Raw genomic sequence first — 260552 nt, forward strand, 5'->3', positions numbered from 1 at the left:
GCACAGCACAGCAACAAAAGCCCAGCCCAATAAAAAAAAGCTAGTGCAGACCTACATGATGGCAAGCTGCTGACACAAGTGATGGTGTTTCAAAGGGTCACTGAGACCCCGTCTGGGCTTCGTCACTGACGAGGGTCCTCAGCATAGGCTGCTCCCCTCCTCTTTATCATCAGCATGACATTATTTCAAGAGCCTTCATTCTGGGCTCCTATGGCTTTGTCGGGGGATTCTTTCATTATGGACAAGAGAAACCACTTCCCAGGGCTTCCTCGGCACTGCCAGCAAGTTCAGAGTTACCATTATTTTGGGCCCCAAAAAGATGAAAATGAATTGACTTACATGACTATTTTGATGTGAAAAACACTTCGTCGTTTTCAAAGTATTTTAAATCTAAAAGTTTTTAACCAACCTAGAACTTAATGAGATCTTTCTCCTGCAATATGTTACTATTTGATGGTGGATACTGAGGTGGGGGCATGGGAGGGGGTTGGATGCATACGCACAACAGCCTTCTAGAAAACTTCCAAATGCAATTAATACAAGAAAATATGCAGATTTTGAAAACTGATAGAAGCAGATGGATTACTGCCTCAAGATGAAGGATGGTGGGATGGAGAAGAGAGGGATTAGTAAGAGGCAAAGAAAATGATTAGTGATGACGGATATGTCCATTCTTGTAACTGTGGTGCTGGTGTCAAGAGCATATGCATATGTCAAAATGTATCACATTGTACAGTTCAGATATGTAAAGTTTACTGTATGTCAGTTAAAATAAAATAAAGTCAATAAAACTTTTAAAGTAAGCTTGATATGACTGGAAGAAAAGTTTCTATTAACTATATTATTTCCTAAAGAAATAACTTAATGAAGATAATTAAAGGGGCAGGGATTAGCAATTAATACCTAAAATAAAAGAAGTAATCAATTTAGCATTATTTTAACAGTATTAAGTTGTGCTTACCCTATTAACTCAAGGCTTCCTACATGATGCTAGAGGTAAAGAACCTGCCTGCCAATGCAGGTGACATAAGAGATGCAGGTTTGATCCCTGGGTCATCAGGATACCCTGGAAGAGGTCATGGCAGCTCACTCCAGTATTCTTGCCTGGAGAATCCCACAGACAGGAGCCTGGGGGGCTGCAAGTCCACGGGGTCACAAAAAGTTGGATACAACTGAAGTGACTTAACATGCACGCATGTACCTTGTTAACTAAGAGTAAGAAGAAACAGAACTCAAATAGGATTATACTTTGCTTTCTGAAAGCTCGATATTCCTCTCTCCAAAACTGCCCTAATTTATATTTAGAAGGAAGAACTGAGAGAAAAATTTTTTTGCAGAAAATTAAAGTGTTCCTTTTTAAATATTTTTTTCTTACCAGTCTGGAGATACTGAGAAAACTAATAATATGTAATAATGGGGTAATTTTTAATCCAGAAACATTTAAAAGTAGTGTTCCACAGGAGCTAAATGCAATGGTTGTAATACTGATACACTAGCCTGCAACTGTGCATAAATGCTGTATATTTTGCAAACACTCAATGGCATAGTGCAAAAGAACAGGCATGTGTATTCCTGCCCCTCATTATTTCAGGACCAGAGGAAAAGAGAAAATGAATCAAGTAAGATAGTTATTTTGGAAAACAAAAGGATGCATATGACTAACAGGACTGTAAGCTGGAAATTATGGGATAAAGTAACCCATGAAAAATAATGACTTAGTTTTTTAAAAAGCCAATTAAAGACCAGCAAAATCTGAGAGTAAATTCACAAAAATTTGAGAGTAAATGGGTAGCAGCATAGTGGCACCTGTAAGCTGCCTTAATCATGAGGCTTCCATTTGCTTAAGATATTGGGAATGCTGACTCATCACAGTTATTTTTAAAGAATTTATTCTTTCAATCTCACTTTGGAAGGGTTAAAACTAGTCCCCTCTTGAACAATTTGCCACTTTCTCTAATAGTGAAGACTACAACAAAGGTTTTACAATTCAGTCACAAGTGTGTTCATATAATTATGTATTAAAGTAAGGTTTAGCAGAATGATTCATGCAATGTATAGTTAAAAAGGATCAATCTTACAAAAGAAATTCAATTAAAACTTAGATAATCTAATCCTAGTTTGATAAGCACTATTTCTAAATCACTGGGAAGCTTTTTGGGAAAAAAAAAAAAAAAAAAGAAACCCAAATAGTTTAATCTTGGCTCCCATGACATTTTTTCCATCTTTCCCCCAAAAGAATATTTCTAGAGCACAAAACAGATTCATAATTGTTTAATTAGATACAGTTTATATATCCTGAACATAATGGCTGCCACAGAAATAAATATTTTGTACACAAGCTTTATTTACTGTGCCACAGTCATAATATATCAACTTGAGTCAAGTGCAAACATTTATTACACCCCCTGGTGCGTGAGGAGCTCTGCTCCCACAAATACTTCATTATCTGGATGACAGAGTACAAGATGAGACAAGATGGATAATTAAAACCCAAGGTACTAACAAAATGTACATTCGATTATGATTATAAACTCTTCTCCAGCCAGAGCCATAATCAGAACTAAGCAAAACAGTTGGATCAGTTTCCTCTTTAACTCTGTACACCCTAGTGCTCCTTGGGGCAGGACCTAAGGTAATGCTTAATTAGTGGAATCACTGCAAGTCCTAGGGGCCAGATTAATGAAGAGGAGCACAAGGTTTAGAGAGAAAATCAACAACCTGGCATCCTTTGTATGAGAAATTCCTTGATTTCTCTTACCAAAATACATCTGGTAGTTTTCATGTCACATATAATTGATATGTAATATTAAAATATCTCAAATGATGTTTGTTTTTACAACTGTCTGGAATTTAAAGTGACCCATGAAAAGTAATAACTTAATTAAAAAACCCAATAAATAACAGCAAAATCTGAAAGTAAATTTGTACCCTTGGTAGCAGCATATGGAAGCAAAATAATTGGTTTCTGGTTGGCCTCTGCACGTGCTGGTGTGTGCCATCACTCTTTTCTGTCTAGCCTCATCCACAGGACCATCATCAGTTATTACTGCTTTCCTTAATGACCTGCTCAAAAACATGAAGGAGCTTAGAATAAATCACAGGGGAGGTATAAAGATATATTAAGTCCTCCTCTATCCTAGGCTGCTTTGGGGGGGGGGTGGGGAAGTGCCCCTGAAATGAAAAGGTTTATATCAAATTCTAAGAAATAAGTCAAGTTTTATCAGGAAGGATCTAATATCTAGTCTATCCTTTTGTTGTTGAAACTAGTCTCAAAAGCCCCCAAATTATGCAGATGAATACAGAGTCTTACAATTCTGCAATTATCAAATAAAAAGTGAGAACAAAACGAGGGATGGGGCCATTACACTGGTATGAATGTCTGAAGGGAGTATTTGTGAATCAGGTACTACAGAAGCATTATCTAAAACTTGATCACTTGAACTGGAATCCTAATCAGTATATCTGAATCTCAAAAGAGTTACAAAGAATGTGATGATTTTAACTAATTTGACACTCTTCTCACTCTCATCCTGAAATCCTAGTCAGAGTTTCCGGTTAGCTCTGACCAACATTCACCTACCTGATTTGTACCTTTAACTTATTAGGTAGTAAAGGTCCACCCTACTAGTTGGTCTCTTTCTCAAAGCCCACTGCGCAGTATAGCAGTTGCCTCCCTCTTGGGCCATGGGTCCCCATCCAGCCGCCTGATTGATATCGTTGGTTACCTGGTGTCTTACCTTCCTACTTGTAGTATCTTCTTATTTGCAGTACCTTTATTTTGCAGAGTTCATTCCTTATCTTTAGGCTAAAATTCGGAGACTCTTCAGGGACATGCTAGTAAATACAGACAAGAACCACTGTAAATAGTATCTAAAATTTTACCAATTAAGGGAGAACAGGCTTCCTTGAGGAAGCCAACGAAATTCTAATTAAAATTTAACCGAAATTAAAGGCATGTATCTCAGGATGCATATAAAAGGACGTCAAAATGAATAAGCATAAAAAGAATCAATAATAAGGAACATATTACTGCCACCGGGGAAGCCAACAAAGACTTAAAATAGGAATTAAAGGCATTGAGAAACTGAGGGAGGGTTCTGCTTACATGCTCAGAGCCGGGAGTTTGCTTGATAATGAGACTGCATTCTGAACCACTGCATGCTGTACATATAAGGTATAGACTCAGATGAGGAATGAGTTTCAGATAATTAAAACCTGCTCCACCTAGTGGAGGCTTCGGAGTTTTTCCTTAAGCTCTCAGCAGTCTTGGTTTGATAGTGAAATAGCCATAATTAGGAATTCTTTGAGGAAAAGAAACAAAACTAAAATCAACACTTCATAATAAAAAAATCAGTAATTTTGTCATCAGAGCTTAAAATGACACATAAAATCTGATGATGAGTCTAAGAATAAAAATTCAACAGAATAAAATACATGTGATTTTATAATTCTCTAGGAAAATCTCTAAAGAGATTTTTTAAAAAAATATATAAGCATTTACATAAATATCTATGTGCAGGAACTCAGAAATACCGATGCAAGTTCCTACAAAACTTCTTTGTTTTTTTCAAACAAATTCTGAAATATGCAAAACACATTTCTGCCCCTCATCTCCTTTTCTGTTGGGATGGATAAATTCCTTAGCTTAAATTTTATATTTCTGCCAATAGCAAGGTAAATGTTTAATCTGTGGCTATGTATCATACAGAAACACTTGATGAAAATATGATATGTGGTTTTGCATAGAACTCATTTAAACAATGCAAATAAGCTACTAGTGTTCTCGCTTCCTTTCCCAGTGGAATTCCAACAGTGTCAATGGGTCAGACACAGGATAGATGTGGGCTGCACTGTGCTTCACTCAAAAATAGTTAGACTTACAGTACTCCGAAGCCCACAGAGAAATTCTATACACTTTCTGCTTTTTCCTTCTGAAGTTTTAACACCGATGCCAAGTGTTCAAATCAAATATGGATGTTGCCAAATAATAGGGCACACTGGGAGCTTAGATGGAAGAGGGATGGTTTATTAACTGTACGCAGGACAGGAAACTGACGAGCAACGTGAATACAGAGATCTACTTAGCACACCTTTTCCTTCTTGCCCTACAGACATACGATATAGTAACCAATATATCAAAGTAAAGCACGTGTTGTTTACTTTTTTCAAGCTATGTGAGTTAGTCTCATAATTCTTCTGATCCCATAAAGTGAATCATGCCATGATTCAAAAGATCTGTCCTTCACATAAACCTAGGAGTGCACATTTAAAAAAATGATTTATTGTACATCTTTGCATTTCTTAAGGCATGAACAATGGCGTACAGATGGAACAGGTTCTGAGAAGCATCACATCTCTTTTGAAAAGGCCAGCACAGGTACACCACATCAAACAGACAAGCTCCAAGTCTGAGCTGACCAACTGCCATGGCCCTGGAGCTCCTGCAAGGAGGAGGAAAAGGACCAGATGCATGGTTCATGTGTCATGTTGCTTTAAACTCTCTGGATCAGCTTTTTAAGCACCAGTTACGGTTTGTTTCTCTTTACAGACTCTTCAGACTTTGGATTTTATATTCTGCTCCTTTTATTCTGCTTTTTGAGGAGGGTGTGGATGTTTTTTAAGGAATATGGTTGCAGCAAAACAGAAAGGATCCGAAAGTGGTTAGAGGCCTTGTCTAATGCACTTCTGAAAGTTCATTATAAAGATGAATAGAAAAGCAAATGGTCGGTTTTCAGTAGACCCAGAAACCACGCGGAGCTCTAAGAAACATAATTGTGCATAGTTATTTATTCATTCAGAGCGTGATATGTCGGCTAGCTCTACGTTTCCAGTTTACCAGAGAACAGGGCTATCTACTTTGCTAAACCCAGGGTCCTTTCGCAGCTCCCAGTAGGTGTCGTTAGAAACCCAGGCTTCTCTTTGATTGGCATCAATCACTTTTCTGTGAAAATACACAAATCAACATTAGACGTAAGTCTCATTCAGGTGACCTGATAATTGGACCCCCTTCTGTAGATAAGGTGTGTATTAGAATCAGTACTTTGTAAGCCAGTGAACATTCTATCTGCTGGCTGATGATTTGACTATTTTTGACCAGAAATAAACTCATTTTTGTTGTGAAATGGAAGTGGGCAGGGTCCTAGGGAGAGGGGCTAAGGGCAGGGATAAGTTACCTCAAGGCAGGACTAGAAATTGAAGTGGCCCAAACAAAGCATGCACAAACACTGTAACCAGACCCCAGACCCACAGGGATTTTCTCTGCTTCACTGACGGGGAAGGGATCAGCCTCAGCAGCTGGAGGAGCCTCCGCAGGGTCCAGGCCCAGGGAAGGCACCTTCAACATCTAAACAGCAGGACTGCAGTTCCGCTCCAGGACAGCCAGGACAGGGCAGCTAAAAGGGGTATGAGGTTACTCTGAGCTGATGTGTCCTGATTCTAAAGGGCGGCAGATGGGTCTGGAAACCACAGCTTCGTCTGTGTGATGTGTATATAATCCCTCAAATAATCCTGTAAATCACCATGATCAGACCACAGAAGGGTCAAATCTGAATGGGCACAAAGTTCTATATGATAGAGGGTGTTAGTGTTAGTCACTCAGCCATGTCCGACTCTTCGTGACCCCATGGACTGTAGCCTGCCAGGCTCCTCTGTCCATGGGATTTCTCCAGGCAAGAGTACTGGAGTGGGTTGCCATTTCCTTCTCCAGGGGATCTTCCCAAGCCAGGGATCGAACCGGGTCTCTGACATTGCAGGCAGATTGTTTACTGTCTGAGCCAACCAGGGAAGCCCCTCCATATGAAAGAAGTAAAATAAAATACTAATGAAGCCAGAATGACCCTGTGGGCAATAAGGTCCCAGCTTATCTCTGGGTGAGGGAGTGGGAACAAGTTTCTACCATTCAAAAGGATGTAGCTGGAGGATAAGGAGCCTTTTGGGCAGGACCCTCACTCTTTATTGTTGCCCATGAAAAGAAAAGAGCTGTCAAGCAGAATTTATTTCTATGGTTACAAACTTCCTGAGACCAAAAAATCTGATTTAGTATTTTCACTGCCAAATACCAGTGACCAAAATCAGTTTAATGTTCTACCTCAAAGTGCCCTGGACATGAAACTATCCCTCATTTTCTTTTTACCCTAAGTTTTTCACTGCTTGTGGCAACCATTTGCAAAACATGAACTTGTTGCGGGAATAAACTGACTTACTTAAAAAATTTTGGTATATGTTCAAGGTTGTTTTCTTCCATGTATCGTCTTCGAGATCTCTGGAGTTCCTCTACTCTTTGCTTCTCTGCTGCTGCAGCTTCTAAATTTCCTTCTTCCAAAAATCTAAGCAGAAAGCAGTTTATCTTTTAATATATTATCTTCTTTTCTGAGAAAAAAATCATGCCGTTTGCATAAACTTAAACTCTGGTTGCTATGAACATAACACAATGAAGAGTAACACTCTGATAACGTCCCCTGGCCCCTGCCACAGTCTCTGTCTGCCATCAGCTAATGTATTTTCTGTGTGTGTGAAAGTGTGAAAGTCACTCAGTTGTGTCAGACTCTTTGTGACCCCATGGACTGAAGTCCACCAGGCTCCTCTGTCCATGGAATTCTCCAGGCAAGAATACTGGAGTGGGCTGCCATTCCCTTCTCCCGGGGATCTTCCCAACCCAGGTATATTGAACCTGGGTCTTCTGCATTGCAGGCAGAAGTGAAAGGAAAGTGGTCAGCTTCTCTGTGCCGTCTAGGGTTCCAAAACTTGAGATTTTTCAGGACGACTGGAGAGTCTGAGGTTAGAACATCATGAAGTCCCTGGCTCTGCCCCTTTTCTATGTTATAATGAAGCACTTGTGAAGGGCTACTGCATGGAGGATGTGACCTGGCTGTTCTCTAGCTACGTTTGGAACAGATTGAGAGGGAGGAGCTCTCATCTTTTATTGGAAAGAGTAAAACTGATGAAAAAAGAAAAGGTAACAGTTGGGGGAAATTGCAAAAGGCCACAGAAAGGAAGTAAGCAGTAAATGAAATTCAGAAAGGGAATATTGAAATAGAATTGAGAAAGCAGACCCAATGGTGATTTGCAAATATTTAAATTTCAAAATGAGAGCAAAGAACAGGGATACAATATGATACACACTGTACAGGAAGCTTATGGATAAGTTTGAATGTCAAACAGTGATACTGCATGTTCTAGAGAAAGAGGGGGGAACATAAGAAAACTGAATACGAGAACATCCAATACCGGGGACATTTTGGCAGAAGACAGACAAAGCCACAAAGACACTGGAAACAGAAAATCTTGGATGGAATCTGTATGACATAGAATTTCTGTAAAGAGTAAAATTAATTCTGTAGGAATAGACAACATGAGTATAGCAATATGTAAGAATAATTTTTTAAAAATCAGAAGGTATTACAGATACTGTATATTGAGTATATCTCACACCCTAGGGGATCGAAAACATGCTGGGAAAACTCCAATTCTTGACTCAAAGTATTTCTACGTATGGGCTTCCCTGGTGGCTCAGTGATAAAGAATCTACCTGCCAATGCGAGAGACGTGGGTTTGATCCCCGGGTCAGGAAGATCCCCTGGAGAAGGAAATGGCAACACACTCCAGTATTCTTGCCTAGGAAATCCCATGGACAGAGAAGCCTGGAAGGCTACAGTTCCTGGGGTTGCAAAAGAGTCAGATACAACTTAGCTACTAAACGACGACAATAATGATTTCTAGGTATCCCTGTATCTTCTCCTCTTATTCTTCACTGAAATGGATAAAGGAGATCAACTGTATGATGATGGACAGAAACTAAATTTTTGGTATACATAAGTATACAGATGTATAAATATAATTTGTACACATGAAAATTACATAATATTACTATATATGCATGCATGCTAAGCCGCTTCAGTCATGTCCAACTCTTACAGACACTATGGCTCGTAGCCCACCAGGCTCCTCTGTCCATGGGATTCTCCAGGCAAGAATGCTGGAGAGGGTTGCTATGCCCTCGTCCAGGGGATCTTCCCAACCCAGAGACTGAGCCCACATCTCTTACGACCCCTACACTGGCAGGCAGGTTCCTTACCACTAGCGCCATCTGGGAAGCCCATTAGTACATACATAATGTTATAATTATATAATGTAACACTAATGTTACTTGAATAAAAAAAGATGCTCCGTGTTAAAAAGTAATAGAAGTATAGAAGTACAAACACTGAGGTGAGGAGTGACTGTGTATTTAGTGAAGAGTTCAACAATTTGCAGACTTTTGGTAAATTGGGGGGCTGCACTTTTTGTTAAAAAACATCTGTGTTATCTTCTGTGGGGCACTTTTGTTGAGTTAATCTTCTATTATGATCATACTCTGAATACTCGTTATCTAGGGTTAGAAGGCTCAACTATTGCTGAGTGAATAAGGGAATGAATTCACTTACTCAGTGAATAAGTAAAGGATGGTGATGAAAGTATTGATGACTTCTGCAAGCACCATGTCATGACCTACTGTTCATTTTAAACACTACCGCTCTGCTCACCTCTGATCTGGCCGGAATCGGGCATCTGTTGGAGGAAGGAGGTCTTTTAGTACAGGATCTAACTCGTTGAGCTCAATAGCAAATCTTGTGAAGCCATAGTAGAGCTCATAGTTGGTGGGCATGGAACCTGGAATGAAGCCAAGAAACCACCGTGAGAGGTAAAGAGGCGTACAGAGCATGCAGAGGCTGACTTAACCCGGATGTTTAACTAACACTCACATTAACATTAAATCTGTAGTCACATTAGATTACAAAGTTTAAGCTATTTTATTTATTTATTTGGCTGTGCTGGGTCTTAGTTGCAGCATGTGACATCTTCAGTCTTCACTGTGGCATTAGAACACTTAGTTGCAGCACGTGGGATTGAGTTTCCTGACTAGGGATTGAACCCGGGCCCCTCTATATTGGAAGCACACAGTCTTAGCCACTGGATCACAGGGAAGTCCCTAGATTACAAATTTAAAAAAAAATTAAATCGGTTTTATTTTGTAAGATGAAAAACTTTCATGTTGACTATTAGAATTGATAGATTCATATATTTACTAAAATCTAGCCTTTAAAATACAACTTTGCACATATAGTAGTCTTCACTGGCTAAACTACACCATAATTTTTCTCTCAAATATCCAACTGGGTAACTAAATGTTTAAGTGATTAACTATGAGCAGCATTAAGATATCACCAGAAACACTTACAATTTATTTCCATTTAGAAAAGAAAAAGATTCAGATCTAATGTTTACTGGCACTTTTAAACTAAATTAGAAGGTAGAACCATTGCAGGTCTGCACAGTAATGTACTTCCAAGCCTCCAGAACAGAGCCTGAAGCTTATTCACTACTCAGTACATAACTGACAAATAAATGAACTAACCACTCTGCTAGCAGGGAATTTACATACTCCGTTGAGGTCTCTAAGGAAACTAACAACTAATTTTAAAGTTAGGAATTAACTGACAAAATTCCAATAAAAATAAATATCATGTGGATACTTGTTCCATTTGTACTTGATAGTCAATTCTGTGCTAGTGTGTTACCAGAGCTCTCTTGATGTCTTTTATTAAATGTCAACATGTTGTAGCTCTTTGCTGCTCAAGTAAAAAGGTCACTTATTCTGGTTAAATAATTGAATTTCTGGATTATGGATGTTTGCAGGCTTTCTTTTGTTTTACTAAAACAGAGAATAAATAAACAACATAAGTATTTAAATTTGCATATTTCAATTACTTCAATGCTTTAATAAGTAAACCTAGCTTTGGAAATGTGGGCATTACATTTAGAGAGATTTTACATGAAGCCCAATCTCTAATCACACATCATATTTGGTCTCAATTCAACAACTCCTTATTATCAAATATGGGACTTATTAAACTTATAGATTAAGTATAAATGTAACTGTAATTGCCTTAAGAATTTATGTTTATAATCTCACTGTTAAAGAAAACGTAAGGTGTACCTCATGAGACAGTGGGACCCTCCCCACTTTCTGCCACTCATGGCGCCCCCTAGAGGCGGGACCCTCAAGCCAGTCTCACCTGGTCTCCAGATGCACTTCGCAGAAGGGGCCACACCACAGTACAGCCCTTCGTGCCATTTCCCAAACAGCCGGTGCACCACCTTCCCCTCCTGATCCATCACAACCCCCTGGACTTCATTCACGTTAGAATTCCAGTAATTCACCTGGAAAAAGCAAACCCCTGTTAAAACACCTGATCTGTTTAATAACACCAATCCCTATGATTTTCATACGGAAAATTTCCTTAACCTTGATGTTGCTCAGGCAAGCCATTTCCAGACACCTATCTCAAAATGTTTTGCAAGGAAGGGTGGCTTTCTAAAGCATTAGTTGGCTTAACTTTTAAGAAAGGGATGCCCCTACTCCATGCTAGAGTATGACAGCACATCCAGAGAAGGCTGAGTTTCTATCTTAACCGAGTATTAATCTATAGATGAGTAATTCTTCCCATCCTCCTGTCTTGCATTTTCCTTGGCTCCTGGATTTTAATGATGTTCAATTGGCAACGCTGGAGAAAACTGTAAAATAATTTTCATAGTAGCTGTAAATGGCTAAATTTAACCAGAAAGACCTTGTTCTAGCTCTCTTCCAGTCATATTCCTTCTCAAGGGGTCAGAAGCCTGTGAGCACTGACCCATTTGGATCCCATGGCCTCTTTCTAGATGCGGTCCCCAATTCCTATCCAAGCTTATTCCTGTCCAATTCCTGTCTAAGCTGATTCCACAGCCTGCACAGGCCTTTCGTTGGTTCAACTACTCACAGGCAGATGACAGTGTGAATCATTAGGCCTGAGGGCTGGCCAAGGGTGGTGGTGTGAAGGGGTGTGGACAGAGTCTGGAAGTGTGGGCTGGACTGTCTGCATATACGTGCGGCTTCTTGCAGTGCGGGGCAGAGATGGGGTGGGGAGTGAGTGATGAAGGCCGTGGGCCAGACTGGCTCTCCTGAGCTATGGGGTTTCCAGCTCGGCGTTCCCAAGTGTCCAACCTAGACTTGCAGATTTTATTTTTACAAAAGTACTTTTGTCAGTATAAACATATTTTATTTGACAGCTTGTGGGCTTGGTTTACATATTTTAAATATTTACACATACAGAATGGGGATGTCCATTTGTACTCTCACCCTGAGCTCTGCAAATATTAGAAGCAGGCCTAAGCTGAAGTTTCTCCTAGACTAGAAAACTAAATACACACAGTTACTGTCATGACCCAGTCAGAGCAAATACTGATTCAGGCTCTTCAGTTCTGAGCCACATAATCAATCTATAAGAAAATAAGGAAAAAAGAAAAATATCTGACATCTTCTCTTGTTAGGAAAGATACTGCTTTTTGTTGAACTTATATAAGATTATATATAATAGTGGCAGAGTTAGATAAGTTTATAGGGACTAGAAGCTGTCATCTCTATGTATCCTCAGAAAACACAACTGTGATATATTTAGTTCCCTAAAATAAGATCACTTGAATATGTTGTAATCAAGCAGGAATATAAATAGAATATAAACCAGAAGACTTGTTACAGGCAAGAAGTACTCTCTGGAATTTTACTTAATAAACTGACTGACTGCTTAAAAAGAACATTCTTTAAAAAGAATTCTTTTTTCTGTTTCAAGATGGTGCCCTTTCTGACTTCTACATGGTCAGACGTCTGCACCCCTGGGGCAACTCCACCATTTTGTTCGGCCTTCTTAACTAAATGTCCATAAGGATTAATGCTACAGGACTGATTCACTTGCTGCCCTTTAAGGTAATTGCTTTATTTCTTTCCTAGGAAGCATTTTATGTATCTATCCTTTGCTATTGTATGAAATTATTTACCTTGACAAATGTGAGTTTGCAAATGCAAACACTGCTTTTGGTATTTCTAACAGTTACTTCTCCATAATGCTCTATCCATCTCCTCCCACTCAGGATGTTGTGTATGCACGTGGTGACCTTATTCCACACATAGCAATCTCCATACCTAGGGAAGAATACAACACTGATTAAAAACAATGAAGGTCACGAATATATATTACTGTTTCTAGCAATGAGAATACTTTTCACCAAAGCCTCCTTTTCAAACTTTATCTTCCTCTCATTTCTTTGTTGGAAGTTTCTGTGTGGTCAAGGACATTTACCACATGATTCATTCATTTAAGGAATATGTCAGTGCTTTCTATGGGCCAGGTGCTAAAGCTACCAAGTTGAGTAGAGCCTGTCTCCTGCTCTCCTGGGTCCAACAGTAAGGTAGGGGTAGATGGATGCTATGAGAGCACAGAAGAAGGGTCCTTAGATCTGCCTGACATGTGGGGTGAGTGTCAAGGAAGATTTTCTAGAGGAGGTTGGTTTGGTCTAAGCTAGGAGCAAGGACAGGAAGGTACTACAGGTTGGGAAAAGCAGAGACAAAGCCACAGAGGCCAAAAGAGCACACTGCATCTGGGAACCTGTGTGTAGCATGCTATAGGTGAGTGGGTGTGGCAGGGTAAGGCTGGGAGGTGGAGGCGGCAGAGCATGGAAGGCCCTAAAAGACACACCAATGAGTCTGGATTTACCCTGCAGGCAATGTGCCATCAAGGGAAGGGTTTGGGGTGGGGAGGGTGAGAGGCACAGCAGGGCATGCATTTAAGAAAGGCTACTCTGAGGATAGGGCTTCATGCTCTGAGTTAAGGTAAAATATGTGAATAATTCCTTGGGAAAAGACAGATGGGCATAGATAACAAAAATCTCATGCAATTTCTGGGGAGTAAGGTTATAGAAAGAGTGAAGAAGATGAGTCAAAGCAGAAACGATGCCCAATTGTGGTTGTATTTGGTGGTGAAGGTAAAGTCCAATGTTGTAAAGAACAATATTGCATAGGAACATGGAATGCTAGGTCCATGAATCAAGGTAAATCGGATGTGCTCAAACAGGAGACGGCAAGAGTGAACAATGATATTTTAGGAATCAGTGAACTAAAATGGATGGGAATGGGTGAGTTTAACTCAGTTCAGTTCAGCTCAGTCACTCAGTCGTGTCTGACTCTTTGTGACCCCATGGACTGCAGCACGCCAGGCCTCCCTGTCCATCACCAGCTCCCGGAGTTTACTCAAACTCATGTCCATTGAGTTGGTGATCCCATCCAGCCATCTCATCCTCTGTTGTCCTCTTCTCCTCCTGCCTTCAATCTTTCCCACCATCAGGGTCTTTTCCAATGAGTCAGTTTCTCGCATCAGGTGGCCAAAGTATTGGAACTTCAGCTTCAGCATCAGTTCTTCCAATGAATATTCAAGACTGATTTCCTTTAGGATGGACTGGTTGGATCTCCTTGCTATTTAAGGGACTCTCAAGAGTCTTCTCCAACACCACAGTTCAAAAGCATTAATTCTTTGGTGCTCATCTTTCTTTGTAGTCCAACTCTCATATCCATCCATCAGATGACCATTATATCTACTACTGTGGGTAAGAATCTCTTAGAAGGAATGAAGTAGCCCTCAGTGTCAACAAAAGAGTCCAAAATGCAGTACTTGATTGCAATCTCAAAAATGACAGAATGATCTCAGTTCTTTTCCAAGGCAAACCATTCAACATCACAGTAATCTAAGTCTATGCCCCAAATGCTAATGTCAAAGGTGAAGTTGAACAAATGATTCTGTGAAGATCTACAAGACCTTCTAGAACTAACACCAAAAAAAGATGTCCTTTTCATCACAGGGGACTGGAATGCAAAAGTAGGAAATCAAGAGATACTTGCAGTAACACGCAAGTTTGGTCTTGGAATTCAACATGAAGCAGGGCAAAGGCTAAAAGAGTTTTGCCAAGAGAATGCACTGGTCATAGCAAACACCCTCTTCCAACAACATAAGAGATGACTTTACACATGGACATCACCAGATGGTCAATACTGAAATCAAATTGATTCTATTCTTTGCCACCAAAGATGGAGAAGCTCTGTGCAGTCAGAAAAAACAAAACCTGGAGCTGACTGTGGCTCAGATCATCAGCTCTTTATTGCAAAATTCAGGCTGAAATTGAAGAAAGTATGGAAAACAACTAGGCCATCCAGGTATGACCTAAATCAAATCCCTTGTGATTATACAGTGGAGGTGATGAATAGATTCAAGGTACTAGATCCTGTAGACAGAATATCTAATGAACTATGGATGGGGGTTCATAATACTAAACAGGAGGTGGTGACCAAAACCATCTCCAAGTAAAAGAAATGCAAGAAGGCAAAATGGTTGCTTGAAGAGGCCTTACAAAGAGCTGAGAAAAGAGAAGAAGTGAAAGGCAAAGGAGAAAGGGAAAGATATACCCAAATGAATGCAGAGTTCCAGAGAATAGCAAGGAAAGCTTTCTTAACTGAACAATGAAAAGAAATAGAGGAAAACAATAGAATTGGAAAGACTAGAAATCTCTTTAAGAAAACTGAAGATACCAAGGGAACATTTCATGCAAAGACAGACACAATAAAGGATAAAAATGGCAAGGACCTAACAGAAGCAGAAGAACTTATATGCACAGTACGTCATACAAAATGCTGGGCTGGATGACTCACAAGCTGGAATCAAGATGGCCAGGAGAAACATCAACAACTTCAGATATGCAGATGATATCACCTTAATGACAGAAAGTGAAGAGGAACTAAAGAATCTCTTGATAAAAGTCAAAGAAGAGAGTGAAAATGCTGGCTTAAAACTCAACATTCAAAAAACAAAGATCATGGCATCTGGTTCTATCACTTCATGGAAAAAGGATGGGGAAAAAGTGAAAACAGTGTCAGATTTCATATTCTTGGGCTCCAAAATCAATGCAGACTGTGACTACAGTCATGAAATTAAAAGATGCTTGCTCCTTAGATGGAAAGCTATGACAAACCTAGACAGCATATTAAAAAGCAAAGATATCACTTGGCTGACAAAGGTCCATATAGTCAAAGGTGTGGTTTTTCCAGCAGTCATATATGGATGTGAAAGTTGGACCATAAAGAAGGCTGAGAGCCGAAGAATTGATACTTTTGAACTGTGGTCCTGTCAAAGACCCTTGTGAGTCCCTTAGACAGCAAGATCAAACTAGTCAATCCTAAAGGAAATCAGTCCTGAATATTCATTGGAAGGACTGATGCTGAAGCTGAAGTTCCGATACTTTGGCCACCTGATGTGAAGAACTGACTCATTGGAAAAGACCCTGATGGTGGGAAAGATTGAAGGCAGGAGGAGAAGGAGGTGACAGAGGATAAGAAGGTTGGATTGCATCACCGACTCGATGGACATGAGTTTGAGTGAGCTCCGGGAGTTGGTGATGGACAGGGAAGCCTGGTGTGCTACAGTCCATGGGGTCACAAAGAGTCAGACATGACTGAGCAACTGAACTGAACTTGAAACTGCACATTGTTATATATTCAAATAAAATGCTATTCTAAAATGCTTCTGGGTTTCTAGAAAATTTATGAATTGGCATGATGTAGGCACTATATGTATCTGGGAAAACTCTTTTCCTCATGAGTTTGTAAATACTGAAAATTGATTTTGTGGTCCTGAGAATTGCTCCCTTTCCCAACCATCATCCATATTCAATATACCAGAAAACTCTGTCATTCAAATAGAAAAAAAACAAAACAAAAACAAAATAAGCTGAATGAGGAAAGAAAGAAAAACAATCAAACCTTTGGCCTCAATGAAAACTTCAATTAAACTTTAAGATGCATAGGCTATATTCCAGGGTTCCCTGGTGGTTCAATGATAAAGAATTCACCTGCCAATGCAGGAGATGCAGGTTTGATTCCTGGGGAAGGAAATGGCAACTCACTCCAGTAGTTCTGCCTAGGAAATCCCTAAAGGGCTACAGTCCATGGGGTCACAAAAGAGTCAGACTTAGTCACTAAACAACAATTAACAACAACAAGGCTATATTCTCCAGAAAACAACTGTATAAGGATTCCATCACTTCCTTAATGAAACAATTTAAACATTAAAAATAGTGCCTGGGGCTAAGATGAACTCAGAAGTGAAAGTATAAATTATATAGAAAACAAATGGCTAAAAAGAGAAACTTTCATATATAATGCCAACAGAGACACAGAGAATAGACTGGTGGTTGCCAAGGGGAGGGAGGTGGAAAAGGATATGAATAGGAGTTTGGGATTGTCAGATGCAAACTAGTATATATAGACTAAATAAACAACAAGGTCATACTGTATAGCATGGGGAACTATATTCAATATCGTGTGATAAGTCAAAATGGAAAAGAAAATGAAGAAGAATGTATATATATATATATATATTTATATATATATATAAAACAAAGTTACTTTGCTGTATAGTAGTAATTAAGAAAATATTGTAATTCAACTATATGTCAATACAAATAAAATTTTAAAAAATGCAAGCTAACATGGTGATTGGGACAGGCAGGTGCTGACTGTTGAATGGAGGATATGTAGAGATAAAAAAGAAGCTTTGACACATATGTTAAAATTCTCATTTGCTTTTGAGGGGGTCCAGTCTCAAAACTTTGATGAAAACCAATGCAACATTGTAAAGCAATTACACTCCAATTTAAAAAAAAAAAAAACAGTTGAAGTTGACAGAAGCCTTGGCCATAAAGGGCAACAGCTCCTTGGCACAGTCTAGAGTTTCAAAGAGCTAACTCATTCTAAAAGACCCTGATGCTGGGAAAGATTGAAGGCAGGAGGAGAAGGGGGCGACAGAGGGTGAGATGGTTGGATGGCATCACTAACTCAATGGACATGAGTTTGAGCGAGCTGTGGGAGATGGTGAAAGAACAGGGAAGCCTGGAGTGCTGCAGTCCAGGGGGTTGCAAAGAGTTAGGCACGACTGAGCGGCTGAACAATAATATAAACAAGAGTTTCAAATGCCCATTCATTTATGATTTAGAAATGCAGATAAGAGACCAAAGGGAAGATGAGAGCAACCTACTTTGGAAGCATGACATTCAGGGTTCCCACAGGCAAGATTTCCATTGACTTGCCCCAGAACTTGTTTTTCCATCTGATATCTAAATGACATAAGGCAGAGGACAAAAAGAATTACACTCTGTATCTAATCATTTACTCTAGAAAAGTGAACTTTTATAATATACTTTATATTTTACAAAGAACTTTTGTAATCACAATCAATTCTATACTGTTGTTCTAACACAAGTGCCTGAGGATGGTTGAAGGTGAGAAGATTAACTGGGAACCCCCCAAAATATCTCTGTTTTTCCATAATATATTCTCTATGTTTTCAACAAATAAAACTGGGAAAGACTTGGAATAATCTGTGTGTGCATGTGTGCATATTCATTTACACATACACATAGACTCTACTCTGCTTTAATGTCTCCACAAATGCTGTTAGAGGATTTAGCTAAATGGTGAAAATATTTTATACATGTGTATGTATATATATGGTATATGGTAAAAGTAATTGTAGATTGTAGTATGGCAGTAACACTGATTTATATACACATTTATTTGAAAAGTTATATAACTTGGGAAAACCAGTATAAAAAAAAAATAAAGCCTCTAACTATAGATGGGTAAGATTTATGAGAAAGTGAGATTAACTTAATAAACATGTTCCTATGCTGACTGTTAAGATACTACTCAGGGCCCAGAATTTTATCTCACATGATGGATTTTTGTTTTACTTGTGGACACTCAGGTATATCTTTGCTTGTGTATTATTGCCTGGTCTCGTTTTTAATGAGATAAGGAAGCTTAGTGCTCTCGCCACAAAATTTCTGACTCTTTGTTATGAACAAGAAATGACTTACTTTCTTAATCTGCACTAAAGTACAGTCATGGTGCTGCTCTATCATTTCATATCATTTTTAGGTTGAGGAAGTGCATGTGAGAAGAGTCATACTGTGATCAGTGAAGTGCCCTTTCAAATGTGAGGGAATTATTCACATTTAATGGTAAATGTACACATATATGATGGCTCAGATGGTAAAGAACTCGCCTCCAACGCAGGAGACCTTGGTTCCATCCTGGGTCGGGAAGATCGCCTGGAGAAGGGAATGGCTACCCACTCCAGTATTTCTGCCTGGGAAATCCCATGGACACAGAAGTCTGGCAGGCTACAATCCATGGGGTCACGAAGAGTCAGACACAACTGAATGACTAACACTTTCACTTACATATATATATACTTTTCTTTCTAGAAGGGTTTTGAAGCTTTTTATCCTAGGTGAGTCTGCAACATTCTAACTTAACAATGGATATTAATTTAATAGAGACTTCAATTCAAACCCCCAAGCCTCAATGAGTTAAAAAACAGAAATTACTGCTACGCATGTGTCTCTCAATAGACTGTGAGCACAGATGATGTACAGCAGAGCTTTCTTTCAGGATTAAGATCTATTTGTACACCTTTAAGAAAAGCAAGAAGACAGCGGATACAGACTTCATGCTACTGATGCAGACAATGAGGCACAATAAGGTAAAGAGATTGCCCTGAGCTGGCAATGTCAGCATACAGCTCTGCTGTCTCATAGGGCTTTGCTTCCTAAATAAATAATCCCATCTCCCAGGTGACATGGTTTCATATTTAAATCAAGAAACCTAACCTCTTAAACTGAACTCCATGCAAATTACAAACATTTTCTGAGTTCTAAAAGAAGAAATCTAAACTGAGCACTTTGGAAACTAGAAACTTTCTTATAGGCTTATCAATTGGATTTTGAAGTTATAATTCAAATACAAACCTTGCCAAAACACAAAATTCTTGGATTCACAGTGACAGGCAGAAATGGGTGGATGATGGCTAACCTGAAAGTTAAAAACAAACAAAAAAAAGGCAATGACATCAGTGTTAAAACTTCCACAAATGACCATTTTTCCCAACATGTATTTGGCTACCCCCAAACAAAAGCTGGGCTTCCCTGGTGGCTCAGAGGATTAAGTGTCTGCCCGCAATGCGGGAGACCTGGGTTCGATCCCTAGGTTGGGAAGATCCCCTGGAGAAGGAAATGGCAACCCACTCCAGTATTCCTGCCTGGAGAATCCCATGGACAGGGGAACCTGGCAGTCTACAGTCGACGGGGTTGCAAAGAGCTGGACACGACTGAGCAACTTCACTTTCTTTTCTTTCTTTAAATAAAAGCTACTCAACTCATCCATCTCTGTTACTGCATTATTCTCAAAATGTGTAAGTAAATTGCCAAATCTTACAACTTCATGCTTAAAAACATTTAGAGGATGTAATTATATAGATAAGCTAAGTGAATTTTCTGTTAACTAGTAATATAACCCATCTCAACCAGATGTTTACAAAAAAAAGCTATTTTCATCGTCAAACAGCCCTCCTACAGTTTCTACACAGAAACCTGAGTCCAGTGGCACTTACTTGTTCTGAGAAAAATCGGAATCCTTTGTCCTCTCTAATGCATTCATAAGTCTCCCCAAGGACAGGGTTGAATGGCTTACTTCCTGCTCTGAAATAGGTGGAGCAATATCCTGAAACTGCAAATGCAGCAATAAGAACCTGTTAAAACATTTAAGAAAGGAAAATAATATAGGAGAGACTACTTCCAGGTCTGTTTGTCCCTTATTCCTCTAGATTTTATATAACCACATCAGTGGGTGCTGATTTGATGACATCTGCATTTTCTATTACTTGCACAGACTCTTCATATACTCATGGGGAAAAAAAAATAAATGAAAATGCAGTTAAACTCTGCATGGGAACCAGCAGGTAATTGAGGCCAAATAGTCTTCATTCATCTGTCCATCCAATTTCTTGAGTATCACAGAATTCAAAGATTCTGAAAGCCAGGTTATGCCATTTACACAATCTTAGCAGGAAAGTTTGTGGCTGTTAGTGCTTTTCAGAGGGCAGGTCAAGTTTTCCAGAGTCACGTGGAGTAAAGGCCAGGGCAAAGAACAAACAGTTCTTTTTGTTCCTAAACAAATAGGCTTCCCTGGCATTCAGAAAAAGCTGATAAAGCAAGGCCAGGCACCTATAAGAAGTGTGATGCCTTTACATTCTAACTTCAGAACCACTCAGACCCAAGAGTAAGTCACAAAGAGTGTATCTTTCAATAGAGGTATCTAGAGCTTTTCTGGCTCTGCCTGGTTTATGCAAACGGATTTCTCTTACCTATACAGTTAGAGTATTAGGCAACAAGCAGATACACTATCCTAATGAATCTTCCCTAGCCCAGGCCTAGGGTTGGCAACTCCAAAGGGCGCTGCTCTGCTATTTATTACCATGCGCTCGTAGGGACTGTCAGTTTCCGAAGCCTTGTCCAGGAGTTCACTGTATTCCATTTCCTCGCAGAGATGCTGCAGAGTATTAAGTGGCTCATTTAGCTCCACAGGCATGGAGACTTTAGACAGGTCTTTACCAATGTTGTTCCTCAATATATTCCACAGGTTAATGTTACTGGTGTCGGGACAGGGAGCTGGCAGGCATGTTCGACGTCCGTTTCGGAAGGCTCCTCCCGTAAGCTCCCCGTTCAAGACTAGAGGGAGAAAGAGGAGAATCACAGTGAAAGATATTTTGCTTTCCTGATTTCCCAAAATCTGGGAGGGAAAGAACACTTTCAAATAATTCTGACTGTGATACATTTCTTAAGCCTCCCTTACACTCTCCCAAGAGTGAACAGAATTATGTCAATACAAGGTTGCTGATAAATGCACAAAACATCAATGTATAGTTCTTTCTGGTGTTGCTTCACGACTCGTGGGACCTTAGTTCCCCAGCCAGGGATTGAACCCATGCCCCTTGCCTTGGGAGCTCAAAGTCTTAACCACTGGACTGCCAAGGAAGTCCTAAACAAGTCAAAATTTAAAAAACTAAATATAAATATATTTAATTACAAAGGACTCAAAATTTTGGTTTGGGCAAGAACTAAACTTTTTATCTTAATCCTCTCCCTAACAAAATTTTCAACCATTTACCTCACCAGATTACACAAATATAAAATTTGTTGAACAATAAGCTGCAAAAGGAACAATTAGCAAGGGGGCCAAAATGATTGTTCATTGAATCATCAGCGTTTTATTTGGCATGTAGACAGGACAACCTCAAAACTCAAAGGATGCATACTTTGCCGAGAGATGTTGTCTGCAACACTGGTATTGTCTTCAGATATATTATCGCTCACGTCACTGATGTAAGACTCATCATCTGAAGCCTAAGGAAGAGAAGAACACAGAAAGGATCAGAAGTTTCATTCAGTCTTGACATTTCAGAAAAATTAAACAATTAAAAACAACAGGATATTGCTCATGGAAAGCAGAGGTCATAGTGGGAAATATATGTGGCACATGGGCAATGAACCCCTTAGGGTGTCCCATGAGCCAGGATATAGGACTGCCAGGAAGCAGCCCTTATCTTTAAGTAGCTTTCTATCTTAAGTTGGGCTGAGAAGTTGGGAGAGGCCAGTACATAACGAGAAATGTTTCAATCCAACACAGTAAGAATGTGCAAAAAAGGAGACTCTACAAATCCCCATAGAAGAGTCAGGAAAGGTTGCTGGAAGAAATAATATTTTAACTGGGTGTTGGAGAATGCAGAGTTGCCTGGTGGTTAGAAGTGGGGGAGAAGTACAAGAAGAAGGGATGGTGTACAAAAGCAAGGACCACGAGAAAAACATTCCTTCTCGGAATGTTAAGAAGTCAAGTGGCTGTAACAGAAGATGGGGCAAAGATGAAGAGGTCTGACTGTGATGGGCTTTGCATGTCAAAATAAGGTCTCTCATATAATTGTGCATGTGTGCAAGCTAAGTCACTTCAGTTGTGTCTGACTCTATGCGACCCAAAGACTGCAGCCCACCAGGCTCCTCTGTCCATGCGATTTCTCCAGGCAAGAATACTGGAGTGGGTTACCATTTCCTTCTCCAGGGGATCTCCCCAACCAAGGGACTGAACCAGTGTCTCTTATGTCTCCTGCATTGGCAGACAGGTTCTTTACCACTAGCGCCATCTGGGAAGCCCTCACATATAATCGTATGAATTATTAAATGCAAGGAAATGATAGAGTCATATTTGGTTCTCAGGAAGACACTCTGCAACTTGTCCTAGGAAGCGCAGATAATAGGATCCTATGTAGATCTGGATAAGAAACACTGACTGATTTCACTAAGATGCCCACAGTAAGGTTCATTTCAGGCAGTACAGCTGCATTTGGGAACCACATTTAAAGTGTAACAGACAAAATCTGGCAGATAATTTGGGGGCATGGAAGAAAGATTTAGGGAAACAGAGAAATCAAGAATTAAGCCATCCTCTCCATGAGAAAAATATGGAACTAAAATGAAACCAAGATTCACATAAGAATAAAATTAAGGGCAACATATGTACTAAGGGGATTTAGAGAAAGAGCAGATAAGAAAACAGAGAATTACTGTAGAGCCATTCAGAGGAATGGGAAAACCGATGTTTTTACTATAGGCAAGAAAGCTGTTGACACCTACTCACTGTCTTCAAAATGGAAATATGTTATATCTTTTCTGAACACAAAAACAGAACACTCTTATTGTAAAAAATCAGAAATTACATGAAGGTAAACAGATGATATGGAAATCACCCATACTGTGACCTAAAAGAAATCACTTTCAACATTTCGTAGGTTTTACCCCCAATTTCAAAATGCCTATATAAACACACAGATACATCTATCTTTAGATACTGAAAAAGCAGATGGGTTTACATGCTATTTTATAGTATTCTGAATATACTCCCAGTCTCATGAAAACAGCTCTCCATCTTTACTTAATGGCAGATAGGTACATAACACAAAGAATTTAACCAACATTCACGTGGCATCCAATTTTTTATTATTTATAGATAATACTTGGATGAACAACCTTGGAAACATTTCTGTGAATCTGCCTGGCAATTTCATTAAGATTTATTCCCAGAAGTGAAATTGCTGGGGCAAATGAGTCACTCTTAGGCTTCAGCCCTATGTCACCAAATTGCTCTCCTGGAAGACTGTACTATATTAGTTTATTCTTACCATCAGCATACGAGGGCACCCATCTCTCACCCACTTAAACACTACACATTATCAATCTACACTGGTATCTATCTACCTAACACACATAAAAGATCTCTTTTTACAGTCTGAACTTCATCTTTAGTGAAACTCTCTTTCACATATTTTTCAGCTCTTCATATAAACTGCATTTTTTTTCTAGTTTGCAATTTCTTTTTAAATGTTGCTTATGCCATTTTATGGTCAGGTTAAGGTTCTAAAATTTGTATATAATAAAAACAATCAGCCTTTGCCTTTACAGTTTCTGAATTTACTGCTGATATTTTTAATAGAGTTGGGAAGAGTTGATACACTTAAGGAGATAGAATTATAGGCAGAATGATTTTATTCATAAATTAATAACTGTAGTTTTGCTTTTGCACTCTGAGAAAGGCTATAAAGATGGCAAATTGAGAATAAAGTCTTTTTCTAACTTGAATTTTCCCACTGCAGCAGGCTTCCACTTTCCCATGACTGCAACGAAATGGAAGGTTAAACCTTCAGGCCCATGAAAGCCACACTCTGAACCTTGATAGAAATAAAAAGTAAATCAAACTCTTCCATGTGATTACTCTGAAAAAAGCTAATCACATCCAGTAATGTTAGAGGAAATAAATGCCTGCCCCAACCTAATTCATACTGCATGCATGTTTACTAGATGAACATTTAGAAGCTATAAACAGTCTATCCTCTTCAATTTCTAATTTCACTCAAACTAACACATGATAGAAATGGCCCAATATCCATGTCCACATAGAAAGATCTGTGTAGAATATAAAATAATTCTACAATTACAGTGGGTCTTGAATAAGATCTATATTATCGCATGTGTGAGCAGTAGCTAAGGCTGGGCAGGCTGGCTGTGGTCCACTCATGTTACACCGTATATAAGGATATAGTACTCTGCAGTATTATAATAAAATGATTAATATATATTTACTTTCTCTCCCATGGTCAAGAAGTCTTGGAGCCAAATATTTCTCTTAAAGGGGTTTGGGATTCAAAAGAATTTAGGAACTTTTTTTTCTGAATGTGACCATTTAGAAAAATGCAACCATTCAGCATTGCAGAAACACATTTAACAGTAGAGACAAAGAAGGAGATCACTCTGAAAATAAGGAAGAGCATTTTTTTAAAAAAGAGGTTGTACATTCATTAAATGAAACACATAAAGAATTTTCTCTCAGTCCCAGAAAATGTTAATATAAGACAGCTAAGGCCCAGGTTTCTCAGATTAATCATGTGTAAGGTGCTAAGCATTCCTTCCTTCATTCAGTTAGCAAATACTTTCTGAGTTCTGGGCTCACGAGAATGTTCTAGTGCTGCAGACAGAGTGCTGAAATCTCTTCCCTCACTCCAGTGGGAGAGACACACAATAAACATGAAATATATATTCTGTTGCTGCTAAGTCACTTCAGTCATGTCCGACTCTGTGTGACCCCATAGACGGCAGCCCACCAGGCTCCTCTGTCGCTGGGATTCTCCAGGCAAGAACACTGGAGTGGGTTGCCATTTCCCTCTCCAATGCATGAAAGTGAAAAGTGAAAGTGAAGTCGCTCAGTCGTGTCCGACTCTTAGCAACCCCATGGACTGCAGCCCACCAGGCTCCTCCATCCATGGGATTTTCCAGGCAAGAGTGCTGGAGTGGGGTGCCGTTGCCTGCTCCAATATATTCTGTTAGTGATAAACACTATGGAAAAAAATCAGAAGGGACCAGGCAAGTGAAAGGTCAGGGGCAAGGAGGAAATGGTAGCTCTACAGTGTGGCCAGGGCATCCAGGGCAGGCTTGAAGGTGACTTCTGAGTGGACTGAAGCGAGTGAGCAATCTGACTGCGTGGCCCTGGAAGTGTTCCAACCAGGGCGGGTGGCAACACAGAGGCCCAACAGCCTTTGTCAGCTGTCATGGAGAAGGTGCAGTTGAGCCCACCCTGCAGCTGCTACTAGATTCTCACACATACAGTGAACCAACCAGGTGGGCTGGCCAAGTCTGTGGTATGGAGACTCGAGGAGCCTTCCGGGGGCATCTCATCACAAGGGAACTCAGAAACCTGGACAGATGGAGTTGTCTCAGGAACAAGTCTCAGCCAAAGGGGAAGAGCAACCTTGAGAACACTGAGGTGCCTGTCACTTGGGCTTATCTCCTGGTCCAGCCTCTTCAAATACTTAAGACTGAGTGCTGTGATAAACGGAAGAGATTTGAGTAAAAAACAGTCATTTATGAAAACCTGTAAGATACAGTTGCAAGGAACAAACACATAGTTCAGTTCTTTCCCACGTGGGTTGTAGCAGAGATTTACTCTTCTTGTATCAGCAAGGGACATGGGGTGTCTGCAGTGAACTGACAACTCCAGGAAGCACTCCATTGGCCTCTGGATGGCTCCAAAAGAACAGAGGTTCCAAGAGGCTGCAGCTGAGAACAGAGACCAGATGATGAGTCTCTGTATGGTAGCTAAGGAGTTTAGTGTCATCCTAGGAACACCGGGGAATAGAGATACCATCAGATTTGCATTTTGGAAAGGTTAACCAGGCTGCCCAGTGGAAACGGATTCAAGGCAGAAAGAAAGCGGGCAGGAAAACTAGTTATGGACATTGACAGGGTAATATAGGTGGGAGCTGATGGAGGATTGAATGGGAGGAGAGGCAGTGAAGCTTTTCTTAGGAAAATATATGTATCTGAGATAATTTAGGTGACAGAATACAGAACAGGGTGCAATACAATGTAGGTGGTGGGTGGTAGGAAGGCAGAGGAGTGAAAGAAAATACTGAAGAAATTCGGGTATTTGATGTGAACACTTGAGTAGGAAAGTACTTAGACAATATGAGAAGTAGAGGTAGGCTTTTGTTTTTTCCCTTGGTGTGTGTGTGTGTGTGTGTGTGTGTGTGTGTGTGTGTGTGTGTGTGCATGCATGCACGTGTTAGGGGGTTATTAATTACTTCATTTGGACACACTGAAATAGAGATTCTGTGGAGCACCCAGATGGCAGCATCTCACAGGTCGGTGGTTAGGTGGATCCCAAGCCAAAGCCTGCTTTCTCTTCAGACCTGCTTTCTTCCTGAGCTGTAGACTTGAATATCCAAAAGGCTGCCAGATACCTCTGCTGAGAGGTCTGGTAAGTTCACAGTGCCTTAACATGAATGGATCATCTCCATGCGCCTCTGTCCTCTGTTGGCCACTCTTTCCCTGTGGTGGCACCACCACCTAGCTTGGACCCATGCAATAACCCCCCTCACATCTTCATTTCTGTCTTGCCAGTGGCTGGTGCAAGTGACAAGTGGGCACCCAGGCAGATGTGCCCCCAAGAACTTAGACATAGGGCAATTAGGTTGCTCTCAGGAAGGTATGAGGTCATCAGATGGTGGGTCAAAGCCTAGATAATGTACAGTCAAGTTTGCTTGAATAAGGACAAAGAACTGGTCAGCAACAGGATCGCAAAAAAGGGAGAATCAGAGAAGAAATAAATACTGGGAGCACATCTCCAGCACTGTGGTCCCTAGGGTAGAGACTGACTCACAGACACTAATTCCCCACCACATGGGAGAGCATCCCTGTAATGGAGATAAAAGTCTGGAGCAATTACATCCTGGCCCTCACAGCCTTCAGCTCACTTCTCCTGCTCCCATTCCTTCCTTGCTCACCAACCTCCTAACCATAATTAGGCTTCCTGGGCAGATTTGCCTACAGGGAAAGAGACATGATCAGCAAACAGGATTATTTTGTCTATTTGATAACATCAATTGTCTATTTATAATTAAACTAGTTTCTGCCTTGTGAATGGGAATACCTGTGAATCTGTTAATCTATGACTTGGAATCTGAGAGGCAGGTGCTTAGTTTGATGAGGTAACAAATTCAGTACCTGATATAACAATTCTGTTTTAATTTTTCTCCATTATCAAAGTGATATGTGTTCATTATTTCTATTTTCTAAAATCACTCGTAATTCCAAATGTCCAAAAGGAACTACTACTAATTTTCAGGATGTTTCCTTCCAATCTATTTTCTATGCATATGGAAATAACATCTATCAATGATTTCATCTCCTTTTGGACTTCCTTAGTGGCTCGGATTCAGTAAAGAATCTACCTGCAATGCAGGGGACCCAGGTTCTATTCCTGGGTTGGGAAGACCCCTTGGAGAAAGGAACAGCTACTCACTCCAGTATTCTTGCCTGCAGAATTCCATGAACAGAGGAGCCTGGTGGGCTACGATCCATGAGGTCACAAAGAGTCAGACATGACTGAGCAACTAACACTTACTTAATTACTTCATTCCCTTTTTGTAAAAATGCATTACAGATCTGCAGTCTCAAATGACAAAATTAAACAACTGTGTAGGAAAGAGCTTTGGCTGCTTCTCTCACACCAAAAAAGAAAAAATTCAAAGTGTACTTGACTAAATTTCAGTAAAAGAGTTTCTGCAACCTGACCAAGACCTTGCCAAGATTCACGAGCATGACAAGGAATCCAATAAATCTTTACTGGTAGCCAGTGGTGGTGGTGGTTTAGTCGCTCAGTCGTGTCTGATTCTGGTGACCCCATGGACTGGAAACCCACCAGGCTCCTCTATCCATGGGATTTCCCAGGCAACAATACTGGAGTGAGTTGCCATTTCTTTCTCCAGGGGATCTTTCCAACCCAGGGATTGAACCCAGGTCTCCTGCATTGCAGGCAGATTCTTTACCAACTAAGTCACCAGGGAAGCCTCATGGTAGCCAGTGGTAACCTCCAAAAGCCATAATTATCCAACTAGATATATGCTAGACATTATGCTTCTAAATTCAAATTCAGTCTCTGGCAAAGATGTGTGTTTGTATGTACAAATAAGAATGGTATTTTTCTTATGCTCTCATTCTTTTTATATTTATTAGCCAGTCTCCTTCTATAAAGAACTGTTATCACCTATCTGTTTATCCTGAAATATGAACTATACAGGTAAATCAGAAAAAATCTTGATTCTTTCTTTTTATTCATGAAGTTTAAGAGTATTGAGTTGGTGCCCAGAAGGCTAAGGGCTCAGTAATTGGAATCCATATAGTTTGCATGCTTTTGGCTTTGCTACTATTTGGACATCTTATTATGATGTTAAAACCAAGTTCCAAAGTCTTACTTTCTTTTACCCAAACTCATGGTCAGAAGCAGTTGGGGTTGACACATCCAGGAACCTTACCTCATTCTCTGATGAGCTTGCAGAGAGGAGCACTTCTTGGGCATCGAAGAACTCAGAGACAGATTCTGACATGGAGAGGCGGCTCTCATTGGCTACTTGCTGTGACAGGGGTAGACTGACATGGATTTGCTCACCAGCCTAAAGGAGAGAAAAGTAGATGGTGTGATCGCTTTCTTCCCTCGTATGAATGGCTATTTGTTCAAATTGGACAGTGAAGTACTAGCCAGATCTCTAGAAAAATTCGCAGCATATGTTAAAGGACTGGTGAGCACAAGCAATTTTCACTCGAAACTGAGTAATGACCACTGCATAAGTTTCCTTCCAATATGCCTGAAGAATCCAAAAGTGCAGACAAAAGGTGAGTAGATTTTCAATCTATGCTCAATTGACGTTTAGTGGATTGAATAACAGATTGAGGCCCCAAAACACCCTGAATTGACTGTGGAGACAAGTTCCTTGCCATATGCTTTGGCCTGTCATTACTAGCCATATTCTAACCAGTATACTACAACTCAAAAAGTATTTGTAGTAACCACTAGCAATATGCTAAGGAAACATTCTATGATACTAATTTTTGAGACCGAATATATTGATATAAAAAGTCACTTTCCAATTTGATCATGACTTTTAGCCAATGAAACATATGATTAGAGTACTGAACCTTATTTCAAACTGTATTTTTATTCATACAATGATAGCAAATGATATTGCTTTCAAGAAAGCAATTTAAGTTGCAACAAGAAAAACAGGCAAGAGAATTATGCATTTTAAACATCTAGTACATCTAGTACATATTTTAAATTGAAAAGAAGATTCACACTGAGACTGTTGACTAATTTTTAAATGATAAAATTTTAGAAATATTCTAGATTCTGGGCAGTTGAGGGGGCATAAGTGTCATCAGAGATCACAGGACCCATGGAGGTGAATGGACACAAGGTCGGTAACTTACATCCAAGAGAAGCTGTCTGGGGATGGTATTTCTTAAGCAGTTAGATAGCAGAACCCTTACACTTACAGATTTCTAGAAAAATGTATGTTTGGTGCAAATATGGCCTTAGCATTAGTTAAAACTCTCACCTTAAAAAAAAAAAACAAAAAAAACCTCTCACCTTGTTACATGTATTACTGTTCAAAAATATAAATTCTCCTGGCTAAAAATAATAATTTTATGAAAGTGTTAGTTGCTCAGTCGTGTCTGACTCTTTGAGACTCTCGGACTCTAGCCCACCAGGTTCCTCTGTCCCTGGAATTCTCCAAGCAAGAATATGAGTGGATTGCCATTCCCTTCCCAGGGGATCTTCCTGATTCAGGTATTAAACCTGGGTCTCCTGCATTGCAGATGGATTCTTTACCATCTGGGCCACTAGAACTATACACTCATGTTAAGTCCAAATACTGAATATTCTCCTATCCTCTTACTGTTTTTTTCAAAAATTCTTCTGAAAAATGGAATAATAATAGCACCCCCATCAGAGAGTTGTTGGGGGTATCAAATGAGATAACACAAGTAAAGTGGGTTAGCAATACCAAGCACATAGTAAGCATTTGCTTGACACGTGTTAACCATTAATTATTAGCATCATCACCAGGAGCTGTAGCAGCACTAATAATATTTTCTTAGCAAGGTCAGGTGACATCTCTTCTTAGATAGAACTTTTAAAACAAACCTTAAGAAAACTTTTATTTAGCACCTTCTCTGCTAAAAGTGCTTGTTTCAACATTTCATGGGCCATTAATGATAATGAATATTTCAAATGAGGAGTGACAGAAAAGTCACAAGCTGGAGTACATATAAATTAAATAATCAGTAGCGTGAGATGAACACAGGAATAAATAAAAATAGACAACCGATCACCAACAATAAATGATGTTAAGCTCATGTATATCCTTCACTCCAAAGAACATTGAACTGTCAGCAACACAAGATTTATGCTGGGAATTGCATTAGTAGTGAAAGAACTTTATAAAAATAAATAAAAATATGCAGTAGGTATAGATGCTACAAAATAAGTATTCTATATCTATTAAAAATGAATCTTACCTCATCAGGGCTAGGAATAATATTTACACTAACAACCTGATCACAAATAATAGATTCTGAATGTATTCTGTTCAACCGGCTCCTTAGTTCAGCATTCTGGTTGAGTGCCTTAAAATAACAAAAACCACACATGTAATTTCAAGTTATTGAGCAAACATAAGGCAGAACCAGCACACAGGTACACTTTAGACAACAAAGTCTATGATGCTTTTAGCTGTAACTTTTGGAGCCACCATAGGCCAGATCCCACTAGTAAGAAGGAAAGAAATGGCTCAGAATTAAGGCATTCATTTTTTGCAATATAAGACTACTGCTTAGTAGATGAGTGGGTTGAAAAGAGTTCAAGGATTTCACAAAATTGATTCATGGAATTTTCTCTCCTTTAGTCAGGCCCACTATATCCAAGCCCAGTCTACCACCACATACATATAACATTTTATACCCTAGGATAAAAACTATTGATTCTTTAATTTTTTTTTCTTTTTTGGTTCCAGTTCCTAAAGTTTGGGAGTTGTTTCAAAGCCAGATGTCTTATAAATAATTTGTAAATGGAATAAGCAATGAACTGGCTTTATATTTCATAGAGCTATATTTTGACCTGGTGAAAGAAAACAGTTGCTGTGTTTCCATTTTCTAGGAGCACATAATTAGTACCTATGACAGTGCAGCAGAACTGATTCAAGTGTAGACCAAAGCTGCCTTCCCTGAACAGTGCAGACATCGACAAGCATAATAGAGACCATATCACAGACAGGAAACTAAGCTCTCTGCATCTCATGATTCTTAACACACCCTAAGTCAGCATCAGTAAAACACCATCTGCTCTACCCCAGTTTAGTGTGTGTGGTGGAAAGGGAACATATTTACATAAACATGGGCTCCCTACAGGGACCCTGGGGACAGAGGTTCGTGGATCACATCAGTGCATGGAAATCTGTTCCACATACAGAAGACACACGTAGCTGAATAGATTACACCAAGTCTCAAGTAAGAGACCTTTGTGAGGACAAAGCCCAGTGAAAAGCTGGACTGCTCCTTTCCTTCCCATTAAAACCAGAAATGAGAAGATGGAAGTGGATATTTCAGAATGGAAAATAAATGTCAGGACTTACTGAAGAGTGAAGCTGCCCCAGGGAGTAAGGATTCTGCTTTTCTTCACAAGGAGTCAATGAATACACTAAACTGATACACACACAGATACAACAGCCTAACTCTAGATTTGTACCTATTCCATCACCCAGGATAAATGATAAAGTGGCTAAACTTCACACTTGCATTGAGTGGTGCAGAGTTCTTGAGCATGAAGCATAGAACAGTCTCCCCTCTTTCCTTTCTGCTCAGTTTTTTTTTTTTTTTTTTTGGCTACCCTGTCCAGCTTATGGGATTTTAGTTCCCTGACTAAGGATCAAACCCAGGGCCTTGGGAGTCAGAGTGCTGAGTCCTAACCACTAGACCATGAGGGAATTCCCTCAGTTTTCTCCTTTCAAGGAGAAAATTCTTCACTCACAGCTTTCGGCTTTCATTTAAAGTCTTTAGAACCAGTCTGTAAAATACGTGTAAAACAGAATACATTTGGTCTTGTGGGCTGTCAGGTATTGATGGATTAAAGGTGCACACAGATCCTACAGTCATTACATTGCAGACAGGCGAAAATATGTGTCCAGTTCGTTGAGCAAACAGGGATGTGTTAGTGAGAAAAAAGGTGATTACATTTTTAGTAAATAAATCATGTGCTTCCCAGTACCTTTACATTTTGCAAAAGTGTTCAGGATCTTTTTCTTGGAGTAAAATCTCAAACAGTTGAAATTTGAAAAAAAAAAAATACTGCATCACTCCTATGCTTTGCTACTATATATGCTCATTTGCTCTTTCATTGTTTTTCTGTCCACAAGGGTACTGAAAGGCATCTTAGTTACTGATATAATTGGACCCAGATATATTTTGCTGTCTTGGAAGTAGGAGGCCTTGTTGTATGTTGTTTGATGGCTTTAATGGCAGAATCACATTCACGACTTCAGGGTTTCACAGAAACCTCACCTAAGAGTTTCTTCAAAGTGACAACACCTTCTGTTGCCCCGGAAAAAAGTTAACAAAACAGCCCCACAAAAACTCACGGGCAAGGACAAGTAATTCCTGCCCCCCTCCCCCACCCGCTCCAGCAGGTGGGAGTTAAAAACACAAGTTTTCCATTCATAAGGAAACTTGTAGAATTGCTTGCTCTGAATATTTAAGAAAGTTAAACTCCCATGTAATCTCTCATCTCATCCAATATTCATTAAATGTGATCCTGCCTACAGGTGTGTGTGAAGGCACAGGAGGTAGCCTCTAGCTGCTAATATCAATAGGACATGAGCTGAAAATTAAAGAAATACTGTGTTAATCATATATATGCAGTGGTAGAAAAATGTTGTTACACAGCACACAAAAAAGCCTGGAAATAAGTACTATTCCAACTGCGCCGACCCCGAGGGTGGGAAGGGTAAGCAGACGCAGAGCATGCAGCAGCCCACTTGGGCGCGCCTGGCCAGGGCAGTGCCTCCTTTTGCCTCGGGACACAGACCGCCGTGGGAGGTGGCTGCAACCGGGCCGTGAGTCAGGACCACATTTGTGACTTCCCTCTCTGAAGCTCACGACTGGTGATCCTTAACACAGAAGAGTCCAGGTGACGGCAGGAACAATACATAGAAAGCAGCCGAGGAGCCTGGGCAGCGGTGAGGCGAGGGAAAAGGGGGCGAGCCGCCAGCCACTGGCGCCAGCCCGTGAGCAAGAAAAGCCATGGAAACCTGCGAGGGGTAACACTGCTCTAGGAGCGGCAGATGGGGTGAAGGCCCAACGGCAGGAAGCAGCCTCGGCTCGGGAAGCACGCCTGGCTTCTTTAGCAAGTCTCACACTTGCTCTCATGAGCGAGCTCAGGCCGCAGTGCAAACTCTCCACCAGGTATGCTCACTTTCCCACACCTCATACACACTCAAGTGCCATATGTCCACGAAACACGGCATTCCTGACCAAGCTATGAAGGAAGTTACCATCTTGAAGCTCTGAGTCAGAATGAATTGCCCAAATCCTCACTTCCTCGGCTATTAACTACCATTTTCCCACCCAGGCAGACAATGGGTGAGAACTACCTTAGAGTAGGGGAGAGTCTGGCATAGCAAATGCATTCTACTGAATGGAGCTGAGGGTTATGGGAAGATTTAAACTCTTCAGATAAAAGCAAAACTGGTTCAAAAGGAGTGAGAATGTAAGTATGCCAACTGTCAAAGCTAGAGCTATCAAGAATCAAATCATGGCTGGCTCTTAAAAATCACCTTGTTTTCTATTTTAAAATAAACTAACACTAAGATAGTGTATTTGGAAAATGCTAAAAAGTATAAAAATATTTCTAAAAATTCATATCTTACTACTCAATCAACCAACTTTTGCTAGCGTGGTATATTTCTTTCTAGCTTTTTTCTTATGCACTTTTCACATTAAAAAATGGGAACCAAAAAAAAAAATGGGAACATACTCTACATCCTTCAATATTTATTCTTGGTACACAAGATATTTATTTAATGTTGCAAACTCTTCACAAATGTGATTTTAGTAACTGTGGAATCAGTGGTTATTTTTCTACTATTGGGCACGTATGATGTTGTTAACTGATTTTTATTAGAACAAATACTGCTGCCATGAATGTTTATGTGCATACGTTTTCTACATTCAGCATTACTCCCTTAGATTATGCATATCAGCCATGAACCAAAGGACCAAAGCATAAAATACTTCAAAGGTTTTAAATAAACATCACCAAATTATGCCCAAAATGACAATGATTTAAAGTTACTGGATAGCTAAAAAAAAAAAGGTAAAGGATTCTATGAAGAACATCTTCATAAACAAAAAATCTGGCCAAGGCTCAGGGAACTGTGAAATTCAGGAACAAATATATTTAAAATATTTACTCCAACACAGAATATTTATTTTGGATGTATAATATGTTGTAGACAGGAAGGATGGTAAATACTATGACTGGGATTTTAATCATGCTACCATGTGCCTTAAGCCAATTTTTTGCTTACATTCCCATACATACCACATTTCATTGACTCTAAGATGCACAGTTCTCAAAACTAACACTTCTGAAGCACTGGCCAGTTTAACTGAAAGTAGTGTTTTCTTTCTTAGTAGTGCATAGAATGATGGCATATTGAACAATGAATGCCATACTGATTTAATGAAATATAATAATTGTAGATGGAGTACAAGAATCATTGTACTGTTCACACTTGTATGAACGCAACACCCAAAGCATTTAGCACAAGTTGTGCATAAACTCTGGGGTCAGAAACCAAACTAGTAACAGTGACAAAGTGTAATGCATTGAAGACAGACTCAGTCATGCTGAATCTTTTACTATAGTAATCTAGGGTGCTGAGTTTACCATAGTCTTATTATATATTATTTGATTTTGGTGTTTAGTACATAAAATTATAGCTGATGTGAAATAAAGTCATTTATAAAAGGAGAGATGCCAGATAAAATACCTTGCCCTACAGATGTAAATCCAACATCTATGCTGCCTTTCAGGTGTAAAAGTTTGCTTTTAAAGCTTCATGGGAGTAAAATATCAGAATTATGCATGTCTCTGGATACATATAGATCAGGGATGAAATATTACTATAGAAGAGAAATTCATTACACTGTTCAGCCTTGCAAATCATTACACACTCAAGGCAGGTAACAATTTATGCTGAGCATGTAGTGAAAAATGCTAATTTTATATATTTTATTATGCTATGTGCCTTCTAAAAGGATGATGGAATTTGCCAAGTTGTTATATTTAAAAGCTTTATTGAAAAGCAGCATTTTAACCATTAGACATATATCAAATAGAACTTACATCAAATAAAAAATAAGTTTCAAAATGTTAGACTAATCTAATAAGTTATTTAAATAGTCTCTCTCCTTCCCTTTCTAGGGGGAGATTTGGCTTGGAAATCATTCATTTAAAAAAACCTGGGTTCTAACTGATGACATCTGAAAAAGGATCAATGATGTCTTTAGACTACCTGCAATCACACTGTAATGTGAAATTATATTAATATAAAAACATACTCAGAACAGCTGTCTCAATATACTCAAGCTGTTTCATATCTTGTTCAATCCTAAATTCTATATTTGAAGAGGCACAATGAGGATAATAGAGCTAGCCAACCAGGATGGCTACATCAGTTAACTGTTCCCTATCTTCAATGTCTCCTTATCTGTTAGTTCTTTCTCTTTATGATACAAACAAACTGAGGTGACTGAAATTTCAAGGCTGACTTTCAGTCCATATATCATTTACTGCTAAATCAGATCCTATTAACCTTTTTGTTCTCGAAATTATCAAAACTCTTTCTTCTTGATCTCAGTGGTCATTGCTATCTAAATTCGTCAGTGGTTACCCCTGGGTTTCCATTGAAGGATTCTCTCTTCTTTTTTTCAGCTTGTCCTTTAAATACTAATGTTCACTACAGCAGCACCCCTGACCTCTTTTATTCTGACTGAAAACACAATTTATCAACAGCTGTAAGTTCACCAAGATACTGGGATATCCACATCTTTCTCTCCAGCTTGGGCTTCTCTCCTGAGCCCTAGAGATCAGGAGAAAATGACCCCACCCAATGGGAAGGTACGTACAGACACAGGATGTAAACACAGCCAAAATGCTGAGATAACACAGAACTGGAAACATGGGATTCTCTAGTGGATAGGGTATAACTCTCTTTATGCTGCTGCTGCTGCTGCTAAGTCACTTCAGTCATGTCCGACTCTTTGTGACTCCATGGACCGTAGCCCACCAGGCTCCTCTGTCCATGGGATTCTCCAGGCCAGAACACTGGAGTGGGTAGCCATTCCTTTCTCCAGGGGATCTTCCCAACCAAGGGATAGACCCCAGGTCTCCCGCATTGCAGGCAGATTCTTAACCAGCTGAGCCACCAGGGAAGCCCATTCTCTGCCTTACCAAGAAGCGAATAAAAAGCAAGCAAGCAATAAACAAGCACATTTTCTCATTTTTCTTAGTACGAGCTTATTTCATACCACTAAGCCTTTAATCATTAGTACATCTGAATAAAACACTGCAGCATGTAGGGGAACAAAAGTGTATTTGACACATTTGCAAGATGACATACAAGATGCTTACTAGCCATTATTTTGATCTTTCTGATTTATGATCCTTTTTAGAATCATGATTCAGTAGATCCATTAAGATGGACAAGGTGTTCAACAGATATATGACAGGAGATCAGGCCAGGGCAAACCATTAAAGTGTGCTTGTGAAGGAAGCCCTCTGCAAACTGGCACCTAGTTACTGCTTTGAATGCACAGGCTCTTGAGTTTCCAAGCAGCATATGTGCCTCAACTGACAGTGTTTAACGGCAAACAGCAGAAAGTGTGGCCCAGACAACAGCATTCAATAACATGAAACTTAACACTGAAAAGCAGCTGACAGTTCAGGTACATAAAACATGGTGAGACGGTTTAAGTCTAATTTGCAGGAACTGAGGGAAACTGTTCAAGCAGGAGCTGATCCACATGGAAAACCACTTACCCAGGATTTGCTTGCTCCTTCGCTCTGATCCAAGGCACCAGGAAGTGAACAATATTTTATGTAATCACTGAGTTCTCACACAAAAATCAATAACAACATTGAAGTCTTAAAAGGAAATTTTAAAGGTGCATTTATAGACTAAGTGAAGAAAAGCACTTTCAGAAGAAGTGCTCAGTTTTAAGAAAGCAGAAGTGTAGTTTTAAAGGATTTTTAACAGAAATTACAACCTTGAAATATATAGGGATTTGATTAGTATTAATAAGATCAATATAATATATATTAAGTAATACATATTATAGTGTAAAATATATCCTGAAATGTTAGAGTCGAGATTCAGGGAACACAGACAGGAAGAAAATCCTAAGAGTGCAGATCAAAAGAGTAAAAAAATAAGTAATAGTAATCAGTAGCTTTCAACAGACTAAAATGCATCATAAGTAGGAAAAACACTAAGTGTGGAAGATCTGGTAGATTTTGTCTGACGCGGGATTGGACATAGTCTGGACAGTTTAGATGTGTAGGTAAATCATTAGTTTTTTAAACCAGGGATGGCCTTATAAGACCACAGAGGGGCATTATAATCAGCCAAAATATAAATTATGTTTGCAAGCAAGTTCGGTTGATTGTCACTGTTACCTTGATATCTTTTGGAAGAAAAGTAATACAATTTAATACTGACACTGTGATGGCTTGGGGGAATTTTAGACAGATGTGTCATTCCCATGATGGACTGTCTCCACCCCCGTAGCTGGCTTGGAGGGTTAGGAACGTGTCCTGAGAATGATACAAACACTCATTTACCTGAGACAGGGACTGTCGGAGTCGTGCCATCTGTGTGCTGTGGCCTTTATTGTGATCCTGCTCAGAAACCATCTGCTTAAGCTTCTCCTTCTCTATAGCTATGCTGTTAAACGCAGACTTCAAAAGAGAATGCACTGGGTGGGGAGAAAAGTAAGAGACAAGGATCAAATGGATCCAGAAAAATAAACAGAATTATAAACTTCTCAGCACTTGTAACTCATTCATGAATATTTTCTGGAAAGGTTATGTTACAGTCTAATTGAAAGTCAGCCTTAAAATGGAATCTACCAGAATATCTAAATACAAAACAAATATGGGAATGGTAATTAATCCGGATGAAAGTTTTAGCATTTCATAACAGATAAGTCAATGAAGACCTGGAAGCAGCATATTAAATACCAATTTTTAAATTTCAATACTTAGAAACTAACCTATACTTCCTAGAAGGAAAAGGGAACAAGTTTTACTCTGCCACAGTCAATGATAATACTTGAGCAGTTATGTGTACAATGAAGTCTCATGCAAATAATTTAGAACTATCAAATTATCACCGCAAAGTATGCATCCAAAAAAGGGCATTTTATGAGTCTTGCAAATATAAAACAAACAGCTGTTTTAGAAGTTGGAGCTAGTTCTCTTTGTGGTAGGAAATGATTTGGTCTTTTTTTTTTTTAAGTATTTATCAGACTATCATTGATTTAAAATGTGTTAGTTTCTGCTGTATAGCAAAGTAAATCAGTTATATAAATATACATATATCCACTATTTTTTAGATTCTTTTCCCACATAGGTCAATACCGAGTACTGAGTGGCATCCCTTGCATTATACAGTATGTCCTTCCTAGTTACCTATTTTATATATAATAACGTGGATATGTCCATTTCAGTCTCCCAGTTTATCCTTTCCCTCTTCCCCCACTGGTAACCATAACTTTGTTTTCTACATCTGTGACTCTGTTTCCATTTTGTTGAAATGGTTTGGTTTTAAGGACAACACTTGCATTACTTTCTCAGCCCAAAACATCATGATATCAAAAGTGCTTTCAAAGAATACAAACGACCAGTTATAACATGAATACGTTCTGGGAATCTAATCTGCAGGATGGTTATGTTAACAGTACCGTATTATTTACCTGAATTTGTTAAGAGAGTAGATCTTGAATGTTCTTACCACAAAAAAGAAATGGTAATTATGCGACGTGTTGGAGATATTAGCTATCCTATGGTAGTAATTATTTTGCAATATATAAGTATGTCAAATCAACATATATACCTTGAACTTATACAATGTTACATGTTCATTTTATCTCAATAAAGCTGGAAATAAAGTAAAACAAAATAAAGGCAACTAAAAACAACCTCCACCCTCATTTCTGCATACCTAACAACAGACATTTGTAAAAATCCAGGGCAGTCTTTAATTTTGAAACATAAAAATGTTGAATTTCCAACTCTTATCTTTATAGTAACAGTTTCTGCAAAATGTAAAGTCTTCTAAAATAGGGATTTCCTTGTAAGAGAAAGGTTATTTTTAAAAGAAGTGGAAAAATTTAGCAGAAAATAGTGACCTGAATTAAATGGGAAAAATAAGGGGATGATAAAGATCATTTATTTATGTGCTACGTTCCAGTTGTCATCAATTTTAAGGTAATAACTTGATAGCTGAAATACATTAACCCAACTAGCAGCTCTAAAAGTGGATTCTCATTCATTTCAAAATCCATAATTTCTCCTAAAGAGTTCACTCAATAGTCATATAAAAGCCACCTTTTTCCCCAAGCACGGCTGAAAAGAAAATATGCTGTTTCAACAAAGGCTTTACAAGTCTGTTGAAACTTGGATTACCTGAAAGCCTCAGGAGTGCAACCAAATACATAAAGCTTTCCTGGGGCTACCTTCAAATTTATCCATCTTCCCTTAGAAGCTGTGCTATATTTAATTCACACATTTGTTGCCTCATTTTACCTGTTCCTACAATCTTGCATTAAAAGTCAAAGTCACTGGCTTCCTGATCATAAATCTATGCTGTTACATAAATAATTTAGCATTGCTCTAGTTTAATGACATGATTAGCATCTGGCTAAGACGTAATAAAAATGTACAAGGAGCAAAACAGTTGAAGGAGAGTTGGCCTTACAGAATCTCAATTGAAAAATCTGTAGAAAAAAAGGTGGGTGGGGGGAGAAGATTTACTTTCGTTGCTTCAGGATGGTGGAATTAAAGAAACCTCTGGTAGCACATCTTTGCTGATGGTTTAAGAGTATGCATTTTTGTTGACTTCAGCTTTCTCAGAAATACCCTCAGGGTGCACCCCTTCTTTTCCTGAGTCACTAGGCTTTTGAATATTATGGGGGGAGGTACTTGAGATGTTCCATCTGACACACGTTTTCAAGAATATTTTATAACCTATTGCCAGCAGCCCCAGAGGAAATACATGCAAAAAATTCATAATAAGGTGTTAGTGACTGAAAACAACATAATGTCTTTCTCCTAAAGATTACAATTTCAAAAAACAATGACTGGGAAGGCACTATTATGAGGTAAAAAGGAATTTCAGTGGCTGAAATTTAGATACTTTAGCATTAAGGGGAGGGAATTAATTTAGGAGCTGTGGCTCTTCCTGGTGAACAGTCAAGACTGTCCAATCCACCTGCTCTCCACTCTCCTGCTTCTCATTTATTATACTGCTCTCTCTGCCTGATGACAGCAGTTGAGCTTCCGTAACATGACTTCCTGAACATTTAACATCAAAAAAGACTCCAAGGTGGGCTGGATGTCCACTCCCCTCTAATCTGGACTAGCAATGAAGGGACAACGCTCCAGACCCAGAGTTGGCCACTTCCATTGCAATCCACTCCACTCGGAGCCCTGAGCTGCCGTGGAAGGGGAGGGAGAGGGACAGAGTTGTGTGCGGCCTCCCAGCTGTCCAACGAAAGTGCCAGTGAAGGCCCCTTGAACCATTCAGCCAGGCTTCCAGCTGAATACCATGGAGGGAGTCCAGCTGATGCCACGGAGGACAGGGGAACTGCTTAGCTGAGCCCTCCTGATTCCTTACCCACAAACTGTAAAGTAAAATCAGTGAATGCCATTTAATAAAAATTTTAAAAAAAAAGGTTTCAAACAGAATCTTCTAACTCACAAGTATGTATGACATGATAAAAAAAAAAAAGATGCTGTATAGTATTGTGGGCTCGTCTGCCTAACATAATATCTTATTTTTCTCCCTAAGTGTTTGACTCTGCAAATTCAGAGAATAAACAGATAATCCCATTACCCTAATATTCTCTGAGTGAAGAAAAAGCAAATTTTAATTTATGATGACCTAAAATTCTAGTGCCAGGCCTAAAGGCAATAGGAGGGACATCATTAAAGACATAAAAAACTTCACCCTTTTAGTCTTTCTGCCTTTTCTCACCCTCAATAATATTTTCTTTCCTCAGTCAAAACTGAAAACCTACGATGTGTGTTTTCCCAGGAGGCAGTCATGATATCCCACTGTGTTTTATCTATAGAACTGCAATAAGTATATAAACCATTTGACCTTGCCACCATGACCACCTAGACAAGGGTAAGAGAACGAATGGCAACTTCCCATCAAGGCAGAGAGCCACGATAAAGGCCACATTACATTTATTGTTACCTTTCTGTGCAATTAGACAAAATTCTTCTTGAAGCTTTGTATAATCCGTTGAACTTTCCAGAGGGTCTGTGAGGTGGCTAGGGGGAGTCTGAAATTCAATATCTGCACAAAGGTTGGGGTTGGAGGAATGCAAGCGAACGGGGGACATGGTGGCACTGAAAGGAACCTGAAAGGGAGGACACAAATGATTAAAGAGCAGCAGCACATTGTCCTACAGTCTCTTAACAGAAATCTATTCTGTTCTCCAAAATAACAGATTCCTCCCTGACGACACACTTGGGAGACAGTACTCATCTATTTTGCAGGTGGTTCGGGCAGGAAGGAATCTCAGTTTCCCGGAGTTGATTTAGTACTGCTACTGACTCACGGGCTGTTCGCTGTCACGGGGAGAGATGATGGCAAAATGACAGTAAGAAAAGGCATAATCCCAGACAGGCTTCAGCTCTGAACCCACCGAAACAATGCTGGCAGAAAGCAATCTGAACTGTGATGTAGCGGACCTTCTCTCACAAGGCCTGGGTATTCAAGTCAGACGGCTTTTTATGCCGCCTTCTTTCTCAGCCTGGAGCGAGAATTCACTGAACAGGTCAAAATTCAAGAGGTGCATATACAGAAAGATTCACTTGCTCCATCGTCATTAGATAAAACATAAGTAAGTTAAATACTACCTATAACAATGACTTAAAGAGACCTGCAATTAAATTTGAAATTGATTTATCAAAAAACATCTGTAAATGAAATATTATATAAATTACTATTGTTACTTTTGTATATGACACACAACTCTGTCACATACATGAAAGTGGCTTATGAACTGGCCAAAAAGCATTAAGTAAAATAAAGTCATACTACTATAGATTTTCCCAAATGGCTAGAGGCACTTCCTTGCCCTTGGATTTGGGCTAGGCTTCTGATGGGTGGAGGCGAAATACTCCTTCTCCCTCCTTCTAGAAGGTTCTACCTGACCATTATAAATGCTGTCAGCCAACCGTTCTTGAAGAATGAGAATGCCAATTCCTTTTATAAATCAGATCACCAGTAACCTCCCCTAATTTTTACTACACAGATATGCATTCAATTACCTTCAAGAACCAGACTTAGACACCTCCACAAGCTGAATTTTGTATAAATTAAAAGCTAATTCACCTCCTCTATCTAACAGAAAATATGCTGTAGGAGGAAGGAACCAGTATTTTGTCTGATGTGTAGGTTATGCTAGACCCTCTTCCTTTCTACATTTTTTGACTTAGCTTTAAATCTCATGATAGAAAAAGGGAGGCAAAGGGGCAAGAGGGAGCAAGCAAGCATGTGTCTGTGCACAGAGGACATAGAGGATGGAGGGGGAAGGAGAGACCCCCCCAAAATCTAGCCTGAGCTGCAGTTTGTGGGTCTGGGTGATGGAAGTTGAGACTTAAGAGGGTCCTCAGGATGCAGCTTGGTCCTGGCAAGGAGTTATTTATCTCAAAAGATATTCAGGCTTCCCAGGAAAGAAAGAGGGAATGAAGCTTTTCCCCAGATTCAGCTAAGCTAAGCATGGTAATATAGGATGTCTGAAGCATTTGTTATCTGGAGACATCAGAGTAACTCTTCCTCATCCTCCATGGGGCTCTTGGCTACACTGGGCTGGGAGATGTCAACAACTTGTTTATCTCATTAGCAACTGAATTTATGACTCTTCCAGAGAACAGATACTAAAGTGCAGACAACCCATGTGAGAAAATGGAGTCCTCAGGTTCAATAATTTGCTGGAATCCTATCCCGGCAACTCTGTGACAATAATGATTGAGGTTTTCTAGAACATCTATAAAGGAATGGGATTTATGTAGAGGAATGTCTGAAGACAGATAAAGAAAATTGCTGATCATGACTGTGGTGATGTTAAATCTATTAATAGAAAGAGCAGACAGCCCAAGGCCCTCTAGGAGGGACAGAGAGAGTCCATGGAAATGTTGGTGATGAGGAGGTCATGGGCAGAGACTGTGACTTGCAGAAATAGACAGACCACGGAGTTTGCAGATTTAAGGATGTGGTTTCAGGATACAAGGAACTAGGAGAGCATTTGAGAAAAAGGAATGTAGGTGTTTGATGGTGGAACATGAAATGTGTTGAGGATCATGTAAAAGGGTTTTGCCTGCACTCAGGTACCCTAACACTCCAGGGGCTAACACTGTGTAAGACAGTGGTCTCCTCCCTTGGGTGGGTAGGGAGCCTGAGGGAGAGGGGGTGAGGGGAGGCCCGGGTGCAGTGGGGGCCTAGAGAGTCCAGACTTGTTCCTAAGATAAAGGCCTCTCTGTTAAAAGTTCAATCAGATGCTGAGAAGAAAAACATGGCAAACAAGGACGAGAAAGAGAACATACAACAGCAGGTATAAGGAAGACACAGCATACACAACTCACAGAGCCAAAGTGAAGTCTTCTGCTGCTGTTACTCTGCATCACATGTACAGGGGTGCCTGTGGGGAGTACCAGGGACTCTCAGGACTCCCCCACGGGGAGAAGCTAGTGTTTCTCTTTTCCATCCCCCTATTCTGATGGGTCTGGCTGATGGCCTAAGTGGACCATCATGGATGTGAGTGCTAAGAATCAACAAGAACAAATCTCAGAAACATTTTGGGTGTACTTATCTCTGGGAGCAATCTCAGCTGCCCTAACACATCTGCCTTGGGCAAGGAGAACAAGTGACTGGAACCTCCTGGAAAAATTCCAGATAAAAAGCACCGAGCAGGATAGGATAGACTCAAAACACATGGGCTAATTTTCATTTTGGGAGGAGGAATGACAGGGAGTTAAGGGGAACCACTGCAGTCAAAGAAAGAGGAGGGCTGAGTCGCCAGTGACAGGTCACTGAGATGTGGGTGAGGAGGCCGAGGGAGGCAGAAATGATTCTGTTAGATCCTGCCAGATGTTGTTCTGCTCCGGTATGCAATTAAAAGTATAGGTCCTAGAGTGTTTAGAATACCCATTCCCTCTAGTTATTCCGGAATATATGACTAAATGTGCCAGCATTGCTCATTAGTTGCTTTAAGTTATTCTTAACCTCTGTGGTCACAGTTACCCTGTGGGGAAGGTGAGCATTAATTCTTCCATCTTTCAAAACCTTTTTCTCTTGCACTTCCAAATAAAAAAAATATAAACCTATTCTATTCAAATAGGCTCTAATTTCAGTTTATTATATTCATTAAATTATTTATCTGCAATTAAAAATCAACACAGTAGACATACAATCACTTCCGCATGCCATCTTAGAAGTATATTATTTAAGGAAACATTTGTATTTTCATAAAATGACTGACCTTTCCATTCCATACTGAGATACTGTTCTCTAATAGTCATTTGGATTTCTGAATTTTGTAAATGAAAGGTTACATTTAAGAATTTTAAAATTGATTTTACATGTATTTATTGTCAGAATCTGCTACCATGTCAATATTAGATACTTTATTCATCTTATTTGAATACATGTGTAAGATAACCACTAACTATGAAATCAATTTAAAATATTTCTTTGTTCAAATGTTCACAGAACTGTGAGTTTCAGTCACTTCTCTAATAAATTCCAAGTCACTAGTTCATTTCATAATCAAAATCATTTCTGTCTCTCAAACAATCCAGTTAAGTACCCAGATATAAATCAAGAGTCAGTCACTAATTATGAAGCATAAAACCAACAGTCCATACACCAATATCCATTCTCTTAGAATGCAACCAAAATCTTTTCATATTTTTCAGCAATTTTCATCTTAAAATACACCAGCAGCAAGAGCAAGACTATAATTCAGGAAATATTATATAACAGCCAAAAAACTAATGTTTGCTATGAACTCAGAACTCTGTATTTATAAAGTTGATAGGATATTATGATTAAGCAAATATTTAGATGTATTTTTATCCAGCATAAAGTTCTTGTGTTTACATATTCTATTTCATATTCCATGTGGATAGTTGACTGTTCTAAGCAAGTTTTGGTTATCTGCCTTATCTATCTCAATACTTGCTCTATCCACCTAAAATCCATACTATTTTCTCTTAAAAAAAAAACCCCAATCAACATCTAGATGTGAATTAAACACCATTTAACTTTGTGGTTTTCTCCTTTCCACACTATATTTTCTGATTTTCAGCTCAATATTCTTTCCAGAAAACAATTTTCCTTTGCTAAGTGTAAGTTTGCATAGCCATTGAGAAACAGCAACAAAATTCACCATTTTGTACCCTCTCATTTCTTTATCCTCACATCCTTTTCAAACAGTCACATTGCGACCAAAAAAGCACAACTTATGTCAGTAGTAACTGACTTTGCTTAGAAAAACCGAAATCAGTTAGCAAAGGTTCTAAGATCAGTATGGCAAAAAGCCAAACCAAACAAAAACCAACCCCACCCCCCACTAGCCCACACCATTTAAGGAAATCCCACACACATCCTTGAATTTAAACTGTCTCTAACCCTGAGAGTGGGAGTAGAGATCTGGATTACAGGGTCGTTTTCCGCTGCAAACCCAAACACCCGTGTGCATGAGACGCCTGCCACGCAGACGGTCAGAGAACACGTGAGAGCTCCGCCAACCCAGGGGGCTGTGCTTGCTGCCATCCCCGCGATGGCACCCTTCGAGCAGGGGCATGACACCAGCGCACAGCTCCTCATTCTCTTTAAACATCCACTGGAGATTGAGATCCACTCACTGTTGTAGCCACTGCTGCTGCTAGCCTCTGCCGGCGGCGAGTTGTGCTGAACTGGCCCTTCGCAGATGGCCCTTCCTGACAGTGAATGAGAAGAGAAGGGGGCAGAAAACACGGGGTGGGGACGGGGAGGATACGGGAGGATGAAAGACAGTCAGACAGGGGAGAGGGAGAATTCTTAACTGAAGTTGACTTTTGCTAAATCTTAGCATTGAAAAGAGCCTGAAAGAGCATTCACGCCCTGAGAGAAGTTTATCATGGCAGACCACCCAAACACTTAAATCTATTTGCCGAATATAACCCCTACCCCAAAAGGAGATGGAAAGTTATGAAGCGATGAAGTGCTTACGGTTTCAAGGTAAAATCAATGTACCTTTTGTTTTATTCATGCAATGCCATGTTATATGAAGCCAAAAGGCCATTCAGTGGAATGGAAGCAAAGGAAAAGTAAGTTCAGGGGAAAGTGACTAAATAAATAAAATGCAAAGGCTAAAACAAACAGGTTGTAATGAGAGCCTCCTGTTAGCCAGGAAGAATTTTTTTGTTTCTTGCTGGGAGGAAAAGTAAGGGGAAGGATACCAGGAATATTCAACTCCCCACTTTCTCTCCTCCTATAAAGGTCTCTGGGATTCAGTATTAAGAATGGTGTTGGGATTTTCAGATTGAAGAATTTTCCAAGGAGGAAGCCAGTCCCCATAGGATAGGAAGGTAAATCTCAATGTCCTCACTGTGTTGGGACAACACCTATAAAAATCAATTATGAAAACCTGAAGGTCTATGTTTCATTTAGTGATGTGCACCTATGCCAGTAGAAGACTCTCAGAGCTTTTCTTTCTTTCTTCTCTTTTTGGTGGACAGGATTAAGGGATAATAATATTTCTTCTAATCAACTCAACTGTGCCTGCATTTGACAGACCCTGACTCTTCAAGGTTGTGAGAATTAATTTCAGTTCCAATTAACTGAAATGTTCTCAGAGTCACATAACCGTCAAACTGAGAAAAAAAAATACAGACAAACAGCATGGCTATGTTAGTCTTCTTGGACAACAGAAAAATATTTTAAATTCTTATAGCTCCAATTCTCTTTAAATTTTCCAAATTACATTCACATTTCTCTTCCATCTTCACAAATCCTTTGTGTACATACATGTATATGATTATTAAACACAAACACACATATATAATCAGTTTCAGAAAAAACATTTTCTATACAAAATCTCTCTATGCCTACTGTAGTTAAAAAAAAAATGAGAAAGAATGTAGTTTTACTCTTCAGTGTAATGTGAGCACCTGTGAGATCCACGATGAATGAATGACAACAGATCATTTACCTTCTACCCCATACCTCCAACTATTCCTCATTCTCTCCAATATCTAGGGACCTAGTATTTAATTCATGCTATTACCAACACAGGAAATCTAGTAGTAATCTCTTCTCCAGCAACCCTTATGAAATCATTCTCTTTTTGCCATCCTCCACTCATTTAAAACACAACCACACTGTTTTATTGCATAATGATGATATGGAGATTTTTATTAGAACCAGAAATTTGAACTTTGGGACACAGGGAATATTTCTCCTAACAGGTAATTCCACAGAGACTTCTAGGACACCTATTGCCTCCAATGAATTACTCAAGGGATTCTTGAGCTAACTTCCCAGTAGCTTCATGTAGAAATGTGGTCCAAATTTTAACATTCACATTCGAATCAATAGTGTACTTACGTAAGAATAAGCAATCAAACATCTAGTTTAACATGTTCTTCATTTTTTACTTTTCTGAGGTCAATTTTTAAAATGATCTATTTTATAATTATTTCAAAAATTACAACTACAGAATGCTAAAGACCAAGTTCCATAAAACAAGATCCATAACAACAACAGAAATAATAGTAACCACCACACCACCACCACAAGACAGTTTAGATTTCCTCCATAAATGGCTGGTGGACTAAACATTCCAAATGACAGAGAGGATGAAAAATGAGCCATTTACTGCAAAAAGCCTCTCATTCAGAGAAAGTGATTCAAGTAGTGAGACCATTATGAGCTCAAAACAAATACTTGGAACCATAAGATGCAGTTCTAATGGTCAAGAAACATTTAAAACGGGAGGAGGAAATCTGCAATATTAGGGTGGGAGAAAGTGGTGGGTATGTTTAATCCATCACAGTGAAAATAAATGCTATGCCTTTCTGTAGGTAAAAAACTGATGAGTAATGACATTCATATTAGTCATAGTCATCGCTGGCTAATTTTTATGGTTCCCCAGTAAGGTATGATGGCGAAGAAACTTCTGGTAACTTCGCAGTCATAGAGAATGAGCATTCTAAGGGGTCTTGGAAGGTCACTGGTTTGAGTGAGCAGAAAAAGTCTAGGAGTTGTACTAAATTCTGTAGCATTCACCCCTATGATCCTTTGTTTTACCATTTCAAGTGGAAGTGAGGTTTTTCTGGGAACGACTAACAGCTTACCACCACCCCATGTCTATTTATTTCCACTGGAGTTGGAACTAAATTTCCTACTTTTGAAAGTTTAACATTTTCTTTGACTATGGGGATGAAATGATTTCAATTCTCCCCCAAACAATTAAACTAGAATCACAAGGGGCATTTTGCCACTCTTTGGCAAAACAGAAACAAGGCAATAGAGCATAAATGAAACTTTAAGAACAATCAACCCCAAAAAGTCATATAAATATGAAAGAAGAGCATTTTCCTGCTTTTTGAACAACTTCTTTGGATGATTAAAAAAAAGAAAAACCTTCATCAAAGTCTCCACACATTGAAAAACACAACCCGTGAATGGGAGGGTTATTCAGAGTGGCATTCTGTTTGTTTCAGAAAAAAAACCTGAGTGACTGTGGTGATCCTCGAAACTGTAACAAGACAGCCAGTGATACTGTGCTCAGTCACTGAGACCCAACCTACTCCAGTCCACAGTTGTGAATGGCAATATGCTCAATGGGATATCTTATAAAAACCAAGATTGAAATGGTATCTACCCACATCTGTGCATATTCCTATGATGCTGGCCTTCTTCAGTTATTCTATTTACAGTTAAGGTGCTCTTTTCCTGCCTATGATAACCATAGATACTATGTTTTAAAAATACACACACAAAACTAGACAATCACTTGCTCAAAAATATGTTACTCCCGAAAGCAATTTTAGGCAATTTCCTTGTGAAGTCATTTGGCACATTTGTCTCTACAGTATTAATTTTCTGAGTAGAAGGGAAAAAACAGAAAAACATACTGAACAAAAGACCACAAAAAATTGTGTTCACACAATGTGGACATTCTAACTAAAAAAAAAAAAAAAAAAAAGATCTTTATTGCTTGCAAAAATCTATTTTCAAATAAATCAGATTAGTAAGCAAAGTAACAAAGAATTGGTTATTTACACATTTAGAATTAAAACACAAAGAATGTTATCGATAAAATCAGAATTAAGGAACAATTATTGTTTTTATTTATAAGACACTGAAATATTCTAAAAAGCAGTCCTTCCTTGTGTTACAGATTGATTTATAGCATAACAAAAAGAAAAGCAAAATAAGAAGTCTACTTCTGATTGTGCAGGGCAAGAGTCCTTTATAATATTAATATACAGTTAGGACTGGAGTGGTAAAATTTCAAGCTTAAAGATCTGAAAGTAACATGAATTTTAACATGAGAGGTTGTAGGCATTTACCATATTTTGTATCATTGCAATGCAATGACATAAGAGGATCTTACTTTAAAAATTTTCAACTATTCATATAACTTATTTTAAATGAATTTTAAGTAAATTTATTATGAACCATGAAGACATTAGTTCAAATTTTAAAAGTGACTGTTGATGGCCAATAATATCTATTTTTGTAGAATCACAGAATTTTAGAGTTGAAAGGTAATTCAGAGATCACTAATGCAACTCTATCACTTTACCCAGAAGTTAATGGAAGCCTAGACAATTTAATAGAAATAAATGAGATTATACTGCCAGGAAATCACAGTGATTAGACTAGAACCCAAGTTTGTTCATTTCTAACCTATTGCAGTCTTCATCTCATGTACTGATAGATATAAGATTGGACAACACTAACACAGAAAAGGCTCTTTTAAGATTTAGTATATATAAATGTTCATTACAACCCACTTGATTTTTAGTCTAGATTTTTAAGGTGACTTTTTGTTAAAATAAGGTTCAATGGCCATAACTGAGAATGAAAATGCCACTAGACAGCTGTATTACATAATTTTAAGCTTTCTTTTAAATTCTTTTTACTTATGCCAAAATAAGAATAGATTTCTCACTATTTTAGATAATGTAACTCAGTCTGAAAAGCACTAGCTTTAAAGTAGTTAACAGCTGCTTTAAACTTTTAAACTTCTAAGAAGTGATATATAAATACTAACATTTAAAAAAATATCTATAAATATGAATGAAGGAAAAGTAAGGTCTGTACCTGCAGTTGTATTTTTGTATCTTTGCTGACACTTTTTGTTCTCCATCGTCTTGTGACCCGCTTGTCTTTCTTTGAAATATCTACACAGTTAGCCTACATTGCATAAATAGTTAAAAGCAACAAAGCATTATTAAGTTAACACAGATAATACAGGCATAGACAAAGAGAGCACAGCAAGTTAGTAGAGAATCATTGTTAGATACCTAAAGCAAACCAGCCAGGAGATAAAGGTGCATCTGATGCATAAAGGGTATTAAAAGCAGAGACAAAAACAAAATACATTTTTCTGCTATACAAAATGAAAATAGGATTAGAGATCTTTGGTGTTTTTTTGCTACTTGAAAAGATAGCACAGATTCTTACAGGACCCAAATTATACCTTCATAATTATCATTTCTAATGCAACATAAATGTAGAAGAATGACTCAGATATTCACTTCTAGTTAGTCTGTATTTAAATGTACAACATTTTAAAAAAGACATCTTAACACAATGACACCAAGATTCAAAAATATTAAGAATAACTCCAGAATATAAACTAATCTATATTATAGTTATATCCCTTTAAATATTACCTTATATATTCATATAACAATCCAGTAAAAATTCTGAGTGAATATTTTAAGTTCCTTTGACAAGCAGCTGTAATATCTTTACCTGCATGTCAGTAAAGTTAGGTGCTGACTGAGTTCTCTGAAGTATTTCCAAATTTTGCAGGAGTTTGCTAAGTTCCACAAGGTTTGACTGGCAGTGTGCAAGGTCTAAAACAGATCAGAAATAAAAATATGTTACAACTGGGCAGGAAGTGGTGGTGATGATAAAAAAAGGCAGTCTATCCAAATTATGGCAAATATGATCAGGTAGATCTATGCTTACAGGACGATGATACTGGCAAATGAAAGAAAACAGACCTTTCTCTGGTTTAGAACCATAAAGCCACTGATTATTTACTGCATGAGTTCAAAACCCACTCTTACAGATGAACAATTAGTGTAGAAAGCTACTGAAATCTCAGTGAAATTGGAAGATTCTGCTGAGACGGCCTTTGTCACATCAGAAGCACACTCCAGGGAACTTCAGTGGCCGTCCAGTTTTGCTGTCAGGAACGTGTCTACCTGCTGTGAAGGTCTTCGTGTGTAGGACTCGGAACGCCTGCACAGCCTACAGAGAGCAGGGCAGCTGAAACACTAGGGGCCAGGCCCACCCAGGCGCCATCTCTCAGCAGCATCTGCCCCAGGATGGGGTCTGGGTGAGCTATTCAAGCGCTGCTGTGGCTGTTCCGGGGAACTCTTGGCCATCAGGGACCTTTACATTCCTCAAGAGAGGAAATGACCAACGGAGGTGGCAGAAGACAATACCGAGGAGGCCAGGACCCTTCCATCACACCCTCCTCATTTCAGGGGAGGCAGCACCATTGTACTCCTCCCATTTCCCCCACGAAGAAAATACAAGTGGCTCGGATGGGTAGGAAATACAAAAGATAAAAGGGAAGGGTTGAGAGAGAAAAGCAATACAAAGAAAGAAGGAAGGGGTTGGAGGGAAGAGGAGAAAGATGGTGAAGAGAGACCTCATTTTAACTTGCCTTAAAACTGCATCATAAGCGCCATGCTGACAGGGACATAACCTAACACTACCTATCCATTAAACATTCTATTTGCTAAATATTACATTCATTCTTCTTAATAACTGTGATTATTCTATACAAATGGTATATGTAGGTAGTATAGAGATCTAAAAATGGGGCTTAAAACCCTTTCTAACAGAAGGGAAATAGAACTTGATGAATGGATTTGATTGAAGGCAAAAGGATTCAAAACTAAGGGTTGGGAAACATTGATTTATTTTATTTTTCTCAGCTGTAGTTTTCTTACCTGTTGAGTGGTAACAGTTAATACTTACTCTCTTGCCTTCTTAATGAAAGTTGCAACTGAGACTATAGATGAGAAAATTTTCTGAAAACTAGAAACTGTCTTTATGGAATATTAATTGCATTATGTTTAATCACTCTTCTAGAGCCTTAATTTGGAACGAGCCTCACCATTTCTTGACACTCTATCATTTAAAATATGGGAGAAATGAAATCCTTGGCAGAATTTTACTCCTTGCCTAGGTGTCTGGCTGTACATAAGGATTATAAAAATATACCCAAGACAATAAAAATACCTTTAAAAAAAAAATCTCTAGAATTTCATTAAATCAAGATTAAATCTACTTTTAGAATCTGGGAAAAAGGAAAAATTATTCCAAGAAAGGACTGTTGAGATAGTTTATAATAGTAAAAAATTGAAAACTTAAGTATATAGCAGTTTACTTATTTTCTCATCATCCCTACTCTGTCCTAAAAAGAACTCTATCCAATATTCTGTAATAACCTATATGGGAAAAGAATCTGGAAGAGTGAATATATGTATATGTATAACTGAATTGCCTTGCTGAAATGAACATAACATTGTAAGTCAACTATATTCCAACATAAAATAAAAAGTTAAATTAAAAAATAAAAAGAAACATGTTATCCAATTGTGCAATGATTAAATAAATTAAGGTTCCCCAATGGCTCAGTGGGTAAAGAATCTGCCTGCAATACAGGAGACACAGGAGACACAGGTTTGATTCCTGGGTCAGGGAGATCCCTTAAGAAGGAAATGGCAACCTGTTCCAGTATTCTTGCTGGAAAATCCCACACAAAGAGGAGCCTTGTGGACCACAATCCAAAGGGTTGCAAACTTTCGGACACAACTGATGACTACGTACTCAGAGCGCATCCAAAGTTATCCATTTACTATTTCATTTCAGTACCACTGGTTAGGAAGATACTATGCCAACCAGCACAGTTCTAAGCATAGGGAATATAGCAATAAAGTAAGATTTATGGAATTTACATTCTTGTTTAAAGAAAATAAACACAATAAATAATCTGTACCTTAAACTATTATATACCTATTTTAGTGATGGCATATACTGGTACACAAGGAAGGCACATAAAATACTAATTTAACATTTTGCGTCTGTGAGAAAAAGTGCTCTCCAAGAGCTAAGAAACTCCCTTATATACTTAATCTCTGGACTGACAGACATCCAGACCTATGAATAGCTAACCTCTTTAAGTACTGGAACTATAAATGTACTATGTTATGGGTTCAAGAAGATGTTACATGATGAACTTTTGAACTGCAACCAACCTCAATAATGGGACCCTATAAAATGATCAGAAAAGACAAAAAAAAAATGCTGTGGTAGTTCAAGAAAGGGATAGTTACTGTGGTTTGAGGTCATCAGAGTAGATAAGACAGGAGAAACTTTTGTGGGTCTGGAGGATTGATAGAGGATTCAGAAAACCAGGAAGATGGAGAAGGGCAGAGCGGTCACAGCAGGTTGAGAAGAACAACCTGTGCAAAGGCGTGGAGGCAGGAACGTGCAAGGACACTCTGGAGATAGCACATAAGTTTAATTTGGCCTATGGAAGGCAAGGTTGAAAGGGTAGGCAGGGCTAGAAAGCTGAAAGTTGGATGTTAAATGCTAGGCTAAGTAGTTTGGACTACAGCCCAAGAGTCCACAGAAAACCACTCAAAGAGATGTTTGCAAAAAGTTATTTTAAGAAATAGTGGTCTTAAGGGACTACATATTTTATGTAGTGAACAAAGAATTGGCTTTGGGATTACTAAATGTGGGTTGGCTGGAGTCTGTGGGTTGGCTGGAGCCCCAGCCTCTCCATCAGGGCAGTGCGTAACTGCGAAGATTCCTTAACCTCTGCGCATTTCACTTTCCTCATCGGCAAAGTGGGGGCAGCAGTAACACATATATCTCAAAGCCAAGGGCAATGGGATGATGCCTGCTAAGTGCTGGCGCCATCCGTGAACACATCCAAGAAGAGGGGTTCCCCAGGAGCCTCTGAGAGCCATGGAGTCACAGAGCAAGAGACTGAGGGTGCGGGCACCAGTCAGAGGCTGGTGAGCAAAGAGGGAGCATGAGTTAGGCTGGCAGAAATGGAATTCCAGACGAAGGCATATGAGGGGGAGTGGTTCCAAAGAAACAACGACCTCAGCCTCAGCGGGATGAACAGGTTGGGTGGGGCAGAGAGGACAGAGGTTTTTTTTTTTTTTTTTAATTTTTATTATTATTTTTTTTTTTTTTCCAGTGGGTTTTGTCATACATTGATATGAATCAGCCATGGATTTACATGTATTCCCAATCCCGATCCCCCCTCCCACCTCCCTCTCCACCCGATTCCTCTGGGTCTTCCCAGTGCACCAGGCCGGAGCACTTGTCTCGTGCATCCCACCTGGGCTGGTGATCTGTTTCACCATAGATAGTATACATGCTGTTCTTTTGAAATATCCCACGCTCACATTCTCCCACAAAGTTCAAAAGTCTGTTCTGTATTTCTGTGTCTCTTTTTCTGTTCTGCATATAGGGTTATCGTTATCACCTTTCTAAATTCCATATACATGTGTCAGTATGCTGTAATGTTCTTTATCTTTCTGGCTTACTTCACTCTGTATAAGGGGCTCCAGCTTCATCCATCTCATTAGGACTGGTTCAAATGAATTCTTTTTAATGGCTGAGTAATATTCCATGGTGTATATGTACCACAGCTTCCTTATCCATTCATCTGCTGATGGGCATCTAGGTTGCTTCCATGTCCTGGCTATTATAAACAGTGCTGCGATGAACATTGGGGTGCACGTGTCTCTTTCAGATCTGGTTTCCTCAGTGTGTATGCCCAGAAGTGGGATTGCTGGGTCTTTAGGAGTGGTTATGACGGCAGCACCGACAAACACAGGGGAATCCAGGAACTGCGGCCGTTTTCACAGAGGAGACAGAATTGGGTTTTGACAGGCTCAGAAGACAGCGTGACAGAGTGCATCAACAGAAAGGGTCAACAGTAAGGGGAGCGGTGGGAATGCAGCATGGGCTGGGTACAGAGGTCTGAGACACAAAGAGTGTTCCGCCTTTCTGAGGGAAATACGGTACAGTGATTAAGAGCACACGCTCTGGAGTCAGACCATGAGTCTGAATGCCAGCTCCACCGTCACTAACCGTGTCAACTTGGTTAAAGTGGCCTGACTTCTCTGAACCTATGTTTTCTCACCCGTAAAGCGGCATTGAGAGGATTAAATGAGTCAAAGCATATAAAACACCTAGAACAGCGCCTGTTGCACAAGACATGACCCATCCTATCAACTGCCACCAGGACCACTACCATCTTATCATCACTATCATCGTCATAATAGACTGTGGTTAGAGCATGCCTATTGTTTCCAAAGCACTGAGCATGGTCATTAGGATCAAGCTGATCAGGGTTAGCCCTGCAGCTCTGCCAAGTACTTGCTGCGTAACATGGACAAGTTACTCGACCTCTCTGAGCTGTGGTTTTCCTATTTATAAAAATATGGCTCATAATTCCTGCTTGGTACTATTGTGAAAATGTATAAAAGACCACATATGTAAAGCACTTAACTCCGTGCCTGACCCACATGAGCACTCAATAAACTAAGCTTATTATTATTGAAGCTAAAAGCAGAATACTCAATCTTGATCATCCCTACAACCAAGGCTGACCAGAGTAGAATCCCAGTGAAATAAAGAAGGAACAACTGGAAAAAAAGGGAAAACTTCACAGGACCTAAAAGCGGAGGCTCATTAGACAAGGTCTTGCAAGGCGGGTCAGAGGATGAGGCTTGAGAACACAGCAGAAATCAGATGGCCTCTTGTTGCCAAGAAGGCTTTGGCCATAGAGTCATAAGGGCCAAGTCAACTTAGGGGAGAGAAGCTGGTGTCTACAGGAAGCAACAAGGAAAGTGGGAGAGACTTAGGTTGTTCCCAAGAGAAGAGATCATTCCTCTGCTAAATCCTGAAGGAGAAGAGAACGGCAGGACGAGGACACAGGTGGAGACGTCAGGATGGGGAGAAAGGAGGGTCACCCCCGAGACTGGCCAAAGGGCACAGGGACGGGCCACAGAGTATTCAGGAGCACACAGGGACACGGAGACATCCCCCACCAGTCAGGGGTTTCTTGGCATCACGGCCAATGTCTGTCTATCTTGGTCACATGAATGCACTTCTGTCCCGGTAGACAGTCGCCATCTTTTCAACAGCGTTAGTGGCCAGGTTGAATGCCACAAGCATGTACAAAGAGGCAGAAAGGAGAGGAGACTGGCAGAGCCGCAGAGGTGAGCAAGTCTTCCGTATGTAGGACAGTGAGCTCAGCCTCTTCCCCAACCTGAAGTTCACAAAGGCAAAGTAACATCTGTGTTTTGTGTATACACTCAAGTAAAACCCTTTCAGTGGAATGTTAGCTTCGCACACTTCATGAATATAACATCCCCCTTAAAGTCATATTTATCACATAAATACTGAGCTTGGGATGTGGAGAGAACTAATAAAAATGCCACAGACTTTGAGTTCACACATGGGTAGAGCAAAAAAAAATTTGCTTTGGTCAGGGCATGAACACAGATCACCAAATTTCAATTTTTCTAACTGAGGTCATACAATAATGTAACATTTCCTTTCGCCATAACTTTATAAAGGAAAAAATTTAATATTAAAAAAAGAGGCCCAATATCACCTAAAAACAATTTAAAAATTAAATCAATTTAGATTTATTAAATACCTGTTACTATTATTATTTTTTTCTTTTCATTTTTGAATGTCAAATGAAAGCCATCTCACAGACTGGAAATGGTCTGTGAATCCAGTTTGAACCAACATGCTCAGGTTCATGACATGGAAGGAAAAAGCTTCTCAGGTCAAGAGGCTGAGAGACGGTATAATGAAGGAATTGTGTACTAGTTCAGAGTCTTCAATGACTGATCCAGAGTGGGACACCACACCAGGCAACTGTGGCTATAAGATGCAGTATAACATGGCTGTTTATTGCCGGTAGTTGGGGAACATACACTGTTCTGTGGGCCAGACAGAGCAGCAGAGAAGGCGGCCATGTAAGTGACCTAGTGGACTGTCAGGAGAGAGGGTGGAGGCTGCTCCCGAGGCAGCACGCAGCTGGGAGATCGCCCCCAGGGTCCAGGGTGTGGGAGGCTAAGGAAGCCAGAGGAAACTGCTGAGGAAATGAGGTGAGAGGGTTGAAGTGGGTGGGAGTCAGCTTAGGGGCGAAACCAGATTCAGTAGTTCTGAGGGTGCAGGGGAATGGACAGGTAAGAAACCTGAAAGGTGCAGGACCCACAGAATTTGCCCCTCTCGTGTCTGTCTTGTTGGCTCACCCTGAGAGCCCACGCTGGGCATGAACTGACCTTCCGCACACCTGTCCATTTCTTCCGAGTCCTGTAGCCAGGCTGCCACCTTGCTCTGGCCGGTCGTGCAGGTTGCAGGGAGGCTGCTGCTACAGGGCAGAGGGGACTGCCATGGAAAGCTATTTGGCTGCACCTACAGTGAACAGAAAAATGTGTAGGGTTAGGCAGGAATAGTACATGTAAATGACTAAAAAGAACACTAGCCTCCTCAAAGCGACATTAAAAAAAGGGGGGAAAAGGGCAAGCTCAAAATATGGAAGAAGCCTCTTGGCAAAATGTGGTGCAAGCTCAGGGGAATCAAATTTCATAGGTGATCACAACACTCGTTAAGCTGCCATCTCCACCGTATAATGAAGCGGACAATGCTTATGAATGCTATACTTGCAAGGACCTGCCAACTCAAATTTTCAATGGTTTCTGATTACTCACTAAGTTATGGTTGATAGTGTCCTTCTTGCAGTCCTCAACTCATGACTGAAGGCCTTTACTTTTTGAAAGCTCTCTGTACCCTTATGACTAACTCATGGTGTTATCAGCCACTTGTGATTCTTAAATACATTATGCACCAGCAAGCATCCTTTCCATCAAAATATTGAAAACCGCATATTCAATATGGCATTGCATATTGACAACTGTAACATATAAAATGGCAGTCTTGGGAATTCCCTGGCACTCCAGTGGTGAGGACTCAGCACTTTTACTGATGGGGGCCTGGGTTCAATCCCTGGTCAGCAAAGTCAGATTCCACAAGCCACACAGCATGGCAAAAAAAAAAAAAAAAAAAAAAGCCAGCCTTGGCAAGTTATTATCATCTATAGCTGACAGACTTTCTGTTAAAGAGACTTTATGTGAAATAAAGTTGTATGAAGTATGTAGATACTAAAGTGAGTGTAAGAAACCCTCCAAGAAAAAAGCAGAAACGTATTCCCCTAAACCTGAAACAACTTTAAAACTCCATATTTGATTTTAATATTCAATTACAACTGATTGTGTCTCTTGTAAATCATTATGAAGTGAAGGATGCGCATGCTTAGCAAACCCAGACTTATTTATTACCCGCACAGGGCCACAAAGCAATTAACATCCTGGAACCTCATCATTTGATGCCTAGAATGCAAGCAAAGTGATAAAAAGCTCTTTTCACTCTTTATTGCATTTTGATAAATGTAATGGAAATCTTTCACCAAGTTAGATCTTAGAGGTATGTCGTTTGTAATGAGAGCAATACATCTATGAAAACCAGAGCTGAAGCCCTTTTTTATTCCAAGGCAAACAATGGGGAGGATTTGGTTTCAGTTCTCCATTCTCAGATGTCACCCAAGTGATTTAATACATAACACAAGAGATGAAAATAATACATCTTTTATCAACACTGTGCCAAAGACACAGGCAGAAGCTGGAAGAACCAAATGATTAAATATGTATATATTTTTAATATCCATCTAGAATACATTTCTTGTTTAATTTGGACTAACTCTGGGATTCATTCCATTTTGTGATGAGAACACAGGGGGCCCAGAGAATCTTGGGGACTATCTTGAACATCTTGTGTGTGTTACTCAGTAAGTGACCTGTTCCCTAATAACTGATTCATTAGTCCCCTAGAGGTGGAAAAGGCAATCTACTCCAGTATTCTTGCCTGAAAAATCCCACAGACAGAAGAGCCTGGCAGAGTCCATGGGGTCACAAAAGAGTTGGACATGACTTAGTGACTAAACAACAATTGATTCATTTCCTTATATTTCAGAAGCAGTTAGTATTAGGGTTAATCCAACACCCTGTTTCTAGGAGAGAGATATTCCAGAATGAAATATGTTTGAGAGCCTTGTGAAATACTGGGTTAGCCAAAAAGTTCTTTTGGGTGTTTCTGTAGGATGTTATGGAAAAACCTGGATGAACTTTTGGGTCAACTGAATATAATTAACAGGATTTAACAAAAATTACTTAAGTAATTTCCATCAAAACAGCAATAGCTAAATACAGCTGTATTTAATTTAATCTGATTTGATGAGTCTTTCAGTTACCCCAGGAGGTTTTTCAATGCTTTGTAAGGAAACTTGGATATATGTTAGTCCATATATCCCTATGTAGGAAAACAGAGAGAGGCAGAACCTTCACTGAAACACATTTGAACTCAGTTCCCTGTGGCAGCCAGTTGTTCACAGATGTCTCTATTCTCAATATCAGGTGCCAAGTAAGAAACTGGAAGACTCCTGGATAGTGCAATGTGGCTATGGTTCAGAAAACCTAATTATTGCAGCAAAGGCAAAAACAGCTCTCTCCCTGTTCCACTGACTTAGCCTTGGTTTTTAACAGGCAACACCTCTAGTTTTTCAACAACACAGAAAAAAACAGCCCAAAGAATAGTTTCAGTTTCCCTTAATCTGGTACAATGGAAAAGACACCGATTTTGGAAACAAAGATGAAGATTCAGATGAAGCTGAGATGAAGACTTAGCTGATAATGTCCTCTGGAAAAATGCATAACTGTCTCTGAGCTTTGGCTATATTAAAGACTAGCGATGAATGAATGTCCAATGCTTAACACAGTGCCTAGTCTCAAATAGGCCACTACTTATGTTACTGTCGCAATCTCTAGCCCACTTGCCTTATCATGGGGAAATTCATTGATCTCTTTCATGGTCATGTATATATTACAGCTCAAGGCAAAAAAGCAAGTTTCATTCTGAAAACACTGTGGTCTTCTTATTACCACCCAGGAAGACATTGATTAGGTGTTGATTAACCAAATGTTCACTCTACACTCTAATATGCTTATAAAGCCATGTAAAATTAAGATATAGTCCATTCATAGGAAAAGTAACTGTTAATTCTCTTGGTGATCCACATTTCCATCTGATCTATTCTATACTTGTAATTAACTTTGATGCTAAATGTCATTATTGTTTTCTGAGTGTTAGTTTACAAAGCCAACCTTCTCTTCCTGGTTTGTCAAATGAGACTCAGTAAATATGTCTGCATAATCTTCCAAGCAATTTCTGGGCTGACTTTTATATAATGAAGTCATACCTTTCCATCCACAACTGAAACATTAGCAGCTGGTGAGGATTCAGCTGTGGAGGTTGAAGGAAATATGTGAAAACTAGCATCTCGTGGTGATCTCACAATTTCATTCTGCCGATACAACCGATGATGGCGCAGCTTGGAGACCCATGCATCAAACCAGTCCTGGGATTTCACCTACAACAATTAAAAGAGAGGAATAGGTAATTGTGAAGCCAATATCCTGTCTAACCATTAGTCTATGCAAATGATTTCCCAGATATTGGCAGAGAAACCATTTTAAGGCATCTTTACCTTCAAATGATAGATGTGTTCTTCGGTATCAAGGTCTATTCTCCGAGCTTTCTTTTTAATTGACATGACAGAGAGTCCCACATCGATGCTTCCATGGACCTTCCCTTTCTGGATCTGAAATCAAAAGATTGGTTAAAAGGCTGAAAGGATATGTGATCTGATGTGTTTTTGTACTGAAGTGAGCTTAATGTAAACTTTCATTTATCTACAGGAGATGGAAGATCACACCTCCTGAACAGAGAGGAAATGGCTAAGGTTCTGAAGTTAAGGTCCTTAATCTGAGGACAGCTGAAGTTGCAGTGACTTCATGCCAATTTCAATAAGTAAGGCTATTCATCTCACTCTTGTTTTGGCATAACTATAATGTTAATTCTTTGTAACTCTAGATTACACAGTTTACATCCTAAGAGAGACTTTTTCTGGTTCCTAAAATAACTATGGTCCATCTTTGACCTACAACCCCAAACATACCCAAGTAATCAGCTAGCAGACAGCTGCAGGGTAGAAATGGGCAGTCGGGACTGAGTGCACAGAGCCGGCAGCTCATCTTCTGGCTGCCCTCATCTGATCAAGGACACACAGCTGACTCATGAAGGAGCCAGGGATGGAACTGAAATCTGAGTCCTCTGCTATTTCTCCCACACACAATGACAAGAAGGAGAGTGCTTTCCAGTTTTGCATGCAAGCAATAACTTTTGATATTAAAGAAAGGTAATTTGGAATAATTTTAGAGCTGGGATGCTCAAGATAAAGGAATATATGAAACAGAAATGAAGTCCATAGATAAGTCTTAAAAAAACATCAGTAAGAACACAGGCTGAATTTCAGAAAAAGCACGTAAAGCATAGTTTAATGAGAAATGCAGGGAAAAAAGTCTACTTGAGTTTTCTAAGACAGAAAGGGTGATTTTTGTTAGTTGGTGACTTTTAGGTTTAAGCTTCTGTTTTTAACAGCTTACATTACAATAGTTAAATTTTCATGCAGCAGTTTGAGATTTTATGCTAGCTTGAGCATAAGCATAAAACACACCTTCCATGCAACATGGAAGTCTGGTAGGTTGTTAAGTCTTACAGGCACAGAAACACACAGAACTGGTAACTACGGCACAACACTTGGACACTGCGGTGTTGACTCACTTCAAGCAGAATTCGAAACCAATCCTTTTGTCTACTTACATCAAGTGGTGCCTTTGAATACTTTAACATTCCATTATCCAGGACAAAAAAACGCTGCAAGAACCAAACAGTCCCCAGTTACTATCAGTATTTTGAATTACATAAAACATTCACAAGTGTGGGTCTAATATTTTTTGGTACTTAGTAATCAACATGTTTGACCATTTCCATGTATTTGAATTTAGTGCACCTGGCCACAGCCAGTCACATGAAATGGTAAGGAAATCTGAGCTCTCATTCCATACCATTTACCTAGTAGGGTTCTTTTACACATAATCCAATGGGGATGAAATCTTTCACCACAGTTTTCTTTTCTGTTCTTTTTGGCTGTACCGCACAGCTTCTGGGATCTCAGTTCCCTGACCAGGGATTAAACCTGGGCCAAATTCTAACCAGTAGACCACATGGATGTCCCCCATCACCAGTTTTTCTTAATGGGGGAGTGGGGTAGCAGCCTTATCAATATGCTTGCATCTCCACTTAGAAAAATACTTCCATTTCACTATTAGTAAAACAGATTAAAAATTATTTCTGAACTCTATTAAGGGGGAATAAATAGATATATTTGGAGTGGTTTTTGTCTCTTCCAAGATACTCCTGGTCCAGTCCAAATAAATCTAGCTATTTTTGATCCACAAACCTCAGGAGCTCTTTTGGTTGATTTCCTTTCCATGGACAATTGACAGGAGAACAAACAGCTCCCGTGACCCAGTCAAACAATGGGTCCAGGGTCCTCTAGTCTCCACAGATGCAGGTAAATTACTGTGGCTGGTAAATTACTCGGCTGGGAAGTTTTTATGTGACTTAGGAACTCTAGGCTGCTGAGGTGACAGGCAGTCGGGCCTGGGGACACCCTGTACAGAACTCACAGAAGGTCACTGTAACCCTTTCTTACAGTTCTGGGGGGCAGCAAGTAAGCACTGGAGGAAAGAACCTTTACAGCTGAAAAATACTTGAGTTTTTGATTGCCTATGACTTGGGCAATCAAATGGACTGACGCTTGAATAAATACAGTATCACAGACCAGGAGCAAAGGCGATGAAGGGAGGACCTACTAATGCTCATGTAGCAAAATGTTCTAAGGGACGATCTAGAAAGAGCTGCAGCTGAACCACAGCCAATTTTGCTGAAACATGGATTGAGAGTGCTAAATTAAAGTCAGCAATTCAGATAAATGTGTTTTTTTGACCCCTTTCTTCTATTTTTCCATTTCTATCTATCAAAGAATTCTAGCAGAGATAACCTATAGGATGGTCATGGGGAGGAGATAAGCAAGGCCATTGATTTGAGGAATTGAAAAGTGGGAAGGTCAGAATGAAAGGCAAAGGTGCTTCCAGGAAGGCGTAAGGCCAGTTGACCAAAATCCAAGAGAGATCAAGGGTGAAGAGAGATTCCTGGTACTGGTATAATATTATGGGTTCGAGGAGACTGTCAAGGTTTCTGACAAGTGAGAGAGAAGAAGACTCTTTGACTGGCTTTTATTCCATCCTCAGAGATAGGGAGTTGAGGCAACATTTCCCATCTGTTAATTTTTAAGTCCTTCCCTTAATTTGCAAAAAATACATTTCCTTAAGGATGTTATAATCCATAACCTCCATTTTTGAGCCAATGGGCAGCAACCACCACTCCATTTGCACCCCCAAATCCATCTGCCTTGAGATGAAATCTATCAGCAGATGTGGCAAGTAATGAACCTGTTCTTCCAGTGATTCTAGATAGATACTGGTGGTCTATCCAAAGGCTTGTATTGAAAACTGAGGACAGCTTGCTTCTCCTAAGTGTCCAGAACTCTTGCTACTCAGGTCATTGCAACAATGCAATGCAAAATATTTTCTTCATAATTAAAACTGGAAGATGGAAAAATTATGTGGAGTTGGGGAGAGAGAAATACACCATATATATTAAAGGGCAGTAGACAAACTTCCAAAACAAGTGATTTTCCATCTTTAGTTTGCACTGGCAAACAATAATTCTAGGAATTTACTCCAAGAACTTAAATGGAAATTCATGTATAAGAATCTTCATCACAACATCATACAGTAAAAAATCAGACACATGTATACACACAGCAATAGGAAATTGGTTCAGTAGTGGTGGGGTATATAGTCTAAATCCATCTGATGAAATACATGCATGCATTTAAAAGCAGCTCAGGTTTAGAAGAATGTTTAATAAGAACATATTTATCCTAACTGAAGTTTAAGAAGCAGAGTACACAACAATATGTGTAAACTGGATTTTAAATATCGTGTAAAATATTTTTTCTCTGCTTACAGCCACTACAGAACGAATAGATATGACAGGCTGCAGCCTGTATGGTTAAAATAAGGCTGTATAACCACTTAATGACACAGAGTAAGACCCTCTCTAATTATGAAGATGATCTGAAGATGAATGTGATGAAAATGGTACCTTGTGCCAGCCTTTTAAAGGCCATTTTCTCTTCTTTAGCATAAAACCCTCATGTTTGTCTGGTCTCTGGACATTGGTTTGGCCTATTTTCAGTCCTTCTATAATTTCCCAGCTGTCAGCTTCCTAAGAGAAAAGAAGAAAAACAAATCACATATTTCTCAGTGTTTGATGACACACTTAGAAGCAAATTCCGAGGTAGAAGTTGCTTTTGAAACAACACTCAACCCATCAGAGGTATGAATATCACTCTGGCACATTCTCTAACATCACACACAGCTATGCACTTATAACTGAAGTGAGAACGCGCTCCTGGGTACACCTGGAGGAATGCAGGCCATCAGAACAGAGCTGGACAGCGGTGAAGTCTGGGGTAGAATGGTTTTGATTGCCTGTATTCACAAGATTTAAAATGCACTTTTCCAGGCAGTTCATCTCTGTGGACAGAGGCACATTAAAGTTTTAAAGTAAGATCATTTTGATGAAACATGTTCAATTAGCGTGTGGGCCTGACTTTCTGTAGAAATTAAAAAGGCTGTAGTAGCCTAAGTAGCTCACAATCTGTTAGGCTGAAGAGCAGCCCTGTGGGCATCTGTTTCCCCTTGGTGAGGCTGCTGACATTTCTAAGTGAGCATAAAGTGCCCCACTTGCCAAATACCCACCAAGAAGTCCGTGCTTTCGAAGACACACGTTGTGAGAAAAACACACCGTTGGGAGCCCATGGAAAGAACGCCCGACTGCATGGCCAAAAATCTGAGCTTCTTGAGTCCACATCACCCTCCCCTGTTAGTTCAGTTCAGTCGCTCAGTCGTGTCCAACTCTTTGCGGCCCCATGATCCACAGCACGCCAGGCCTCCCTGTCCATCACCAACTCCCGGAGTCCACCCAAACCCATATCCATTGTGTCGGTGATGCCATCCAACCATCTCATCCTCTGTCGGCCCCTTCTCCTCCTGCCCTCAATCTTTCCCAGCATCAGGGTCTTTTCAAATGAGTCAGCTCTTTGCATCAGATGGCCAAAGTATTGGAGCTTCAGCTTCAACATCAGTCCTTCCAATGAACACCCAGGACTGATCTCCTCTAGGATGGACTGGTTGGATCTCCTTGCAGTCCAAGGGACTCTCAAGGGTCTTCTCCAACACCACAGTTCAAAAGCACCAATTCTTCTGCGCTCAGCTTTCTTTATAGTCCAACTCTCACATGCATACATGACCACTGGAAAAATTTCCTGTTAAAAACAGACTAAATCATGGTTTCCTCTTCCATAAGATACATTTTGTTCATCTATGTTGTTTTTTAAAAAAGCTTTTAAAATGAATTGTCAAAATCAGAGGATTTCAGACTTTAAAAATCCAAATTTCTAGTGTTTGTGGAGGCGTAAGATGCTGGGAGGGATTCGGGGCAGGAGGAGAAGGGGCCGACAGAGGATGAGATGGCTGGATGGCATCACCGACTCGATGGACCTGAGTTTGAGTAAACTCTGGGAGTTGGTGATGGACAGGGAGGCCTGGTGTGCTGCGATTCATGGGGTTGCAAAGAGTCGGATACGACTGAGCGACTGAACTGAACTGAACTGAACTGAAGATCTGGCAATGTTGGTCCTGCCCTGGGGGATGGCAGCCCATCTTCAGTCTGCCACAGTCCCCCTTGGGTCTGCTTCCATGTTGGACAGCTGCTCTGCAGCAACATCTTGGGTTTTAGAATCCCCGGACCAGGTAACTTCCAACGGCCCACGCAGCTCTATAGTAACCGCTGACCTGGTAAACACCCGTGTTCTAGATCTCAGGCTTGGGGCTCACTCAAGCACAAGCAGAGGCAGGAACAATGAGGTCACATCGCGTGCATGACTGCTGCAATCCTGCCCATGGAGCAGGGAAGCAAAATCTCTCAGCACAACCTGCTTGACCACCTCAGCTCTGGAAAGCTGGATGCAGCTTCATGGATCAGGGCAGGCCTCTCTGCAGAACGATCTGACCCAAAGTGAGTCAGGAAGCTGACTTCTGAGGGGTGTTCTATCAGCAATCTTCTTTAGACTATGGCACAGAGGCTTCAGCGGGAATGGCAAGGGGTTCTATCTTGGGGCAGATGGACTTGCCAGCCCAGGGTCTGGGTGGTGGCTGTCCAGAGTCTACTGCAGGACTGTGAAGCTCTGACAGGACCCAGGGGCCAAGGGGCCATAGTCAGTTACTGACATCAGCCACGGAGATGGGAGGGAAGAGGGCTGCATATTTACCATCCATGCCTCTTTCTTCTGTCTTCTTTCATCTCAGAAGCTGCTTGCCCTCTGCTGTGTGTACTTAGTTGCTAAGTCATGTCTGACTCTTTGAGACCCTGTGGACTGTAGCCTGCCAGGCTCCTCTGTCTATGGGGATTCTCCAGGCAAGAAAACTGGAGTGGGTTGCCATGCTCTCCTCCAGGGGATCTTCCCACCCCAGGGATCAAATCTAGGTCTCTCATATTGCAAGCAGATTCTTTGCCATCTGAGCGACCAGGGAAGCCCACTTGCTCTATGGCTGAGTCAAATCTATGTTTAAGTTCAAATATGTATAAATGGAGTGGGATTTTCACAGAAAATTGTTTCCAGGAGATGTGGCTGAACATTGCTTCATGCTAACATCATTAAGGCTAGGAGATACTCCTGGCTTCTGAAGCCAGCATCATGCTTCTACCCGCCTGAAGCCCAAGCCCACAACCACCACCACCCCTGAGAACTGATCCAAGATCATTGCCATTTCTCCATCTTCTCGGTCATCTCTGCGGGCGCCTGGTGAATGAGCTATTAATACATCCCTCACGGAAATGCAGCTGCCAGTGCTTATCTGGTGACATTAAGAACCTTTAAAGGAGCTGTAAACTTCCTTGTACACAAGAAAACAACCTACAAAGTGATTCTCTACTTAAGTACTGTCAGAAACTGTGACTGATCTGGTCAGAACCATCAATTAGATATGGTAATTTTTTCAAAAATATTTCTTTCTAAATAAATCCACTTTCTACCTAAAAAAAAAAAAACAAACTTCTGATGAGACAATTTCAGGCTCTGTACCCTATTTTTAGGACACTAAAAGGCACTGTCCTCAGGAGTACAAAGCAGAGTGCTTTGGTATATTCATTTTTTAATACTGAACTGTAATTCAATCCAGGTGAGCACTGTTTATAAATAATGAGAGAATAATAGAAGAAAATAGCAAGTTCTTGTACAAAGTCCAGTTATCTTTGGCTTTTCATTCCATCAGTGAAGCAGATAAAAATGATTGATTTTTATTCCATAAAACTAATAGATTTCTATAGATTTCTTTTAGAAAGCCTTAATGTAATCAAGAAATTAAAAAGAAAAACTCTCTACATATGTGTACCTATATTCATGAGCACTCTCTCTGGTCCTAGAGAGATATCAGCTGTATTTAATGATATTTCTATTTTTAGTAGCCCCATCGATGGATAGCATCTCCAGAAGAAGAGCATTTTTATTTTTGGCTAGATCTTATCTTATTCGAAGGCTAGTGTTCATCTTTGATTTATTCTCTCTCCATGTGTGACGAATACTCTGCATTACTTATGAAAATGGAAATCTTTAATAATAAGTACAAATGCTATTTGAATTTTTTCTTAATTAAATTCAGAATGTAGTAATAGCTTGTCCCTGTGGAACTATGACTACTGATCTCTGTCACAGCAGTTTTTTTCTTCTTTGGGAATTTAACTACAGAGGGAAAAAAGGGGCGGGGCTGTGTGGATAAGACAGAAAAAGCAAAAAGTTAAAAATGTATTTTGTAAATATACACGCAGCAGTTCTGAACAGGTAACTGCACTCACTCTGATTCAGCATTACTACACCCAGCAAAAGAAATTAGGAAGAATCCTAATATAGTTCTTAAAGTTAAATAAACTGTCAAACAGACAAAAAAGCAAAGGATAATGCCAGAGCAAACAGTTCTATTTCAATTATAAATACTGATGATAATGTTACATATAAGGTGTGTAAGAAATGAAATATCCTATCTTAGGACTTCATACAATTCATCTCTATACTTAGTAGACCAGGTCTGTTTTGAGAAAGCTAAAATTGCTTTCTGAAAACTGAATAACTTTTCTTAATTTCAATTAATATCAATTTTCTTCTTAAAGTCACCAACTTTCATAGGTTTACGTATATTAGAAACAGTCAAAAACCCTAACATAATCAATACTTGCAACAGATATACAAACATTTTTGCTATTACAAAAGTTTTAAAAACACCGCCGATCTAATAATAATACCCCCAAACAGAAAGGAACCTGATAACAGCCCTAGGCTGTTCATTTGGAAAAAAAAAAGACATTTCCTTTCTCAAGAGTATATTCTATAGGCGCATATGCGTAGGTGGTAGATACGTGAAATGCTTTCGGAGGTGAAAGTATCAAACAAAGCATTTGAACAAATCCTGAGACAAGACTATGTGTACTTTAAACAGTGTTCTTCCACCACCAACCAGTACCCAGGGAGTCCATCTTCTCTCAAAGTGGCTGAGGGATGGTGAGACACTATGGTGTCTGGATTGAACGGGACTCTGATTTCATGGGGTCCCAAGAGAGCTGTTATGTATTTGTACAGAAACACAACAAGAATATGAGTCACACAGCAAGATCTAAGCAGGCAGATGCATGGAGAAGTAATGAGAAGTGGATGTTGCCAGGGTCCTACCCAGATCCCAAAGTGGGTGCTCAATCAGTGTGAGCCACCTTCTCCATCACCCCTACATGGGGTTATTCTCTGTCCTTTAGCTGTGTCTTAAGAGAGAACTGAGGTTTCAAAGAGATTTCTGGTCATATTTACCAAGTAGACATTCTCTGTTTGCCATTCAAATAGAAATAAGATTGTTGTTCATTTCTAAGTTTTTTTTTTTTTTTTTACAGTTTAATAACTCCCTTATTTTAATTTGGCAACCTGCTCCTATCTGACAGAATAAACTCTATGGCTTGTAACACCTTCAAAGTATAAAGAGGTACTATATTCTACAATATAATAGTGTAGTAGAGCATTCTTTTCACAAAGGATTCTGTTTAATGTAGGAAAAGCAACATGGATGAATCAGTTATCCATACTTAGTTAACCTTTTGGGGAAATAAAGTGCCATTTTTGTCTTTGGATTCAAAATCCCCATGCATTCTATTTTTTGAGTTTCTCAATAGGGGAGCCTGAAAATCTCAGGGAATTGAGCAGGGGATGGGAATACGTAGGATGGTGTCTCCTCGAATCTTCTTTGTGATTTTTGCACAGGCATAAGTTAATTTAGATGTTCCCGTAGTCTGAGGAAAAGGAGGCCCAAGGAGAGGGAACACTGGCTTCCACGATTCAGAAAAGGTCTGCATCAGTAGTCTCTGTGTCCCCCTCGGAGCTCACTGCCAGGAAGCCCAGCTGTATGAAGGGTACTGAACTCTGAACACACAGCAGCCCCCCTGGGTAGGGACTCTTTACCCTGCAGGTGGAACAGAGTTTAAACGAGTTTGAGTCCCTGACCTGCGACTCAGCAGCTTTTTTCACTCTGGGCAAGTTACTAACTCTCGGTTCCTGTATTTGTAAAATGTAATAAATACCTACTCTACATGGAACTGCCCATAAGGATTATAGTAAATGGAATCGTCTTAATGTAACACCTGGTACCCAGTGCATGGTACCTGCTGTTGCTGTTGTTGTTACTTCCGGGCCCAGTGATTTTTTTTTTAATTACCTTGATATAGAAATATTAGCTCATCTCTCCAAGAGAGAAGGATGATAATTTCTCTTGCCTTTCCCTTAGAACAAAGAGAAAGTGAAAAGAAATGAAAGTGTCAGTCACTCAGTTGTGTCCGACTCTTTGCAAACCCATGGACTGTAGACCACCAGGTTCCTCTGCCCATGGAATTCTCCAGGCAAGAAGACTGAATTGAAGTATTTCAAGGTCAACAGTGGACTGGCGTATTTCAATTCATTTCCTCCTCCAGGGGATCTTCCGCACCCAGGGATCGAACCTGAGTCTCCTGCATTGCAGGCAGATTCTTTACTTTCTTAGCCACCGGGGAAGCCCAAAACAAAGAGAATTCTGGCCATCTGTATGTAACCCTGCAAATCTCAGCAAATACATGTTCATCTCTTCCCTTCTTAGGGCAAGATACCCTACATACTGGGAGGGGGGAAAGAAGAGAAAGAGCAGTTCTACAATGGGCATCACAACCAGTTTAGGGGAGTCAGGTGAAAGAGGTGTCGTTCAACTGGCCCGGGGCCAGATCTCCTGCCACCTGAGCGAGCAGACACTGCGTCACTGACCTTGGAGAGCGGCACCGGCTCTGGTTCCAGCAGCTGCCGACTTAGAGAGGGTTCGGTGCTCGTGGAAGAAGTCCTCTCCAGTATGTGGATGCTCTGAAAACACACAGAAATACAGCTGAGGGTTAGAAAATCCATTCCTCATGTGGGTGGACAGGAGGGTGAGATCACACACATCACAGTAAGAGCAGCAAGCTACGTCAACGATGACGAGTTCCAGAGGGGACCAAACGCAGCAACAACTGTAAAAGTGTCAGGACAGGATTTTGTCTCCTTCCCTTATGGATTTGATGGTGAATTTCTGCTACAATACTGATTTTAGTCTTAGAGAGTCAGAGAGCACATAAATTAAAAAAAAAAAAAACATGGAATAAGTCCCAACATTTTCATAACTTTATGAGAATGGTGGTACACCTACTACCTTAGATGGCTAGCCTTATATAGAAATATTTGCTCATCTTTCGAATGGCAGGAAACAGAGGAAGGTCTACATCAAAAATCCCAGAGCCATAATACTGTTCAGTGCCTAGAGTTTCTTATAATCCTTATAAGATAATTATATAATAATATAATTATTATAGTTACAATAATATGATAATTCTTAAATGCAGAGAAGAAAATGATTCAACAAGCAGTAGATGTCTTTTACAAAGATTATAAAGAGCATTCACAGACCAGTAAGATGACATTCCAATAGGAAAGTAGGCAAAGTATATGAGCAGGCAACTTGTGCAGAATATTTGAAAAGATGTTCAACTTCAACCACAGAGGTATTTAAAGAAATGAAAACCAAAATAATAATGATTTTTTTTTTAACCCATTACATTCAAGAATAGATCAGGGTTGGGGGAAAAGGAGTATATATTTGGTATACTTTTTAAAGAGGAATTTTGCAATTTTATTAAAAAGTCTTTGGAGAAAAAAGTACTGCCTAGTTGAACCAGCAATCTCATAGCTAAGTCTTTACTCTAAGGAAGTAATCAGACCAGTATGGAAAGATACAGGAACAGATATACTTACTAAAGCATTATCTTATTATAGTAAAAAAAAATCTAATATATATGAGAATGGTACAGATTTTTAAGGAAGTATTAATACCATGCAATGATTAAAAATGATAACATGAACTTTGGTTTATTGATATGGAAAAAATAGTCATGGTGTTTGGTTAACTAAATAATCAGGCTATAAAGAATATGTAGAATATGATGATGCTAAGCTTACAATCAAAATATGTTCCAGAATGTTACAGTAGCTGTACAGAGGTGGTGGAATTACAGATGATTTTTAATTTTTTTCTTAATTTTTTTAGTGCAAAAATATAAATTATATTTGGAAGAAATTAAGCACTTTATACAAAGGGATAAATCTGAAAGATATTAAAGAAATAATCCAATGGAGTTAATATTCAGATACAGGCTGAAAATGTAACATTTTTACTCTAATTATAACATTTCATTGTTTCAATACACTAAGTTGGATTTTATTTACCTATTAAGGTCTCTATTTTTCCTATCTCATTAGAAAACTGTCAGATTAATGTCTGCTTCTTCATAAAGCACGTTACACTTTGACCTGAGCCAAATTATTCTAATTTCTATTCAGACTTTTGATTATTTCTGTAATCTTGAAAATAAGTAGTCTGACTAAATTTTTAAAATCGTATCATTGCTTTTTAAAGTCACTTATTAGAAAGAGAATAACTGAGGTGGAAGGTTTATTTTTCCAATTTGTGAGGAAGCGGAAGAAATAAGAACAGATATCTGGTGACCAAACACAGAGGGGCAGAGGTTAGCAAGAATTTCTAATCTGACAGCCAATGTGTCCAAGGACAATTTAAGCATTAAATGAGACTCCGCTCTTTCCATTCCTAGGTTCACTTCAATTAGCAGGGAAAAATGATAAATGGGACTGGGCATCCACATCTGTGCCTGCGCCTTTTGTGGGAGTCAGAAGCAAAGGCAGACTATGAAGAGAAAAACAGGCGGTGTGTGTTCAGATCTTTCAATGGGAACAAACGACCTGGGACTTGCATTATTGTTCATGTTAGTATTCTGGATGGGATCCTATTTAAAACATATCAGCTAAATATGAAATTTAGATTTATTCTGAGATCATGTATGTAACAGGAACTAAAGTGAGAATTATTGCCATGGTTGAAGCAAAAATTGTATTACCCTCGAGGATGCCCTCGCAGCCTCTCATTTTTTTGTGTGTGTTTAAAAATAATAAAAGTAGTATGTGCTCAAAAAATTCAAATACAGAATAGAAATATATAAAAGAAGGCAAAGTTCCCACCCCACTGTTACTCACCCTCCTCATCCCTCTAGCTTCTGCAGCTGTGGTTCTCAAAAGGTTGTCCGTGAAGCTTAAAGGTTCCCATGGCCCTTTCAGGGCATATGCAAGTTGAAAACTTTTTATAACCATACCAAAATGTTATTTATCTTTTTTACTCTCATTCTCTCACTAATGTATAGTGAAGTTTTTCAGAGATTATATAACATAAGGACGCCTCTCCATTTTCATACATGCAGATGTCTGGGCAATCAAACACACATACATTGCCTTTGGGTCCCCGTTGCCTACCCCCCATAACAAATACACACAGTAAGAAATGCAAAACTTGGAAAGAAACTTGACCTTAGCAGCAATGTAGGCAAGAAATAAAGGACTAACTTAGGAACTTAGCCAGGTGAAAGAAACTAAATCACCTAATATTCAAATCAAGCCACAGACACAGAAATCAATTTAGGATATTTAATGTATAAAAAAAATGAGTTTTGTCTCTATAGAGACCTGGGGATACTTAAAGTGTAGTTGGGATTCTGTGTGTCAGAACGGTTAGTGACAAAACAAACCAGGACAGAATCTGTAAAATACCTACTGCAGTACCTGTCACAGAGAACACAATATTAGTTATTTTCTCCACTCAATTTTACAAAAGTTTGCATTAGGTAAGAAAAGTAAGAGGTTCACTCATTTCAAACTTTTTATAATAAAGAGTTGGACACGACTTAGCGGCTGAACGACACACTCCAACTTAGTGGATAATCCAAACTCCAAATTTTGTTGATTTTCCAAGGTACAGAGAATCATAAAAATGTTTACTAAGATAATTCTTAAATCATTCTATAACGATTCTTCATAGGGCCCTGAGGACCCCTTATTCTGGAGGGGCCAGACAATCTCTCTGAGGGCCACAGAGTTTCCTGCTTATCAAGGGTCATCTGGGTGCACACCTTATCAAAATAATCACAGATGCTCTTAAGTTCTTTTCTGGAAAAACTGTTTAAAGTCACACTTTAAATTTCAGTCTTCTTCAACTATCACTAACTCAGTATATTTTACTGGAAAAGGCATGATTTATAAAATTACCAACTGATATCTATTACTATTAATTTAACTAGCCCCCAAAATAAGCTATTTCATTTACCTTTCATAATGATAATAAAGAAGCCAAAAGCTCTTAAACAAATTTCTGCAGTATATTGTATATTTGTATATTATTCAAACCTATCATCTATCTGATAATAAAAAATTAATTGACTACCTTAAGAATTGGCTTCAAACTCGTGGTTTTTAAATAAAAGTCAAAAATATATCCCTGAAGTTACATAAGGACACACAATCACTCATTATTTTAATGAGATACCCAACTACGTCAATGCTATGTTCTTAATATTGGCAGATATGAAGAAGACAGTTTTCAAATCTGTCATACTCAGTCTTGGACTCGAGTTCAACTGTGTGCTCCATGAAAGTAGGAACAAACTTATCTTCACCTTGGTATCCCACCCCCTTGACCTCTAGCACAAGGCCCTGCATACTGTAGCCAGGCAATCTCTAGAATTTTTTAGATCTCTTTTATTAAGTTGTAGAGAATGGTCTCTCAGCAATCATTAACACAAGATCAGGTATAAAACTCCCTTCTAGTTTCATTTTGGAATTATAAAAATCACAGCTCCAATAAGAAAGAATTTTTGAAAACATTTTAAAATAAGGACTTAACTTTTAAAATGAAAACATCTGGTGAGTTAACATCTGGTGAATTAAGCTCTTGTTTATTAGGTGTAAAGCTGTGACTGGTCAATGGAGAACACAAAAAAAATGTATTAATAATGTGGCAACATCTTCAGTAACAAAAATTAAATCTTCACGTTTCCTTTAAGATCATAACTTGTGCTATACTTGGTTTTCTTCACGAGCTGCCTATTTTCATATTCTTTCACGGTGACTTGGAAACACATCCACCTACCCCCAAGGTGTTATACATATTATATAAGAAGGTTAAATAAAGGATTACATATATCTGTTCATTATTCTTTTAAAATCAAGTCTCCTTTCAAATACTAAAATTACAACTTAATTTCTAGGTTTTTTAAAGACTTTTTTTCTAGAGCAGTCTTAGCTCCACCACAAAACTGAGAGGAAGGTATAGAGATTTCCATGTACCCTTGCCCCCCACGCATGCATAGCCCTCCCCCATTATCAATCCCTCGGAACAGTGTGGCGCCATTTGTGACAAATGATGAACTTAGGTTCATTCCAGGTCAGTATTTTAAGGAACTTAGAATATACAGAGAAGGTGAAAGTACTCACCCATCCTTTGTTCTCCCAGCTCACAGAAAACTGAGGCACTCTTAGCTTAAAACCAGGAGTTGAGCGCATATTTCACTGCCGCTCTTTCATTTGGTAAAAGTTAGTCCCCTGGGTAATACCCACTAACCTTAATACCTCCTGGGCAGCAAGCGGAAATCTGTTGACGTGACTACAGTCTGGTTTACGTGGTATCAAAGATGTGGGTAAACAGACATACAAAGAGACATTTAATACAGCTAAATGGTTTAGTCGAAACTCCTGCAGAGAGAAAGACGACTCTCAAAATGAAAGTCCGCAGAACTGCTGAATGGGTCTCTTGGCTTGTCTGGCCTGTTGTGTAATTTTATTTTAGAGATGTAAAAGAGCTGCTGGAAAAATGGTAGGTTGTGGCTACCAATTTCTGTATAGACTCACTTTCCATACAAATTTAAAACAGTATTAAAGAGACCACTGCTCTCTGAATGTTAACTCCATTGAAATTGCTCATCCAATGAGTTTTATCTAAGTTATAATATTTTTTCTGTTCATGAATTGTATAAACTACTTTCAAAGAAAAATATCCAAAATGATTTATAAACTTCAAAAGTATTTTCTTATTTAAGCTTCTGATGATTAGGCTCGTCTCTCTTCTAGTTCTTCTAATTTTGACATAGCAACACTATTCCAGTGATACTAGTAACCTTTAGTGTTGATGATGATGACAGTAGTGATATCTCATATTCAGTGCTTTCTATATCCCTGTCTCTTACACGGGTTATTTCACTCCATCTTCACCAAAAGCCTTTAAATAATGGCTATTCAATTTATTTTATGGCTGATTGAACAGAGAGAGGCTCAGTGAGGTTAATGACATAGAGTAAGTATTAGAGTTGGAATGGAAATCAAGATTCTCCTCTGGACTCCAGGCTTTTAAATACTGACCTCTACTAAAGTCAAAGCTAGTATTAGATGTCAAGATTGCTGGGAGAAAGTGGAAGGAATGACAGATTTTATTTTCTTGGGTTCCAAAAATCACTGTGGATGGTGGCTATAGCCATGAAATCAAGACACATTCCTTAGAAGGAAAGCTACGACAAACCTAGGTGACACATTAAAAAGCTGGGACAACAGGGCTTCCCTGGTGGCCCAGGGGTTAAGAGCCCAGCTTGCAATGCAGGGGACAGCAGTTCCATCCATGGTTCCGGAAGACCCCATATGCCGCAGGGCGGCTAAGCCCACGTGCCACACTACTGAGCCCGAGCTCCGGGAGCCACGAGCCCCAACTCCTGAGCCCACGTGCCACGACCACCAAAGCCTGTGCACCCTGGAGCCTGTACAGCAACAAGAGAAGCCCCCACAGTGAGAAGCCCTTGCACCTCAACTACAGGGTGGCCCTGCTCACCACAACTAGAGAAGGCCAGCACGCAGCAACGAAGATCCAGCACAGCCAAAAACTTAAAGAAACAAACAAACATAAATAAATAAATAATTAAAAAACAAAACAGAGACATCACTTGGCGGACCAAGGTTCATACAGTCAAAGCTATGGTTTTTACAGCGATCAGGAGGTATGGATATGAGAGTTGGATCATAAAGAAGGCTCCGCGCCGAATAACTGATGCTTTCGAACTGTGGTGCTGGAGAAGACTCTTGAGAGTCCCTTGAACTGCAAGGAGATCAAACCAGTCCATCCGAAAGGAAATTAACCTTGAATATTCATTGGAAGGACTGAATGTGAAGCTGAAGCTCCAATACTTAGGCTACCTGATGTAAAGAACTGACTCACTGGAAAAGATCCCAATGCTGGGAAAGATGGAAGGCCAAAGGGGAAGTGGGTAACAGAGAATGACATGATGAGATAGCATCACCGACTCAATGGACATGAATTTGAGCAAACTCAGGGAGATAGTGGAGGACAGAGGAGTCTGGCGTGCTGCAGTCCATGAGGTCGTGAAGAATCGGACATGACTTAGCAACGGAACAACAGCAACAACACAATATTAGATGACAAAAAACTACAGCAATTTCAAGTAGTGTTTAACCTTAAGGCTAACTGAACACATCCACCACAACCTTCCATGGAAACAGAGGGGCAGAAATGAGTAAAACAAGTTTACAGCATTCTTAAATAGGGTGCAACCGTGAGGTTTGCTTCCAAGTTTCCAGAACTAACAGCAAGTCAGCTAGCTCTACTTCAGGAATGCAGTGTCTGATGAAGAGAAAAGAACAAAGAACGTAGTTTTGCAGTCACATAGACAACCATACAAACCCCCATGCTGCTATTTACCATGTAAATAAAGAGGGCAAGTCATGAACCTCTCTCAGCCTCAGTGCTTTCTATCTCCAAATCGGAGAGGTTAAAGTCTACCTTAGAAGACACTGCAAGTCACTGACTTGGCACCCAGTGTATGGACAGTTCTACCATACACTGGCACACAGTAGGCATGCCATAAATGGTGGCTAACAGCTCAAATTACAAATGATGTAAGAAAAAATGTTCAGGAATCTTGTGCACTCTTATTTCCACAGAAAGATGTGTCCAAATACTCTACAGGTGTACGACACCTGGGTGCCCTTTGGAAGCAAACAAGCCACACCTGACAAGGCCATTATGTTACCTGGTCAATCCAGCAACTGTAGTCAGCACCATCTCATGACTGGAGCACTGGAGCTTATTGAGAAAGCTGACAAAGTGAATGGAGACAGATGCCCTTGGATACTTGCCAGTGGGAAAGCAACAGCGGTGGATAGTGATGCACATTCCATATGTTGTGAATGCCTACGGCAAAAGAGGCTCACAGTCTTGCCTCTGTCTTCTTAATCATGTTCTTAAAGGGACTATTTTTATTATTTTTGGAATAGCATAAAATACCAAAATCACCAAAGCCAGAAGGCCATGACTGAAGAAACAGTTAATTCTACTACTTTCTCTATAGTAATAATCATCTTGCTCTCCATGAAAGACGGCAGAATTACATTAATAATAAATCTCCATATAAGCACCACTAAAATGAAATGAAAGTAGAAAACTCTAGGCATAGTGGCTGGGAAAATTCCACACTGCATATCTGGGAAACCCTGAGGGACGAATCAACAATCATCACATTCTTGACTCTGGCTGCATAGAAACACAAGCTTGTTAAGAGCCAACAGCTATGGCCCCACAGTGAAGTCGTCTGTTGTTGGAAACCCTGCATTGTAAGAAATACAATCACGGCCCATTGAGTGGTCCATTTACAGCCAAGAGGAATTCCGCAATCTTGACTATGAAGTGGTAAAAGGCATGTGAATAAACAGGTCTTTCACTCCCATGGCTGCCTTTCAGGAACACTAGAACCAGAACTTACCTGTGGGCTTGCTCCCTACCTGTACTCACAAACATGCAGCAAAACTACTGAAAACCCAGCAACTATGATCATACCTCATTATAGCACTTACAACTGAATGGCAAATAAAAGGGACAAATACGAAGCCATTTCAAGAGCAAAGGCTCTGAAATATGCAGAGTTAATAAGAGGCAGGAGAACTGTGCTCTATGACTAGAAAAGGACACTAACGTCAAGTTAATTTGTACTTTTCTATAAGTACAAATAATGACCCAGAACAGACAAAGGTTTTCCGTATGATAATCACTTAAGATTCTGCTAACAATACAAGCAAAAAAAATCGTATAAACATTTTTATATGTATATTTAAGGCAGAGTTGGTTTGTTTTGATTACCCTTGTAAACTCAGAGCAGACAGATCTATGCTTTGCCTATATGTACTCATAAATACTTGCTGAAAGAATGAACAAATATTTTCTATAATAATATACAGTGTCCAAGTTCCCACTTTCTGGAAAACATGTTTAAATTTCTATGAGATAAATATAGATAGTTAGAGGGCAAAGAGGGGCACAGGTTTTGCTCACAGCACCTCAAAAATGGTTTTAAAAACTTGCTTTAAGTGTCCCATCTGGTATATACTTCATATTCATTTAATTTTAAATCTTATGGAGTTAAGGCTTATAATTTTATAATTAAAATAGATGACATTTATACTGTATTTACTATATTCCATATACATATATATGTTTTATGTACATATGCACATTAACCCATAAAATATAACCTTTAAAAATAAACATTTTTGACTATAGAAGCAATACATGTCCACTGTAGAAATTTGAGGGGAGGGGAAAAAAAGAAACTAAAACCACCCACAACCAGCAATAAACTCTTCCAATATCCTGGTATATTTGCTTTCAGCTTTTTAAATGAACATATACTCTTGATTCTTAAAAACAAAATTGTAAATACACTATATTTTCAATTTAATACCTGGGTCTTTTTCATTTAACAATATGTAATTTTCTCACAGCTTTAAACATTTTTAAAAGCATTTTTAACAGCTGTGCAATATTCCACTGTATGGCTATGAGTCAGGTTATTAAATGAACTCCTTGTTGAATATTAAATTACTTCTAATTTTTTAATACCATAAACATACTTTGACAAACATCTCTGCACAGAAATCTTTACATGTATCTTTGGTTGTTTCCTTAGAATGCATTTCTTAGAAGCTGGGCTACCAGGTCCTATGGTTTGACTTTTTAAAAGACTTTAGATACATACTGCAAAATTTCCCTCCAGAAAAGCAGAATTAATTAATATGCCAAGCAGTAGTGCATGACAGCATCCATTTCCCTGAAACCTCATCAAACCTGGCTATTCCCATTACTACAAAATCTGCTCTTTAACTAGGATTTGAGGTCAAGAAGGCTGGTACAACATGCATGGGGCTTTCCTTTACTTTTGTGAAGGTATTTTAATCACAACTGTTAGGTAGTTAGAATAGAAAAAAGGAGTCCAGAATGGTGGTGGCTAAAAGACAAGGAAGGGAAAAGCCTGCGAAAATAGAACAAAGGAAGGTCCAAGGACTGGAGTGAGGACCTCAGGTAGAACAAACAGCTCTCCTGGCTAGCCCAATTTATATAGGGCAGGCCCGGGGGGGAGGAGGAAAAACATATAAAAAGAGGAGCCAAAGGGCTGGGGGTCTCTGTCTCTGTCTCTGTCTCTGTCTCTCTCTCTTTCTCTCTCTCTCTCGGGTACATGTTCTCTCTCTCTTCTCTTCGTGTCTTTTGGGTCGGCATGCCCTCACACGTCAAGGATGTATTTTCCTTTGTTTTCTAAATAAAACTGAGCTGTAATACTGATCTGTCCAAGAGCTGTGACACGCCGAGGGCTTTAATGTCCATCGCTTCAAATTTTTGTTGTGACGAGACAGAACCGAGGAAATTACACACTCTGCTGACACAACCTAGGAGAGTTACTAAGACAGAGGGATGGTAATTTTTTCTATGTGTCCAAGTTGAAAGTCAAATAAAGCAGTTTTGTAGATGTATGGTCCTTTGGGATGATGTTTTTATAGTCCTAGTGAAATACCTGAAATGTGTTCTATAGGAGCAATTGTGTCCCAGCCTGGGTGAACAACAACCTCCTGAGGAAGCTTCTGCAAACAACAGATTCCCAGACCTCATCAATGACCTACGAATGAGACTCTGCGGGGTTCATAACTGATCATAACGTGCTTCTCTCCATTTAACGTTATGCCTAAGAACCCAGCAGGCAGTATTCATCTTGGCTCTGGCAGATGGACAGGCTATCCCATATAAACAGGCTATCCCAAACCAGCCAGAGGAAGGTAATAAAATAATTCCTTAAGTGAGACACTAAGGCAGGCGGAGGGAACCAAAGTGCTTTGGCAAGCACACCAGGGCAGGCAGCAAACAGATTCTTTCTGGGATAACACTGAGTTCTCAATCACTTGTGGATAATAAGTACGTGCCAGGTGGCAAATTTCCTTCCAGTGGTCTCGGTTTCAGCACATTTGACACGGGCTGAACACAGGCCGTAAACACCACGCAGCAGTGACAGCAATCTCCAAATGGTGGGGACAGCAAGAGATCTGTGGGGCTGCTCATTTCGTTTCATAAAAAAGGCTAGCTGTAGTTTTCAGTAAACAAATAAATGATTGAAACTTCTCATTCCAAAAGCAATACATGTAGTCTAAGTCCAGAAAATGTAACATTCAGGAAAGCACAAAGTACAAAAAATTACCTTTAATACCAAGACTTTGGTATAATTATTAATATAATTATTATTATAATTATATGTAAATATAATAATTATACTTTGGTATAATAATTAATCATTATTAATATTTTCATCTATGTACCTTCTGGTCTATTGTTTTCCAGGCCAACAAGGATGTGAAAAATTACTGCTATTGTTGAGGGAAAAAATGAGGAGGTGATAAATAACTCAAGGGTAACTGACAAATGCCGTGTTACAAAGTTCACAGACAAGTACAGAAGGCCCTTTCCCCAGACATTCCTGCTCATCAAGCCCTACTACGGAGCTTACAGTGGAGTGGTCAAGAACAGGAACTCCAGAATCAGGGTTCCAGGGAGCAAACCCTGACTTAGCTGCTCATTAGCTGTGGCCAGAATATGTCACCACTTTATACCAAAGTTTAGTTCTCCGAAATAGTGATGATATTTCAGCCTTCCATAGTGAGAACTCATGAGATAGCAGTTGTTGCTGGTATTGTTCTATTATTCATGAACTGTGCCTAATATTTAGACTTCTCAGAACACCCAATTTTAAAAATGCACCTAAATCACAAAAGTTGGTCACAATGTGACTTTTTGCAAGCAGATACTATTTTTCCCATCAACATTGGTCCTAAGTCTTAAAAGGTAGGTTCCTTGGGATGACTGGAATCACCAAAAGCCTAACTTGGAAGCAAGTCAGGAATTTAAACTAACCTGGCACCCAGGGCTTTATATATCAGTCTCACTCTGACTAAGACAACACTTCCCTGATAGCTCAGTTGGTAAAGAATCTGCCTGCAGTGCAGGAGACCTAGGTTTGATCCCTGGTTCAGGAAGATCCTCCAGAGAAGGGAAAGGCTATCTACTCCAGTATTCTGGCCTGGAGAATTCCATGGACCCAACAGTCCATGGGGTCGCAGAGTTAGACACGACTGAGCAACTTTCACTTTTACTTTACTATTTTCCTCTGAACTGAGAACTGGGTTCCAGGGTTATCTGGCAAATCCCTGGATCCACTGAGTTCTAAAATTTTTCTATTTAGATACTGGCAGATTTCAAATTATCCTCCTCCTCACTGATAAGACTGAAGATGATTTAAACTGGAAGTTAGCTATAAATCAAGAATGCTTGAATTTTTCTCTCCAGAACTGAGAATATTTTTGTTTGGGGAACATAACATTTTTCACAACCCAAAGATGGAAATAGGTTTCATATTCAGAAAATAAAGATACTATATTTCAAAGCAGTAACTTGGTTTAGCAAAGTTATTTGAAAAAGATACTTCAGAGATTCAACTGGAAGAAAAATATTCCAAGTCAGTTCGTGTATATGCTGGTGGATATTTTTATCAATCTGTTTGTCCAAGAATAAAACTTGTTATGAAAACCCCATACACAAAGTATAGTTGTTAGTGAGGAGCATTTTTACTTTCTGGTTTTCTAGACATTTTCACTAGTAATGAAAGTTGCAAATAGAGCAGATGCTGCTGCTATCAGAACTGGGTGGTTATGTGGTGGTAAACCAGACCATGATTACCTGAGTCCCACTGAATCACTGTTGGGGCAGCCTCCCATGCTACCAGAGGACATTAGCTGCATGGGCCACGGTTTGTTTTGTTCACTGTTGTAGATAATGTATAGGAAACTTTTTTTTCTTACTATTAATACCTTTTTTTTTCTTTTCTGGCTGTGCCACATGGCATGTGGGATCTCAGTTCCCCAACCAGGGATTGAACCCATGCCCCTGCAATGGAAATGCGGCATCTTTACCAATGGACCACGAGGGAAGTCCCAGGAAAAGTTTTTAGATATCCATTGATTTCTTGAATAACTGAAATCTTCTATTAGTTGTAAACACTGACCATAATATTGAATATATATTTTATTATACACTGGCAAGAAGATTAACTACCAGCCTCTTATGTCTTATTAGGAATATCATTTTTTTTCCTTAAAAAGTCCTTTATTTTATGATCTCTAAGCTTCTGTAAACTTTAAATCATTATAAGGATAGCTGGTATTTTTTTTCTTTGATTTTTCATTAAACAAACAGATTGACTCATATGTGCCTTTCATATCTAACTCGGCTGAGCTATAACAATTCACTCTAGTAATAGACACTGTCACCTGGTCATTGGGCTTTCCTGGTGACTCAGATGGTAAAGAATCTGCCTGCGATGTGGGACACCTGGGTTCTGTCCTTGGGTTGGAAAGATCCCCTAGAGAAGGGAATGGCTACCCACTCTAGCATTCTGGCCTGGAAAATCCCATGGATAGAGAAGCCTGACAGACTACAGTCCATGGGATTGCAAAGATTTGGACATGACTGAGCAACTAACCAGAGAAGGCAATGGCACCCCACTCCAGTACTCTTGCCTGGAAAATCCCATGGATAGAGAAGCCTGGTGGGCTGCAGCCCATGGGGTTGCTAAAAGTCGGACACGACTGAGTGACGTCACTTTCACTTTTCACTTTCATGCATTGGAGAAGGAAATAGCAACCCACTCCAGTATCCTTGCCTGGAGAATCCCAGGGATGGGGGAGCCTGGTAGGCTGCCGTCTATGGGGTTGCACAGAGTCAGACACGACTGAAGTGACTTAGCAGCAGCAGCAGAGCAACTAACACTATCTGATAATTATTCATTCCAAATTCCAAGTTCTTGGAGCAACAGTATCTGATCTTCTGAAATGGTTTGATGACACAAGTAAAAATAAGCATTGGCTCCAAACAGAGGTTTCACTTTAAAAAATGTAGACCTGGGTTTCCCTGGTTGGCTCAGTGGTAAAGAATCCACTTTCCAATGCAGGAGACATGGGTTCGATCCCTGATCCAGGAGGATCCCACAAGCCTCAGGGCAACTAAGGCCATGTGCCACAACTACTGAGCCTTGCTCTAGAGCCTGGGAGCCACATCTACTGAAGCCCGCGTCTCTTAGTGCCTGTGCTCCAGAACAAGAGAAGCCATCACAACCAGAAGCCTGCACACCACAACTAGAGAGTAGCCTCCGCTCGCCCCAACTAGAGAAAAGCCTCCACAGCAACGAAGACCCAGAACATCCAAAAATAAATAAATAAACTTATTTTAAAAAATGGTCCACATAAAAAAATAAAATTTTTTTTAACGTAGATCCTTGGCTTGATCCTGAAACTGTCTCAACAGGGTGGTTTCAGTCTTGTATAGTGCAAAAAGTTCTCTAAAAAAATGTAATCATAAGGGTAATTATCAAAACAAACAATCCAAACCCAATCAGCTTGCTATAAGCCAATTACATAATATTACTGCAAAATAAGTAAGATGAGAGACTGGGAAACAACAACTCTTATTTTAGAGTTATCTCCCACCCCACCAATAGTTTTAACATCTATGCAGAATGCTCCCATTGTTTTGCTTTTGTTTGATATCTCTGCCTACATGAGCCCCAAGTCATTTATTCTACTGTACAGTTGTCATTAGCAGCAAGCAGGAGGGTCTGTGCTCTCCTGGTATCTTCTGCCACCTCTGGACCATCCCTCCTCTACTTTCAAAGCCCACTGTTTTTGGGAGACTCAGCTCCTGACTATGCTACTTTGTCTCCTTGCTGTCATCTCCCAATTGCAGGATCATTCCTTCACAGCTACCAAGGCCTCTGGAACCTGGTTCACAGTCTTCCTCTCCATGCCAATCTCTCATTCACTTGCTTATTCAAATATATTCTGAGCCAAATTATATGCCAGGACCGTAGAAGGTGCTAGGGAGACATTATTAGACAAAATAAAACTTCTGTTTCCAGGGTGCCTGCACTGCAGTGATAAGGAGCAGAGGAAAGGGATACAAATGTAAACAGATGAATATGTAACATGTCAGATAGTGGTTAATACTCTAAAGACAAAAGCAGGTAAGTGGACAGTGAGTGATGAGGATACACAGGGAAGGGTGAGGGAAGGCTGCCCAAAGAGGGTACGTTTGGAGAAGGAGTCAAGAGTGTGAGCATATCTGGGGATACTTGGAGGAAAAGCAAGCTGGTCTGAGGGGGCCCAGAATGCAAAGGCCCTGAGGTTGGGAGCATGCTTGGCACATCTAAGGAAGGTGCTGGGGAGCACTAAGTGGAATGTGGAAGGAGATGAGACCAGAAAGGTATATGCAGATCCAGGTTATGAATGACCTTGTAGACAATGGTCAGCAGTTTAAATATTTGGAGAGCGATGGGAAACCATTGGAGGCCTGGGCGCAGGTGAGAGGCTTGATCTGACTTAGCCTTAAAGAGACCACTCTGACTACTTTGTGAAAAATGACCTGAAGGTTAGTCAAAGGCAAAAGTAGGGAGACCAGTTAGAAGGATATGGCCATAGTCTGAGTGAGGAATGATGGTGGCTCAGACCAGGGCAGAGGGGGAGGAGGAGGGAAGGAGTGGTCAGACTCAGGACATCCTGAAGGCAGAACCAATGGGATTCACTGAGGGTCTGGAGGCGGGGTGTGAGGAAAAGAGAGGCGTCGAGGATGGCTCCTGTAAGGTTTTTGGCCTTACCAGCGGAAGGACAGAGTTGCTGTTTACTGGGATAAGGGGGCCTGGGAAGGAGTAGATTTGAGAGAGAAATTAAGAGTCCAGTTTTGGACATGTTAAATTTGAGATGCCTTCTTAGTATCCAAGTGGAGCTCTCCCTTGGCATTTAAATACTATTGTTGTCAACTGACTGACATCTCGAATCAGGGTTCATGAATTCAAATGCTTTCAGGGGCCAGGCAGGAAACACAAAATATTGAAATACAATAAGGAGAGGAAGAGACTGTGGCTGATGAGAGAGCAAATGCCTCCTCTAAAGGGGAAGCCAACCCTGAGCTCAGTCTAGGGTTGCCATTTGGGATCTGGGCCCCAGTGTTCCTTTACCTTCCCATTTCAAAACAGAAAGAAGAATCTGGACTTTCAACAACAAAACATTAGGGAAATAAAAAAGCTCCACAATCTATCACACTCAAGAAGTGCTCAGTTAAATCAAGTTCTCGCGTCAGGATTTATTGGTGTCTTTATTAATTGCAAAAAAAATGACTGGGTTTAGCATTTCTCTCATTTACTTGACAGCAGAACCTTCTTTTCACGCAACATTTCAAGGGACAAGCATTCCTTGGACCATACTTTGGGAACTGCTGGTTATGCAAAAGTCCTAGACATCTAATCAACCTATTCCCTCTCCTAAAATTTTAGGGAGTATATTTCTTGCATTTTCAGAATCATAGTTGAACACACAAACACACATATATACACAGACACAGCCAATGTTGTTAGACGTTTCTAACATTTAATATCAGTCTTGAACAAAGTGGAGCAGTTACTAAAGTCTTCCAAATTGTTAAATACTAAGTGGGACCTTGACCCCCTCGTTGGTGAAGAAACCAGCCAGGGGTCACACATTCCACCTCCAAACCTCCTCTGGTGGACCAGAGTCTCAGTTCCTCCCTGTTTTTTGCATACTCACCCCAGAGCTCAGGTAAAACAGGCAGTTCAACTAAGCCTGACAGATGGTTCGGCAACAGTTAGCTGTCTCTTCCATTTGCCATAGTTCTCCAGGGTGAGCAGGGTCAATCCCTTCCTTCCCTCAGCAGCCAGAAGGCCACACTGCTTAAAATGCCTCTCAATTTCAATGCTCAGGGCAAGGGGAAAACGGAGAAGCCATGAGGCAGGTGAAGGGTAGCATGAAATTGCAAACTTAGAAAGCATCTCAGTGTGCAGTAGTAATTTAATTTAAATGCATTTTCATTCATGGTACTCTTACTTTTCTTAAACTCTAAAGATGTAATGCAATAAACATTATAACTATGTGTAATCACAGATTCAGCTAATGACATAACTGCTTCTAATGAACAGAATGTAGATGTCCTCTTTGAATTCCCCTGCAATTTCTTGCTAGAAATAGGAAAGGGAGTTCGGAGTGGGAATCTGTAGATGGAGGGCTCTCTAAGGAACACCTCCAGAAGTGCATTCCCGCCATCTAGAAGAAGGAATTTTCATGTGGAACTGGCATCTCAAGGCCCAAGTCTGTACTATGGAATATCAGATAACTGAGGGGTGCACTTCTAGAAACTACACAAAATACTCTGAACATACAAAACAGGAGGGAAAAAACTGCACAATAATGTTCGCTAATTGGATGTCCCCCAAAAGGAAAGCTTTTAGAAAAAGTTAACATCTGCTTATTGTGAAAGTCTATCACAAGATAAGATTATAATGGCAAATAATATTCAGTTAAGTGCTGGGCAAAAAATTCACCTGTCTTGACAAACAAGCATATTCATATGACTAATCTCCATACAACCTAGCCTGTATAACAGCCACTAAAGTAGTAATAAAGTGAAAACGGCTCAGTAGTGTCTGATTCTTTGCAACCCCATGGACTGTGAATTCTCCAGGCCAGAATACTAGAGTGGGTAGCCGTTCCCTTCTCCAGGGGATCTTCCCAACCCAGGGATCAAATCCAGGTCTCCTGCATTGCAGGTGGATTCTTTACCAGCTGAGCCATCAGGGAAGCCCAAAGTGGTAATAAAGTATCCTATAAACAAAAATAATGTACAGAATGGGCTACATGGAGTAATTAAGCAATAATAATTTAATTTCTCTGTTGACTTCAATTTCTTGATTCTACAATTATATTTGTAACCTCATTCCTCAATTTGTTACCAGATTCCATGAAACTCCAAACAGAAGTTAGTGCATGGCAGACCAATGAGAGACTTGTAGGAAGATGCCAGGTCTTTCCACCTCCACAAGTGAAGAAGAAATAGCAGAACATTCACGTTCCAGAAGCCACCTTCTGCCCCCAGGTACAGACATGAGGAGAACACTGAGGGCTTCACCTAGCCACTCTTCTGTGGCTTGTACTCTGAAAAAGGATTTTCAACTGTAGAAAAGCAAGAGCAAGGTCTTCATGACATCATCAGGCAGATCAACAGAACACAGTGAGTTTTCCTGGGGAATAAAAATCTTCACAACAAAAGTTTCAGACTTAATTAGCAATCCCATCATATCCTGATGGTACCACAGTTGCTCCAAAATAACAACAGGCACGTTATGCTCTTCTCTTACCTGCCTACTGTCCCTCTGGGAGGATGTGGAAGAGGAGGCACTTCTATGGGTGGGGGTGGATGTTTTATGAGCAGGGGATATGCCCTTCTCGTCTGAACTCATAGCTGCAGTTACAGTCTAGTTGAATGCACTGAAGACCATGCCAATCGTGTCTCAAATTCACAAAGAAGCAGGTGATTTTTCAGCTTTCGTCCATTTCATGAATCAGGTTTGATTAGAAAAGAGGAGACAAATGTTGAGGGTGTCCCAAACACCTAAAAGTAAAGTGAACAAACAAAAAAAAATCCCTCATGTAAATGATTTAAAAAAAATTACATTAAAAAGCATTTTATTTAGGAAACAAATATGAGAGGAAGAACTCTGACATATTACTAAATATTATTTCTTCTAGATTTTAAGGTAGAGGATAAAAGTATTAATATGTAACAAACCTCTGTCAACATGGAAAGCAGGAAGAGACCGTATATTAAAGTGATATTCTTCCACTGTATTCTCATTGTTTTAAAGCAAATTACAATGTTATGTTCTGGACCTTCATGCCAAAGTACATCAGTTGCTTCCCCTGAAATGCAATTTCCTCTGCTCAAGGGATTATAATGGCAGCGCCGTCCATATCTGTTGCCGATTTAGTTCAGTCATTTCATACATGTGACAGTTAAATCCAACACAAAGAAGTCTGTGACAAAAGTGAAAAGAGCTGATGCATTTCGTGCATCATATGATCCAGTGTTTGGGAAGGATCAAGGGATACACCAGTCCATCCTAAAGGAAATCAGTCCTGAATGTTCACTAGAAGGACTGATGTTGAAGCTGAAACTCCAATACTTTGGCCACCTGATGCGAAGAGCTGACTCATTTGAAAAGACCCTGATGCTGGGAAAGATTGAAGGCAGGAGGAGAAGGGGATGACAGAGGATGAGGTGGTTGGATGGCATCACCGACTCAGTGGACGTGAGTTTGAGTAAACTCCGGGAGTTGGTGATGGACAGGGAGGCCTGGCATGCTGCGGTTCATGGGGTCGCAAAGAGTCAGACACGACTGAGCGACTGAACTGAACTGAAGGGATAGATGTATGCACAGTTATTTGTACTTTAAGACCACAGCACACATACACATGACTCTCAACACCAACAGGCTCACAAGCATCTGCAGGCTGACAGGCACGTCTTGGGACCGGGGAAAGGATGGAGTTGCTTCACTTATCCACAGCCAAGAACCATGTCATTTTTCATTTGTATTCATATAAGGAAAAGTCTGCACTGTAACTGCTATGGCTAAAAACTTGTCCCTGTTGTTCAACAGGCAACACAGGTTGCTGGGGAAAAAATTTTTTAAGGTAAGCATGATAGTGTAAGATGCAAAGCTTATACAACAATCTATGTCCCCAAAAGACTGACAACTAAAGTGAACTTTGTCCTCTTCTAAGAAAGCAGAAGGCCAAGTTCCAGGCCCAATCTAAATACCATGAAGGAAGCACAGACCCTTGGGTAAGTACTTTAGCACAAATCAGAAACAAACAAACAAACAAAAATACCTGCTAATGATGAAGAGATATCAATTTTTAGGCCGAAGAAAAGTGAGACCTGAACTTTTCAGTCCAGGGGCAGAGACAGTCAATGAAAAAAGTCAAAAAAGGATGAAGATACATGGGGTACTAGGAGGACATATGGCAAGGGGGACTCACTGGGTCAGGAGGTCAGAAGTATCCCTGTGCAGGTGGGTTTGACCTGAGATCTGAAAGATGACAAGGAGTTAACCAGCTGTCTGGGTGTCCAACTGGGTGTGATCTAGGAATCTGTGCTGGTCAATACGATCAGAACACATGGAGACAGTGACATGAGGGTCAAAGAAGAGTAGAGTTCAATTCATGTAGGGCATGTTCAGCACTTAGATTTTTATCTTAAGTCTAAGAGACCATAAAGAGGTGAGGTATATAACCAGATTTGTATGCTAAAAAGATCACTTTGGCAGCCATGAGCAGAACCAGAATGGGGAAGCAAAGAAGACAAGGGAAGCCCAAGTGGAAAACAAAAGATGATGAACCAGAGAGGTGGCGGGACCACTCTGCACCTGGTCCTGTCAGCTGTGCCTCGATAAGGGGGAGGAAGGGCTTCCCTGGTACCTCAAACAGTGAAGAATCTACCTGCAACATGGGAGACCTGGGTTCAATCCCTGGGTTGGGAAGATCCCCTGAAGAAGAAAATGGCAACCCACTCCAGTGTTCTTGCCTGGAGAATTCCATGGACAAGGAGCCTGGTGGGCTATAATTCATGGGGTCACAAAAGAGTCAGACACTACTGAGTGACTAACACACACACACACACACACACACACACACGAAGGGGGAAACAGCAGGGCTCAGGATGATTCCCAGGCCTCTGGTATTGCAAGCGAGAGCTGGCCAAAGGCAATCAGAACCGACAGCAGGTCATGAGTATAGTTTCAGATGCATTAGCAGTGAGGCAAAACAGAGGCATCCAAATGGAGACAAACACATGTGTCTGGAGTTCAGAGAAATTTAGGCTGGAGATGAATGTTTAATAGATTATGTTAACAATACAAATATATTGAGCAACTTACATATAGATCATGTAAACTCTGCAAGTGCAAATAAATTAAATTTCATAAAGCCTATCATTATGTTTAAAACCTGCAACATTATGTTAACTGATTATGTGATCTCATTTGTAATCAGAATTTTAATCGTCAGTTGGCTATAGAGAATATTTGAAAGAACAATCCCAATAAGTAAAAGGCAAGTGACTATAAACTTGGAAAATCGAACTTTACTTGTGGTCCTTTCACAAGATTTCAACGCCATTGTCACCACAGGAAAAACAAAATCTACTTATCCCCCAAATTGGAAGACTTTCTCTTGAAACAAAACTAGTGTTTGAACTAATAGACACGTAAAGAGCTGTAAAGCTCGCTCTTTGGCTTGAGATCAGGTTTTGTTTAGTACTGGCAAGAGGCAGTAATAAGTCAGCACTTACAAGATGATCAGCTAATCCTTCTCTTTTATGAGGTAGTCTAATAAATGCTCTCAAGCCAAGCTCTGGTGCCAGCACACAGAAAGAACACTGCTCAAATTCTTGATACGAAGTACTTTGCTTACTGGCCCAAGAAGCTTTACAAGTAGATGTTGATATCTGAGCAAAAAGTATGGAGGTTCTGAGATGTGCTCAAGTGCCCCAAGGGATGATGCTGAGACAACCTAACTCATTAAACTCTTATCCATTTGTAAGTAAATTTAACCCAACCTACATCAAGGGCCAACATTTTCTCTGATGTACTTTTCTTTTTCCCCTAATAGCATCCAACTGCACTTTCCTCATTAACATCAATGCTAACACTTTGGTTTTTGTTTTAATTTAAAATTATATTTTCAGAGTAACTTGTCTTTGAAGAAAGGGCAGCATTTTTGGTTGAATTGTAATTATGAATATCTCAAGTAATGTCAAAAACGAGGAAAACATGAGTAAGATAATTTAATTCATTCCATGAATTGTTTTTGAGGTTACTGTTGTTGCTGGGCTTCCCTGATGGTTCAGGCAGTAAAGAATCTGCCTGCAATGCAGGAGACACAGGAGATGCCTGGTTGGATCCCTGGGTCGGGGAGATCCCCTGGAGGAGGAAAATGGCAACCCACTCCAGTACTCTTGCCTGAAAAATCCCATGGACAGGAGTCTGGTGGACCACAGTCCAAACAGTCGCAAAGAGTCAGACACAACTGACTGACTAAGCATGCATGCATTACTGTTTCTATTATTTTTAAAAATCTTCTTTTAAAAAAAGTTTCAAGTACCTAATAAAGGTTGAATGAGATGACCTTTAGTGATCATTCCAATTTGATTATAAACCAAGTGTCTGATCAATGTTCTATTTCAAAATGCACTGACAAAAGTCAATGAAAACTCTTTGGTAGGTTGCATCTATTTATTCTTTATTCCTAGAATGTAAGAAATGTTGTGACATTAAAAAATACTTATTTCATCTCTGTCAAAGCACATTTTTAGAAATCACCTAAACAAAATTCTAGCCCTATTTTAGATCATAGATTTTAAAGTCAACACCAACATAATTCCTATACTCAATGAGAAAAGTACTGTGGCTGAAAATAACAGCAATACAAGAACCTAACATCTAATTTTCCTGTCTTATTCCTCCTTCACATATCAGTGGGATCACTACAATTGTTTCTAAGTGCTTTAACACTTGAATTTACAGTGAGTGACATAAAAATCAGATTTATGACCTATGGACCTAACTAAAGCAAAAGGTAGCAGGGAAGACTTTTAGAACTTGCTGTTTACAGGTATCATACATCATGCGTGTTCAGAAAAACATCTGAAACTGGGGACAACTTACCCCAGGCTAAGTTGTGATGCGGTAACAGAGAACTCCAAAATCTCAAGGGTTTACAAGAAAGGTTGATCCCTCACCCATTTACATGTCCATTAGAGGTTGGCTGCAGCCCTACTCTATATTCTCTTCATCCCAGGCCTAAGAGCCCCATATGAAGGGGGAAAAGAGCCATGGCAAAATCATTAGACCAAAAGTTCTTACAGCTTTTGTTTGTAGGCAGCACATGCTACTTAAACTCACAATTTTTATTGGCCCAAGCAAGTCATATGGACAAAGTGAAGTCCATAAGACATGAAAGTATAATTCTCTCAGTGATTACCTGGGCACAATAATATGATGTATTGTATTTACCATAGGGCTTCCCTGATAGCTCAGTGGTAAAGAAATTGCTTGCCTATGCAGGAGATGTGGGTTCAATCCCTGGATGGGAAAGATGGAGAAGAAAATGACAACCCACTGCATTATTCTTGCCAGGAAAACCCCATTGACAGAGGAGCCTGGCAGGCTGCAGTCCATGAGGTGCAAAGAGTCAGATACAACTTAACAACTGAGAATGAATGCATAAGGCCACCAGACAGATATAACACAATGCATTTCACCATCCTTCTAGTGGGACATTTAGATTGTATTCAGTCTATTCTTAAACAATGAGATTTATCATAGAAGAGTTCATGACAATTATATATTTCCACCTTTGATTATTATAAAATCACCCTCTGTTTTATTTGATAGCATTTGCTTTTTTTCCCGTTTGTAATTAATGAGATTTGTCCATGCTTTTAAACTTTCTACACTTTTGTATTATGTGTTCCTCTTAGTAATAATCATGTTGGGTTGTTTAAAAAAAAAAACTAATTTCAGTCTTCCCCATTTCCATTTACTGTTTCACTAATAGTTCACCTTACCCCTCCATACCATTTTACACTATATTTTTTGGTTTGTCTTTGTTTCCTGTAACGCTTGATGGTTTTTCCTATACAATCTGCCTTTCTTTATACTATTGACTTTTCCATGGTTTTAATTGACTTTTATATTTGTCCTTAATTTGGAAGATACAATTCTCCCTTTAAAATTCTATTTATATTCTCCTTTAAGCTTTTCTCTCTCTTTTTTTTTTTTTTTTTTTTGGCTGCACCATGCGGCTTGCAGAATCTTAGTTCCTTGATCAGGAATCAAACCTATGCCCCTTTCAGTGAAAGTACAGAATCCTAGCCACTGGCCCACCAGGGAATCCCCCCTTTCCCCTTTGTACTGTGTACTTAGTCACTCAGTTGTGTCTGACTCCTTGTGACCCCATGGACTGTAGGCTGCCAGCCTCTGTCCATGGAATTTCTTGGGTAAGAATACTGGAGTGGGTTACCATTCTCTTCTCTAGGGAATCTCCCCAAACCAGGGATTGAACTTGGGTCTCCTGCATTGCAGGTAGATTCTTTACCGTCCAAGCCACTAGGGAAGCCTCATCCCCCCTTTAAGTCTCTCTAAATTATAGTGGAACCTGGGGTCTGTAAGTGACAGAGTCAAGAGTAAAACAGTATCTTTCAAGTCTTCCCTTGCAATATAAGCCTCTCCTCCTCCTGCCACTACTTGACCCCCCAAAAAATAAAAAATTTCTCCTCTGAGTCCTCATTTCAACTTGGTGATTTAATCTGGAGTGCTGCAGAACTGTACTTAGGATTCTAGAGCAATAGGGAGGAGCTGACATGACTTTTTCTCTCTGGGGCCAACTGGGACCTCTAAGTGTGAGGACAGACTGAGTAAAGCAAAGATTTTTCTTCCCTTTGCAAGTCGTCTCCTTCTCCTCAAGACCAGCTGAGGTTCATCATAATCAGGCCCTGGCTAGACTCTCCTCAATGTCAGATTCCCCAGAACTGGGGTCTAGTCCTCAATATTTTGACATCAGACTCTGTTTTATGTTAGTGTTTGGGATGTGGATAGCTTGCCTTTCTGGATTTGCATGACTATTTATAGAGAATTAGGAGGAGCCTCATTAGATAATTCTAGACACCAGCCACCTGGGGTAGGACATTCTTACCAACTGACCTTATCAAGGTAAATATCATTGCACTGCTGGGTGGAATAAATTAGTTTTCTATCAAGACCATCACCATAGCAACGAATGCCCATTGTCATTATATATCGTACTCATTACAATATCATTATATATTACAGCTTTTTTTTTTCCTTAAAGAGAAAGGGTAGGAAAGCTTTATTTCTAAGGCCATTAATCTACAGATGAGGAAAAGAAAATCGAGGACTGATTTCAAGAGGGCAAGCTGGAGACTTCCAGGAAAGATGGCAATGTGAGATCTGATAAGGGTTTTCCTAGAAAATGACTAAAAGGATTAAAAAAAAAAGAGAATTTAGTACTTATTCTAGGGAATAGTGGCCACCACATGCTATAAGATCTAAGGAATCATTTAATTCAGGACAAAACCAGAATATATGAAAACCAACATGTGACTGCCCTTCTCAAGACAGTCAAGTGGTGACACAGGAAGGAAGTCTGGGAAGCTCCACAAGTTTCCTCCAAGCTGAAGAGGAAGGTGGCAAGAGGCCTAGGGGAAAGGCTGGTCACAGATTACGAGAGCTTTCAGAGATCATGGAGGCACAGATCTCCCAGCACAGCAAGGCCATAGGTACTTTGCCCTTTGCTGCTTCCCTTAACCTTGCCTTCTGATAAGCATCATGACATGTCCCAATGCGCCCTGAAAATAGATTCCAAACCCCAAGCTGGCCTCTGGTGCAGTCATTTACAAAACTAAAAGGAATGAATACAGAAACAAACTCTCTACTTGTGACCATACAAGACTCTAATCCCTCCCCACACTCTAAAGGCTCTTTACATAGTAAAAGAATAAGACAAATCTATGTTCTTCCCTGGTGGTTCAGCAGGGACCACCTGCCTGCAATGCAGGAGATGCAAGAGACATAGGTTCAATCCCTGGGTTGGGAAGATCCCCTCGACAAGAAAATGACAACCCACTCCAGTACACTTGCCTGAGAAATCCCATGGACAGAAGAGCCTGGTGGGCTACAGTCCATGGGGTCACAAAAGAGCTGGACACGATTTAGCAACTAAACAACAACAATGTTCTGTGTCACCCAGCTCTTCAAGATAAACATAGGGAAAGTAACTATAATTACTCTTGGATTTATCAGTTTAACTATTTTATTTTATTTATTTATATTTCACTTTTAAATAAAGAAAACAGGAAGCATAAATATAGAAAAAAGACTATAAAAAGTATATAGCCAAAGAACAGAAGACACTAAATTATGAGATAATTGTTGCAATCTATAATAAACAACTAAAATAATAAGTCAAAGTTAGAATATTCTACAATCATCTTGACTTAAAAGGAATACCATCCATTTAATATCCATTTCCAAATATTTATGAACTCCTAACAAATATTGGAACACCTGCTTTTATATGTTTGTGTTCTTCTGTACATACACACACACACACACACTCCAACCCAGTATCAAGCTTAATGGTAAAAGATGATTACCGTTTCCATTGATGTCAGCAACAAAATAATGATGCTGGCTGTTGTCCTATTAACACTGTGTTCTCAGAGTACTAACTTATGAAAAATAAAACTACCCAGGTAAAATGAATGAGAGAATCAAATGAAAATCAACCAGGAAAACAAAAAAGAGATTTCATTTAAGTACCTGGTTACAAAACACACACCCCTCCCCAACATGTATCTTCATTTTTAAGTTAAACAAGCCAATCTGAAAAGGCTACACACTGTATAATTCCATTTACATGACATTTTGGAAAAGGCAAAACTATGGAGACAGAAAAAAGATCACTGGCTGCACCAAGTGGAGCATGGATGATTTTTTCGGGCAGTTAAACTATCCTGTGTGACGCTAGAATGGTCAACATGAAGCACGTCTGTCAAAACTCACAGACTGCACAAGACCAAGAGTGAACCCTACAGTAGACTATGGACTTGTCAGGATAGGTCCACTGATCATACTGCTCTGGTGTGGGACGCAGATAACGGGTGAGGCTATGTGTTTGCAGGGCATGGGGGAACTCTGTGCTTTCTGCTCAATTTTGCTGTGAACCTAACTGATATTAAAGAACAGCTTTGAATTTTAAAATTTAAAATTTATTTTAAAAATTTAAAATATATTTCATTTTTTTAATGCCTATCAAGTTGTGGCACATGAGCTTAGTTGCTCTGAGGCAGGTGGGATCTTCCCAGATCAGGAATGGAACCCATGTCTCCTTCACTGGCAGACAGATTCTTTACCACTGAGCTACCAGGGAAGCCCATAATCTCTGGTAAGCTCTAATATAATAATGTCTTTATTTGAGAAATGTAACTTGAGCTGAGGTATTCTCTACTTGGGATACATGTCCCTAGATTTAATAATTATATATTCTTTCTAATCTAGTTTTAATTTTGTACTTGGCATGAAATTTATATTCTAGGAACATGGAAAGTTCTTTCCTCCTATTTTAGATTTTGTTGAGCTTGGGGCATGATGCATTGAATTGTTCTCAGAACTTCCAAAAATTGTTAATCATAAAGAGATTAGGGAATACTTCTTTATTCTGAAGAACCAAATTACCTTTTATACTCTTTCCCCAAGCAATCCTTCTTCTTTGGACATCTTCTAATTAGTAAAACAAACAGCCTTTCAGAAAATTATCAATGAGTAAAAAATATATATATATATTATTTGAGGTTGGAGACCTAAAAAAAAGATCACCTACCTCCTTCCCAGCGTTCTCTATCAGGTCAGGGGAAAATACCCATAAAAATATCAGGCTCTTACCACATGCCAGGCCTGGATGCCAAGCACTTTCCATACATTCTCAGGAACTCTCTTGTTATTCACAGTACACAGATAAAAAAAGAAGGGCTGAGGAAGTTTATTAAACAGAGTCCTCATGTTGGTTTTTGAATCCATTTGACGTCAAAGCCCATGCAATAAATTCTTTCATCACTGTTTCCATGTAACCTGGGCTTCCCAGGTGGTGCCCGTGGTAAAGAACCTGTCTGCCAGTGCAGGAGACATAAGAGATGTGGGTTTAATCCGTGGGTCGGGAAGATACCCTGGAGAAGGGCATGGAAACCCACTCTGGTATTGCTGCCTGGAGAATTCCAAGGACAGAGGAGCCTGGGGGGCTATGGCCCATTGGGTCCCAAAGAGCTGGACACAGCTGATCACACAGACAGGAGCAGCAAATCAGCCTGGCAGTACTGTCGATGACATACAGTACACATTTACAGAGGTTCTTAGCCTGGGCTCATTAAAGGTTTAGTGTGTTCTTTAAACCCCAGGAACGATCTGAAAAATGTTGGCTATATGTGCATTTTATATTACTCAGGAGATATTCAATAGTTTGCAGCAGATTAACAAACAGCTAAAATAGTATGTCCTTGGGGGTTCGTATTTCTAAAAGCATTGTTATTAGTACAGGTTTAAAAAAAAACATGGGGCACTTCCCTGGTGGTCCTGTGGTTAAGAATCTGCCTGCCAATGCAGGGGACTTGGATAGATCCCTGGTCAGGGAGAATTCCACATGTCCAGGAGCAAATAAGTCCATGTGCCATAACTACTATGTGCCTATACTATATGTGCCTATACTCTAGAACCCTCAAATTGCAACTACTGAGCTGCGTGAGGCAGCTATTGAAGTCCAAGTCCTAGAGACCGTGCTCGACAGCAAGAGAAGGTACTGCAATGAGAAGCTCATGCACTGCAACCAGAGAGGAGGCCCCACTCTCTGCAACTAGAGAAAGAGTCTGTGCACAGAAATGAAGACCCAGCATGGCCAAAAAGATAAATAAATAAATAATTTTTAAAAATGGTACAAAATGCATACAACATATTTAATATAATGAGATCACAAGACATTTGAGTCTGATGGGAGCATATGCCATGGACATTCCTGACAAGGCCACTTTGATACCATCACTTGATAATTTTACCAGTGCTAATTTTTCAAGAATTTTGCCAGCCACTTTTTCCTTCATTATTTGGTTTCTGACCCTTGCTAATCTGTTTTGAGAGGAAGCTTGGTTTTGTCATAATTTGTATTTTAATGGAAAAAATAATACTATGAAATGTTTCCCATGACAGCTAATAGGTACTGAGTGAGGGCTTTTTGGCAATAACAGGAAACATCAAAGGTTCTTGCCTCTGCTTTGTGACCTTGAATCATGACTCACAAATCCATGTCCAGAGTGTGTAAACTCTTACTGAGGCACCAGGTGACATGAGCGCTCTGCTCATGTCCCGTTCTCTAGAGCAATTTCCCGTCAAAACAAGTTTTGTACTGAGTTGAGGTACGCTAAAGAACTGGCTAAAGCAAACAAAATGACTTAGGTTAAAAATGTTCCTGAATGAACTCTGGTGCATTGCTACTGGGAAGGTAGAATTGGTGCAACTCCTATTGAATGTGATATGGTGGTTCCCCAGAAAATTAAAAATAGAATTACCATATGACTCAATAATTTCACTTCAGGGTTATCTGCCCAAAAGAACTGAGAGCACCAATTTGAATAGAGATATGTATTCCCATATTCGTAATATCGTTATTCGTAATAGCCAGAAGCTAGAAGCAATTCAAGAGTTCATCAATAAACAGATAAACAAAATGTGGTATATTTATACAGGCATAACTCAGAGATACTGCAGGATCGGTTCTAGACCATGGCAGTACAGCGAGTCACATGAATTTTTGGTTTCCCAGTGTATATAAAAATTATGTTTACATTATACTCTAGTCTATCAAGTGTGCAATAGCATGGTGTCTTGGGCTTCCCTATTAGCTCAGCTGGTAAAGAATCCACCTGCAATGCAGGAGACCCTGGTTTGATTCCTGGGTTGGGAAGATCCCCTGGAGAAGGGACAGGCTACCCACTCTAGTATTCTCAGGCTTCCCTGGTGGCTCAGATGGTAAAGAACCTGACAGCAATGTGGGAGACCTGGGTTCAATCCCTGGGTTGGGAAGATCCCCTGGAGAAGGGCATGGCAACTCACTCCAGTATTCCTGCCTGGAGAATCCCCATGGACAGAGGAGCCTGGTGGGCTACAGTCCATGGGGTCACAAAGAGTCAGACACAACTGAGTGACTAAGCACAGCATGGCACTATGTCTAAAAGAAAGTGTATCCCTTAATTTAAAAATACAAAATAAAAAACAATTACAACAGTGACATTAAAGACCGTTGATCACAGATTACCATAACGAACCTAATAGTTATGGAAAAGTTTGAAATACTGTGATAATTACCAAGAGGCGACACAGAAACATGAAATAAGCAAATGCTATTGGAAAAATGGCACCAATAGCCTTGCTCCACGCAGGATCATCACAAACCTTCAATTTGTAAAAGACACAGTATCTGCAAAACATAATAAAGTCAAGTGAAATAAAGTACTGTGTGTCTGCAGAATGAAATACTATTCAACCTTCCAAAGGAAGGAAATTCTGACACATGCTACAACATGGATTAAACTTGAAGGTTATGCTAAGTGATACAAACTGGACACAAAAGAACCAGTATTGTACAATTCTATCTGGGAGAGTACTATATGGAATACTGAGAGTAGTCAAGTGTATGTAGAGAGAAAGCAGATAGGTGGTTGCCATGGTCTATGAGGCAAGGGAAATGGAGTTAGTATTTAAAAGGTACAGGGTCCCTGTTTGGAAGATGAAAAAGTTCTTGCAATAGAAAATGGTTTGTCTAAGTCCCTTTGGGCTGCTATAACTAAATACTGGGTGGCTTATAACCAAAAAGCACTTATTTCTCACAGTTCTGAAGGCTGGGAAGTCTATGGTCGTGGCACTGGAAGACACACTTCTAGTGCAGGGTGGCTTTCTTCTCACTGTGTAGTCAGATGGCAGAAGGAGGCAAGGGATCGCTCTGGGTTTCTTCTAAGTGAAGAAATTCCATTCATGACTCAATCATCTCTCAAAGGCCCCACCTCCTAATACCATCACCTTAGGGATTAGGGTTTCAACATGGACTTTAGGGAGCACACAAACATTCAGACCTGACATGAGTGTGGTTATCTTCAGACACACTGTGTGCATAACTGATCATACAAGAACATTTTTTATTTTTGTAAAATATACATTAAAAAACTTACAGAAGTTTTCTGACAAGGGTTTTTTGTTATTTTTAATTCTTTGGAATTCAACTATATATATATATATATATAAAATGAATATTTTACATAGTGGGGGTGATGGTTACAGAACAATGTGAATGTGTTCAATGCCACTGAAATGCATGCTTAAAAATGATTAAAATGGTAAATTTTATGTATATTTTGCAACAATAAAAATGTCCTTGTATGATCACTGTGGGGCTTCCCAGATGGTGCTAGTGGTAAAGAACCTGCCTGTCAATGCAGGACACACAAGAGACATGAGTTCAATCCCTGGGCTGGGAAGATCCCCTGGAGAAGGGCATGGCAACTCACTCCAGTATTCTTGCCTGGAGAATCTCATGGACAGAGGAGTCTGACAGGCTATCGTCTATAAGGTCACAGAGAGCTGGACACAACTGCGGCAACTTAGCATACATGCACATAAGAAAATATAATCAACTATAATTAATAGTATGCAGGCATTAATTTTATATTATTTTGTGCTCAGGTTTCATTTTCTTTATAAAATCCTTCCTAATCCGCTAGAGAAAATTGTCACTTCAATCTGTATTACAATATCTCTATACATATGCACACATATTGAATATACACTGCATGTGTTTATTTGTATTGATCCTGCACAATCTTTGAGGGTGGGGACTATGTCACTTTCAACATGATAGTCTTATGTCACGGGTCACAAAATCCACTCAGATTGTTTACTGGGCTTATCATTCTATAGTTAAGACTTAAAGCCTCCATTCTACACATTAAGTACAGTTGACTATGCACAGTCTGTCTGAAGATAACTACCCTCACATCAGTTATTTGATTTTATTATATTTGCCCAAAGATAATTCAAAATAACCCAAGTGATTTGCAGACTGGAGTTCCCTATCTGTTCAGCAGTCAGCCAGAGAGAAAAACTGTACAAAGTTCAACATTCCCAAGAGAAAACCTCCTGGTTATCCTAAAAAAAGACCCACCAGGTTGCTAATGGTGCTCCAGAGGCCTGGAGCACTAGTAAGCTCTATTCTCCCAGGTGCAGAGTTGTACATTAGAAATAGGGATGGAGGCAGCAGTGTAGTTCTTTCAAAGCACTGCCTGATAGGTTAGGTTGGGTACACAATTACTCTACCTGCCACCTACCTAATTTACTACCCATTATCTTCCCAATAACAGATATTTCAGAAGGCTTCAGCAGCATTTTTAAAAACTGTTACCCCTCCAGAATACCACTGCTTATGCAGACCTTTACCTATATCTCAGAGTGCCTATAATTAAATTTTCCTTGCGCTGGGCATTCAGCATGAATTTTGGTTTCAATTACTGCTCATTCATTGTTACAAGAGGGAAGAAACAGCTGGCAATAACCAAAGATCTACTGCCAGGCCTAGCTTCTTCCGCCTTGTGAATGCAATTCCCTGGAGGGTCGCAATCTCTGCACACATCTAGTGGTTACTGGAGCAGGCTTACACGCGCTCAGGAGCCAACAGCATACGCTTCTCCCCACTCAGCCTCCAGAGACATAACCCCTGGAAGCCGGGTTCAGCCACGGTGGGAGTGTGGACGCCACACAAATCAGTGCCTTTTTATTTTTTTTTTGAGAGCTGAGTTTTAAACATTTATCAGTACCGTGGCCCATATTGAGTGGCACTTTTTCCTTTTATGTTTACACTAAAAAAAATCTCATTGATTGCCTGGGTTAGAGATGAATCCCAACTCTGCCAGTTCCAAGCTATGAAACCTCAGACAATTTACTTAGTTTCTCTGTGCCTCAGTTTCTCCATCTATAAAACACAGTTAATAACATCATACTTCACAGAATTGTGAGAAGTAAATGCAATAGTCTATGCGAAATGCTTAGTACTATTATACTACATCCTCTTCTGACCCACTTTCCAGAAGACTCTGTGAGGGGAAACAGACTTGAGGACACACTATGTAACCAAGAGACCTTTGCCTTCCTCCAAGAGCAGGTTGTTCAGGACACTTCAGTCTCAAGACTTCCCATTTTGAGACTGATCTGACCTATGACGCTATTTTATTAAGAGTCTCGATGTAAAAGCTTTGCCAATTTTCCATCAAAGGATAAAAAGTATTTGGAAGAAAAATGCTAAATTAATTTAAAAATTCACAAAATAGAAAACAACATACCACTGTATGTCTTTAAATGGATTTTCTAGCCTATTCTTACTAAAAATAAGCTTACAAATAAATACAAGAGAACAATCAAATAATGTACTTATTAAGATTATTTTAGTGTCAAAAACACTTGAGATACTGATATGAAGTAAAGGAATGGGTCGTGATAGTCTCAAATTCATGCTGTATTATAAATAACAAAGAAATGGATAAAAAAATACCTGACTTTGAACTTTCCTTTTTCATCAGATCCCGTGATCTTACATCTCAGGGTCTTTGCTTCCTCTGCACAGGGAAGATACTTCTGTGCCCAATTTACATTGTGAGATTTTATGAGAATCGAGAAAGTAAGAATTACTTTAAAATACACATACACATCTTATCAGATTGAACACAGGATCTATTTCACTTCAAAACACCACTGAAAAGAAGAGTAAAGGGACTTTTTTCCTTAAAGTAAAATTTCGTTAAGACTGATGAGGACAAAATTTGGGGGCTGGAAAACAGATAAAAGTGGAAAAATTGTATCTGAGTCATTAGTGAATCCAGTTGAAAAAACATTGACTGGAAGTTTAAGGAATTCAAAAAAAGGCCTAAAATGTCACTTGGTATTGAATTGTGATGAAGAAAGGCTACTGTTCCACCAGATTTCAAGTTTGGGAAATGCCAGTGCTATCCACAATACAGAGTTTTGAAAGGTGGTGTCAGGAACATGGCACCTGGGAACTTATTCCAAATTCAAAGTCTTTTTTTTTTTTAATTGACGTACAATTGGCTTACAATATTGCATCAGCTTCAGATGTACAGCATAGCAATTCAGTACTTTTACAGATTATATTCCATTATGGACTTCCCTGGTGGTGCTAGTGGTAAAGAACCTGCCTGCCAATGCAGGAGACATAAGAGATGCAGGTTTGATCCCTGGGTTGGGAAGATCCCCTGGAAAAGGGCATGGCAATCCACTCTGGTATTCCTGTCTGGAGAATCCCAAGGACAGAGGAGTCTGGTGGGCTACAGTCCACATGGTCGATAGAGTCGAACATGACTGAAGTGACTTGCACAGCACACATAGGTTATTACAAGATAATGGATATAATTCTCTATTCTATGTAGTAAATCCATGTTGCTTATCTATTCTATATATAGTAATTTGTATCTGTTAACCCTATAGCCCTGGTTTGTCCCTCCCCCTCTTCCCTCTCCCTTTGGGTAACCCAAGTTTGTTTTCCAATCTGTGAGTCTGCTTCGGTCCCATACATGCATTTGTTTGTATTACTCTTTAGATTCCACATAGAAGTGATATCTAATAGTATTGGTCTGTCTGTATGACTTAACTTCACCAAGCATAATATTCTCTAGGTCCGTCCATGTTGCTACAAATGGCAATATTTCATTAATTATGGCTGAGTAATATTCCAGTAGATACATGTGCATGCGCACACACACACGTGCATGTGCACACACACACACACACACATTCTCCTTAATCCACCTGTCTGTTGATGGGCACTTGGGTTGCTTCCGTGCCTTGGTTAATTCTATGTGTTGGAGCGCATGTCTCAATTTAGTGTTTTTGGTTTTTTCCAGACACCCAGGAATAGAATTTTCAAATAAAATTCTAATGAACTTTTCAATGAAATTCATCCATACCAATGAATCAAATACTCTGAGGCTCAAGACTCTGTGTTTTAACAAACCTGTAACTATGCAGCAGGTGTAGATGATTACCAACGGGGCCCTGCTCTTCACAGGGCATAATTATATAGCATTAGACACAGATTCACTCCCAAGGTAAAGACCTAAAGCCTCAAAAATGAAGGGATTTTAAAGATTTTTCCTGCAAAGTTTAAAAAAATAATAATAATTTTAAATGATAACTAAAGTATATGTATTTTAGTATTTCTAGAAATGGACTTTATGTTACAGAACTATTTCTGAAAACTTTAGAAAGCTCATGGAAAAATTTTACTACAAAACAGTACCTCCATTTATGAATAAAAAAGAAAATAAAGCAAAAAGCTCTATCAGGAACCAACATGACTTTGTTGTCTACCAATCCTTGGGATTGCAAAATTTCTTGGATTCCAGATTCAGAAACAGAAAGACATAACCCAGTCACTGCCATTGACTAGAATGGAGGTCAGTAAACTTTTTATGTAAGGGTCTGGCATATATATGACTTTATTGCAGCTATTCAGCACTACCATTGTTCAGTAGTTCCCCCTTATGCATGGTTTTGATTTCTGATATTTCAGTTATCTATGGTCAACCATGATCTGAAATATAATAAATGGAAAATTTCAGAAATAATTCATTTACCTTAAACTGCATGCCGTTCTGAGCAGTGTGATAAAATCTCCTGCCATCCTGCTCTGTCCTGCCCAGGTCATGAATCATGTCTGTGTCGAGCATATCCCACCTATGAATCCCTTAGTACCTGTCTGGGTTATCAGATCATTGGCTGCAGTATCACAGTGTTTGTGTTCAAGTAACCCTTACTTGACTTAATAATGGCTCCAAAATGCAAGAGTAGTGATGCTGGCAATTCAGATCTGCCAAAGAGAAGCCATAACGTCTTGCCTTTAAGTGAAAAGGTGAAAGTTCTTAACTCAATAAGTAAAGAAATAAATTGTATGTGGAGGTTGATAAGATCTACAGTAAGCATGAATCTTCTATCTGTGAAATTGTAAAGAACAAAAAAGAAATTTGTACTAGTTTTGCTATCATACCTCAAACAGCAAACGTTAGGGCCACAGTGCGTAAGTGCTTAGTTAAGATGGAAAAGGCATTACATTTGTATAATATGTTGAAAGAGACCACATTCACATAACTTTTATTACAGTATACTGTAATAATTATATTATTTTATTATTATTAATCTCTTACTGTGCCTAACTAGAAGTAAAACTTCATCACAGGTATGTATAATTAGGAAAAAACAGTATATAGTGGGTTCAGCCCTATCCAGTTTTGAGCGTCCACTGGGAGTCTTGGAATCTCTCTCTCATGGATAAAGGGGGATTATATTAGTGGGAAAGGAGACATAGACAATATGGACCTGAATAAGCACAGCTTGTTCCAATAAAACTTTATTTACAAAGCAAGACTGCAAGCTTGTGGGCTATAATCTGCTGACTCCTGAACCAGATTTTGAATGATTAGGAAGCATTCTTGGGACTGGATACTAAAGAGTACTTTCTAAGATTATAGATTACCATAGAGTTTCCCATGGCAGGCCTGTTAATCTGTACTAAAGAACTCACCTGCCAATGTAGGAGATGCAAGAGACACAGATTCAATCCATGGATTGGAAAGATCCCCTGGAGTAGGAAATGGAACCCAACTCCAGTATTCTTGCCTAGAGAATCTCAAGGACAGAGGAGCCTGGTGGACTACAGTCCATGGGCCACAAAGAGTTGGACACGACTGAGCGACTGAACACACACACAGTTGGCAAAGTTATTTATAAAGAAGATATTGAATTTACTAGCTTCTTGCCAACTTCAGATTTTTCTGTTTCCTCTAACATGTGAAAGTGTTAGTAGCTCAGTCGTGTCCGACTCTTTGTGACCCCACGGATTGTACCTGCCAGGTTTCTCTGTCCATGGAATTCTCCATGCAAGAATAGTGGACTGGGTAGCCGTTCCCTTCTCCAGGGTATCTTCCCGACCTGTTGATTGAACCTGGGTCTCCTGCATTGCTGGCAGATTCTTTACCATCTGAGTTGCCACCAACACATGAAAAAAAAAGGCACTTTATGCTTAGAAATACATGAATTGAAAAACACTAATAAAGTCTAGAGAAGATTGTCTTGATCAGAGGAAACTTTTACTTCTGATGCCAGTTTTATTAAAAGCCACATGTGAAAAAGATTTGCTAATCTCTACCTGAAGGATAACATCCTAAGTAGTCGAAGAATATTTTAAGAAAATGAATAAATTTTTTAACAAAAGGAAAAATGTAAACTAACTCTATTTGCAAGGTTTGTTAAGTTTATAAAATTTAGGAAGGTAAAAAGAAACATGAAAAGGGGCAAAATTTGTTTAGCTAAAAAATGAGTGATAAGACAAAAGTCTATAAAGGGCATTCAAGTAACAAATTCTCAGCACCCACCAATCTCCTTGCAGACCCCTCCTCTATAGTCTGGATTCCTCATCTTTGCCACACTATACTTGATTTACTATAAATTTTGGTATTTCTTCACCAGTTTTTCCTTTTAAATGTTTTATTCTAGAATAATTTTCGATTTTTAGAAAAGTTACAAATACACTACCGAGTTCCCCAAAATCCAGGACTTCCTCCAGTTTTCAGAAGCTGACAAAACAAGAGATCTTCATTTAAAAGTTCAGTTCAACAATTTACAGTGTCACTTGAAAAAAAAAAAATTAGACATTTGAAAATAAATCCAAATGCCCAATGTGAAGTTATTGTTTAAATAAATTGGATAGTACTTTCAAATTTAGTTTTCTTGATGTGAAAATTTAGTTGGCAAACCACCCTTCAGTTCTCAGCTTCTGTCACCTCAAATAGGCATACGCCCTGTCACTTTTCTGCATGATACTCTTTTCATCTCCTTCACAGCACTGATCTCACTCAATAGTTACCTTATGTGTTTACTGGCTTTTTGTCTATCCCCAGAGACTTCACCTGTTGTGTCTCCTGCTGCTGCTTGTTATAACCTCTGCACTTAGCACAGTGCCTGTGCACGCTGAGTGGAGACACTCAGCAGACTTCGCTGGATGAATGAAAAAATGAGCAAACACTAGATATGGCAGGGGTGATAAAAGGCATGTGATAAAAGACACATCTATTTAAATTGCCATTGTTTCTGAAACTTCTATCCTTTACCACCAGCCATATACAGCTGAAGTTTTGGGGAGACTATTTGTTAGTCTACCACCTGTGTAACCACTTCTTACTGAGACAAAATCTAGAAATGTTACTTCCAATAAATCCTTGTAGTCTGAAAGCCAAAGCTTTCAAAGTAGATCTGTATTGTTGGTTCACTGCACTCAGGACCTCCTGGCATTATTCATTTGATGTGAAAAGTCAATTAAAAAAACATTTAAATCACCCTTAGAGTTAGACTAATTAAAGTCTAATTAATCATCTTTATGTACCTAAAAATATATTTGGGAAAAAAACTCAAAAATACTGTACTCCAAACTTATGGAGGCTTGGAAATGAGACATTTTGAAAAGACAGGCGAAAAGCTTAAAAGACTAACAGTGAGTGGGGAAAAAGCTCTCCTTTTTCCCTCCTACTGTCTATCCCTCAGCTTCAAGTTCAAGGAATCACCTGGTTGTAGGAAAAAGAAAGGAAGGATAGACAGGTGGCAGGAAAGAAAGGAGAGGAAACTATCTAGTCCTGTATTCTCTATGAACACTTAGATTTCTCCCAAGATCAAATATCACAAAATGTGTCCAAAAATCAAAGCACTTGGTCCCTTTACTGAGCAAGGAAAAAGAAAGTCATTCTTTTTTTTTTTTGAAAGTCATTCTAAGATAAGCATCCATAAAATATCCATTTATCAGATAAAAAGAAGCAAGAAGAACAAAACTGCAGTGGCACTTTCAGACTGTTTTATTTTTCTTCTGTTTCTGGACCTGTACTATAATGAAGGGTAGACACTAATAAGTGCATTCAGTGCAGCACAAATTGATCCACCATCCAAAAAGTACAATAATCCCACTGTCACTTCCGGAACCTCTCCTGCTGAAGATGTAATGAGTTGCAAATAACTCAAATTATTGGTGGACTAAAGATTTAAAAGACTAAATCTCACTGCCAAGAAACATATCAACATCAATACCAAAAATGGAGGTGAAACAAATTCAGTTTTTGACCACATACAAAAATTTTGCAAGATCAAAAATAATGATAATGATAAAAGATATATAAAATTCTACATTTTTTCTCTATAAAAATAGAACAATTATTAGTAGTAATGCTGAGATTATTCATTTGAAGAGAAAAGAGATACAAATCTAAAATCACATAATAGTAAAACTCCATAAAGTTAACTTGAAAAATTCAATGTCAACTTATAATTTTTTATTTTTAAAAATATATATTTCTGACTCTGTTTCCTAAAAAGGCCTGGAAACACTGACAACCGATAAGAATGAATACTCTTAATGCCCGGACTGTAGTTTCTAAATTCCATTTTCTACTAAAAGGAATCAAAGCTCCTTGTAATAACTGATATAACTGATTCTTAGACTGGGTTATGAAGTGAACAAGAGGAGCTTAAAGTATCCCTTCGAACCAAAAAGTGGGGGTCAAAAAACATAATAGGGCATGGGTGACTTTGGGATGTTCTTTATCTTGATCTGGGTGCTGATTATATGAGAATACTGAGTTTGTGAAAACTCACTGTGATTCACTTTTGATGGATTCTCTTTTCCATATGTATTTACAGGAACCAATTTGAAGGGGTTCCCAAGGAACAAAGAAGTTTTTATTTGAGCATTCTGAAAAAAAGAAAAAGTCACTGCAACTAATCAAAATAAAAAGACTCTCAAAATCCATGAATTTACAATGATCCTCAAGAAAAAAAGGAACTCTCCCCCTAAAAGAACAAAGAAATATCTTTGATCACCTTTTAAAGAGAGGTCAAGCGGAATGGTATCAGTACTGCCAGTTCTCACTGGGTATTCTCTCCATTTCTACTATCTGAGGGAGAAGTCTTGTGATCTTCATAACAGATAAAAGGGAGCAAACATCAACTGTCTTGCTGTACCAGAACTGAGTACTCTTTCTCTTCTTCCAGTTTGTGCCTATGTTATATTTGTTGACTGGTTAGCTGATTTACGGGCTTCCCTTGTGGCTCAGCTGGTAAGGAATCCACCTGCAATGCAGGAGACCTGGGTTCGATCCCTGAGTTGGGAAGATCCCCTGGAGAAGGGAAAGGCTACCCCCTCCAGTATTTCAGCCTGGAGAATTCCATGGACGGTACAGTGCTGACTGACTGAACTGAGAACGGACAGACTGAGTATGTGCATGGGGTCACAGAGTTGGATACGACTGAGCGGCTTTCACTCACTAGCTGATTTCCTGGGTTTACAGTTTTCACCACATTTCAACGTATTTTATACGTCAGTAATGACTCTCAAGCACTTTGGTTCCATTCTTTTGGTCCTAGTTGTCCTTTCCTCAGGGAGTTAAGGAAAGTGGAATGTGGAACTGATCACAGGAATGTCAAGGAAAAAGAGATAAAGGGGCTTTCTGAAAGCATTTATGACCATACATGTTGTTATTGTTCAGTCGCTATGTCCTGTCTGACTCTTTGTGACCCCATGGACTGCAGCATGCCAGGCTTCCCTGTCCTTCCCATCTCCTGGAGTTTGCTCAGACTCATGTCATTGAGTTGGTGATGCCATCCAGCCATCTCATCCTCTGTTGTCCCCTTCTTCTCCTGCCCTCAATCTTTCCCAGCACAAGGGTCTTTTCCAATGAGTCGGCTCTTTGCATCAGGTGACCAAAGTTTTGGAGCTTCAGTTTCAGCATCAGTCCTTCCATTGAATATTCAGGACTGATTTCCTTTAGGATAGACTGTTTTGATCTCCTTGCTGTAATAGGCACTCTCAAGAGCTGTCTCCAGCACCACAGTTCGAAAACATCAACTCTTTGGTACTCAGCCTTCTTTACGGTCCAACTCACATCCACACATGACTACTGAAAAGACCATAGCTTTGACTATATGGACCTTTGTTGGCAGAGATGTCTCTGCTTTTTAATATGCTGTATAGGTTTGTCATAGCTTTCCTTCCAAGGAGCAAGCTTCTTTTAATTTCATGGCTGCAGCACTATCCGCAGTGATTTTGGAGCCCAAGAAAATAAAGTCTGTCACTGTTTCCATTGTTTCCCCATCTATGTGCCATAAAGTGATGGGATGGAATGCCATGATCTTAGTTTTTTGAATGTTAAGTTTTAAGCCAAAGAGTTTTTCACTCTCCTTTTTCATCTTCATTAAGAGGCTCTTTAATTCCTCTTCGCTTTCTGCTATTAGGGTGGTAAGTGTGAAAGTCACTCAGTCATATCTGACTCTTTGAGACCCCATGGACTACACAGTCTATAGAATTTTCCAGGCCAGAATACTGGAATGGGTAGCCTTTCCCTTCTCGAGGGGATCTTCCCAACCCAGGGATTGAACCCAGTCATCTGCATATCTGAGGCTACTGACTATACATGGGATACACACTAACTCCAAAAGAGGAATGGAAACAAACCATTTCCCTAAGGAAATGAGATGCCACTTACCTGCTTTTTCCTCTGAAGAAGAGTTTAATTTCTTTCTTATATAGTCAAGTCACAAGCCACAAAAGTGTGCAAACAAATTTCCAGTTACTTTAGTCCCGTAAACTTAACCTGATAGTCAAAGGGACTCATGTACATTTCATTTTCATGGATGGTCAAGTATCAAGAGATACTGAGCAATACCTAAGTGATCCCATGAGATAAAGCAAAAGCAGTGTAGCCAGAGGACAGTAAACTACCAGAAATCAACATCCAGTCCCAGTAGCCTTCCTTCTTGTTTGCTTCAACATTAAAAATGAGTATTTTGAGACCTAAAATCTGCTCTAGTAAGAGGCAGTATCCATTTGAAAAATGAGGTGCTGGGATAAGAACCACTGTTTTGGGATCAAGTCAGTTTCCCCCCATCTGTAAACTATGATCAAATAAGCAATGTTTGAGTTTAGCCAATGCAGGCAAAAAAGAACTACGCCCATAATGGCCCTATAATTTAAAATGTGTTCATGGTTAAGGCTCTTTATTACTATACAACAGTTTGATTCAATATCAAATTAAGAGGAACATTACAGCAAGTAATTTAGTCCCCAACAATATACAGTGATCAAAGATGGGGAAAGAGAAATTTGTGATTAACTACAACCCACTGTGCTTGAAGGTGTTATCTGATTCTGATGGAGAGATTTCTCAGTGTCAAAAGTTTCGTGCATGTAGATGGCAGAGTATACAGCTCCGTGATTCACTTTGGTGTCCAGAACAAGTAATGGCTTAGGAGATGGACTCGAAATGCCTATAAGTTAAAGTATTAGTCACTCAGACATGTCCAACTCTTTGCAACCCATGGACTATAGCCTGCCAGGCTCCTCTGTCCATGGGATTCTGCAGGCAAGAATACTGGAGTGGTAGTCATCCTCTTCTCCAGGGGACCTTTCCAACCCAGGGCTCAAACCTGGGTCTCCCTGCATTGCATGCAGATTCTTAACCATCTGAGCCAGCAGGGAAGCCCAAATGCCTATAGATGTCATTCAAAAAGAAGCCAACCCAATGAATCACTTTACCTCCCTGGGCCAAAACAGTCAGATCAGGCAATGGAACCATTAGGCTGTGACACATCAGATTCTGAAATGACAATCTCGGGCCTGGAAAAAATGATTCAGACCTTATCACCATGAAAATTAGATTTCCAAGCTAAGAACCATGGGCCATCTGGTTTTGTAAGTTTTCCTTCTTCATAGGCAAGCCTGGCAGGTGTTAGCTTAATTTCAGAAAATCATCATTCTCACAGTGCACAAATTTTATATAAATAATAAAATGCTAAAAGAGAAAGAGAATACAGACTAAGAGAGTGTTATGTGTAAACTACAGGGGAGAGGCTTCATGTAAGGAGAGAAGAAACTGATCTTAAAGCAGAAATCTTACCTCAAAAGCCTACAGACCAGGCAGGTATCATACAAGGCTGGTTGCTTTAAGACTTAGGGGATGGTAAAGACTACCATATTTCAGTCCTTGAAATAGTAAAAAGACCATATTTTTTAATCATCCAAGAGAAGCCAGGTGTGTGTGTATGTGTATATATCTTATGTCAAGTATCCAGATTGCCCAATGCTGACAATTAACTCAATTTTTAAAAATAAACTTCTATAGATTAAAAAAATTATGCCTAAAATTTGGCCAGTAGGCCACCAGTTTGCAAGCTATGCTTTAGAATTTAACTTTAAATAATGTAATAAATAACAAGCAGAAAGCTCCCATCGTAACAGTGACTACACTAAATTACTGAGCCTTGGTTTCTGTTCTACCAAGAGGCAGCAGTCCATGCAAGGACAAGGTAAAAGTAATATCAGAACACCCATGAATATTTTCCAAATTACAGACATCTCAACTATCACCACGACCACCACCACCGCTGCTGCTCTTGTGCCTCCAAGAATATAAGGGTTTGAGTAGCGGATAAACACTGCAAAAGATCCCCCAAAGCAATGATGGTACATCCTCCCACTCTGGGGGTCACTGACCTTAGAAAGTAGAAAGCTTCGTATAACTGGGAGAGATGGGTCCAACTGGTGAAGACCCTAGGCCTAAAATGTCAAATAGCATATGTCAGGTGGCTCTGAAAACAATAACTGCAAAACCATGCATATATAATGAAAGCAAGGATAACCTTTCACCCATTTTCAGGCTTAGGTCTGTAGGCTCATCACTCAAGAAGGGAAGGGACCATCTTATTTTCACATGATGCCAGACAGCAGACAAAAAAAGTTTCAATATTTTGGCATGTTTTTTACTTCCTATCTTTAAGAAAATTACTGCAGAACTTTTCATTAAGATGGCTAAACATGACTAGAATTACCATGCCTTATTTTGGGATCTGATAGACACATAAAACAGAAAAAAAACATGTTCCTGTAATTTGGTAATATTTCACTAATCTTTTGCTGTCATTGAGCACTGACTAATCTAATCCTGCTTTTGATTTCTTTTAAAGATTTTTTTTTTAATGTGGAGCATTTTAAAAATCTTTATTAAATTTGTTACAATATTGTTCCTGTTTTATGTTTTGGTTTTTGGCCGTGAAGCATGTGGGATCTTATTTTCCTGACTAGGGATTAAACTTACAGCCCCTGCATTGGAAGGCAAAGTCTAAACCACTGGACAGTCCTGCTTCTAATTTTAAGCTTGCATTATCCTAACTCACCTTGTAACTGGGGGGTCAAAGACTTCTAGATTGGCTTTAAGGTAACAGCTGTTTGAAACAGTTTATCCTCAGGTGCCTGCAGCTTTGACTGGAGAATACGGTCTGTCAACCGAGCCTTCTGGGGTTATCTGGTAAATTATGAGTGGTTTCTCGATTTCCTTTTGCAGGAAGGGGCAGAAGCTGAAAAAGAGAGATACTACAGTTGTATAGTATGTCTCCATAGACCTTTCATGAGCCTCTGTGGCCAACAGAAAATTCCTTCCAAGTTATCTTTAGAGGAGAAAGTTCATAAGGGATGGCATTTCAGATTTTTACCTCCTTTGTTCAATCTTATGTAATCTCAAAAATGTAACCACTGGGCTCCTCAGAATAATTTATATCTTACCCAGAGTGGGGAATAAGAAAACTCTCAACTTATAGAGCAAGTATTTTCTAAAAGGAGATGAAGCATATTTTCCAGAAACATGTTTAAACCTCCAATTAAATGTAAACATCAAAGAGTTGTTTTTTTTTTAATTGGGTTATAGCTGATTTACAATGTTGTATTAGTTTCAGATGTACAGCAAAGTGACTCTGTTATATATACATATGCCCAATCATTTTTAGATTCTTTCAGTTTTTTAAAACAGTCACTATGAAGTGGTTCCATTGCACAAAAATGTACAATCCCTATATCCTGATGAAGATCTATTGATGGTCTCTCATTTTCCCTGAGTAGAATTATTGCCAAATTCCTAGAACAATCCTCTAGCAAAAAGAGCTAACTATACTAGCAAAGCATAGTGCTCAACTTGGCGTCATATCTCAGAAGGCAAGGAAACCATGTTTTATGAGAAGACAAAAGCATGTTCCCTTTAAGTTTAAAAAAAAAGAAGGAAAATAAATATCTGACCCTTAAATGTGACAACAGTTTTTTCCTTCAAGTCTCAGACCTCTCTCTAGCAGCCTTGTTTATTCACAAGGTAGCTTTAAAAATGACTCCTCAGGTCTGGTTATCTTTCAAGTCTATTGTTTCATTATGCTTTAGTTTTTTCTCATTTTACCTATGGAGAAGAAAAAAAAAAAAAAAAAGCAATACACATATACTGAAAAACCAGGACTTAAAAGTGCAAAAGACTTCTATCTACTTAGTATCTTGTGTATGGTTGCTCTTTAAGTATCATTTTTATACAAAAAAAGTGTTTGTACATTTAGAGCCCCTTTAACTCTACAAAAAAAAAAGTTTTTTAAGTCTCTATTGTGTTTTAAGACAACACTGCGCATGTTATAATTAGTAAATAAAATTAAATTTAAACTTGATTATGATGATGACACAGAAGAACTAGGGTTAGCATCCATCAAGATTATTTTTGTATGCTCGGCATTATGTGTTTATTTTCTGCAAACATTACTTAATCTATGCTCTTTAATCCCATGTAATTATAGGCAGACTGAATAGAATGGTCAGCTATAGAAACTCCCCTAGACTGCAGTTCTTCGTGTACACTTCCACCCCCGTTTCTCGTCCCTAGTCTTATTTTGCATCACTTCTTACTATCCTCTAATAGCAAACAGGAAGGTAAGGGAGAACAGAGGACCACGGGGTAACAGCAAAGTTTCCTCTCTTTCTCTGTTTCCTTCAATCCAGTAGCAGACAAGAAGGAGAAGGGTGGTTGAATCTTGCTAATCGTACCTACGGAACCCCCCTCCCTCCCACATCACACACACCGCATGCATGGCCTGTGTAAACCCCATCTTGGCCTGGGTGCCATTTTTTGGTTCACTCATCTTTTTCTGCATAGTCTTTGCTTATACATCCTTCAAAATCCAGCTCAAAACCACAACTTCCAACTCTTCCATGGATATTCCCAGCTAGAAAGGAGTTTCTCATCATCACGCCTGGTACTTTGGTCAATTCTGACTAATGTGAGTCTGTCCTGGTCTTTCATGCTGCTTACACCTCCCATCTCCTTACCAGGCTGTGCTGACTCCGGAAGTAGGGACCAGACCTCAGTATCTTGTACACTGTAAGTGTGGGAGTTAAAAAGCGAATTTTAGAAGGTTTCTATTTATATGTACTTTGCAAAAAGTATGTCTGAGACCAAAATTAATGTTTATACAGACATTCTGCATTATTTCCAAAACGACAACAACCATTATATGGTGTAGTGTCTTCTATAACCTTCAGGGGGACTGACCGTTCTGTATTAAAAATTACCAATCTATCAATGCATGTTTCACATAAAATCAAACGTCCCTGAAACCAGAAATATTAGGAATAATCATTTTAATTCATCTTCAAAAAGTTCATTAGTACAGAAAGATTTATATTGTCACATTCAATTTCCAAATTTCTGGGTGACCAATTTATTAAGTTTTATTCAAAAACCAGAAAGTTAACCAAGTGGCAACTAAACTTTACTTTATTTAGAAACTATAAAGGATCTTGTTTTACCTTACACATAAACTGTGTACGGGGCAGAAGTTCAAAGGCTCTAAGCTTACAAAGTTCAAGTCTGATTATTCCTTGTGACAGTACACACTGAAGATTAATTCCTAAAATCCTCATTAAAAAATAAACTCAGAGAAGGGAAGGTGTAGTTTTCTTTTTAAAACTATAACCAAAATCAACGCTTTAAAAGAAAACATTATATCTGTTTTTTAAATCAAAACACACTAAAGGAATTATGTTCTAGCTTAACGATAGCCTCTGCAATTTTACACCCACCTGCTCAGCTCTTAATAAATTAATGGTTGGAAAGGCTGATTTGAACAAAGTCTTTTATACTAGACAGTACTTGAGTAGGTGTCTCTGCAAAATCTCATCAGGGGAGTTTGGTGACGTGGCAAAGGTTCCTTCTGAATGGCTCATTCAGGAGCCAAATGATCCATTATCTTTGCAACAGAATTTTTCCTGTAAATTATGTGACTAATCCTCCTACAGCCTGAATTTTGCCCACCAGACACTGTGTTCTTGTCTAGCACAGTCCCCACACAGTCTACTCACGTCTTATTCAGGCCCCTCTACTAAGCACATGATGTATTCTACCGAGGACTAGACTGTCCCTCTAGCACTAAGTCAGTGCAGAGAAAGGAGAGGCAACTCCATCACTCTGTAAAATACTAAAGAAAGGATTCTTAAAATAGTGAAGGCAGTAAAGATGACCAGAATAACCAGAAGAGTATATTTACACAAAGCTAGCAGCCTCCATAGCAAAGTCTATTTTACAATTATTTTCTGTACAACATGTGGCCCACGGTTTTGATTCAAAGCGCACATCACTTCCATGAAGCAAGTTTGGTCGTGACATAGGGTTAAAAATCCTAAATTGCTTTCCCAGAAAACTGTAGCCCAAACACCATGTAAGACCCTTCTTCATTATCTTGCTTACCTCGTCTACTGTCTCCATTAAATACATTAGTTGGTTAAAGGAATTATTTTGCTTTTCTCTCTGGCAGCAATGTTTAGACAAAAAATTGATTGTTCTCTTTTCACCTGTGATAATCTCAATACATCGAGACTTTTTACGCTGTGTCTAAACCCCCGGAGAGTACAGTTTTAGTGCTACAACCCAACAGAGTTTTTGGAAACATGTGCTAAGGTAAGTTCCTAAAGAAAACCAAGACTCCAAGCACTTTCACCTAGCAACTACAGTGGCTTTCTTGGCAATAACTGAAGAGCAGACTTTTAAACTGAAAATTTATCTAATCTCATTAATCCTACACCATGTATCACAGAAATTAAAGGGCATTTCAAACAGTAAGGAAAGCGTATGAAAATCAAGCAAAAGGAAGGGACAGACACAGTACTGAGTTTAGAGTACAAAGGACAACAGGGGAAGAAAAGGCAGAGAGTGGGTATGAAACGTCTTCAATGCTGATGAAAGACCAGATTTCACTGGGTGGGCTGTAGAGGACTGGAGTGGAGTTCAGAGTACAGGAGTTATGTGATTATGCTTCAGGCAGGCAGAACCACGAGGACAAATTGGAGGAAAGAGAACCCAGACGCAAGAGAGCATCTCGGAAGATAAAGCAGTCAAAAAGGGAGGGCAGAGTTACTGAGGGAATGGGCATTCAGGAGGGACAAGTGAAGAGCTTGTATTTGAGAGGGCAGAATGGGGTCCCATTTGTCCTCACATATTTCTTGTTTTTTAACAAAATAATGGAAAATAAAGCACATCTGGAAATACATCCAATATTTTATAGTACTATATGTAGAATACAACCATTAAAAATTGTGAAGTGCTATGTTGTACACTTGAAACTTATGTAATATTGAACACCAAATTTATCTCAATTAAAAAAAGAAAAGAAAGCACTTCCTTTTTTTCCATAAATGTGATTGCAGTATAAGATATGGTCAATATGTTAACAAACTAAAATAATGTACTCAACACAAAACATATTTTTCTCATTCTGTTACATATATATGATCTAGGCCAATTTTTTTTTTTTTTTTTTTGTGGTTTGTATTTAACTTGACTGAAATTGAGACATATTTCTCTGAGGGTAGGGAAATGTAACATTTCTGCAAATCCCAAAAGCTGAGCACAAGGAAAGGCCTGGCACCTATTGAGCACTCAAAGAAAAAAAAATTCTTCCACATTAAACAGCTCTGTTAATATGAACAAAAACTCAGATGACTGATTATACAGGTAAGAATTCTGATTATCGATTACTTAAAGGAATCCTCAATTTTATTATTCCCTTGACAATTTCTGTTATATATCCAAACAACACATATTACAGAAAGCACTCAATGGTTCTATTACATGATTCAAAAATTTTCTTTAATATTTTATTTAAAAGAGAACCTCCTTAACTGTAAAGCTTTGGACAATTCCTAATCTTTGGATAGTCCCTAATTTTCCAAAAGTAGTATGCTACAGAGCAAGAGTCAGCATTTTCTCTGTGAAGGTCCAAATTAGGAAATTAAACATTTTAGGTTATGTGGGCCATGCACTGTACCACTTAATGCAACTATTCAACTCTGCCCTTGTAGCACTGGAAAGCAGTCACAGGTAATAAGTAAATGAATGATCATGCTGTGTTCCAATAAAACTTTATTTACAAAAATGGAATAGCTCATATTTTGTCCATGGACTGTAGCTTGCTGACCCCAGTCTAGCAAATCTTCCAGCTGTGGCAACCTGGTATGGTTTCATTGTTCTTAACTAACTGGTGCACAAAATTCTGATGAAGTAATAAAAAAATTAGTGGGAAAACAGGCTTCAAGAAAAATCTCCACTGCTGGTGTAGTGATAAAAGGGAAAACAAAATGAAGAGGTTCTAAGGAAGGGATGGATTCAAGGAGACATGAGAGGTTTGGGGTAAATTAAAATAAGAATGTAGAGTTGATGATGTCTCAGATCACTGCTAAGAGAGTCCAACATATATTCTAGGTGGAAATAGGAAAATATGACTCATGAAACCATTTTAGGAAGTACTCCAATTAGTGCCAAACATGGTTATTAATTAAGAGAAAACTTCAGGGAAAATTTACCCTATTAAATAAAAATATGTTTAAGAAATGCATGAATCTTGACAGAATAATCATGTGAGAAAAAGCCAGGGAATTTGGAAATTTATGCAAGTCTCCTATCATACTTTCTTCATGACTTCTGATGATTATACTATATTAACTTGATAGAACAGGGGCAAAAGTAAGGAAATAGTATCATCAAAGCTTACCAATCTCTGTTTAAATCTGTAAAAGAGTTATAACAAAAACTATATTAATTCAATTACATCAATGTAACGAGGCTACCACTAATTTACCATCGAAAGTGACTTACTAGTTCTATGCAAATTCCTTCTCTGGGCCTCAGGTTCCTCACGTGCAAAATATAGCCGGTTTCAGGAGGTGTTTGAGGATTAGGCAAGCTAATGCCCACAGAGTGTTCAGAACAGACCCAGCACACAGGAAGTGCTCAAATGCCTCAAGGCTGCTGCTGCTCCCCTGACTCGCCTCCCCAGCCAGCTTTACCAGATACTCCTCCTCTGCCCTTTTCTTATTCCGGACTCCCCTGGGTGGCCCTGACTCACCCAGAGGGCTTCAACCTACCATTTGCTAGAGCAGCTAAATCTCCCTCCAGTGCTGAGTTCTTTTCCAGACTGCATTTCCAGCTGTACAGTAGACATTCCCATCAGTATATATCATGGCACCTGAAACTCAGCAGGCCTAAAAATCAAGCCCCAAATCTTTCTACTCTTGCCCCTTTCCTCTCCTTTAGTTTTTGTTAATGACATCACTGTATATCCTTAAACCAAGCTAGAAATGACAAGTTACTTTTAACTATTTTATGTGTGACTTTCCCATTTAAATCACCCCAGGTCCTCTCCCTCACTTCTATCTCCTAAACATCTTTCAGAGACATGGCTCTTCTTGCCATCTCAGATAGATCTTTTTGTATCTGCCTCCTAATTTCTCTGCTTCTGATCCTTCTCTCCTGCAAGCCATCTTTCATTGTCATCAGAGTCATCTTTCTTAAAACATATATTGGATCGTGTTATTCTCAATTGCTTGGGAGGAAGGGGCCCACAGACCTACATGTGAGCTTCAGGGCACCCAGGAAGCCTGTGAAACTGAACACAAAAATTTGTGAGCCCTTGATTTTTTTTTAAAGGTCTCTGTCTGAGAAAATAATTTTTAAGCTGTTTAGCAGGGTACAATCTGCAATTTTAAACTGCACCTTAGTCACTCTCTCCATGTTTTGGATACAGTGAACACCACACGTTCCTACAAACATGCACATCAAATGCCCTTCACCTCCCCAAGCCTTTGCACGTTTGTTTGCCCAACCTGTGATGCTCTTCTCTGCCTGAGCATGAGCACATGAGCATCCTTTAAGTCCTGACTCGGGCCTCAAACGTTACCTCTGTGAAGCCTTGCCCTGCCCCGCCCCCACCCCACCCGTGCACAACTATGCAAGGATAACAAAAGAGATGCTAAATAGATTCTGGGTGTCTGTATAAGATACCTTGACCAGAAACTTCTTAAATTCAAAGCTTCATACTACACAAAATAAATTGCCTTAAATATTTAGATGCATATTGTGTTTCCTTAAGTGTAGGGACACAGTTAGATTTTAATGAGATCAAGAGTGAAGACCGAGGAACCTAAGTGCCTAGGTTCAAATCCTGGTTCAGTCAACTACCAGTAATGGCAAGTTACATAGCTTCTCAGTGCCTCAGTTTCAAGATCTGTAAAGATGGAGAGAGTAACAGTACCTACCCTTCAGGATTATTCTGAAGATTAAATGAGGTTATGTGTATAGTACTGTGTAAGTGCTTGTTGTTACTGTAATTATTTTTTAAATCAATGGCCAGGACTAGAGGCTCCAAGAGATAATCAGAGAGCAAAACTAACTGACCTTGCCACATAAGCCTCAAGCTTTGTCTACTGAATTAATTAGCCAGAGAACACTAACAACAATGGCCCTTTTCATTAACATTTTTATCAGCTGAAAAGTGTTCCAAGTCTGATAAAATTCAGATGCTTTTCTTTGCCTCCAATAGCTAAAAAATATCAGCTCAGAATATTTCCAAGGCGCACACAGGTAGACTAAAATAATCTCTTCGAATAGGACAAAACAACAACAACAAAAAACCAGGGCTACTCTTTCCTGGGCAGTAGCCACCTCATTGCTTACAAAGTGCCCAATATGAAGGGAAAATTCTAAGTAGGAAATTGAGAAGAAAGATGAAGGAGCTTAATGAAGGAGCTTTCAAACTAGCTTGTCTGCCAGGCACATGGAATATCAGGTATTATAGTACAACCCACCGGGTCAAACAAACAAACAAAAAGCTGTGAAATATAAATCCTAATATCACTGAACCTAGGGAGGAATCAAAATAAATGCATGCTGTAGTGATGTAACGACTTTCATCTGAGTGATAGGATTATGTGATATATTTGGCACCGCCTCTGCAGTAAATTTTCAGCCAAAATGACCCCTTTGACCCAGACCACACACATTGCAGTTGTATAACAGTATTTTTTTGTTCCCAAACAAACTGCCAAAAGGATCAGGTACTCTTATACATAGTCATACCTAATAATCACATCTAAGGTAAAACACTTGAGTTAATTCTGAAAAGTAAGGAAAGAGAATAAAGCTCAAATTCCTTATTCCAGTATTAAAGGTCTTTCATGATCTAACTCCAGCCAACTGTCTAACTTTATCTTCCATGACAAGTTCCTTGAAATCTTCTAACAAACACAACTCCTTGCAATTCCCCCAAACCAACCCACTCTTTGCCTATTTTATGTATTTCCTCTAAAGAAAACAGTCTTCCCCTTACACATCCAAAGTCTAAAACCCATTCTTCCTTTTAAACCCTGTGCAGATGACATGGAATTACTTCCTATGGTCAGCTAGAAGTAATTCTTCAGGTTTCTAACTTTTATAATCCTTGCTCAGTACCTCCTGGACTTCCCTCAGTCCATTTTGACCAGAGTTTTTGACACATGTGTCTTTCATTTCCCAGAATGGATGCATTCTGAGGGCAACGCCCACATCTGCTCCATTTCTATAAGCCTGATTGCACCATGGTACATCTATTATTTTGCTAAAGTATGCAAGAAGTATGCTAGAATGTGCTAAAGTTCATTGTGACTGATCACGGAGACCAAATGGACAAACATGAACTCAGACAAACTTTGCTGGAAAAAAGGCTACAGTTAACAAGATACACAGTAAGACTTGTTTTCTTGTGAAGCAAGTTGAGAGATGAGAATTTCAGTGCTAATCCCAGGGCACAGACACCCCCTTTACATTTTCCAACTGGTGATTTGTCAACAACAATTAACAGTGATGCATGAAAAGCTCCCCTCCCACTCACGTAACTGGTAATACACCTCCCAAGTCAGAGGAGGCATAAGACAGCTGGTCTTATACTTTCCCTACTACAGACTCAAAACACTACCTGTCTCTGGGCTTTGGATAAAGAGCCCTCGAGACCTGTGCAGAGTGATAATTGCAGTCATCATATCTAATGTGCTTAAACTCTAAATATCCAAGGACCAAAATGCAAAAACTGGAGAATCTGATACATAACAGAACTCACGAGTGCCAAGAGAGGGAAAGATGAAGAAAAGAAGCCCTAAACCCCAGCAATCTGACATCGCTTGGGCAGAAGTTCACTTGTCAGACAGGTCACTTGGGTGGTGCTAACTGGAACACCTATTTGGATCACCGAGGAGAGGCTCACTTCACTCTGGGGTGACGCTCCGGGACTCTGCTGATCGCCGTGGCTTTGCCAGGCCACTGGACAGCTGCCCCGCTCCATCTGGACTGTGCATCTATATTCCCAGACAATACTTCTCTACATTCAGTTCACAAACTGTCACATTAATGAGTTTTAATACGCACTCCTAAACATAAGTAACTTTCCTAAACTCCAAATCCTGAAAGATGACTTAATGTCCTAAACCCAGAGGAAAGAACATTTTTACAGGGATGTCTGGACTCAGAGTTATGCTCATGGAAACTTTTGTTGAGTGCTCTACCTGGGATGGTTTTCCTATCAATGACATTTGGAACATCCAGTCTCCAATATCACATTGCTGGTGTCTCTCAGATTACTGGAATCTTCAAGCAACTGAATCCTTTGAGCAGGTAGCTGGAGACCCTGTTTTAACTTACTTTTAAAATAAGTATAAAATAGCTGTATGATCTTTTATAGTACAAATATGCCTACCACACGAAAACTGAAGTCAAAATAATGCTAATATCTGTTAACAAATCAGGTAAACACTGTCAGTGGCATCATTATAAATTATGCAGTGGTCTGAAATGACAAAATAGACCCTATATGTATGGCTGAGTCCCTTCCCTGTTCACAACATTGTTAATCAGCTATACCCCAATACAAAATGTTTTTGGTGTTAAATAATAAAAATTTTAAAAATAAGATCTTAAACAAGTATTAGTTTTGTATATGTAATCTGTATTTTTTTTTCCATACAAGGATTAACTGAATAACCCTGGCCTCATTTCTCTTTGAGTCAGTCTCTAACTTCCTATGCTTCTTTGATCGAATTATTTCAAGCTGCCCTATTTCTTAGTCCTCAGGCTGTGCATCTAGATTTCTATTTGGTTTCCACAGTGACTTACTTGTTTGTTCATTAGACCACAAAAAAATCTGACAACTGAATCAGGCCTATTAACATTCTTATGACTAAAGCTTCCTGTATTCAGATAGATGATACTGGCAGTAAAAGCAGGATAAATTTTAAAATGCTAAGACAATGAACAACGCCATCCATTATAACTCAAAATTGTTCTTCGGGAAATTTAATTTGATGTCATAGGCGGATTTAAAAAATGGATGAAGAAAGCTGGGTAGACTATGATATCACATAACAGTAGTTTTCCTTGAAATTGAGGGCTTCCTTTGGGCACAAGTAGAAGTCTGTGACATCCTGGAAAGAGCATGGGTCTTGGAGTAAAACAGACTTACTTCAAATCCCAGCAAACTTCTCCAGCTATGAAACTGAGCAGGTTACTTAGCCTATCTGATCCTCAATTTCCTCATCTGAAAAATAGGGATTGGGGCTCTAATAAAACCTAGTTTAAGTTGCTTTGGGGATTTCAGATGATATATATTCAGGATCTAGTACTTCGCATACCCCATGACAGGTGTTCAAATGTTAATTATGGACAGGTTTTTTTTAACTCATACATTTTCAGACCTCAGAATTATTGTTTACTTCTTTTTTTTTTATTGTTTACTTCTTATTACATACAACACATAATTTATTTAAAAATACACAGACATTATTGAGTAGTATGTATGGCTGCCAATTTACATACCCTCTGACACAGATAAACTAATATTAGATTAAAATTTTTTCTTTTTAAAAATTGAGATCTATGGATCATTCTAATACCTCTATAGGCCTTACAGTCATCCCTCCTTATCTGTGGGGCACTGGTTCCAGGATTCCCACTTACTTACAGTGAACACCAAAATCCAAGGATGCTCAAGTCCTTTATATAAAATGGTATATAGTATTTGCATATAACATATGCACATATTCCTGTACACTTTAAATAATCTCTAGAGTACTTATAAAACCTAATACAACGTAAGTGAAAAGTGCAAGTGAAAGTGTGACCGACACTTTGCAACCCCATGAACCATAGCCTGCCAGGCTCCTCTGTCCACAGAATTCTCCAGGCAAGAATAGTGGAGTGGGTACCCATTCCCTTCTCTAGGGGACCTTCCCAACCCAGGGATCAAACCTAGGTCTCCTGCAATGCAGGCAGATTCTTTACCATCTGAGCCACTAGGAAAGCCCCAATACAATGTGAGTGCTATTTAAATACAAGCATACTTCCCTCCTTTTACTGCTCTTCACTTTATTGCACTTAAAAGATGCTGCATTTTTTTTGCAAATCAAAGGCTTGTGGCAACTCTGTGTCAAGTCAGTCTATAGATGCCATTTTTCCAACAGCATTTGCTCACTTTGTGTCTCTGTAACATTCTGGTAACTTTTGCAATATTTCAAACATTTTCATTACTATTATAATTTTTGTCATGGTGATCTGTGATTAGTGATCTTTGATGTTACTACTGCAAAAATGATTAGGACTCACTAAAGGCTCAGATGATGGTTATTAATCTTTAGTAATAAAATATTTTTCTTTAAGATTTTTTTTTATGTGGACTATTTTAAAAGTCTGGAATTTGTTACAGTATATTTCTGATTTTTGTTTTGGTTTTTGGCCACGAGGCATGTGGGATCTTAGCTCCCCAATCAGGGACTGAACCCACGCCCCCTCCACACTGGAAGGTGAGGTCTTAACTACTGGACCACCAAGGAAGTCCCAATAAAGTCTTTTTATTTTAAGGTATGTACATTTCTTTTTAAGACATAATGGTATTGGATACTGAACAGACTACAGTATAGTATAAACATAATTTTTATATGCACTGGGAAGCCAAAAAATTCACTTTATTGCAATATTCACTTTACTGCAGTGGTCTGGAGGCAAATCCTCAATACTGCCAAGGTACTCCTGTAGTTGCCAGTGCACCACAAATTCCAGTTTTGCTTCTGAAACTTTCGGAACATTTTTTTCCCTGAATAGTTTCGATCTGTAGTTGGTCGAATCTGCAGATACAGTACCTGCAGATTTGGAGGGCTGACTACAAATCTGCCATCCCAGGAGGAAGTTACACGCAAAAATCATTGAAATGTTCATGTCAAATAGTCAACTTCTATGAGGTTCATAGAAATAAAGACTATAAATTGAAAAGCTGAAAGTCACAAGTAATAGGTAACTGTCATGCAGTAAGCGGCTAAGAGCCCAATCTCCAGAACTATCCACTTTCAAATTCCTCTCTGCCCCTCTCTAGCCGCGTGACCTTGGGCGAGCTCTGTCTTTCCTCTGTTCTTAGGAAATTAGTCATTTCCTAATCAGTGAAATGCAGCAACTAAGAGTATCTATTTCATAGGGTTGTAATGAGGCCTGAACAAGAATAGCTGGTACACAGGAGGCGCCCAATGTCAGCTTTTATTATTATTAAAGCAACTGTGACCAACAGTCACACTGCATGTATATCCTGACTCACATAACTCACAGTCATGCTTTGTGGTCTTCCTTGTTCATCCCCACAAAAAGAAAACAAGAGATCTTTCTTGATAAGAGAGCCAAACTGAGGAAATTACTGGAAAGCATTCATGGCCTATTTCCCATCCTACTTGGCGTAGACCTCACCTGAGCCCAGCCCAGCCCCACTGCAGGGCCCCGTCAGAGGTTCCTCTTATGGTGCAGCCCACAACCTATCCTGAGGAAGGAGCAGAGGGAAACTTTGGTCACAAACACAGCCCCGCACCAGCCACTGTGTTATTATGGGCCTTGCTCGACACCCTTAATTTTATTCACCAGCAACAGCAGGACAGAGTTTTCGGCACAGCACAGACTCTCAATTAGCACAGACTCTGACTGTGGAATCAATGGCATCATGAAACTGACGATGGGAAGTCTTGATAAGTAAAAGACAGAATTAAGTAACTGGTTGCCACAATGCTCTGCTCTCATATTTGCCTTCTTTTCTGAACTATGGATGTATCTCAGAATCCACTCAAATATTGACTGAATGCCTACATTGTATCTGGCCACGAGAGTTCAGAATCTGGAAATATGAGCAATATTAATATTAGGAAAAACTCATTCCCTCCCTCAAGTTATAATGACCAGAGTCTTTATACATTTTGAATAAAGTTTACTGAGACATACAAAACAGTTCAGAATCTGTATTTAAATTCTCTTACATTGCTGGTGGGAATATAAATTGATATAATCACTTCAAAAAAAATGTCAGCTAAAGGTAATAATACTCTGTGACACAGAAATTCCACTAATGGATATATGTTCAGGAGAAGTGAGTGTTTATATCCATCAAAAGGCAAATCTGAGAATGTTCACAGTGGCTTTTTTCATAATAGCCCCAAACCTGAAACCCAAATGTCCATTAAGAACAATGGACAGAAATGAAAAAAAAAAAAAAAAAATCAACTATGAATGCAAGCTACTCCAACTACAAAAGCAACAACAGGGGTGAATCTTAAGCCAAAGAGAACCACTGTTCAATTCCATTAATGTGAAGTTCAAAGACAGGGTGAATTAAAGTACAGTGGCAGCAATAAGTATGGTATTGTGTGGCACAGACTGGGAAAGGCATGAGAGAACCTTCCAGGGTGCTAGAAATGTTCTGTATCTTCATCTGGAGGTAGGTTTGTGCATAGACATAGATACAGAAAATTGAGTCTACATTCAGAATTTGTGTACTCTGTTATATAGAAGTTATGCCTTCTTAACAAACAAGCAAAAGCACCATTCATTCATTCATTCATTCATTCCAATGAATTCCTACCATGATGCTAAGCACTGAAAGTATAGCGCTTGTTGTTACAGAGTTTAGATGCTAGTATAGAAAATCTCTTGATTGGCAGTACTAGTCATTTGGCAATAAATCACATACCACCTATTGATAGCTCATCTGTATTCAGTTCAGTTCAGTTCAGTTCAGTCGCTCAGTCGTGTCCGACTCTTTGCAACCCCATGAATTGCAGCATGCCAGGCCTCCCTGTCCATCACAAACTCCCAGAGTTTACTCAAATTCATGCCCATCGAGTCAGTGATGCCATCCAGCCATCTCATCCTCTGTTGTCCCCTTCTCCTCCTGCCCCCAATCTCTCCCAGCATCAGGGTCTTTTCCAATGAGTCAACTCTTTGCATGAGGTGGCCAAAGTACTGGAGTTTCAGCGTCAGCATCAGCCCATCCAATGAACACCCAGGACTTATCTCCTTCAGGATGGACTGGTTGGATCTCTTTGCAGTCCAAGCGACTCTCAAGAGTCTTCTCCAACACCACAGTTCAAAAGCATCAATTTTTCGGTGCTCAGTTTTCTTCACAGTCCAACTCTCACATCCATACATGACCACTGGAAAAACCATAGCCTTGACCAGACAGACCTTTGTTGGCAAAGTAATGTCTCTGCTTTTTAATATGCTATCTGGGTTGGTCATAACTTTCTTTACAAGGAGTAAGCGTCTTTTAATTTCATGGCTGCAATCACCATCTGCAGTGATTTTGGAGCCCCAAAAAATAAAGTCTGACACTGTTTCCACTGTCTCCCCATCTATTTCCCTTTCGTTCAATTCCTTGACATTTTATATTTTGCTTAGATTTACAGCTAATCTAACTTAAAATGCAAATTCCTTGGTTGTTTTTTAATCTTTCATGTCCTTAAATGCCTATCACAGCATCTTATTCCGAGCACGTGTTTGATAGTTTATTAGACTATCACATCATAGTCCCTCCCTTTGCCTCAGGTTTCCTGCAAATGTCCTTTTTCTCCAGGTTTTCACTTTTTATGCCACATATGAAGCCTGAAAACCCATAAGACACTTAAGACAGTATATAGCTTATACTTATATATACTATATCTACCAGTAGAGTGTATGATGGGGATTCTGTTATTCTAAGTTTTCCTTCATTGACCCTTTTCCAACATATAAGAGACCGAAATTCATCCTATATAATTTCATCTCATTATAGAATCTTATAATAAGAATAAAAAAAAGGTAAAGGGGGAAAGTACAGATGTAATCAATAAACTCATGTCATTGGGGAGAAAATGATAAACTTTCCTTTGACAACTTGCGATGCACTGGCAAAAACAAAAATAGACACGCTCCTCTGGCTTCCCCATCCTAGACTGCTCATGGCCCTGCTGATGCCGTATGTATCAACAAGTCCAGAAAATACCTTGAGAATGACATGCTTATTCATTTCCTTAGGATCTTTTCTTATAGGTGACTTTTTGAAGGATCACTAATTTAAAAGACCCAGGAAAAAGCACAAGCCCCACAGCCAAAGGTATTTAACATAATTACCACTGTTCTCACAAAAAGGGCAAGAACAGCGCACTACCTAAGTTTCATAGTTCTCTTCTCTGTGGCCTTGTTAAATATAGCAGGTCTCACGTGATTCTTGAAGCTGACTGCTACCACCTGATGTCATGAGACTCTGAGGGTTGCATCTGGAAGTCTCGGCCTCTCTCTGTGTTCAGGCTTCGTGTTGACCTTCCCACTGACCTGCAGCACCCCAGCAGCCTAGCACCATCTGTCCCAGGTGGTGAGGGAGGCCCACTTTAGAGCTGCAGCAAGCTGATCAATCCCAAGTCCTGGGGCTTCCGTGATGGAGCATGCTGACCTAATGGAATCAGGTTCTGTTTGGCTCTTTCACTGACATTCAAAGGGAGAAGCCCCAGCGCTGCAGGGCTTTAAGGTCTGTCCTCTTCTAAGACACCTGCCCACTGTAAATCACGAGGGATTGTCCGGGACAATCATTAGATGTCACACTCCAGATTGTGACAGGTCAGTGTTATGTGCTGAATTGTGTCTCCCCGCCCCCCACCTCATCACCACCAATTGATATATTGAAGCTCTAACCCCCAAATGTGACTCTATTTGGAAATAGGGCCTTTAGGGCAGTAATTAGAGTTAAATGAGATCAAAGGGTGGGGTCCAACTTGATAGGACTGGTGTCCTTATAAGAAGAGGCACTAGATTTTTAAAAAATTAATTTATTTTTTTATTGAAGGATAATTGCTTTACAGAATTTTGCTGTTTTCTGTTGCGCCTCAACAGGAATCAGCCATAGGTATACATCTATCCCCTCCCTCCTGAACCTCGCTCACATCTCCCTCCCATCCCACCCCTCTAGGTTGATACAGAGCTCTGGTCTGAGTTTCCTGAACCAGACAGCAAATTCCCGTTGGTATCTATTTTGCATATGGTAACCTAAGTGTCCCTGTTACTCTTTCCATACATCTCACCCTCTCCTCCACTCTCCCCAGGTCTGCAAGTCTATACTCTATGTCTATTTCTGCACTGTTGCCCTATAAGTAAATTCTTCAATACCATTTTTCTAGATTCCGTATATATGTGTTAGAATATGGTATTTATCTTTCTCTTTCTGACTCACTTCACTCTGTATAATAGGTTCTAGGTTCATCCACCTCATTAGAACTGACTCAAATGCGTTCCTTTTTATAGCTGAGTAATATTCTACTGTGTATATGTACCACAATTTCTTTATCCATTCATCTGCCAATGGACATCTAGGTTGCTTCCATGTTCTAGCTATTGTAAACAGTGCTGCAATGAGCAATGGGGTACATGTGTCTAAGGAGAGACACTAGATGTTGATCTCCCTCGCCCCCACCCCCAGCACATACAGAAGCCATGTAAGGATGCAGTAAGAAGGGAGCCATCTACAGGCCAGGAAAACAGTCCTCACAAGAAGGCAGCCTTGACGGCATCCTGACGTTGAACTTGAACCTCCAGAACTTTGAGAACATAAGTTTCTGTTTTAAGCCATCTAGCCTGCAGCATTCTGTGACGGCAGCCCCAGTGGACACATACAGTCAGTAAGGAGCTCTGGGGTTAGCACGGTCACGTGAAAATCAGAGAACACATAGTATATGAACATATACGAACAGTAGCTCATTGGGCTCCATGTGGTCCTTGAATCACTTGGGCACACAAAAGTATTCCATGTTAAGACCCTCTTAGGATGGAAGCCAGAATTCTAAACAGGCAGACCCTACAAACCTTGGTGTGATTTGCCCTCGCCTCATCTCTCAGCTTCCCAGGTGGCGCTCGCTAGTGGTAAAGAACCCTCCTGCCAATGCAGGAGACATAAAAGACCCGGGTTTGATCCCTGGGTTGGAAAGATCCCCTGGAGGACGGCATGGCAACCCACTCCAGTATGCTTGCCTGGAGAATCCCAGTGGACAGAGGAGCCTGCTGGGCTACAGTCCATGGGGTCACAAAGAGTCGGATATGACTGAGAAGTTAACACACACGAACACACACACCACACACCCCTCAGCAAAACTATCGCTCTTCAACTTAATTCTTTAAGCATTCTATTTTCTCTGTCTGGAAAACGCATCTTTCTTTATCATCTAGTTAATCCCAAATCAGCCCAACTGTCAGCTCCCCAGGGAAGTGTTCTCTGATCCTGCAGGCAGGGCTGTATCTCTGTCATATTCTCACAGCACCCACATTTTTGCTTCAGCACTTATCACAGTTTGCAGTCAGAGATTTCTGTGATTTCTTTTGAAGCACATGTTTCAACCACTAATCTGTAAGCTTCCCAGGGATACATGCTTAATATCTGTAGAACAAAGTGGGGAAGGGAGAAAGGAAAAAAAAAAAAGAACCATGAAAAGAGAGGAAAAGAGTAACGGAGGGGAGGAGAGCAAGAGAAGGGAAGAGAAAAGTTTAAAACTATAGAACACGGACCTCGTCCATGGGGCTGGCGTAACAAAATACCAGACTGGGGGGCTTAGACAACCAACGTTTATTTATTCCTCACGGCTCTGAAGGCTGCAAAGGTCAAGATCAAGGTGCAGGCAGATTCTGTGCCTTGTGGGGAAAAAACCATCCTGGTTCATGGGCTACCATCTTCTCCCTGTGTCCTCACAAGGCTGAAGGGTGAGGGGCTCTTTGGGATGCCTTTTAAAAGGACACTTAACCCCTTTCATGCGGGCTCTACCCTCATGACCTAATCATCTCCCAAAGACCCCACCTGAGGTTAGGGTTTCAACATGAGGGTTTCAGGAGGACACATTTAATCTACTGCACATGTGCTTCAGTCATGTCAGATTCAGGTCAATGGTAGAGGAGAGCATGCTGATCTAGCTCATACTTGCCACTAAAATGGTGCTATGCTTACAAGAGCCGGCCTAAATTTTTTAAGTCAAAGTCGCCAGAAAAGAGTCAGTGACCTCTAATACAGCTGTGGGACAATTATTCAATCCTGGATTTGAAAAATGCCATGAACTAAAGTACATTTTGCAATATTTGGGAGCTGTATTTAGTTGTTTAACATATGTAGACACAGTTTTTAAAAGGAATCAAATAATCAGTACAAAACCCTAAAAAAGTAAAAAAAAAAAAAAATACTGGGCTTCCCTGGTGACTTGCTGGTAAAGAATCTGCCTGCCCATGCAGGAAACACGGGTTCCATCTCTGATCTGGGAAGACCCCACATGTCACAGAGCAACTAAGCCCATGCCCCACAGCTACTGAGCCTGTGCTCTAGAGTCCAGGAGCCGCAACTTCTGAGCCATGCTGCAACTGCTGAAGCCCAAGCACCCGAGAGCCTGTGCTCTGCAACCCGAGAAGCCGCTGCAACGAGAAGCCCACGCACCACAACCAGAGACTAGCCCCTGCTCGCTCCAACTAGAGAAAAATCCTGGGCTGCAAAGAAGATCAGCACAGCCAAAAAAACAAAAAACACCCAGTGGGTGCCCCACTGTTAACACTCTTCTTTGAGTTTCACACTCCCTGGAAGTCTACATTGGTGGTTTCCAACCTAAGGTCCAGGAACCCCTTGGAGATCGTGCTATTACAGAGGTGGGGGGTGGGGAGGTGGTGCTTGCAAATGCACCTATGAGCAAGTATTGCCTGCAGATCGAATACGTTAAAACACAATTATTACCATGTTGAAAGGCATGAGATTCTGTGTGTTTAAAGAATCCTCATAATCCATATAATTCAAAGTCACGCAGTATGACAATTACATACAATTAGTCCTGTTTCCCATGAAATCAGGGGAAGAAATTCACCTGTGAAATGTGCCCTTATTACTCTGAGCCAAAGCTGTTGCCAATATCCTTACAGAATTCACAGGACATTCAAGGAGGAGTATGGTCAGTACTCATTCATCAACATTTGTGAATTGCTACAAGGTCTTAAAAGGAGATGATGTCTTATAAATCCACAGAGTTGACGTGATGATCAGTTTAGACATTTATATGACAGAATGATGCTTTTGATCATGTAATTTCAAGGACTTAATTTACTTTTTTTTCATGTTTATGGATTTTACTTTCCCTAGATAATTTCAAAAACTCAATAATACTGGAAGATATTACTGAACAAAGCAACTGGCATCCATGAGTTAGGTAAAGGCAAGAACTGTCCCAGGCACAGCTGCACTGTGGGTCATAATGAAACGAGGCCCCACACCTGCTCTGGAGAGCTCCCTGAGGACCACGTTACCATGTCACAGTCCCCTCTTTTATTTCTAAACGTGACTTAGTGTGACTCTGGCCAGCAAAAGAGGTAGTAAAAGCTCTTGCCAAAAGGCTACAATGTCAGAGGCTTCCTAATATCCTGAAGCCAAGTTTACATTCATCATCATCATTTTAGAAGATGCTGAGAATTTTCTGTCTCTTCTGAATGATGAATCCATACAGATATCTATCTCAGTATCTCTGCAAGGCCCTTAAGCTTTCTAACCGAGATGTGGGAGTCCCTCGGTCAGAGAGAGAAAGATGCAATCACCAAGCATCCCAATACAGCTGAAAACACACTGACCAGGAGTTGGATGTCTGGGTTCCTAGTCACAGTTCTGCTACTTCAAAGTGTGGCACCGTTTGCAAGTCACTGAGCAGTATCACTGAGCTTGGTCTCTTTATTTATAAACCGAAGGTGTGAGGCAACCGGATCACAGCAAAGCTCCTTCCGACTCTGACAGCCTACTCTGCGTACTTTCGTCCAGGATCACAGTACACTTGGGTTTTTGGAGAAACCCATTATAGAACTACCTCTCATTTCAGAACAGATATGGTCCAGTTTTTAAAAAAGAAAAGGTTAGGAAACAAATCTGGGTAAAAAAAATGTACCCATTTCCAGTATAAATCTGGAACTATACCTACCAAACAATGAGTCTTGAACCACTAATGAAATAGGGATAATTAAGTTCCAGGTGTTGGTTATACTGAGTGTTATATGGGATGTGGAGATCCTTTCTCCAACTCTAAAGTTCAGTGGTATTTGACTATCTAACTTCTATTTTATATTTTTCCAATTAATTAATCACAAGAAAGAGTGAGAGATGCAGAAACTCAAGAATTCTAATTTCTTGGTACCACTTTTTCCAAGACCTTTAAAAAATCAAGACAATTTTTTTAGAGCAGTTTTAGGTTCACAACAAAATTGAGGGGAAAATACAGAGATTTTCTTATTAGCCCCTGCAGCCACAAAGGTGCAGCCTCCCTCATTATCAATATCCCCCTCCAGACTGGTACCCTTGCTACAACTGATGGACCTGCACTGACACTTCAAAATCACCCAAAGTCCATAGTTTAAATTATGATTCATTCTTGTTGCTGTTCATTCTACAGGTTTGGGCAAACATTTGACATTCATCCACCATTATAGTATTTTTTTGCAAAGTTAATTTTTATTGGTATATAGTCACTTTAAAATGTTGTGTTAGTTTTTAATGTACAGCAAAGTGAACCAGCTATGTGGTTGGTTGTTTAGTTGCTAAGTCACATCCAGCTCTTGCAACCCCATGGACTGTAGCCCACCAGGCTCCTCCGTCCATGGAATGTCCCAGACAAGAATACTGGAGTGGGATGCCATTTCCTTCCCCAGGGGATCTTCCAGACCCAGGGATCAAACACTAGTCTCCTGCATTGTAGGCAGATTCTTTACCTCTGAGCCACCAGGGAAGTCCCTTGAATCAGTCCCTTGATACACATATATCTCCTTTTTTTTTGGATTTCCTTCCCCTTTAGGTAGGTCTGGAATAGGAAATAGTAACCCACTCCAGTATTCTTGCCTGGAAAATTCCATGGACAAAGGAGCCTGGCAGGCTACAGTCCACGGGGCCACAAAGAGTCGGACACAACTGTGCACACACACCCATTTAGGTCACCCCAGGGCACTGAACAGAGTTCCCTGAGCGATACTAACATAGCTATTCCATATAACTAATGACTGGGAGTTATCTATTTTCATTGTAGTATCTTACAGAGTATTTTCACCACTCTAAAAACCCGTTGTGTCTACCTGTTCAACCTTCTTCATCTTCCAAACCTTAACAACTATTGATCTTTTTATTGTCTTCATCATTTTGCTTTTTCCAGAATGTCATATAGTTGGAATCATACGCTATGTAGCCTTTTCAAATTGGCTTCTTTTGCTTAACAATATGCATTTAAGATTCTTCTGTGTCTTTTCATGACTTGATAGCTCATTTCTTTTTTAGTGCTGAGTGATACTACATGGTCTGGATATACCAGTTTATTTATCCATTCACCTACTGAAGGACAGCTTGGTTGCTTCCAAGTGTTGGCAATTATGAACAAAGCTGCAATAAACATAGCAATGCAGGCTTTTGTGTAAACATATGTTTTCCAGTCCTTTGGGTAAATACTAAGGAGTGTGATTGCTGGATTGTATGTTAAGAGTATGTTTAGTTTTGTTAAGAAACTGCCCATCTGTCCTCCAAAGTGGCAGGTAATCATTTTTGCATTCCCACCAGCAATGAATTAGAGTTTCTGTTGCTCTACATCCTCAGCAACATTTGGTGTTATCAATGTTTTGGATTTTGGCCCTTCTAGTAGGTGTATACAGGTATCTCATTGTTTTAATTTGCATTCCCCTAAGGACATACCGATGTGGAGTATATTTATCTTCTTTGATGGAAGTATCTGTAAAGGTCTTTGGCCCGTTTGTTAATCAAGTTGCTTGCTTTCTTACTATTGAGTTTTTAAAGAATTCTTTGCATATTTTGGATAACAATAATTTATCTTACACATATGTTCTCCTAATCTGTTATTTGTCTTCTCATCCTCTTGGCATTGTCTTCCACAGAGCTGTTGCTATTGTTTAGTCCCTAAATCTCGTCCCAACTCTTTTGTGACCCCATGCTCCTCTTTTGTAGCCCACCAGGCTCCTTTGTCCATGGGATTTCCCAAACAAGAATATTGGAGTGGGTTGCCATTTCCTTCTCCAGGGGATCTTCCTGACCCAGGGATTGAACCAACATCTCCTGCATTGGCAGGTGGATTCTTTACCACTGTGCCACGCTTAGCTTTCCCTTCTAAGGGAAGCCCTTGGAAGTTCTAATTTTTTTTTTTTTTTTGGAAGTTCTAATTTTAATGAAGGCCAACCTCTTTGGTCTTTAATCCATTGGATCCCATAGCCCTAGAGAGGAGGCTATTAAGCTATTTTTTGTTGAAACATTAAAAAGAAACTTGTCCTTAAAACACTGCATTTCACTGCTGTCTACTTCAAAATTTTAGCATTTCCCCTTTGAAAGTGAATATTAAGTTTAAAGAAACACAATGACACTTCATTTATGTACCTTGATTCATGAAATGCTCCCCTTGGAGAAAGATTCTGAATACTAGTAATGAAACGGAGTTTTGCTAACATTTTGATACTAACCTTATAAGCTGATAACATTTGCATTTTTTCCCCATCAAAAACAATTCTCTTTTGCAACATGCATTAAAGAAAATTTAATGCTCAAACAGCTGGGGATATTTATTTCATTTACTGCAGATATTCAATTTGAAAACAGACATACTTTCAAGACTGGCATTTTAAACACATACACACAGTTTTTGAATCTTCCTATGGACTAAGTAAACTAATTCAAGTTTACGTCTCTATTATGATACCCTGCATACATGCAACGTTTTGCTTTTGTGGACATGAATACATATGCCTTCCAGACTGAACTGGGGACACTACAGCCCAGGCTTCTTGCCTCCACCCGGTATAATATTAAATATTATACTAAATATTAAATAGAAAACACTAGTCAAAATGTCCTACACATTGTCTCTCATTAAATAATAACAACAGCAATATTAAAGTTAAGATCAGCAGGAGAAATCTGATAAAAATGATAAACTAGAGCTCTTTTGTCCAAAAAGGAAAATCCAGAACCACCATGTGTGCGAGGGGCTTGTTGGCAACTAACTTTGCCCTCCTTTCACATACCAAATTTCTCACTGCTACAGAAAAAGTTCAAAGTGAAAAAACAGTTGCAGGAGGGTCAACTAAAGTTGAAATTTGCTCAATACAAAATTCTCTGTTTGAACTGCTGTAATCTGTTTTCTGATCTCTTCAGTTCACACGAATCACTTCACATTGAGGCCTCCAGTCATTTCTGTCCTGCCGAAGCCAGTGACTAATATTTGAGCTTCACCTTCCTGAACCTCTTCTCTACTCAGACAGCTTGAAACTTAGCTTTTATGAACAGGCAAAGGAGTAGATAGAAAAACAGACCATGTTTATTTTAAGTTCCCTTTGCAGTTCTATTTTCCATAATTTCATTAATTATTTCCTTAGTGCCTTTTACATGATCTTACAGTCCTTGTTTATTCACCCCATTATTTTCCACCTAATCATCATTTTTTCTTCCATGTGAATTAGAAGTATTGGTACAAACTCATACAGCAGTTTACGTAAAGATAAAAATTTCTAAGTTTATCCTATGAAAAGACCTGTAAATAATGACAAACCAAGTAGCAATCACCACAATGAGTGTTTATATTGTATTCTGAAATACAATTTCTATTAAAAGGAACCAGAACTCCTTGGAGAAATGGCTAATTTCAGGTCTGGGAACAAAAAAATACAATGAGATAGGACTAGTAGAACCATATCATATAGAATCAAAAACTAGTAGAACCATATCATAAATAAATAGAAAGATAGATAAATAGATGACTTATTGATGCATACACGCATGGATACTTACATACATCACATACATACAGCTCAGAAGCCAACTGGAGGAGGCTCCCCTAGAAAAAAGTCAGATAATTTGATCATCAAATGAAATAATTACTGAAATGGATTGAAATATATCAAATGCATTTAAATCCCAAAGTTTATTATGATCTTTAAAAAAAAAAGCATTGGTCCCCTTTAGAGGAGGATACCTAACTAATTCATTTTGAAACTGGTAAAGAAAGGGAAAGGGTCAGCATTTATCCTGCTTTTCTATTACAAGCTGTACCTTGGATAATGAGGCCTTGACACAGAACAGTTTCTCTTTACAGGAACTAGTACTTTATTCCAGCTAATAACTGAAGAAAAATGTTAGAAGATTACCATTGTACATCTCCTAATGAATGAACAGGATCTCAGCAATGATCATCAATGGCTGCTAGGATTACTTCAAAAGTTTAATATGGGGAAACAAGTCATCCAGTATTGACTCAAACTTAAACAGCAGAGGGAATAAAGCCAAAGGTATTTTTACTTTTCAGGCTCTCTTCTTTCCAATCTTTTCTTTTAAGAAACTACAAGTCATTCAGCAACATCAGTGTATAAACTTTCTTTGAGAAAGAAACCACTGCCTGTCAAAGGAGCCAGAGGCACCTATAAATTAGTTCTTCCTTGAGTTCACTGTTCTACTTATGAAACTTCCTTATATAAATTCTTACACACTTCCTCCCTAAACAAATTCTGCCTTTTTTTTTGGTCTGTGTTGTTCTTTTCTAACCTAAAATAGAGATAATTGAATTAAAGAATTCAAAGAAAATTCCCTACAGAAGAAAAACACATTTGGATCTAATTCTACTTTTGAGTCTTCACTGATTTTTTTTAAATAAAATGAAACGAAAAGCAAGATCTGCATATAGTAATTGAACCACTATTTTGATCATTTCTCTTCTACTTAATTAGCAAAACTGAACCATTAAGTAATCTAATTAAAAATGACGAGACAAGTAAATGACTTTCTGGATCTTACAGTTATCAGTACTTGACCTTAAAAAATCAGCACAACCTCAAATGGAGTTTGAGCAAGAGGGTGCCAAGAACATATAAGCAGATACATTAGGAGAAATTGGTTGAGGGCCTGAGGGGTGAGAATGCATGCCTTAGAAGCAAATGACTAAGTTGGTAAATTATTTCAGGGTGAAGCACTCCTTCATCATCAGCCCTCAGAATGGAATCAGCTCTGTCACTGAAGAGAATGATGGATCCTCCATATGTAAAGAAAAACTCTTCATGTCTATGCTGCTGCTGCTGCTGCTGCGTCACTTCAGTCTTATCCGACTCCGTGTGACCCCGTAGACGGCAGCCCACCAGGCTCCCCCATCCCTGGGGTTCTCCAGGCAAGAACACTGGCGTGGGTTGCCATTTCCTTCTCCAATGCATGAAAGTGAAAAGTGAAAGTGAAGTCGCTCAGTCGTGTCCGACTCTTCATGACCCCATGGACTGCAGCCTACCAGGCTCCTCCGTCCATGGGATTTTCCAGGCAAGAGTGCTGGAGTGGGTGCCATTGCCTTCTCGGCTTCATGTCTATATGTGCACTCAAAGAGAGATGAGCCACAGCCTGGGTTTTCAAAGGGTATCATTCAGGGAATCATCTTTCTATAATTATGTGATGAAGCTATAGCTCCCATTTCAACAAACAGCACTGAATTCTAGGTCAAGAAACTAAAGCTTCACGGCTATGATGCTGAATAAAAGAAGCCAGACTGAGAGATTCCACTCCTATGAGGAGTTCAAGAACAAGCAAACTATTATCAGGTGAAAAAAATCAGAACAGTGATTATCTGAGATGAGGGGGGAACTGACTGAAAGCAGGCATGAAGGAACTTTCTGGGAGATAGAGTCATCATGATAGGGGTGCAAGGTACACAAGTACATCCGTTTGTCAAAACTATATAGCTAAGATGAGTACTTCCCAGTGTATGTAGACCTTACTTTAAAAATTATAAAAACCACTATCACTAGCATGTGGGGGTAAGAGCTGGCAAAGGCATAGATGATATAAAATGGCAGTATATTTATCATTGTTGAGGTTGGGTGATGGGTACATGGGGATCTACCACACTACTCTGTTTATTTTGTACATGTTTGAAACGTTCCAAGTGAAAAGTCTTTAAAAAAAAAAAGAAAAAGCTAGAATTTTAATCTCCTCCTACTACTTTGTAGCTATTGGGTCTCTGGATTTTTTCTGAACCTCATTTTATTCATCTGTAAGCTGGAGATAAGGAGTGGTGCTCACCTCACTCAAAACAACCTAGAAATGTTGCTAAGTATCATGGAAGGCAATGGATATAAAACTTCTAAACTGCAAAGTAATATACAGATATATAAAATCAATAATAGTGAAGATTGGTAACTACTAATAGACTACATTCCATCCTGGAAGGTCTGAAGAGATCATTAATATATTTCTTTCAGTAGTAACATGAGGTATATCCACTCATTTCTCATTAATTCTTACCTGAAAAAAACAGTAATAAAACGGGTTAAGTATAAAATATGGATAACACAAATGTTACTCATATTTGGTCACAGAATATACTATATGACTTATTTTGCATAATAATGCAAAAATTTAGGCCTTTAGGAAAAGTTTGAGTGTCTTGTATACATATCAACTTGATGGCTGAAAGAAGATGCCTAAAACTACACCACAGAAGGAAGATGGTTTAGGATTTTAAATGATGGTGATAATTCACATGATCAAAATTGAAAATCCACTCTTATAAAATCCACTGAAGCTTGGCCATCCAAAACAATGTTCATATAAAAGTCACAACATTAGAGATAAGAAACATTAAATTTCTTGAGGCAAACTGATTATACTTTGTAAACTAAACATCTGGCTCTCCAGTCTTAAGGCTCAACTCAAGGAAGCTCAGTGGACATCTGGGCTCTGTTTATTTATTTATTTAAACCTATCAGGCTAACCTTACAACTATCACAAAATACAACTCAAAGAAAGAGGACAGGAGAGAGAGAGAGACTGTGAGTGCTTTCCAGGAGTGATTCTATTCTAATATCCCAGTCTAATCTCCAAGAGTCAGATATACCCTGAAAGGACAACAGGCTAGGGTGGTGTGCTGTCTTGGACCAAGTTTCAAAGTAAATAAGCATGTCAAAGCAATGTTTTAAATAAGCACATTCTTGTTCAAAATAGACTTTAATAAATCACTTGGATAAATTCTTTTGCATTAATCTTCTCTTCAAATGATAGCTGTACATACCAAGTGCCTACTTGTAGTGTGCCCGTGTCTTTTAAGATCTGGGTTAGGGGAACATGTTCCTTTCAGTTCAGCTCTTCTTGTGGTCTTTGGTTCTGTATGAAATGACCTGGTGCACTCCTCAGATGGCCTTACACGCCATGGCCATTTTTTCCATGACATCCCTAAAAAGTGCCAGCCAACCCTGCCAACCCCTGGGTTTTAGGATGGCCCAAGGGAGACCATCTGAACTGCTGCTGATGAACTTACTTAACAAAAACATGACTGAAACTGTCCATTTCTTATTCCTTTGTTAAGGTAAAGAACATTCCACAAAATCTCAGTTAAAGAACTGGTCAATTCAAGAAAAAGCAAAGCTTAAAGCTAAAACCCTCACTCAGGCTATCACCCTGTTAGCAAAACCTTCACATTCTAGTTAGAGTTAGGTTCTAAGTTCATATTTCCTCTTACAGTTTGACACCTCCTATCCATGAAAGGGATCTTTCCTCTAAGAGGCTCTGCTGCTTTCTCTAAACACTGGCTTTTTACCTTTTTTTTTTTTTCCCCTAAAACATCACAGGGCTGTACAGCTTTTCTGCCAAAGAGAAAAGGTTCCCCAGGCCCACAGAACTGTGTCACTGGCCATGTGGTCCACCGAAGCAAGGAGCTTCACTTCTCAACTGCTTATCCCAGATCCTGACTGCTGCCTCTTGCAGCAGAGAAATCACAGACATCGAGGTCAAACCACAGGATGACGTAAACTCCAAACTTTGAATGGATTCATTCCAAGGATTTTAGACCAGATGACTTCCACAAAGGTCATTTTTAACTGTGAAGTTCTATCATTTAGAAGGAAACACTGACAAGTGGGAAAACAGAGGCATTTAGTGAGAACAGGGTGTTTGAAAGGAAGCTCTACAGGATTTTAGGCTGTCCCCTTCCTCTGTTATCTCCCTTCTCCAAATTAGTTCGTTTTATCAAATCTGTCCCCACTTTGCCCCTAAACCCAGACCCTGATATCACACTGTGAATGAAGGAAATGAGGGTGAGGGGCTGAGTAATTTGGTAAGTAAGCCTCAAGACAACCTCTACAGTAGCAACCACCCAATAAATGGAGCAAAACCCTTACAGAGTTTCAGCCAGTGGAGGGTAATGGTGTCAAGACCATAGATAGAGCTACCTCCCTGAAGACTTACATTCCAGAGAACACCAGTGAGTGGACAGTACAAAACAACAGCCCTCAAAGCTCTGCAAAATCACCTGGGGACACTGTTAGCAGTATTCATACTTGATCCCCATCCCAGGCCTACTGATTCAGACTCTGGTATGGGCCTGGAAACTAGAATCTTTAATAAGCTCCCGAGGTAGGTGCTAGGATTCGCAAGCTGGCCAATTCAGGTAGCCATCACAGCCAGGCTTTCTCAATTTTCATCTTGTGTGCTCTCAGAGTTGACAAATAAAGTATAGGACACCTAGTTAAATTTGAAACAACGAATCATTTAGTGTATCTCAAATACTGCATTTAATATTACACTTTAAAAGAAAAAAGACGGTGTTCTTTTTTTTTGGCTTCACTGGGTCTTCATTGTTTTGGAAGGGCTTTCTCTAGTTGTGGCGAGTGGGGCTACTCTTCGCCGTGGTGTGCAGGCTTCTCATTGTAGTGGCTTCTCTGACTGTGGGGCACGAGCTCTAGGCACGCGGGCTTTAGTACTTGTGGCACACAGGCGCAGTAGACCCGGCTGGAGGGCCCTAGAGTGTGGGGTCCGTAGTTCTGGTCCACAGGCTTGGCTGCTTTGCAGCATATGGGATCTTCCTTGACTAGGGATTGAACCCATGTCCCCTGCATTGGCAGGCAGATTCTTATACACTGTGCCGCCATGGAAATCCTAATATTACACCTTTATAAAATTAATTGTTATTGGATTATGGTCGCTTTACAATGTTAAGTCAGTTTCTATTGTACAGCAAAGTGAATCAAATATGTGTGTGTGTGTGTGTGTGTGTGTAGTCGCTCAGTCATTTCTGACTCTTTGTGACCCCGTGGTCTGTAGCCTACCAAGCTCCTTCGTCCATGGAATTTTCCAGGCAAGAGTACTGGAGTGGGTTGCTATTTCCTTCTCCAGGGGATCTTCCCAACCCAGGGTTCAAACCAAGGTCTCCCGCATTGCAGGCAGATACCTTACTGCCTGCGACATCAGGAAAGCCATATATATATCCCCTCTTTTTTGGATTTCCTTCCTGTTTAGGTCACCACAGAGCACTGAGTAATAATACTATACTTTTATATTAAAAAATGATCCCTTGTTTGTCTGAAGTTCAAATTTAACTTGGAGTCCTATATTTCTATTTGCTAAATAATGGCAACTGTCAGGCCCACCTCCACTACAATGATGGATAAAATAAAAATGCACATAAAAAACATAACACTGTTATATCCACTTTTGATTTGCTAACTCAGAATTTATCTCTTCAGAATATATAGCACGAAGATAATACAGAAAATAAGAAAATGAGTATGGTGATATTACTCAGATAGCCTCAATTTCCCCAACTATGAAATGGAAAGGGTTGGACCAGATCTAAAATTCCTATAAACCACTGAAGTATTAACAAATCTTGACCCTTATCTCACACACTAGTAAAGTAATGCTCAAAATTCTCCAAGCCAGGCTTCAGCAATACGTGAACTGAGAACTTCCAGATGTTCAAGCTGGTTTTAGAAAAGGCAGAGGAAGCAGAGATCAAATTGACAACATTCGCTGGATCACTGAAAAAGCAAGAGAGTTCCAGAAAAATATCTATTTCTGCTTTATTGACTATGCCAAAACCTTTGACTGTGTGGATCACAATAAACTGTGGAAAATTCTGAAAGAGATGGGAATACCAGACCACCTGACCTGCCTCTTGAGAAACCTATATGCAGGTCAGGAAGCAACAGTTAGAACTGGACATGGAACAACAGAATGGTTCCAAATAGGAAAAGGAGTACGTCAAGGCTGTACAGTGTCACCCTGCTTATTTAACTTCTATGCAGAGCACATCATGAGAAACGCTGGGCTGGAAGAAGCACCAGCTGGCATCAGGATTGCCAGGAGAAATATCAATAACCTCAGATATGCAGATGACACCACCCTTATGGCAGAAAGTGAAGAGGAACTAAAAAGCCTCTTGATGAAAGTGAAAGAGGAGAGTGAAAAAGTTGGCTTAAAGCTCAACATTCAGAAAATTAAGATCATGGCATCTGGTCCCATCACTTCATGGGAAATAGATGGGGAAACAGTGGAAGCAGTGTCAGACTTTACTTTTCTGGGCTTCAAAATCACTGCAGATGGTGAATGCAGTCATGAAGTTAAAAGATGCTTACTCCTTGGAAGGAAAGTTATGACCAACCTAGATAGAATATTAAAAAACAGAGACATTACTTTGCCAACGAAGGTCCGTCTGGTCAAGGCTATGGTTTTTCCAGTGGTCATGTATGGATGTGAGAGTTGGACTGTGAAGAAAGCTTGAGCACCGAAAAATTGATGCTTTTGAACTGTGGTGTTGGAGAAGACTCTAGAGAGTCCCTTGGACTGCAAGGAGATCCAACCAGTCCATCCTGAAGGAGATCAGTCCTGGGTGTTCATTGGAAGGACTGATGCTGAAGCTGAAACTCCAGTACTTTGGCCACCTCATGCGAAGAGTTGACTCATTGGAAAAGACCCTGATGCTGGGAGGGATTGGGGGCAGGAGGAGAAGGGGACGACAGAGGATGAGATGGCTGGATGGTATCACCGACTCAATGGACATGAGTTTGAGTGGACTCCGGGAGTTTGTGATGGACGGGGAGGCCTGGCTTGCTGCAATTCATGGGGTTGCAGAGTCGGACACGACTGAGCAACTGAACTGAAATGAACTGAGCCCTTATCAGATTTAGTTATCAATGTCTGAAATTCTCATGTCTCCTGGAAGAAGTTTCTTCACAAAAGCAAATAGCCAACCAACTCAATTTGTCATCCATTTCTACTTTTCCAAAAGCAATTTCTGAAACCTATTTTTGCACAGCTCACCAGTGGTCACGTCTCCTCTTACACAGTGATTTGAATGTCCTCTAGTATTTGCTACCTTCTACAGATTCTGTCCACAGTCCACTACGTCAGAAAAGGTCAGAGGCTACAGAGAAATCAGCGCTCCCTCACACTGAGCACACCAGCGGCCACGATCACACATGGTAATCCCTGATGTACTGCTTACCAAAAACTCATGACTTTAGTAAGGATCCAAAATTATTCTAAGATAGAGATATGCCATGAACCCTTCAAGTCAGAAGGAACAAATAGCAGGTGTCTAATTCATGCTGACTAAAGACAGTCTACAGTATTAGCATTAACCATAAGGAATGAGTAGGAATTATGGCTGTCTGTACATACAAATTTAGTTTTGCCCAAACGACCTTGATCAAGTAACCAATGTTGTTATCTGTGATACTGATGGCATCTAACTTGGTCATAGTTGTTTAACAAAGACCCTTGAGCTCCTCTCGAAAGTCTGAGTGTAGGCACTGATCATATGAGAGCAAAAAAGCTCCTATTTTTTGTTTCACTCAAATTATTTCTCCTGCTGTAACTGTTTTGTTTTGGGCTGCTGCTGCTTCTAAGTCACTTCAGTCGTGTCCGACTCTGTGCGACCCCATGGACAGCAGCCCACCAGGCTCCTCTGTCTCTGGGATTATCCAGGCAAGAATACTGGAGTGGGTTGCCATTTCCTTCTCCTTGATTTGGGCAATTATGCTAATTGCAGCAGTAGACTATGGTCCATGGGTCAAATCTTGCCCTCTGCTTATTTTGCAATAAAAGTTTTATTGATCTACGGCCACGCCCATGTATCTGTGTAGAAACTATGGCTGCTTTCACACTACGACAGCAGAGTGGTTGGTAATAGATTGTAGGGCTCACGAAATCCTTAATATATACTATCTGGCCCTTCTGTAAACTTTGCCAAACCCAGCTGTAAATGACTAACATTAATCCCACATTTAAAAAAGAGAAATGAAGTGACGGTATTCCAGGCTCTATATCTTTTGGGCAACAATTTTCTAAAAATGGATGGTAGCTTTCCAATGCAGGAGTTCTTTCCAGCGCAATCAAGAACTCAGACTTTGCAACCTCTAAAGTGCCCAGGGAACATTTTTGGTGTAGTAGCTCATACAGTTAACTGTAGTTTCAATGGAACACCACTCCTCAGTCTCAGATATTCTGAAGGATCCAAAGGATAAACACATAGGCACAGAAGTATGAGAAAACACATTTCTTTCTGCTCAGAGTCCAGCATTTCAGGAGATGAAATTAAACAATGACAAGCACACGTGTAGAATGGCTGCTGCCACCAGTATTTGTAGTCTGATGAGGGAAATGCAGTCAAACAGGAATACAGAAGTTGTCTCCATTTGACGCTGGTGCCTTTGAGGGTATTGTCACTGTTACAGAGATTTAGAATTTAAATCAACATAGTTCTTCTGTGGTTTCACTGCTTTAGGCAGGAAGAGTATGTGATCAGAAAGAACAACCGTCTTCAAAACTGAGACTCCTGGGAGCCTTAAAAGATCTCCACACAGGTGCCTTGAAGGACAGACTTGATGGCCAGAAGGACATATTATGGTTTTTGAGAGGCCTTCGCTGAATGCCACCTCCTCCGCAGTAATCAACCATGAAGGGCCCCTCACAATCTCCTTTCTGCTCCCACAGAAAGCCCTTGTAAGCAGACATGACACAGAGTTACTGAAATTTTATGCCACAGAAAATTAAACACAGGAGAAGGAAATGGCAACCCACTCCAGTACTCTTGCCTGGAAAATTCCATGGATGGAGGAGCCTGGTGGGCTACATTCCATGGGGTCGCAAAGAAAAAAAAAAAAAGAAAGAAAATTAAACACAGAAATTCCTCTAGTTGAGAGGAGCAGGAAGAAGAGAAAAACCCCATAGTAACTGTTGCTAAGTTTGGCTTTACGGTATTGACAGAGTAGATGGCTTGCCAAATAAAAACTTTAAAAACCGGGTCTAATTCAATCCTTCAACCCCTGTGGGGGAATCACACTGGGCTCTCCCACTGGGATGGAAGCAGAGCTGAGGCTCTTTCACCCTCCTTCAGCTCTTCCTCCTCCACTATGGACCATCCTTCACTCCCTGAGGCCCCCTCTCCCTTTCTCTTGTTGGTCTAAATGTGTGTCCCGGGCCTTAAGTCCCTGGGCTCCCCCTGGACAAACAAGAGACTCAAATACACACCCACACCCCCTGAGGAGAGACCTCCCAGCTCATCTCACTTGAGGTGTGGCCAGAGCTCGGAATGCTTGATGTGAAGAGTCAGTCACTCAGTCATGTCCGACCCTTTGAGACCCCATGGACTACAGCCCACCAGCCTCCTCTGTCCATGGAATTCTCCAGGGGATCTTCCCGACCCAGGGATGGAACCTGGGTCTCCTGCACTGCAGGCAGACTCTTTACCACTTGAGCCATGAGGGAAGCTCCAATATGCTTCTTTTCTCATTCAAATATTTGAAGAATGTCTCCTATCTGCCAGGATGTGTACTTAGGTTCTAAAGGGAACAAAAACAGCCCAGTCTTTTCAGGGCACTGATAGGTGGAGTGGCATCGGGAGGAAGAGAGCAGACAGATAATCCCCCAGAGTCTAAAATTATATTAGAAATGAGTCTAGGACTGTGAGTGTATAAATTGTGTTCAGCATTGTGAGGGTGAGGAACGGGAGTGTGAGAATATAAGGGGGAATCATCATTTTTATCAAGGGATCTGAGAAGGCTTTGGCTCCACCGAAGTACATTTAAAATGAAACTAGAAGGAGGAGCAGGGGTTGTTCAGGTGAAGAAGGGAGCTGAGGAGTATTTCAGGCAGAAGGACGAGCAGGTGCAGAAGCCCTAAGGAAGAGAAGGTCTGGCCCCGTCAAGAGAGGTGAGAGTGAGGCTGGGAAGAGGAGCAATCCCTTCTAAATCAGAGCAGGGTCGTTTACTCATCTAAGGACAAGGGGAGGCCACGAGCAGGGGAGGGAGAGCCCGTCCGTGTGTGAGGACTGGTCCTCAGGGGCAGGAGCAGAGGCCCAGGAGATGATGGAGGTCTGCTTTGGGAAGCGGGGGAGGCGTGCAATAGCTGTGCAGAACAGCGGCATTAATCAAGGTGTATCTGGAAGGCATGATCAACAGGGGATATACTGACAAATGAGGGAGAAAGCGGTATCAAGGATGTCTCTTGATTTGCTAGCATGAGCTCCTGGGTAGGTAGCACACCATTTACCAAGATAAGAAATACTTCTGGAAGATACTGTAGGGTGAAGCATCAAGAATTTCATTTTGTAAACCACACAGCCTATCTGTAAAGAGCACAGTAAGATGTACTGGCTTCTCTGCAAGCTTCTGTGCTTCTGTGCTCATCATCTGTAAAACGGGAATTATGTACCAACTTCATGACTGTTGCGATAAAAAAACTGATGCATATAAAGTGAAACACTTAGCAGGGCAAACAATAATCTCAATAAAAGATTAGCAGCTATGGTTATTATTCTGCACTTGAAATGTCTTATCGGCAACCTTAGTAAAACGTCCAATAGGCAGTTAGATAGCTGGGCTCTACAGCTCACAACTGTAGAGAGATAGTGGAAAGGATCCCACATGTTCAGGGCTTGAGTATGCTGCTGTGAGATTATGAATCAGGCATCTAGTTGGAGACTTCATAATAGCAATTGAAGATTTACTTATAAACTGGCTAAAAGGTCAGCATCTGGGTATCAAGAGCACAAAGATGGCACCCGAAGTTGTAGAAAACAGAATTATTTGATGCAAAAGTGAGTCCAGAGGAAGAAAAACATAGTCAAGGAATGAGCCGGTAAGGAGTTCCCTAAACTCAAACACAAAACAAAGGTTGAAAAGTTGAAGGAAAGGCAATAGAAATAAAAAGGTTCTGTACATTTAAATCTATTTCTTCAAACCAAAAAACAATAGTCAATCTTACAGGAGAATCAGTAACTCTTTATATATCAGAAATATATACAAAGATATATTTGCAAGAACATTCACTATAATGCTATAAAGAGCAAAAATGACCTAAAACAACCTAAATCAAGAATAGCACACTGATTAGGTAAAGTGTGGCACATCTATGTAAGAAAATAAATGTATAGCTAGTAAACATCAGGTCATAGATGATTTATTGGGAAAATATTCATATTTTATTGGTACCTCAAAAAAGTAGGCTACAAACTAGCATGCACAATGTTTTGTTTTAAACATTGAGTGTTTTGTTTAAAAAAAAAAAAATACATAATAGAAAAAAAACCCAGCAGGGCATATAATACCAGAAAATTAAAGTTAATTCTGGATAATAAGATTTTAGGTGATTTTTTTCTTTCTTTGTACTTTTTTATTTTTCAGATATAGCATGAGTAGATGCTACTTGCATAGGAAGAAAATGAAACGAGCCAGATAATTTTTGCTCTCCCTTAAAAATACCTGACACTCTTTGTCCTCAAATCCCCAAACCAAAGCTCAGGAGAAACGCAGACTGAAGACTTGACACAAACATCTCATTCTCCTCCCTGCAGTCAAAGGATCCAGACAACATTGCAGGGACGACAGCTGTAATTCCTGAGCCTTCTTTAATGAAATAGAGCCATGTTCTCCACCAGGAGTGATCTTTTCTAACCCTAAAACAACTGACAGCAGGGTCATGAATCGGACTATATTCTTTGTTGATCTTTAACCACACACACTGAGAGAAAATCATAGAAAAAGATTCATTTCAAAAAGAGAAAGTCACACAAACTTCCAGTTTGTACATATTTACATACCATCAAACCCACAACCAAATCTGAAATATCTTTTAAAGAAACAGTAAACATTTTTAGAGGACCTTCACTTCCCTATAGCACTCAAAATTTATCAAGAAAAATTACATAAATAGGCTTTGCAACAGGGGATTAAACGCTTTCTGATAGAAGCACAAGAGTCAGGTCTCCTTTTCTTCCAGTACATGGTATCTGGATAACCTCGGCTAAGTGATTTCGCTTTTCTTAGTTTTCTTATCTAAAAGTGGAGAGAATAAAACTTTCCTAGCAGGAACCTTCAGGTTTGGAGGACAGTGACAGCTGCAGGGACCCAAATCATGCTAACATCCTTCCCGAAAGACCACAGAATCAATAGGAGGGCAAATATCATCATGAGACCCAAACCATTCAGCATTATTAGGAATGGGGAACACCACAAGCTTCAAACTACCTGTGAGTGGGAAATAAACACTGACTTCTACCTCAGCTCCTGCTGCTGCTACAATCCAGGGCGTGGGAAGAGCAGGGGAGCCCTGGGAACAGGAGAAAAGGGGCACGGAGATGAAATTCAAACAGAATCACCCCCAGAAAGGGAAAGACAGGCCTGCACTATAGCCCACACAACACACTCAGGCCTGAGACCTGGCAGTTCTCAGCACCAGCTACATGTCAAGAAAGGGCTTAGAGGTGAGAGAGACCCAGGACCCAGAAAACTAGTGCTTCTAGAAGAGAAAGAAGGAAAGAAAGGAGTGGGGCCAGGATGGTGAAGGACCTTAGAAGGAGAAATGGAGGATACCGCACACCCCAGATCCTTTCCATCCACCAGCACCACCATCATCCCTTATAGAAACTGCACCTCTGACAGAAATGAGAGCCCCTGAACCAGGAAACATTCATGAAACGCCCAGGAATAGAAAAATATCAGCACAAAATCAAACAGCTGCTGAAAATTCTCCCCACCAAAAATCATGAAACAGAAGAAAACCATAACACAACATTCCAAACTGAATTAAATAGTCTCACACAAGCACTTGGAGAATTAAAAACACTCAGAATCAGAAATACAAAAATTAACAACAGAAGTTGACAAAGAACAAAAAAGGAAGCGATGCAAGGAGAGTTGATTGAAATCAACAAAGACAATAAAAGAAAAAGACAAAGGACGCTTTCTTCAGAACAGAAAAATAACTTACAAGATGCCCAAGAGAAAACAGGTTTGAGCTGAAATTTAATAAGTGGCACAGAAGAATAAAACCAACAAAAGCAGGAAATAGTCAAGAAGTGGAGATGTTTGGGAAATGGTGAGAAGTCGGATACACAACAGCACAGGGACGAGTTACGGAGACAGAAAGTTGACAGACAAGATTGGAACCAAATTTATTCACTCAACAAATATTTTTGAGTGTCTACTGCATTCAAGGCCCAGTTGCTAGTCATTGTGAATGGAACTGGCTCCTGCCCCGTAGCGAAGACAAATAGGGAGACAGGAACCTTTCATCAGGAGAGTGATACAATCAGACTACATTGAGAGGACAGTAACTCTAGAAGCAGGATGGCAGACTCTCTGGAGTGGGGCGAGACTGAAAGGGAGGCTAATTAGGAGGCCATAATAAATAATTCTAAGAAAAGAGTATCAGGGTTTCCCGATAACCCCATATAAAGATGCCACCAAGGCTGCTATTTTTGGGAAACTGGGGAACGATTCCATAATAGATGGAAAGAATTTCTGCCCCATTCTGGGCATCCTGTGATATGATATGTGGAGATCGGAACCTCAGGAGAGCACAGGAACTGGAGATGTTGGAGATGGCCATCTTTTGGTTGGTAGGGGCAGCCGCTGGACGTGAAGAGATGGCCACGGATGATTCAGTTCTTCTGCCTCAGGAGATGACAGACCTTAAGTGTCAATACTTAAGGGGTAGAGTAGGGGCAGAGCACTGCAGGACAGGGCAGCCGCTGGTGCCCTGAGTCCAAACCGCAAGAGGAGACATTCAGACAATGGTGGCTTGTCCACTGAGGCAGTCTCCATGGAGACCGAAGAGAGGAAGGACCGAGACGAGAACTCAGACGCCGCTGGGGATCTTACTGATAAGTAACTTTCAGGTTGAGGGGTGAACGACATTCACACAGGAGATTTAGGAAATGCTCTCGCAGCTGGGGGAAGAAGGGAGGCAGAGGATGGTGACAGGAAGGGGAAGCTGGATCAAGAGAAACACTTGGAGCAGCAAGATAGGAGGGAACCAGTGGTAAGGTCAGAACTATGGCTGTCGTCAATCGCTCAGTCGTGTCTGACTCTCTGCGACCCCACGGACTGTGCACGCTAGGCTTCCCTGTCCTTCACCCTCTCCCGGAGCTTATTGAGTCAGTGATGCCGTTCCACCATCTCATCCTGTCATCCCCTTCTGGTCGGAACTCTAGAAACACCAAAAGAGGACAGAACTGGTGAAGCAAGAGAGGAAGGGGCCAGGGTCTAGATGGCGGCTTCGAGGTCAGTTTTCGGGGCCTCTTCCAAACCTGTGAGAGCAAGGAGAACGGGGTCTGTGTCGGGTGCCCAGGCACATGAACACGTCCCCCTTCTCTGAACTCCCAGAGGCCTGTTCTACGGAATTTTCGGCTGGGAGCTTGGAGTCTAAGACACTGCTTTGGGTGCTGGTCCTGCCACTTACCACCTATATACCCGCGAACATGTCGTAAATCATCTGAAGCTCAGCTTTGCCATCAGTAAATCAGGCAGAACCCTACGAGTCACACCCACTCCCACCTACTTCATAGGATCGCTCCGAGGCCCCAAAACACAGCAGGTACGCAGATGCACCTTAAAGACAGAACAGCCCCATGGATAAATCGCTGGCTCTTGTTATTCCATGTATACTTGTTTTTCACTAAAGGAGGATTAGTTCAACCTCTGTGCATTCCACACAGGGTTTAACAGAGTATTTTGTACCCAGGTGTTCACCACACACTGACTTGGACTAACACCAGCCCGCTCCTCATGACAGTGAGAGACTGCATTGTTTTCCACGTCCCACGGGGCTACACAGGGACACCACCATCCCTAAACTCAGTTCCCAGCCTGAGTTTTCAGTAAGACTCCTAGCAAACAACAGAAAATGCTTTGTAACAGCATTTTCAAATTAGCAGAAGTGCAATTATGAAAAGGCTTCCATATGTTACACATTTTTTTAATTAAGAAGAAAACAGTAAGCAATCGTATTCCAAGCATACTCAGCCAATGGATCTAGAAAAGATATCTACAGAAAATTCAACCACTACCTTGCAGCTGATCAAGGAGACAGCACTCCCCCACACAGCCCCTCAAGTGGCAGAAACCCACAGGGAGTGGAAGACACGCTCTGGTTCTGCCAAATCACCAAGTAAGAAGTTGCTGCAGTCAAATCCATCATGTCACTTCACATTTGCATCCTTTTTAGCCCTGAAACGAAGCATACTCTGGAAAAGTACGTTTTAATATGGCTTAGGCTAGAGCCTTACCTACCATTCAATCAAAATCTTACTATGGAGATAATACTGGATCTGTTACTTACACTAGGTAGGGGGAAGAAATAACACATGCAGAGACATAAATTTTTATTTCACAACCAAAGCAGCAAATTATTTTTGCTGTTCTACGCAGTACAGTAAGGCTCATACATTTTAAACAACCTAGATAAAATTATTTTTTCCATTCGAGGCAAATCTCAGTAGTGATTTAAAATTAAATTGTTAACCAAGTGTCAGGAACCATGAAATAAGCATAAGCGGTAGTCTCTCTTTGAATAGAAATACCAGGATATTCAGAATCACATGAAACTCTAAGGGCACATAGAGCCGTAGAACCAGCTATTGAATGCCTTCAATCCAAGAGAGCCATCAACTTTCTACCTCTAACACTAAGGGGGAAATGTTAGCAATATGAGGTTATTATTACCCTCTTTTTACTGAAGACATTCACTTGTTCACTTATGCAATATATTAAGCCTCCATTACATGCCAGACAGTGTTAGGGATAGGGGATATGGTGTTACACCAAACAGACCTGTCCTTGTTCTCACGGACTTATGGTCTGACGGGAGAGCGAGATTAAAAAATTAAACAGCTAAGCATGTGATTATAAATATTAAATACTAGGATGAAAAGATATGGTACTATGAGAAATAAATAACAGGGACTGAATTTAACTCGAGAGGAGAAGGCGGCTTCTTGGAGGAATTAGCAATTTAAGCTAAAAACTGAAGGCTGAAGTGGGAGGGGAAACTCTAGCTAAAAGGAAGAGCATGTGCAAAGGTTCCGAGACAAGAAAGAGCTGGGCATGCTACAGACCTGCAAAGAGACCAGTGGAGCTTGAGCAGAGTATGCCAGGACAGGAAGGAGTGAAATGAAGCGACGCTTGTAGGTAGGAACTGAATATTCAGAGCCAAATAAAAGATTTGAATTTTGCTTTGTTGTTTTCATTTCCTAGTGCAACAGAAGGCAGCGAAAGGCTTCAAACAGGGTACAGACAGAATGGGACTTGTATTTTTAAAAGAATGGATGGAGAAGGATAAGAAATGGGAAAGCTATGGCAGTGGAAATGGGAGAAGAAGATGAGCTTGGGATATATTTTGGAGATGAATGGATAGGATTGCTCAGTAAGGGTGCAGGTGAGCAGTGAGCGAGCGAGGCATCAAACAAGATTTCTGACTGGAGCAACTAACTGAATGGGGAGCTATCTCATACAAGGACAGAGGCACAGGCTTAGCAGGTAAGTAAGGTTGGTTTTGACCAAAATGTTAAAAAGTTAAAGGTATCTGTGGTATCTCCAGGTAGAAATGTTAAGTAAATGCTGGGATAATATGAAACAGAAATGTAACACATGTGGCATTTCATTCTTACAATCTACGTTAGTAGCTACATCAGGTAAAGGTTGTCCAGCCTCCTTTGAAGGAGTCATTCCCACCCTCTCACTCATTTCCTAGAGAAGGAAATGGCAACCCACTCCAGTATTCATGCCTAGAGAATCCCATGGACAAAGGCGCCTGGTGGGCTACAGTCCACGGGGTCGCAAAGAGTTGGATACAACTGAGCAACTAACACACACACCCCCCACACCCCCCCCCGCCCCCCACACGCTCACTTCCAGACACAGTCCATTCCCTGCCAAGGAGCAGACCAAGGAGATGGGTACATAGGTCCTTTCTAAAAACTGTGAACAGCGCTCGTTTTCGAGTAGAGCAATTTATATCCTGAGAAAGCAAAGAAGTCTTTGAAATATACCAGCTACATGGGGTTATAGATTTTATAAATTTTTATGTTATCAATTTTATATAGCTTATAAATTATATACTTATATAGTGTGTGCAAGGGTGCTAAGTCACTTCAGTCATGTTGGACTCCTTGCAACTCCATGGACCATAGCCCACCAGGCTCCTCTGTCCATGGGATTCTCCAGGCAAGAATACTGGAGTGGGTTGCCATGTCCTTCTCCAAGGGATCTTCCCAACTCAGGGAGTGAACCGGGGTCTCTTAAGTCTACTTGCACTGGGAGGCAGGTTCTTTACTACTAATACCACCTGGGAAGTCCCATATATATATTTATATAGTAGTAAAATATGTAATATTATTTAATTATTTATAAATAAATTTTATATCTGAAAATACAAGTACATTTTTGAAGGCTTTATGTGTCCATAATATCGTATATATTGTTTCACAGCTGTAGTATAGAAAAAACTTAAAATGATAGGTTTTTTTTTTAATGTTTAAGACAGGGCTTAGATGATTAAGTGAGCTCATGCAACATCTCTTTGATAAAAACTTATGGCATTAACACCCTACTCCCATTTTGGCCAACTAGTAGCATTTTGAAAAACCCCACAACATGGTATGCAATCACTGTTTCCATCAACCACTGGTTTATGGTCTCAGGTTATAGGAACTTCTAATTCATTCACATCTGATCCCTGGGTTGATTTTTGTTTGCTTTTAACTAAATTTCCATGATTCAAATTTTTTGTTCATGCAAAACTTCCACCAATTGAAATATGAGCAAAAACTGCTGAAGAAGCAGGCTCGTGACCTCGGGCAGGGCGACACTGAACACCAGCCAGACGGCCGAAGGGGAAAATGACGTCATCCACATCCGCTGATTCCCGGCGAAAGGGAGGAGAGAGGACAGCAGACCGCGAAGCCAGGAGTGATGTGGGAAGTGAGATTACATCTTACTGGAACGCGGCTGCTGAGCTAGACCGCTGCTCAGAAAGGTCCCTGGTAGCCAGTGAAGAAAGAAAGAACAGGCAGGCACTTTGTCAAATGAGACTGAAGAGTCAAACGCTGTTACGCAGGCAAGTAAAACGCGGAGGGTTAGCAGTGAAAGATTGAGACTTAAGCGTTCCCTTTTCTTGTAGGGAATGCACATGAATTTCCAAATCTAACCTACTTTAAAAGATGGCTGCTCAATCACTCTTTCCTAAGATATATTTTAAAATCATCTGAAAGCCACTCTTATCCAAGACAATCATGTTAATTTGGCACAATTTTATCAGACATGTTTTTTAAAGGCACAAAATAAAACTTAAAATGACCAAAACACAGTATGAAGTAACATAATTTCTGGAGTAAAAAGCCTATCTGCGCTTTATGCGCTTAATTGCCTTAAATATAAACTTCTGCCAAGAGTATGTATCCATGCAGAAAGTCATTAGTACATTTAAAGTATCAAATCAAAATGAATTAAATATTTAATCACAAGCCATGCCCATGGTCATAGAACTAGGTCCCTAAAGAAAAAAGAAAAAAGCAATAAGCAACTGTAATCCATTGCTGTCACATCATTTATTCAATAATTGTTTCTTAAGTGCCTAGTATGTATAAGGAACTTTGTGATAATTATTGAACCAATGGGTAGGGTGATCAATTACTGAATTAAAACTAGGACACTGTATGAGAAGTATGAATGGGCCTGTGGAAACAATTAGCAAGGACAGTGGTACAGAAATAACAATAGCAATTATTAGCATTAACTTTTATTATGTGCTTATTATATGACTGGTTCTCAGTTAAGTACTTTTAAAAAAATTAATTTATTTTTTATTGAAGGATAATTGCTTTACAGAATTTTGCTGTTTTCTGTCAAACCTCATCATGAATCAGCCATAGGTACACATATACCCCCTCCCTGTTGAACCTCCCTCCCGTCTCCCCCCCATCCCACCCCTCTAGGTTGATACAGAGCCTCTGTTTGAGTTTCCTGAGCCAGACAGCAAATTCCCGTTGGCTATCTATTTTATATTTAGTAATGTAAGTTTCCATGTTACTCTGTCCATACATCTCACCCTCTCCTCCCCTCTCCCCAAGTCCAGAAGTCTATTCTCTATGTCTGTTTCTCCATTGTTGCCCTGTAAGTAAATTCTTCAGTACCATTTTTCTAGATTCCGTATATATGCATTAGAATACAATATTTATCTTTCTCTTTCTGACTTACTTCACTCTGTATAATAGGTTCTAGGTTCATCCACCTCATTAGAACTGACCCAAATGTGTTCCTTTTTATGGCAAATTATTGTTTTTAGTTGTGGTAAAATACACATAAAATTTACCTTTTTAAGTGTACACTGCAGTGGCATTCAGGACATTTACACTGTTGTGCAACCATCCACCTCTAGGCTCTTTTTATGCTGCAAAACTGAAACTCCGTACTCTTTAAATAATAATTCCCATGCCCTCCTCCCCAGTCCCTGACAACCATCATTCTATTCAAGAATTATGAGTTCATAAATATAGGAGAAGGAAATGGCAACCCACTCTAGCATTCTTGCCTGGAGAATCCCATGGACAGAGAAGCCTGGTGGGCTACTGTTCGTGGGGTCACAAAGAGTTGGACACAACTGAGTGATTAAGCACAAGTACAGCTAAAAATATACTTCTTCTATTCGAATTCACATGTATTTGTAGGGTATCTTTTTCAACTAAAACACTAAAATCAATAATCAAAATAAACTGTACTCAAATTTCTATATAACAAGGTATTAAATCTGTATTTTTAAAAATGAAGCATATTAAATTATTAATATTTTAGAGAGAACAAAAATTTTACTATTAAAATTTAAAATATTAATTTCGTCTTCCATAATCTTTGTAAAATTTCTATTTCCTAAGTTTTATAAGAATATTATCATACACAGATAGTATTTATTAACAAATATCATATTTTGGATATAACATGCACAAAACTTTTTATTGTTGCGGTGTGCAACCAAAAACATTTGGGAACCATTGAAATAAAGGACTGTGGGCCCATTAACAGGAATCAGTGAAAGAAGGAAGGGGAAGAAGTTTTACTTACATTTTTTTTTTCCTATTTTTTGGTCACACCATGTGTCATGCAGGATTTTAATTCCTCAACCAGGGATCAAACCCATGCCCCCTGCAGTTTTAGTGCAGTGTCCTAACCACTGGACTGCCAGGGAAGTCCCAGAAGTTTGTTTTCAAATATACATATAGTATGTTTTAAAACGTACTGTGTTTCATGTGTCATGTAGAAGATCAAGCAGAGATAGCCAAAAGGCAAAAGGACACATAAGCCTAGAGTTCAGCTGAGATGGAATCTATATTTAGAAGTCATCCACACAGCAGTGACCAGAAAAGACATGAGAAGGGATAAGAACTGTGAAAAAGAACACAGCTGAGGATTACATGGATGACAGTCCCCAAATTTAGAAAGTATTGGCGAAAGGAGATTGAAAGGAAACAGGAAGATAGGAGTAGACCCAAAAGAATACATAAGATGGATACAATTAAAGATGAGGCTACAGTGTCAAAAGCTGCAAAAAATTAAGGAACTGAGCAAAGGCCATTCACTGGATTTGGCTGCCAGAAGAGCAGTTTGGTCCTCCAAGAGTATTTTCAGTAATGGGTGGTGTCAGAAGCCTGATTCATGATGGACTGAACAGTGATAAAATGGAGATAAGGAGTTGTGAGCAGGCTACAAGGGAAACTTGATGATAATGGAAATGAAAAGCAGAATGACAGAGCTTTCTCAAGGTCAGGATTGGCCAGATGGATCATTGAAGGACAAGAGGTAAGAAAACTAGGCAGCCCTGCTGAGTTGGCTCACATGATATCCAAGCTATGGTAATGATGCCAAAAGATGAACTGAGAAGACAGAAAGGAGGCTGGTGCCATGGGAAGGACAGACACCCAGTTGGGTAGGAGGAAGAATGAAGGGAGAAAGAGTGGTAGGAAGCCAAGGTCAAAGATAGTAACTCTATGGGGTCTCATATGTTGGAGGATACATTGTTTCAAATTATGACCAGGTCCAAGACAAAGCCAGGGCTGTAGACTAATTCTGACATCCAGTGGGGGCAGGAAGGACTGCATCCTACATTGCACCATCCTTAATATATTCCTACCAGCATCAGTCTTCAGAGATCACTTACCGATCAGTGTATCTCTGTTAAGGTTCACCAGTCACACGTCACTTGATCTCCTTGTGTACCCCACAGCACGCATCAGTGACCTGGCCATCTGAAGGTAGTGGAGATTGTGTCACCAGGGTTAGCTGGCCCACATGGAACTCAAACTTCTCTGACCTCAAACTCCCCTGAAAGCTGCACATGCAGGAAGATGGTATCATGATAGAACAGCACATAATATTCCTTATAACAGGATGTACATCATGACCCACAGTTATCACTACTCTCTGACATGGTGATGACTGGATCCAGCTCCACAGTCAAGGCAACATTAGCTTTAATTTCTTGCCTTCTGGACTCTACCTGTCTGAAGATACAAACATCATTAAGCACTGTTCCCTAAATTTATCATTTTCTTCCAAGATGAAGATACAAGAAACAGTTTCATCATTTCATCATTTTGGCTGCTGTCTTTTAGCATGAGGCCTGTTCCAGCATGTCCTAGCATCTTAAAGGGGCAACTTAATTTTTAAGGGACTGCAGCAGCTAGAAACGTGAGCAAATGATTCAGAAGAAAACACAAAATGAGAATTTCATTAAAAAAAATAAAGTAGTCTACCAAGTTTAAATTTTTAAAAAGAGCAACCAGACATTTAAATATTACGCTGTTAAGCCACAGGAATACTGATATTCAAGTGCTATAAATTTTTCTCCAAATACAAAGTGCATCAAATTATCTGCTCCAATGAATGGAAGAGGAGGTACAAATCAGTTCAGTTCAGTTGCTCAGTCGTGTCCAACTCTTTGATACCCCAGACTGCAGCACGCCAGATTCCCTGTCCATCACCAACTCCCGGAGCTTGCTCAAACTCATGTTTATCAACTCAGTGATGCCATCCAATCATCTCATCTTCTGGCATCCCCTTCTCCTCCTGCTTCAACCTTTCCCAGCATCAGGGTCTTTTCTGATGAGTCGGCTCTTCGCAATTAGGTGGCCAAAGTATTGGAGCTTCAGCTTTAGCATTAGTCCTTCCAATAGTCAGGACTGATTTCCTTTACGATTGACTGGCTGGATCTCCTTGAAGTCCAAAGGACTCTCAAGAGCCTTCTCCAACACCACAGTTCAAAAGCATCAATTCTTCTGCTCTCAGCTTTCTTTATAGTCCAACTCTCACGTCCATACATGACTACTAGAAAAACCATAGCTTGACTATACAGACCTTTGATGGCAAAGTAATGTCTCTGCTTTTTAATATGCTGTCAGGTTGGTCATGGCTTTTCTTCCAAGGAGCGAGCGTCTTTTAATTTCATCGCTGCAGTCACCATCAGCAGTGATTTTGAAGCCCAAGAAAATAAAGTCTGCCACTGTTTCCACCGTTTCCCCATCTATTTGCCATAAAGTGATGTGACTGATTGCCATGATCTTCGTTTTTTGAATGTTGGTTTTAAGCCAGCTTTTCACTCTTCTCTTTCACTTTCATCTAGAGGCTCTCCAGTTCTTCTTTGCTTTTTGCCATAATGGTGGTGTCATTTGCATATCTCAGTAACCTCAGGTTATTGCTATATTTCCTGGCTATCTTTATTACAGCTTGTGCTTTATCCAGCCCGGCATTTCGCATGATGTACTCTCCATATAAGTTAAATACGCAGGGTGACAATATACAGCCTTGACGTACTCCTTTCCCTATTTGGAACCAGTCTGTTGTTCCATGTCTGCTTGTAACTATTGCTTCTTGACCTGTATACAGATTTCTCAGGAGGCAGGTCAGGAGGTCTGGTATTCCCACCTCTTTCAGAATTTTCCAGTTTGATGTGATCCATATAGTCAAAGGTTTTGGCGTAGTCAATAAAGCAGAAATAGATGTTTTTCTGGAACTCTCTTGCTTTTTTTGATGATTCAACGGATGTTGGCAATTTGATCTCTGGTTCCTCTGAATTTTCTAAATCCAGCTCGAACATCTGGAAGTTCCTGGTTCACATACTGTTGAAGCCTGGCTTGGAGAATTTTCAGCATTACTTTGCTAGCGTGTGAGATGAGCGCAATTGTGCGGTAGTTTGAGCATTCTTTGGGATTGGACTGAAAACTGATCTTTTCCAGTCCCATGGCCATAGCTAAGTTTTCCAAATTTGCTGGCATATTGAGTGCAGCACTTTTGCAGCATCATCTTTTAGGATTTGAAATAGCTCAACTGCAATCCATCACCTCCACTAGAGCTCAACTGTAATTCTATCACCTCCACTAGCTTTGTTCATAATGATGCTTCCTAAGGCCCACTTGACTTCATATTCCAGGATGTCTGGCTCTAGGTGAATGATCACACAATCGTGGTTATCTGGATCATTAAGATATTTTTTGTTTAGTTCTTCTGTGTATTCTTGCCACCTCTTCTTAATATTGTCTGCTTCTGTTAGGCAAATAACCCCAAGACTATATACATATGTGTGTGTGTGTGTGTGTGTGTATGTGTATATATATATGTGTGTGTGTGTGTATATATATATATAATATCCATTTATAGATTTCTATAACTAAACTCCCCCCCCCCCAAATATTACATAAGTAAGTCATTTCAAACACCAAGACCAGTGCCTAGGCTTTTTGACAGACAATCTATAAATAATAATTATAAAATTATAATTATAATGTGCTCAGTCATGTCTGACTTTGTGACCTCATGAACTGTAGCCTACCAGGCTCCTCTGTCCCTGGAATTTTCCAGGCAAGAATACTAGAGTAGATTGCCAGTTCCTAGGATGGTTTTTATTCTACTACATCTTACTCACAGGGGCCCATCTAACCAATAATCTATTTATTAAAGACTTTCTGTGTATAGTAGCAGAGAGTATCCAGCAAGGCAGCAATTCTGGAGCTCATTAGAGAGGCTGTACAGAAGTTATCTACCCATATCTGACAATATAAGAGGTAGGAATGAATGGACAACCTATAGACAAGGTAGAGCAAAAAGGAAAAAACCCAAGCCCAAACTCTGAATCAGCAGTTCTCACGTTTCAAGGAGCTTCTTAAATTAAACAGACTACCAGACTCCATTCCTGAGAATATGATTCATATTTGGGGTGGGGCCCAAGCAAATGGGCTTTGTGACAAGTACTTCAGATGATCCCAAAGCAGGTGATGTGCAGACCACCTTTTGAGAAACTTGACCCTATATTATAAAAAGGAAAAACTGATAAATTGAACATTACCCAAATTAAAAATGTTTGCTCTATAAAAGACCCCTTGAAGAGGATGAAAAGACAAGTTATAGACTGGAAAATTATTAATATTTGCATATATGAATAAACTCTGTGGATTGCCATCAATGTCATTTCCTGGTTCCGCTTTATACTACAGAGATGTAAGATGGTCCCTACGGAAAACAGTGACAGATACACAGGACCTCCCTGTCCATTTTTAGGCAACTTCCTGTAAATCAATCATTATCTCAAAACAAAAAAATTTTTTTAAATGACTACCAGTTTGTCTAGCTATCCCATTTATAACAAGCTGATGAGTTATACTACAACCTGAAATAGTATTTAAAGAGTTATCATCCAGCAAAGCTTGACAACTCACAACTTATGAAATCTTCAACAATGTTAACCTGAATGGCATAGGCATCCTCTTCACATTAATTCAGATGTTTATTGCTGTTGTCATTATTACCGTTTCACTTTCTGAAGTCATATTATGACATACACCACAGAAAGTGGGTAAATGATGTGACTTCAAACATATTCAGCAGTTAACACTAAGAACTGTTATGAAAATATTTCCATTTTCTATTAATGTAACACTGAACAAATATTAGTTTTTAAGGCTTTATGACTAGTATTATCCAAAAGCTTAACAGAGTTAAAGAGAAAAGGAGAAGGCTGGCACTAAGGAACTGTCTCAATACATAAAAGAGTGTGCCAGCGAGAGTATTTTCAGTGTCGCAATTACTGTGACTACTACTACTACTTAATTAATAGCAACCATAAGGGAGTTACTATGTGCCAGATACTGTGCTAATAATCTCATCATAAGTGGATCATCTTTCTTAATATATACAACCCATGAGGTAGGTACTGTTATGAAAGATGGGTAAAGAGAGAGATTTAATAGCTAGTCTATGGCCAGAGCTCCTATGATGTTAGAACTCATGCTACAGTGACTGAATATCCAACCGCCACTGCCCCCACCACATCATCACCACCTTACATTCCCAGATCAGCAGACCCCAGGTCTGCTCTGAAAACGTCAGAGAAATTAGGAGCTCGGGCTTCTGATAAATTGACACCAAACATTCTAACAACCAACTAGAGCATACAATAATGTCCACAGTAATTCCAGTTACTGTAGATGGATTAACACTGAAACTCACACCCCACTGAGAAGCCTTGACCAATTCAGAGGAAGCAGCTATGATAAAATAAGGCCAAGCAAAACTGATGGGAATGGCTACAAACTTTCGGAGAGCAAGGCCATTTTACAGTAATTAGAAATTCATCAATGGAAGTGGTTGTTATCTGATTTCTAATTTCACTTCTGTGATGCATTTCATTTCTGAAGCCAATTCAAGGATTCCTTCTGAGCATTTTCTCTTTATTTTTCTTAAAGGAGAAGCCCTGATTCCAAAAGAAGTACGTCTTGTTATTTTTTACGTGTGTGTGCGCGAAGTCACTTCAGTTGTGTCTGACTCTTTGTGATTCTATGGACCATAGGCCATGAGGCTCCTCTGTCCATGGGGTTACTGCAGGCAAGAATACTGGAGTGTTGCCATGTCCTCCTCCAGAGGATCTTCCCAACCTAGGGATCAAACCCATGTCTCTTAATCTCTTGCATTGGCAGGTAGGTTCTTTACCACTAGCGCCACATGGAAATGGCTATAAACTTTCAGAGACCAAGGCCATTTTACAAGAATTAGAAATTCAATGGAAGTAGTTGTTACCTGATTTCTAAATTTCACTTCTATGGTGTATTTCACTTCTGAAGCTAATTCAAGGATTTCTTTTGAGTATTTTCTCAATTTTTTTCTTAAAGGGAAGACCCTGATTCCAAACTTAAAGACTGAAGAAGTAAGTCTTGTTATTTTTACACTCGGAATATTAAACAGGTTTCTTGAATCAGATGTTTTAAGAGTGCTTGAAAAATTATAAAATGTGAAAAACAATAATTTACAATTCCTAATGTTATGAAAATGAATACATCCCAGGCAGCACACCATGACAGTTTCTAGTCAAGTCATTAGGAAATCTTTCTTATATAATGATTTGTTATCCAATGTTAGCTGCAATTAAAAAGTATCTGACAATTAAAAAAAAAAATCAGGAGTGCTGAGTCACTGTGAACCTTCTCACAGCAGCTGAACAAGAAGACCTGGGGCAAAGGGGCATGGCCTGCTTCCATTCCACTGAACGGAAAGGTTCTAAAGAGGGGTGTTGCTGGGCGATTTCTGAAAGACCCGTCTGAAAATGTTAATCCAGAAAAAAGTATTGGGCTGAGTAGAAACTCAGCGTTCTGGAAATAAAGAACAATGCCCCCATGTGATTTAAGACAATAGAAAAACAAAAAGCAAATGTAATATGTTATTTAAACTCTGAGAGCAATGAGCTAGGTAACTCAGTTTCCTCCTCTATGAGAAAATCAAAACAGTAGCTAATAATTGCTTAGTGAGCTGTGACAAGGGTACTACTAATCTTCATATTTAACCATCACAACCACCTTATAACATAAATACTATATCCCACTTTACATCTGAGGAAACTGAGGCTCTGATAGATTCAACAACTTTCCCAAGATCATACAGCTGGGAGGGGAAAGCTAGGATTCAAATACAAGTGCTGGAGCCGTTCCCTGCCCTTAGCCACAGTGCCCTATGCCTCTTGGATTAGAGGTTTCCAGACGTATCTCTTTGAAGTGAAGGTACTCGTGAGAAGGCACCATAAAGTACCGATAAAATAAATCTAAGGGTAATATACATCTTTACGTGATACCAAGTTATCTTAGGGTAGATTCGAGAATAGGCAAATAGCAAAACAGGGTAAACATTTAAGGAAAACATACAGGAAAAACTTCAAATACAGGAAAGCTGTGCTGTGATTTATTTTGTCTGTGAAATGAGAAAAGTTAACTATTGTTTTACCCAGTTTAAGGCTCTGAACCCCAGAACACCAGTGGCCAGTTCACAGGCGATGGGAGCACAGTTTGAGAAACTCTAAGATGGATGTCAAAGACGTGTATATTTGAACAAAGATTAACCTCTTATTTGTTTAAATTTATTAAAAATGCTTATTCAATTTACAGAGATTTAGCAGGATGTTATAGATGGTGAGGAGGTGGGGAAAGGACCACGGATGGATGAATTGTTGTAGGTGGAAATGCACACAGATATTCACTGTGGTGCTAATTATAAAACAGAAAGTACAAGCAATGGAAATATCCCCACAACAGGAAATGATTAACTTACAGGATGCTATGTAGTCTTCAACAATGCAGATCTATATTACTGGTACAAAATGTACTCGTGCCATGAGTTAGGTGGGAAAGGTAGATTACCAAAGAGCAAGAAAGTATAATTCCATTAAAAATCTTTATAGTCTAGGTAGTGGACACTCCAAAGTGTTAATGGCAATTATCTCTACAGAATGCAATTGGGACAATTATAAATTCATTCTTTGAACAATCATACCTAAGGGTAAGTTCTGCCTTAGCACACCAGTGCGCCACATGAAGCCTTTTCCGTTTCAAAGGAGGATGGTCAAGGATAATCTTAGTGACTCATAAGCTCTCTGCACCTTTCAAGTTTACGCATATTTCCTAGTAACTTTATTTTTTTTTAACTTTTTAATTTGTACTGGGATATAGCTGATTAGGGGCTTCCCTGGTAGCTCCTGCTACAGGAGACCCCAGCTCGATTCCTGGGTCAGGAAGATCCCCTGGAGGAGGGATAGGCTACCCATTCCAGTCTTCTTGGGCTTCCCTGGTGGCTCAGACGTTAAAGAATCTGACTGCAATGTGGAAGACCCGGGTTCGAGCCCTAGATCAGGAATATCCTCTGGAGGAGGATCCTCTGGAAGAGGGCATGGCAACCCACTCCAGTATTCCTGCCTGGAGAATCCCCATGGAGAGAGGAGCCTGGCGGGGTACAGTCCATGGGGTCATGAAGAGTAGGACATGACTGAGCGCCTAAGCACAGCACAGAGCATAGTCGATTAACAGTGTTGTGATAGTTTCAGGTGAAGAGCGAAGAGACTCAGCCATAGATATATATGTATATATTCTCCTTCAAATTCCCCTCCCATCCAGGCTGCCATATAACACTGAGCAGAGTTCCATGTGTTATATGTAGTAGGTCTTTTTTGGTTATCCATTTTAAATATGGCAATGTCCAGGCAACCATAAGTTCATACTCTGACTCTCTTTCCGTTTTGTAACTAAGCTTGTTTGTATCATTTTTTGTGCATGCGTGCTTGGTCACTTCAGTCGTGTCCAACTCTCTGCGACCCTGTGGACCATGGCCTGCCAGGCTCCTCTGTCCATGGGGTTCTCCAAGCAAGAATACTGGAGTGGGTTGCCATTTCCTTTTCCAATCATTTCTTTTATAAGGGATTCCATTTATAAGGGATATCATACAATATTTCTCCTTCTCTGTCTGACCTACATCAGTCAGTTCCACAGCACCTTTGATACTTCCCGAGGCATTATATGCTTCCATATTTCATCTATTTGACTTTTCCAAGGAACCCACTCAATATGCCAATGAAATAATAAAACCAAGACTAAGTCCTAGGATGCAAAATAAATCACACTGTACCCATCTGCCATGAGGTTTCAAACCTCCTGCAGTGTCCACTCTCCCCTTCTTTCTTACAGAAACAGAACTCCCTCTACCACTCACCTCCACAAATCTCCACACAGCAGCAGCCAGCCTGTCTACAATTCCCAGCCTCCCTTTCAGCTAGACATGGCCACTCAGCTCTCTACTCAATGGAATCTGAGCAGAAGGATGTGTGCAATTAGGCCCTTAAAAAAAGAAATTGCTTGCCCACTCTATTTTCTCTCCCCAGCTCCCAATCTTGCTACAGGTAGAGTGCAAAAGTGGCCCTAATCAGCTAGTTTCTACTCCATAGATGAAGTTAATACCATAAGTGATTTGGAGAACAAGAAGGTATAAAGCACTGGTCTCTAAATGGCTTGTATATCGATGGTTTTCAAATTTCAGTGTACATCACAATTACCTGCATGACTTGTCAAACCCAGAGTATTGGAAGTGTTAGACGTTCAGTCATGTCCCACACTTTGTGACCCTATGGACCGTAGCACGCCAGGCTCCTCTGTCAATGGAATTCTCCAGGCAAGAATACTGGAGTGGGTAGCAATTCCCTTTTCCAGGGGATCTTCCCAACCCAGGGATTAAACCCAGGTTGCATTGCAGGCGGATTCTTTACAGTCTGAGTGTTGGGCTCGTCTCCAATTTCAGATTCACAATTTGCATGTCTAAAATGTCCCAAGGTGATATAAAGGCTGCTGTTCTATCTAGGGGAAGTCATCTTGCTAACTAATGAACTAGAACTCTGCTTTTGTTAGGGTGGCCACTAGCCACATGTGGTTACTGAGCACTTGAAAGGTGGCTAGTGAGACTGAGGAACTGAATCTTCAATATTATTTAACTTTAATTACCTAAGTACCAATATGTGGTTCAGTTAATGGAAAACTTTTAACTATGTTTAGAATATCCTGGGTATGTGAAACTACTATTTTCAACTATATATTTTATGAATTCTAAACACTGATCAAGTACTTCTGATGAAAATTTAGTGTCTGAGTTGATATGTGCTACAAGGATAAAATTATATAAGACTTTGAAGACTTATTAAGATGAAAATTTAAACTATTTCATTAATAAATTTTATATTGATTATATACTGGAATAATATTTTTATTACATTGAGTTAAATAAAATATGTTTATGAAACCAATTTCACTTATTTCTTTTTTAACACGGCTACTAAGAAATTTAATATTGTTACATATGTTGCTCACACTGCATTTTTACTGAGTGGCAATGATCTAGATTAGTATGTGAATGAGAAAGAGAAAGTGACAGACAGACCTTCTGTATTGTATGAGCAGTTAGTTTTGTTTGCAGTCTCTTTATAATAGCTACTTAGCCTGAACCCTGTTATCCTCCTATGCAAAACGTACAATTTCCAAAGTCCCGGTGACAAATGTACTATGCTACTATTCTCTTTCCACTCATTCTAATCCTTTTTTCTTTTTTAATTCAACCTCAATTGCACAGAATTGGATTAATCACTATCTTTGATATGGAACACTTTCATATCTCTAGGCCACACAGGCTTCCCTCATTCACTCATCCTTCATAGCTAATGTTGTAATATGGAACCATGAACCCATCACCCGAATCAAAACTTAGACTGTGACAATAACTTATTAATACTTACTCAAATAGCCTTCCCAGTCTCAGGCTCCCGAGATAATATCCAGCCTGAATCCTGTACTCAAGATTCTACTGCTTTCCTTGCTATGTATTATCATCCCATCTATATGTATTCCTAAAAACTATGGTTATGATTTGAGTTGCTTTTAAATTTATAGAAAAGGCAATATATGTAATATTTTTAGAATTTTTTCATCTTATATTGTTAAAATATCTATGTTGCAACCCTTTCATTATACTTTATTTTGATTATGGCATGTCTCCCACGGGGTGAATATAATACAGTTTACTCATCTACTCTCTTGTCCAGAGACATTGGGGTTTCCCCAGGTTTTGATGCTGTGTACTGTGCCACCATAAATATTTCTGTATATATGTGCAAGAATTTCTTTTACATATATACTTGAAAGCAAAATGTTGGAAATGTGGTCAACTTTATGGGATAACACTGGAACTATCTTCTAAGGTAGTTGTACCAATTTTCTAGCAGGGTATGAGGGCCTCTGGATCCCCATCTACCCTAGCACTTGACATGAACACCCCCTTTAATTTTTCCAATCGAGTAGGTATAAAATGGTACCTCATTGTGGCCCTGAGTCACATTTCCTTCCAAATCATAAATGCTATTGAACATTTTGGGTATATTCCTTGGCCATATATACATCCTTGTCTGTATCCATGTTTATGCTTTTCTTTTTGATTGGTAGGACGTCTTTGTATATTCTACTAATCCTTTCATCTTTTGTGTATCTGGTATAATAAACCCCATGTACCCAACACTCAATTTCAAAAATGGTTAATTCATGGCCAATTTTGTTTCATCTATACCTCTATTCCTCTCCATTCCCACAAATTATATTGACACAAATAACAAGCATCATATAATTTCAATAATGCTTGTTTAGATTTTATTTTAATGTAATCCAACTTGTCAATCTTTCTTTTATATTAAGTGTTTTTTGTGTCTGAAGAAGTCTCCTTCTTTGAAGACTAAAAGTCGTAAACACCTGAGGAAATTTCTTCTTATGACCAAGTATGAAGTTTTAAAGTTATGTTTTGTTTTTTTCTTGGTATTTAAGACTTTGATCCTTCTGGAGTTGATTTTTTTTTTTTTTTTGATAGGGTATGAAGTAAGGATCTATTTTTATCTTTCCTCCTAAGGATAAGTATTTTTTCTCAGCTCTGTTTACTGAATAGCCCTTTTTTTCCCCTACTAATCTGACACATACCAAAGATCTAAACCTGTGTGTAGGCATGTGCTATGGTCTGAATTGTGTTCTCCCAAAATTCATATGTTGAAATCCTAAGTGTAACTGTAATTCAATATAGGGCCTTTAAGGATGGAACTAAAGTTAAATGAGGCCATAAGGGTGTGGCCCTAATCCGACAGGACTGGTGTCCTTATAAGAAGAATAAGAGACACCATGGAAGTACATGCCCAGAGAAAAGGCCATGTGAGGACACAGCATGAAGGCAGTCATCGGCAAACCAAGGAGAAGTCCTCACCAGAAACCAACCCGGCCATCACCAATCTTGAACTTCCAGCTTCCAGAACTGTGAGGAAAAAACTTCTAATGTTTAAGCCACTCAGTCTATGGTGTTCTGTTATGGCAGCCCTAGCAGACTAATACAGTATTTTCTGGGGGTTTTATTTTATTCCACTAGTCAGTTACCTGTCCCAGTGCCAGTACTACATTAAATTTCTTTAACTTCATAACAGGTCTTGATATATGGCAGGGCAAGTCCGTCCTCCTTACTAACCATATACATATGTTTAAGGTCAAACTCAGATTTAACGTACTCTATAATGGAACACTGCTGACCCCTCTTCTCTTTAAATCTATTGCATTTGATTGGCACCTCAAGCCTCATCCAGTTTTGGATTGTTCCCCATACATGTTCTGTGGGTAATGGTCTCATACTTAGTATCAGTTGGTTAATTTTGCTCAGTCATGTCTGACTCTTTGCCACCCCATGGACTGCAGCACGCCAGGCCTCCCTGTCCATCACCAACTCCCAGAGCTTGCTCAAACTCATGTCCATCAAGTTGGTGATGCCATCCAACCACCTCATCCTCTGTTGTTCCCTTCTCCTCCTGCCTTCAATCTTTCCCAGCATCAGGGTCTTTTCCAGTGAGTCAGTTCTTCACATCAGGTGGCCAAAGTATTGGAGCTTCAGCTTCAGCTGAAGTCCTTCCAAGAATATTCAGGACTGATTTCCTTTAGGCTTCCCTCATAGCTCAGCTGGCAAAGAATCTGCCTGCAATGCAGGAGACCACAGTTCAATTCCTGGGTCAGAAAGATCTGCTGGAAAAGGGATAGGCTACCCACTCCAGTATTTTTGGGATTCCCTTGTAGCTCAGCTTGTAAAGAATTCACCTGCAATGCTGGAGGCCTGGGTTCAATCCCTGGGTTGGGAAGAACCCCTGGAGAAGGGAAAGGCTACCCACTCCAGTATTCTGGCCTGGAGAATTCCGTGGACTGTATAGTCCATGGGGTTGCAAAGAATTGGACGTGACTGAGCGACTTTCACGTTCACTTTTCACTTTCCTTTAGGATTGACTGGTTTGATATCCTTGCAGTCCAAGGAACTCTCAAGAGTCTTCTCCAGCACCACAGTTCGAAAGCATCAATTCTTCGGTGCTTAGCTTTCTTTATAGTCCAACTCTCACATCCACACATGACTACTGGAAAAACCACAGCTTTGACTATACAGACCTTTGTCCGCAAAGTAATGTCTCTGATTTTAATATGCTGTCTAGGTTGGTCATAGCTTTTCTTCCAAGGAGCAAGCGTCTTTTAATTTCATGGCTGCACTCACCATCTGCAGTGACTTTGGAGCCCAAGAAAATAAAATCTGTCACTGTTTCCATTGTTTACCCATCTAATTACCATGAAGTGATGGGACCAGATGCCATGATCTTCGTTTTTTGAATGTTGAGTTTAAGCCAGCTTTTTCACTCTTTTTCACTTTCATCTAGAAGTTCTTTAGTTCCTCTTTGCTTTCTGCCATAAGAGTGGTGTCATCTGCATGTCTGAGGTTATTGCTGTTTCTCCCGGCAATCTTGATTCCAGCTTGTGCTTCATCCAGCCCAGCATTTCTCATGATGTACTCTGCATATAAATTAAATAAGCAGGGTGACAGTATACAGCCTTGACATCATCCTTTCCCAATTTTGAACCAGTTCATTTGCCATGTCCGGTTCTAACTGTTGCTTCTTGACCAGAATACAGATTTCTCAGGAGGCAGGTAAGGTGGTCTGATAGTCCCATCTCTTTAAGAATTTTCCACAGTTTATTGTGATCCACACAGTCAAAGGCTTTAAGGATCAGTAGACATGCTGGTCACAGGAGATGTTCAATGAAACCGTTACTGTGTGGCTCACAAGGACAGCAGAACTATTTCCACTGTGGCCACTCACAACGCAGGATCTTCAGTTGGTAGGGAACCAAGATTCAAGAATTCTCTCTATGTTTCACTGAAAAAGAACAGTACTGAAGGCCCAGTACTGGAGAAAGATGATTAACTATTTAACGATGAAAAGCACTATAGAACCCAAGTTTATCTTGAAAGAGTCTAGGAAGAGTCATTCCATCATTTTCTTAAGACATAATTCCCTACTACATGCCAGGCACCTGGCTAGATGCTGGGGAGACAAAAACAAATAAAAGGAAGTTCATAATCTGAAGGATTTGAAGTCTAGAGGGGGAAAGACACACCTAAAGAAATAACAGCAACTGCAGAATATGCACGAGACTCCACATAGCACAAACAAGGGAGCAGTTAATTGGGGAAAATCTAAGACTGATTGGTGTTCCTTTTCTACCGCCCAGCTCCTATAATTGGCATCCTTTATAAATAACTTCTCTTCCAAATGCTTATGCTCTCAGAGGGTAAAGGCTAGCCTTAGAGAACAGAGATTTGCACATTGTGCTAGTTATTCTCCACTCCCTCGCTCTTCCATTATCCAGTCTTTTCTTGCTCTTCTCTGTGTTCCAGCAAGCCAACCTCTACAGACTGCGTTACAGTTCCCTGGTGGCTCACTGGTAAAGAATCCATCTGCAGTGCAGGGGCTGCAGGAGACATGGGTTCAGTCTCTGGATTGGGAATATCCCCTGGAAGAGGGCATGGCAATCCACTCCAGTATTCTTGCCTGGAAAATCCCACGGACAAAGGAGCTTGGTGGGCTACAGTCCACAGGATCACAAAAGAATTGGACATGACTAAAGTGACTTGGCACACACACACACAAAGACTGCATCACCCAAGATCCCTTACCACTACCCTCCAGATGAATTTGGCTACAAAAATACCAGCAGATCAGAGAAGGTAGGAGAGGAGAGGAAAGGGGAGTCAAGGTATTTACCTTCACCCCCATCTCCCTGCCTGTTTCTGGCTGTAGCTGTTACACACTTAGTTTCACAGCCAGAGCTTTCACTCACTGGGTCCCAGAAACACTGCTTCCTCCCTTGTTCCTTCTGACCTAGAGATGGTCATGGTTTCCACTGTTGCTGGCTCCAGGGAACCTGGGGGTCCTCATCTGGAACTACAAAATCCAATCTCTTGAAAATATCTGAGTAAAACTTCGGTTAACCAAGGGCCTGAAATACTGTCACTGTTCAACACTGACTGAAGGTCTGCCTTGGACAGCACATTTTATCAAGTGCTGGATACGCTAGCTTCAGCTGGAGTAAAATTTGCATCTCTCCTGCACCTGGTTTGAGATCTGCAAAAAGGGGGCTCTTAAGAGCAGTTCTGGATATTTCAAGAATGAGTCATGGACTTTTTTAATAGGACAAATTAAGTACCTGACTGAGAATTCTGAGAGTAGAGAACGGTCAACTCACTGGTATCCCCATCCAGGCTTTCTCCCCAGGACCACACAATGCCTGTTTGCCTGATCCTGCATTCCGCTTATCCGAGCAGCTAAAACACCGCCACCCGTCATAATAACCATCCAGGTATACTGTGGATGTGTTTTGTTTTTTAGAAACCTGCTTTAACTAAACTAGTTTCAAGTCTGTGATGGTTCTGATTCATGAAAACAGTGAGTAAAATTGTGCCCTATGATTTTGAGTGGCATCATTCTGATTCCAGAAAAATCACTCATGATTTATTCAAGGTACAACGGAGAGTACTGGAAAGAAAACAATATTAGTTCCTAAAGCAGTTTGACCAAATACATCATATAGGCATGTCTGTTTCAGTGGAAAAAACATTTTTATTGTATACTTCCCAGAAGTCTCCACTATTCTTTTTTCTCCCCAGATATTCATTTATTGACCATGTATTTTTTTCCCTAAAAGTAACCTTCTGGTCTTCATTCTCAATTCCTTTCTGCTCAGTCTGGGCTATACTGTTTTCTTATGCTGAACCATCTGCTCATATTTATTATTTTGATTTCTATTGCTGACTTCTATGCATCCTTCTTCTTCCAGCCTCTCTTTCTGTCCCTGTTCTCTCAATTCTCTTTTCTTTTCTTCATTCTCTCCCTTCCCTGAGCTCATGTGAGATCATGGCATAACCTCACTTCCCCCAACATTAGTAGAATGTCCTAAAACAGACAAATGTATTAATACTTCCGCTCAGTTCCTCCCTTCAGTGGTAGCATTCCCACTGGGACTTGGGGCGTTCGATTAGAAGCAAGTGAGGTTGCCCAGGCAACGGCTCCAAATTGTCCTAGGATGCCTGGCAAGAGTGTTTTACACAGCCTGATGTGAAGGTCATACTAGCCAGCCCCGTGACAGTTAAAGGCGCAGTCTCTGTGCAGTCAGCCAAGGGTTCAGGGAGCATCCATCAAGATGATCTCAGTAACATTTGCATAATCATAAAACTGTCAGACTCCCAAAGCCATGAGGACCCACATGAACAGACTATTTCAGAGAGCCAAAGATACTAGTTTGGAGAAGGAACAATAGGTGAGTGTGCTAAAATCATCAAAATTAACACTTAAAAAACCAACCAGATGGAATCCGATCACTTAGCTGGTGAAAACACTTTAGCTACTCGGGTTTTCTCAAAAGATTTAGGAAGAGTTCTACCCCGAGGCAAGGCAATATATGGAAGGGTCTGGAAAAAGTAACTCTGTACCCTTTTACTTTTTATAATTTCCTGAGATCATTAGTATTTAAAACACTATCCTCAAATACCAAGACACAACATTGAAAAACATGCTCATATCCACCAAATTAATGTTACATTTGACTAAATCACAATCAAAATTCCAATCTAGTGGAGCGAATGCAGAGAAGAAATCCATGTCCCTAATACATGAAGTGCTCTCACAAAATAATAAGCCAAAAACAGGAATACTCCTATAGAAAATAGATAAAGGAAACTAGTCAATTGACCACAAAGTTCAAATGGCCAATACAATACAGAGAAATGTTCAGCTTGAAAAACAAAGATGCAATTTAAAACAATGAGAAACCACTTTTCATGTGACAGGTTACTAATGAAGCAGAATAAACTTTTAGGAAAGTAATCTAGTAACAAGTTTCCTAAGCCTTCAATGTAGGTTCTGCTTTGATCTAATAAATTCTGTATTTAAGAGTTTATCTTAAGTATATAATCAAGCAAGTGCCCAATCATGTATACAAAGATGTTCATCACGGGATTGCTTATTATAGCAAAAAATCAGGACACAACCTACATCCAGCAAATCTTCACAGCCATTCTAAGTGATGATGTAAATATAGTCACCAATATGGAACAGCAGTTCAAATACTTTCTCTGGTTGGAGCAAGGCTAAGGAAAGGGTTTATAAAGTAGCATGTGTCTATTTTTGTAAATAAATAAATAAATATAGGAATATAAATCCTAGGGAAGAAATATGGGTATTTAAACACCAAATGTTATCTGAGTATTTAACACCAAGTTTGGACAGTGGGATTACGAGTGATTTTTATTTCTTGGGGGAGATTCTATCTTAATTATTTTTCTGGCATGAAAAATACTACCTCCCATAACATTTAGTTTTAAGATGTCAAAATGAATTGTGATTACCTTACATGCATATCAAGATTTTTTTTCAGCAAACTTGCTTTAGGCCAAGATTATTAAACCTCTTTGTAATGTGTGAGTCACTACAAATTAGAATATAGAAGGTCCTTAGACATCTATGGATTTTAGGTAGATGGATGGACAAGAGATTAAAATGACATCACCAGCATCAATTCCTAGAAGTCAAGATAGTATCTGGGAAAGCTGCCGCTTAGGGTTGCTCCCTGACATAATCACAGAATCAGAACTTTGTGGGGAACATGCTATAAACCATCACTCATAGGCTCCAAAAGGGTGATTTCCTCAACAGATATCTTGCCGCTTTCCCCTCCAAATCAATGTACACTATAGGAAAAAAAAAAAACAAAACAGAAAAAAAGCCAACACCTACAGAGAACATGGGATCTGAGAGTGGGATCTATTAAGAGGATTTTTCAAATGCAGGGCCCCATGATGGTTTACTCTAGTGCAGACAGTGTAAACGCTGTGCTTGTGAGAGGTCACTTGACAATACCGGTCTGAGCCCAGGAAAGCAAAGTGATTCATTTTTACCTGTTCTGCCAAGTAAAAGTATCTCAAGCTTGCTACTTCACGTATCCCCAGTTGTGAAACCAGCTCCCTTCTACCCCGCAAAACATGGCTGGTTGACTGCATCAATTATCCTGTGAGCATCATTCACTAATCAAAGCCACACCTTTGAAAACTCAACCCACATCTCTGTAAGAATACATTGCACTTGACTGATGAACAGTGTTAACTTTTATCCTTAAATTAAAGATCAGCTATTGTCATTGTGGGACTATTTAGAAGTTTATTACCTGGTGAAAATTTTATAACACAAACACACACTTATGTGCATAACCAACAAATAGGTTTAGGACTACATAGTCTTAGAATTTACTTTTCCAAAAAAGCATGCTCACAGCCTCATCTACCCACGCAGGGTTCTTTCTGTCAGGTTCATTCAATAATGACAGACTCACTTATTAAGAGGTTATGTATTCACTTTACAATGCAGTCCCTTCAAGTAGTACCTAATGTGCTTATAATAAGCTTATTAGGTGTGCTTGTTAGGTATTTCTGAGTGATGCTTCTACCCAACACTAAAATAGCTGGCAATACCCCAGGCCCACCTAAATTTCACAAAGCTGCTCAAGTTCTTTATTTTTATTTTTGTTCAGGTTTATATTTCCTCTTCTTTTCCTTTTTCTCTTGATTTTTAGGCATTTAATAAGTGGCAATCTCTTGGCTGTGCACAAGCGGGACTTCTAGAGGCTTGTTTTGTGCTTAGAATTTACAGTCGATGTGAATAGTCTAGTTGAAACAGCCAAGCCCCAGAATGCAGGGGAGACAAAGAGGTTCTTTACCACAGGGAGTCCTTGAGTTGCCTCAGTGGGCTCAAGAGTCAATTACCTCTAAGCTAAACCCATAACAGAACCAGCATTCTGGGGCAAGAATCTGGTTTAATGGACACAGTCCAGTGATCCCACAAGAGCAATCTTTTCAGATGCTTTCACTGCTCAGCCACACAGTAGCAACTTCCTGTAACTGCATTTTCCCATGGAGTGTCTAGGCAACATGCAAAAAATCCAAAATTGACAGGAAAATCCCATTTCAGGAGATAATCCTGATGTCAGCAACAGAAGCAGAACTACGAGACAGTCCAGCTGCGTATGCAGCTCAACTGATGGTGCTTCTGCAACATCACATTTTACTTCTAAAAATGTTTTCATTTCTTCATTTTTCTCTATAAAATAAGAATATGAAATATGTCTTATAAACAGATATCAAATTACAGTTAGAAGTTTACTCATTTTCCAACTTACATACTTCCCATTAATCTGAGATAGTCAGTTAGCACAACAGAACTTAGTTCTTAGGTTCTGGCCAAGCCTGTTGTCACATTCTGGCTTTTGATTATGTGCATTCCCAGATTTCCTCAGCACACAGTGATCATTCCATTGAAGGTGCATAGGAGCAGTGCCCCCATGATCTGCCTGCAGACCATACTGCACAACTTCATCCTCTGTCCAAGATCTCCGTCCCCTTTCCTAAGCATTCAAAATCTAAAAACTTTCAGAATTAACTATATTCTCACATTTTTGGAATCTTTGTAACACTAGTTAGGATAATGTCCTGCATTTGTGGCCTTGAAAAAGCACTGCTCAGATGCACTAGGGTGATGGTGGAGGTAGTTATTTAATTCCATCCATCCTGCTAGGATTTATTGACCACAGTTCAGCATATTGAAGGTGACATGTCACAAGGTCACTAATTGCTCCTGACATATGAGGTTTACCACTGGAACCTCTGAATATGAAATGGGTCTCAGATTTAATAGTGCATAATCAGTTCCTGTTTCAGAAGACTCTTGCTGGAAAGGGGTCTGATGGGATGGCTTTCAGCAGGAACATACGCTGATCATAAATAATTACTCGCTAAGAACCAGCCATTCAGATGCTGACATAAAATTTAGCTTTCCCTCCCCTCGCTACTAATGTTATAAGCAACATAAGATTTGCTATCTATGGCTCCTTATTGATACTCCTCTAAATGTCACCCTTGGACCGTAAGGTACCATCTGCAGAACCTAACTGTCATGGAACTAACAACCCCCATGGGCTTTCCCATGGGAATGAAGCACCACAAGTTTATAAATTTACCTTGGATTTTGAAACTGGGCTTTGCCACTTACCATTTTTGATTTTGAGTAAACTGTTCAATTTCTGTACTTAAATTTTCTACTCTGTAATACGAGGATAAAAACATCTGCTCCAAAATAATGAGGATTCAAAGTGAATATGGATTCAGGCTTTGTATTCCCAGCAAGAAAGCCCCTAAAATGATGCTATGTTGTTCTCAGTGCATCACATTGGGAGGCAGAGAATGTCAGATCATCCCATCATTGATGGTGTTAACCTCGATCACCTGCACACGTTGGTGTCTGCCAGATTTCGCCATCAAGTCTCCATTTCCTTCTTTGTAATTAATGAGTATTTTGTGGAAAATACTGAAACTATGCCAGTATCCACTCTTCATCAAGCCTCCACCCCCCCCCCACCCCAGACAACTCCTGTCTTTATCAATCATCATTGTGATGTTTGCCAAATGATGACTTTCCTATTTTCTACCCTTCTACATTTTTTGGTGGGCATTCTCCTGTAAGAACTTATTCTCCCCCATTCCCATTCATTTATTGATCAACATAGATTCATTAAATCTTATTTCAGTTCATGATTTATAATACACTACTACATTATTTATTTTAATGCTCCAGTTTTTCCAGATCTGATCTGTGAGAGCCCCTTGAGCTTGTGTTTTTGGAAAGCAGACTCAGTGAATACAATTTCGTGTACCCAGAAGTTTGTTCAGTGCCAAAAAAACCTCTTCTTTTTCAGTTTGCTTTGGGAGTTGTAAGACAACACAGAAATCATTCACAAATGCTAGCTTTTTTTTTCTTTTCCAGTATCTCCTAGTTGACATTCATCTTAAATTATAAACAGATCTCCTCTTAGAATCAACCGTCAGATAGCTTTCAAAAGGGAATATCTATATTAGCCTTAAAAAAAAAAAAAAACAACGGACAATAAAAAAGACTTTTCAACACCAAGCATCTTCCTCAAATATCTCCCTTGGTTCAGGACACCCCTTAGTGATCTCACACTGGCTACAGGTCACACTGGCATCTCAAATGAAACGAGATAATGGGTATAACTCATCAGACTCAGTACAGATGCTTGGTTAGTGGCAACTGTTAATGTTTGTCTTTTTACCCACCTCAGAAGTAAACATCCATTCCTCCTCTGGTACCATGTACCTCCATCTACCTAATCTTGCCAGATACTCCATCTTTTGACCAATAAACCACAAAGTCATCTTCAAATCTTCTCTCTCCTGCCCTCAGCTGATAAAACTCTGCTAGTGCTAGAATCTAGCTTCTAGTTCAGGCTCCTGCCCTTAACATTTTCTCCTTCCCTCACTTCATCCTCCACGCCAGGTTCCCCTTTCTAACTAATATGAACATGCCCCTCCTCAACTGGGAGGATCCAATCGAATAAGGCAAGATCGCCACGATTGGTGTGTGGCACCAAACCACGTCTCCCTAGCATTCCATATTGCAACCTCACTGAACTCCAGGCCTGTAATTATTTGATTACCTATTTGTCTCAAAAAGGCCTCAAAACACAGGGCAGTATTCTGCCCCTTCTTGTATCCACTGCCCAGCGCTGTACCCAGTAATATTGTCTGTGTTAATAAATAAAAGGGTACCTGAGCCTGAGACACAGCTGTCCACCTGTTAGAAGCACTGCACACAAAACAGCCAATTTTCCTAGAATTTTATTATTGATTCACATGAAGTAATAACAAATTTGTTTTGGAAAGCAGAGTAATGAGGTCATTTGGAATAAGCAGAACACGTAAAAATCTCTTTAAAACAGGCATTAATTACATAGTAAGAAGCCCAGTGAATAAATATTTCATTACCATTCTTTATCCCGGAAGCGCCAAGTTTGGTTTGTTTGGGTTTTTTCCAGTTAGTTATGTTTTTAAATTGGTGCTTTGTATCAAAGTTTTCTTTGAGAGTCAGCTTGATGTATCAAGTTGGCTTCAGGCTACAGGTTCCAGTTATTCAATTCAATCTAGGTATTACTATGAAGGTATTTTGTAGGTGCAATTGAAGTCCATAATCAGCTGATTTTAAGTATGGAGGATCATCCTAAATAATCTGGGTGGCCCTGCTCCAGTCGCTTGGAAGACCTGAAGGGTGGAGCTGGGGCTTCCCCGAAGAAAAACTTCTGCCCATGAACAGCAGCCTTCTTATGTCCTAAGCCCAAGAATTCCAGCCTGCCTTTCCTGCCCTCCTGCCTTACAGATGTCATGCTTGCCTAACGGGCCCCTTCAATCACATGAGAAGGCTGATTCCTGCAACAAATCTTTTCTCTCCTACTGCTTCTGTTTCTCTGATAGAACCCTGACAGATATACAGACTACTTCTAGAACAGAGGGGGAGAGATTATGCAATAGCTGAACAGTTAACAAGATCTCAATCAGCTTTCACAGTATTGCTTCATGATGGAGTGGTAAGTGTTTGAGTCCTAGAACATGAGATACCCCATATTCCAACAAATACACATAATATATGCCATGGCTTCTGTCCAACCATATTCATTATACATTCATTTGACAAATATTTGTAATGAGAGGCACTGCGGAGTGAATGGTGAGCCAGACAGGCATGGTCCCTGCTCTCAGGGAGTTTACAGGCTAGTAAGAGAATCAGGCATCAAAACAGTAATTATACAAATGCTCATTTAATTATAATTATGATGAATGCTAGGAAATACAGTGTGCTGTTGGCATACTTAGTAGGGGAATCTAACCAACTGGGGAGGACTTTTGGAAATGTCTCTGAGGAATGACATTGCAGCTAGGATTAGAAGGGTCAGTAGGCTGTAGCCACGGGCTTCCCAGGTGGCTCAGTGGTGAAGAATCCGCCTGACAACACAAGAAACGCAGGCTCAATCCCTGGATCGGGAAGATCCCCTGGAGGAGGGCAAGACATCCCACTCCAGTATTCTTGCCTGGGAAATCACATGAACAGAGGAGCTTGGTGGGCTACAGTCCATGGGGTCGCAAAAGAGTTGGACATGACTCAGCAACTAAAACGACAAACAACACCAGTCACTGCACACTTTAAAGCAGACAGTGACCTGGTCAGATCTGCGCTTTAATATTTTTCTAGCAGCTGTGTGTAATTGAAAGGAGGCAAACTGGATTTGGGAAGAGTGGTTACAAGATTTTCGCTACTATAAAGAAAAAGACAATGAGGGCAACGTGATGGGGATGGAGAGAGATGGCTGAAAGAAATCAACAGGATGCAGGGTTGTAATGGATCATTTCTCAGGTTGAGAAGTCAGGGTGGGGGGAGTGGGGAGAGGGAAGATTTGGGATCTGTTTCGGGCAAACACAAGTTTGCAGTGCTTGTAAGATATCCACATGGATACATGCATCTTGAATCCAGAAGATACCTGGCCCATATAAATATATGTGCAACTTGCTAGCATGGAATGAGAACTTGATGAGGTCAAAAAGGGAAAGAGTATAGGGAGGGAATAAGACCTAAGACAGGGCCCTGAGAGCACAGATGTTTTAAGTGGATGGAAGAAGAGCCTGAAGAGGAACAATCGAGAAGATTCACATTCTAAAGGGTGCACATTTTCCACTGAAAAGGAACTAGTAACCAAGTACAAAGGTAACAACTTAGGGAAAACCCCATTTAAACCAACATGAATAATTTACAGCTAAGGTGTTTTCTACAATGAATACCACCTCACTGATTACTGTTTGCAATAGTTATTCAGTCTTTGGGTCAAACTGTACTTTCCGAAGTCACTTCTTATTAACACTAATGACTTGGTCCTTTATGTACAATTAGTTGAGGCAATTAGTTACAAGGCTCACATTAGAACACATTGCTTTAATCTTTTGAAAATCACTATGTGCCACATAATTCTAAGAGTGCCTCACTGGAAAGAAAACACTGAAGCAATAGGAAGCACTAATTTTAAAAAGCTGTAAGAAGAGTGCCCCAGCCCCCAAGAGAATCACGCAAATCAGTGCAGGCTCAGTGACTGAAAGAACTTAGGCACCAGGAAAAAACATATTTAAATTGAAACTGCACTTTCTCAGACTAGGAACACTTCTTGCCTTAATCTTCCCCATTAATACAATACGAGATATGTCAGAGAAAGCTCTACAGCGCACTGAGGTTCAGAGGGCAATTTGTAAGGCAGCCTTATTATGGTTTATAAAAACAGGCGCAGCAGAGGCCCACAGATCCAGCAGTCACCACAGCATGGTGCTCAAGTGGGAACTTAATGAATATTTGATGATGACATTTTTCCTTCTTTGCATGCTGTTACAAGGCAGCCCCCATCTTATCAATGGGACCAGGGCCAAGTCTATGACGTGAACCTGAAACACATTTTTCGTTAAAAGTTCTGTTATAAATGGTGGAGCCCAGGCCATAAGTTAAACCCAAGAGTTTAACCAGAGCTTCTGACCACCATTTATAACAATGCTTTTGTGAAGAAAATATATCAGGCATGACTTAGTATTCCAAGGATGTATCTTTCCTAGCAGCAGTCCCAGAATGGACAAAGATGCCACTTTTCCAAAGCAGTGGAAAAAGGACTCATCTGGCTCCAGGCCAGGAATGTGGGCAGAGGGGTAAAGATAGGATGGTAGTTGGGAGCGGGGCCAGTGGCTGCCATGAGACAGACCAAAACCCAAAGGTGAGGATGCGGAGGGTAAGTGAGGGTGGGGCAGGACAAAGACACAAGCCCTGGCAGGGCTGTAGGGATAGAGGAGGGTCAGGGATTCCTTACCCAAATGACGCGAGGCTGCGGTCAGAAGTATGCGCAAGTGCTGGAAGCAACTCTGTGCTAGCAGGAGCCCTGAGGGGAAAAGTGGTTCGCGGGCCAGGGACAACCTGAGAGGTGAGTCCTAGACAAGGTTAGGTGTTAATCGAAGACTGAAGGCCCCGGGCCCTCCAGGACAGACTGTTATCCAAAGTCTCTGAAACCATATCAAAAGTCATGCAGCTACTCCTCTGTACAAAGAAAGGTTCTCTGCCTGGCCTTCCCAGGATTTTCTAGGTGATTCAAGACTTCTCTGCCATTATATCCATGTAGTCACGCCCCATTTGGACTTGGTGACTTGGCTCTATCTTCACCCCAGTCCTTGTCTGAGCCTCTGTTCCATCCCAAGAGAAAGTGGCATTTATATATCCAGTGTACAAAAGGCATATTGTATCTACATTTATTAGTCTTCCAAAATTGATATCTAAGCCCAAAAAACCATCAGGGAACAGTATTCAAAAGTAAGTTGCTCAGTTGTGTCCGACTCTTTGAGACCCGATGGACTATAGAGTCCATGGACTTCTCCAGGCCAGAATACTGGAGTGGGTAACCTTCCCATTCTCCAGGGCATCTTCCCAACTCAGGGATTGAACCCAGGTCTCCCGCATTGCAAGCAGATTCTTTACCAGCTGAGCTACAAGGGAAGCCCCCAAATACTAGAGTGGGTAGCCTATCCCTTCTCCAGCGGATCTTCCCAATCCAGGAATTGAACTGGGGTCTCATGCATTGCAGGTAGATTCTTTACCAACTGAGCTACCAGGGAAGCCAAATATTCAAAAGGTAGCCATCAAATTGGTTGAATAATCTAGTAGTAAAGTACTAGTCTGTCCTAATTGCAGAGGAAGATGAATTTTAATGTCTTTGTTGACTTAAAAAACTTTTAATGTACCTACAACTTTTATTTTTAATATAGTTTTATTTTTTTCAGAATAGATAGCAATAACAATGACAAAAGAGGTAAAAGGCATTGTCTTAAAAGGCCTTTTAAGTCACTTAGTAGGTAAGAAAAACGGCAGCCAGGTCTGTAGTCTTCAAGAGGAAGCTTGCTCTTTGTGAAATCTTCCCTGACCTACTAAAAAAAACCCAAAGATATTGTTGTGGCAGTGAGGGTGGGCTTCCTCATGAAACTAGCTCTGTCCGCAAAACCCTCAGCTCAGAAACCGCCTTGAGTGCTGGGAGCTTCCCAGTCAGCTCCCCGGTGACTCACTCTTAGAAGTAAACAGTCAAGGATCACCAGACATCTAAGGAACAGCTCTAACATGAAAGACAAACTAAAATAAGCAAACAGAAGAGAGGCACTATGGAGGAAACAGATTGTACAAGGGAAGAGAAAACATCAATATCCTTAAAGGAGTAAGAAAAGACACTGTATCCATAAAACAAGAAATCCTTTAAAAAAAAAACACACAGGAAATTCAGACACGAAAAAAATCAAAAGAAGGGCTGTGAAATAAGGCTAAGGATATTTCTCAAAAAGTCAGGCAAAAAAGATTAAAAATGAAGAAATATGAGAAAAGATAAGAAAATCAGTGAATCCTAGAAGCCTATTACTCAAATAAAAAGATTCCAGAAAAAAAGAATAAAGAGGAGAAAATCATCAGTAAAACCAAAGAAGATGTTTCAGATCTTAAGAACCTGAATTTTCCAGTCAGAACTGGCTCACCATATACCCAGAAAAAAATTGAATTTAAAAAGAGAAAATAATATTAACTACTCGACCGAGAGGAAACTTGAAATCAGATTTAAAAGATGAGGTTTTAGAAGAACCTTGGTCTTTTTAACAGACACTGGAAGCTAGGGGATAACAACTTAAATAATCTGAAGGAAAATTATTTCCAACCTAGAATTTTATGCCCAGTCAAGCTATCAGTGAAGAATGAGAATAATGTAAAAATATTTACAGACATTTATGGTCTTAAAATGAAAAAGGACATAGAAATTGATTTAATCCTAGATATATTACTAATCACCTTAATGCAAATGGGATTAAACATTCACACAAATACATAAAGACTTCCAAACTAACATTATGCCTTTTACAAGAGACAATTTAAATAAAGAAAGGCTCAAAGTGAAAGCCTGGGTTAAGGCAGATGGCTTAGCTAGAGTAATATCACACAATACAGACTTGAAGACAAAATCATTAACAGGTATTTTTAAAGCATTTAATACTGATAAAGGGATCATCCACCAGAAAGACAGCACAATCAGATGCAGTATATACCTAACAGGGCTTCCTGGGTGGCCCTAGTGGTAAAGAACCCAGCTTACAATGCAGGAGTTGTGGGTTTGACTCATGGGTCGGGAAGATCCTCTGGAGAAGAGAATGGCAACCCACTCCAGTATTCTTGCCTGGAGAATTCCATGGACAGAGGAGCCTGTTGATGGTGTTGCAAAGAGTCAGACACAACTGAAGCGACTTAGCACAAGCACACATACACCTAACAAAGTCATTTTTAAATTAATAAAGAAAAAATTGAAAGAACTAGGAGAAATTGACAAATCCAGAAGTACAGTGGGAGACTTTAATACAGCTATGTCAGTGAAAAAAAGCAGATTTATTAAAAATATATATCTGCACCATACAATTAAGAAATTTGTATCCTTTTAGCACCAGATTTGACTATCCTAACGTTTAAGGTTTTAACAGTTTTTCATACTGTACCTCTTAAATCTTTTAGAAGGGAAAAAAAAGAGTGGGAGGAAGGAGAGGGAAAGATATCTAGTCTGGTTAATAGTATTATACCAAGGTTATTTTCATAGACATGCTATAGTTATATAAGAGGATGACATTAGAGAAACAGATGAAGGTGGACCAGGAATTCTTTCTTGTACATTTACAACTTTTCTGTGGGTCTAAAGTTATTTGAAAATACAAAATTAAAACCATAACAAAAAAAAAAAAAAAACTTTGTACAGCACAGTGCAAACACTGAAAACTGGGGCACACAGGCCAACTCTGACCACTGCCAACTTTTGTGAATCAAATTTTACTGGAACACCACCACATTCATTCATTTACCTGTTAATAATATCTATGGCTGTTTGACTACTGTAACAGCAAAGCTGAGTGGCTGCAACAGACTTCATGGCCTGCAAAGCCTAAAGTAACTACCATTCTACTCTAAATAAAATGCCTGCCAAATCCTGACAAACAAGAGTAGAAACTCTGAGTTCAAACCTGGTAATACACTATTAACTGCATGACCACGAGCAAGTTACTTGACTTCTCAATGTCTTAATTTCTTTACAGATGAGTCTGTAAGGAGATCATATTCATCTCCTACAGTTATTATGAATATTTAAATGTAGATAAGCAGTAATGAAGTACAATAAATGTAAAGCTAATTAATGTTAAAAGTACTTAGAACAATTTTTAAAGTGCTTGAACATTTTTTAAAGAGTGTGATAAAAACACTCTTAAGATTAAGAGCCAAATAATGAGCAATGATACTAAAAGCATTCTACTGGACAATGTTTCATTTCTTAAAAAACTGTGCTAATCATCACTGATATATACAAGGTCTCCAAACTCAATCTCCACAATTCTATTACTTGTTAATCATCAAGTAGCTGAAAGAAAAAAATATCCTCAATATTAGCTGAAAGCCATGACTATCTCAAACCATTTACTACAGAGCTTTAGAAAGGTCTCTGAACATTTGGTATCTTTCCTCAACATTCTTTCAAAATACTCACTCCACCTCCATCTTTCTCCCTCCTCACACACCCAGGAGCTATAACCCCAGCCCACCATACCTGGGTTTCTTACAGGTGACTTCCCCTGCATACTCATGGCATCCAGATGTTCACCAATGTACCTCTACAGGCATCTCCTGAAGGCAGGTGTACTCACAGCTGGAAAAACCAACTGGGATAGGCTGAAAAATGGCCACCCGAAGATATATTCACTTCCTAATCCCCAGAACTTGTGAATGCTACCTTATATGGCCAAAGAGAAACTACTGCCTTATATACAAAGCAAAAAAAAAAACAAAAAAACAAAAAACATACAATTAAGTTAAGGATCTTAAGAAGGAATGCTTATCCTGGATTATCTGTGTGGGTACTGTCACTCAGTCATGTCTGACTCTGAAACCCCATGGACTGCAGCCTGCTAGGCTTCTCTATCCATGAAACTTTCTAGGCAAGAACACTGGAATGAGCTTCCTTTTCCTTCTCCAAGGGATCTTCTCAACCCAGTGATCAAACCCGAGTCTCTTGTGGCTCCTGCACTGGCAGGTGGATTCTTTACCACCATGCCAAAAGGGCCCTAAATGCAATTAAATGTCACCTAATGAGAGAGAGGCAGAGAGAGTTCTGACACAAACAGAAGGCAGACCCAGAAGAAAGAGCAAGTAGAGATAAAACAGATTTGGAGAGGTGAGGCCACAAGCCAAGGACCAACAGAGAATGCTGGCAGACCGGAGGCTGGAAGAGACAAGCAATGGATTCTCCCCTGGGGCTTCCGGAGGGGCAGTGGTCCTACCGACCCCATGAGTTCAGCCCGAACTGCTGCTCTACAGAACGATGAGAAAATAAATTTGTGTTGTTTCAAGCTGCAAAGTTTGTGGTGATTTGTTATAGCAGCCACAGGCAACTAATACACCACCTCAGTATAACCCCCCACACACAGAGGCACCTACTCAGCACCACCTTTATACGTAGTAGCCTACCAGTCAGACCAGTGGTCCTACAACCTTTTTGGCACCAGGGACCAATTTTGTGGAAGACAATTTTTCCATGGACCGAGGGTGGGGGGATGAGGATGGTTTCAGAATGATTCAAGTGCATGACACTTATTGTACACTTTATTTTTATTATTATGACATCAGCTCCACCTCAGACCATCAGGTATTAGATTCCAGAGGTAGGCTGGGGACCCCTGAGTTACAGTATATTCTCATTTAAAAACCCAACTCCTAAAAGAGAGGGTTGGTAAAGAGGTACTAAAGCCTTTGATAACTAAATTAAATCCTTTTGCGAGCGATTCAACATGAATCAAATTTTCTAACTCTTTCCTCACCTTGAAAACAGAGGAGAAATAACAACATCACTAAGAATATAGGCTATACTACTGTAGTCTCATGGTTTTACGCTCTTTCTGTCCCATTGGTCTACCATAAAACCGTCAAGCAGCGACACTGATTTTCACAGGCAGCTTTGGACCCAGTCTCTTTGCAACATCTTACTTGGTAATCTCTGACCGCTGAATATTACACAGTCTGCGAGTTCTTCCATTCCTTTGTGTTGACAAAATGTGCAATAGCTTTTTAACCTACATAAGAATACAAGAATCCTCAATCCTCTTTTGTCTCATTCTACCTATTGAAAAACACTATGGACTTCCCTGATGGCTCAAAGGGCAAAGAATCTGCCTGTAATGCAGGAGACCTGTGTTCAATCTTCCTGGTCAGGAAGATCCCCTAGAGAAATGGCAACCCACTCTAGTACTCTTGCCTGGAGAATTCCATGGATAGAAGAGCATGGTGGGCTACAATTCCTGGGATCGCAAAAAGTAGGACACAACTGAGCTACTAACTTTAATTCTTAATAGGACAAAAAATAGATGCTGATTTCCTTAAAACAGTCAATAAGAGAAAGCCTAATCACCTGACTTTCATATATTGTGGAAAAAATAGATGCATAATCTGATTAACCAGCATATTGAATAGGCTTGCATAGTTGAACGTTATAAACTGACTCAATTGTGACCAACTTTAACAGTTTGAAATGCAACCTTAAAAGATGGCAGAATTAATACTTCTTTGCCCAGCCTTGATACTTCTAGAGCCAAGAGCCAAACGCTTCTAAAGTGTGACAAATGATCGTTCTAATTAAAACTGATCAAACACTTAGCTGTGCTGCTTAGTGGTATAATGCCCTTAAGAGGATTAGACAAACAGTTCTGGAAATATACAAAGCCATGGTGTTTGTTAATGAATTTCTGATAGAAAGAATAAAACATTTTAGTGTTTCAATAAATAATGACATGCAACTTCTCATTCGTCTAAGCAAAACTGACCTAAAAAGGATTTGGATATATGTACTGGAGACATCCTCAACTCTGTTGCCTGCTATTTTGCTCTCTGCCAGAGTTTTCAATGACAAGAACTTTAATACGTGACCCCTTAATGATGAACACTCTTTATGTTTTATTTTTTAAAATCTTTGCTCACTTTTTCTAGAACATTTTTGTTTCATCTTTCTCAGGTCTATGATCTACCTGGAACTGTTACCAGAGAGCCAGGATTCACTAGAAGATCAGGTAAAATTCTGGGGACCTTCCTTCGCCAACGTCACTTTCATTGTCATCATCCAAGACTAAGTACATGCTCCCTTATTTCGTTAAGGCCATCACAGCCATTGTCAAACCATAGAAACCTTAAGGCTTCTGCAACATTTTTTTCTCCCCATCTCATCAACCTTCATCTCTGTCTCCCTCCTTACCTGATCTAGTTAATCACAGGCTATCCCTTCAACTTCTCTCTTTCTAACACTCTCAACTCCCCAGTCACTCACTCAACAGAAATCTCAATTTCAGCAAGAAGAAAGTACTTTAGGTTCTGAAGCACTTTTCAATGCAATATTATCATCTGAGTTACATATTTAAACTAAAACCTGGGAGGAGACATATGGGTTAATTGGTCAGGGATAACTTTCTACCACCATCCTCCAAAAGAGATTACTAATTTCGTGTTTTAGTACAGTCATCCATCTATGCCAGAGAAGAGAAATGAAGAAAGTTATCTTATGATTTGTGGGTAGTTGTTAAAGTGACTGAAGAAAAGAACCTTGCTTGTATTTAACTCATAAGCTATTGCTCTGAAGAGAAAAGTCAAATGGCGTGTTTGAAACCAAAAAGAAATCAACTAAAAAGCGCTAGTATCTCCAACTTAAGGAAATGCATTTTAGCTTTTATTTACTTTATTCCTGGCTTTGAAAAATGTAATCTCTAAACTGTTATTTCACATTATGTTACTTCACATTATCCTGCTCATAAAGGATAATTGGGCATTCTTCTCAAGGTACTTTTTAAAAATACTTCTTAAATAGCGAAGCAAATAATTGTCAGTTAGCTAACCCATAATAGACATTTAAGAATAGAAGTACAGCAGTGCTCTATCCGAATATGTGTTTTCTCCTAAAGTTTAAAGGAAAAACTACAGGTTTTTCCTTCAGTGCTTTGAAATAATTGTGTATAAATACAAACTAAATAAACTTACAATTAGCATGTATAATAGCAAATAATGTACAGTGTAATTTTATATGAATCAATTAGCAAAAAATTACATATTCAACAACTTACTGAATGCCCACTATGTACAAGACAATGTGATGTGGAAGTTAAAAGGATGACTAGATTGAGCTTTTTAGTTCTATGAAAAGCCCTTTAATAGCATTAGTTTGGGAGGTTTAACAAGTGAAAATAAAAAACAACCCTAAGAGTTATCAGTCCCACCAAGGCTCACCCTGACATCTGACAAGCCACTCAAAGACTAAAGGTTGAAGACTCAATATCTCTGTGAGCCAGGGAACCATAGGATGGAGCCTCAAATCTTGGCAGTAAAATCAGTCTGTCCTCTAAAAAGACTCAGAAAAACTTAGCAGCAAATATATAAGCATCCTCAGGAGCAAATTAACAGAGAGATTAAATGTGTGGAAGGGGTAATGATTGGGGTTTGGGGGAAACAGCAGAGAGGAAGGAAAAGAATGTTGATTTGTATTTGTTTAAAGCAGAATTTCCTTTGCTGTTTAGTCGCTCAGTCGTGTCCAACTCTTTGTGACCCCGTACTGCAGCACACCACACTTTCCTGTCCTTCACAAACTTCCAGGAGTTTGCTCAAACTCATGTTCATTGAGTTGATGATGCCATCCTACCATCGCATCCTCTGTCATCCCCTTTATCCATGTCCTCAATCTTTCCCAGCATCAGGGTCTTCTTCAATGAGTCGTGTCTTCTCCAATGAGTTGGCTCTTCACATCAGGGGGCCAAAGTATTACAGCTTCAGCTTCAGCATCAGTTCTTACAATGAATATTCAGGACTGATTTCCTTTAGGATTGACCGGTTTGATCTCCTTGCTGTCCAAGAGACTCTAAGAGTGTTCTCCAGCACCACAGTTCGAAAGCATCAATTTTTCCATGCTCAGCCTTCTTTATTGTCCGTCTCTCACATCCATACATGACTATTGGAAAAACCATAGCTTTGACTACTCAGACCTTTGTTGGCAAAGTGATGTCTCTACTTTTTAATATGCTGTCTAGGTTTGTCATAGCTTTTCTTCCAAGGAGCAAGCCTCTTTTAATTTCATGGCTATAGTCACCATCCACAGTGATTTTGGAGCCCAAGAAAATAAAATCTGTCACTGTTTCCATGTTTCCCTCATTTATTTGCCATGAAGTGACAGGACTGGATTCCATGATCTTAGTTTTTGAATGTTGGGTTTTAAGCCAGTTTTTTTCACTTTCCTCTTTTAACTTCATCAAAAGGCTTTTTTTAGTTCCTCTTCACTTAGGGTGGTGTCAGCTGCATATCAGGTTATTGATATTTCTCCCAGCAATCTTGATTTCAGCTTGTGATTCTTCCAGCCCAGTATTTCCATAGTAAAGTCAAAAACTGACATGCTGCCTTTACATACTGACACATGGAAGCTTCCCTTTGAGTTTAGGAAACTGGGTTTTATGTTAATGCTTCTTTTAATCATCAATCAGGATTACTAATTTTAGTTGTATTTTTCTATGTGCTAAATAGTATTTATATGCTGAAGACAACCAAACCAGTGTTAAAAATCCAAAGCATCCAATATACATATGCTACAGCCAATTTCCTCTCAGAAAATTAAAAAAAATTCATAAGCTATCACTCAATAGTAGTCACACACAGCACAAACAGCAATGATGTAGTAAATGTTGAGTTATTTAGACAAAGTTGAATTTGAAAGAAACTTTCTGTTTGAATATTTATTGAAAAACTAAGAGCTAATATATTCTCTATGATCATTTTAGTTGTCATGTCCTTGATCATCACTTCTGTAACAGGGATGATTCCCTAAAATTACTGGTGACAATCAGTTAGTTTTTCTTTTTTTTCCCATTTATTTTTATTAGTTGGGGGCTAATTACTTTACAATATTGTAGTGGTTTTTGCCTTACATTGACCTGAATCAGCCATGGATTTACGTGTGTTCCCCATCCTGAATCCCCCTCCCACCTCCCTCCCCATCCCATCCCTCTGGGTCATCCCAGTGCACCAGCCCCGAGCACTTGTCTCATGCATCCAACCTGGACTGGCGATCTGTTTCACCCTTGATAATATACATGTTTTGATGCTGTTCTCTCAGATCATCCCACCCTCGGTTAGTTTTTCTATGGGCCAGAAGAGCACAGAACACTCAACACAACAACTTAAAACTTAGGTCTCAATAATATCCCTATATTACAATTAAGGAAATCACTTGGGCAAATTTCTTAACCTTCTGCACCTCATTTTTCTCAGCTCTAAAATGGAGCTATTATTAGTACTCATGATAGCACTTACTGTGAATACTAAGTGAGTTAATTCAAATAAAGTGCTTAAAACAACACCTGATACATATAAATTGCATATACATCAGCTATTATTATTGTGTCTACATTTTCACCATGCTTAGACAATTTTTTTTTTACTAAGTTTTCCCATACATTCTTAGCAAAAAATGGTTTTTAAAAACAATCTGAAGGGTTAGACTGTCAGGGGATATGTAACAAATGCCTTAAAAGGTTCATTTCCCTTAATCTAGCCACTCTAGGAGATAACTGGAGTTGTACACAAAGATCTCTACACAAGGCCATTCATCAAGTTATTTATAATACCTCACTGCCTAGGTAGTATTAAGTATGGCATGTGCATAAAATGGAATATTCTGCATGTATTAAAAATTAAATTTAGCTAGGGGGACTGTAAAAAGATTAGTGGTTGCCAGGGGTTGGGGGGAGGGAGGGATGAATAGGCAGAGCACAGATGATTTTGAAGGCAGAAAAAGTACTCTGTACAATACTATAATGGTGCATACACATTATTATCTATTTATCAAACCTGTGGAATGTACAACACCAAGGGCAAACCATAATGTAAATTATGGACTCTGGGTGATGATGATATGTCAGTCAATATAGGCATGTCAACTGTAACAAATGCACCATTCTGGTGGCAGGAGGGGGGTGTTGATGGTGGAGGCTTGGCTTGTTTAGAGAAAGGGGGTACACAGGAAATCTCTGTGCTCTGCTCAATTTTGCCCGAACCTAAAACTGCTCCAAAAATGAAATTCTATTTTAAAAATGAAGTTTAGGAGAATACTGAATAACACAAGAAATACTCATGATACATTGCTGAGGAAAGAAAACAATTTGTAAAGAATTAAAAGAATATACCTGAATATTAAAATTTACCTTCAGGTAAAATATACTGACTTTACAATATACTTTTCTGAGTTTGCAAGTTGTCCTACAATGAGCTTGTATCACTTTCAACACATAAGAACTTTTTAAGACTTTTCTTTAAAATATCACCCAGTTTTCAATTCAAAGTTATTGAAAGAAGACATGTAGTTAAATAGAAAAGAAATAATCACTGATATTAATGGATACTTCTAACATCTCCATAAACCAAAAAAATCTCACCAATTACTTAAAATCCTGTAGCTTTGAGATATTATGCAGTCATTCATTCCACAAATATTTACTAAAATATGAACTGGGGCCTGGAAATAGAGCAGCACCTAAGCTAGACACTGAATATTAGGAGGCAAACAATAGCAGGTAAACAGCCCAGGAAGGACCTGTTCTCAGACGATCATGCACCAGGGGTGATGGACATCTTTGACCAGAGTGCTGGGGAAGGCTCCTCTGCCATTAGAGCTGAAAGGTGAGGAGAAGCCCGTCAGGGAGAGAGGTGGAAAGAGTTCTAAAGAAAGAAAAGAGCAAGTGCACAGGCCCACAACTGGGAATAACCCAGCTTTATTTAAAGAACAGCAAGGAGGTCAAGGTGGCTGGTCACCAGTAAATGTTGGTCTTAACTCTCCATCAAAACGCCTTGAGATTACTAAACAATCATTAGCTAAAACTGGTGAAGAGTTCAGGCTCTGGGGCCAAGCAGGCTGGGTTTGATTCCAGGTTGGTTGCTTATCATAGATGGAAGGACTGTGAGCTGGTCACCTCCTCTTTGGATCATGGCTTGCATATCTATAAAATGGAAGTAATAATACCTGCTGCAAAAGCAGCTGAAAGGCTTTAAAGGAGAGGATGATTATCTTGAATGTTTCAGACAATGTATGGCAGACCAAAAAAAAAAAAAATGCTAAATGAATGCTAGGTAGTCTTAAAAGTGTTCTTTAAGGAGTTAGAAATTAGAGCCTCCCAGAAATTTCACTATGTTTGAATCACATCAAACAGACTATACCTTAACTTATGTGATGTTTTTTCAGTTATATGTCATGTCCTAGAAATTATGCTATTTCATGCTATTTTGTCAAGAAAAACCAATGAATCCCCAACAAAGTCTCTCTGGCCCCAAGGAAGATGAGGAGGGAATGTTTTTCATGATTTTTCTTCAATTTTCACTCTCCTTAAATAAATTTTCTATAGTATTTGTGACAGCCCATTTCTCTTCCTAGAAATTCTTTCCTCTCTTGACTTAGGGACACGAGTCTTGGTCTTTCTGCCTATTTATCAAATTATTCCTTCTCTACCTCAGATTTTTCCTATTCTTCCCATCCCTTAATGATGTCATCGTTCCTACATTTTTGTCCATGCTCCTCTTATCCACAATACCTCCTCAGATGCTTCCCAGCCTCCAGAGATACTCATAGTACGAAATCATATTCTTGGCATGACACTTACCTCATTACATTTCATGTTATACTAAATTATGTCTTATCTCCCCCATTGGATAGGCAGGTTCTTGAAAGCAGGATCAACAGCTTAATCATCTTTCCTTCTCCCTTAAGACCTAACAAAGTCTCTTGAATATAGTCATTGCTATAAGTAACTAAATGAGTAAGCATATAAAATACTTTTAACATTATTAACATTTTAACAGAGCCTTGCAAATTCTGTTGACAATTTTCTTATCTCTCTCAAATTAACTTTTGATGTATAAGAAGGCATAAGAGATACTGACTGTATTTACATTTTACACAATGAGCTTTCTAATTAATGAATATTAATATATCTAATTTTCAATTAACATACTAAAAATAATAACAGCTAACACAGAGCACTTATATGTGCCCTTTCTAGGGCACATATGTATATGTGTATATGTATATATACACATATATGAAATGTATATGCATTAATTGTATCCTTTCAACAATGCTTTGAGTTAGGTATTATTTTTATATTTCCCCTTCTACAAGTGAGTTAACTAGGGCAGAGAAGAGTTAAATGATTTATTCAAAATCGCATGATTTATTCAAAGTCACACAGCTGCACAAAACAAAGTTGGGATTTAAACCCAGGTGATCTTCACTCCAGTCTAGACTTGTAATCCTGACCTTTATCTAAATAGTCATTCACCATAAAAATCTATTTTACATAAGCATTTTAAAACTCATTTGGAACTTTTTATAGAAACTTGTTATTCATAAGTAATATATTTTTTCTGTAATATAAACAAATATATCTGTATTAACTACACCACGTGAAAAGTAAGTCTTTAGTCACTCAGTCACGTCCGACTCTTTGCGACCCCATGGACTACATCCCGCCAGGCTCCTCTGTTCAAGGGATTTTCCAGGTAAGAATACTGGAGGGGGGTTGCCATTTCCTTTTCCAGGGGATCTTCACGACCTAGGGATTGAACCCAGGTCGCCTGCTTTGCAGGCAGATTCTTTACCATCTGAGCCATCAAGGAAGCCCAAGTTCCGGCTAAAAGTACACATATACAGTGTACTGATGCATACTTCATAATGTCAACTCTGCATTAAATATTACAGTATTTTAAGTTACTTTATCCTACTTTTGAATGCTTAATAGTATAATCAACCCATGTGGAATTTTCTTGAGTGTCTTGGGAAATTTACATTTCCATATAGATTTTTTCTAGATTCTGTATTTAAGTTCAACAAAAACTAAGAATTTTCATAAATATGTATCAAAAATCACACTAATGCTACTTAGCATAGGTGTCACATAGGACAACCACAATAATGTTACAATCTTCTGAAAATGACAATTTAATTTATGATGTCAGGTTTTTAAAGAATATTTAGCCTTAATTAATTTCCTATCACTAGAAAATAATCTCCACTATCACAAGTCTGCTGAATTCTCAGATGTTGCAATACTTAAAGCTTTTAGGTTAATAAACCCAAATATAGTGATAGAGAATTATACTATTAAAATGCAAAGTCAACGTCTAATCAACAAAATTCTTAATATGTGATTAGCTACTGCTGGAAGGCCTGATTTCTCAGCAGTTAATTTTTTTTTAAGAAAAACTGTTTCAGTGTTTGCCTGACCAAAAGTTAAAATATCCCAGAGTGCTCAAAAGTAAAATTCCTTAGTCTTAAAAGTAACCTCCCCAAACTAGACATTTTTTGCTCCTTTAGGAGTGTAAAACCTAATGTACATACCTTCCACTCCAACAGGCTCACTCCCCAGGTCCTTGCACTTGCTGTTCCCTCTACCAGGAAAGGATCTGCCATAGACTTTTCCACAGTCTGCCCCTTCCCATCATTCAGGCTCAGCTCAAATGTTAACACCTAGCAAGGCTTTGCTTGATCAGTCCACCCAAAGATGCCCACTGTTTAGGGCTGAATCGTGTCCCCAAAAGAAATACACTTAAGTCCTAACCCCCCAAACACTTAAGAATGTGACCTTAATTGTTAATAGGGTTGTAGAAAGGCAGTTAACTAAGATGAGGTCTTACTAGTGTAGGGGTGACTCTTAATCCATTATGACTGGTGTCCTTATATAAAGGAGAGACCCACAGAGACAGAGACACAAAGAAGGCCATGTAAAGAAGGAGGCAGAGACTGGTTATACTTAGTAAGCAAGGAATGCTTACTAACACAAACCAGGGAATTCCTGGGGCTGCCAGAAGGTGGAAGAGGCAAGGAAGGAGCCATCTTGATCCCGGACTTTTAGACTCCAGCACTGAGAAAAAGTACCTCTATTGTTTTAAACCAGCCAATTCATGGTACTTTGTTATGGCAGCCCTAGGAAACTAATACACCCACCACCACCACCATCACCACCAAATGCTCTTGCCCCATTGGTCACTTTTATTGTCCTCATAGTTCATAGTGCCATTTAGAACAGCAATGTACTTTTACTGACTGTCTCTATTATTATGTCAGTTCTAGGACAGCAGGGACCTTTTCTGATTTCTAAGCACAAATATCTTGTCAAATAAATTAACCATCCTGTTAAGATTAGAGAAGGTGAGAATGATAACTCACTGCCAATATTCACAGCAACTATAAACCCATCCATAATCTAAAAACAAAGTCTAAAATCCAGGTCTAACTAGCATTGAGAAAGACTTCATGCCATCTTAACTATCTTGCTCTATCTGGAAAATGAACCCCTGAGCTAAAGAAAAACAACTTTGGAAAAATAAGGGGTAAGAAGCATTCCCTACATACTACTTCAAAGATGTGACTAAAAAAAAAATTACTTCAGTATTTCCCACATGTCAGAAGACAGACTCATCTCCTGGAAGGGCAGCACCCACAAGTATCAGAAAGCTGACTGTTAATGGAAGGAGAAAGCAAAGATCTGGGGGAGGAGTGGAGACAGTCAGTTCAAAGTCAAAGTAGAAGAAGATTTCTAGGGTTATTTGGTAAAGGAGCAATTCATGCAGCCCCACAGCCAAAGGCCTCTGTATTAAAGAGGAGAACAATAACACACACTTGTAGGGAGGACGTCCCTGGTGGCCCAGTGGTTAAGAATCTGCCTGCCAACGCAGGACACACAGGTTCAATCTCTGGTCCAGGAAGACTCCACAAACCCCCGGGCCAACTAAGCCCATGCACGCAACTACTTAACCCCTCTCTCCCTAGAGCCCCTGTTATTCACCAAGAGAAGCCGCTGCAATGTGAAGCCCGCACCCCAAATACAGAGAAAAGCCTTTGCAGCATCAAAGACCGAGCACAGCCAAAAAATAAACAAAAAACTTCTAAATGTACACTCAGTCTAGAGTTACTACTGTCATTTTATCGGACTCGGTTGTTGGTTGTTGCGGGTGGGGGTCTCCATGTGCAATTTTTTTAAAGTGAAGTATAGAAAACATTCTAGAGAGATTTCTGATCTGAAAAAAAAGGAGGTTTAAAATTAGGAGGGGACTTCATAATTAATGGGGGCGTCACTTTTTGGAAACACTTCTTTCCTTGATCATGTTAGAAAAACACAGAGTTGCGAAGCAGGGAAGTGTGAAGCAACCAAATGTCCCACAGAGTGGACACCTAAGGAGCTTTGAAGACAGAAAGGAATGAGAAAGAGCTCCGGCTCTAAAAAAGGGGTACCCTTCTAACTTAGGAAAGCAAAACATACAAGAAGGCAACCAAATGCAGCCGCAGAGTGGACCTGGGAGAGAATAAGCCACTGGGCTGCAAGGAACTATGACTGCCAGGCAGGGTTCAAAAAGGGAAGAGAGCATCCCAAGCAAAATGACCGCACGACAGAGGCTGCGGGGGAACAAAAGGCCTCTATTGCGAAGGGGAAGCACAGCATCTGGGCAAGGACCCAGAGGTGGGCTGACCTTGTGACTGATGACTGCTTTACCCCAGACTGGTCAGAAATTGGGATTTTTCTACTTTGTCTTTCCACATATAATCAACTAATTTTCAAAGAACCAATTAAAAAAACAAACAAACAAATACCTACTGAATATAACTGTAGTTGGTATTTGATTTCCAAGTCACCTCTGAATTTACAGGGACACAGGGTAGGCTGGCATTAAATCAGTTATCACTGGACAAGTCTAGGGAAAAACTGTAGTTATTTTGGTCTTCTGGTTATTTGGATTTTAGGTAAATGGGAAATTAAGGTGTGATTAATAATTGTACTTTCTGTCTTCATAAGAACTTCATAGTTCTCTAAGTGTTTTCATATACTAATTGGAAATGTGGTCACTCCAACAACCACTGTTTTGCTGTCATTTATCAGATGAAGCTCCCAGGTGTTACTGGCCCAGGGTCAGATGCTTAACAAGCAGAGAAGCTGGGAACAGAACTTGGGGATCCATGATATTAATACCTACCCCAGGGCTCTTCCTGTCAAACATATTCTGCTTCTCCAAAGTGCGTGCTGTGATAAAAAGCACCACAAGATAGCAGGCCATTTTCAAAGAGTGAAACAGTAAGGGGGGAAAAAAAAGTTGAATGTCTGGCAAGAAGCACAATGCCATGTTTACGTGTATTTTATTTAACATATGCTACTGAATCTCATAGAAATGTAAACATTCATTCATGTCAAACTAAACCTGCTCCTAAACTCCCACTGGGAATTAGACACATTAGATACACAGATTAAGGGTCAAATGCATCCTGAAATTTCAATAGCCCTGGATAGTTATGTAAGAAATCTTCTAGATACTGACACACATGCCCCAAAGAGCCGGCCAGTGCCTCCTCTCCTGTGATAGAGTTTCTCTGACCTCTCCCCACTCACCTCTATCATTCTCTGCTCTTCAAATCACCCTACTCTGAAAGCCAATTCTTCTCAAGGTATGCCACTTCCTCTTCTGTGATAAAGAGCCTCTCTGACCTCTCCCCACTCACCTCTATCATTCTCTGCTCTTCAAATCACCCTGCTCTGACAGCCAATTCTTCTCATGGTACACCACTTCGAGGCTGCTGCCTATTCCTCCTAGTTTCTAAAAAAAACTTGAAAAAGACCATAGCTACTAAACTATCAGAACTTCCACAGAGAAAAGTAATGCATGTATTTAGTTGATTGATTTATCAGGATACATATTTAATCCTAACTTCTAAAGGTTAAAAGAAAAAGACTGATGTAACATTTCCCCACTGTGTATTTGGTGTCATTCCTGATTTAAAATGACCAATTCCAAATGAAGGCTGTGTCTATTAACTTCTCATAAACATGTATTAATGATGATAATTAAAACTATTTTTATTTCTTTTAAGGAAAATTATTTTGCAGTACAAGACCTCTGGTAGTTACCAAGTTTTTCCTTTTCTGCAGTATAACTCATAGTTATTCACATTACTGCTTTTAAAATCCATATCAACACATAATTACTCTTCCCAAAGTTATGCCCCACTAACCATTCAACTGTTTCCTCATCTTTCTCCTCCTTACTATTCTATAGCTTAGTATTAGATACCCCTTTGTTGGGCATAAGGAGTGTAAAGACAAGATGAAACCATGACCCTATGAATGCATGAGTTTAAGAGTAGAATATCATAAATGGTTTCAGAAGTCATCAGAAAAATATTCCATGAAATGGTTTTTTCAAGGGATGAACGGAATCGTCTTAGCTATAAAACAAGGAAGGTGGAAGAGACAGTGATTCCCAGAATGGACACTTTTAAAAAATGCATATTCCTGGACACCATACCAAACCTCAAGGGTAGCAGAGGACTCAAGACTGTGACCTATAAAATGACTTTCTCTCCATTTTATCATTGTAAGCTGCATCTTATAAAGTTAGGATGGCTATGACTTCCATCTCTCTGCGTTCTACCAGCCTCAGGCTTCTGCCACCACCTTCTTTGATGTCTGTTCCCCCTGAACTCTCATCTGCACCCTGGTCCTAATCAACTCCCTTGCATCTCCTTTCCAGGAAGACCTGTTAGCTAGGGCACAGTGGCGAGGGCAGGGCAACTGCAGGGAACCAAGGTGTGCCAACTCTGTCCCAAAGGGCAACCGTTGCCAGTTTCCCTCCTCTTTGAACTTTAGCCTATCAGGGTAGTAGTGAGGGTGAGTCTTTATGACAACTATCACGTTCCTATATCAACACAGAATAGGACCCAAAGGAGGAAAGGAACGCTATTGGTTACAACTACTCAACATTCTTGATCAACACAAGGGATCCTCAAGAAATTTAAAAATTATCTCAGCTTGAATACATAATATGTTCAGATATTTAAGAGTTCATATAGTACTAGAGGTATACTTAAACAGTATACTAAATAAGTGTCCTTCTCATTCCCACGCCAACCACCCAGTTCTCTTCCTCAGAGCCAATCACTGTTACTAGTTCATTGTTTCACCTTCAAGGGGCAGTCTCCAGAGTCACACACATAAACACATATTTATAAACACAGATTTAACATTAAGGACCACAAACTGCTCTGCACCTTGATTTGTTCCCTTCTTACATCTTAGAGATCATTCCACATCAGCAAATACAGAATCACTCCACAAATATAGATCATTCCATGTCAGTTTTATAACAGCTCCCCGATAGCTGGATGGCATGACCGACTCGATGGACATCACTTTGGGTAAACTCTGGGAGTTGGTGATGGACAGGGAGGCCTCGTGCTGCGATTCATGGGGTCGCAAAGAGTCAGACACGACTGAGCAACTGAACTGAACTGAACTGAACTGGGTCTTGTTTCTGCTCCCTATTTAACCAATCCTGTATTGATGGATCTCTTGCTCTCTAAATCTTTGTTTGTTGTTACAGACAATGCCACAATGGATGTCTTGGTGAAATTCATTTTGCAATGTACAAATACACCTGTAGCAAAATCTCTTAGATTTCCTGGGATGAGAAGACAGGTGGCTTCTTAATTTTGGCAATATTGCAAATTGCTATCCACAGATGCTGTGCCATTTTGTACCCCTACTAACAGTGTATGAGCCTGTCAGTTTCTGTGAAGCCCTGCCACCCCCAGGAATTAACAAAAATTAAGATCTTTGCCAATTTAACAGGTTAAGTAGTTTCAAATTGCATTTCTCATATGAGTTGAGCATAATTTTATATTTGTAAGTGCCACTAGTAACTCCTTTTTTGTGAACTGTTTCTTCATTTCCTTTGCCCCCTTTTCTACTAGATTAACAGTCATTTTTCTCATTGATACATAGGAGCTCTTTGGATATTAATAAGTAAACCCTAGTCTATGACAGTGTTAAAAATAGTTTCTTCCTGGTGTGATGATGTTTTCTCTTTCCTCTTATACATAGTACCTTTTCTTAAATGAAATGAATTTATCAATTTCCATCTTATGCCTTCTTTTTTTTCTTTAAGATGTTTAAAAACTTATTTTTAAGTGTAGAAATAGACATCTTCTACAGTGAAGTGAAGTGAAGTGAAAGTCACTCAGATGTGTCTGACTCTTTGCAACCCCATGGACTATACAGTCCATGGAATTCTCCGGGCCAGAATACTGGAGCCTTTCCCTTCTCCAGAGGATCTTCCCAACCCAGGGATTGAACCCAGGTCTCCTGCATTGCAGGCAGATTCTTTACCAGCTGAGCCACAAAGGAAGCCCAAGAATACTGGAGTGGGTAGCCTATCCCTTCTCCAGCGAATCTTCCCGACCCAGGAATTGAACTGGGTCTCCTGCACTGCAGGCAGATTCTCTACCAACTGAGCTATCAGGGAAGCCCATCATCTACAATAGACCATCTCTTTAGATTTACATGTTTATTTCTTCTGTTGGCATTTTTTGAAATAAAACTGGAAGACAAGCTGGGATATAATATATCCATCTACTTCCTTCTATGACCTTCCTGTTCCATTTTACTGAGTTTCTATAGAATTTGATCTCTTCTTTTTCCTGATTTCTTACTAAAGTTTCCTACATTTGCTTGACCTACCTTGGAGATCATACTCTTTTTATAGTTCTTGCTCAATTTGAAGTTTACTGAGATCAAAAAGAATTTCATTAATGGCTTTTCATAATCAACATGCCATTCAAATTGTGCTACTTTTTCTATTTTAGGGAAATTATACCACAAAAACTGTTCAGATTGTTGCCTGATGGGGTGTGAATATGCAAAAGCTTGTCTAGCTGCTAGAGACAAACAAAAAGCAAAAATGTTATCTTAATTTAAAATAAATCAGACTTTCCTCTTTATCTCCAGAGATGACTTGTAACAAAAATTTTTTAATGGCAATGTTCTTTTAGATACTTTATTCTTTAAACTATAGTAGCTGATCATAGTATGTTACTTGTAGCAACATTGTATTACGTATAAAAATATACCAAGGTAACTTCAAATTTATGATAAAACTTAAGCACTGGTTTAGGAGCTGTGAAACAAAGCTATTGCTGGAAATTGAGGCCACGTTTATTTTAGATTTGACTTTTGAAAAAAAAAAGATTCTAAAAATATACTGCTGTTGTTCTCCCTTCTACTTCCACACTTTTCAAAAGGTCTGTCTCAAGAGTTACAGTAAGAATTGCCTCAATAAGATGCCAGGTAAAAAAGTAAGAGCTGATGTCCTATTCCGGACAATTCTCTCTACACTTTTCTTTTGTCTCATATTAGCTCATGGAAAGAGAAGGACACAAGACAAGAGAAGCACAAGGTACTTTAATTTCCCCATCCTTTCCTGTCCATTGAGTTAAAAGTCAAGGATTTGGGTATCAAAATAGCAAACATCGAAAGTTTTAAATAATGATATTTACTTAATCCCTCATCACACCCTCAAAAATGAAGACTTTTCTCTAAAAATCGAAGAAAAACTTTGGAGTAAAAGTTTGATTTCACTTCCTATACCAACCACTCAAAGAAAATGACAGAAAAAAAAGCTTCAAACCCACTGCAGACGTTGCTATTGATTCATCTCGTTAGTCACCTACCGATAATTTAGGGTTCCTGTTACCACCAACAGAAGTAAATTATTTGGCACACTATCTTCTAATAGAGCTGGCACCTCACTGGGCAAGTCTCAGGGCCTCAGTTTTTCTACTTGGAAAATGGGAGAGGTTGGAATTGGAATAAAAGATTTTTTAAGCCCCTCTCTCTTCATGGCAAATAGATGGGGAAACAGTGGAAACAATGGCAGACTTTATTTTGGGGGGCTCCAAAATCACTGCAGATGGTGACTGCGGCCATGAAATCAAAAGACGCTTACTCCTTGGAAGGAAAGTTATGACCATCCTAGACAGCATATTACAAAGCAGAGACATTACTTTGCCAACAAAGGTTCATCTAGTCAAGGCTATGGTTTTTCCAGTAGTCATGCATGGATGTGAGAGTTGGACTATAAAGAAAGCTGAGCACCGAAGAATTGATGCTTTTGAACTGTGGTATTGGAGAAGACTCTTGAGAGTCCCTTGGACTGCAAAGAGATCCAACCAGTTCATCCTAAAGAAATCAGTCCTGAATATTCATTGGAAGGACTGATGTTGAAGCTGAAACTCCAATACTTTGGGCACCTGATGTGAAGAGCTGACTCATTTAAGAAGACCCTGATGCTGGGAAAGATTAAGGGTGGGAGGAGAAGGGGACGACAGAGGATGAGATGGCTGGATGGCATCACCAACTCAATGGACATGAGTTTGAGTAAACTCTGGGAATTGGTGATGGACAGGGAGGCTTGGCGTGCTGCGGTCCATGAGGTCATGAAGAGTCGGACACGACTGAGCGACTGGACTGGACTGAACACCTCTAACACCTTGTGTGTGTGTGTGTGTGTGTTGCTCAGTTGTGTCTGACTCTTTGTGACCCCAAGGACTGTAGCCCGTGAGGCTCCTCTACCCATGGGATTCTCCAGGCAAGAATACTGGAGTGGGTTGCCATTTCCTTCTCCAGGAGATCTTCCTGACCCAGGGATCAAACCCAGGTCTCCGGCACTGCAGGCAAATTTTTACTGTCTGAGTCAACAGGGAAGCCCTCTAACACCTTATCTAATATAAAGATCATTCAAGAATCAGCACATGAAGCAAATATAAATATTTTCAGTGTCTGGGTACCTTCTTCATACATTTTATGAATTGACCTCTAGGTTTTATTGAATAGAAAAACATACAATCCATCATCTCTAAAGGAGAAGATAACATTTGTATATTAATCATGAATTCTTTGTACTCAGTCTCCTAATGCTGGTGATATCAAATGATATTATATTAAATGATAATCTGCCAATATTTTACTTAATTATTTTTACCTATTTAAGCTTATTTTTATGTACTTAAGCTTATTTTTTTATTTACTTAAGCTTAATTTATGGGTTAAGTGACATACTTAATGTTCTCTCTAGCCCAGTTATCCCTTAGATAGTCTTGGATATAAAACTAGTTGGAGTGGCCTCCTTGGAGTAGCTCTGTCCTTTGTCAACTTACTATATAGATTTTCTGAGACACTGGATCTATCCATTGGAATTCTCTCACCTGGGGTAGTTTTTACTTTCAAGTAATCTGCAAAACCACTGCAAGAAAGAGTCTTCGGACATTTCTGCTTCTCATAATTCATCACTCTATTAACATTATCCTTTTACAGATATTTAGCATTTGTTTTATACTATATTTTAATAAAAACTACATTCATAAAAACACAATGAAAGTGAATACCCACTTACAAGAAAACATTTCACATAATCCACTAGGAACTTCGTCTTGAAACCATCAAGATTTAATATACTCTTGAGATTCCTGTAATACTCAAGTTGGATCTCTTAATAACCATTCATCTTTGTCTATTTTCTATTTTTCTCTTTAAAAACCAATTCAACACTGTCATTTTCCATTCCCAACAAATTTGAGTTCAACCATCCAACTATCCCTTCACTGATCTCTGTCTTTCTCCTACTTGATAACATGTGTCTTCATGACAATAGGACTTAACCATGAATAAGTCCTTTTAAAGCTTCTGTTTTTAAGAAATCAATAAAACCATATTTAAAGTAACTGTTCTTTGCAAGAACTGCATTTTTTCCCCCAAAGCACTCTTAACTCAAGGAGGTCTAAACATAAATCTGGAAAAAGTTTAGGGAACAAAAGAAAAAATAGACACTTCATGCAAATTCTAAAACCAAAGCCAGATCCACCCCACACAAATGCATACATATTCAACAGTGATTTGTTTCTGGTAGATGCTGTTTTGAGTAGATCCTTAAGGGCAGGCATTTTTTTGACCCAGCACTTAACAAGGCATCTGGCACATACTAGGTGTTCAGTAAACGCAGACTGAATGAAGAAGAACATGTAATGTGTTCATATCACTGCCACATGAGATCCATAGGAATGACTGGCCAAGGGTATGGTAATCAAATGGATGGACATAGTGTGCGTGTGTGCTAAGTAGCTTCAGTCATATCCAACTCTTTGTGAACCTATGGACCATAGTCTGCCAGGCTCCTCTGTCCAGGGGATTCTCCAGGCAAGAATATTGGAGTAGGTTGCCGTGCCCTCCTCCAGGAGATCTTCTCTACCCAGGAACTGAACCCACATCTCTTGGGGTCCCTACCTTGGCAGACAGGTTCTTTACCACTAGCACCACCTGGGAAGCCCAGGAATGGATACAGAACTACCTCCAAAGCTCATGGAGACTCAGAACAACACTAGAAGGGCAGACCACCAAGTTCAGTAACTGACATCATGTCAGTATCAGAAGTAACGTACATCATGTCAGTTATCCCTAAAATGAACTTTAGTTCATTTTCTTGATCAAAGCTACTAAGTTTATTCTGAATTTCAAATCACTGAATATATCTATTCAGGGGGTATAAGGAATGTATAGCTGAAGCAGGGGATGTAGACAACCATCCCTGAATAATAAGGTTTATAGTCCTTTATTCTCTTATGAGCTTCTTTTTTGACAACTTCTGTCTTTATTGGTAAGCAACAAGGTTTTTCCCTTGGGAGGTCTTTCTTTCTTCTCTCTTCCTGTCTTAAAGATGTTGCCACATTGTCATTCAACTGCTTTCGGAACTACCAGCAAGATGTTCTCCAAATCACTATGCCAAGGGAAAGCAATTTAACACACACACATACATGTATGCTTGTTTGTATTTGATTATTTGTGTTTGCTTGTTTCCCTGGCTTTTCTGTAAGTTAGTACAATTTTGGAAAATAATTTGGCAATTTCTGTAAGCTGAATATTCACACATCCTACACAATCAACAATTCTATACCTTGGTATTCACCCAAGGGAAACACCTGCCCCTGTGCCCCAGGAAATATGAACGAGCAAAGCAGAATTCTGCAATCTTCTTAAAAATGAAAAAAGAAAGTGGGGGGAGGGCTAGTGGTAGGAGAGCAGGGAAACACTTTGTTACAGATACATGATGGAATATTGTACAGCAGTGTAAGTCAATGAACTACAGCTACATACAACATAGATGAATTATAGTGACATAATGTTGAGTAGGAAAAAAAAGTCTCACACATCAACAGATAGTACATGACACCTTTTTCTCAATATTAAAAACAAACTAAAAAAAGGTATTATAATTATTACTTAAGCTCTGCTATTAAAAACAACAACAACCAAAAATATCTTCTTTTGAGAATTCATGCTTTATCCTTCCATAGAGGACCACAAACTTCTATCTACTTATGCATTAACGTAATTCTACAATTATAGAATTATGTATAATTCTACAATTACAGAATTATGTATAATTCTATACAATTCTTCAACAATGCTACAGATATCCAACAACAAAAATTTCATCTTGGACGGACTTTACCTTTCTTCTTGGAATAAAGTTAACTAACACAAGGTTAAAGCAATCTAAGGACAAGAAAACTTATTTTAAGCAATTCTGTAAAAGTCTAACAGAATCACATTTTACTAGAGCCAAGAGACAACTGATAAATCATCATAATCTGAAACTAAGATATCCCAAAAGGAATTCATCCACTGATTGTATAATTGAGCTATCAACATCAAAACTGAAAATATGGGCAAAGCCTGGATTTTTTAGGCTTTCTAAAAGCAAAGATTTTAATTTCAAAATGCTGTGTTTCTACTTGGAGGAAAAAAAAAAAAACAATGTTATTTTTAGGGGGAAACACATGACATTCTGGGTAAAAGAATGACAGGAGTAACAGTCCACCTATCAGGGCCTTCCTTATAAGCCAAGGAGGGCTGTGCATACACATTCTCTATAGGTGATTATAACCCAGTTACACTGCAGCTTCCCTTCGACCTTGGGAACTCTGCTCACTCTGAGTTACTGCGAGGTCTTCTGTTTCATTTATTATTAGTCTTTGTATCTGCAATGCTGTAGCATTGGATAGGAATATCAACATTGCGAGGTCGCAGTACCTAACACTGTAGAAATGCTTCCAAAAAACAAAAAAGGGAGGAGGGAGGGTGGAAAAAATACTACAAGAGGAAAATAAAGTTAATGATATTAAGATGGCCTATTAAATTTTTTTACTTTTGGAGAGAGACTATATTTGCTAATCATCTCTGTGAAATACAACTATCCGTTAGCATACAATTTTTAAATTTAAGAAAAGATAGTCAAGAAAAAAAAAATTGGTATGGGGGGGGGGGATCACAATTTACTAAAACTAGTCCAGGGATTTAAAAATGGAAATTCGTATAGAGAAAAAGCCTATAGGACTTTGCATCCGGGAGAAAGAAATAATCTGGCACCCCTGTGGGTTCACTTAGTTTCCTGTCAGTTGCTTCACGTCCATTATGTAATGCTTTCCCCAGCTTTAAGTCTCTATGTTTAAGCTACCTTCAGGTATGTAACAGAACTGCTACAAAATCAGTATCTGGCCATAACTTTCAAAAACAGCTCAAAAGATGTCATGCAGATATATCTGTATTCAGCAGAGGCTTTAAAAAAAAAAAAAAAAAAATGTGCCGTTGTCATTACTTCTAGCCGGCTTCCTCCCCGGGTCTCCCATCCCTTCCTCCCCAGCATCTCTGGCCACACGTTTTGCGGGCAGCTCCCGGCTGGATGCAGGGGAAGCACGTCTTGACTGCAATGCAAACCCTGTCCCGGTCTGAACCAGGGAAGGCAGGCTCGGGCCCGGCCGGGGGTGTGAACGAAGGCTGCAGGGAAGGCTGCAGGGGACCTAGCAGCGGGTGGGCAGGGGTGCCCCGAGAGGGCAGTCCGCAGTGCACGCGCACAATAAAACCCAATGCACAACTTCCCCAGCCGCTCCTCTCGGCTCCCCAGCTTCCCAGAAAGGTGCGGCGTAGGCGTCAGCTGGAGCTGGCGCGGGCGCGCGGGTTCGGTTCTCCGCCGACAATTACATCAGTCCCTGTCCCTGCCCCAGCTTCCAACCCAGCAGCCGGGGCGCGGGGGGCGCGGGGAGCGCGGGGGAATGCGGGCGGGAGAGCCGGGCGCCCGGAATTCCCCACCACGAGGGGGAGGGGAGGGCGGGGAGCGGGGACCATGACCCAGACGCCCCCTCCCACCACGGCCGCGGGGCGGGATTGTCACCGCCACCTCCCGCTCTCCAGCCAGGGGAACCCCCGGAAGGCTACGATGCCTCGGGGGCCCAAAGCCAGGCTGCCCGGCCGCGCGTCCCTGAGGGTCCTCGGCCCTCCGGCCGCGCACAATGCCCCCGGGCCGCGGTGCGGGCACCGTCGTGCGGCTCCGGGTGTCCCCTCCGCAGCTAGGAGACCTACCGGGAAGACGAGCAGCGGTGCCGCCGACAGTGCGGTGGCAGCGACGGGAGGCGGGAGACGGCCCCGGCGGACGGGCGCGCGGGCCGGCCGGGGAGCCGAGGCGCGGGCGCCGCCTGCGTGGAGCCGCGGTCTCCGGCACCCAGAGCGGCGGCGGCGGCGGCGCTGCGCCTCCAGTGGTCCGCGGCGCCGCAGCCCCTCCTCTCCCACGGGCGGGGCGCGCTGGCGGGGCGGCGCTCCCGGCTCCCCGCCCCCGGCTCCCGCTGGCTGGCGGAGCTCGACTGGAACTGCCGCTCGCCGGACCTGCTGGACACCTTCTCCGAGCCTCCCGGAGAGCCGCGGGCTGGGCGCGCCGAGCCTCGGGACGCGCGGGGCCTCACTGCCTGGGCTCACCCTCGGCCGGCCCCGGTGGGAAAACCCCTGCTGTCCAGAGACCACAGCCGTGGAGCCCCTGACCCGGCAAACCCGGGCCTGAGCGCCGTAGAAACGACCCGGTTCGCCCTAGCTCCAGCCAGCGGAGGTGGGCCAGCTGGCCCCAGCGCTCGGGGCCCGGAGAGCAGCCGCTCGGGCACCGTGGGAGAGCGGATTCGGAAGAGAACGGCAGCCCGGTCACCTCCTCGGAGACGATGCCCAGCCCGTCTCGGGCCTTCATTCAGGTGATCAGTAAACAGGCGGGACTGGGTTTGCCTGCTCCCAGCCGTCCCTGACACTGGAGAGCAAAAAGTTCTCAGGCCCGGAGAAACACCTCACTAGGACCCTTCCCACCCTCTGACATTCTTCTGCTCTTAAACCGTTCCCAGCCTGTGCCAGGGCAGCTTAACCTAAAGGCAAATATGCTAGGGAGGACGGGGTGATTTCTTCTGTAGATGGATGACTGAGGAAATATCGGAAGTATCTCAAAACATTGCTGTCATCACCATCTTCAGGAGAAAAAAATCCCGAGCACACGGATTGTCGCAGGAGCTACTACAGAAGCAGCGCTGGAGTGCTTTGTGGGCTCTCTGGGGTTCCGGACTGGATGGAGGTTAGCGATGCCTTTAAAAATTTAAGATATTGCTACTCACAGAGGCCATTCTGATGGCATTTCACCGTTCTCTGTGCTGATTAAAGGGAAACACAAAAAACAAAAAACACCTTGTTTTGCTATGAAACATAATCATATACACTCATTGTCGCACAATTTCTCTTGACTCTCCAATCTCACTTTTTGGTTTAGCATCTTCCACTCAAACATCGTTCTCATATCCTCCTATCAAAAAATAATAGATGCTGGACCCTATGACGTGTCCGTTTCACCTTAACTCCTTCCCTATGAAGAAATTCTCCTCAAGGGGACAACTGGGGTGCTGACCTTCACTTGACCATCACATTTTCACCCCTTTCATCTGGATTCTATTTATAGAAACTCTACTGAAACTGCTCTCTCTCTTAAAAAAAAATTAAATCCCATACATAAGAAAATAAAGTGTGAAAGGAGATGAGGGAGCACACACAGAGTAGTGAGCCTAAAGAAATGCTCAAACATTTTAAGGGAACCTCTAGGAGCAGAGAACCGTAAGCTGTTAGGGAGGGTGGAGGGACTATCACACCCTAAATCTCATGTTTTACCCTAAGAACACTTGTATGCTTTCAATCTATTCCATAGTATCTCTGTTGTATTATTTTATTTATTTAGTTATTGGCAGCTGTGCAGCTTGTGGGATCTTAGTTCCTGGACCCTCGGCGGTGAAAATGCAGTCCTAACCACTGAACTGTCAGGGAATTCCTTGTTTTATTATTTGAAAAATAGGTTTTAAATAGCAGGAGGCAAGTCTCCTACATGTCTTATTGATTAATGATCAAGTAAGCTGTGAGGGCACTATACCCATCCATTTGGGGATATGGGTGAAATGGACAGCTGACATGAAATAATATAAAGGCAGGTTTTCCAGTCTGTGTATCACAATATTTTGAAAACTTAGACTGGCATATGTATGTAAATATGAATAACAGGCTTTTCACTGCTTTCTGATCTATGACAGGGTTATTGCTCAGAAGTTGCCAGAAAGCAATGTTTTCATTAAATGTACTCTTACTGAGAGATTAGGTCACAAGTCATATGTTGGCAAAAAGGATCTCTGCTTCCTGATTCAGTCCTTCAGTTTGTCTCAGAAATACTTGTTCATAGACTTTTTCAATGAAAGAAGATAAAGATATTCTTAAATACTACTATTAATGCCATAATTTCAGGATACGGAAATAAATTGGAATCATAGCCCCCACCATCAATTCTTTTCATATCACTCTCACACTTTATTTTCATTGCAATTTTTCTATGTGTATAATTTTAGCTGGGATTTCTTAGGCATACTGAAAAGCTAATGGTTCAGCGAAAGATACAATCCCAGAGCATCAAGAGTAAGGAAAAAACATGTGCAACAAAGAAGAACAGGAAGCAAATACATGGTGGTGTATTGCCAGCCTGGTCTGTGCTTCATGACCCTGAGGAGATGCAGCCAGTTCCTTAGCCATGTGATGTGTCTATGAACAGTTCAGTTCAGTCACTCAGTCGTGCCCGACTCTTTGCACCTCCATGGACTGCAGCATGCCAGGACCCCCTGTCCGTCACCAGCCCATCGAGTTGGTAATGCCACCCAACCATCTCATCTTCTGTTGCCCCCTTCTCCTCCTACCTTTGATCTTTCCCAGCATCAGGGTCTTTCCCAGGGAGTCAGTTCTTCCCATCAGGTGGCCAAAGCAGGCTCTATAGAAAACATGTGCGGAAGCTGTCAGTTAAAGCAAGGACCAAAAAAGAAATTTACCTGCAAGCTCCCTCCCAATTCCTATCCCCCACTGGTCAAAAGTTACCCAGCTGGTGGTTAATCCTCCCAGCTTCCAAGTTGAGTCATCTGATCCATTTGGTAAAAAGAAACAAACCCCATCCTCTGCAGCCGTGGTATGCTATTTCTGCAGGAGTGCTCTACAGGCAGATTGGTTATTCTCGAAACTCTGTTTCCCCTTGTAGGTTTGTGTTTGTCCGGGTGGAGAAAGCTGAAGTTGTCTGAGATTTGAGTTTCATTTAAACAGAAGTGAAGCAGCAGCCATTCAACTCTGAAAGTTGTAATTGGTTAGATGTGGCAAAAGACAAACGCCTGGATGTAAGAAAGTTCTTGTTCTCACTCTTCTCTGTTCTGTGTTCTCCTTGGCCAAACAACTGTGACCACAGTCAGGGACTCTTCACAGAGACTCAGAGGTGGGAATCACAAAGACCCCACCACTTTTCCATAGACATGTATACTGGTCATCCATGTGGTCCTGCCACAGCAGCTGAATGTGCCTAGCTTCCAGATTTCTGTACAAGCTCAGACTCCTTTGCTTATGTCAGGGCTGGTCTCTCATCTTTCAACAACCACTTTTCAGTCTCTTAATTACCCACCTCCTCCCACAAGTATGGAAGTCTAATTCTTTTAATAATTTCTTTAACATTCTCAGAGGGCTTCTGCCTCCCTGATCGAACCACATTGTTGAGGACTTAAACCCGTGGCTGCTCTGCTCCATGAGTCACTTGGGGTAGAGGGGCAGTTGAAGCAGTTGAGGCATATCTGAGACCCGGAGAAATGTGAGGCCAAGAGAAGCTGGGGAGGTGCTCTAGCCGTGTCCTATATAAGCAACACTAATATTTATAATCTGCTTAGTGTTTGTTTGTTAAGAGTGTTCAGCCTTGAAAATATTTTCAGTATTGCTAAATTATTCACTACTTTTATACTAAATTAATGTAATTTAGTGAATCACTCCCATATTATCAAAATGAACAATGGCTCATTTTACCTTTGTTAAAACATCATTTTGGTTCCTTGAATGGAAAACAGTAAATCAAATCTCAGTTAGAAAATTATGACTAGTATCTTTCCCCAGCTAGGGAAGCATCCTATCCATGTATAAAGTTGAGCATAAAGATGAGCAATCCCTTTGTAATTTACTCTTTGTAGAGTAAGGGTTTTTTTGTTTTGTTTTTTACAACTTTACCATTTTCTCAATAGTGAGAAAATCAAAAGGCAAACTCTTTGAAATAATGAATTCTTGCAGAAAGGGTGCAATGTTACCTAGCGCTTCTAGGGTGAGGGACTTTGATCTATCCTTACCTGAAGTTTATTTGTCTGTCAGACTTGGTGCTGCTTTTGAATATGTGCATACACTTGCCCACACCTTCAATTTCTACAATGCTTCATAAAAACCAATGCATTGTTGAAACTCTATTAGTAAGTATATTGCTATCAAGAACTCCTATGTGGAATATAGTGAATATTTTATAATAATTACAAATGCAGTATAACCTTTAAAAATTGTGAATCATTATATTGTCCATTTGTAACTTATATATTATTATATATCAACTATACGTCAATTAAAAAAAAGTAGACTGCTGTGTAAACATCTGACAAATTCAGAAGCTTAACCCCCATGTCCCAAACTCCATTTATTTCCATACTCTCCTTCCCCACATTGTTGTGATCTGCTCAGATGACTTGCTGATCCAGCCCACAGGATATTATCTCCACTATAGAGTGAACCATTCATTTGGAGTGCTTATCAGATGCCTAAAAAGGATTGAGAATTGGATTTTGTTGAGATTACAAGCTGTAGGGGTTGAGGTGGTTTTGGTACCTGCTTTGTTCGTTTAATTTAATAAGTATTTATTGAGTGTCTGCTGTTTGTTAGCCATTATTTTTGGAGTTTGAGATATGAGTGAGCAAAACGTAGAGACTGTCCTCATATAGCTTACATTCCAGCAGAGGGAGACAGTCAACTATAGATCAAATAGATTAGTAAATTACATGATGCATTAGAAAGCCATCAGGTGATATGAGCACATTAAGACAGCTGGAGGTAGCCAGCCAAGTTGCTGTACAGTAAGCTCCCCACATAGGAATCTTCAAGTTGAGAATTTTCAAACATGCAAACGTGCTACTACGAAGACATCGCTGGATCTTTTTTTTTTTTTTTCCCGAGAGGGTACCTAGAATTGAATCCAGCAAGTACCAGAACCATGCCATCAGCGTCAGGCATGAATGAAACTGCAGCTTGCCCTGTCTCCTGTTGCTGAAGTCCTTTAGCTCTATCATCTCCTACTTCTTCTCCCTCCTCCAGTCTAACTTCTTTCATGTTTCCTTGATGCTAGCCCTGGTATGCTAGCTGTTGTACTGTACTACTGTACTTTTCAAAGTACGGTACTGTAGGATAAAAAATGTTTTCCTTATTTTTTGTATTTTTTTAATGTATCATTTGTGTGGAAAGTATTATAAGCCTATTACACTACAGTACTATGTAGCTGACTGTGTTAATTGGGTACCTAGGCTAACTTTATTGGACTTTTGAACACACTCCTGGAAGGAGATTCATTCATAAGTAAGTGACTCATTATATTAAAGAAAGTGGTCAATCTAGGTCTCATTGAGTAGATGGCATTTGAGGAAAGACTTGAGGGGGATGAGGAAGTTAGTCCCGCAGATGTGCAGATGGGCATGGGTGGTTCCCATCCCAGTCAGAGAGACCAGCCACTAAAGAACCTTTGGAATGGGCATGCCTGGTATGTTCCAGAAAGGACAAGGAGGCCAGAGTGCCTGGAACAGAATGAGCTTGGAAGGGAGTATGAGGACAGAGGGGTAATGGGGCCCGAATCATAGAGGGTCTGCAGGCCACTGTGAGCACTTTGGTTTTAGTCTGAGATGGGTGCCAATCACAGGTGTATGCAGTGGAGTGAAATGATTTGACTTGTTTTAAGAGCTGCTCTCGCTGCTGTGTCAAGAATAGGCGCTAGGGAGCAAGGTTGTAAGCCGGGGGGAAACTGTGCCATCATTCAAGTGGATGATAAAGTGGATCAGCCCAGAAGGTAAGAAGGGGTTGAATTTAATCTGCATTTTAAAGGGAGAGCTGACTGGATAATTTGATGGATCGGATTGTACTTACTGATAAATGTTTGCATGAGTTATGACTGACTTATTTCCATTGTACTCTTTACTTGTTGGTGAGGCTATGGGAGGAAACATGGGGTCCTGCAGTCTCCGGATATTGGGGCCTGCCGATCACTGGCTAAGATCTTAATGCTTGAGAGTGACTGTTACCAGTGCTCATACCACTTCCTGCCCAGCAACACAGCAGTGTTCTATTTGCTAGGCTTTTATAAAACACACAGACACAGAGACACTCAGAACAGACTGTTGGGCATAAACACGACAGACCAGTTAGGAGCACAAAAATTTTTTAAATGAAGTCTCCCTCCAAAATTGTTGAATAAAATCAGCAAAAGGGAATCCACTTTGCTTCATAGCCGAGGGCCTAATTTGAAAAACAAGACTTCCCTGTAATCGAACTCAGACCCAGAACATACTTTCTCAGCCCACAGGCCCTTTGGGAGGACTCGATCCTAATAAAAGTGCCCTTGTTATTATTTGAGGGCTCCTTCCTCTCCAGAGGGGCAAAGGGAACTAATTCAACTTTCCTGATGGACACAGATGCTAAGGGAGTTGAAAGTTCTCTAAGGATAATTAGCATAGTGATGGATGCTGCTAAACTGAGGCAGTTGGTATCCTTCCAGTTCTCTGAGAGGGTCATTTCTCAGTTTTTATCTCTAGATTTTCTTCTACTACAAAGAATAGGGCATGTGCCAAAAGTGTGGTGAGACAATTTAGGCAGTGCCCAGACACGTATTTTAAAGCAATTGAATTACAGAGTTAGTATTGCTTTTTTCTCTCTTTCTGTTTTTGGGAGGATTTACCTCAAGAAGCAAGACTCAATTTGGTGCTTATATGTTCTTAATATCTCCCCTTAACACTTGAAAATGTCCGATTTTAGCAAAGAGCAAGCAGACCCCAGGGTCAGAGCCTTTGATGCTGGTAGGATGGTTCCAGAATTTAATGACATTTTATGTTTGTTGATTTTCAGTACACTTAATTTTAGAGTTACATTGTTTGTAGCTTGTGATATAGAGTTTGTTCATAAAATGCATTCATTTAAGGATTTTTTAAAAGAAACTCTATTTAAAACATACTAGATAAAAAATACTGTAGATGGTACATCAATATGCCTCTCCCAAAAGTCAGAAAAGTGGTAAAATAACAACTGAAAATTGAGCAAAAAAAACAAACAGTAAATTGGAAAGAGAAAAGTCAGAAAGGCTGAGATTCTAAGCCCAATCTTTCCTAGCTTTTTGACTTTGAACATGTTTCTGAACCTCTGTCTAAGTCTTGGGTTGTTTTTCTTATAAAAACATTTCCCAAACCTAGTAAGGTTGTTGTAAGGATTATTATAGTAATATTTTACAAGAGCTTCCAATATAGAAGGCTCTAGGCCAATATTACTTGGGTTATCTCTGTTTTCAAAAAACCTTCCTTGGAGATGAATCACAATGTCATAATTTTAATGAAACTTCTGCTGATCCCCGCTAGATTTGAAAGTGATCGTAATGTCCACCCAGTGCTTCCTGCGTTCTTCCTACACTCAGCCAGACTTGCCTTGTTCCCTCCATCTTCAGCCTGCTGACAACCACTCGGAGACCTTGGACTTACCAGTGCACAGCCTGAGAATCTGTATGCACAGAAGGTATTGTCCCTAAACAGAATCACAACCTCACACATAATATGTATGTATGTGGATGCTCTTGTGGCTAATAAAACAGAATTCACTTAAAAGTATGACTAAGATCATAGTTCAGTTCAGTTCAGTCGCTCAGTCGTGTCCCACTCTTTGTGACCCCATGAACTGCAGCACACCAGGCCTCCCTGTCCATCACCAACTCCCGGAGTTTACCCGAACTCATGTCCATTGAGTTGCTGATGCAATCCAACCATCTCATCCTCTGTCATCCCCTTCTCTTCCTGCCTTCAATCTTTCCCAACATCAGGGTCTTTTCAAATGAGTCAGCTCTTTGCATCAGGTGGCCAAAATACTGGAGTTTCAGCTTCAACATCAGTCCTTCCAATGAACACCCAGGACTGATTTCCCTTAGGATGGACTGGTTGGATCTCCTTGCAGTCCAAGGGACTCTCAAGAGTCTTCTTCAACACTACAGTTCAAAAGCATCAATTCTTCTGTGCTCAGCTTCCTTTATGGTCCAACTCTCACATCCATACATGACCACTGGAAAAACCATAGCCTTGACTAGATGAACCTTTGTTGACAAAGTAATGTCTCTGCTTTTTAATATGCTGTCTAGGTTGGTCATACCTTTCCTTCCAAGGAGTAAGTGTCTTTTAATTTCCTGGCTGCAATCACCATCTGCAGTGATTTTGGAGCCCAAAAAAAAGTCAGCCACTGTTTCCACTGTTTCCCCATCTATCTGCCATGAATAGTAGGTTTTAGTTATAATGGTTTTCTTCTCAATAAATAGTATACTAATTAGTCAATGATTTTTTGTTTGCTTGCTTGCTTTTACAGCAATATTGAGTCTTTTAGGGAACACTAGATTAAATGGTCATCAAAAGCATTGTCTGCCCTTGGCTTATGCTGTCAAAGCTGGTGTCAAGATAGGTTTACATTGGTAAGATTCTTAAGATTGTACCGTAATAGCTCATGGTAGCTCAAACTAGCTCATGAGATGTTAAGTATGTCTTATCTGATATACAATACAGAAAAAAAGAGCTATGTAGTAGTGTTAGGTGTAAGGGCAATACCAAAAGCAGTAGTGGTATGTATTGCTACACAGATTATGTGGCATTATTCAGATATAACATTTCATTTTCTCATTACATGGCCACTTTGTGAAATACACAGGTAAGATTTTGATTTGACATAAGAGGAAACTGAGGCACTGAGAGATTGTGACTTGCCCACTGTCACATTGATTAATGGAAGCTCTAGAACTCTGTTCTTGGCCTTGAGCATCTTTCCATTCCCTGGGCAGGTATGCAAATGGAGGACTGACACCATATGTATTAATAGAAACAATCAAATGTTATAAATCAAACAAACAGTTTAATGAAATATTTTCTGATCTACCTTGACAACTGTTTTGTTGTGACTACCTGGAAGGTATTCAGAATTTTCAAATTCCTTGCAGTTCTAACCAGATGACTTGGCAGTGCAGGAAGATACACCCAGGCTGGTATCTGCATCCTGCTCCTCTTCTCTCCCTGCTTCCAGCTCTCACCCATTCTGAGAGGGTCTTCATGCTCACACAAAAGGACAATCCAGCCCCCACCTCTAAGCTCTGTCCATACTTTTCTCAAACAGCTGGACACCAGGGTCCTGGTAATCCAGAGTGTGGTGTAGAAAAGGGGCAAAGGCTCTGGTGGGCATGCCAGCCGGGTCCTGTACATCCTGTGCCTCAAGGGGAGCATGTGGTTGAAGGAGGATCACAAAGGACCTCTAAAGTACGAGGTCCAGAGCTATGGCTCCCTCACCTAACACAAGGACAGTTCTGAACTGTGCATATATTTACTGTTTAACTGTTAAGCATTTCCTGGCAAGAAAAACCCATCAAATCAGTTCCTCATAGATATGAAACCTCACAGTCTTCTTACTTTATTATTAAGCTCTATTCCATAATCATAAGACTGTAAAAATATTCAAGTCACGATATATGTCTTAACTTCCAAAACAAAACCAAAAACTACTGCTTTATATTGGTTTGGAGATGTTAATAAACAGTGGTAGTCAAATTCATCAACATAGAGGAAATCAACATTTACAGAGAGGAAATTGCCAGAAGTAATTCATAAGATCTAGATTTCCTTTTTCAAAACCCAAGTCACAAACTAAACAGATGGAAACCAATTTCCCTCTAGGGACAGGAACCTTGACATCTGAAGGCTAAATGTATGTAGATGAGTGAAAAAATATACCCTATTGCCCAGGCTTTTATTGAAGAGGCCGAGAACTAAGAGTCAAGATTGGGGGGAGGGCCTGGATCTGTCTCACAGAGATACTTCTCTAGTTCAATTCAGTCGCTCCGTCGTGTCCGACTCTTTGCGACCCCATGGACTGCAGCACGCCAGGTCTCCCTGTCCATCACCACCTCCCAGGGTGGTCTCATTTGGATTCCCTTGACTTATCCATACCTGACTCCCAGGAATTCTGGCCCAAACACAACATTCTCTTCTTTGGTTCCATTCAGCAGAGCTGTCACCCACTGACATTTCCAAAATATCTTCACTAGACAGTAAGGGCAAAGTAAATGGAAATAACTAGACAAAATTATGAATAACTTAAATATGGCATTTCTTCTAGGATAAGGTTTCTGGTTCTGAATTAATGAACTATATTTTAACACCATAGGTTATCATTTTCCAGGTAGCTTTCCACAAGGACTTCCTGCCTGTCTCTTGGCTGGGGCAGGGTGTAGGGGCGGTAGTTCGGCCACCATTTCGCCTTCCCAGCTCACCAGGAACAATTTAATCATCCATTTGTTTCTGTCCTGTGGATGAGCATCACATATACAGGAGCATATTCATAGATTCCTCTGGATTCCCTCACAGAAGCCCTGATTTCAGCTGGAAAGAAAAGTTTCTTGAACAATTGAGGCTTTTGTTGATTTATTAATAGATAAACTTCAGTGCTCAGCTCTCTCTGCAGAGGAAGAACTCAGAAGAGACCCTTCTCCCTTCCCCAATAGCAGGGCAATGAACTCATCCATTATCAGCTCTCAGGAGGATATACTGACCATAGAACAATGTGTGAGCATTAGCAGAAACACAGTGTAGCCCCAATGAGTGTTGCCTTAAAATAGAAGAAAAGGGAATTCTCTCAATCACAGCAGCCAGGGAAGACATTTAATATTATTATGAAGAAAGTGTAATAACCTTCTCTTATTTGGCCACTCGGGATAGATTTTGAAAATGGAATACAATTAGAACTGCACTTATCAATATAGTATGTGCTAGTCACACTCAAGTTATTTAAATTTTTATCGACATTAATTAAAATTAAAGAAAAATTTTAAATTGAATTCCAGAGTTGTATCAGCCATCTTGTAATGTTCAGTAGCCACATGTGGCTTGTGGCTACTCTACTGAACAGCACAGAATGGATCACTTTCACCATCAATGCAAGTTCTATAGGACAATGGTGATCCAGAAGGTACTCTTAGAGCTAAAAAGGAATAGAATTTAAAATGTTTTGCCTGGGACCACAGTCTTGGGCAGAACATGAAACACTCAGGAGTAAGATTAAAAACTGCAGGCCTCACAGGTAGAAAAGGAAGGAAGCTTAGCTTTTTGTGTTTTTTTGCTTACTATCTGACAAGTTTCAGGACATTTTGGAACATTTTGGAAGGAAGCACCACAACTGATGAATAAGAAAAAAAAAAATCTATGCTGAAGTGAATTTTAAGGTGCATAAATGGGGAGAAATAATAAATATCCTGATGTCTGAAGTGGAGTCCAGTGCAGACTGATTTAGGGGCAATGGAGAAGAGAGAATTGGCAGACCAAAAAAGATATTATTGTCTTAGTAGCCATATCTGACTAAGAGATCCAGCCAGTTCTCTAGGAGACGGGACTCTATAAATTAATATCAGAACCCCAGTAAATGCCTTTTATAGTTGGCTACATATGATTTTGCTCAATTATTTAATAAAGTAGTATAAAGTGAAAAAAATGACATGTAATATCAGAGTGTTCAGGATGGTAGAAAATCAGATGAAGGGTTTTCTTTATGAAAACTAAAGGAATGAAAAAGCAAATAGAAAATATAAAGAAATTTTAGAAAGCATGTAGACCTGCATTTGATGCTACCTGCCTCTAATTATTTTCTTTTAATTCACTTTCCCTTTAAATACATATTATCTATGTTGTATGGTTCAGGTATATAAGAGTTCATTAATTCATTCATCTTTCTCAAGGTTTCTGTCTGAGAAATTGATTATTCTGAGGACCAGCTATCACTAGTCATATTTTGGTTGCTCTTAAACCATTTATCTGGGCTTCCCTGCTGGCTCAGTAGTAAAGAATATGCATGTAATGCAGGAGACCCAGGTTTGATCCCTGGGTCAGGAAGATCCCCTGGAGAAGGAAATGGCAATCCACTCCAGTATTCTTGCTTGGGAAATCCCCTGGACAGAAGAGTCTGGCAGGCTACAGTCCCTGGGGTTCCCAAGAGTTGAACATGACTTGGCGACTAAACAACTACAAACCATTCATCTCCTATGTATTTGATAAGCCTGTTGCTATGGGATGATCAGGCACAAGTCTGCTCCAGAACAGACCACTCTTGATGAAGGACCCAGAATGTGATTACGTGCGAGAAGCAGAAGAGTGTATATTTTCTTTTCTTAAATAATGAAGAATTACACATAGACATGTGTGTGTGGTCAGTCACTTGAGTTGTGTCCAACTCTTTGTGACCCCATGGACTATAACCAGCCAGGCTCCTCTCATGGGATTCTCCAGGCAAGAATAGTGGAGTGGGTTGCCGTGCTCTCCTCCAGGAGACCTTCCAGACCCAGGGACCGGACTGCATGTCCTGCGTCTCCTGCATTGCAGGAGGATTCTTTCCTGCTGAGCCACCAGGGAAGCCCATGTCCATAGACACATGCTGTGCTGTGCTTGGTCGCTCAGTCGTCTCTGACTCTTTGCGACCCCATGGACTGTAGCCCACCAGGCTCCTCTGGCCGTGGGGATTCTCCAGGCAAGAATACTGGACATACATGTACATGATTAATTTTGAAGCCACCCCCACTCCATGATGTAGCAAGTTTTATAACGTATTTTGAATGTTCTTGTGACTTCCTTCCTCAGTTATAGGTAGAATTCAACAGAACTATTTTAGGCCATTTCTTTCTCCAGGGAATCTTCCCAACCCAGGAATCGAACCCGGGTCTCCTGCATTGCAGGCAGATTCTTTACCAACTGAGCTACAAGGGAAGCCCATTTTCGGCCTACAGTGAAGTGAAAATATTGTACAAAGTTTAGTTTATAGCAACCTCGGTGTCCAAGGGAGATAAGCAGAGTTGAAGAGAAGAAAACAATAAATGTACACCTAATTGCTGGGGAAGGACAGCCAACACAGGCTACCATTTCCATCCGCCCCACCACTGTCTCACCAGTCATTGGTGGCCTCCTGCTCTTTATGTCTCCTTTTGTCCAGTCTGATTCCGGGGAACACCATGATAATTCTCCAATAAAATACTGGTAACTTCCATTTCTGCACTGCTTTTTCTGATGGGCTAAATTCCAACCTTGTAAGAATCAAACTACCCTATTTTCTCTTGTCCTGCATCTGAGCAGCTGAACACTGATGAAGAAAATGACACATTAGCCTCACTTTATCTTTGGAATCTTAGTCCTCAAAAGTGCTATTTATACAGCACGGCCATCACGTTACTTTCCTGATAGCTTTCTTTCTGTGGCTCTTGAAAATACTATGTCATGCTTTCTTTTCCCTGCTTAAATCTGCTACCTCATGCCACTTCCAAACTTTCAGCTGACAATCTTACAACAGTCTTTGTTGAGAATATAGACATCATTGAACAGAAGCTTCGTGCTTTCCATTTTCAGCTTTGAACAAATGTGGATTCCTACCAGCCCCCCGCCCAACCCCCATCAATGCCAAAACATGTTCTCCGGATCCCAGCTGCTCTAGAAACCTCAAGGACTTTGCTCCTTGACTTACCCACTTCATCTCCCAAATTATCAACCACTCCTTCTCCCTGGGATCATTTCCAACAATATAAAAGCATGCCCTACTGTCCATTCTAAAAAGCTTCCCTTGATCTTATCATCATTTCTCCATCTACTGTACATTTCTATATCAACCTTCATAGCAAAATTTCTCCACTTCCTCTTCCCTCCACAGGACTCTTCAGTCTGGCTTCAGCCCTGCAGTCTACCCAAACTGTTCTTACTAAAATACCATAGGCTGTTTTTAGTGACTTCCATGTGGTGAAATCCATTGCACACCTTTTTATCGACATCTTACTGGACCTTTTAACTGCACTTTTCTCAACTTTCTCATGGCTTCCTCTTCTACCAACTTCCAAATGTTGGGGTTCTCTAAGCTTTCATCCAGGGCCCTAGGTGCTTCTCTTCTCTAGGTAATTCCTCCAGTCTAAATCTATTCTCTGAGTTATGAACATAGTTTTCCAAGTTCTTACTAAAACCTTTCCATTTAATGTTTCACAGGCATTTCAAGCTTAACACGTATAAGACTGAAGTCAGTGATTTTTGTCCTATAAAGCCTTTAGGGTTTTCCTTGTTGGTGAATGATACCACATTCCACTTAATTGCTCAAGTTAGAAACCTCACTTCTCATATCTAATTAATCGTCAAATCCTGTTTCTACCTTCAAAATACACATAAGAAGTCAATGTGAAGTTGCCATTTCTCTCTTCTCTCACTGGAAATCATGCAAAAGAAGAAGAAAGAAAGAAAGGAGAAAAGAAAAAAGGAAGGAAGGAAGAAGGGAAGAAAAAAGAGAGGAAGAAAAGAAGAGAGGAAGGGGAAAAGGAAGGAGAAAAAAGGAAAGCTAGAAAAAACTCACCAGCCATTATTTCCCATTGTACTAAGGAAATAGCTAAAATCCAAAACCACAAAAAAAAGGGGAAGAGTAGTTCTCCCAAAGCAGTAGAGATCATGCAGGGGTGCATTTAGAGAAAGCAGAGAGGAGGTCTGTGAATGTAAGTCTTACAGGCGGCAAAGAACATCTCTTAAAGGTGACAGGTACATCTTCATTTCCCAAATTGAAAATCCTTGTTTATAATAGGAAGGACAAAGTACACATGCTGGCCAGGATCTGTTTGGTTATGAGTAGCAGTGCATGAGGATCTAAACGAGGAAATATTGTGACAAGCTATATTTACAGGAAGCAGTCTGTCTCTATGGCACAGCAGAAAAATGGCATGGTGAAAATCCACTGCCTGAGTCCTCTGGCTGAGCAGAAGCAAAAGTTAAACAGAATTACACAAAATTAAGGTTATAAAGACATTTAAGCTAGCCTATGACTGGCCCCACTCCTTCTACTACATGAACCTCTTGCAAATAGTGGCATAGGAAAAATTCAGCTGTTTCAGAGATAAGTAATCAAGAAGGAATATTCATAGTATCCATACATAGATACTACACAAAGAAAAAAAAAAAAAGAGGGTTAATAAAGCACACTTACCAGAAAAATTTTCCACAGAGCTGCTGAAAATTATGATCAAACATTTCACTGTGAATCCTCATTTTAACAATACCTTATATATGGTATTATTTAGGTGTACTATAATGAGGTAAATATAATTGCCCCAAATTGACTCCAGAAGAGATAGAAAATATGAATAGATATATCACAGAAGAAAAATGTTGTGTAAAACCTAATCCGTTTTCCTCTCTCTTGATGAAAAACAGGCCCAGAGGTTTCACATTAAACACATAGGGGAACAGATAATTCTAATGTTATTTAAAGTGCTTCAGAGCATATTAAAAGAAGAAAACCACTTAAATTACTTTAATGAACCCTAATAACAGTGTTTAAAAAAAGTGCAAACCAAATTCACTATGACTGTAAAATTCCTTAAAAAAATTTTAAGAACATGATGAGATGGATGAAACTGGAGCCCGTTATACAGAGTGAAGTAAGCCAGAAAGATAAACACCAATACAGTATACTAACGCATATATATGGAAGTTTAAAAGATGGTAACGATAACCCTATAGGCAAAACAGAAAAAGAGACACAGATGTACAGAACAGACTTTTGGACTCTGTGGGAGAAGGTGAGGGTGGGATGTTTTGAGAGAACAGCATCGAAACGTGTATATTATCAAGGGTGAAACAGATCACCAGCCCAGGTTGGATGCGTGAGACAAGTGCTTGGGGCTGGTACACTGGGAAGACCCAGAGGGATGGGGTGGGGAGGGAGGTGGGAGGGGGGATCGGGATGGGGAGCACATGTAAATCCATGGCTGATTCATGTCAATGTATGGCAAAAAACACTACAATATTGGAAAGTAATTAGCCTCCAACTAATAAAACCAAATGAAAAAAAATTAAAAAATAAAATATATAAAACATTTAAAAAATAAATAAATAAAAAATTGTAAGAAGAATTCAGTATCACATTGAGACTACAATATACCAGACCAAGTAAAATTTATCTAAAAAATATAATGGAAAAAAAAATAAGGATAATGCAATATTAGGAAATTTAACATAGAATAATTTATTATATCAATAGATCTAATGAGAAAATAATTTTTATTTTCTTAAACCAATAATAAATATTGAACATTATTAAGAGATTTGATAATGTTCAATATTTATTATTGGTTTAAGAAAATAAACCTCCCAATCACATAGGATTAGGAAAAAACTTGCTTGACATGATAAGATACTCATACCTAAACCCTAAAAACCAGCACTATGCTGAATGGATAAATGCTGGAAACATCCTTATTAAAGTCGGGAACAAGTCAAGGATGTGCTAGAAGTTAAAACTAAACATTATTTAACACTTTTTTGAGGTACTAGCTAATATAGTTAGAAAAAAGGGGATAAAATGGGTATAATTATTATAATTTGCAAATGATATGTTTGTATATTTGAAAACCCAAATAAAATTGGAAAAATGATGTGATTGCATATTTGGAAAATCCAAGGAAATCTTACAAAAACTGTAAGAGAATACAACAGAGTTGTTAGTTACAAAGTTAGCATACAGCAATGAATACATAAACCACTCTTCCCAAACCAGTCAAAGTGGCCAAACATGGAGCTATGGGCCAGTCAGGTCCAAAGACCTGGCGTTAGGGTAGAGGTAAATCCCATTCAAACAGAAGGGGAAATTTTCCCAAAAGAAAACCTAAATGCTGTTTGAAAGGAGAAGGAGGAATGAATGCTGGGTAAACAATAAATAAATATCTACCTAACCAAAGTAACCAAAGGAGGATTAGATATATTAGTTCTTAACATTAATAGCTGTTGCTAATCTCCTCTCACAAACTGGGACAATAACAAATAGTACTGTGGTTACTAAACAATGTTTAATAAGAAGTTAGCAAAAATGCTAACAGTGCTCGGTATATTATTTTCTTCAGCAGTATTTAAAATGAAATCCTGGTCTCTCAAATCTTGATAAATCATAAAATGCTGTGTTACCCCTTACATCTTCCTGCCTCCCCCTCCTGTAATTTGTTTTGATTTTTTTTTGGCACATAAAATTATCCAGATGAGCTGTCTAAGAAGGGGACATTAATTTATCTGGGCATGTGTGTATTAAGGGCTTCTGGTACATGCTGTTATATAAACGCTGGATATTTGTATGCTGGAATCCATGTATGAGGTCAGCAATTTTTAAATACACATCACATGGTTTATTGTAGATTCAATTCAGTTCAGTTCAGTCGCTCAGTTGTGTCCGACTGTTTGCTACCCCATGAACCACAGCACGCCAGGCCTCCCTGTCCATTACCAACTCCTGGAGTCCACCCAAACCCACGTCCATTGAGTCAGTGATGCCATCCAACCATCTCATCCTCTGTCGTCCCCTTCTCCTCCTGCCCTCAACATTTCCCAGCATCAGGGTCTTTTCCAATGAGCCAGCTTTTCGCGTCAGATAGCCAAAGTATTGGACATCAGTCCAATCTTGTTGGAGTCCAAGCTTCAACATCAGTCCTTCCAATGAACACCCCGGACTGATTTCCTCTAGAATGGACTGGTTGGATCTCCTTGCAGTCCAAGGGACTCTCAAGAGTCTTCTCCAACACCACAGTTCAAAAGCATCAATTCTTCGGTGCTCAGCTTTCTTTGTAGTCCAACTCTCACATCCATACATGACCACTGGAAAAACCATAGCCTTGACTAGATGGACCTTTGTTGGCAAAGTAATGTCTCTGCTTTTTAATATGCTGTATAGGTTGGTCATAACTTTCCTTCCAAGGAGTAAGTGTCTTAATTTCCTGTCTGCAACCACCATCTGCAGTGATTTTGGAGCCCCCAAAAATAAAGTCTGCCACTGTTTCCACTGTTTCCCCATCTATTTGCCATGAAGTGATGGGACCGGATGCCATGATCTTAGTTTTCTGAATGTTGAGCTCTAAGCCAACTTTTTCACTCTCCTCCTTCACTTTCATACTGAGTACCAAATGCCTTACTTATTAACAGAATACTCAGATATTTAAATTACTCTCATTTTCTTTGGATAGTTTAAAAGAAATTTTTATGCCTAACTAAGCTATCTCTTGTCTTTTTATCCCAAACAGAAGGCTTTTACAATAATAGTAATTATGTTGAATTGACCATATATATTCATGATTTTAAATATAAAAATATCTTCTTTGCCTTTAGAAGTATACATTAGAGAAGACTTTTAAAAAATTACTTTGGATGTCTGAGAGATGATTGGGAATGCCTTTTTCAGAATGAATTGTTTTCACTAAATTTCATTAACTATTCAAATTAGACTAAAAAACAGAACATTCATGATTCACAACCAATCTGACTGAATTACAGTAACACAGCTGTGGAATGATGACAGGTATCATTTGTGTGTGTGAAAAACAAAATGAAGAAAAACATGGCAGCATGTTTTGATGGATTTCACTGTGACATTTGCCTCTAGCAAGTATTACTGGAGCTGGGATGAAAATCTTAAAAGTTCTCCCCCGCCTACCCCTCAGTTAGCTTTATTGAGATATGTTAGATGTATAACATTGTGTAAATTTAAGGTGTATGATGCTATAATTTCATATATATATATGTAAATGATTGCCACAATAAGGTTAGTTAACACATCTATCATCTCACACAGTTACAATTTTTGTGTGAATGAGAACTTTTAAGATCCATTCTCTTGACAACTTTCAAATACATGATACAGAACTGTTGACTTTAGTTACCATTCAGAAGTTCTATTAAGCATTTTTCAAACATAAAAGGGCTAAAAGAAATCTTGCATTAACAATAATTAGAAAAGTGAAATAAATACATTCAGAATTTGTGAAAGCATATAATGTAAATGTTGTTTGCATTTTAATGACTTAAACTTTAAATTACAAATATGTAAGTTTCATAGAAAATGCATTTGTGTCATATATTTGTAATGTAGCTAATGTATATACCAATTAAAAAATTAAAATGATTATAATACTGTTTCAAATGCAGAATATAAAAAATATTGCATACCATAACACATACTGATATGATTGAAACTCAGATTAAATAGTTGGAGACCCAGGTAAGCGCTGATGCTGTAGTTCACTTCCAAAGGCCATCAGGCTGGCGATCAGGGCTGCTATGCTGCTGAATTTCAAGTCCAAAAGCCATCTACTGATAAAATTCCTTCCTATATGAGGTAGTCTTTTGTTACATTCAGTCTTCAGTGCTTGGATGAGGCTTACCCACATTAAAGGACAATCTGCTTTTTCAAAGTCCACTGATTTAATCTTATCAAAAAACAAGATCAAAGAAACATCCAGAATAACGTTTAACTAAATACCTGGGCACTATAGCCCAGGCAAACTGACATATAAAATGAACTGTATCACAGTTCCTTAATGATGACTATTTAGTTTGTTTATAATTTTTGGCTAGTATGTGTTCTAATATATAAATTATTTCACAGACATGTATATACATCTATAAAATTCCCATAGTGGAATTGCTGTCTTATAGGTATATGCTTTTAAAATTTTGATAATATTGCCTAATTGTCTTCCAAAATGTTTGTACCAATTTGTATTCACAAAGGATGAGAGTGTTTGCTTCCCAAGCTCTTCACAACACAATTTGTTAGGGAACTTTTTGATTTTTGCTTTTTGGATAGGTATGATATGAATCCGATAACTAATGAGAAAGCATTGCATGCATCTTAGTGAAGATGGCATTCCCCATCGCGTACACAGATTCAGGATGGACTCGGTAGTTGTGTTATCACAATCATGATAAAATGGAAATGTAGAATACACTTTATTTTGGTACTTGAATTAATGCTAAGAGCTTAGAAATGAACCTTAATCCTGCATTTATTATTAAGACTCTGATGAAAGTGAAAGTGAAAGTCACTCAGTTGTGTCCGACTCTTTGCGACCCCATGGACTTCACAGTCCGTGGAATTCTCCAGGCCAGAATACTGGAGTGGGTAGCCTTTCCCTTCTCCAGGGGATCTTCCCAACCCAGGTCTCCCACATTGCAGGTGGATTCTTTACCAGCTGAGCCACAAGACTCTGATAGGGGCACTTAAAAATTTCAGTTATATGTTATGGGAGAATCTATTAATACCTACTTGAGAAGTACTTATAAATTTGGAGATTCAGTAAAGTGTTCAGGATATTATGTCCTGTTTTAACATCAAAGACCCAAGATTAGAATTGAAAGAGGTGTGATAGGCACTTGGAAACAAAATTCAATAGTGAATGATCAGATTTGGAGGTGATGGTTGGTGTCGGGGGGAGGAATTGAGAATGGCACCCTCTATTCTCGCTTTCCTGGCATTGAAAACCCTTGAGAATTCAATGTACGAAGCAGTCATTTCAAAGGAAGACCAAGAGGTGGACAGGTTTAGACTCCTCAGATTGTCCTGTCAGTAGTTATTTACACAGTTGTCTTCAGCAGAGATGTAGGAGGTTCCAGCAGTAGGATTGTGGTGCCTTCTGGTATCTGGTCCTCTAGAATTCCCCTTTCCCCTGCCTCCAGGTCTTAGGGACTCTGATGCGCTTTCTCTAATCAAGTGACATTAGACCCACAATGAAACTGAAAACAAAAAGTTTAAAATCTTCCTCCCCTCTCTCACCTCTCTCCCCACTTTTCTTTCTGTTCTCTCTTCCCATATTTTTCACTCCTTTTTTTTCCAGTTGTTATCTTCATTCTTCCTTTCATTCAACACACATTTCCTGAGAGCCTTCATAAGCCAAGTACTGTGCTATTGGTGATCATACTGAGATGAGTAAGATGTGAAAGTCACAGTTCTTTGAGGAACTGACAGTTTCAAAAAGAAAAGTGTAAATTGATAATTTCTCAGCTCCTTTCATTTTCATTACTTGCTTTGTTAGAGCTGCTGACGTATTTTATTTTAGTAGTCTAAATTTGTTTTTGAAATATAGAAGTATAAATCATAAACACAGTGAACATGTTTGCAATAACAACAAATGCTCAAAGCTGGCCTTATCCCTAGTCAACTGTTTTATTACATGTTATTTTAGACATTTCAACTCACTTTCACCAGAGGTCTGATTTGTGATTAACACAGTATCTTAAGTAAGAATATGCCAGTTATGATATTATTTCAATAATCATTTATAATTTATTTATAATTAAATAATAAACATTGACTACTATACTCATTATCATCATAAATTAGTTATCTTTCCTTTATCTGGGGAAGCATTATTATATTTTTATGCCAATGTGTAGTTTAATATATTGCTCACTTAAAATCTCATGTTAATTTTGTCTTATATTTAGAGGAAGTACAATTTCTAATAATACTGTAATGAAACTTATCCAGAGCAGAATGGAGACATCAAGAAAATCTGACTTTATTCTCCTGTTCCATTATAGGCACTCTGTGAAACATGACTGAGTGACTTCACTTTCACTTTTCACTTTTATGCATTGGAGAAGGAAATGGCAACCCACTCCAGTGTTCTTGCCTGGAGAATCCCAGGGATGGGGTCGCACAGAGTCGGACACGACTGAAGTAACTTAGCAGTAGCAGTAGCAGCAGTGAGACGCTGGAGTTTTTTTCCTGTATCTCTTTTTCCACAAGTTAATTTATATTAATCATTATCACTGGCTATTATCAAAGCTATTATATCATTATTAAAGCTATTTTATGGCTTTGAAGGTTTACAGCCTCAGAATTAGGAGTTAAATAATTTGATGTATTTTAAAAAAAGAATTTTAAGCAAGTTTGTTTCTGATATATAGAAGAGTATTAATATCAAATTGTTTTAAAAATTACAAGCACTTGTTAAGTGCTTAACGAGGTAACAGAAATTTCCTTGACATAAATTAAATTTGGTTTCACTTTTAAGGAAGTAAATTAATGCATTAAATTTAAATATAACATTTATTTAGCAATAGCAGTAGATGAACCTCTATTTTATTTAACACTAAATTATATAATTTGGTTTCCTACCACAGGGGTTTAAAATCATGTTACTTAAAAAAAAGTCTGATTTTCTTAGTGACAAAAAGCTCTGTTCATCAGAAAACATACTTTTTATTCACAGAAACAGATGGTATATAATATTTGACCTTCTCAGAGATGATAGAATTGAAAAGTACATGAACAAGAGCATAAACATAAATTTTGAAATGCTGCAGGTGAATATACAATTCCTAGTTAAAAACTGTCTTCAAATAGAGTACACCCCTCATCAAATACCAGGCTTTGTCTTTAGACAATGAACCTGAAAGAAGACAGGCAGCTTGGAATGAAGAAAATCATTTATCAGAGTAGTCTGCTTCTCCTTCATATCTCTTTTGCAAAAGAGGAGAAAAATAAGACATCAGGGAATGAAGAATTTAAAATCTAGTAATCAAGGTTTCAAATGTATATTAGATACAACTATTAAGGCTTCTTCGTGTAGCAGACACTCACTGTGTTGGCTACCCAGTTCACAGTGATTCTACAAATGGTCGTATTTGTCCTACTCACACCACTCCTCATTTGGGGGAGTTGCTCATCCTCTTTATGTGCTGAATGGGCGGTGACATGTGGTTATAACAGTAGCCCCTCACCTCCCCGAAGGACAGGCATATGGAACAAGAAGAGTTAATCACACTACACCCTTTTGGCCATTGTGACTGGTCTAGGGGATGGGTGTATGATTTAATCTGTGCCAATCAGGGTCCTTTCCTGAGATTTTCCAAGTAGGGGTTAAAAGGAAGCACTATTCCTGTTTGGTTAGTAAGCTATAAGGATGAGCTTGGATGCATCAGGGATCATGTTTCTAGTTTTATGTGTATAGCATAAAAGCAGGCCCCAAATCATATAGCTAATGATTAAAGAGAAGCAGATTCAAGATGTGGAAAAAGGAAGAGAGGGAGAGGCAGACAGAGAAAAATAATTTATCATCTCACACTCATCAGGACTGTTACCATAAAAAACAAATAAAACAGAAAATAACAAGTGTTGGCAAGAATGTGGAGAAATTGGAACGCTTATGCACTGTTGATGGGAATGTAAAATGGTGCAGCCACTATGGAAAAACAGCATGGCAGTCCCTCAAAAATATTAAAAATAAAATTACCATATGATTCATTAATTCTACTTATGAGTATATGCCTAAAGGAGCTGAAAGGCTTCCCAGGTGGCTCAGCGGCAAAGAATCCACCTTCCAATGCAGGAGACGCAGGAGATGTGGGTTCAATCCCTGTGGCAGGAAGATCGCCTGGATTAGGAAATGGCAACCTACTTTAGTATTCTCGCCTGGAAAATTCCATGGACAGAGGAGCCTAGCAGGCTACAATCCTTGGGGTCCCAAAGAGTAAGACATGACTAACAGACTGTGCACACACGCATATACATACAATGGAATATCCAGCCTTGAAGTGGATAGAAGTTCTGACACGTGGCGCAACATGGTTGAACTTGAAGATCTTATGCTAAGCAAAATAAGCCAGTCATGACAGGGCAAATACTACATGATTCCATTTATATGATGTACCTAAAGTAGTCAAATTCATAGAAACACAAAGTGGTTGCTAGGGGCTGGGGGAAGGGGAAAATTGTATACTGCCAATAGTTTCAGTTTTTCAGGATGTACAAGTTATGATGATTTTATGCAAAATGATGTGAATATAATAAAAAATACTGAAATGTACACTTAGAAAGTGGTTAAGATGTGAATTTTATATCAGCGTTTTACCACAATTAGAAATTTGAAAATTAAGCAATTCTTAAAATTATTAGAAGAGAATATAGGTACAAATCTATCTAATGTAAGCATGATGTAAAAAGTAAAAGACATAACAAAATGTCTGTATATACAAAGAATGTGTTGATACTGGTTTTCTGTTGCTTTTGGCATTATGGTTATTTTTTTAATCTTTAATAAACTATTTCTCGGTAATGAACATTATTGATTGGCATAATTAGAAAATCTGGTAAGTAATTTTTAGTTAGGAAAAATAAGATACCAGTTTTTTTCCTTCATTTATCAAAGATTGTAAAAAAAATTATGAAATTCAATTTTGGGGAAGGTATGGAAACAGATACTTTTATACATTGCTCATTGGAATATCATTTGGTACAGCCTTTCTGGAAGCAACTTAGTGACATATATCAAAAGTGTGAAAAACATACACATTCTTTGATCCAGTTAGTCCACATCTGAGAATTTATCTTTGTGAAATATGCCTGTAGCCCAAATGTTCAGCTATAAACTTGTTCTCTGATGATTTTGATGTCGTTCATAGTAATAAGAAATTGAAGACAAACTAAAAGTCCAACAAAAGTTAATGGTTTTAAATAAATTGTGGTTGTATCTACAGTAGAATACTTGTTTAATGAAGTTTTTGATTGCTTTACAAAGTTGTGTTGGTTTCTGCCATACAATAACATGAATCAACATAGGTATACATATGTCCCTCCCTCTTGAACCTCCGTCTCCCACCCCCCCAATACCATCACACCCCTCTGGGCTGTCACAGAGCACCGGGTTGAACTCCCTGCGTTGTAGAGCAACTTCCCACTAGCTCTCTGTCCTACATATGGTAATGAATATGTCTCAACATTACTCTGTCAATTTGTCCCACCCTGTTCTTACCCCTGCTGTGTCCACACGTCTACTCTGTATGACTGCATCTCTCTTCCTGCCCTGCAAATAGGTTCATCAGTACCATTTTTGTAGATTCCATTCATGTGTGCTAATATACGATAATTGTCTTTCTGATTTGCTACACTCTGTATAACAGGCTCTAGGTTCATCCACGTCACTAGAACTGACTCAAATTCATTCATTCTAATGGCTGAGTAATATCCCATTGTATATATTTACCCCAATTTCTTTACTCATCCCATTCATCTGTCCATAGACATCTAGGTTGCTTCCATGCCCTAGCTATTGTGAATAGCATGGCAATGAACATCACGGGCACATGTGTCTTTTTGAATAACGGTTTTCTCAGGGTATATGTCCAGTAGTGGGATTGCTGGGTCATTTGGTAGTTTAATTCCTAGTTTTCTTTCAAAAAGAAATCTCCATACTGTTCTCCATGGTGGCTGTATCAATTTACATTTCCACCAACTATGCAAGAGGGTTCCCTTTTCTCCACATCCTCTCTAGCATTTACTGTTTGTAGATTTTTTGACGATGGCCATTCTGACTGGTGTGAGGTGATAGCTCATACTATCACTATTAGGATGTGTGTGCTAAAGCCGCTTCAGTCTTGTCCAACACTTTGTGACCCTATAGACTGTAGCCTACTAGGCTCCTCTATCCATGGAATTCTCCAGGCAAGAATACTGGAGTGAGGTCAATGCCCTTCTCCAGGAGATCTTCCCAACCCAGGGATCAAAACTGCATCTCTTACTTCTCTTACATTGGCAGGCAGTTTCTTTACCACCAGCAGGTTCTTCTTCGGGAAGCCCCATACAACAGGATACTTTATAGCTATTTAAAATTATGTTGCATAAGAATATTAAAAACATGGAGTAATATTCATGTTATATAGTTAAATTAAAAGTAACCTTTAAAATCGAATGAATGGTATGATATCATTTGTGTAAAATTATAAAGATATAAGCCCAGGATAAAAAGACAAAAAAGATAGATGAAAAAGAAAGACTAAAAATCATGCATTAAAATGTTAACTGTGCTTTTTTCCAATGGAGTTTAGATTATTTTTGGCATAGGTGAAATGCTTATAGATCCTCTGAAGTCAGCATTCCCAGATGAATGGTGCAGTATTGAAGAAAAAAGATCCAAAATCATAAAATTTATACTGCCAATTTTTACAATATGCTCAAAATGTTAAAGCACCAATATCCTTTTGCTCTGGTTTTCTCCTTGAGACACAACACATATGAAAGAAATAAAGGAAAATGAAGCCATTTTATTACCTAGTACAATGCACTGATATTACTGACATTTCTGTTAAGAGAACTAAGATTTAAATGTGACTTTCATGCTCTCTACTAGTGAACAAAAACATGAACAGATTAGAGTTATCTGAATGCAAACTTTTATTTTCCACTCTATTTCAATAGTCACCATGTTTCTAGAATCTCTACCCTATTTCGATAATCACTTTTTGTTTTTGTTGTTGTTCAAACCCCTTCTTAATCCTCACCTGATCCTCACCTGAATTCTAGTCTAAACACACTTGTAATCTTGTTTTACTACCTTGTAATCTCCTAAAAATCTTTTAAAAAGTGACTCACTTGGTTAATGAGAACTAGACACTACAAATTAATTTTGTGCTGTACATCTGATTCTACTTACATGAGTAGATGGAAACTCTTCGGGGAAAGGTCTTTGACATTTTTCTTTAAACTAATTAGAACACTACATGCGTAAATCACTAACAGAGGAGAAAAAAAGCTATGTCAATCTTTAGCTGGTTCCTTTGGAATTGTCCTAGAATATAAAAATCAATCTGATACCTGAGATTACATGAGTTGATCTAAAATCTCACAGAATGAGGAAGATTAAATAACCCCAATTCTTAAATAGAACCAGAGATATAGTTTTTAAAATGAAAGAGCTGAGGCTGATTCATATTTTAAACTAAAACAGAGTTTTATACAACTGATTTCTGAGGTCTATGATTTGACAAAACTCATATCCTGGTAACCAAAAATACACAGGACAGAGGGATGGGGGGCGGGGAGGGGGTGTTTTCCCCCTGAGGCCAGGCTGGAGGAACTGAAGTTGCCCTGCTTCAGCCCACCTCTCCCTGCTCAATAAAATGATCTTAAACTACAAAAAAACAAACACCCTCCCTCCCCACAAAAAAATCCACATAAAATACTAATGGTGGAACCGTTAGCTATCACTTTTGTTGTTGTTGTTGTTTAGTTGCTAAGTTGTGTTTGACTCTTTTACAACCCCATGGACTGTAGCCTGACAGTCTCCTCTGTCCATGGGATTTCCCAGGCAAGTATACTGGAGTGGCTTCCCATTTCCTTCTCCAGGGGATCTTTCCAACCCAGGGATGGGACCTGTGTCTCCTGCATCGGCAGGTGGATTCTTTACTACTGTGCCATCTGGCATATTGTTAAAAAATAATGGGACTAATGGAAAAACTGAAAAATGACCAATAAATGGCCAATTTAAAAAACAGAAAAGAGATAATTGGACAAACACAAACCAATAAGCTTAGTGCTCTGTCTAGACAAGGCTTTGAAGCATCAAGTTGCAACATTCAAATAATACTTTGTCTTAGTAAAGAAAAAAAAATGGAAATGAAGGTTTTTGTAAAACAGATAGCATGTCACATTTATTTAACTTGAACAGTTTAAAAAATATTTAGAGACATCCCAAACTACCTAATTTGGGAGAATTTTAAATCTCACTGCTCTAAACATACATTATTGCTTTCTTAACCTAAACATTGACTTGTATTGTCCATGGTCCATTGAAAATAGATGTTAACAAAGGAAATATGTCTCTAAGAATTAAACCTCACTCTGTTTCTGCAAAAAAATGTTTTCATCTGCTAATGCTTGTGGTAAAGAATTATCACAATTTTTCAAATAGAAGGAGCTCCAAATACTATTTTTCCCAAGATATTTCCCCAAGGACTTATTATATACGAAAACTTCAATCAATGTATAAATGGAGAAGAGGATTGCTCTCTGTGTGGATGACTCAGTAGGGTACCAAAAACATCCATCTTACTAATGCTGACAGAGTAGTTAGTTACCTTCCTTCTGCCACTCTCTGGGAAGTGCTCTGAACCATAGTAAGCCTCAAAAAAAAAAAAAAAAAAACAAACCACTGGATTCTTTTTTGCAGTAGCAAACTCTTCGAGGAGCATGACACATTAAGTCCAAACACCTCAGTGACAATGAGTTAGTCTTTTGAGAAAGGAAGAGCCATCCGATAAGAGTACACTGGACACAGATCACTGGGAGACCAGGACTGAAAGGGAAAGAGAGCAGCAGAGAAAACGGAGGCAGAGGCAAAACACACTAGTCCTCCATGTCAGTCTGGCCTTCCAAGACAGACTTTGGCTTCTGCGTACGTTCCTTCTGAGCCAGTCTTGGTCCCTGCCTCTCCTCATCATATGCCAGCTGATCAAGAGCACAAAGTGGATAAGGCCAAGAGGGCAAGTCATAAAATTTTAATGCTAAAAAATATCACCTTGTTTAATAGTCAAAAAATTGAAAAGTAATGATCCTTTTTGACTCCAGAGGAAAATCACGGAGAGAGATTGGCACAGGTTGGTTTCCCTGAGCAGACTCTGAGCAGATAAGCAGGCAAGAGGTTCATGAAGCGCATCTTAGGGTCATTGCCCATGCAAGGGAAGGCAGGGAAGGGCAAAGGACTGGCAGAGGGGGAAACTGGGCTGTGATGGGTTCTCACGGAAAACAGCCCTTTGGAACTGTCTGAAGATGAGACAACCCTTGGAGATGCTTGAATTGGAGTAAGGGGGCCAGGCCTTCATACCCTTCCACTGACCAGTGACTGGATGCAGACCATCCTGGGGAGGGCACGCGGCCTGAGGGAAGAAAACACTCTTCAGTTAAGGCAGTCCCTGAAGGGGGCTGACAGCTGAGGGCCGTCTCGCCCAGAGCAGTCCTAGCAGCTGGGGGCACAAGGCCTTCAGTCCTGCAAGGGGATCTGGATAGTGTTCGGGAGTGTATCACAGTGTCCACCACAGAGAGGAAATTCGTACCTGCCACGGAGCTTCTTGTGTGTAGTCACTCAGCAAGCAGCTTTGAATAGATGAATATTATTGTTTCTCAGTTGCTCGCCCCTTCCCAACAGAAAAACAAACGTGGCGTTATTAAAACTTTTACAGACAGTTGCCTTCAGACACTAGTTTCTGTCATGTAGAAAGCCTAGCAAGAAATGTTTACAATAAAGAATATGACAGGAACTTCCCTGGTGGTTAAGACTGAGCTTCCAAGGCAGAGGTTACAGGTTCAATCTCTGGTCAGAGAACTAAGATCCAGCACGCTGCATGCCCCTCCACACCACCCGCCCCCCCCCAAAAAAAAAAGAGAGAGAGAGAGACAGATATATCTGTGAGAATTTGCTGTCACTTAGTGTGCATTTAACTTTGTATTTTCATAAAAAATCATTTCATTTTGAATCAATGTCAATCATACAGGATGCTTGAAAAAGAGTACTAAGAATTTTTGCTATTTGAATAATTTGGGAGTAAGTTCCCAACCTACTGCCCCGTTACCCTTCAATACTACTGTGTGTGTTTCCTATGTACAAGGACATTCTCCTATCTCACCATAATGCAACCAATCAAGATGAGGAAACTAGCATTGACACATTACTACCATCTGATCCTTAGACCCTGTTCAAGTGCTGCCAAATGTTTCAGTGGCATTTATAGCACACGGGTCTAGTCCAAAAATAAGTGTTGTGGTTAATTTTATGTCTCTTTAGAAGTCTTCAGTCTGGAACAGTTCCTCCATCTTTCCTTGATTTTCATGACTTTGACACTTTTGAAGATTATAGGTAAGCAATTTTTAGAATGTTCCACTGTGGCTCTCACAGATGTCACCTTAAAAGATTATGCCCCTTTGGCAGGAGTCTTATAGAAGTGACAAAGTGTCATCTCTTGCTGGGGGAAGGGGGGTTCCACATTTTTAGTTTGTCTGATTACTTGATTACTAGGGTGTTCACTTTGATCATTTGATTAAAATAACATCTTCCAGGCCTCTCTATTATGAAATAACCCCATTTCCCTTTTTAATCCGTAAGTATTTTATAGTCAGGTAGTTTGAGGCCATGTAAGTATCTCATTCTTTTCAAACGTACAACTTATTTATTTATATCAGTATGACTCAGATTCATATTTCACTCAATGGGTTATAACTTATTACTATTATTATTTTGGTGCTCAAATTGTTTCAGACTTATCTAGGGGCATTCACTTCAAGTTGATTTATGTGTTCTTTTGACATGGTCCCCTTCATCATTTTGAAGGGCATTTCCTTAGTTTCCAGCACAAAAAGATGTTCCAGGTTTACTTGTATTTCCTCTGCCCTAACTGTGAAATGAAAGTGAAGTCGCTCAGTCATGTCCGACTCTTTGCAACTTCATGGACTGTACCAGCTAGGCTCATCCATCCATGGGATTTTCCAGCTAAGAGTACTGGAGTGGGTTGCCATTTCCTTCTCCAAGGGATCTTCCTGACCCAGGGATCGAACCTAGGTCTCCTGCATTGCAGACAGACTCCTTACTGTCTGAGCTGCAAGGGAAGTTCTTGGGGATCTTCCCAACCCAGGGATCGAACCCAGGTCTCCCACATTGCAGGTGGATTCTTTACCAGCTGAGCCACAAGGGAAGCCCCCTAACTGTGAAATCAGCCACTTTTCTAAGCCTCTAAGGGGGTCTTTTCTAAGACTCCCTCTCTATTACTACTCTGGACCCAGCACAAGCATGTACAAGAAATGCTAAAGAAGAATTTATGAAAACTATGTAATGGATTACTTTTTGCTCTTTGAATTTGAAAGATACATGCTCTGTGCTTGAAATTCTAAGCTCCTAAAATATGTAAATGTTCATAAGAGTTCGCTGCAATATCTTCACTGTACAGATTATCTTTAGCATATCTAAGAAGCAATGCAGTTAATAATACCATGCATAGCATAGTGCATTTATAGTACCAAGGCCTATAAAAGGTGATAAAACCTGTTTAAAACTGGTCTATGTAAAATTTGTGACTGCCAGTTCAGCAGTGTGGTTGGTGGACTTTAAGCAGACAATATGGGTTTGTGTCTCAGTAGAATCATTTAGTATGAAAATAATCTCTATCTTACTAGGTTGCTATAAGTATTAAATGAGATAGCTCCCATAAAATTGACATGTAAACAGTAAAAAGCTATTTTAATATAAAATGTTACATAGAAATTCTAATAATCACTTACATGTTAAAACTTCTAAAAGTGAACTCCTTGGTCTCAAGAAAAGAAAAACCAGTGTGGCAAAAAAAAACTCTTAGCCTTTTAAAAATGCGAGATTGCTTTGATATGCCATATCTTTTATAGGACCTTTAATATGTCTCAAATTGCAATTTTGTTGAAATCTGATGATTGTGCTATTATTGCTTATCAATTTTCTCACATGCTTTGTTAAATTCAGAATGTTTTATTCTTTGGGATCGACAGATGAAGTGTTTGCTAAGCTATTAAAATTATTGAGAATAAACTACTAACAAAATACAGAAAAGTCTGTAGCTCTTTGAAAGGTAAGAAAGTAGTTTGTTAAAACTGAGTGGACCTGGATAATGAGCTAGGAAAAAAAAGAAATATTCAAGAATTCCCACTTGTTTTTCAGTGGGAATTTTGTAGAAGAGATAAGACTAATGAATTACTGAATTTGTAGTGTGAGAGTGGTATTACTTTTTAGAGTCCTTCCCTTTTAGAATGGGCTTCCCTGGTGGCTCAGAGAGCAGAGTCTGCCTGCAACATGGGAGACCCAGTTTCAATCCTTGGGTTGGGAAGACCCTCTGGGAAGGAAATGGCAACCCACTCCAGTAATCTTGCTTGGAGAATTCCATGGACAGAGGAACCTGGCAGGCTACAGTCCACGGGGTTGCAAAGAGTCAGACATGACTGAATAACTTACACTTTTTCATTTCGAATACATACTGAAATATTTTAAAATGAAATGTGGAAGATATTTTTTGCTGAGGGAAGTGGATGAGAGTATAGGCCAGCAGTCAGCAAATATTTTTCTTTTTTTGGTAAGCTGCTAGATAGTAACATTTTAGGATCTGCCTTTGCAGGCCATACAATCTCTACTGTAACTACTCATTTCTGCTATTGTGGCATGAAAACAAGCATAGACATTTAAACAAAAGAGCATGACTGTGTTCTAATAAAACTTTATTTATAAAAATAGCCAGTAGGCTGGATTTAATATGTGGGTCATAGTTTCCCAACCCCTGCTATAAATGAAACAAGATTTACCATGACAAATAATTATGAAGCTCAGTCATGGGTATATAGAAGTCATTACACTATTCTGTGTATACTATATACTTGAATTTTCCTATAATAAGTTTTATATAATAAAAAGTCAAAAAAACAACAGATGAAAGCTTGGATAAGAGAATGGGATAACCAGGTTGTAATAAAATATACTACTATTTAAAATATACATTTAAAAGTATTCATAGTTTATTTTAGTGATCAGATTTACTGGCAAGAATAGAGGACTGTTTTCTATTTTTGCTTTATATAATTTTCCTGCTCTCTTTTTTTTTTTTTTAATGTACTGAACTTGAACATCTTGTCTATCTTTCAAGAAACTGGTTATTTTTTGTAGCGCACTAAATTTAGGCATACTTAAGTGCCACGAGATTTAAAACACATTTTATGTTTAAAGACCATCACAGAAAATAAAAGAGAAGCTTCACAGAGGATTCTAGGACTCTGAGTGGTAATGCTGTTGAAAGTTCAAGATTCAGGGTATCCCCTTGCTCCAAATCCAAAGCTGTAATATGTAATATGTGAAAGAAAACAATATACACAGCTTAGAAAAGAAAAAGACACAACTTTGTTTAATAAGATAAACATTTCTGTGAGCCAAGAAGAGAAAAGAAACGCAATTAAGAAAGTTAGGAGGTGGAGTCATGGGCTTGCAGGCCTGTAGGTGGTGAAGAAGGTAGAAGCAATTGAGAGTCTGTATCCTTTTGAGGAACAGAGAATAAAAGTGCACTAGATGAGATGGAGGTAAGAGACAAGCTCACAGAGTAATAACTAGGAGCTGGGCTACGTGACCCTCACTTACCCTGACCTCCTCATGAGGAATCTTGAAAAAGCTGCTGCTTACTCCGGCTTGGCACCACATTCTTGGAAGAAGCTGTATATGTCTTGAAGGAGAAGGACAAAAGCGCAGCCTGGCAACCAGTATCTATCTCACATATTACCACACAGGATGTGATAAATTCCTTGCCCCAGTTCTTCTCCCCTCCCTCTCCCCTCCATATCCTAAACCATTCTAACTCTGACGTTCTTTACACAAAAGGGAGTGTACTTTTCCACACTCTGACCTTGGGCTCAGCTGTGGGCCTTGCTTTGGCCAGTGGGACATTCGCAGATGTGATGGAAAGCAGGGGTTTTGAAATGTGCATGTCTAATGGGGCTTATAGGGCTTCCCAGGAGGCTCAGTGGTAAAGAATCCACCTGCCAATGTAGGAGACACGGGTTAGATTCCTGGGTCAGGAAGATACCCTGGAGAAGGGAATGGCACCCCACTCCAATACTCTGGAAAATTCCATGGACAGAGGAGCCTGGCAGACTACAGCCTATGGGGTCACAGAGTCAGACATGATGGAGCGACTGAGTGCAAATGGGGCTTGTGCTTTTACACTTCTGTGACCTCAGTGCAAAGTTTTCCCCCAGGGTTAGGGTTAGGGTACACTCCCTACACTCTCACCCAGCTCAGATGAATATTTGTGGAGAAGAACTGTTCTACTTGCGCACAGACCTGTGATGTGGAGCCGAACTTCTCTAGCTGACCTGTAGACTCAGGAGAGAATGAAAAGCTTATTGCTACACGCCACTGAGATTCTGTGGTTGGTTGTATTGCAGCATAGCTAGCTGATATGGGAAACCTAATACTGGGATGCTATTGTATTAAGAACGTAAAATATATGCTATTAGTGTAGGGAACAGGTGGCAGATGGCATGAACAGAAGCTGGAAAAATGGCAACCTGTGTTTGGTAACATGAAAGACTGAGGGTGGTTTCTAGGCTTATGTTGAAAGTTAGTAGCATGTTACTTTTAGATCCATTTTAAAAGGTGCTGTAAGAAAGAGATTAATTCAGGAAAAACAAAAACAAAAAAACCTCACAACTTGCAAGAATTCAGAGGGGTTTAAAGAGCCCTGAACTTGCGTATCTGGAAAGCAGAGTTCTTTACTTCCGGCCAGGAAGAACCTCAGATTCAGCTTGGGGGTAAAATATAATTAAGGACTTTGCTGTAAGTTCCTTTAGTAAGATATCTGAAAGAAGGCGATGCCTGGAAGATCCCCTCAGCGAGATAATGGGGCTTCTAGAAAACTTAAGGGCAGGATCTCTCAGAAGGCTAATGGGTGGAAGTTCCTTTTAATAGTCTAGTATGTCATGTCCCCAAAGGAATTGTGGGTATGGCTTTGTAGAGTTTACAGAAAACAAATACATTTTAAAAAATCCATGTTTTTGAGAGAATTGTACTGGAAAAAAAAAATCACCAGATAGGATTAAAAGGTAATGAGACTGATATAAAAAGATCTCTGAGCCAATAACATTTCATAGGCAGGAAGTAGCCGAGAAACCTTCTTAGCATGAAAAGGGGCATATTCTCCAATGCACTCTCTGGAAGTGATCAATAACAATGACAGAAATCTAAACTTCCTGAGAGCATGAAATCAAGAGCAGCAGAGAACAACAGTATGGAGACCCACTACCAGGGAGCAAAATTACAGTCTAACCAAGAAAAATTCCTTACTCCCAGAGTAGGGGGACAGGTTATATTTTCCCTAGGGTATTTCAGAAGAAGTGAATGCTAATGCCTTCTGATCGTCCCCTTTTTGAGCAAGAGTATTAAATGCACCTAATATATCCTTGTTCCATCATTCCATGTGGGGTAAGGGTGAGGGGTGAAGGAAAGATTACACACACACGACACACATTTTAGTTCATAGCTTTCCAGATCAAGGAGAACCACATTCGAATCTGACATATATCATAAAATATTGGATTTTGATCCTGAGTCCATGATTAGATGAGGCTTTTGAGGGCCTTGGGTTAAGGATGTGTTTGTTTTTATGTGAGGCAGATATAAATTGCCTTCTTTAAGGATTATTTTTTTGATGTGGACCATTTTTAAAGTCTTTATTGAATTCGTTACAACATTGCTTCTGTTTTATATATATGCCTTGAGGCATGTGGGATCTCAGCTCCCTAACCAGGGATCAAACCTACCCCTTGCACTGGAAGGTGAAGTCTTAACCACAGGACAGCCAGGGAAGTCCCCACCTTGTAACTTTGAAATTCCTCCCACAAAAGGCAAGTTTACACTCACCTGCTCCTTGGTTTGGGGCTCAACTATGGACTTGCTCTGGCCAGTGAGGGATCTGTAGATGTTATATAAGCAGGGGCTTGGAACGCTTGTACAATGGGTCTTGCCCTGCTGTGCTCTTGTCTTTATCAGGAGATGACCCCCCACCCCCGCTGAGAGCTGCTTCTCTCTTAGCCTGACCGCAACAATGAACACACTTGGAACTGCCCCAGCTGACTGCAGACCGCAGTTTAAATCAGCACCACCTCACAGACTGGTGAGCAAAAGAAATGCTTGTTGCTGTGGACTACTGAGCTTTTGGGGTTGTGTTGGCAATAACTAATGAACACAGGGGAGAAATTTCAAATTGTCAGTGGAAGATCTGGTTTGAGGTTGGAGAACCCTGGAGCTTGCTGGCCAACTGCAAAATCCTTAGATAGGGAGATGTAGGTGACAAAACCACTCTTCCCCACTCAAAACGAACACGAAAATCAAAGCTCCAAAGCACATAAATCTACCATTAAGAAACACTGCCACAAAATCAATAATCAGAAAAATAATCTGGAATAATAGGACAACTTAAAAAAGTTTCATATCCTCAGAGATGAAGCAATACATACATTTTTTCAAAAGAATAAGACATTAGGAAACAGAATCAGACACATTTCAGTAATGGGTAAAGAGAGTAGAAAAATTAGAAAAACGTAATCATTGAAATAAAAAACTTAACAGGCAATCTAGACTGTATACAGTCTTTGTATTAGAAGGCATTATGAAAAAATTACTCCAAAATGCAACAAAAAGAGATTAAAAAAAAAAAAAGAATGAGAACAACTAGTGACAATTTTGAGGGAGTATAGTTGTCAAGAACTCTGAAGGGTCTGAAATTTTACCCTGCTTGCAAAATAACCAGTTAACCTGCCACAGTCTCATGGAAGCTAGCAGAAAACACGAAGGTCCTGGGTCAGAGGCAAGGGACTTTATTATCCAGAGCACGGTTGGCAGTCTGAGCGCCGTGTCTGCACTGCCTCCTCTCACCTCCTAAGTGTCACAGGAGGAGACAATGAGGGGCCCAGATGGATGCTGGGCACATACTTAGGTTTATGACAGAACCGAGGAACCTCAGGATTAGGGAACCTAAATCTTTTATAAAGGGCAGTAAGTCTGCCTGTCCTTTGCCCTGGAAGGCGACATTATTACACTGGACAGTAAACCAGTCACCTTTCGCTCCACGAGCCTGTTTTCTAAGCCTGTTTTCTGTATACAGTTTCCTGATGAGAGAGGCAGGACCTCTGCTTGCACGAAGTGGAGACTTGGGAGTTCGCTCATCACCACGCTTTCTCACAAGACCTTCAGGATCAAGTGATTCCAAGCCAAGAAACAAAAGCAGAATTGTCCCACTCCTCAATGGATTCGAATGAAAACTGGTAATAAAATCAGGTACAACTCCAAGAGAAGACACTGGAGAAGAACCAAGCTGGGTCTATGAAAAGCCTCCTATATAAAGTGGCACACATGCTGTGTGTTAAGATCACTTGTATATTAACCAATCAAGTCACAGTGAGAACATCACTACTGTCTGGACAGCTTATGGGGGAGATGCAATGCTTGGCTCCTGATGTTCCCTGTTTCCTCACTAGCAGTCTATGAGGCTCAGTAATAAATACGTGAAGCTTAAAAAAAAGAAAATGTAGACTTATAAGGGACCTATGGGAACAGTCTCTTACAGTGAGTTACACGAATGTATGCATCTGTGAAAATTCACTGAACCCTACGTTTATGACTCCTGCACTGCACTGTAACTTAATTTCCAAAACAAGGCAAAATGATCTTGTAAAACAAACAAAAGAGAATAAAGTGTGGACAAATTAAGGGGGACAGAAGAGGTGAATTCTTTGGTTCTTGCGAATCCTTTGAAAGTAATAGATTTGGAAGGAACCAACCTGCTTTACCCAAGTGGCATCTGACTCCATGTTACAACATTTTTTCAAAATACATAATAATTAGACTAAGCTACCTAAGTGGAAGGAAGTCTTCTCCACTTCATTGTGTCCCTTGAACTCCAACTGTAATCCTTTGCTTTCTTCATCTCAGTTAGGCTTCTCTATTTTTTTCCACCCACTTTCTCAAGGGGTCGTACAATGGAATAAAGTTCTCTGTTCATGCTCCATTCATACAATAAAGGTTTTACACATCATTCTTAAACAAAGAACAGTGGTTGAATTAAACAGTATGTAAACTTAAATTAGAACATGGAATCATGCTTCCTGAGTGTGAATCCAAGCGCCAATATTTTTTCTTGTGTCCTGGCAGAAGTCAGTTCATCTCCCTGTGCTTCACAGTATGAATTTTATAGAACTGTTATGAGAGCTAAGTGGGAAAATGTTTACAGTGCTTAGAACAGTAGTGACATAGAGTTCAATATATGCTTATTATTTTTAAATACCACTGAGATTTGTATGTAGACTGTTTAGTCTCTAATAGGAATGCAAAAACACAACAAAAACATAAAACTGAAATTAAAATTAGCAGAACCTTTGAAAATCAATCTCATAAGTAGGGCCCCAGTTTTTAAAGAGGCATATAAATATTAGAATATTTATAGAGAATATGGACTTGTTTACAGAATCTCTAGGAAGAGACACATAGGATTCCTTTATGTTGTATTCCAGTGGGACAAAAATTTTGTGCCCATTATGTGTAAACAGGATAGCTGGGCTTGAGGTTACAAAGATAAAAGTTTACAAAAACTTATGATCTTATAGCCCTATAAGATCATACAGTATACTTTTACCCTATATATACCCTATATACAGTATACTTTTTAGATTTAAAAAAAAAGTTGGGACAATAGTGAAAAGCAAACACACACACATTGGGTTTTTTTCAAACTCATTCTAGCTTTAAAAAAATTATAAATCACACTATGTATATAATTTTGTATCCTGCTTGCTTTCACTAAATATTACGCATTATCCCAATGCTATTCCATAATTTTAGAAGGATTTCCTGTAGCTGCATAAATATACATTTGTGTAGTCGTTTCTGAATTCTTTGTTATAGTCATTGATACTCAGTGTAGATGTGAAGAGCAAGGGTTTCGATGAAGACTGGCTACATAGGACGACCAGCTTCCCCACTTGTGATTTTGGAAAAGATGATTTCCCACTCATCTCTTTGAGTGTACTTCAGCTTTTATGTAAAACAGGAATAACAGTACCTACTTCACAGGTTTTGAGAAGTGTGTAAACCAATTAGCCTGGCAATTTTGCCAGTTAAAGAGTTCAAAATTTAGCTATTTTTCTAAGAAATAGTTTCAGACACTTTGATTGCTTCACCAATATCCATTCTGTGCCTTCCTATTATACAGGAGTCATACAGTTAGAGATGAAGATTAGGCATTGATTTATTTAAATAAATCCAGCCAGTGACTGTTTCAAGTAAACCATGCATATTCTAAAAAATCTATGGCATTTGTATGATCACAAAAATGGACAAGCAACCAACAGGTTAACAGATCTCATTATGGCCCTGTTAAACTATATATTATATGTAACATTTTTGATTTTTAAAGCAAGCTGCTTTTTCATCAAAGGGTAAACCCTACATAGAAATGGTAAATTGTTCTTTGGCATATTATTTGTAACTTCTAGAATTCTTAGGTTTGTATCTGTATCTCTGGGTGAACTCAGAAGCTATAACTTTGATACTAAATTGTCTAAGTTTTGGTGTCAGATAAGGTCAAGCCTATCTTTGTTACTTTTGCTTCTAGTGCTGCAGGTTTAATTCATTCACTCTGAGTGACCAACAATTTGCCTTTCAGCATTACACATTATCCTCTATTTGTGCTGTTTTCACTGTATTTTACTGTGCTTTCCTTGACAAAATAGCTGTTTAGAAGACTTTTTCAAAATTATTATCCAGGTACTTGTGCTTTTATTATTTTCTGGGTTTATTATCCTGTGATCAAAGAACATGCCCTGCACAACTTCTGCCCTTTAACATGCACTTCAGGGAAATCTTGAAGCTCCAAGGATTGCTTTCAGCTTTTACACTCCACTCAGATGTGATGTTATGTCCACCATGTGGACACCAAACAATGATCCATTTCATTCCTCTGGGAAATTTAAGGAAGCTCAAAGGATCTAGGCTTAGTGTAGAAAAGGGTGATTTCCTTGCAATTTGTCTTTAGGACAAAGAGTCTGAAAAGAACGAGTTTAAGGATTTTTTTTTTTCCATGTTGTTTTTAATCCTGCGGTTAAATATTCTAAATCAGCTGGTATTCAGAAGTTATCTTTCTGGGTCTCCTCTGCTGGCTTTGTTATTTGTCAATATTACTATCTGATCAATTTGTAAACTATCTTATTTGAGAAAATGTAATTCTCGTCACCATACATATCTTTTTTTCCCCCTTACTTTTTAAGAGTAATTTCTCCCTTCTATTTGATTAGTGTTACGATTCACAGACCATTGTGATGTCTTCAGCACAATCTCTAAACCATTTTTGTACTTCTGTATTTTAACCCTATGTTATCCTGCATATAAATATTAAGGCTTGCTGTCTTCACTACTGAGTGTAATGTATATGTATACTATATTAGTGTACATGCTGTTATTCAGCCTTATATCTCCTCCTGTACAATGTACTCTGAGATACTTTTTGTGTCACATGTACATGACAAGATTTGATTTAAAAGTAAGTCTCTCTCTTGGAAGGAGCAAATTATTTCACTTTCTTTTTAGAATTTAAATGATCTAAAAGTTTTTATCTTAAGTGCTCTTTTTGACTTTTGTCTCATATACAGTTTCATTCATGTCTTTTTCAAGGACTTTGACAAGAGACATTCTGTTATTAATTTTATTGTTATCCACCTTGACAGATTTCACTGTTAAATTTACACTTAATTTTCCAAGTAAAAAACACAGTAACTTTTAATTTTTCTTTACAAAAGAATTTCTCTTAATTCCCCACCTCCCACAAAAAAAGGGAAATTTCCATACTTTCTTGGCCTTCACGCAAAGATTGAGATTCTTTAATAAATCTTGCTTTCAATATTAGATTTACAATTATTATCTGTATTACTCTAACAGTTGCATTGATTTCAATACTCACCAACTCGTCTTTCCTCATTCTTTTATTCTGAATTTTGATTCATTCTGGCAGTGTATTGATTATATTCAAGTACTTTTCTCCTATACAGTATTTTTTTTCAAAATGAGCAGTACAATGAACATCACAGAATCCTTTGCTGTTACCTTCACGTCTGGAGTAAAGAAATCCTGAACTACACAACCCTGTAGACACTGTTCCATTCGAGCTGGCATCTAATGTGCAGATGAAGATCTTCAGACTTGAGCCCTTTTAAAAATCAAGGTTTCTTCTACCAAAACTATTTTTTTTTTTTGTTTAATTTATCTTGCCTTCTTAGGGAACATCTATTATTCAAAGGATAAATCTTCATCATCAGCCTTTTGTATCTCCACCTTTTCTCTCAATACATTCCTGTATTGGCGCTTTGGATTTATTGTAATTTATTTAAGTTGCAGAATTCCTTACAAGAGAGCTTATTAAGCACAGTTTAGAACATGGATGAAGATAGCTTTAATCTGGTTGATAACAAGTTGGGGGAACCCCTCTGTCTTCCCTTTGCTGGTTCATGAGAACCTGTAACATTCTGCAAGCAGTGCGGTAGTTACTGTTCTTCATTATGGGTTAATTTTCTTTAATCTGTGACTACTTACTATTTCTGACACAACTTTTAATTTAGCTTCTCCCTATCTTTTCCTTCTCTCTCGCTCTTCTCGTGTCCTTGTCGTCATAATGCCCTGTTGTACCAGAGCAGGAGCTGACGCAGGTATTTTCTAACACGTCCTGCTTTAAACGCACTGGATGGATACAGAAAGCCCTTCCTTTTAAATGCCTCAGGCTACTGCTGTTCTCTCACACTGCAGGAGTGTCTGTTTCATTAGCCTCATGTTGATACTGTTTAATGCATTAAGAAACCAAGACTTTGAATGATGTGTAAGACAAATACAAAAAATGCATAAAACATAAAAAGCACAATTCAAAAAGGTTATCACAAAGTTATCACCACGCTGATCAAGAAAGACAAGATTACCAGTATACCACAAGCCCCCTTTTATCCCTTTGTGACCCCTCCCCAATTAATTCTGCTTAAGTTTTGTTTCTGAACCCTTTCACAAGTGGAAATCATATAGCATTTTCTTTTGTTGGCTCCTTGGTCAGTATGTTTATAAGATTCATCCAAATTACTACATGTAGCAAGCAAATCAGCTCATTTCCTCACTATAGAGTACTTCACAGTATCCATTCTGCTGATAGACATAAGGAACTGCTTCTACTTTGAGCTACCAATAAAGTTCGTCTTGGGGACATGTATTTTCTTATCTTTTTTGGATACACACATTAGCAGTGGAACTGCTGAGCTGAGGGTAGATGTATGTTTTAACATTAACAGGTATTTGTCAAATATTTCTCAAGTGGTTGAACCAATTTACACTCCCATCAGCAGGTTGAGAGATCCTGTTGCTCCACACTCATACCAACATCTGGTATTGTTGATATCTTAATTTTTGCTGCTCTTACCAGTGGAGGGGTATCTTACTGTGGTTTTAATGTTTCCTTGATGACTGGGATTACTGAGCATTTAACCGATTTTAAAAAGATTCAACTTACATTAAATGTAAAAGTAAAAAATGTTTTAATGAGAGAATGTTCTAATGTTTCTTCACAAAAACTAAAGAATGTACCCAATCCTCCCTTCCTCTGCCAAAAGAAACTGCAATCCTTTCTCGGCATTCTTTTGTGAAATGCCAGTAGCGTAAATCTCTTGCCCGTTTCTCAATGAGGACACACGTAGCCAGGCTGATTTCAGAACTGGCAGACCACAGGGACTGCTTTAAGCTCTTTCAGAGTTCACTAAAGTGCTGATGTAACATCCAGCACATTGTCTGAAATGTCAGGCCCATTCCATTTCTCCAGGAAACGCAAGGATGTCTGTTAGATCTAGGCTTAGGGTGGAAAAGGCTAAGGGATTTTCATGCAATAAGACCAAAGTTCTTAAGACAGAGGATGAGTATTTTAAAAAATCTGCTCTAAGTGTTCTAATCCCCTGATGGGCGGAAGATCTCTCTGGGCTGCTTACGCTGCCTTTGTCACTCAGCACTGCTCTTCTGGTCAGAGGTGGGATCTCTTCCACAACTCTTTCCACCCCAAGGTGAATGGCAGCTGTGGTTCTCTTGGTTAAGGAAAAGCTCCAAGATGGTGCAGCTTCAGTGCCACTAGTTAAGAAATGCAGAATGAAAGCCTTTTCTGATGGGACTCTCAATAGCTATCTCAAATTATTAGTATAGCCTTCTCATACACAAGTTAATAAGGAGTGTTAGAAGGTGGGAAGCTAAGGTATCATCTTGTTTTACGTGACAAGTTGTTTCAAAGTGGGATTTGAGTCAGCTATTAAATAAAATCCACCTCATTACTGCTTTATAGTAAACATTTCTCCTAGTATCTACTATTTTTACCAATGTATCTACTTATTCTTATCTATTTAAGTTTCAATGAATGATACCAATTTTTTTTCTTAAATGTTTTCAAGGGTATTTTTGCAGAAAGTTGGGAGAAGGGGGTTGTAAGTATCTGTGTTTACACAGCCTTTATTATTTTATGTCCTAGATGAGGAAACAGGCCTCAAAAGGCCATGGTGATATCACACATGAGATACGCTCTTGGGAGAACTAAAGACAAAGATAGTAACAAGACTCAGAAGATATGATACATTGCTATATTACAAGTAACTGAAAGCTATTAAACAGAAGCTGGGTATTATTTCAGGCACACTGCTCATCTTGCAGGATGTTGTAAGATCTAATTCCATTCTACTTTATGAAATACTTGAGTCACTGCAGTAATGTAAGACTGGGCTGGGTGAAAGATGGGACCACATTACAGTGTCTATCTACAGTTTCCAGATTTGGGGTGTAAGTGGTAGAAAATGAACCCTGCCAGAATTCTGATGAAAGGATTAAGCCAATATGGTATTAATGGGAGATGAACCCATTAGTGCAAACCCTCACAGGAGTTTGTAATGGCAAAGAAAAGATGGGTACTCTCTTCAAGTATAGTTTTTCTTTGCCATTGTTGGTCCAATTTTGATACAGCCAAAGCTGGTCAGTCAGTCCGTCCCAGTGCTCTCCTCCACTATGATAGGTTCTTCCTAAAGTCAGTCCTACAAGTAACAAACTGTGATCCCTTCTCTACCTTCCCCCAATGTCAATGGCCACTTATGGTTCTTAAAATTACTAATGTACTAATGTGGAAGAGGAAGAAACTTTTTTGTGCCTAACTGGGGCCCCAAACCAAAATAACAGTTTGTCGATGATGAAAGGAACATTATATATTTTTATATATCAGATCTTCCTGTAAATTAGTAGATAACTCTATTTTGATGACTTTAAATCTCTTCTTTTAGCATTAAAAAAAACCCACAAAAATAAAAGAGACAAAATCCCTAAGAACTCTGTGCTAATAAATCCTGTGACCTATAAATTACTAACAGTGGAAAACAGTAATATCTGAACAAGAAAATTACTAGTAACACCATTTACCTTCAAGATCAGAAATGGAAAGAGAGGCAGGAAAGTTCAGAGTGTAGATTAACAGGAGTAGCTGTGAGTAAGCACTTTGGTTATCCTACTGTACCCAGCAGTTTCCCAATTATTCGTGAAAAACAGTACTTGCCTTTTCACACATTACTGATTTTTGCATCTCAAACACCAATACCCTTCCTTAAACAGTCTGCTAAAGCCTTCCTCCCACCACTTCTGTAGCAGTATGGTCGGAAAGGCAGTCTCTAGGATGCCACAGGAGCTGCAGTCTTGGTCAGCTTGCAGGTTAGCTAGCTCACGTGGACCTGGACGTTTAGATAGTGGCTACAATTCATATGCGACGGTCACTGGACTTTCTTTTCCTGTGATAATCACTCAAGTGGATTCTCACAGGACCTGTTAACTTTCTCAGAGTGTAGTGGGACCTGCACATTCTCCTGAGGACAATTCTAACTAAATACATCATGGTCATTGTAATGAATGAACTGCAATTTCATATTTTAACTAAATATTTCTGTTTGACCCCCTAGCAATACCATACCTTCAGTTCACAGGATCCACTGTTCTTGAGTTACTGTTTCTAGAAAAGGAAATAATGCAATCCATTTATTAGAATTCAGATACTAAAATGAAACTTCTTACCTAGTAAGGATGACCATTATGTTTTCTCTCTTTACTGAAATCATATGTAAAAATAACTGCCATGACTTTTACTAGAGCTTACCACTCACATATGGAAGAAATAAGACTTGCATGTGGCTGTATTGCTGGGTAAAAAGGCTATATAAATATTTCACTTGTTTCTGCCTTTACTGCTATTTTGTTTTATGTGGTCATAAGAAGTTATTGACAGGTAAACTGCACTTAACATATCAAAAGATTTTTTGGGTGCACCAAAAAAACTTCCATTTTATAAGATTCACTTTAGGATTGTAGTAATACTTACATACATAGACATGATTTCTGTACCCTTGTGATTATTCTACTCCAATTTTTTAGATACTGATGATATCACCTTCAAGCTCTTTGCCATTTAAAAAGAATGACACAGATTTAGGAATTTCTTCAGAGCCAAAATCTGATTCACTTAGTAACATAATTCACTTCAAAATAAATGTAAATAGAAAGTAAAATTAGGTAGAAGCTTTCAATGACATAAAGCAAATAATTACCATCCTTCAGAAACATCAAAAAACATCTGCCAACAGGAAAAAGCTGGCCTGACATTTTGCTATTTGTGAGACGGCTTGTGTTTTTCAATTTCTTATGGTAATTCATATTTATTGATAACAAATTGAGGGAAAGCAGATGCTTAATTCTAAAAAATGCTCAAGGTAAACAACTTGGCAACTTCTCAGGGTCTTATTTTTACAACAGTCCAACCTAAGGTCCAATATATGGAATCTCTTTAGGTCAGTATACCACAAAGTCAATGCCAATGACTACCTTATCAGAATCACTCAGAGAACTTGACAAAAAACCCAACCCAAACCTAACACAATCAGTGTACCTGCATTCTAAACAAACCTCTGAGGTGACTCTTGTAGACACCAAAGTTTAAGGACCACTGCTCTAGACAATACAAATTCTATCACGTCAGGCTCAATACTTTAGATACCACTGGAATGCTGTACCTTCTGAGAGGCAATTTTATCACCACCTAGTGGTAAGGTCTCTCATTTCTATTTTCTGTTCATTAATATTGAGTAGGTTGAGAACACACTTCTGGGAAGGCTAAAATTTTCGAGTAAAAATTCCCTTAGTATTTTGTATTAATTTTTAATCTAGGGTTGGATAAAAAAGTTAAAAAAAAAAAAGCTTGTAAATAAAATGACACCATACCATATGAATAAAAAATAGTTTACATTCCAGAAGAATCTTTCCTAAAAATTACTCCTTCTAATACTAGTGCCCTGTCTGTAGTATGCCTCTAAAAACACACTTAATTCACAGTGCAAACTATGGTCTTTTTTAGAGTTACAGGGCTGGGATACACTAGCAAATTAAAGGCTCTGGAATCTTCATGGTCAAAAAAACCTGTGAACTAATAATAACTGAACATTTCCTAAATGTACCGGACCATGAAAATTTCTTTCGAAAAGAAATACTTCTTGACTTCTCTCAAGATAACAGTGTTTCGAAGGAGGAGCCAAGATGGCGGAGGAGTAGGACGGGGAGACCACTTTCTCTCCTACAAATTCATCAAAAGAATAACTGAACGCAGAGCAAACTTCGCAAAACAACTTCTGATCGCTAGCTGAGGTCATCAGGCGCCCAGAAAAGCAGCCCATTGTCTTCGAAAGGAGGTAGGACAAAATATAAAAGATAAAAAGTGAGACAAAAGAGCTAAGGACGGAGATCCGTCCCGGGAGCTCTTAGGCGGCATTGCTTGGGGTAGGGTCCGGGCCTGAGTGCCCTGAGGACAATCGGAGGGAGCTTCTGTGAGTTGCCAACATGAACTGTGGGAGACCAGAGGAGAGAGAGTAAATTAACCGGCCCGAACACACTGCCGGCCTTTCGCAGAACAAAGAGACCGAGAAAATCCAGGGAAGAGCTCGCAGGCTGCGGACCGGCCCAGCCCCGCCGGAGGCAGGAGGCAGGGGGGAGGGGAAGGTCGCGGCGAGACACAGGGCGCAGGCACCCGACCGGCGCGGGCGGGGACTGGGGCTGGGGACGCGGAGGGCAGAAGGCGCGCGCACCCGACTGGCGCCAGCGGAAACTGAGACTGGGTCCGCGGAAGGGAGGGGGCGCGCCACACCTGGGGAGAGTGCGCCCACCGAGCCCCTGGCTGCCTGGACCGCTCTGACGGGGAAGGCACCGAGAGCAGGCGCAGCTTTTCCTTCCGCGCTTTTGTGGAACACCCGAGGGCTGGAACCTCGCGCAGCGCGGGGCGCGCTCCACATAGAACAGCCGGGAGCCTGAGCAGCGCCACGGAGAGGGCAGCGTCGGCCCCTCCCGGCAGCGCCAGCCCGTCCCCGCGGCGCCAGCCCCTCTCCGCAGAGCGACGGAACTAGCTACCTGTATAAGAGTCCACCTCCGCCCGCCTGTGTCAGGGCGGAAATGAGGCTCTGAAGAGACCGGCAAACAGAAGCCAAATAAACAAAGGGAACCTCTTCAGAAGGGACTGGTGCAACAGATTAAAATACCTCTAGAAAACACTGACTACACTGGAAGGGGCCTGTAGATATCGAGAAGTGTAAGCTGGAACGAGGAGCTATCTGAAACTGAGCCGAACCCACACTGACCACAACAGCTCCAGAGAAACTCCTAGATATAATCTTACTTTTTTTTCTTTTTTTCTTTTTTCTCTTTTACTTTCCTTTAAAATCCCCTATTACTCCCCCATTACTCCTTAACTTTCATTTCCATAGATTTTTACGATTTTTTTAATTAGGGGGAAAAAATTTTTTTTTTCTTCTTTTTTTTTCTTTACTTTTTCTCTTCTATTTTCTATTTTTCTTTTTTTCTTATTTCTTTTAAAGTCCTCTAGTACTCCTCTACTACTCCTTAATTTTCATTTTCAATACACTATAACCTTACAAAAAAAAAAAAGAGAAGCCCTATTTTTAAACCAAAGATTATTCTCTCCCAATCTTGACTCTCTGTTTTCTACCTCAGAACACCTCTATTTCCTCCTTTCCCCTTCTCTTCCCAATCCAATTCTGTGAATCTTTGTAGGTGACTGGGCTACGGAGAACACTCTGGGAACAGACAGCTGTGTAGATCTGTCTCTCTACTCTTGAGTCCCCCTTTTTCTCCTCCTGCTCATCTCTATCTCCCTCCTCCCTCTCCTCTTCTTCATGTAACTCTGTGAACCTCTCTGGGTGTCCCTCACGGGGGAGAATCTTTTAGCCATTAACCTAGAAGTTTTCTTATCAGGGCTATATAGTTGGAGAAGTCCTGAGACTACAGGAAGAATAAAACTGAAATCCAGAGGCAGGAGACTTAAGCCCCAAACCTGAGAACACCAGAAAACTCCTGACTACATGGAACTTTAAGTAATAAGTGACTGCCCAAAAGCCTTCATACCTACACTGAAACCAACCACCACCCAAGAGCCAATAAGTTTTAGAGCAAGACATACCACGCAAATTCTCCAGCAACGCAGGAACACAGCCCTGAACATCAACATACAGGCTGCTCAAGGTCACACCTAACACATAGACCCATCTCAAAACTCATTACTGGGCACTCCATTGCTCTCCAAAGAGAAGAAATCAACTTCCACGCACCAGAACACTGACGCAAGCTTCCCTAACCAGGAAATCTCGACAAGCCAATCGTCTAACCCACCCACTGGGTTAATCCTCCACAATAAAAAGGAACCACAGACCTCCAGAATACAGAAAGCCCACTCCAGATACAGCAATCTAAACAAGATGAAAAGGCAAAGAAATACCCAACAGGTAAAGGAACATGAAAAATGCCCACCAAGTCAAACAAAAGAGGAGGAGATAGGGAATCTACCTGAAAAAGAATTTAGAATAATGATAATAAAAATGATCCAAAATCTTGAAAACAAAATGGAGTTACAGATAAATAGCCTGGAGACAAAGATTGAAAAGATACAAGAAATGTTTAATAAAGACCTAGAAGAAATAAAAAAGAGTCAATTAAAAATGAATAATGCAATGAATGAGATCAAAAACACTTTGGAGGGAACCAAGAGTAGAATAACGGAGGCAGAAGATAGGATAAGTGAGGTAGAAGATAAAATGGTGGAAATAAATGAAGCAGAGAGGAAAAAAGAAAAAAGGATCAAAAGAAATGAGGACAACCTCAGGGACCTCTGGGACACTGTGAAACGCCCCAACATTCGAATCATAGGAGTTCCAGAAGAAGAAGACAAAAACAAAGGCCATGAGAAAATACTCGAGGAGATAATAGCTGAAAACTTCCCTAAAATGGGGAAGGAAATAGCCACCCAAGTCCAAGAAACCCAGAGAGTCCCAAACAGGATAAACCCAAGGCGAAACACCCCAAGACACATATTAATCAAATTAACAAAGATCAAACACAAAGAACAAATATTAAAAGCAGCAAGGGAAAAACAACAAATAACACACAAAGGGATTCCCATAAGGATAACAGCTGATCTATCAATAGAAACCCTCCAGGCCAGAAGGGAATGGCAGGACGTACTGAAAGTAATGAAAGAGAATAACCTACAACCTAGATTACTGTATCCAGCAAGGATCTCATTCAGATATGAAGGAGAATTCAAAAGCTTTACAGATAAGCAAAAGCTGAGAGAATTCAGCACCACCAAACCAGCTCTTCAACAAATGCTAAAGGATCTTCTCTAGACAGGAAATGCAGAAAGGTTGTATAAACGTGAACCCAAAACAACAAAGTAAATGGCAACGGGACCACACCTATCAATAATTACCCTAAATGTAAATGGGTTGAATGCCCCAACCAAAAGACAAAGATTGGCTGAATGGATACAAAAACAAGACCCCTATATATGCTGTCTACAAGAGACCCACCTCAAAGCAAGAGACACATACAGACTAAAAGTGAAGGGCTGGAAAAAAATATTTCACGCAAACGGAGACCAAAAGAAAGCAGGAGTCACAATACTCATATCAGATAAAATAGACTTTCAAATAAAGAATGTGAAAAGAGACAAAGAAGGACACTACATAATGATCAAAGGATCAATCGAAGAAGAAGATATAACAATTATAAATATATATGCACCCAACATAGGAGCACCGCAATATGTGCGGCAAACACTAACGAGTATGAAAGAGGAAATTAATAGTAACACAATAATAGTGGGAGACTTTAATACCCCACTCACAACTATGGATAGATCAACTAAACAGAAAATTAACAAGGAAACACAAACCTTAAATGACACAATGGACCAGCTAGACCTAATTGATATCT

General features: G+C 39.7%; 1 protein-coding gene, 1 non-coding gene and 1 pseudogene across 12 annotated transcripts; 1 reads left to right on the forward strand and 2 right to left on the reverse strand.

Moving 5' to 3' along the window:
* Positions 1 to 5005: 5005 nt before the first annotated feature.
* OSBPL6 (oxysterol binding protein like 6) lies at positions 5006 to 211056 on the reverse strand. Of its 11 annotated transcripts, XM_061135578.1 has the most exons (29): positions 210965 to 211024; positions 139170 to 139215; positions 115089 to 115268; positions 114409 to 114471; positions 113813 to 113898; positions 89502 to 89755; positions 71776 to 71868; positions 65493 to 65615; positions 63081 to 63134; positions 61906 to 62019; positions 61618 to 61788; positions 58589 to 58721; positions 51993 to 52096; positions 51336 to 51428; positions 46886 to 46960; positions 42207 to 42372; positions 38567 to 38700; positions 31189 to 31296; positions 29145 to 29282; positions 22047 to 22134; positions 21206 to 21459; positions 20343 to 20480; positions 19702 to 19765; positions 17928 to 18006; positions 12850 to 12994; positions 11055 to 11199; positions 9522 to 9648; positions 7203 to 7325; positions 5006 to 5941 (listed from the first exon to the last, which is right to left on the reverse strand). In XM_061135578.1, the coding sequence occupies exons 6-29, from the start codon at positions 89601 to 89603 to the stop codon at positions 5833 to 5835; spliced, it is 2880 nt and encodes a 959-aa protein (XP_060991561.1). In that variant the 5' UTR covers positions 89604 to 89755; positions 113813 to 113898; positions 114409 to 114471; positions 115089 to 115268; positions 139170 to 139215; positions 210965 to 211024; the 3' UTR covers positions 5006 to 5832. The 11 variants fall into 11 exon arrangements, with proteins under 11 accessions (XP_060991561.1, XP_060991557.1, XP_060991566.1 ...); XM_061135574.1 differs by lacking the exon at positions 113813 to 113898; XM_061135583.1 differs by lacking the exons at positions 31189 to 31296; positions 113813 to 113898 and having other exon boundaries at positions 210965 to 211026.
* Positions 41793 to 41932, reverse strand: LOC133051366 (small nucleolar RNA SNORA79). The gene has a single exon (XR_009691862.1). It is a non-coding gene; the product is annotated as a small nucleolar RNA SNORA79 (small nucleolar RNA).
* A 35184-nt stretch (positions 211057 to 246240) lies between the features above and the next one.
* On the forward strand, positions 246241 to 247978 carry LOC133050763 (large ribosomal subunit protein eL39-like; annotated as a pseudogene).
* The last annotated feature ends 12574 nt before the right edge of the window (positions 247979 to 260552 follow it).

The sequence above is a fragment of the Dama dama genome, chromosome 33 (genome assembly GCF_033118175.1).
Source record: "Dama dama isolate Ldn47 chromosome 33, ASM3311817v1, whole genome shotgun sequence".
Classification (NCBI taxonomy): domain Eukaryota; kingdom Metazoa; phylum Chordata; class Mammalia; order Artiodactyla; family Cervidae; genus Dama; species Dama dama.

Coding starts and splice junctions, on each gene's coding strand:
- OSBPL6 (XM_061135575.1), bottom strand. CDS start 89,603: ATGAGTTCAGACGAGAAGGGCATATCCCCTGCTCATAAAACATCCACC. Junction 71,869..89,501: donor CCCAGAGGGACAGTAGGCAG/GTAAGAGAAGAG, acceptor GTGTGTTTTCAG/AGCATCCACATACTGGAGAG. Junction 42,373..46,885: donor CAGCAGCAGTGGCTACAACA/GTGAGTGGATCT, acceptor CCTCCCTTTCAG/GTTCCTTTCAGTGCCACCAT.